General features: G+C 41.3%; 7 protein-coding genes across 15 annotated transcripts; 4 read left to right on the top strand and 3 right to left on the bottom strand.

The window, feature by feature from the left end:
- Positions 1 to 9,996: 9,996 nt before the first annotated feature.
- pofut1 (protein O-fucosyltransferase 1) lies at positions 9,997 to 15,530 on the bottom strand. Of its 3 annotated transcripts, none has more exons than XM_030733568.1 (7): positions 15,398 to 15,530; positions 14,314 to 14,435; positions 13,873 to 14,055; positions 13,604 to 13,716; positions 13,301 to 13,493; positions 12,515 to 12,757; positions 9,997 to 11,383 (listed from the first exon to the last, which is right to left on the bottom strand). In XM_030733568.1, the coding sequence occupies exons 2-7, from the start codon at positions 14,380 to 14,382 to the stop codon at positions 11,189 to 11,191; spliced, it is 996 nt and encodes a 331-aa protein (XP_030589428.1). In that variant the 5' UTR covers positions 14,383 to 14,435; positions 15,398 to 15,530; the 3' UTR covers positions 9,997 to 11,188. The 3 variants fall into 3 exon arrangements, with proteins under 3 accessions (XP_030589428.1, XP_030589427.1, XP_030589429.1); XM_030733567.1 differs by having other exon boundaries at positions 15,280 to 15,468; XM_030733569.1 differs by having other exon boundaries at positions 15,375 to 15,457.
- Positions 15,531 to 32,294: 16,764 nt separating this feature from the next.
- plagl2 (pleiomorphic adenoma gene-like 2) lies at positions 32,295 to 85,657 on the top strand. Its single transcript, XM_030733910.1, has 4 exons — positions 32,295 to 32,512; positions 82,356 to 82,470; positions 82,553 to 83,055; positions 84,169 to 85,657. Exons 3-4 carry the CDS (start codon positions 82,721 to 82,723, stop codon positions 85,655 to 85,657), a joined length of 1,824 nt encoding a protein of 607 aa, XP_030589770.1. The 5' UTR covers positions 32,295 to 32,512; positions 82,356 to 82,470; positions 82,553 to 82,720.
- A 13,213-nt stretch (positions 85,658 to 98,870) lies between these two features.
- On the bottom strand, positions 98,871 to 119,650 carry tm9sf4 (transmembrane 9 superfamily protein member 4). Of its 2 annotated transcripts, XM_030733133.1 has the most exons (18): positions 119,577 to 119,645; positions 115,636 to 115,746; positions 114,070 to 114,169; positions 113,747 to 113,903; positions 113,480 to 113,621; positions 112,660 to 112,783; positions 112,437 to 112,558; positions 111,526 to 111,637; positions 109,998 to 110,068; positions 109,778 to 109,910; positions 108,562 to 108,643; positions 108,039 to 108,114; positions 107,786 to 107,869; positions 106,361 to 106,536; positions 106,207 to 106,270; positions 105,931 to 106,050; positions 105,611 to 105,700; positions 98,871 to 103,140 (listed from the first exon to the last, which is right to left on the bottom strand). In XM_030733133.1, the coding sequence occupies exons 1-18, from the start codon at positions 119,592 to 119,594 to the stop codon at positions 102,991 to 102,993; spliced, it is 1,932 nt and encodes a 643-aa protein (XP_030588993.1). In that variant the 5' UTR covers positions 119,595 to 119,645; the 3' UTR covers positions 98,871 to 102,990. The 2 variants fall into 2 exon arrangements, with proteins under 2 accessions (XP_030588993.1, XP_030588992.1); XM_030733132.1 differs by having other exon boundaries at positions 109,778 to 110,068; positions 119,577 to 119,650.
- A 9,338-nt stretch (positions 119,651 to 128,988) lies between these two features.
- On the top strand, positions 128,989 to 160,530 carry ccdc22 (CCC complex scaffolding subunit CCDC22). Its single transcript, XM_030733549.1, has 16 exons — positions 128,989 to 129,465; positions 129,688 to 129,865; positions 136,703 to 136,835; positions 141,608 to 141,714; positions 141,958 to 142,042; positions 143,348 to 143,517; positions 144,742 to 144,957; positions 147,553 to 147,702; positions 154,921 to 155,040; positions 155,117 to 155,233; positions 155,308 to 155,409; positions 155,735 to 155,842; positions 156,670 to 156,765; positions 156,931 to 156,990; positions 157,075 to 157,149; positions 159,983 to 160,530. The coding sequence occupies exons 1-16, from the start codon at positions 129,416 to 129,418 to the stop codon at positions 160,094 to 160,096; spliced, it is 1,881 nt and encodes a 626-aa protein (XP_030589409.1). The 5' UTR covers positions 128,989 to 129,415; the 3' UTR covers positions 160,097 to 160,530.
- A 4,019-nt stretch (positions 160,531 to 164,549) lies between these two features.
- slc38a5b (solute carrier family 38 member 5b) lies at positions 164,550 to 193,329 on the bottom strand. 3 transcript variants are annotated; one of them, XM_030733386.1, is made up of 18 exons: positions 193,202 to 193,329; positions 192,913 to 193,061; positions 185,855 to 185,932; positions 182,272 to 182,348; positions 182,088 to 182,157; positions 180,239 to 180,354; positions 178,714 to 178,787; positions 178,522 to 178,614; positions 178,342 to 178,423; positions 175,796 to 175,878; positions 171,972 to 172,030; positions 168,389 to 168,505; positions 167,932 to 168,011; positions 167,299 to 167,399; positions 166,830 to 166,954; positions 166,416 to 166,560; positions 166,099 to 166,202; positions 164,550 to 165,210 (listed from the first exon to the last, which is right to left on the bottom strand). In XM_030733386.1, the coding sequence occupies exons 4-18, from the start codon at positions 182,328 to 182,330 to the stop codon at positions 165,106 to 165,108; spliced, it is 1,413 nt and encodes a 470-aa protein (XP_030589246.1). In that variant the 5' UTR covers positions 182,331 to 182,348; positions 185,855 to 185,932; positions 192,913 to 193,061; positions 193,202 to 193,329; the 3' UTR covers positions 164,550 to 165,105. The 3 variants fall into 3 exon arrangements, with proteins under 3 accessions (XP_030589246.1, XP_030589244.1, XP_030589243.1); XM_030733384.1 differs by lacking the exon at positions 185,855 to 185,932; XM_030733383.1 differs by lacking the exons at positions 185,855 to 185,932; positions 192,913 to 193,061; positions 193,202 to 193,329 and adding an exon at positions 185,969 to 186,117.
- A 14,877-nt stretch (positions 193,330 to 208,206) lies between these two features.
- Positions 208,207 to 232,695, top strand: renbp (renin binding protein). Of its 3 annotated transcripts, none has more exons than XM_030734817.1 (11): positions 208,207 to 208,296; positions 209,893 to 209,998; positions 210,087 to 210,162; positions 210,256 to 210,331; positions 213,975 to 214,153; positions 218,687 to 218,914; positions 219,067 to 219,148; positions 219,288 to 219,463; positions 219,609 to 219,740; positions 226,914 to 227,001; positions 230,756 to 232,695. In XM_030734817.1, the coding sequence occupies exons 2-11, from the start codon at positions 209,898 to 209,900 to the stop codon at positions 230,827 to 230,829; spliced, it is 1,212 nt and encodes a 403-aa protein (XP_030590677.1). In that variant the 5' UTR covers positions 208,207 to 208,296; positions 209,893 to 209,897; the 3' UTR covers positions 230,830 to 232,695. The 3 variants fall into 3 exon arrangements, with proteins under 3 accessions (XP_030590677.1, XP_030590679.1, XP_030590678.1); XM_030734819.1 differs by lacking the exon at positions 230,756 to 232,695 and adding an exon at positions 227,695 to 227,973; XM_030734818.1 differs by lacking the exon at positions 208,207 to 208,296 and adding an exon at positions 209,631 to 209,684.
- Positions 232,696 to 234,720: 2,025 nt separating this feature from the next.
- Positions 234,721 to 241,095, top strand: lrif1 (ligand dependent nuclear receptor interacting factor 1). 2 transcript variants are annotated; one of them, XM_030732660.1, is made up of 4 exons: positions 234,721 to 235,171; positions 235,787 to 236,735; positions 236,844 to 237,263; positions 238,968 to 241,095. In XM_030732660.1, the coding sequence occupies exons 1-4, from the start codon at positions 235,155 to 235,157 to the stop codon at positions 239,874 to 239,876; spliced, it is 2,295 nt and encodes a 764-aa protein (XP_030588520.1). In that variant the 5' UTR covers positions 234,721 to 235,154; the 3' UTR covers positions 239,877 to 241,095. The 2 variants fall into 2 exon arrangements, with proteins under 2 accessions (XP_030588520.1, XP_030588519.1); XM_030732659.1 differs by having other exon boundaries at positions 234,722 to 235,171; positions 235,787 to 237,263.
- Positions 241,096 to 247,579: the final 6,484 nt, after the last annotated feature.

Consider the following 247,579-nt stretch of genomic DNA (forward strand, 5'->3'; position numbering starts at 1 on the left):
GTGAACTTTTGAATATAAACCCCGCGGCCTAGTATCTGCTATTGTTCAAATAAATGTGCTGCCATTTTGAGCCATTGGAGTTGTACTGTGTGAATCTATGTTGAAATCTTTCTACCAAAATCTGATATTTGGGCCTTTTGCCTTCATTTACACTGGGCAGAGGACGGACAAAGATTTTGCTGGTTTTGCCTCAAAACAAAATATTTATTAAAAAGTAGATAAATTACTATATTCACATTTTTGAAAAATAAAAGGCACCTCACCATTGCCCATGAAATGAAATTACTAAAATTTACCATAAGATCCAGATTAAAAAAAAAAAAATCTGTTTAAAAAAAAAAGTGTCCAGGCAGATTTAATTTTTGTATCTGAACTCTTCATTAATTAAATATTAATTTTAAAAAATCTACAACAAAAAAAAACCTTCTGAAAAGTAGATAATGCAGAGATAAACTTTCTGTGCGCATAATATCTCTAATGAGCACAACTGCACACAATTATGGTGTCTTCATAACAACTGTCAACATAACAGAGTAAGTGCAAGACTTTCACATCACTTTGTTAAAAACAGTATAAATTTTAAAGGAAAATTGATATATCAAATGATAACATATTACTTAGGATATAATATTAATTTAATTTTACTTTATGCGACCATCTGGCCCTCACAGGGTCTGCTGATATAAATTCCGGCCCTTGGACAAATGTAGTTGATGACCCCTGCTGTACGCCGTAACCCTACATGCACCTCTCAACTACAGTTTGGGTAAATGCAGCCCGCAGGGATTGGGATTACTGCGTAGGGTTCAGAGGGGATTTCTGGTCACATATGTACAGAGATGTATAGTAACGAAGTACAACTACTTAAGTACTGTACTTAAGTACTAAAATGCAGTATCTGTACTTTATTGGAGTATATATTTTTTCCCCTACTTTCACTTTTACTCCACTATATATTTTTGATTAATTTAATACTTTTACTCCGATACATTTTTCACGTGCTGAATCGTTACTCGTTACTATTATGAAAACGTTATTAATCATCCCCAAGTCATAGTATCAATGCCAGAGCGGTAGATGGCGCTGTCACGGTTTATGAAGCTGGCTCATCATTGGGCGATTTGCGCGATCAAGCCTGTAAAAAAAACGCAGGCTTCGTCTCCGCCTTTTGCGCTGTTGCTTGCAAGTATTGAGGACAGAACGCGTCAGCTTACTGTCCGATATCGAGATGGATGACGTCCCAGGAACACCTTGTCCAGGTTTGTTATTTAGCTGCTCTGTGGACTGCCCCTCTGGCCTTTTGAGATGTTTTATTTGTGTTTGTTTTTTTGTAAACACTTGTATGGCCTTTTATCATTGTACTCCAGCTTCAGCCAAATACATTGTGCCTTTCAAATGTTTGAAATAATATAAACAATGATAATCAAACTTTTGACTGCCTTTCTTTAATATACACAGTACTTGTACTTTTACTTGTACTTGTACAATTGAGTAGCAATTTTTGAAATACTTCTACGTGCAATGCTTAAGTACCAAAAAAATTTAGTACTTCTGTACTTCTACTTGAGTATGGTGTTGAAAGAACACTTCAACTTTTACTCAAGTCAATTTTTTTATATAGTACTTGTACTTCTACTCCACTTCTCTACTCCAGTACTTTATACATCTCTGCATATGTAGGCCCTGTCTCTTGTCAAACTCGCTCACATCCTTACGCCCATTTTTCCTGATTCCAACGCATTAACGTTGAGGCCTTGTTCCCGATATATCCCTCCCACTAACAGGTTACAGTACATGATGAAGAGATAATCAGTATTTCACTTCACCTGTCAGTGATCTTAATGTCATACCTAATCAGTATATACTTAAGTAGGTTTTGAATCCCAGATTCTTACTTGTAGTGGAGAATTATATGAGTATATTATTAATAACTTTGCATAAGTAAATGAATTCTCATGTCACTACTGACAGAGGTCACAGACTGTTGCAGGGAGGCATTCCTCTTATTTACTGTGACTGTGACAGACTTGAATAAGCAGAGTAATGTTAATCTGCTTATTCACGTCATAATTACTTTAGTGTGATTAAAACAAAGCAAGTACTTTTTCCATTCTTACATCAACCATATTTGTTCTAGTCTGCCTCTGCACTCTGAATATGTATTAAAGTGGTAACTATGTAGTTAAAGGGAATTATGAGCCAGAGGTGTTGAGCTGATTCAAAGGATCTTCTTCCTGCAGTGGGGTTCATGCTGTCAGTTTCAGGCACATCACTCTGGCTCCTAATTAGAGATCAAATTCTCCACGGACTCCTGTACAGTGAGTTTTTTTTAAAGCTAACTCCTTCAGTGAGCTCCTCTCTGATGTAAGAGTTTGCTGGTGTTGAGTAAGCTGAGTCTGAAGCCTTCAAACCCGAGACAGCTGGAGCAGTGAGGCCAAAATACCTGTCGACAGGTCTCATCGAAAGCTACAGAAATCACTTGATTGCAGTGATTGCCTCAAAAGGTTGTGCAACAAAATATTAGGGGTACTATCATTTTTGCCAAGGTCAGTTTCATTAGTTAGCTGTTTTTATTTATTTATTTTTTATAATTCTCTTGAACCACAATTCAAAATCAGACACTCCCATCTCATTGCTGTCATTGATGTTATATAGTAAACAGTTTAATTAATCTGTTTTAATACATTATGACACTGTGTCACATTTTAAATAATGGTGCATATAGTTGGTTTACACTGGTTTGTCAGTGACTTATTTAAGTTGAAGCAATAATTTTTTCCTGTTCTCTTGAGCTGCCTGTCTGCTGCTCCAGCCTGGTTTGAGGAGGCTGAGGGTGGAGCTGGTCTAAGTGCAGAGGCCATCAAATGGACTTAACCATCTGTTGCATCTTTTTGGTATCATTTTTGTTTTTTGGGGGGTATAATAAAACCCACATTTTGGAAATTGCACCTGTAGCCATATATCCTTGGCTGCTGGTCCATGATAGTTGGCGTCAGAAGTGGAGTCAGCCAGTTAAAAAGGCACTGTTTTTTTTCTTTTGATCTGTTTTTCTTCTGTTCCTAATAAACCATACAGAGAGGAGGAAAGGGTGTGAAAGCAAATCCAAGGAGATGGGTTCAGAAAGACAAGTTGAGTCAGACAAGCTAAACAGAAAGAGGAGAATGAGGGGCAGAAACAATGTTTCAAAGCAGTTCTAACTCAGTTCCAGCTTTTTCAGGTAGAAGTGCAGGCCCTGCCTCTCCAGTGTCTGAATGTCAGGCAGCTGATCCACCTGATCATCACCTCTGAATGTTGACTCTCCTCCCTAAGCTGCTCCCAGTATGTCAATTAACACATCACCAGGCCAGTCTTATGTCCTTGAGCCTAAATGACAAAAACTTATAGGTGAGGATGATATTGAACATTTGATTACCTTTGAATCCATTGCACTGGCTTGTCACCATGTACTGTAGCTTGCAGAGAGCACATATGTATGGATGTTGATGACTCTTTGGATTATGATAAGGTTAAGACAACCATTCTTTTTGCATACAATATAAATCCTGAGACATAGGCAGAGATTCTGTTAACTTGAGATAAACCCTTCTGAAAGTGGGCTTCATAGATAATTGGCAAAGTTTCTGGGGAAAACCTGGTCTTGTTAGGAGAGACGGCATCCATCCCACTTTGGATGGAGCAGCTCTCATTTCTAGAAATATGGCCAAATTTATTAACCCTCCTAAAACCTGACTACCCAGGGTTGAGACCAGGAAGCAGAGTTGCAGTCTTACACGCCTCTCTGCAGCTTCTCTCCTCCTGCCATCCCCCCAAAACCCCATCCCCATAGAGTCAGTGCCTGCTCCCAGACCACCAAAAAACAAAGCTAAAATCAGCAAAAAGCTATTTAAGCATAAAAATTCAAAAACAATAAATAATACAGCTTCATCAACTGCACCAAAGAATAAAACAATTAAATGTGGATTATTAAACATTAGGTCTCTCTCTTCCAAGTTAGTAAATGATTTAATAATTGATCAACGTATTGATTTATTGTGCCTTACAGAAACCTGGTTACAGCAGGATGAATATGTTAGTTTAAATGAATCAACACCCCCGAGTCACAGTAACTGTCAGAATGCTCGAAGCACAGGTCGAGGAGGAGGAGTAGCTGCAATCTTCAATTCCAGCTTATTAATTAATCAAAGACCCAGACAAAGTTTTCATTCTTTTGAAAGCCTGACTCTTATTCTTGTCCATCCTAATTGGGAAAATCAAAAAGCTGTTTTATTTGTTATTATCTATCGTCCACCTGGTCCTTACTCAGAGTTTCTGTCTGATTTCTCAGACTTTTTATCTGATTTAGTGCTCAGTTCAGATAAAATAATTATAGTGGGTGATTTTAACATCCATGTAGATGCTGAGAATGACAGCCTCAACACTGCATTTAATCTATTGTTAGATTCAATTGGCTTCTCTCAAAATGTAAAGGAGCCCACCCACCACTTTAATCATACTCTGGATCTTGTCCTGACATATGGCATAGAAACTGAAGACTTAACAGTATTCCCTGAAAGCCCCCTCCTGTTTTTTTTTTTTTTTTTTTTTTTTTTTTTAAGCCTGTCATGTCTGGCTGTTTTCGCAATCTGAAGATATACATACATACATACACACATTCACATGTCTATACAAATGCATATACATATACACGCATACACACAATTTTGCTGTTTGCAGTAATGTGTGTATGCACCTCTGTCATGGAATGTACTCAATGAAGGTAAGAACTGCAACCATGCCCCCCGCGATCCAGAGGCAAATAGGAAAGGACCCAGGGGACCCAGGCCATCCACAGCCCACTAGGAGCTCAGAAGACCTGAGGCCACACATCCTGATGGCAACCAAGTGCACACCCCAGAGGAGGAAGGAGGGAGACCCTAGACGGAGCCCCCACAGCCAAAGGGCAAGAGTCCAGAGAGCCAGAGGCAATGAGCAGCCCCCCCCCCGCAGGCCGGCACCCCCAGCACGAGCCGAGCATGCGAGCCCCGAGCCCTGACACCCGGCAGAGCCCCCCCCAACGCCAAGGAGGCCCAAGCCACTCCCAGGCCACAGCCGCCGAGGGAGCGGTCAGAAACCACGCCAAGACATCCGGCCACATACCCCGGGACACACGGGCACCCACACCCCAGGGGTGGCAGTTACAATCAGTGGGGAGCAGCGTGGAGCGACAGACCCAGGCCCAGCTGTCAACACACGCTCGCACACACACACGCACGCGCACACACACACACGCAGGCACACACACACACAAGCAGGCACACACACATGCACACATGCAGGCACACAAAAACGCACACTTGCATGCACACACACACACACGGATTCCATACATGGACCCCTAGTGTGTGAGAGCGGGTACCAACACAGAGCCAGCAGCAACCCAGGGAAGCAGCCAACCCAGCCCCGAACAACTAGCCAGTCCTCACCCCAGGCAGGGTGCAAGAAACTGGGTTGTGAGAAGACCCGCCCACCCCCTCCTCCCACCCAACGTGTTGGGGGGTGACGTGAGTGTATGTAATGAGAAGAATGTTTATGACTGTGTGAAAGCTATGGCTCTATTAAAATTGGAGGGACAGATGTAATATGAGCACTGAATAACAGCGCCCATCAACACTGCCCCCCAAGGCCCTCAATGTCTAAAATGTAAATAAAATTGAGGAGCAGGCAGCAGTGAGCAGACAAGTGGTGCCACCTCAGCAGCGCCACCCACTAACCATTGTGTGACACACCTGCCCCCCAAGGCCCTATATGTACTGTTATGTGTTGTAAACTGACTCATGCAATTAAAAAGGAGGAGTGGGACATCAAGCAACACAGTGACCAGAGCCAAGGAGGTGGCCATACTCACTGGAGCACGAGCCCCCCTCCCCCAAAAACCTACGTGTGTGTAATGTGATGTTTAACTGAGTGGGAGGAGGGGATAAATATGACCGGGAGGTAGAGGACTACCCCCGAAGTAAGAGAGCCAGCTAACTGCTGGCTCACTAGACACCCCAGTTCCCTACACCCAACCGCAGTGCAGGGAAGGCAGGTCCAGGGCCTGAGTGGCCACACCCCCAGGAAACCACCGTGCTCCAGCCGGCACCCACCACCCACACTGCAAACACACACCCCACAGGCATACAAAAGACAACAAATATCACACCCACACACACCATTACAATAAATATCACACACTCACTCTCATCCACACACACTCACTCTCATCCACACACACACACATACATGCACACACAAACACATGGGTCCAGGACCAACCTGCCCCATGTGGGAAACTGCTGCTCCCTCACCTGAGCGCCCCACACCCCACAGAGAGGAGCACCCAGAATCCCGGAATGCCAGCCAGACATCCCGACGCGGGCCAACCCACCCCATACGGCTGATCATTTCTTAGTAACATTTACATTTACTTTAATGGATTACACAGCAGTGGGAAATAAGTTTTATTACAGTAGAAGTCTTTGTGAAAGTGCTGTAACTAAGTTTAAGGATCTAATTCCTTCATTATTATGCTCTTCAGTGCCAACACAGTGCAGAGCAGCTACCTAAACTCTGCTCCCAGTGAGGTCGATTATCTCATCAATAGTTTTACATCCTCACTGCGTATAACTTTGGATACTGTGGCTCCTCTGAAAAGGAAAGCTTCAAATCAGAAGTGCCTGACTCCGTGGTATAATTCACAAACGCACAGCTTAAAGCAGATAACCCGAAAGCTGGAGAGGGAATGGCGTCTCACTAAATTAGAAGATGCTCATTTAGCCTGGAAAAAGAGTTTGTTGCTCTATGAAAAAGCCCTCCGTAAAGCTAGGACATCTTACTATTCATCATTAATTGAAGAAAATAAGAACAACCCCAGGTTTGTTTTCAGCACTGTAGCCAGGCTGACAAAGAGTCAGAGCTCTGTAGAGCCGAGTATTCCTTTCACTTTAACTAGTAGTGACTTCATGGATTTCTTTGCATATAAAATTAGAGAAAAAATTATTGGTAACCATCTCAAAGATTATTCTTCATGTTCGGCTGCTTTCAGCACTGCTGGTATTTGTTTAGACTCTTTGGCTCCAGTTGATCTTTCAGAGTTAACTTCAATAGTTACTTCCTCCAAACCAGCAACATGTTTATTAGATCCCATTCCTACTAGACTGTTCAAAGAAGTCTTTCCAATTATTGATGCTTCAATCTTAAAAATGATCAATCTGTCTTTATTAGTTGGCTATGTACCACAGACCTTCAAGGTGGCTGTAATTAAACCTCTACTTAAAAAGCCATCACTGACCCAGCTGTCTTAGCTAATTATAGGCCAATCTCCAACCTTCCTTTTCTCTCAAAGATTCTTGAAAGAGTAGTTGTAAAACAGCTAACTGATCATCTGCAGAGGAATGATTTATTTGAAGAGTTTCAGTCAGGTTTCAGAATTCATCACAGTACAGAAACAGCATTAGTGAAGGTTACAAATGATCTTCTTAGAGCCTCTGACAGTGGACTCATCTCTGTTCTTGTCCTGTTGGACCTCAGTGCAGCTTTGATACTGTTGATCATAACATTTTATTACAGAGATTAGAGCATACTATAGGTATTAAAGGTACTGCACTGCAGTGGTTTGAATCATATTTATCTCATAGACTCCAATTTGTTCATGTAAATGGGGAGTCTTCTTCTCACACTAAGGTTAATTATGGAGTTCCACAGGGTTCTGTGCTGTTTCTTCTTCTTCTTCAATTAGTTAAACTGCAGGAATGTCTTAAAGACATTAAGGCCTGGATGACCTCTAATTTCCTTTTTTTTTGGCCACAACAGCTTTTATGAGCAGTGGAGGGAGACAGGAAATGGGAGAAAGATACAGGGGAAGACACGGGCAAACTGGCAACAGGCCAGGACTCAAACCTGCGTCACCTGCACCACAACGCGGCATATATATGCGGTCGCCGGCTTCACCACTAAGCCACTCGGGCGCCCTTGGAGTCATTTTTATTTCAACTTTCTTTATTGAATTTTAACAGTTTGACATACAGTATCAATCAGTAGAACACTGAAAGAGCAGTAGTCACAAAGAGGAAAAACAAGAAGAAAATGTAAGCTAGTTTCTCCCTAACCCCCTCACTCCCACTTCCCACCCTGAACACTCCTCACTCTAGGTCCAAACACAAGATTGACATCTAGCAGAGATCCAGTCTCTGTAACTATACATAGGAATGCTATATGAACTCGCACATCCATACACATTACAAAAAAACCACAACAGAACAAGAAAAAAGCCTAGTTTGCCTCTGTATCAGGGAGCAGAATGATGGTTTGGAGTCATTTTTGACCAGGATATGTCCTTCAATGCACATATTAAACAAATATGTAGGACGGCTTTTTTGCATTTGCTCAATATTTCTAAAATTAGAAACATCCTTTCTCAGAGTGATGCTGAAAAGCTAATTCATGCATTTATTACTTCTAGGCTGGACTATTGTAATTCATTATTATCAGGCTGTCCTAAAAGCTCCCTGAAAAGCCTTCAGCTGATCCAAAATGCTGCAGCTAGAGTACTGACAGGGACTAGAAAGAGAGAGCAGATTTCTCCCATATTGGCTTCTCTTCATTGGCTCCCTGTTAAATCTAGAATAGAATTTAAAATCCTTCTCCTCACATACAAGGTCTTGAATAATCAGGCCCCATCTTATCTCAAAGACCTCATAGTCCCATATCACCCCAACAGAGCACTTCACTCTCAGACTGCTGGCTTACTTGTGGTTCCTAGGATACTTAAGAGTAGAATGGGAGGCAGAGCCTTCAGCTTTCAGGCCCCTCTTCTGTGGAACCAGCTTCCAGCTTGGATTCAGGAGACAGACACCCTCTCTATTTTTAAGATTAGGCTTAAAACTTTCCTTTATGATCAAGCATATAGTTAGGGCTGGATCAGGTGACCCTGAACCCTCCCTTAGTTATGCTGCTATAGGCCTAGGCTGCTTCAGAGCTTCCAATGATGTGGCAGTTTCTTCTTCATTAACATCTTTTCACTCACTGTTTATATGCCACTACTGCTTTTAATCATTAGTTATTAAAATTCCCATAGTGTGCCTTGTCTCTTCCTTCTTTCCCTTCACTCCCAACTGGTCTCAGCAGATGACCCCCCCTCCCTGAGCCTGGTTCTGCTGGAGGTTTCTTCCTGTTAAAAGAGTTTTTCCTTCCCACTGTCACCAAGTGCTCGTTCACAGGGGATCGTGTGATTGTTTTTTCCTTTTTTCTTCTAGGGTCTTTACCCTGCAATATAAAGCACCTTGAGGTGACTTGTTGTGAACTGACACTATATAAATAAAATTGAACTGAAATTAACTGAATTGAAGGAGTAAATTACCTAACTGGGGATTTATGCTTCAGCAGGAAATCTAGTGTCTCCGGGGTAACCTATCGTGCATTTCTCTAAGCAGGGCAGCACCCAACTATTCTGATTGGCCTGTTCAGTATTCCTGGCTTTTCCAGCTACAGCTTTTAAAACTATCAGTGAGAGAATAACAATCACTGTTTCAGTATAAGGAATAATAATAGCATCAATATAAGGACTCACAAATGTCAGCAAATGAGGACATGAGGGAATGTACAAAGTGGAAAAACTAGAGGGACAAATATGTTTACCTCCCCCCAAAAAACTGACCACAACAAAGTGCGAGAACCCAGGAGGGAAAAGGTCCAGTCAGCTGGCACCACATGTAAAACACTGGGACACAACCACATGGTAATTAACACTCAGTGAACCTCACACGAGGATAAGTAGCGACAATGACGTCAGCCGCTTATGTAGGTTACATTGTAGGCTCTACAAAGATTCCCTGCAAATGCCTAAATCAGGTTTAACAAGGTGCAGGTTGATTTCAAGAAATATACTTTAAGTACAGTATTACACTTAAGGATACACCAATTACATACAACTAAAATGATCTTTATTCAGCTGTGAATAAAGGCAGGTATAATGAAGAATACTTATAAAGGCTTGTCCACAGGATGCTGATTCAAAGCCAAGTTTCCAGACAGAAGTAAACTTAGGACAAAGTGTGTATGACTTTATTGGTGAAAAAAGCATGAAAAACATTACTGCATTCACCAGCTCAACATATATCCTCACATGTATGCAAATCAAAATTCTCTCAAAAATGTTACAACTTTCAGTGCAGACATTCACATATTTGATCAGATTTTGGTCCCATAAACAGAGGTAATATGTCTCCTCTTGATCTCCCTATAAATGGCATACACAGAAGGCTCATCCATCCATCCATCCATCCATCCATCCATTCTCTTCCGCTTATCCAATTCAGGGTTGTGGGGAATTGGATTCTATCCCAGCACCCATAGGGTGAGAGGCTCAGTTACTGTGAGCTCCTCGTAATGGAGGGAGGAAAGAAAAGAGCGAGCAGAGGCACAGCAGTATTGCTGACGGTGCATTCACTCTTTTACAGTTTGTATAAAAGTTTAAGGGAAATATTTGGGAAGTGGTGTGGCTTCAGTATGGTGAACCAAAACAGGCTGAAGCAATAATACAAACCAGAGCAGCTGATACTTGCAGTGTGACAGAGGTGCTAATATCTGAGGTCATCTTTATATTCTTTGTGAGTGATCATCTCTGATCCAAAGAAGCCCAAATCCCTGCACAGCAGCTGTTTCTTCAGAGCAGTTCTGCTTCTAACTTGTTTCCGTGTCACGCTCCCTGCCGGCTGACACTTTATCCCCAAAGCTGCAAAGACTAAAAACTGGTATTTCTGACACACTGTATATAGTGTGTAGGTGTAGACACCGATTAACATTAAAACTGCCTCCTCCTTATAGTGTAGGTCCCACTTGTGCACCACAAACAGCTGTGAGTGAATGTGTGGCTGATTGGTGTGCACCATTAAAAACATTGGCTAATTAAACCGAATTTGTACTCCCCAAAAAACTGTATTAGCATCAGCCCAGAAATCCAGTATTTATTACAAATACTCCAATTTTCAAGCAGCAAACAGATAAAAATAGTATTTCCTGGTAGCAGCACTGCCTTTTTTTTTTTTTTTTTTTTTTTATTGAACACACACACACACACAACCCGTTCTGAAACTAGGCCTGCATGTGTGATCGTACTTCGCCACCTCAGGACACGTCGTCTGCATCGGCATCAAAAGGGAGACGCTGACACTCAGAGCTCTTCTTTGACATTTGACTTCCCAGGCTCGTCCATACCAAAGAAGGAGGAGGGAAGGCCGCGGACATCCCGCTCCCTCTTCACGAAGGCAGAGAAGGAGGAGACGCAGTTCCCGATGAAGTGGTCAGACTGGCCTAAGATGTACAAGTCTGTCTGGGCCAAGTCTGGCTGAAGACTCACCACTTTCACCTGCAGAGGCCACAGTAAAAAACTCTAATTAGACAGGACCCATAATGCACAGGGAAATCTGTGTGTCTGAGATGTATCTGAATCTGAGCTCTTTTACATTGTGTGTGTGAGACAACTATTTTCCATTTTCTGATGAGATGCACCAAATTGTACCTTTTTTGTATCACTTTATGGTAGAAATGCATTTACTTGTGTAAAGACAAACAAACTGAAGTATAATGGGGTGAGGCTCACATACAGCTTTCAGATATTTTATCCCAAACTACACATTCGACTCATATTCTATCAGAATTTTTTGTCTGGAGAAGTAACCTCTTTAAATGTGAATGTCTCACCTATTTATGTAAATGACAAGATTTATCCTCATCTTCTACATATTCAGTCTATTTTGGCATAAATGAATCAATGTGAACAAAAACAGCAGGGAGCACTGTGTGGAAAAAAAACAGCAACGTTTCTAAATTCTAAATATAAAGATCCAAAAGTTCACAACTAACGTTGCTTTGAGACGTTCACGTAAAATAACCTAATGCTGGAGCTGTTCCTCCTCCTTTCTGGCTCCTCTGTGCTTATCAGAGGGAAAGTTTTCCCCAACTTTGGTGGTATAGATGCTAAAAATAAATAGAAATAAGTAAATGACAGCTTAGAGCAGCAGCTCAGATGATGCCACAATTTACAAACTCAAGAACACAAATGATTTGTTTCTAAAAAGTAGTAGATTGTGTTGCACCAACAGATCTGAGCCCCAATGTTATAACAATCATATCGAACAAAAGCTGCACGCTGGATTCCAGCAGAGTCAGAGACGTTTAAGTCTGCTCCTTCATTCTCAAACTGAAAGTGAACCGAACTGAGACGAACACGTTACAGACATCTCCACTGACACAGACATCTCCACTGACACCACACAAAGCCACGAGCAGAAGAAATCTGAGCTTTTGGCTCACAGGGATTCATTGTACATAGACTGACCTCATTATCTGAAGCTTTTACTGTATACATATATGCAGATAAACACACACACACACACACACACACAACTAACCTGTTCAAGTTAGCATCAAGGACACAAACGTCACATTTCAAGCTCAGCTTATGACAGACTTAAGAATTCATCACAGATGAACCCACCTTGCCTCTGAAGAGCTTTTCAATGTCCTGAGTGTGGGAGTCAGAGTCAGTGGCAATGTAGACAGAGCGGGCGGCGGTCTTCTTTACCCACAGCTTGACAGCCCTACGAATCTCTGAGAGGTCAGGGAGACACATGGTCATAGTGAGGGCCAGGGCTGTCTGACGGTTATAGCCGACACACTGAGGGGAGGCCATGAAGTGAGGCCCTGTGTCGCCGTTCTTCAGCATTTTGCAGGCATTTTGCTGGAACAGGAGGCAAAGATTCTGAAGTTAAACTTTACACCAGCCATCCCACCCTCCACCAGCCCTGCACAGACATACAAAAAATAAATACAAATAATGCATTTATTAACCTAATTTATGTGCCCTCATTTTATTTCAGCAGTCTGAAAGTCTCTACTGCATTTCTTCAATGAACTTGCTGGTCTCCCTCACAGTCTGTCTCCTCTGCTGTCACCAGATTTCACAGATGTTCACAGTAATAAATAAACACGGCGAGTGGAGCCTATTCCAGCTGCCATAGGGCGGGGTACACCCTGGACAGGTCTATTGACGAGCTGACAACAAAGACAGACAACCATTCACACTCACACCTATGACCAGAATCACTAATTAACCTAATCCCATGTTAAGACAAGGGTGAGCACCTAATTTTTCCAAGGGGCCTCATGAGAAACGGGGACTGGTGCAGAGGGCTGTGCCAATAGGTTTATAAAGAGCTAAAATTAATACTAAGCAGGACTGAGCCACACAAGTCCCAGTCCAGGATTGTGAAGCTCATCTCACCCAGTCAATGCCAATTCTTAGATGTATGCCCACATACGGCCTGATGAGCTGGGTGGCAATGTGCTCTTCTCCCTCCTTCACCATCTTGTCTGACCACTCCACATAGCGCTGCAGGCCCACATGCTCTTCTGTCACTGGGAACTGAGCTGGAGCCCCAGGCATGGCCAGGACAGGGTGTTCAGAGGGAGGAAACCTGTCAGCATGAAACACAGCGGTCATGAGGAGGAACAGCACAAGATGTTGAGAGATGTGGTTTTAATGATTTATGTGATCTTTAATAATTCTGTACAAACATGTACTCACTTCTTCATCCACTGAGGTTGGTGGTAGGCACTAAAGGAAATCCCACCAAATAAGACAGATTTGTCAAAATCTACACCGACGTAGTCCCAGAATGGCCCAAATGGGTTCCCGTCCTGAAAATAAATTGGTCCCATCTAGCCATGTTACAGTGCTCAAACAGCAGTTGCATCATTATACAGCTAAAGGCTATGGATCTGTGGTCCACCAGGGGGCAGCATTTCACCGCTGGCTAATTACATTTAGGCAAATTCTTTGAGATTCTACTTCACCTTCATGGGGCAGGACTTCTTGTCCTTACTCCTCTGGGCTGCAGTCTCAAAGCAGTAGGCATTCCTCTGTCCTGAGGCCCAGTATTTGGGGGCTAGCTTCTCCATGAAGTCCTCTAAGCTGACCACACGGTGGTAGGCAGACAAGGCCTCCAGCTTAAAGAACTCCCTGTAGGGAACATGAACCTAAAGAGAATAAAACATCATCATATTTGTGTTAGACAAATGTATCAAAGCCATTTAAGTGCCTCTTTGACAAGTAACTCTTACAAAAATTCAGGGCTGCAGTGCATGTGTGAAGAACTGCTTCATTTCATTTGTTCTGATATGCAGTATTTGACTAGCACCTCTGATGCTTCTCAAACAAAAGTACACTGTGCAGTGTCACTGAGTGCGCAGTGCACTCAGTGACAGTTTTGCTCCCCCCTCACTGCCTGGACTTACGTTGATGTAGGGGTGTGTGTGGTGGCGGTACACTATCCAGGGAGGCACTGCCAGGGTTCGGTTCAACATCTTTGCAAAGGCCAGAGATCCCAGGAAGTGGTCAGCCTGGTTTCCAAAGCGACCTAAACAGCATGCATATGAATAAGTTATCCTCCACAGGAACATGATTGTTGTTATATAGCAAAGTTTGTTCATAATCAAAGGAGGATTCTAGATCTAATGATCCAGAATGCTGAAAATTATAGGGTCAAAAAACAATTCAATCCTTAGAAATAGAAATAAAGCCAGTGAGATGCAACTAACACCAAACTATAGCTGGACCCAATGGCGTATGACAACATTGCAGCTCAGCACACAGAAAATTTGGGGTGGGCGAGGTATGCGCGCTACTGTCTGATGCTTTATATTAACTATTAATATTTTTTCAAAACGTACTAAATCTTGTCTGGTAAGCAGCAGCAGGTCACTGCTGAACGGCTGGCTGTACGGAAGCACATTAATGAGGGGAAAAGCATCTTTTAAAAAAGCAGATTTTAAAGAAGTTCACGCCTTCATCTGCTGACAGGCTTTATGGAGATGCAAATTTCTTTTTTTTTTTTTTAACATTCAGGTCTTGTGTTGATTTTTGAAATGTCTTCAGGCCAGCGGTAAGTTTTTTAAACACATCTGGTTAATTCACTTTTGACTTCATGAGCTCTTGGAGCTGAAAGCGGCTCTCATGTATGAGCATACATACTACCGAGCTACGGTGCTCATATGTTCTCCGAGCTTAACATTCATTTCTATAAGGTCCTCCCTGCCCAGCTTCGCTGTAAAGCACTACTCCCGAAATAAGGAGAGTTCATCACACCCCTGGCTCCATATTAGGGGAACTCTGAAGTTACAAATGGGTAGAAAAAGTTTTCAGCTCGCTAGCTGTTTTTACTACGGCAGAATGAGAGCGCGTAGCTACAAAGACTGAGTTACCCATGCACGGGCAGTACAAAACGTAGCCATTCTCATCCCACTGCAGTTCTTCGGCAAAAGCACGACAAGGATGAAGCAGAAGTAAAGAGAGTAACCATATAAATGCGGCACATCTCACTGCCTGTTGTTTAACCGCCATTGTAGTTCATTTTACGTCCCACAATTCCTTGGCTTTTGGGCTTCTTCTTCTTCTTCTTTGAGTTTCTTTCAAGAGTTCAGCTCAAACTTTGCTGCCACCTACTGCCCTGGTGCTACACTGCACTGCCGGTAAGCTCATCCCTCACCCGCTGCGGCTCTCTATCTACAGTATTCGTTATCCTGTTCCTACAGCGTTTTCATTACAGAGAATAAAGGGTCTGTTAAAAAAAAAAACATGAACATCATCATTTATCAGGTAGCTATTTCACTAAAGCATTAAATATTAGGAAGCAACAGAAGGAAAACATTGATTACATAGTTCATCAACAATAAACAATGGAGCTAACTGTGTAAACTACTGTGCCTAATTATTTTTATTTCACATCAGATAAGTGATTGTTTTCATTTTCATTTGTTGAAGTTTAACCCAAAGGAGCGAGCACCTTTACAAAACAGTCCAAACCTCAAAATGCTTTGTAATCAATTCAAAACATGAAATTATTAAAATCTGTATTAAACAGAAGCTACACTCAGCTGCAGGTAACTTTGCATATTTGATTTGGCAGATTTATTATTCATCTAATTTAAAATCTGAATCAAGTACAAATATGTAATATGAAAAATCTCCATGTTTGAAAGGTTGGAATAAAGACTTTTGAGGGGGGAAAAAACCTGTATCCTATCAAAACAGCATGACTCATTTTCTGCCAACCAGCTAATCAAAGTAGTGATTAATTAAAAAAAAAAGAAAGAAGAAGCTACAAACTATAAAGCAGTAAAATGTGAAGTGACATTGAATGTGGCATGTTGTTGGTGGCAGACAGGCTGGTCAGAAACTGCTGATCTGCTGGGATTTTCCCAACAATCCTCTCCATGGTTTACAGAGAACGGTGTGAAAAAGAGAAAATATCCAGTGTGCGGCAGCTCTCTGGGTGAAAACACCTTGTTGATGACAGAGGTCAGGGCCGAATGGCCAGACTGCTTTGAGCTGATAGAAAGGCACAACTCACCAAACCTGAAGCAGGTGACTGAAGACCACACTGGGTGCCACTCCTGTCAGCTGAGAATAGGAATCTGATTCACCAACACTGGGTATTAGAAGATTGGAAAAACACTGGCTGGTCTGATGAGTCTTGATTTCGGCTCTGACTTGTAATGAGCTGGAGGATATTTTCTTTTCACCTTTAGGCTCAATTGAGTGTTGATTAAATGCCACAGCCTACCTGAGTACTGCTGCTGACCGTGCTCACCCCTTTATGACCAAAATGTAACCATCTGCAGTCGGCTACGTCCAGCAGGACAACACACCAAGTCACAAAGCTCAGATCGTCTCACACTGGATTCTTGAACATGATGATGAGTTTGCTGCACTCAAACAGCCTCCACTGTCACCAGATGTCAGCCCAACAGTGCAACTTTGGGTTGTGGTGGAACGGGAGGTTCACATCAATTCACAAATCTGCAGCAACAAAATCTCTGAGGGACGTTTCCAGCACCTCGTTAAATCTATGCCACAGAGAATTAAAAAAGCAAAAAGGGGTCCAACCTCATCTTAGTAAGGTGTACCTGAGTGGAAATATAAAGCAGCATAAAAATAAAATAGTCAAAGGATGTAGCAGTGTACAAATAACTCACAATGCACCAAAGTTCATATTTTCTTTCAGTCCTCCATTTTTAATGTATGATAAACATAATGGTCCCAAACATTTCCCCACCTTGTAATTAAATTCTCAACCTTCCAGAGGTTTAATATGCAAGAAATACAAAATGATGACTGAAAGACTCTTACTGATATATAATCCTGAGAGCCTCACAGGACCCCACCACCACATCAGGGTGGATGAAGTGTGGCCATTGTGACAGTGGCACAGCTCTCAGAAAATCAACATCTGAGAAAACATATCTCTTTTTCCCCGCGACATTAAGTGTGAATTTATTTTTTGTAATTGCACATAAGAAAACCAACCGCACGCTGACTGTTAGTGACAGCTGAGGCACCGGAAATCATTTATTTACCCAACTGTAAATGAAACATCAAAAACTTGCTCCGCTCTAAAGCGTTGTGTTAGGTCTTCACACACTTTGTCCTCAAACACTGAAACACAATCCCATACAAAGGCAGACAGCAGCAACTAGACTGTAAGGAAGACTTAAAAAACGTGAAGAATCATAGCCAAACAAATCCAGGAATATACGTTATAAAATCAGAATTTCCTGACTTTTGTTTGCTCATTATTAACAGTTGTTGTGTATTTTATGTTAATCCTACAGCTGTACAATTATACTAGTTTTGTTTTAGTTTCTTAGCATTTGTAACAATAATATAGTCTAACCACTAAATATGATTCCCGTATGTGAGGTGAAGTTAAGCTGACAGCATGAGTCTGTGAAATCACTACAATCACTGCTCTGCTAAGCTAGTAAGTTAGCTGCTAGCTTTGAAAAGGACAGGTTTTAGTAACAAAGTGCAAATGCTTTGTTACTGTACTTACTGTACTTAAGTAGAATCTTCAGGTATCTGAACTTTAATCGATTGTTTTTCTACTTTTACTCTCTACATCTTTATATAAATATCTGTCCTTTTCACTCTTCATATTTAAAAAAAATGCTCATTACTTCAGGTTTAACACATCTGAGGGAAGTTTTTATTTCCCATCACTGCGCCTTCAAGCATCACACCGATCTGAGCTTAAATGGAAAAGCAATAACACGTAAAAGACAATCGTATTGGTGTATCCATCACTGGCCACCAGGTAACTTTAAATGCAACCTTTCTATCAACTCAGCAAATATCAGCAAACACACAAACTGTTTGTCACACAGTGTGTCTGCGAGCTGAAGGTCCAGCTGCTGTATTTCCAGGGAGAAAAGAATGAGAGAGAAGCTGTTAGGACGAGGAAGAAGAGAGGTTAGGTTTAAAGGACGGCTCAGTGACGTCTGGTAAACTGGAAATTTAAAGTTAAAATGGAAAGTCCTCCTTTTTTTAAATCACCGGATCTTTGTGTTATTAAAAGGTTGCATGAAAATACTGCAGTTTAGTGCAGGATAAACAGGTCCGTTTGAGTACTGTGGGGATTTTACAGTAACGCTCTATGCTGGACTGGTGCACATGGCTGTGATGTTCATGGTCAGAGACAGATGTGAATTGAAGCTGATGATGCTGAGATTCATTCACTGATTCCAACCTTACAGACAGTATAAACAGTCACTGTCAGTGTGGGGGTGGAAATCAGCCAGGATGCAGGAAACACATGTTTACATCATGTTGAATTCAGCTGTAAATCCACAGAGAGCAGCAGCAGCAGCACAGGTCAGCTGATCACAGCCTGCTCTACACGAAAACATTTCTGAGCCGCTACAGTCCATCTAAGGCTTTACTTTAATCCTTGACTGTCCTCATTTACCTGTTCAGGTGTGGAGGCAGAGTCGCCCTCAACAATGTAGGCAACAGAAAATGGAGCTGTTTTTAAAATAGTTTTTCTTTTTCTTTGTTTGTGTTTTACACACATTAAGTGTTTGAGCTGAGACATTCATTACAGTTAGAATTTAGATTGAAATAAAGTTCCCACACACTAACATTATTTTATTATTACAGTAATATTTTCCCAAAAACAGCAGAAACGTCCTCCAAAGAGCTCCGTTTACTTTATTACTCTGAGTACATTTCAGAGGCTGTACTTTTTTACTTTTACTTGAGTAAAGAGGTTGAATCAGTACTTAAACTTTTAACCAGAGTATTTTTTAGCATATCTGTACTTGTACTTAAGTAAAGAATGTCTGCACTTTTGCCGCCTCTGATTCAGGTGATGTTTATTTCTGTATTTGGGGTTTTACCTTTTTTCTTTCTGGTAAACACAAGTTACACATTTCTGTGGTGTTTTTGTGCAGCAGGTAAGACGCCTAACAATCAGACTGTGGACTCGGTTTTACCTCAATATTTAATAGCTTTATCATTGCTGTCTACAAACCACAGACAGTATAACACATGGATGTCAGAGGTCAGAAAAATGAAGGTATTGCAGAAGTGCCTTAAATCTGCATTGTATCCAAAGGCCACCAGATGGTGACAGCTGTGGCTGTAAAAAGACATCCAGTCCTACAGAAGTGAACGGGAGAACGGCTTTCTGCCATCACATCTATAAACACTAATACATTTATGGACCCAGTCACTCATTTTGGGTCATATTGAATAAAAAGTTAAGCATGTTTTATAAGTCTTGGTCATGCTGTGTTTTAAAAAGGAGGATTATCTGTGGTATGCTCACTGGCTCAGGACGTGTGATTGACAAATTGTTAGCCAATGAATGAGTGATATCACAGCCAGACACTCCCCTCCCCATCATATCCAGTTTATGATTACTGTGTTATTTTAGGGTCTTTACCTTACAATATAAAACATCTTGAGGTGAGTGTTATGAATTGCTGCTATATAAGTAAAATTGAACTGAATGAACCTGAGATGGCAAACACTCATCTCTAGACTTCAGTGGATGATGTCGTAGCAGCTTCCATCTATGTTCTATTTTATACAGCTGACCACATTTTCTAATTGCAGAGATTAGAGCTGCACTGTGGGTATTAAAGGAACTGCACTGGTTTGGTTCGGTCTGCTCAATCATCCAGATAAAGGAAAAGTTTAAGAAAGTGGATTCTGTTGATCTGGGACAAACATTTCATCACTCAGCTGTTTCCCAACCTTATAAACATAATGACCAAAACTAGCACCCCTGACTAACAAAGAACCATGAGTTCAGTTTCATGAAAATTGTCATGACCACTGATCAATGGCCATTCACAGAGAGTTGGGGCATGGCTGCAATCAGAGATTGATGGTGAGAGATGCACTCTGAGGATCCCTCCTCAGTTCAGAGATGGTCGTTCCCTTTTCTCAAAAATATCCTCCTTGACTTCCCGCTCTAATCAGCGTTCCTCCCTGATGTGTACATCATCACTGAGGCAACTGTTTGCTGTGATTTGGTGCTATATAAATAAAATTGAACTGAAAGGGTGGCCACTGGCCAGTAAGTGTCAATAGACTGCAGAGTCCTGGCCTGATGGGGTAGTGCTTCTGTGTTCTGCCATCCACTTAGCCAGAGGTTGTTTGGTTTCTCTGATGTATAAGGACCCGATCACTGGGGGGGACCAATCTTTGGTTAAGCATGTTTTGGGCTTTGAAAGCCACAGAGAGGGTCTTTTTTAAAACAGTGTGTTTGTGGGGCTGGTGTTTGCTCTGTGTTACAGCATCCTGATGACACCCAGTTTGTACTCCAGTGAATGATGAAACTCAAACCTTAAATACTGATCTGTATACGTTGGTTGGTTGACAGCAGGCGTACTGGCGGTTCCTAGAGTTTTAAAAGTAGAATGGGAGGCAGAGCGTTCAGCCATCAGGTCTCTCTACTGTGGAACCAGCCCCCAGTTTGGATTGGGGAGACAGACACAGTCTCTAGTTTTAGGCTCAAACCTTTCCTTTGTGATAAAGCTCACAGTTAGGGCTGGATCAGGTGACCCTGAACCCTCCCTTAGTTATGCTGCAGGCTTAGGCTACTGGGTAGTTTCCCATGATGCACTGAACATCTTCTTCACTCATCTCTTTTCACCCTCTGTGTGTTTATACACCACTACTATATTTTAATCAGCAGCAATTATTCAGTTCTGGCTGTCTCTCCCATACAGTGCCTTCTGTTCTGTCTCTCTGCTCTCTTCTATTTCCACAACTGCTCTCAGCAGATGGCTGCTCCTCCCTGAGCCCGGCTCTGCCAGAGGTTTCTGCCTGCTCTGTGCAACAAACAAACTGTGCGTTTTGTTTCTTTTTTTTACTCTTGTAACCAATCGTGTCAAGGAGCTAGTTTAATAAACTAATAATGAAAAAAGCACATTAAAGAGTTTGATTCAGAGAGGCTTAAATCTATGCAATCACATGAAATTCACAAGGATAAAACACAGCAAAGTGAGGCTACTTAGCCAGGCTCAGCACCCCCCACCCCCCAAACTCTTTAAGTTCACTCCAGTTCATATGTGCTGGGTGTCAGCACATATTGCCAACATATTTTGAGTTTGGAAGAAAAGCATTGCTGTAAAGAATATAATCAGCAAGAAATATCTTTGATGTTTGCCGATTCTCTTCTGATGGTTCCTATAGACTGACAAAGACGGGGGTCACACAAAGTTCACGATGTAAGAAGCGAAGCAATATACGTGAGATTCATGGGTGTAAATCAGGTGGAGCGAATCAACCTAATGATAAAGACTCAGATGGAAGGGGCAGCGCTCCCAGAGCGTTGTCGTTATATGCTCATCATTAGATGTTCACATGTGTTCAACATGCCCGGACCCAGTGTACTGGGTAGGCATGGCAACATGTGGCCTGGGTGCGGTCTCAAACCTTTGTTACTTTCATTTAGACGATTCGCTGCCAGCCAGCCTTGTTTGACTGAATCAGCTGATAATTGCTTAAATATGTCACATTAAAGAGATCGTTATCCACTGCTAAGAGGCAGAGCAACACAGCTGATGCGTACAATTTGTTTTTCATAATAACTCCAAGGACAGCCGAACATGTACAGTTCAGTGGTGATAACAGATGATAGCACCCCCCCCCCCCCCCCCCCCCCCAAATAAAAGTAGACAGAATATGTTTTTTTAAATTAAAACCAAAGTCCAGAAGATTTTCTGTCACAAAAAGCAGTCTGAGGCTGCGAGGTCGGACTTTGAAGGCTGTTTAATCCCCGTGCATCCTCCCGGTCAGCCGGCCCACTCTAACGGATTCTCTCTTTGTACTCGATCACTCTCGTTTTTCTTTTCTCTGATGCTCAACAGCTGGCTGCTCTTTCCCTCTTTTCCTGTGTCGTTCTCGATGTCTGCTCCTCCCCCCACCCTCGAACACACACTGTTTTTCATTGTTACAGATGACAGCGAAGATAACAATACAAAGAACCACAACTCACTGCCGGAGAAAAAGAAAGTGGGTGAGGCTGTGAGAGAGAGCGAGAGACTTCCTTCAGGTGACGGGATCACAACAACTAACCAAAACGTAAAAATGTGCACCTCACTTTCTTGCATTTTAGTTTGTCTGCAGCTCTTACTCATCACCCGGGGTTTTGACACTTTCATTTCCTTTTTTGACTCTTTACGCTGCAGAGGAAGAAGTTTTCAGTTTATTTGAACATCTACACACACGTGTATGTCACTCATGTTTCCCCATTTTTCTGCTCTGTTTTTAACCTCTTTCACGCTCACTTCTGGCGTGGAGTAGGCCTGACACTCACTGTGGCCTTTCACAAGAGGGAAATAAGGTAGTCAACCTCAAAAGAACCCGCCTCCTGTTGACCTTTCTGTGTCGTTACTGACAGCCCAGCTTTCAGTTCAGCTGAAGTCTGCATGGTGTCATTTCACAGCTTTAGCATGCAGAGCCTTCACATGTTAAAGCCACCAGCTTTATCTGACAGATCTGTGTATGTAGAAGGAAAGTGTCAGCAAATAAAGTTTTTACTTGGTTTGTTTTTCTTTTAAAATGATAATAAAACTCCATGTTGCACCCATAGAGGTGAAGAAAACAAACACACCTCCTCACTGGCATCGTGTTACACACACACATTGTGTTTTTTGTCTCTGAATATTCTGTCAGTGAATAAACAGGAGAGAAAGATTCCTTCTGTTTTCCGTCTTTATTTGTTTTAATATGTCCTGTAAAAGATGGAGCTTAAACCTGAGAAATGAAGTGATGAAACTGTGTTGACTGCAGATGGTGATCATCAGAGAAAAAGGGATCTCCTCTCCTGTGTGGTATTAAGAAAAACTGATGATGAACTTTGAAAACATCTAAAACACCAGCAGCACCTCCTAAAAATCTTACCCTACCCAGACTGGAACTACAGGTGCCCTTATTATGGCGAGGCTCAGGAAGTGTATCTTGACACATCTTGGCATTGAAGACTACCAAGTACAATTTTGTGGTGGATATAGAGTTCAGCTAAACAGTGGCTACCCTTTGTGGAAATGTGTAAGAGATACAGAGTCTAAGTGAACCTGCACAGTGGAACTATTGTGGAGGAGATGGAAATCCTGCAGATGTTGCTACAACAAGAAAATTCACTGTGGTGGACCCGAATGCAGCTCAAGAGAAATGAGTTACTCTGCAGAGGATCTTGAAGCCAATGAAACTGATGTAAAAGTGAACTTTGTCTGTTGTGGAATTGAAAACCCGACAAGTTCTGGAAATTCTCTAAATGACTTCTCGGAGCTGAAGAACTACAAGAGTGTTCGGCTCGAGTGCAGCTGCTCGGGTCAAAAATATGTATCGATGCTATAACTGAGCAAAAAAATCGGAGGCGATCTGACCACACGGGAAATAAAAGAAGCAGAGCTTTGCTGAAGTAACACAGGACCAAAGAAGACATCTCGCCGTTTAAAAAAGACCAAGAGATAAAATGTCATTCTAAAACTCAGACTCTGAACTTTTTTCAGCAATAAACAAAAACGAAAAGGGGGATTTGGTAGATTAAAGGTGGAAATGTCAACAAAAGCATCCCTGCATCCCTCCAGTAACAGAAAACGTTCAGAAGTGATGCATTCTCGACTTCAAGATCCTGACAAAGACTTCTGCAGGCTTCTCTGATCTGCTGCAGATGCAAAGTTAAACTTGCAGATTTCAGCACCTTTACTTGAACACTGTTGAAGTGCCTCCCTTTGAAATCACGGGAGGAGATTTTTTCCTCACCTGTGCGCTTACTGGAGCAGTTCATGTAGAATTACTGATCGACAACTGAAAGTGTTGCACTGGCTTTAGATGTGTGTCATGCAGAGAACTCTGCAGTGCTGGGATATTCTGATAATGCACAAACCTTGCAGAGCTCTTAAAGAACTGCCAACATTGTGGGATTCTCCTTCCTCCAGAGAAATGCAGGATTTCAAATTACCTGGAACTTCACTGTTGAAAAGGCTGCTCAGTGGCAGCCTGTGGGAGAGAATGTTGGGAAAGCACTAAAGTATGAAGACATACTCACATTTTTGGTTTTTGTCCTGGTGAATGCTGTCAGTGAATAAACAGTCTTCCTATTTTCTGTCTTGAGTTTTAAGATGTATTCTAAAAGCCCAGATTAACCCAGCTCAATATTTCCTCACTTTTAGAGGTGATGAATTCATTCACAGGTAAACAAATGCTTTGTTTCAGTTTCAGCCTGAGCTTCAGTAGGACCCTCTACAAAGCAGCAGGGGGTGTTTTGGTTCATAAGTTCTGTTATCATTCTGTTATCTCTGTGTTCTGAGTTTCCCTTTGGGCTCTGACTCCTTTTCTTAGTTATACTTATTCTAAGTATTCCTGATTCCTTTGCTCTCCTTGTTTCCGTGCATCCCTGTTTGTTTCTCCCTCAGTGTGCCTGCCTGCCTGCCTCAAGTCCTCTGTGTTTTGGTCACGTCTGTTCCTTCCCCGTTTAGTTATACTTCCTGTTTTATTTTCCTAGCCTCCTGCTCACTGTGTGTCATGTTGAGTTTCACTTCCTGTGTTTCATTAGTGCAATTCTGTCCACCTGTTCTCTCCAGCTGTCTCATGTTGCCCCTTATCATTCCCGCCGTCGTAGTTTCCCTCCCGCTGTGTGCTCCGTCTGTCCGAGTCCTTGTTCCCCTGTGAGTTTTCCAGCAGTAAAAATGAGCGTTTGAGTTCAGCCCTGTTTTTGAGTCCTGCACTGGAGTCCCTGAACCTGCCACACAGAAGTAACATATTTTCATAGTGCAGATTTCTTTGGATTTAGCTATTATGAAAAGATAAAAGATCCGTTTTTAGATTTCTAATCACATTCCAGTGGCGTGCTTTAGTGATCGAAGCCTAATGTGCCAAAAAAAAAAAAAATATATATATATATACACATGTAATTTTTATAGTAAAGATTTGACCATTACACGTGTCATTTCTAGTATTAAAGATTAGTCCAAAACTCTGATTTCTGACTCTGAAAACAGAACTTTTATTTTAAACTGACATTTTAGCCGAGCATTTATTTTTAGTTTTTCCTGTCATGTCACCTGTGAGCTCAGTCAGATTTTCAACATTTGTTTAAACTTAGAATTAGTAAAAAACGGCTCAGAACATACATGCTGTAAATATGCAGAAGTAACACAAAGGAGCAAAAATCAGGTTAAAAACTGGAGATTTATTTTTTGTAAGAAATCTTTAAACAATTATTCTGAAGTTTGTGGTATCAAAGCCAAACTTTATTATAGGTAAGAAATATTTTTTCTTGAAAATGTATTTGTTTAGATTTGGAAAAGCCAAAATGACCAAAAATCTCTGTCTCCTCGATATGTTTCAGTTAAGGAAATGTTGATAGGATAACATGCTGATAATGTTTGACTGACATCCATAAAAACTGAAGACAACAGAAACTTCACAAAGATCTGAAATTTTTTTACAAACAAAGAATTTAAGCTTGGAGGCGAAACATTATGAAAACATACAAGAAATATCTTCATCATTTTGTGTGTGTGTGTGTGTGTGTGTGTGTGTGTGTGTGTGTGTGTGTGTGTGTGTGTGTGTGTGTGTGTGTGAAATCAAACAGTCTGAACAAACACTAATAAAAACAAAACTGAAAAACACGCTGTGACATGTCACAGAATTCCGATTTGAACTTTTCCTCTAAGCTCGGTTCCCAGTGTGAACACAGGCTTAATGAACAGAGATGATCCCTGCTCAGATTCCTGTTGGGGGGGGGGCGGTGTGTTTGAGTGGCATACATAAAAACAAAAAAAGATTCCAACAATGTGACATTCATTAAGTGAATCCTTAACTCCCACAATAACCCTCGTTAAAAAAGGGAGGTCGATAGTTAAAGTTAATATAAATATTTTTTTAATTGTAACAAATATTTTGTAAACCATCTTTGAACATCTGGATTCAGCTACAAGTGGTGATTCTAAAACTTTATAAATAGTTTTTGCACTGCTTTTGCAAACTTATAACTGACACTTATTACTTGTTTAAAGAGCATACGTGTAGGCAGGTGGTCGGATATAAATGACTCATTTATATGTTTCCATTTCACTTGCTGTTTGGTTAAGTTAATACACCAAAAACTGCTCAATATTGCCAAGACATATTTCTGCAATGGCAGCGGCAACAGTAGAGGAAACCCTGGGCTCATTGATCAGGAGGTCAGCATCAGTCATTTTTGATATCATTAACATGATAAAGTATAAGAAATGAGCTGACACCAGACTGTAAACACGAGCTATCACAGAAAACTATAACGTTACTCACATCAGTTAACTATATAACAACTGATCCATTTAAGCTTCTCACATTATATAAAACTGACAGTGTTTTTATTTATAGGTGCAGTGACCTGACAGAGTCACAGATACATTATCAGTATCCTCCCAGTATTCATCTGTCCTTAACTTATTATTACTGGGTTTATTTATGTAGTTCTTCTCTCCCTCCTCTCCCATATTTTTCCGTTCTCTCCTTCACAAATGCTTCTCTCTCTCTTCAGTTCGGTTCAATTTTAATCATAAAGCACCAAATCACAACAATGTTCGGCTCACCGGGGCTGAACAGAACTGTGCACACCTGCAAGCACTCCCTCTAACACAGCAGCATGTGCACTTATGCCAGTGCTGTCTTCTATAAAAAAAAAAAAAAAAATTATGACTAGACAGTCTTATTAACTATCAATTTACAATTCCTAGTAATGGTTATTTGAAAGTGGTATTCTTTTTTAAGAAAGTAGTACAGACCAGTGAGAATGTGTGGACCTAAAGCTTTTTGCTTTGTGTGTGCATGTGTGTGTGCGTGTGCGCCTTCATGATGTGGCTGTGCTCTGCTGCCCCACCCATCCACCTTATCACCCTCCTGCAGACCTCCGATGTTTGCCCCCTGCGCCTCGACACCCACCTTGGCGCAGAGAAGCCCGTCCCAGCGCAGACGGACTTCCCCACCTTTTGATGTGTGCTGCTCAGAAATTATCACACAGCAGATACTCAGTGGTTACATCATATGTATCGTGTGTTATCTTTCAGTCTGGCACCACTGTGGCAGTAGCATGTTGTAACTTTGGAGCTCTCATCACATTGATTTTTAAAGTGTGAGGAATCTACAAATTCATAAACATCAGTTAAAAAAAAAAAAGAACTCAACATTCTCGCAGCTTTTTCTCACCCTGAGACCCAAGCTCATTAAAACCTACTGCCTAAATAATTATTATAACCAAAGAAATGCTCACCTCAGACAAGACTGGTGAAATCATGCACGGCCACGTCCGTGCAGCTGGACGGGACAGTGATGGTGTCTCTGTCTTTGCGTCCCAGCGGTTCCCCTACCATCCCTCCTGAGCTGTTTATCGCCGATCTCCACTAATGTAAACCGCCCATCTGTTTTAAACAAAACACATAAAAACACACAGTCATTTCCCACTGTGCCGTACCCGAAAGAAGAGATTGCTGGGTATTCTGGTGGCAAGGAAATCCACTCCAGATGTGAACAAATTGTCCCCCTTACTAATTGCTATTGTGCTTGCTGATGCTGATTTTGGATAGCTTTGGTTTGTGTAGATGGAGTTTGAGTGCTTGCCAGAATATATAAAGTTGTGTGCGGTGTGTGTGTGTGTGTGTGTACTTGCACAGAAGCTTGAGTGTGTGTGCATATGAAGCTGATGTGTTAAAGTAAGAGCTGCAAAGTGTGTTAAAAGAAGGAGGTAAATCAAGATGACACTGCAGGAGCAGTCGGAGGTCTGAACACTGTTATACTCAGCCACCATAAACAGAGCCACATGTTTCTCCCAGAGTCTGATGAAGGCTTTATTTAAGGGAGCCCATCGCTTTCTTCTGTCCTGTCATCAGACCTTCTCAAAGGCTGGCTTCCTCGTCCCTCACAGTGCATCTAATCAGGACTGATTAGGTGTGCGGTAGAGAGAAACATGCAGGAAAGTGGTGGCTGCTGTGCATGTGAGGACTTTTCCTGCGTGGTCTGGAGGGATGAGAAAGACCCAGAGGAAGATGTCGTGATGTGGCATTTCATAGGTTAGTTAAAAATTGTTCCACAGATGTAAATAACAGACCACCATGCAACAACTGCAATCAACCTGACTGCGGTTGCAGCGACCGCACCATCATCCAAATAAACAAACAGAATGAAAGAAATCTGCTTATTTTTGCTGGGAAATTGCTTCACCTCATCCATCTTCAGACCTTCTGTTTCTCTATCATCTATTCTTGTCCAGTTTCTGTTTGTTTTACAGGATCTTCACAGAAGAAGCTGCAGGAGGAAAACAACCAAGACTGCTACATCAGATCCCAACAAAGGCCGAGCGGTCGGCTGATTTTAACGTTGTTTGTGCCATTAAAAAACCTGTAATGTGTAATCTCTGATGGCAGATTTACAGACACAGACAGCAAACTAGAACAGTGAGGTCAAAGAAAGCCAAACAAAGCAGAATGAAATCAATGATTTCTTCATCTAAGGTGAAAAAAAGGGACTTCTTATTACAAACGTACATTTTTATTTTGAATTTGATGCCAGAAACACATTTCAGGAAAGTTGTGACAGTGATGTGTTCATTCCAGCAGCCTGGGACCCTGAAGATCACAGCTGTTTGGCGGCACAGAGGTGTGCGCTGGTTCCTGACAACAGGATGGTTCCTGATTGTTGGGCCCTTCTGAGTGCGTCTTCTTCCTGTGCCTGCGAGGGTTCCTTCACTCAGTCCAGCTTCCTGTTTATTAGGTCAACTGGTGATTCTGAATGATATGAGGTAGAAAAAAATGCCTGTATGTGTGTAGTTAAAATGTAGCCTAAAGCTCTTTGGTCAGTAAGACCAGAAAAGTACTGAATAAATGCAAAAACATTCCTTTATTGGTTTTTGGCCTTTTAATGTTACCATACAAAATCCACAAATTGTTAATGTTTTACTTCAAAATGTTCTTAAATTATGACCAATTTGATGAACCTGCCACATCTTTAATTCTTAGATTCTTTTTCTATAAAAATATGTGACTAAATTAGCTGCAGGATATTCCACAGTGTTCCCAGTCTGCTGCTGTCTTTTTTCCAGCTTGTTGATGGAATTAAATTAATTTTTTTAAAGGATTGATGCTCTTTATTCTATTTTAAAGATGCCATTTAATTTATTGTTTATTTAAACAGTGCCCCAGATTTTTAAACAAACAGGCTCCTCACATGGTTAAAGTAAATAAAACAGGTTTAAGCTGCAGGTGTCTGAGTTCCAACTGAGGTCTGCTGATATTTGTGGTTGATTCCCATAAATATTCATCAAGCTAAAGGCAATTTTAATTAACAGCCTGGTTGAAAAATCTCTGAATATTCAATGAATATTAGTGAATATTACCTAAAGTTTAATATCTGTAGTTTGGGGAGGTAAATTTAGCCTAAAAAAAATCTGTTTTAAAAATTACAGCTGTTTTCTCATGACTTCCCTGCTTCTGTATCCCTCGGCCTTTTTGGGTCGACGTGGTCCAAAAATGGAAGATTTTCCTCATTTTTTCCGATTCATAGCTGCCTTAAATCCACTGTGACTCCTGCAGCTGTAGAGACGGGGTACAGAGAGAGGATTCTGTAAATGTCTTAATTTAGCCCAAACTAAAGAATTATCATTGTTTTTGTATCAGTTGGACACTTTAAAATTGTTACGTGTACTTTTCACAGATTACTTGATGGGAATCGTAGGTTTACCTTCAGAATAAATATGTGGAACATGTATATGAAAAGAGCTGGGTATAATATTATTTGACAGTCTGTGCAGAACACTTTGTGAATAACGTTCATTAAATAAAATGATTTTAAATGTTTTTGAAACAGCATGATGTTCAGACCCTGTGAACATTTTTTAAAAAATCAAGTTTTCTAAATTTGGGTGATTATTTCATTATTATCAGTTATTTTTAATAATGAATGAATCTTTTAAATTATTATACAAATCTGGTTTTATTGAATAAGTATTTGATTTTAATTAAAACTATTTTCTATATATATTTTTGTGAGAAATAATTTTTTTCCTTCAAATCTTGTGTTGTAAACCTGCTCTTTTTTTTCAGTTAAATATTTTGCCACTTGCACCCCCTAAAAAAAAAAAAATCTGCTTGTAGACCAAAATCTTGCCTGATTTTTTAAAAGTGAACATTTAAACATCTCAGCACTGGACCCCCCCCCACCCCCCACCCCCCGGGCTGTTTTGCATAAAGGAGCCTGCGACCTCAGACATCCGGTCCGATCCAGTGCACTAAGATCAAAATCATACCTACAGATTTTAAGTCCGACATGACGAATGTCATTATAATTATAGAAACTACTCCTTCATCTTTATTTGATTTGATTTGATTTTTTAAAAAAGGGGGCAGAAGAACAAAAAGCCCAGCGGCATTAAACGAGCTCTTTCCAGCACAGTGCTGCAGCAGGTAGGTCTATTCTAGCTGTGCAGCACAGCAGCCTGAACAACAAACACTTTTTTACCCCGCTGCTCTTTATTGAACACGCCGAAAGGCTTTTGATGCTTTCATGTTCTGTCGGAAATTTTGCAATTTAGAGGAAGCGACTGAAATTCGAATAAGAGTAAAAGTGGATTCTGCATGGTGGTGCAGTTTGTATTTGTTCAGTGGCCAGCCGGCACCTAAATGCATCATTTTGAACCATGTGTTGCTGTTTATTTAAAACCAGAAGCAAACTGACACTCCAACAAAGGCTTCATAATGTGTTGAGCCATTTATACTATTAAAAAAACATATACACAAATATGTTTATCGATCTTTAAAAGTACTGTTCTTTAAAAAAGTATTATTTGTGTACGACTATAGCTCATAAGCACTTAAATGCAGCATTACTGAAGACTCTGTCTCCCCCACCTCAATGCACTCACTCTCTCGCTGTGCACAAACACGCTCACCCTGCGGACTCGGTGGCGGGACCGTTGGAAGCCTGTGGAGGGGCTGGGAAGTGGTGCCAGAGAGGCGGTTAGGGTGATGAGGAAACGAGTTGATGTGCCCTGGAAGTAATTCTTTCACCCGTCTCCCCTCCCCTCTTCCCCAAAGGACACACAAGGTGGGAGAGAGAGGAGCGGGACCACCACCGCCAACCACCGGTACCCTTCAGCACGTGGGGATCCGGGCTGATTAGCCACATTCCGGCTTATGGGCTGGAAGTCCTGCTCATTATCTTCCAGGACGTTTTCACTTTAAAAACCACGTCAATATCAACACATTCATTTTAATAACGGGATTTTCTATTACTATAGTAATGAAATGATGGTGATAATATGGGAAATGTTGTGTTCTTAAACGTTTTTGTTCAAGTTCATTAAAAACGGAGCATCTGAAATAAACAAGATATCTTTTTCATTGCACAACACAATGAAATTATATTACATTTAATAAAAAGGAAACTATGTTTTTTTCCCATGATAACTTTATCTTCCTGATCACTGTTAGGTCTGTCAAAAAGAACAGCATAAATAAAAATATGAAAAGACTAAACGAACAAGTTCATCATTAATTTTTTTATATTCAACAACTTCGAGAAGCTCCTTCTCTCTTAATCGCTATATATATATATATATATATATATATATATATATATATATATATATATATATATATATATATATATATATATATATAAAGCAGCTGGCTTTATTTTTTAATTTTTTTGACAAGCATCATTATTATTTTAAATGTTTTCTTTTTTGCCATGACTGTACAGAGTGAGGAGAAGCAGCCTCAGCAGGTGTTATAACTGAAACCAGTACCGCTAACTGGGAGAACTGGCCGCAGGCTGCTGAAAAACCAGTAAAGCTGTCGCTGGTTTAAAAAAAAAAAAAAAAAAAAAGTTTGTGAAAGTGGCCTGACGTCACACTCCCATAATGCTTACCGCCCCATAACTCCGCTGCAGCCTGAGGAGAGCCAGACACACTCTCAGGCCCCGAATATAGAAAAATTATTTGGAAAAATCGGAAAAAATAACCAGGCAACAGATCGAGAGGAGAAAAGAGCGGGGAGCGGTGGCGTGGGCTCTCCCACGGCGGGTTTTTGGTCCGGTCCGGGATGGGAAGTTACCGGGACTCCTTGTGAAATTGACTAATGCGATGCTGGAAACTTTCTGGTGGGTAAACTGCTCGTTTTTTTCTGTAGGAGCTCATATTGTGGCTTCACGTCCTCCTGCGTGCATGTGTTGCCTTTGGTACAACTTTACCGATCTCATGTCGGCTCCCCCTCTCGCCGAGTGACACTTGAAATGTTGTGATCGTGTTGTTACTGTCGCGCAGTCGGACTTTGCGCAATTTTGCTTTTTTGTTTGTTTTTTGTTTGTTTTGTCTGTGTGTGTGTGTGTGTGTGTGTGTGTGTGTGTGTGTGTGTGTGTGTGTTTTTCCAGTGGCACCGTGGAAGGAGCCTGGCTATTTAATTTATAATTCCGCCATCGTCTGCTCTGCTTCTCTTTGTTTTTTGTTTGTTTTTGTTTGTTTGGTTTGGTTTTTTGCTCGGTGAATATGCTGCATATACGAATCTGTGAAGTTGCTCCACACGGTGCACTTCGTCTTGCGGCTCCTCGCTGTTGACGTTTGATGTTCTTTGCGAGTTTTCGGCGATCCGCTGATTTTGAAGCAATTTTCGAGCATTTATCACGTGTGGCGTGCGCCTGCAGAGCAGAGGCACATACAGAGCACGTCCTTTTGCATGTGTTTGTTGGCCAGAGGAGAAAAAAATTTGCTGGAAAGTGCACGCGTGTTTGTGCCCATCAGAGATTCTTTAAATGAGTTTTGCGCCTGATATTCAGTCGCCCTGCTCGAACCTTGAAGCCATTGTTGCTGTCTGAATCGAGCCGTCCACTAGGTTGTGGTTTATGTCACAGTTCGGATGTTTTGCTGTGCGCTTTTCCTTGAAAGAGGGGGCTAAATAACAACCAAGACCCTGCCAAAAAGCTGGGGTGGTTGGGGTCACAATGTGGGGGCTTAGTTTATGCACTTGTTTCTGATTTGACTACAGGCTTTTTACGCCTTTGCTGTTACTCAGGAGGGAGGAAATGAGCACAAACAACGGTCGAAGTAACCCAAAAGTAACCAAGTGAACAGACAAATATCTCTGCTATATGTAGATTATTGCATTTTGTTGTTTTTGCATTTCATATTGTTTCTGCAGGAACATTACATTCCCAGATCTCCACGGTTTGTTTTCCTGTCGTGAACTAAGACTGAACTTTGGGATATTTAAGGTGTTTTCATGACATCAGCTGTAAACTATAAGCAGACATCCTGTGATTGTACAGGAAAATGCACATCCACGCTGAGATTCCACTACACGCCTGCACTCTCTTCCAGTACCAAGTTATCCATCATTATTTATGTAGACTGAAAAAAAAAAAGCTTACTGGATAAGCATAAGTATTGGTTATTACTGTACATTGTTAATAAAATGATGATAATTTTGTTCCAGCATGAAAATGTTCAGAGTGTGATGAAAAGCTGAAACGCTTCAGGACGACATAAACAGGAACTGTGGCCGTTTGTATCAGCTTTTGGCTAAATTGTTATTTTAAACATAGAAATGATCCCATAATTTGACATCAATGTTTCCTTTAAAAAAAACAAAATGATATTAATGTATTCTCACAAAGATCAAGTCTTGACACACTTAAAATATGGGATCAAAAAAATTTATTGATTTTCAAAATAATATCAGATTGATTTTTTTTCTATTGATTATCAGTTAACAGACCAACTGACGTTTTCACCAGACAGCTTTCATGTAGCATAAATATCACATGACTTAAGCTTCAGATTGTACAGTAATTTTACACAGACTGACATCGATGTTTAAAGTAGAAATCTGGTTGATAGCTCATAATAACTTTTCAGTAACTTAGTTTCTGTTGTGTTTTTCCTGTTTGTTCCAGAAAAACAGCAACAACAAAAACGTCTTTCAGCTTTTTTTTAATCACGCAGTTTTTGTACATCTAGCCAATACAAAATTGATGTGAACTAACAAATAAATATCATCTACTGATGGGACAAATATCGTCCGGATTTCGGCTTTGGATATCTGTGCACTGCTGCTCTATATAAACATAATGATGGTGTAGTTACCCTGGTGATTTGTGTAGAAAATAATCTGATTTGTCACTTAGTAGTAAGCAAAATATTAATTTGACCTTGAACCACGAGGCAGGAGTTGCAGTTTGGATTCCGATAATTTTATTGACCCCAATAAGGTAAATTCATTTGCATCTTACTAAAAACTTCAGTGCTTACAAGCAAGCTGGTTTTATCTCAGGACAAAGTCAAACATTTTGTTATAGTTCATATCAATAATGTGATGTAGCTGGAGTACAAACCAGGCAGGTCAAAGATGGCTAAAAGAAGCTCAGTTCACATGAACACGGTGTGACGTTTAGGTGAGTTTTTCCCTCCAACTTCACGCCTGCATGTCTGAGCCAAGCGTGCACCATCAAGGCCTCCAGCTACATAATAAGGAAATGGAAGTGAGTTTGTCACGAGACAATACCTTTGCTGCTTGCTGTGCAAGTTGAGACCCATGTGTTGATGTTTGCTGCTCTCTTACTACAACCATCATCTGCTCCATGGAGCCTTAGCCAGAGTTAAATTGTCACACACGTGGAGCATTGAATAAGGGAGCTGTGGTTTTATATTTTGGATGCAGTGACAGATTATATTTGAATAGAATATAATGGACAGATGATATTTGAGGACAATGGTATTTTCCCCCACAAATTCACACTGAATCATCATTCTGCTAATACGTATATGCTTTTTCAAAATTGATTATCTGAATCTGAAGCATTAAAACTCCAGAACTGCGAGTGGGACACTACTCCTTACTTCTGGATTTTTTTCCTCAGGCAGAGCCGTCTAATGCTTCGTGCTGTTCTGCTGCCTGAGCACTTGGAGCTGCTCTGCTCAGTGCAGCATACTCGAGTCCACTGAGCCAGCTTCTTCTCATTAACTTCCATGCATTGCCTTACATTGCTTCCATGCCCCTGTGGTCGAGAGGCAGCACGTTTCATGTTTGCCTTTGTGATTGAGCGAACGTGGGTGCGTGCAAGAGCTCACACACTTGCCTGCTTGGAAGATGTGCGTGTGCATGGGCTCCTATTGAGTGTGTGTGTGTGTGTGTGTGTGTGTGAGAGAGAGATTGCTGTTTTTGAGTTGGAGGGAGGTCTTCTACTCTGAAAATCCCCCCACAATTCCTTGCACCTCTTCGGGCAGCAGCGGTGGCAGCGGCAACGACGGCAGTGGCGGCAGCAGCAACAGCAGGCTGATTACCATGAGAAAAGAGCATCAGTTGGGTTAATGGGAGGGACAGCCCTCCGAGGGGACAAACGGTAGTTAATAACCAGGGAAGAATCGGAAAAGCTCTGATCCCTCCCTTTGTACTTTTTCACCTTCTAGAGGCAGGGATAGGATGGGGTTGGAGGGGTTGGGTGAGGGAGCAAGGAACACTGGGTTCATGGTAGAATGGATGTTTCTTGCTGACAGGCTGCAGGAAGACTGTAGTATTTGTTACTTTAACAGGGAACCTGAGAACTGCAACACAATACTGGACATCGCCAGAGCTGTGATGTGTGTAAGCAACAGGCAGTTTATTTGTACTTTTTGTGTACTCACATGTACACCGGAGTATTTACATGTTCGGTGTCATGGGACTAGCGGGAGACCGTGACACATATTTGCGATATGTGAGGTTTCGCACAGGAGCTGCTGGTCCTTCAGGTCATTTTGAGAGAGGGCTGAGAGCTGAGAGCTGGCTGTGAGAAGACTGGAAGAGCATGAAGAATTTATGAATGACAGAAACAGAGAAGGAGAAATCTGTAGCTCAGAATGTGGCTCTGATATCGAGTGGTAAAAATGATCTAAGCAGTGATTTGTTTTTCCCACCAAGAGCGACAAACTACCAATGCTGCTAAATATTATGAAATACCACTACATGTCAAGAGTGGATAAAATACAGTCTAATACTGGCAAAAGTATGATTAAAACAAGTGAATATTATCACAGTGCATCCTGTTTTTGCTCATATTTTATTGTGAAAGTTGTGCCAGGAAGTGTGTTATTATTGTTACCTGTGGAGCCTATCCCAGCTGCCATAGGGCGAGAGGCGGGTACACCGTGTACAGGTCCACTCTGTCACAGGGCCAACACAGAGACCACCATTCACACTCACATTCACACCTGTGGGCAATTTGGAATCACCAATTAACCCCACTAACTGCATCCAAACTTCACACAGGCCAGATTGTGGATTCGAACCCAGGACCTTCTTGCTGTGAAGCAGCAGTGCTAACCACCACTGCTGGTTGTTGTATGTAATGGTTTTGCTGTGTAGATGGTAATGTGATCAACAGCCTACCGTAGCTAATGTCAGGTAATGTTAGCAAAGTTTAAATAAACACAACAAGGAAAACATTACCAAAACTTATAACTGCTAATTTCATGGTTTTCCTTGTGTCAGTGTTACAGTATGTTTTACTTACCGTAATCATAACAGGGGATTTGCTACTATAGTTGTATGTGGCTAGTAACTGTTGGGTGATATTAGCTAAAGTTAGAAAACATTAGATATTTATAGCCTAGTAAACGGCATTACTATTACGATGACAGCAACAAAGAAGCAGATTTGTGGGCTTCCTGCAGCAGCACCGTAATAACCACATGTTGGCTGTGAAGCACAATTTCTCGGCTTTCAGAAAACATTTGAATGTTTCTAATAGAAGTAGGCTAACAAGTTGAGTAAGAGTATGTTTCAGAACTGTGTTATTTAAATTAGCATTTAAAATACATAGGCTATCTTAATGGACATTAAAACAACAAACAACACACTGGTTTCAAGCTTTCATATGAAATTCAGTCACTGATCTGATACCTGTTTCTATCAATTTATTTTTTCACTTTAAATTTGTAATTTGTTTTATTGGGGACAAAGATTGCTGGGTGCAAAAATATTCCCCAAACATCACTCTTTACCTCCTTTTTACCAAACACAGCTCTATATACATTTACAACATTTAGCTGGCAGCTGTGACAGAGAGAAAAAGGATGCTGTGCTGTATAGTACACTGATTAAAAACAGGCATGCAAATGCACAGAACCACATACACACACACGCGCGCGCGCACACACACATATTTACAAGGCTAATTAAAGTGAAAAAGAACCCTCACATTGTCATTTTTACTATGCATAGGCACGAAGTGAGTACAGGCACACATGCTCTCATTTACTCACTCGTGCAGAGGTTTTTTTGGACCCGCGCACATTCTGATGGGTCTTTCTGTATGCTGGTCAGAAATAGTATGAGGATGCGAGATGCTTGAACCACATACTGCCACTTTTCCTTGTGGATCTTTTTCTAGGAAGAGCAGGGCAGCTGTGGCTTTTCAGAACCTCGATCTATCCATCAGCGAGCACCCATGGTTTACATCACACAGCACACACATACACACCCTCTTTCCTCTCCCTCATTTCCCTCCACTCCTCCCCCCCTTTCTCCATTTCCATGCATCTTCATTTCTTTCCATCCTCTCTCTTTTTCTTTTTTCTTCCTTGCTTTTTCCCAAGTTTGTCTACCTATTCCCCCTCTCTTTTACCCTTTATCCATCCTTCTCTCCCAGACTGAGTTTACAGCCCCCAGGCCACTTCCGCCAGGCTGTCTGCAACAGATTTATTAATAGGCTTGTCTCTCTCCAGTAAACACAGCGTTGGTTTAGGGGGTCGTCTCTCAGACACTGATAGACTTGTACTTAACCTTAGGCACTGACTGACTTTGGAATAGAAGAAGGTCTGTTGGTTCTGAGGATGATCCATTGCAGACCGAGTCACGGAGGGGAACAGCTGGAAATAAACAGGAGTAGGAAATAGAAGCTGTTTGCAGTGAAAGATTGAAAGATTTACAGATCTGGTCAGGTGGAGTTTAGTGAGGTGAACGGACAGGGTGGCAGAGCAATGTAACAAACATCAGTTGGCAGATTTTACTGCAGGCAATGCAGCGCACACCTCACCCCACTCATCTACTATTGATTTACACCACCAAATGACAACAACAGATGGAGATTTCCCATTTGTTATGGACTTATGTTAAATATTGTTGGAAACAGTTGCTCCATCTTAACTGATCATTCAGTGTGCCCAAAGCCCCTTTAGTTAAGGTCAATTCATGGTTTCTGTAAACTCAAAACAGACTTGCTTCTGTGCATAACCACTGGGGGTTCACGGACACATTCCTACGTAGAAAACACGATGCTGACCTCCTGACACCAAGAAGGGAGCTGCTTTTTTATGGTTTTTGTGTGAGCAACATGAAAAAGTTCCTGTTGCCCTTTCACTGCTTGTGTCCCGCCTAACCTAAAGGTTGGACTCCTAAAGCTTAGCAAGATTAGAAGAGAGGATGTGAAATGTAAAAGAGGGGTCTGCTCAGACCATCGCTGACTTGGGTAGATACACCACAAATAGGCCTTTACTATTGCTGGCTTTTCTATGCATACTTAAATTAATGCTTTATTAGATAATGTTTCTAAATAACTGTCCAGACCGATTTCAAGGTGGCACCTGAATGGTGAGACTTGCTTTTAAAATGACTTTGATAATCGGGCACATTTACTACCCTACATTTTTGCAATTTTTTTTATTTTTGGACAAAAGCAGGCCTCTCATTTCTAACAAGTCAGTGTCAGCTGCTGGTTGAAGTGACCATTGATGTACTTAGAGTTTAGCAAACCTAGCAGGCGTGCCCTGCAGTAGATTGGCGACCAGTCCAGGCTGTACCTTGCCTCTCGCACCGCGGCAGCCGGGACAGGCTCCAGCCCAGCTGCAAAAATAATAAGAAGCAAATAAATAGATGGATGGATGGATGGTAGCCTGCCTGTCAGCTGTCAGTGTATAACAATTGGCTAATGCAGATATCAGTATTCTTCTTTTTTAAATGAACTTTTTATTGCTACTTATTCCCCCTTTGTGTGAGGGAAATAAATACAAATCTTTATTGTAAAAAATAACTGTCCTGGTTCAAAGTCTACTAGCTCCTCATTACACTATGTTTATGAATTTAGCGAATGCAGAATTGATACAATAGATAAACATCGGTGCCTACCATTGGTAAATGCCATCTTACTTACGGAGAAGGCAGGTTTCTGCCTTTACTGATAATACTAACACTGATGGTTGATAAGTTTATTTATTGGTAAGTCCCTAAATTAACCTGACTTTCCTGCTAACCTCTGCTAATGTTTTAAACTGTGAGAACCGATACTAAAGCGACAATGATACTGGCGACCCGCAGGTAAAAATCAGCACTCTTACCACCAGTGGAGCCACCGTAGAAATAAGGAAACTGCATTTTTCTTGTATTACGTTGAGCTGCTAAGTTCCCTTATCATGTTACCAGCTCTTTCAGCCACTGTGTTAAGCTGTGGCTGCTGGTGTTTAAACCACCCTAAATGTAACAGAGCAAGAAAGAACAGGTAACTTTACCCTAAGTTCTGATACAGTAGCCTTCTCAGGCTTCAGTCTTTGATACGGTTATGAAATATTAGCTGCTACAGATATTAGATATGCTGTTATTTTTTTTATGTTAACCACATAACAACCACCAGTTCTACTTGTACTACTGAGGGGTGGGATTAGGCTGCATTGTAGCTACACAGTAAACTAACAATTTCAGACACTAAGATTTTAGCTTGCAAATCAGATCTGTTGTGTTAATTTTGGCATTATACTTTTTGTCTACCCCAAAATTCTAATCCCGACCCCAAACAGGCCACAAACAACTTGGTGCATGTTAGGTTAATAATCTGGTTTGGAAGCAAGGCAAGGTGAACATTATAATGCAAAATGGGAATAAAAATATTCCCTCAGAGTTGAATTAACACTTTGGGAAAATTAAAGTTGACCTGTGAGTCATCACTGGTGAGGATCCTAACTGTAATACTAGGCAGTCAGAATATGTCATTTTTGCTTTAACTGAATTGCTCTCTTAAACCTAAGCAATCAGAGAACAAAGAAAAAATTATTCTGAGAAATCAAAAGCTGCACATTTGTTTCCATAAATGTTTGTTTGGCCTTTCTGTGGGATCAGAGTGGGGTAAGGGTTTGACCCCTGCTGCAGATATTCATAAATCTATGCAGAAGTAACAGGAGAAAGGCTCTCACGATTTATCCACGAGTGCTTTCCAAAAGTCATACTTTTAAAAAAATGAAAGCAAATATGCTAAAACATGAAATGTAAAACTGCCTGTACTTGAAAATAGAAGTTAAATTCATTTATAATGAATTTATAATTTATACCATGTCAGGCATGATATAAATAACTTAAGAAACTTTCTATAATAAGTGAGCATCACTCTGATTGGAGTGGCTGAAAAATGACCCAGGCTAGCTTAGAATCCAGCTCAGGTGGGTGTTATTAACCCATATAATTGTAGTTATATGGAAATGCTGCATAAAAGGAGATAACTGGCTTCTGTAGGCTTTGCTTTGAACTCTGTAACATCTAAAAAGAACCTTTTTATTTTTATGGCTCCACACGCTGCTTCATCACGTGGAGGAATCCAGAACCTCACAGGCCTCTCATTCCTTCTGGTTTACTAAGATATAATTGAACACAATTATTAAATGTAGCTATAAACCTTTTGTCATTTATTATATTTCAGTACATGTATCTTCTGACCTTCCTCTGTCTATATAAATTATTTTAAGCAATAAAAAAAAAAAAAAAATCAATCCAGGTCCAAGCTGGGGAAGATTAAATATTTTAAAATGGAGCATCTGCATAAACTATCCTTTAGAGGAGTGCTGAACCAACTGGTCAGGTATCTGCAGAGCCCCCCAAATGAAACATGACCCCATTCAGTCAGAAGAAAGACAAAAACGTCTCTTTGCAGTGTTGTTCGGTGGATCTGCTGTGACGAGTTGTGGCGTACAAATTTCTCTGGTTCAGGAAGTGCTGCAGCCGTTTGTTCGGTGGCATCAGGCCTGCGTTTATTTTACTTTTTTAAATCAACAGAAAGAAGATAATTGATGCTGAATTTAGCTTTATTCTTGGAACCAGTTTCAAGGATGAGCTTTGAATTTCTGCCACGAAAAACAAAACAGAATAAAACCGTCTTTTTATGCTTTTGCTGTCTATGAATTCCCTGATTTGTGTGCGAGCTGCAGCGAATGAATTTTTCATTATCAGCTGAAGTGTATTTATTCTTTCAAGCAAACAAATAACTGTTTGATTTGTTAGAACTTTCTAAAACACTCAGGACAAGTTTTCATATATTTTAAAAAATATATTTATAATTTATTAATTCCTCTCCTACATCATGAAGTGGATTGAATATTTGAACATTAACTCTTGTTATTTACTGCAGCAAAATTCTAATAGATCATTTTAAAAATGTTTTTGTTCTTTTTTTAATGACTGATTTGAGTTGAGGGCGCAGCTGACGATTATTCTCAGTTTTGATCAGTCTGCTTTTTATTTTCTGCATTTGTCTATAAATTGTTTTGGCCTTTAAAATGTCAGAAAACCTTTTTTTGGTAGAACAGCCAATGTTTTCACTGTACTGTCACATAAGAAATATTCACACATGAGAAGCTACAACCAGTGAGATTTAATTAGATTTCCCTATAATTAAAACATAAATAAAGTAATTCTACAATCTGCTGCAGGTTATTTTTCTGAGGCTGGAGTTTTTGTTCAGTTTGATGGAATAAACTTTAAAACATATTTAATTATTTTTAAGGCTGCAGAGGACAAACATTTGCTTGATGAATTTGTCTGTTCACAAAAAATGTTTTTGTTTTAAAAAACACTAAAAAGTTCACTGGATTTAAAAAGGCGCTTCGAGATTATAAAAATGAACAGAATAAGTATTTTCAGCTCTCCACATTGTTGCTGGAATTTAGATTTTTGTATATGAAACTTGGAGATCTTTCCTCTAATTATGGTAATCAGGAAAGTTGTTCAACAGCTTTGAAGTGTTTTTATTCCCTTCACTGCAATTCTGTCCAGATTTTGTTCAGTTTCAGTATTTTTTACAATAGTCCGATGTGTTCACAATCATCAGCATTCCGAATATCATCTGTTCACGTGCAGAGATTTCAATCTGAGCCAAAAGTGGAAGTATTGCGGCGCGCTGCAGCCGCGCGCTGCGGCCGAGGAATGCGTCGGTACCGGACCGTCTAGTGTGCACATGCACACTGAAGCATGTCAAAGAACTGTTGAGAATCAGCACGTGACTCAGCACGGAGTTATGTGTGTGTGTGTGCATTTTACTGGAACAGTAATATGTGGAATATGGACCCGATGTCGAATGAAACCTGATCCCGTGCAGTCTCACTAACACACACTCCTGACTCACACACACTCCTGACTCACACACACACCCCCTCCCCTCTCTGTTTCTCCTTCACACACATTCAGCTACAGTAGTAGTGATAGATGATTGCGCCGCTCCTGATTCATCCTCAGGAACAAGAAGGCAGCAGGAGAAAAAAACGAATGTAGCCGCACTGTGTGATGACACATCGCCTCTTCCTTTCTCTGAACTGATTTTAATAACGCCTGCCACAACCCCACCCTGCTCAACAATCCCCTGCCTGCTAAATGCTGCCAAGAAAACCTTCAGCTCCCTCAGTAGACAAAGTTTCTGTGCTGCCTGTGCCAGCTGAGATGAGAAAGAGGCGCACCATCACCCTGTACCGGTGCACTTCTGGTTTTAAACATGGGGACATGATTCATGTTGGGCTCACTCTCTACATGCTGCTGGGTGGGGACTGTTTAATATGTGCCATTACAATTTAGTTGTAGTTGCTTTCATTTTAATAGTCACCATTTAACCAACAGAATCTCTTTAGCGAATGCATGAGTGGAAAACCTGCATCACCACAGGTGGTGGTCAAAGTTTCAAATAATGACGTCGGTGTATGTACAAGTCAAAGGCTCGCACTTCAGATGCCTCTAAACACTCGGCTTCAAGCAATTGCTCTGGCTGTGAACACATAAGCCACACCCACCTGCTATGTACTACCTTCTGTTTGCGAGAGGTAGCCAATCAGGGAGGGCGAAGGGAGATAAAACAGGTCTTCTGAGACAGTGAATGAACTGAATGAGTGCACCAAGGCCCACTATATGATAAATATGTATTCTTTTGAACTGTAAAAACTATTGTAGATTTTTAGAGTCCAAGAATGAAACATATGATGCTGAAGATTAGCTGAATAGGTCAACTTTAACCGTGGCCAGATAAAGATTTTAAGAAGCTCCAGGGCAGGACTGTTCTGGGCCCCTCTGGTTCAGTAAATCCGTCAGCACTGGTTTAGGAAAATTAGGAACACCAGCTGTTTGTCAGCAAACAAACTCCTGGATCCAAACGAACATTAATAATGTTGTTCACTAATACACTGATACCATAATGTGTCCTTGTATTTGCATTTATATACGTCATTGTTTGTTGCATACAGCAAATTATTACTTTGTCTTAGTAAAATCCTAAAATAAATGTATACTTTGTAAAGCCTTAAAGTTATAATTTGTTTCATGGTTATTAATAATAATAGTCACTGACAGAAGGCTGAAAATTGTTTTAGTAAGACACTGCACTGTATTCTGATAATAAAGGACTGTTGGTGCCCTGGAGCTTATGTTTAACCATATGAACCAGATGCTACTTTGCTAATTTAGAAAAATACTAATACGTTTTATACTTGATAAAGTTTGACCTATTAAATGGTAACATTTTATATTCATCACTGCTTTCAGTAACATGACAAATATTTAACATTTTGTTTCCTGCTTTTATCCTGTTTTGTTTTGTTTTTTAAATGTATTTTTGTGCCTGTTTTTAACATTATTTAATTAGTTTATTTGGATAAATAACTGGAGGCATGTTTGCTTTTTAATGGAGCTGCTGGACATTTGAATTTACTCTTGGGGATAAATATTAATCGATCTATGTATGTGATTGAAAGTCACTGCGTGTCATTAGATGGGAACAGAACCTGTTGTGTATCAGACCTGATTTAAGTTCATTAACTTAAAACAAGGTTTAAAAAAGTTCTCAGAATTCAAATATTTAATTACCTGTTATGTAATATTTGATTATAGTTACAGTAAGTCAACTTAGTTATGTTCAGTTGGTTTTTTTGAGTTGTTTGCTTTTATTTTTTTAAATAATAAATTGCACAAAAGTAGCGTAACACTGTAATTCCATTAATTCAGCCAAATATGAGTAATGCAAATATGAATTACATACTGCAATTACTGATAATAAATTACTCATTATTGTAGTCTTGCTATTATGAAGAGTGATTGTGCGCTTTTAATCTGAATCAGCAAAGCAAGCATCGCTGATATCCATGCTAACAGTGACGGTGATTATCTTTTATTCTTTTTGAGCATTTGGTTTGCAGTGTTCTTTAAGATGAGCTGTTACCCAAGAAATAAAAATAGTTCTGCAATAGTTGAGTTACATTATTTTCAGTGATGAGGGCACTGAGGTTAACTATGATGATATGTTACTTGGAATAATAAAGGAAAATATAAGTTTTAACTTAAGTTAGCAAAGTCAAAGTCAGTGCAGAATGCACCCTCTCTCATTCTTCCAGTCTTTATCACCTGTTAGCTTCTCTGCTTTCCTTCCTTCACTATCTTGTTTATCAGCCTCCTTATTCCCTTCCTCTCCCCTCATACCTCTCGCTCCTCATGCTGTGTTTTGATCAGTTGCTGAGCTCTTTCTCCTCCCCTTTCTCAAACATACTTCTCTTTCTCATTATTTCCTTCAAGTATACTCCTTTGTGCCATTCTCTTTGCCGAGCTTTGAATTTTTCCCTTCTCTGTTCACTCTTTCTGTCTCTCCCCCTCCTCCACGACCACTTACCAAATTTAACCCCTCACCCACTCAGATGCATTCCATCAGCTTCATAAACACACACATGGTACCAAACATGTAATGGTACTTCCTCCGCTGTCCTCCTCTTTCCTCACATCTCTCCATCTATTCTCTCTCGCTCTCCCCCCCACTCTCTCTCTCTCCACCACCGCCCCCCCACCCCCCTCGTCTCCAAGGCTTGGTGAACGACAACAACAAGTTGGAAAAATGAAAGTGGGGTGACAACTGCGAGTCCCCTTTCTGCCTCCCCTCCAGGGCCAGTGTGAAGTTTTCAGTTTGATTGAAGGCCTCTTTTCTGTGGTGTGCAGTGTGAAAGCTGTCCTAATTGAATGATAAAGTGCCCCGAGATGGAGTCCACTGAATAGCCAACAATGGCCAGCCTGTGTGTGGTAGAGGGATTTTGGTTCACATCCAGCCTCTGCCTCTCTGCGCCGAGAGGGGGCCTATTATAATGCTCTCCGCTGGACTCGGTCACGTGATGCTGCCTTGCTCCCTGCTACTCACCCCTTCCTCCCTGTTTGTCCCTCCCCCTCCCCGACCTTATCTCCTCCCCGCTCCAGTGTGGCCCGGCCAATCCGGTCACATCATCGGCCTCTTCTTCACCCTGCTGGTTTGGTTGGATGGTCTCATTTTACCAGTGAGTGAATCTGTGTGTGTGTGTGTGTGTGTGTGTGTGTGTGTGTGTGTGTGTGTGTGTGTGTGTGTGTGTGTGTGTGTGTGTGTGTGTGTGTGTGTGTGTGTGTGTGTACTGTATGCATTAAGTTAAAATGTCCTCAGGCCTGAGCGTCCTTATACTGCTGTCAGGTGACCACGGTGACGTTGAAAACTATGACTAATGCAGGTTTTTAAGTTTCTGAAGTTAAAGAAGCTTCAGAGTTCATGAGCTGCCTCGTGACTAACACTAACAAAGTAATATCAAATTATGAAGGTAAATTACGTTTCACACTCAGTGTGTTTGACAGTTTTCGGGTTGCCAAGAATATTTACAAAGACATGAGAGAAAATTCTGAATGCTGCCCAAGAATTTATAAATACTCACCTGACCGTCACCTTCGTAGTGGATGCTCACGAGGTCATCGAGACTGAATGACCTGCAGCCCAACATAGAAACGTTGTAGTGTAGCGCAGGCATATTCCTCCACCTGCCACTTTACAGCATCCACCATTTTGACTTAAGGCTTGAAGCCAGCAGCAGAGAATTTCAGCTTCCTGATAGCAGTGACATCCAACAGCTTCTTAGACACACACCAAAGTTAACTATGCTTCTAATGTCTGCTTATTATTTGTGAAATGGATGACATCATGGGTTTATGTCGTATCCTTTACTAACCGGTCTAGCAGACTACTGGTGTTTTATGGGCAGCATCTGCTTCTGTGTAAGTTAGTGTGGGCTGTGTGATTAATCTGTTAGTGCCACTCAGGAGTGCTTGTTTTGTCTTGTTTTATGAATCAGTCCTTTTACAAATTTCACCTGTCCCTAAAGGCCGACTCGCTGTCACTTGCCAAGATGGCAGAAAGAGGACCTTTGGTCTTAAAGAGCTATCTAGAGAAAGCTAAAGACATCCACAGTTTCAGGAGGTGGACCTGTGGAAGGATCCTCACTGGCTGGCTTCAGTTGGCGCTCTTGGTTTGGGTGAGTTGTCTGCTTCAACTCTCCCGTCTGTGGCTACAGTGCAGGTCTAACAACCTGCTGCAGCTCGGACCTCTGGCCGTCCCCGTCTCAGTCACAGAGTTCATATAGTAGAGACTGATGGGCTTCACTATAAAAACTCCCAGATAGGTGACCCAACCACTTAATTTTTTAATTTTTTTATTTGAACTACAGTTTAATTTCAAGGCAGTCGACTATGAAATACATGTTTTTATTTAAGTTTATTAATTACATGAATTGAATGGATTTGAAGCAATAGCTGTTGGCCAAAATCATTTTGTATGGTTGTTTTAACCATATACGTTTTCTCTGTATTATTGTAGGGGCTTTATCTTATGATATGAAGCCCCTTCAGGTGACTGTTTGTTGTGATTTGGCGCCATATAAGTAAAATGGAATTAAATAAAACTGAAGTTTTTTTTTTTGCAGCCGTAACATTTGTTGTTTTGTTTAATTTTGTATTATTGATAATAAACTCGTAAAAGCTTTTGTTGTCTGGAAGCAGATGTAAATACTTATTTTAGCTCCATTCACTCCAGTTCATTGAGAACTTTGTGGCGAGAGCTGCAGTTTCTGTACAGTGTGGACCGGCTCCCTCAGATCTGCTCTGATACTGCTCACATTTTTTAAACTATTACTAATACCCTTTTAAAACGGATAAATATTTACTTCAGGACCAGAAAGAAATTGACACACACTCAAGCAAAGAATCAAATCACATTTGGTCTCATGCATTATGTATTTAGGGAAACTAAAGAAATCCATGAAGGAAGTGTTCATTTTCTCTTTAACTTGAAGTGGGATTGTGTTGCATTGAGTGGATTGATTGACATCTGCTTGTGATCACCTTGTGTCTGCATTGCAGTGACTCAGAATGGGTTTAAAAGCTTTCCTCTACAGCTACCTGACAAGCATAATTACATCCTCACAGCACCTGGGATCAGCTGAGAGTTCATGTTATTATAGTATACTAAGTTATCTGAATATGATGGTATTTGTTTTCAGTGTGGATTTTTTGATATCAGGACAGAAGCTGTCTAAATGTGGCTGCTGAAGACAGAATCACAGTAACACAGGTCTGGTCACAGACACACTTTTTATTTTTATAGAATATAGAAGATGTAGAATAGAATAAAATTTAAATTATACTGGCAATAACATGTAGATATTATAAGTTTACTAACTAAATCTTTATAATAAATGTATAGAGTATAAAAAAAATCATATTTTCTCAACTAATGAGCGCATCTGAACACACTTTTGAACACACAAACTTTTGTAGATTTATTAGCATGGTCTAATCCACTCAGAAGCCAGACTTCTAACCTGAGTTTAATACTGGCTAAAATATGAAGCAAACCCTACCGTTTTAATTGTTTTTTGCTCAAACGTATACGTATTGATCTAGCATGCATTTTGCCTCACATGAAGCTCTCCTCTTGCTGAAGGAAAATGCTCTTGTTTCATCAATCTAATCAAAGTCAGCAGCAGTATGAAGCTAACTGTGTGGCAAACAGGTGCACAGGTGTAGGTTAGCTGCTCTCTGCTTACGTGTAAAGACAGTGGGAGAGAGAGAGAAGGAGACACCAGGGAGTTTATTTATGTGGATAAAGTTAAAAGCCAGAGAGCCCTGAATCACGTTTAATTGCATTCACATACAGCAGTGGATGATTGGTAATATGGTAATTAGTATTAACAGAGTTATCAGCTGAACAGGTAAAATGACTTCAAATAATCATATTTCCCTTTGGTCTTTTTTTCTTTTTAAACATCTTTATTTTCTTTCTGCTGTTTTCATGTGGAATTTCCTTCTAACGGTAGTCTAGAGACACCTTAGACAGCTTAACTATAGTCAATACAGCAGCAGGATAACAACAGCAGAGTGAAGGATCATGGGTATACAACAGATATAAAATGTGCTTTATGCAGTCCTCCAAAAAGCTATAGCCCAATGTTAATGATGCTATGCATAGCTAAGCTAAGGTACCGACAGCAGCACAAGCATAAACAAAAACTCCCCTCTGATAACACTGCAGATGATGGTCTGCAAAGCACTAAGAAGCACCTACAGATGCACAGTTGTGCTCAGTGCCGTGGGCCATGGAGGGCGCCTGTCTTGTAATACAGTGGCAGAAACTCTGGGATGTCCAAAATGTTCCTCCTCAGGTGTTGTTAAGGGGGCCTGGCCCCTAGACTGGGAATCAATGTATTCTCACTTCATATCAGAAGATTCAGTTTGGCCAAGTATAATCATATTTCCCTCATGTTGCTGTTCAGTAAGACAAGTGGACTGAGTCAGTTATCTTTTCCCATCAATGCTTGGTTTGAAGAAAGCAGCCAGGCTGCATTCTAGCTTCATTCTCAGCTAGATGGCAGCATGACCTCCAAATCCTGATGACTACGTGGATTTATCACACTTTAATTCGCTGTGTAGTACCGAAGTGGACTGCAGGTGAATCCCTCCTGCACATGCAGGAATTGATTTGGTGGGTTTTGTGTCATGCAGGGATGAGCGTGAAATACGGAGCTGTGGTGTGGATGCTGGCCAGTCTGTTAACTATTTTACTCTCCAACTGAAACTTAAACCTTTCCCAGAGAAGGACAGAGCTTCAAACAGAATTCCTTACATCCCCCACCCATGCACACTCTCCCCGGTACACACACACATAAAGTGTTGGAGAGGTAGTGAGGTGGAAGACCACCCTCTGGCATCCCAGTCATGCAAATGAGTGTGTGTTTTTATCTCTGGGGACTGGAAGAAAAGAGAAGGAAAGTGCTGTGTAAAAATGTGTTAATGAATAACTCCTGAACTCAACACTCTTTCTGTCAGGCTCTGCACAAGCCTTCCTCACTCCCATCCAATCAAACTCTTTCTTTCTTCACTTGCCAAGGTTCTCCTTACTTGCATTTCACTTTTTCTAGTGAGCCAAAGACATGTGTAGGTCAGAAGTGTTTTCACTGCGAAACATCCTGTATAAGTATGATGATTTAAGCCTGATGGCTCAGCAAAATGATAAATGAAGTTTTCAGAATAACATGGTTAAAACGAGCACCAGTATTCTTCATAATAGCCCTTGAACTTTGCTTTTAATTTCCAATTAAAGCTTTACACTGTAGCTAACAACAATAGTACAAAGCTGAAACTGCTACTACTCCGTGTTGCTATTAAAGATGCATTTAAAGAAAACTTATTGTGTTTATTTCCAGTTAATTATTTTTCTTCTTACACTATATTAGACTAGCTTTGCATGAAAATCATCCTTTTTGATTTTGAACAGTGTCTTATTGCAGCCTCAGATAACCAGCCACTGTCTGAAACCATGAACTTTATACCACATTTGGACAGGAGGGTGGAGTTCTAAGTTATCCACTAATTTCAGCAAGCTTGGTTATTATGCTTATGGGTCAAGTCAAGATGGCGCCGGTGTGTATGGCTTGCCGTCTGTCACTACCTTGTCTGCTTGCGTTGGTGCTGCTATCTGCACTTGTTACTCAAAATCAAACTGTATATTTACTGAGTAGGCTGAACTGGTGACTGAGTTAGAATCCACTTGTCAATCAAATTGACTGACCCAGTCAATTTGATTGACTGGGTCAGTCAAATTAAAACCCTACGGCACATCTGAAAAAAAAAATACATTTTTGGATAATAAAGTGATTTTTTTTTTTTTTTTTTTTTTAAACCAAAAATGTTAAGAAACTGGTCTGAGTTTAGAGAGTGGGTCCAATTCAAAGATTAACCAGGCTTGATAATGCGAATGTGTTTGTGCGTAACTGTCTTGTACTGTCAAATCTCTATAGACTCAACAGCTGTGGTAAATGGTAAATAGACTAGTTCTCAGACTTTCGGACTTTTCTACTCTAGCTGTAATATTTCAGTTTGGACCAAGGTAGTCTACTTTACTAGCAGCATTTTAGAGGACTGCATACAAGCACATTTTAAGTCTATTGAATGCTTGTAATCCATCATGCTGCTGTTGTTCTTTTGTTGTGGCATGGTTAAAAAGTAGCTGAAAACAATACCTAGATGAGAAAACACAAACAAATTCCTATACAGAAATTATTGTTATTTCAGGCCTCATACCTCATATTTCAGATACCTCAATATCTCAATTAGCTTAACCAGTTAACTGCTACTTGGTTAAATTTCCAACTTTAAAATATAATTTGTGGGTTTTTACGTATGAACTGTGTATTTTAATTTTTTAATTAAAAAAATTAATAGTCCCTCAGGTGTCATCAATCCGAATCTGACATCACGAGCGTGTCTAATAGTCGACATTTTCATTGGTTGTAAATCCTTTGCAGTTAATTATGTCCAGTGGCAATGACAAGTTAAGTCACAGCTTCACAGGCCCGTACTGTAGTCATTTACTTTAGGCGCTGCATTTAGTTGTACGTATGTAGCGTTTAGCATGTTTCTGCTACTAGCACTGACATAATCACTGATAACAGCCCTGCACACAAAAGCTAAATACTTCTTCTACCATGTTTGACAGAGGATATGCTGACAACCCTTTATTTTCCTCTGCGCTTTCATCTCCCCATCACTGTGGAACTGGCTGATCCGATCTTATCATCTGATGTTATGTCCATAATCATACAGGTTACGACATGTACTGTTTTGCAGTGTAGGCCTTTCTGTTCTTGGACCCGTCTTGCTCCTGAATGACATTTTGCTGTGGAAAATCAGAGGTTTTGCTCTGAGGCCTTTCATGTCGTTTGTTAACACTGTTGCCAAACTATTGAGTTTGATTTCAGTGTTTCTAGTTGGTTTGCCTCCCTGACATTCAGGGGAATACAGCTTAATGTAAAAGGTTGGCAAAATCACTGTGGAGCCAAGCTCCTGCTTTGGCCGATGTGCTGTTGTTTTTGCAGCACCATCATAAATCATCCAATATGAATCAACCAAACAAACGTACTGCTTCCCTTGTTTAATTTTTAAATATCGAAAAGTAGCTGTTTCTGGGAGTTACTGAGTCTTTTTCAAAAATTAGACAACATGTAATGCGTATTTTACTCATTATTATTTTTTCTAATTGTTTTATCGTGCCAGGACATATCGCGGTCACATGAAGCTGTGTTAAAGAGGTATGTGTGATGCATGTGGCAAAACATTCACACACTTAGGCGTGATGTGATTTTAGTACATAGCAAAACATAGTATTTTATCAAATGATAAGATTTGTTTGTTTTTTTTAATTAAAATTTTTTAAATAAAGTCTGCTTTAGCGTTGTTCTGGGTCCAGGGTTCTTTTGCTAGCAGGTTTGTTTTAGCATGCGCGTGCTGTGTGTTAGCAACACTGCAGTTTCTGTACTGGGCAGTTTTCACATTCACTTCACATTCTTGTTGTTTTGTGCAATAAAAATGAGCGTTATTGTCATACCTACACTACTAAAAATGTTACAGATTGCTACAGTTTTTCTCCTCCCTTGACACAAATTTAAGCTAGCTGATTGTAGTGCATGAGCAGATAATTAAAAAAACATATTTAACATAAAATCATTGTTTAATTTGTGAATTTAGTGATTATTGGATTTAGTGCAATAACGTGTTGCACTAAATTCTGTAATTTACAGAAAAATAACGTGATTAGGATAACACCTTGTTTTCAAACACATTGCAGCAAAACTGGCTAACACTAGCTGCTTCTTAAAGGTTCTACTTTGACTGGTGTGTTGAGTCACAGGTACAGTTTGTGGCTGGCCTTTGGTGTTCTGTTTTAGCTGTACACACTGAGTTGTACAGCTAAAACTGGGTTGGACCCTCTTTTGTCTTCAGAGCTAAGTGTTGGTGGCACATATTCAAGAAGGGTCTGGAAACTACTGTTGCCAACTCCTCAGTAAGGAAAGTAGCTATTGGCTGTCCTAAAAGTCGCTAGATGACGTCATCACCTAATTTGCATAATTGGTTATTTGCATGTAGTTGCAATCAAGGCTGTAGGAGAGAGTAATCACATCTTTGGAGAGACAAAAAGTGAAGAAAAACACCCTAAATATGTTTAGAACTACTAGGGCTGGGTGATATGGACCAAAATAATATCTCAATATTTTTTACCTGAATGGTGATATGCAAAATATACCTTGATATTTTTTTCTTCCCAAAGGTATAAACAAAAAGGCACCTCTGAGTCAAAGCTACATGTCCCAAATGTCACACAGACACTTTTATTAACATTCAGCTGTAGATGTACATGAGAAATTGCTCAAAAATAAACCACTGGCATATTTAAATAATAATGCTCCTCAAATAAATTAATGCTTTTTTTCCTCCATAACAAAAGACTCACAGCTGTGCTATTAAAATGGAAACGGAAAAGATCCAGAAATATATAAAATAGCAAAAGGCTGACTGATTCTTTAAAAAGCCAGTCTGCAGTGAAGCAGACTTCACCAAAGTGCTTCAAACTTCCATCCTTCAGTCAGCAGGATTTCAGCCAACTCAGTAAATCCCTACGCTGACGTATCACAGCAACGGGCCCACCCGCTCAATGCGGCGTCGTATCCACTGGCTGCATCACAAGGACACGAACAGACTCACTTCCGCTATTAAGCTCACGTGACTCATGGTACATACCAACAGCCAGGTACTCTTGGGGGTCTGGGCAATGTCAAAGTGTCTGAACGTACGCAGTACGAAGGCTGTATGTACACAAAACACGGCGATAGCGGAGGATTTCAGGTTAACAAAAAACTCTCCAAAAGTCGCCGATGTCACTGGGAAAACTCGCTAAATTTGTTGCTAGTCGCTTTTTGGAAAAAAACTCACTAGGGGGGTCTTAAAAGCCACTAAATCTAGCGACAAAGTCGGACATGGTCTGCAACAATATTTAGGTAGGCTGTGGTGTTTAAATGAAGATGTCCCCCATCCTATTACACCACCAGCAGCAGCAGCCTGAACCATTGATGGATGGATCCATGTTTTCATGTTGTTTGTCAGATCCTGACTCTACTATCCAGATGTCACAGCAATGGGAGCTGCAGCGTTTTCAACATCTTGCATTTCCAGTGATTGTTTCTGAAACATTTCCATCTGAAGGTGCTACTTTTCCAAAACGAAAACAGCGAAACGACGCTGGTTTCCACTGAAAACGTTCTCATGTAAAGGGGGCCTGTGTGAATTGTAGCCTCAGTTTCCCATTCTTAGCTCACAACAGTGGCACTCGGTGTCATCTTCTGTTGTTGTAGCCCATCTGCTTCAAGGTTCAACGTGTTGTGTGTCCAGAGTTGCTCTTCTGCACACCTCAGGTGTAATGAGTGGCTTTTGAGTTACTGTTGGCTTCATATAGCCAGCTGTCATTGGCCTCTTGCCCAATGACAGCTGAGAGAGGCTCCAGCCCCCCCGCGATCCTGAATTGAATAAGCAGTTAATAAAATGGATACATCGTGTGGCTGTAGCTCAGGAGGTAGAGCATTTTACCTGGCTGCTCCACTGCCAAAGTATCCTGAACTCCAAGTTGCTCTTAGATGTGTTCATTGAAGTGTGAATGTGTGTGAATGTTAGACAGAAAGCGCTTAGGTGTAGAAAAAAGTGCTTGTATGAATGGGTGAACGAGGCATGCTGTATAAAGTGTTTTAAGTGCTGTACAGGACCAGTCCACTTGCTGTTTACAGAGCACTTTGCATTGTACTCATACTCTCATAGTTTTCCAGCTATAGTCTACATGTGCATCATAGATTGAATTGTCCTCTGTGACCCAAATGCTGCTAGTTTCCTTTACTGTATCTTTTTGCTTTCTTTGCTGGGGATGCAAGGATCAGACATTTGGATGGAATACCAGTCCCATCATTGCTCAAAAACCCAGTTAGAAAAACTGTTTTATTTGACCCCGTTGTTGCCTTACACATAAAATAATGATTCCCAGTCTACGACTCATTAATGTAACACTGGCACATACCCAAGGCCATGGTATGGGTGCTGTATATGAAAAGCAAAAAGCCGGAACAGTGCTCCCCTCGTTTATAGCATCTTTCTATGTCAAATGTAAGGAAGGAGCTGATGAATGAAGATAACTTCCTTTGCGCTGTCTCACTGCTGTTTTAAACTGAAATTACCCCGCATGTACTGACAACCAGTGACTGCTGTGTGGAGCATCTGTGTTATCTCCCTTTTTTCTCTGTCAGCTGGTTGCTTTCTCTTTTCATCTCTTTCTTTTTGTGTTGTGTTCTCCCTGTCTCGCCCTCTCTCTCCTTCTCTTCTGCTTGTTGCTGTCATCCACCTGAAGGTGCTGCAGCCTCCGCTTCACTAAAGGTGATCAAGTTTCAAAAAAAATTCAAAGAATGCAATCCGCCCACTGCCCATTTTTCAAGGTCCTGTTTATGCAAGAATGTTATTTTTACAAGTCTCTACCTTTAGCCCCCCCTCCCCATCTGCACACCACTTTCCTCCTTTCCCTTCCATTACCGTGAACATCCTTTAAAAATACGCTCGGAGAATGGACAAACGGGCAGTGGTGTTTTGTGTGTGCATTTGGCAAACAAGAAACAAAACAGAGGAAAATTAGCTGTAGGACGAGAGGAAAGATAAAATAAGTGGAAAAGGCTGCGAGTCCATTGAAACCTGTAGATTTCTGTAAACAGAAGCCTGCTGAACAATGCCTGTTGTTTTAAGCTGAGCTGACGTTGCCAAACTTAGAGATTGTTTGTTGCTGACCCCATCTGAATCAGAGAGAGCCAGCGGCGGCCCAGGGAAACAAAAGTGACCGAGTCCCAGCGGCTGGATGCACTGGCTCAGACACACAAGCCACATGTGTTTCAACCAGAGCAGCTACATAATCACTGAGCGCAAGTCAGTGTGTGAGTCTTCACACGAGAAAACAACCTATACATGAATATGTTGGTTTTTTTTTAGAGCCAGTGGTTTTACAGTTCAGTATTTACCTCAGTGTCTTTTTAATATTTCTGACAAAAGTTGATTTGTCACAATATCTTTCAGAAATTATTCCAACAAAAGAAAATACGCTCATTTTGTCAGATTGGAAAATATCCAAAAAACTGCAGTTCCTTAAACGGCCACTTGAGGCTGATTCCAAATCAAGTCAACTCCATAAACTCCCATGTTAAAAATGCTCAACTCTGTAATTTTATAAAGCCAGTTTACGGCCTGGTTTTTCATTCCATAACAAGTATTTGTTGGGTGAATGTTTTTATAACTTGTCCATCTGGTTACTGGAGTTAGGGACATTTTATCAACAAGTGTCCTGACAGGGAGCTGTCTGCTTGGTGTGTGTTAGGCCTCTGCTAACTGGACTTCTCGACTGTATTGTTACTGTTGGTGCCTTTTGGAGCATTTTAACACATTTATTTGACAAATACCATATCCTGTTGTGTGGTCAGAGAAGTTTTTGCTTCTCTTTTGTCGAGTGAAATACTAATATTTATTAGTCTACTACTTAGGATTATCCCTTTAACACAGAGTTAGATATGCACTTTAACAGCCTTTAAAACTGAGCGCATTGCCACAGACACATTTGCATTACCATAGATACGGGATGGTTTGTCATATCAGAAAAACGTGACTGTTTTCTGAAAGCTGAGAAATTGTGCTCCACAGCTAACATGTGGTTATTACGGTAATTTCAGTCGGGCTGTTGCAGGAAGCCCACAAACGCCAACACGTTGGAAACACATCGTGTTGGTGACGATACGTCGGTGCTAAGTAGCAGATACATGTGTCTGTGCTGTGCACCTTGCAGGGAATGTAGCTTGCTAACCAAGCCAGCTGGTGGTTAATAACGTGGCTCTCCAGCCCCCCAAACCTCCTGTCCAAATATGGAAGCGTCTGGCTCTAAAGAAACTCACATGGCAGTGGCAAAACACAAATTTTGAGGTTTCAAAATGCACCGGTGGGTGATATTATGGTAACTACCTCCATATTTTAAGTCTATAAGTTGCTTTAATACAAATATTCTAATCATCTAATCATGGGTGGCTGTACCTCAGGAGGTACAGCAGGTCACCTACTGATCGGAAGGTCGGCGGTTCGATTCCTGGCAACTCTAGGCTGTATGCCAGTGTATCCTTGGGCAGGTACTTAACCCCAAGTTGCTCTCCGACGCATGCGTTGGAGTGTGAATGTTACATAATAAAAGCACTTAGCTTAGTTAATCATGGACGTGCTTGTATGAATGGGTAAATGTAAACATGGTGTCTGAGTGCTCAGAGTAGAAAAGCACTATATAAGAACTAGTCCATTTACTTTATCTCAGTGCTTATTGTGAAGTTGCAACTGGTTTACCATTACTTATAATTTCATTGTATTGGCTAAAGGTTTAACATTTATTAATGACAGTTACTGCAACTGTCATTTATTAATAACAGTTGCAGTAACGTGTTGCAGCTTCAGAGCCATATATTTCTGATGAAGTGGAAATTTTGGAAACCGGAGCCTGTTCTTGATTCCCAGCCCTGCATTCAGGACTAGTCCATACCAGAACATGAGGGCTACACTATTTTGACAAGGTGATCCTTTTCTTAATATCACCTATCTAAATGTCATATCTAAATATTATGATATATTAGTATTTGTTGCTAATTTTTGTGCTAATTTAGTTGCAGTTCCAGACCAGCCCAACAGACCAAATATTCTTAAGAATACATATTTCTATTTGGGCTTAAAAGTGGATATTTATTATAGTAAACGTTCATGTGTGTATGCATGTAATTGAGGAGGTAAAGGTGAGAGTGTTTGCAGTACGTAGAAGCTCTGCTCTTTAAACATGAGAGAGTGAATGAGAGAGGGTGAGGGCGATTGGCGTGACGCCCACTGGCGCCGTGCCCACTTCTCCGGCTGCTGTGGAGCTCCATGTCATGGCCAGGACTCCCTGCCAGAAGGGCTTTCCCCAGAATCACCTCTGTACACACACACACACACACACGCGCGCACACAGACTCCTTTACACACTGAAAACGCAGACACACATGCCTTACATTCAGTCGTGCTGCCCATGTGTTTAATGTCAAAGTGTGATAAAGCTCTACAGAGCAAACAGCGTTTCCTGCTTGCTGACGGTCTGACTCAGCAGTTTGGGGGTTTTTTGTTTGTTTGTTTTTTCATTGTCATTCAGCTGGTGTAAATAAATATAATCTACATCATCTGTTCTTGATGTACACATGAAAAAGCTAAAAGCTAGATGTAATATTGATGACTTTGTTTCTCCCTACTACCTTTTTTTATGATTCTACTTCACTTACACCTCCAGATATAAATTTGACATATTAACATAGGATTAGTTCATAAGTCCAATACACTGTTGACTACTCCGTAGATAATACTGGTAAAATGACCTCGACATCAAAATGTGAAAAAGAACATTTTCAAATGCCTCTGTGCATCAGTACACTACAGTGTAGAACCACCTTTAGCAATAATAACTTGAAGTAATCATTTTCTGAATGACTTTATCAGTCTCTGACATTATTGTGGAGGAATTTTAGCCCATTCTGCTCTCAAACAGTGGCCTTGTGGCTGCTCTCAACTCTTTCCCCCATAAATACATTTGACAATCTCCCCCCTGCACCCTTAATGATGAGGTTTGACGCCTCAGGATATCAATAAAGATGTAATTTAATGACCATTAGAAAAGGTTCTGTGTTTTTTGAGGGTAGCCTTAGTAAGCTGTATAGGCAGAGATCACCCTCACTAACTTCTGATGCACACTCACTCATTTTGTTCTGGAAGCAGGCCTGAAATATGACAGAAAAGAGACAGAGGGGTTACCCCGAGTAGGCATCCGAGGAGGAAAGAGTTAAGGTCCCACCACAGCATTTCACTCAGGTTGAGGGCCGGACTTTGACCGGTCCGCTGCACCTTGATTCTTTTCTTTTTCAGCCACTCTGCTTTAGATTTTCTGCACGTTACATGACCCACTTTCAGCCCAGCTTTAGCTGTTGAACAGATGGACATTTGCCTCTAGAATAGTGTGGTAGACGGAACAGTTCATGGTTGAATCAATTAATGAATGACTGTAAGGGGACAGGTCATATGTAAAATAAACCCAAATCATCACCACCACCACCACTGTGTTTGACAGTTGGTGTGAGGTGTTCGTGTTGAGGTTCGCTCTTGTCCGTCCAAAGTACGTTGGCCCTCGTTTATTTACAGTCTGTACAGACAAATCTGTAAATCATGTAAACAAATCAGTGATTTATCAGTGTTTTCGTATCTGAATTAGTTTGTACTTTGTGAATAAATGAAGGCCTGACTCAGGAAATTTTAATTAATCTAATTTTAGCTTATCTTTCATTAAAAATGTATTGGCACTATCCCACAAATCTGGAAGAATCTGGATTTTTTTTTTTCTTTTCATTATCGTGTGTTTCTCATCTGGTGCTTGCAGGTCTCGTGCTCCTTGTCCTTTGCCTGTTTTCTTCTTTTTCTCGTAGTCTGGTTTTTTTTATATCAGCTTTGATGTCCAAACTTCTTTTTCACCTGTGCGTCTCAGGGGAATTGACACCAAGAACCTCCATTATTTAATTTTTTTTGAAACATTTGAATTCTGGTGGAAACACTTTGGAAAGCTGCGACTTTTCTGGCTTCCTTGTTTCACAATTATTTCAGTTTCTTCAGTTGGACTTTCCCGGCTTTCCTGTCTTAGCAGCTCAAGCTTCTCTCTTGCAACATCATCACCACTTTGTCCGCTTCAGCTCCAGGTAAATCTGTTTCCTGACAGAGAAAACGGGGGTGTGGCAGTATGCAGATGGTATGCAGGTTGAGTGCGGATTGTGCAAGCCTGTTGGTTCTGATTTACTAACATACACAGTGATAAGAACAAAATAGGCCGGCGCGCACGTTTCATAGATTTTAATTTTAATTTACAGTGTTCACTTTTTTTTTTTGCACAGGCCAAGAATGTTTTAATGCCCATATTAATAAATGAGGGCCAGAAATCTTGAGGCTTGTTCAGATGCAACGTTGCAGACCTAAGCTGTGCTGCTATGATTTCTCCTGGCATCCCTTCCAAAAAAAGCAACACTTGTTCAGTCTTTTCCTAACTGTACTGTCATGAACTAACAGAGGCCTGCAGTCTGAGATGTAATGCTTGTTTTTAGGGCCCGAGCACGAACTGTGCGAAGGCCCTATTGTAATTGCTTCGTTTATTATTATTATTATTATTATTATTATTATTCAGGCAAATGAATTGGCTTTTTGGGGGCTTTATCATATTCAAAAACTCATGAAACTTTGCACATGCGTCACACCTGGTGAAAATTTAAGTATTTTAATGGGCTCGGGCAAGGGCGCGCCCAAATGGCTCGCTAGCGCCCCCTAAACTGGAGCCCCACCGCTGTGTTTCACGTACATGAATGAAACTTCATACACATGTATATCATGTCCAGGCGCACAAAAAATCCTCTTGGAGCCATGCCCTAAACCCAACAGGAAGTCCGCCATTTTGAATTACTTATGCAAATTTGGCGATTTGCAGCCCTCACACTTTTTCTAATAACTCAGAGGTTTTAGACGTTATCATCTTCATATTTGGTTTGTCTAACCTACACCCCCAGGGGAATCTAAATCTCGAAAATGGTGAGTTTTTGCCAAGGGGGAGGGGTCCTTATGCCCCTTTGAACTTTGATCATTCGCCATGAAATTTTGATTGCCTCTCATTCATACATACATGATCCAATGTGCATCAAACTTCTCCAGTAGGATGAGGGTGCCCCCCTGAACACATACATATGACAATATTTAATATCAGTCGCAGCGCCACCTAGTGGGAACAGGAAATGTCATATTTTACACTTGGAGGTCCAGCTCCAAGGTGGTTTAGCAGAACCATCTCAAATTTCACCTGGAACGCCTTAAGCAGTTGGACTTACTGTGTTTTCAAAACTGTGACTTTTTGACAAAAGGGCGTGACCCTTATGGGACGGCAAAGTTCGATGATTCGCCATGAACACAAAAATGGCTGTAACTCCAAGCCAACTTGCCCAATCTGGCTCAAACTTCAGTGGTGTGATAAGCACCCTGTCCTGAACACACTGATATGCATAAAGTCCATAAACGTTAGAGCGCCGCCTAGTGGCAGCCCGGAATATCTTAAAATAGCAAGTTTTTTGAGTAGCCCCGGAGCTACGTTTTATCTACATGTATGAAACTGTACATGCTCATGTAACATACTAAGACGTACAAAAAAGTCTCTTGGACCCATACCCCAAACCCTACAGGAAGTCGGCCATCTTCAATTGAAGGTGTCAATTTTTGCGATTTCCACGCCTGCTATTTGAACGAACTTGTCCTAGGGCATTTCACCCAGTGACACCAAATTGGCTCCAGATCATCTACACAAGTAGCCCATCAAAAGTTATTCAGGGTTTTGTAGAATATTGAACGGTGTTGCCATGGCAACCCTCTGAATTTGGACTTTTTTCAATTTCAAATTCACAGACATTGTAAACATCAGCCCCTGGGCTGCGCTTTCTCTGTGTACCTGAAAATGTGCCTGCTGATGTAAAATGCTAACATCTACAAAAAAGTCTCTTGGACCGATAGCCGAAACCCAACAGGAAGTCAGCCACGTTCACTTTAAAGTGTCATTTTTGCAGCATTTTTCGCCTTTTCCAGGCCTTTTTGCCTCAACTCCTCCTAGGGCATTTGACCCAGTGAGACCAAAATGGCTCCAGATCATCCACACAAGTAGCCCATCAAAAGATATTCATGGTTTTGTAGAATATTGAACGGTGTTGCCGTAGCAACCCTCTGAATTTGGACTTTTTTTCCATTTCAGGCCCAGATAGGTTCTAAACATCAGCCCCAGGGCAGTGCTTGGTCTGTGTACCTGAAATCGTGCATGCTGAAGTAACATCCTAAGACGTACAAAAAAGTCTCTTGGACCGATAGCCGAAATCCAACAGGAAGCCTGACATGTTCTAATTAAGGTGTCATTTTTGCAGCATTTGTCACATTTTTCAGGCCTGCTATTTGAATCATCTTCTACTACAGCTTTTCATCCAGTCACACCAAAATGGCTCCAGATCATCTACACAAGTAGCCCATCAAAAGATATTCATGGTTTTGTAGAATATTGAACGGTGTTGCCGTAGCAACCCTCTAAATGTGGGATTTTACTCATATACCACAGTGCACCAAATTGTTACATCTCTGACATACATTGTCCGATCTGCCTCAAACTTCACAGGCTTAATGGGAGGGTAAGGGAGACTGGACACACCCCTCTATCATAGAGCATTGTGACATATTAATTACTGGGCACTCACCGACGCCACCTAGTGGAAGCGGGAGACGATCGACGCGAAGTACGGCTAGCCTGCTGAGCCGTCAGCAGCCGGGTGAGCCAGCTACTCTCTCGTCTGCGAGAACCTCCGAGCGCGGTTCGGCTGGAGCGTGCCACGGGTCGACGCGCGGCTTGGCTGGAGCGCGCCAGGGGTCGACGCGCGCCGGGTGCGAGGGCCCGCTCATCGCCGCTTGCGGCTTTAATTTTTTTTTGTTTTTTTTTGTAATTCATAGATTCACTGCACAGTCTGAATGTGCAGTGAACCTGCTGGGTCTTCCTCACTGTAGAATGATGGACTTCAAATTGTTTAGAAATGGCCTTATAACCCTTCCTAAATTGATGGGCAGCAGCAACCCAGCAAACGTGCCCCCTTGGGGCCCATGTCAGGGCACTGTGTGCAGACCCACATGGCCCAAAAACTCAAGTCCTGGGACCTGAACCAAGATGGGCCCCAGTGAGGCAGCCCATAGTGTGGGCTGCTGACACTAAGCAGAGAGGGGCCCTTTGTTGGACCACAGTGTACCCAGACGTGCCCTTCATTTCATACCAGCACCAGGACCCACACTTGGCCGCTCACCCGGGCCCCACAGTACAAGGCCCACAAAACAAAAAAACCCCACATGGGTTATTTACCAGAATTTGACCTTCTGACACAAACATCAAGGAATTTACGTCTCTTCCCAAGTTCAAAGCAGGGTCACCACAACACCATGGAGCCACTTGCCCTCAAAGCAAGAAACTGTACCTGAGCCCTACCTGAGCCCGAACAGGTGCAAAGATGTTACTCAAATGTCAAATGGTCCATGAACACAAAAGACACAGTTTGTTGCTGGTCCATGCACACACACCTATTTAAAATAACCATGTTTGTTGAGTCTTTCCTCACTTTCCTCTATAATTTTACATCTTTTACAGATTTGATTGTTTATAAAAACATAACTTCACAGTGTGGTCTTTACTGCCATGAAGACAGGGTCTGTGACAGGTCAGATTAACCAAAGTCAAACATTAAAACACATTAACAGGAAATGGATGGATGGATGAATTAGTTTGATTCCAGCTGTTGCTAGAAGTTCATTAAAGAGGATGAAGTCGTGACAGCTGCTGCTGGTCAGTGTGTTACAAGCATGCAATGAGACAAATGCGAGAAAAGAAAAATACAGAAAAAAAAATCATCTGGAACTTGAAATACACCCTTTAATTTTCTATATTAACTATAATTGTTTTTACCTGCATGTCTCAGTCCTCCACAGCCCGTCTCCAATCGGTGCAGAACACAGCAGCAAGGCTGCTAACAGAAACTAGCCACCGTTCACATATCACCCCTATTTTTTGCATCCCTTCAGTGGCTCCCACTGAAATTCAGAATCCATTTTAAAATCCTGATATCAGCACATAAAGCTCTACATGGACAAGCTCCTGCTTATATGTCAGAGCTACTGAGACCTTATCACTGCAGCCAGCCTCTCTGATCCTCTAACCAGGGTCTCCTAACTGTTCCACACTCACATTTTAAAACCAGAGGCACCCAAACTTTGGAAGATCCTTCCTCAGCCTATCAGGTCATCTGAGTCTCTGATTTTATAGGTTCCCTTAATCTTTTCCCCTTTAACTTGGGATATATTTTGCAGCTATTTGTGTGTGTGTGTGTGTGTGTGTGTGTGTGTGTGTGTGTGTGTGTGTGTGTGTGTGTGTGTGTGTGTGTGTGTGTGTGTGTGTGTGTGTTGGAATGAATGTCTGACCATATGGTTGATTATGTGTCTGTATTTTTGTAACATATATATTCATATATGGCTTTTATTCAAACTGTGAAGCACTATGTAAATCTGTATTTTGAAAAGTGCAGTACAAATAAAGTTATTATTATTAGAAATATAGTGACTGAATGAAGCTGGAAGGAACATTCAAGTAAAAGTGACATATGCCTAAATTAGAGAGTCCCCTCAGACTGAAGAAGTGACCACAGTACACGTCACAGGTGTGAACGGGGCTTCTGCCTGCAGCTGGTTAGCGGCCTGTGTGGCCACTCAAATACATATTATGGAAAGGTGACGAGGATTTGCATGAAAGCATATAGTATTTATTTTTAAGTATAGACCCTTTTACAGCGAACATCATCAAAGGCTGCGTGCGCATTTTGGTAACAGAAGTGAACTGCTGCTCCATTCAAATCAATAAGAACGAGGAGACTGTGCAGCATTTAAACGTGATTTAAAAGTGATATCAGCATCAAAATGTCTGCTGTTGCATGTTTGGCTGTCAGAATCTGTACTCTACCAAAACTGCACTGAATGTACCGAATCCCACGGGATCACAGCTGTTTAAGAGAAAACAGAGGCGTCTGTGGTTGCAAGCCATCGAATGTAATGATAAAAATTGGACTGAGGACACGATCAGAAATGCTCACGTTTGAAGGGCCCATTTTATATCAGGTAAAGTTATTTATCTTCCGTTGTTTATACTGGGATGTCAGGTATCTAAAGTAAACAGCATTAGCTGGTAGGCTGTTTGGCTTTTAAACTGTAGTGTGGCTGTTTACAGGTGAGGCATCGCTGGACTCAGAGTCCTGATTTTTAAATTAATATTTAATCGCACTATAGATTACAAAATGCAGTGCCAGTCAAAAGCCTGAGCAGACTCACATATGAATGGTTGAGCGAGTCTCACAGTGTGACTGGAACTGTATATTTTTTTTTCATTGTAAATCAATAATATCTGCAGTCGGAGAACGCTTAGCAAGCTAGAAAAGCAGTTTGATGAAGTACTCGTGCTGCCATGCAGGTACAATCCGCTGTGAGGACGTAGTTCTCTGACTTGTTTACAATGACCCGAGCCTCAGACACAGCGCTCCTGTTTCCTTGTCTTTGACTTGGAAGAACTTCTGCCTTCAAGACACAAAACTCAGAGTCTGTGTCAGGATATTTGATGTTCGGTACACGGCCGCAAACAACATAACTGTAAGCATCCAGTGACTTCTATGTGCCAGTGTTACTTTTGACAGCAAATTTTGATTTAGTTTTAGTCATAATCTTTTGACGAAAATGTAATTTAGTTTTAGTCATAATTTAGTCATCTGAATAGTTTTAGTTTTAGTCTAGTTTTAGTCGACGAATTATGGTAAGAATATAGTCGACTAAATCTACAGCTGATTTAGTCGACTAAAATATAAAGGGTGTAAAATGTAAATGCTTTTTCTTCAGTTCCCTTGAATTAGTCATTATACACACTTACACAAAATTAAACATTTATTCAAAGTTATGGAATATTATTAATAATATTAACATTAGCGTTTCACCTGCTTCCCACACACCTGATCATTAACACCACCTTACTGACAATCCGAGCGTTGAAAGGTACAGGGCAGTGTTCAGGACTAAGATTGGGAAAGGCTAATCCACCACGGTGTGGAGATTTGCTCTAAACACAAACGCTAAACTGGGAAAAACACTTTACCCTGCATGACATTAAAATGCTGACCTTTGCATGGAGATCTGGGTGACTGGTTTGCAGATGTTTAAGATTTGTCGTGTTTTTACCCGAGATAGTCGCCCCACATGGTTTACACATCGTTTTGTTTGTCACGGTAACATCGGCTCTTCTCTTTCTCCCTGCTGACATTGTTTACATAACTTAGTTCTATCGGAAGTAACGACCAATCACAGGCTAGTTTGGTCTTCCCGGGTTTAGAGCAAATTTGCGCAACTGTGCGTTTGATTGGATGTTTTCCTAACATGTCCCGCCCTGTCACAAAATTAAATCAGTTCTGATTGGATTTCGTCCCCGCCAAGCATTTTCGTCTCGTTTTCATTCGCTGACGAAAGTGTCAATTCATTTCATCATCGTTTTAATCATTTTAGGTAGTTTTAATTTAGTTATCGCCTCGTTATCTTCATGAAAAAAAGGGTCGTTGACGAAAATTATGACGAAAATATTTCATCAACGAAATTAACACTGGTATGTGCTGCAACTTCTCTCTGGTGTATAGGCTGGGTTTCTCCACCAAATACACGTATATACCCGCCCACAGATATCGGGCCACTTGCTAAGGTACCATAGGGATCGGAGTCGGTTGCTGGTGGTCAAAATTAATTTTTGCAGGTAGTTTTCACGATGTTTCGATGATAATCCCTTCTTGTAGATTGAAACGCTATTGAACTCCGCCCTATTTCCGTTTCCAAAATGCGCGCATCGTTACATTGTTTACAAACAGTAAAAGGGTCTATACATTTTGATTTCACTGACTTTAATGTTTTCCACTGTGTGTGTTTGTCTTTTTGCATTTGACTCAAGATCTGCAGGTCTGTGCATTCATGAGGGAAGTGTTAGCAAATACTTGTTTGCGTTTGTGTGTGTGTGTGCGCGCGTGTGTGTGTGTGTGTGTGTGTGTGACCTGCAGTATCACTAACAGACACATTCCCAGTGTCACATAGTTAGCGTGGACTCAGTGTCACCCCCAGCAACCTGGCTGACCCCTACGTCCCCCTCACTGGCTCCACAGAACACACGCACACACACACACACACACAACATGTGTGCACACACAGAAACACAATGAACTGGATATATTAGTCAAAGTTTAATAAGAAATTGCAGTTAATATGTCAAATAGATTTCCCATATACAACCCAAAATCAAACAATGCAACCCTTTATTTAAGTTGACCTTTTTGGAACATCTTCCAACTTACATGATTATTAAGGAATATGATTGGGTATAAAAGAGTGTTCCAGAGTAGCTGGTTCAAGAATTCCAGAATAAAAAATAAAATTGCAAAGAATTTGGGGGATTAATTATCTGTGGTGCATAATAATCAAAGAGTCAGAAAATGAGGGGAAATCTGTGGCAATGTCAACAACCGATATTGAATCCGTGTGTTATCAGTGTACAGTTTAATAGCAGCATCTGTGATGTATCAGAATGCATTAGAGCACATAGCATGGGTAACTAATCTGTGAAGGCATATATATATATATATATATATATATATATATATATATATATATATATATATATATATATATATATATATATATATATATATATATATATATATAATGTGTGTGTGTGTGTGTGTATTGCAGCAAATTATGCTGCCATCTAAATGACATCTTATTTCTGCAAGACAGTGGTAAACGGCATTCTGCATGTGTTCCAACTACAGTATTAGAGACAGGTGTAGCCATCATGGCGCCACCCACTGGTTTGCAAAGACTCATTTTTGAAGCGTCAGTCTGAGAGTTTTGCCTGTCACCATTTTAGCATTTTGAAACCAAACGTCACAGGTGCAGGTTTCATCTGTGCAGCTGTTTGATATAGGAGCCACTTGTGAGTCCCAAGACAGGTGCACCCAAAAGTATACCCTTTTTATCCTCCTTCTGGACTCTAATGACAGTAATAATGCAGTATTGTTTTGTTGTATTCAACATCAAGACTTCAAGCTGGGCTCTAGTATAGTATAGGGTAGTAATAGTCTGGGTGCTAACCATTAAAATTAATTTGGTACACTATAAAAAAAAAAAGACAAAGTAATCTCTCTAACTGCTGAGCAGCTCAAATACACTCCCCTCCAAAATTGTTGGAACAGTGAGGCAAATTCATTTATTTTTGCTGTTGACTGAAAACATTTGGGTTTGACATGAAAGAAAAAAAAAACATGATTATGAGACAAAAGATCAACATCTCAGCTTTTGTTTCCAGGTAATTACATCCGGATCTGATACACAGCTCAGATGATAGCACCTTTGGTCTGAACCCACCCATTTTTCTTGTGGCATAAGTTTTGGAACTTTGTCCTATTACATGGATTCTTTAAACATTAAATATGCTGAATGTCTACACTCACTAGAAAACCCTATAGAGGATTTTACCTGTTAAAGAGGAGACTGATGGGAGTAACACCCCCCCCCCCCCTTCCTCAAAAACAAAACAAAAAAAAAGCAACAAATGAAAGATTCAATTCAATTTTATTTATATAGCTCCAAATCACAACAGTCGCCTACAATAATACAGAGAAAACCCAACAGTCAAAATGACCCCCTATGAGCAGCACTTGGTGACAGTGGGAAGGAAAAACTCCCTTTTTAACAGGAAGAAACCTCCAGCAGAACCAGGCTCAGGGAGGGGGGGTCATCTGCTGAGGGGGGAGAGACAGAGATTAATAATAACTAATGATTAAATGCAGAGTGGAGTATAAACAAAGTAAATAAGGTGAATGAAAAGAAACAGTGCATTATGGGAACCTCCCAGCAGACTAGGCCTATAGCAGCATAACTAAGGGAGGGTTCAGGGTCACCTGATCCAGCCCTAACTATAAGCTTGATCATAAAGGAAAGTTTTAAGCCTAATCTTAAAAATAGAGAGGGTGTCTGTCTCCTGAATCCAAGCTGGGAGCTGGTTCCACAGAAGAGGGGCCTGAAAGCTGAAGGTTCTGCCTCCCATTCTACTCTTAATTATCCTAGGAACCACAAGTAAGCCAGCAGTCTGAGAGTGAAGTGCTCTGTTGGAGTGATATGGTACTATGAGGTCTTTGAGATAAGATGGGGCCTGATTATTCAAGACCTTGTAGGTGAGGAGAAGAATTTTAAATTCTATTCTAGATTTAACAGGGAGCCAATGAAGAGAAGCCAATATGGGAGAAATCTGCTCTCTCTTTCTAGTCCCTGTCAGTACTCTAGCTGCAGCATTTTGGATCAGCTGAAGGCTTTTCAGGGAGCTTTTAGGACAGCCTGATAATAATGAATTACAATAGTCCACCCTAGAAGTAATAAACGCATGAATTAGCTTTTCAGCATCACTCTGAGAAAGGATGTTTCTAATTTTAGAAATATTGCACAAATGCAAAAAAGCGGTCCTACATATTTGTTTAATATGTGCATTGAAGGACATATCCTGGTCAAAAATGACTCCAAGATTTCTCACAGTGTTACTGGAGGCCAAAGTAATGCCATCCAGAGTAATGATCTGGTTTGACACCATGTTTCTAAGATTTGTGGGGCCGAGAACAAGAACTTCAGTTTGATCTGAATTTAGAAGCAGGAAATTAGAGGTCATCCAGGCCTTAATGTCTTTAAGACATTCCTGCAGTTTAACTCATTGATGTGTGTCATCTGGCTTCATTGATAGGTAAAGCTGAGTATCATCTGCATAACAATGAAAATTGATGCAGTGCTTTCTAATAATACTGCCTAAGGGAAGCATGTATAATGTAAATAAAATTGGTCCTAGCACAGAACCCTGTGGAACTCCATAATTAACCTTAGTGTGTGAAGAAGACTCCCCATTTACATGAACAAATTGGAGTCTATGAGATAAATATGATTCAAACCACTGCAGTGCAGTACCTTTAATACCTATAGTATGCTCTAATCTCTGTAATAAAATGTTATGGTCAACAGTATCAAAGCTGCACTGAGGTCCAACAGGACAAGAACAGAGATGAGTCCACTGTCAGAGGCTGTAAGAAGATCATTGGTAACCTTCACTAATGCTGTTTCTGTACTGTGATGAATTCTGAAACCTGACTGAAACTCTTCAAATAAACCGTTCCTCTGCAGATGATCAGTTAGCTGTTTTGCAACTAGGAGGCTGGAAAAGCATCATGAACGAAGAATGCAAAAGTTTAATGATGTCAGTGGGTCACAGGCTTGATGCAATTATTGCAAACAATGGATTTGCAACTAAATATGAAGTTTTATTCACTTTATTCTGTGGGCGAACGCTGCACCGGCTGAGCGTGAAAGCAAAGCTGTCGCTTTACTGGTCGATCTTTGTCACTACCCTGACCTGTAGTCACGAGCTTTGGGTAGTTACTGAAAGAACAAGAACACAAATGCAAGTGGCGGACATGAGCTTCCTATCTCTGAGGGTGGCTGGCCTCTCCCTTAGAGATGGGGTAAGGAGTGCAGTTAATTGGGGAGGGATTCAGAGTAGAGCCTTGTGTAGCCAGAACATGGTTGAGAGTTGTGTTTTGGAAAGAAACATATTTACTGTTTCAGACCAATCAAAGGATAAACACGTAAAGTGTCTCAGTAAGGTGTTAGGCCAGCACATGCTGCCAAAACAGCTTTAATCAGAGACCTAAAAAAGAAACATGAAGTTGAAGAATCCTGAATTTAAATCTAGGAGAAAATTCTGAAACAGGAAAGGTGGTAGAAGTCTGACGTCTACAGGAAAAAAGCCCTTTGAATCAGCAATGGTTTTGCAACTAGCCTAAATCTATGTTATCATAATGTGTCATTAATTTATTTTCAGGAAATGGGGGAAAGATGCGGGGGAAGACACGCAGGCACTCGAACCTGCGCCACCCACACCGCAACGCGGCACATGCATGTGGTCGCCTGCTCCACCACTGAGCCATAATGTGTCATTAAAAAATGTTTCTCCAAATTCTTGCAATCTGAAAATATGGAAAGTAGTGACATGCATCAGAAACCATTTAGATGTTTTCTCACAAAGTCACTTTTGCTTTTTCTTCTTGCTTTCTGGCTGGGGTTAGGGAGACAGTTTGGATGGGCTAAAAGTTAAAGTTAGAGTTAAAAATATCAATATATGGATGATGGAAGTAAACTGTTCTTGAACAGTTCTAATGGAATGTGGTTTTTTGTTCTCTAATAGCCAATTCTGGGGAGAACAGTTAAAAAAAAACAAAGAAGTCGACCTGACAGAGTAAAGCAGTTTTTCTCTCATGGGTGATTCTATACATACAATTCTTATGTCCCAGCTACCACTATAATTAAGTGAATTTAGATAATGCTTAAAAATAATTGCCCATATAAGTGTGTTTCAAGATGGCTGCCAACACTTTGCTGAAAATTCAAGCCTGCATGTCAAAGTGTCCTTGGATTGAGCCATTGAAGACCACAGCATGTGATTCAATTCATTTCCGACCTCTTCAAACCCTTTAGTGCAGTTTGTGTTCAGTGGATGAGGACATTGTCGTCCTGAAGGATGGATAGAACTGTTTCACTGAGGGTTTTGAATCATTCCTCTTACGTCTTACAGTATTTTCAAATTCTTCTCAACTTCTGACTAAAGGATACATTTATTAATGGAGATAATCTGTGATGGCGCTTAAAGGGATGCAAAATATCTGTCATAGATATTTTAGGCCCCGTTTACACAAGAACGATCCAGTGGAAACGCAAGAAACGTTGAAAACACTGTAGTTCCTGTTGCCAGGCCACAAGATGGCGCTGTGTATAGGAGTCGCAGTGATAGTGTGCATGTGCCAGTACCCTCATTTTCAAAAAGTAGTGTTTTCGGCATTTACACGGCGATGAAGGCCGGAGTGTTTCAAAAACGCTCCAATCTGGAACCCGTTTTTAAATTGTATCATTTTCAGAGACTTGGAAACACCGTTCTTGTGTACACGGGATGCCAAAATGCATCAAAATGTTACCGTTTTCACCCCAACACATTCTCATTTAAACAGGGCCTTAGTTAGCTGCTGTTCAAGCATTTCGATACCCTGTTCAGAGATTCCCATTGAGTTCCTCTGCTGGTTATAGGTTTAGGCCCCATTTTTATGTTTTCAGTGGAAACGGTGTCGTTTTGCCGTTTTCGAAAAGTAGCACGTTCACATGGAGACGTTTCAGAAACGATCTCTGTTTACACAGAAACGCAAGACGCTAAAAACGCTGCAGTTCCTATTGGGTGTAGGAGCTGCAACCATAGTGCGCACGTGCAGTTGCCCCTGTTTCCAAAAAGCAGCGTTTTCACTCCGTTCTCATGTTAACAGGAGGCTGAAACGCATCAAAACGTAGCTGTTTTCATCTGAAAACACTGTCATGTAAACAGGGCTTAATAATCACTACTGTTGCTGTTATCAGCAGGGAAATTTACATTTCAATAGACAAACATTGTTAAAGGAAATGAAGCTTTTTCTCTTGTTGGTAACAGAATGAGACAGTGCAGCAGTGAAGGTGCTGCCTGGTGGCAGTTACATGAGCCCTGCCTTCTCCACCTCCCCCAAGTCAGACCACAGCTATCTTTAGCCAGGACAGTGGGGCAATGGGTGCTAGGTTTATGGCCACATCCCGGCCCAATGTGGCCTGCACTAACTGTCGGGACAAGTGAGGGTTTGGCATGGCAGAAGCTCAAGCAGGAGAGGAACTGAAACTGGGGGGAGGAAGGATGGAGGGAGAGAGGGAGCACTGCCTAAACAGATGAGGGGTTTGAGCGGCTCTCAGTGTGCTTTCACATTTACTGTCTCACCGGGGTCAAAACGAATTCCCTATGGAGTCATTTTAAAATGTCCCATCAATGATGTGGTATTACCATTTTCATAGCTGTCAAAGGTCTACAGCTGCACACAGCTATACTGAAAAAGCCACTTTTATAATGTTCCTGGACTTGAAGTGGAATCCAGTAACAGAACCTTACTCTGTCTTCACCGGAGGCCCGTACTGCGAAGCACGATTTAAGGCTTAGCAAGGTAACGTCAAGTTTTCGGTGTTACCAATGTGGTTAATTTTTGTGCTAATATTTCTGCAGATTTAACCTGCTCTGGAGCAGGCTGTGTTCAAGATAGGAGATCAACGCAAATCCAGTACAAAGCCCCCATCTGCCGATGGGGTCTATAGTTTTCTGAGAACATCTAAAGTCTTTGTCTGGAACTGAATCGAGATCAAGAAGCAATGTAACTTTAATCCTTTCCCATTATTAACAGCAAGCAAATTTAAAGCCATTTAAAGCCATTTTATTGTTATAGGGACACTGTAAGCTGCCCTAAATTAACAATATTAGTAATTACTAGAATATTTGTTTATGTTATCCATGCATTTTCAAATTGACTGTTTTACAAAAAAGCAGAAAGAAACAGTAAAGTAAATGATTATTTTTTGGATTAAGAGGCCAAATTTCAGTTATTTACTTGATTCCTGAACAGAAAAATCTGTTTCGGTGGTTGAATAATATTCTTGATTAATTTGTGACTTCTCAGAGAAGGCTAGCGTGTCGGCTTAAATTTGAGTATAAAATGTGAATTCAGTCATTTTTCATTTTAAACGGTGTTTTGACAGTTTTCTAAAATGTTTGGATTTTCTTGTTTTTATGACGGGTGATGTAATACATTTATTAAGCACTAAGAATGCTCTATAATCTGATCCATGATCAGTAATTAGTGGACATAAGTGGGCGGATAGTTGAAAAGTATTATTAGTTATTACTTCTTTTTAGTTTTTTAAGCTTGTTGTGGATGTGTAAACTGGCTAACTGCAGCAGTAGGCTAACTTCACGAGACAGTAATAATAGTCTTTCAGCATAATCTTATTTTCTTGCATTTTGTTAGACTTTTTCATGGTTCCCTTGTTTTCAAGGGTGGCAGGGCAGGTAATTGAATTTTAATATCAGGTATAATTTTGGCTTTTATGAAAACAGAATAACCAGGTCAAAATGTTTACTTTTAGCATTCATTTTTGATACAAAATGCATGAAGTGCACCAGATTCCTTTGCACCTCCCTAAAAGCTCAAACTCACGCACCGCTTCATGCCCCTCAGTCCACGGTGAAAGATTTTACAAGATGCTTCGAGGTGAAGAAAAACTCCAAAAGTTTCTGTGTGTTGAACCTGTGGAAGAATTAGCAGTGGCTGCCTGTAGATGCCTTTTTCTGATTGCTAAGAGTCTCTCATCCAGTCCTGCAGCATTTGGCTGTCAGCTCTGACTCTCAGTGGTTTGCACTGTGGATTGGACTCAGCTTTTCACATTTCTAACCCCTATTTTTGCTCATCAGTTAACACATTTTTTTCTTTCTGACTTAAGACCAAACGCATGTCTATATATGTATATGCCCGTCAAAGTAAACAGCAGAGCTCCATGCGAGCCTTTCTGCTTTAACACCCTGAATGATTTGGCCTCTCACTGTCATGCTGCTGTAAAAAAGCTAAGTGTGATATATATATATATATATATATATATATATATATATATATATATATATATATATATATATATATATATATATATATATATATATATGTATATATATATATATATATATGTATATATGTATATAGTTTGTACATTATGCAGAAACCATAAATTAGCTTTAAAGTGTGCCCCAGATACTTCCACTGTACTTTCATCTATTTTACCATTTCTCTTATTTTACATGCTTACATTACTTAAAAGCCGATCTGAAAGTTTCACTATCACCGAACTGAATAAAAACAATAGAAGAAGAAGGGAAATCCACTGGAACTGTTTTGTGACTTCACAGTGAGTCAGCTGATAGTGGCCCTGCTGCCTTCAGTGAACCTAAGCCTCCTGGGCTTCTGTGCTTAGTCAATGTGGCCAGTAAAGCATGACCTGGTCCCCTAACACCACCCCCTGCACACCAGGCTTCATGTCTCTCTGTCTCTCTCTCCGGCTCTTTCTAAGGAGTCACTTGACAGATGCAGACCCCTGACTACACCGCTGCCAATGACTCCAGTTTTCCCTCCCTTTTTCATCATCCCTTTGTCCCTCTCTCCTCTCTACCCCCCCCCCCCCCCCCCCCCCCCTTATTTATCCCTCAGTTTACTGAACCTTTCCTCTGAAGTTTAACCACACTTTCCAAGTGTCTATCTAGCTGTTTTGTCACTCTTTTGGAAAACACGTTTTTTTTGGCACACTCTGCAGGTCAAACTGAAATGTGCCTGTTCTCTGGTTTTCTTTTAATGGTGGACTTTGTTGTTCTTAAATAGAATTTAGAAGCTTTTACTCTGACTTTATTAAAGCAACCTGCCTGTTTTTGCTGCACTGCATGACCTTTCTTGAGTCAACAAGAACCGTTTTCTGTGTATTAGCTGAAATGTTTGTGCAACAGAGCACTTCACCCACCCCTTACCCCCTCTCCTCCTCTCCCCACGAGTGCGGCTGTTGTCACCTTAGCTCTGGACGCTGAACTCACTTTCTATAATTAGTTTGTCCGTATGGTAAAGCAGCTTCTGCGCTCGCAGTGTCCTACTTTGTGGCTTTCCGTTCTGCAGAGGCTCCTGTTCTACCCTGGTCCGGCCCGGCGTCGTGCCACCAGCACCACAAAAAAGCTGACAGACCCTGTTACTCAGTATGGCTGAGGCATGCAGCGAAGGGGTTAATACCAGTCACTCAGCATGCGGGAGCTGAGTCGGGTGGGCAGGCAGGCAGTGCAGAGGCTGACCTCTGACCCCTCAGGAAAGGAATGTGGAAGCTCTTTCATCCAGGACAGAAACCAAAGACACCCAGGCGGTTGGAAAGAGGCGGTTCAGTTCTGCTTTCAACATTTCTGATTAGGGGAAGTAAGCAAGGTTCCATGTGAATGTGCTGTGTAGTGTTTGTTGTTGCGGCATCTGCCATTTTGGGGGTGAAGTTCCATCCTGCAGCAGTGCATTTGTTACTTTGTTATCATGGTGAGGTGTGATTAGTGTTTGGAAAAGGCTGCAGTTCTGTTCGTGCTGGTGGAAAGCCCTGGTGATGCACTGCTGTGTGATCTCACCAATAACCTACTACCCATGTAGAAGTTTTTGTAGCTGTACAACAAATAGGATGGTCATTACTCATTACTGGGATTCAGGGTAATCATCAGTTCTTTTCATTTTTAATGACTGTTTGATTTAATTGTTTGGCTTAGTGAAAAATGTCCATCCAAAGTTCCCGGAGAGAACGTGTGTGTAAACACACACATGGTGGCTCATACATTTGCACAGCTTTATTTTCAATTCAGTTCAGTTCAATTCAGTCACAACGGTCATACTGAGTCACCTCAAGGTGCTTTATATTATAAAGTAAAGACCCTACAATAATTACAGAGAAAACCCAACAGTCAAAACGACCCCCTATGAGCAGCACTTGGTGACAGTGGGAAGGAAAAACTCCCTTTAACAGGAAGAAACCTCCAGCAGAACCAGGCTCAGGGAGGGGGGCTCATCTGCCAGAGAGAGCCACAGATTAATAATAACTAATGACTAAATGCTGAGTGGTGTATAGCAGCAAAACTAAGGGATGGTTCAGAGTCACCTGATCCAGCCCTAACTATAAGCTTGATCATAAAGGAAAGTTTTAAGCCTAATCTTAAAAATAGAGAGGGTGTCTGTCTCCTGAATCCAAGCTGGAAGCTGGTTCCACTGAAATTTGAGAATTGTTACATTTGTTCTGATGTAGCTGCACTGCTGTATCATAGTATGAATTAAAGTGTGAATGAAAGACATGTACAATAATTTGGTTTTTCTTTCAGTTGCATGCCACACAAAACTGCTGCTGAGCTCTGCTATGCAGTCTAATGCCGCATATACCTGAATACAAAAAAAAAGTCCAGACCATCTTTTATGTTAAAAAAAACAATACAAGGACCTTTTTGTATTTTATAGCCTTTTAAAAGTCAGAAACTTAAATTGTGGACATGTTGAGTTGTCCTGTCATTTGTAATCATTTCAAACAGTGCCGTCCACGACTATCTCTGCTCGACATATTTACAGTGGTTAGATAAACAGCTAGCACTGGTTAGCACTTATGTTCTCTGTGGATGAGAGAATACCAGCTGTAACCCTGGGCTATCAGAATGTGGAACTTTTGTCTCCGTTTTTTAAATTTTGTTCTCTAAAGTCTCGGCAATTTTACCTTAGAGCGTTAAATATATTTATTTTCCTTTTTCTTTAAACCCGTGACCTTTGAGCCACCATTAGTGATTACACTAAGTGCAGCCCTAACCCTGGGCTTTGTCCCTTGATTGCCAATAATTTAGAGAACAGCTTTAAAAAAACATACATTTGCACAACATTGCAGTTGGGTTTTAGGGTCATCACCAATAATAAGTTAGACTTCACAGAGTTAAATTGGAGTGGAATAAAGTAGCGTTTATATTGTTGTTTTTATCCGAGGGAATCGATCTGTTCCATGCTCGTATCTTTTCTCGTGGGACTGGTGAACTAGTACACCATCCATTAGAACTAAACCAGTAACACCAAATCAAATGTGTGTCCTCTTACTTGTTATGCAGGAAACACTTGATGCACACATGTTCATACCATTTTCTCTTTCCTAGAGCTGAAACAGGAGCCCTAGTGAGTGCATCAGATGATTTAAAATCCTGAAGGAAATGTGAGAAGAACACAGTGTAACCTGTTGTACCACCTCATCCAAAGGTTGGGATGCTGTGTAAAAGGGGATCTTCGTTCTGCTGCTTCCTTTAAGGTTCACCACAGCAGATCATCTGCCTCCATCTCACCCTGTCCCTAGCATCCTCCTCTGTCACACCAACCTTCCTTCGCTACATCCACGAATTTTCACCGCGGTCTTCCTCTTTTCCCCCTGCATGGCAGCTCCATATTCGATACCCTTTGTCCAGTATATCACTGTTCCTCCTCTGCACATGTCCAGACCATCTTAACCTCGCCCCTCTAACTTTGCCCCCAAACTGCTCAACCTGAGCTGTCCCTCTGATTTACTCATTTGTGAAAATCTTCAGCTCTGCCTCCTCCAGCTCCATCTCCTGTCTCTTTGTTAGTGCCACTGTCTCCAAACCATACATCATCACTGCTGTTTTGTAAATCTTCCCTTTCACTTTTGCTTCTATCCTGCTGTCAGAAATCATCCCTGGCACTGATCTCCACCCACCACACCCTGCCTGCACAGTCTTCATCACCTCTCTTGTGCACTGGCCATTGTTTCGAATGGTTGACGTGGGTTATTTAAACTCATCTGCAGATACAGCCACTTAGGACTGCTGCCCCCATCTGCCTGTCAGCCACTTCCCAGTCTCTGGGAGTGCCTCCTCCTTCCCCTGGGGTATATCTACTTTCCACTGTTAACACACCCCTTTCACTCAATTGCAGAGTGTCGCCAGGTGATGCCACTTTCTTTGACTTTTATCATTTCCAAATATTTTGATAGCATTTCATGCTGAAATATTTTCACCTGCTGAAATATGGTCATTACAAAGTCTTCAGCAAGTAAACTAGATGGATAAACATGTAGTCACTCTGACCTTTCACACATGTTCCACTGCAAATCGCCCAAACTGTTCCCAGCAAACAATACATAACAACTGCAGCTGACTGCAGTTTGGCTGTTTGCAGTTCCTGTGGAGAGCACGCGTGTTCATAAACACATCCTGCAGCAAAGTCTGCGCAAAGCTGTCATCCCCCACCAGCTCCACGACCGGTCCGTGCTGCTGTCCAGTGTCAGCTCTGCATGACAGTATTGTCTTCCACCTGCAGACAGGTGACTGTCAGTATGCTGCTTAAACACGGCATTAGCATTAAAATGGACCCTGCTGACCACACTCGCCAATATAAAAGCAATTTTAAAGAAAAAATATTCTTGCATTCAGACTTCCTCATACTAGAGATCCAAAAGCAGATGTGGAGGTTATTTTGAGACTCCTAATTTTTTATATATTGTTTGCTGGGTTGTTACTTGTACAGACTTCTGTTAGATTTACGAGTATGACCTGCTTTTTTTTCTGTGATGAATTTTGCTTAAACTTTGATATTGTGCAGAAATCTTGAGCCACCCATCATTTCTTCATATTCGGTTCAGGAGAAGCCAGATTTTCATCCACTGCAGTGTTTAAATTGCTCTCCAGACCTTATGAAGGTCTTTCAAAGTTGGTCTTTGGACATTGGCTGTTTTCTTAAGTGATCTGGAAAGTGCCTGATTGACAGCAGCTTTTTCAACAGGACAGTGATCCCAGTCACACTGCTAATGCATTGAAAGCATACCTGGATAGAAAAACACAGTTGAACACTATCAAACAAGAGAGTTTTTTAACCTTATAAACTGCATTTGGATGTTTGCACACTACTGTATAATTAGTGAACAATGCTAATTAAAGCGTATTAGACCGGTGTTAAATTGTTATGATGGATGAACATTAAAAACGACAGCGTTTCCACTGAAAACATTCTCGTGTAAACGGGGCCTCGGTTTCACAGCCCTGATGTGTTTGTGCCAGTTTAACATCACAGTGTCACAACTTCATGAGTAAAAAAAGGCCCATTGTTAATGATGTTAATGTTATTAATTAATAGTTACTAGTATTAGTGAATGCCTGCTGTAAAAAAAACTTGTTTTTGCAATAGAAAACAAAGATAATGAAGTAAAACTACTGCTTTTTCCCCCCATTGTTTCTGATCTCTCTGGAGAAGCAGTCTAACTGAACTCTGTGTCATTAGAAGATGACTTGTCATCATTTGTCCTCACAAGTTCTGCATTGGGTTATTTCTGTAACTTGAGAATGTGGATCCTCTTCATTGTACTGCAGCTGCTCATCTATGTTCATGGCTTTGTTTGTGTGTTTGCCAGTTTATGTGTGTAGTGTGTTTGTGGTGATGCTGCGTGCAGAGCAGAGGGGTAGGGTAGGGCGACACGGCATGGTTCAGGCCAGGAATGTGCGGTGTGGGTAGGCTGTACAATAGAACCTGGCTCCCTGAGGGTGGTCAAATGGATGGGTGTTACACACACACACACACACACACACACACACACACACACACACACCCCCGCACCCTCCCTGCTGGGTGATGAGCACCACATAACACTACAGCTGTCAGGTCCTCTTCACCACCACTGTAAACACGTGTATTATGAGGACACATCGAGGCACATGTACACACTGCGACACACACTGAGCACACAGGTGTGTGTTCACAGCGCTCTTGCGTACATGTTTCAGGATCCTAGTGTGGAGATCTGACTGTGAATACTTCAAATAAAACACTCATTTACTAACAGCGCATACACACAAATCTGTGTGTAAATTGTACAAACAGTTATCAATACTTTGGTTTGTGACTTTGTTCATATGTTACGAACAAGTGTAGAAGGTCCTCTGACCATGTGTATGAATGAATGCAGGCCTGGCTGTCTTAGGAAACCAAAGCACACGTCTTTAAAATGAATAACTACTACTAATAATAATTATTATTTCCTTTTGGTAGTTATTTACAGTTTTCCAAAACACCATAGACCACAAAATGTTCAGAATTACCATCATATCAAAAAAAAAAAAAATACAAAATTAAATTCCATGTTTTAAAAAAAACACATGCTAAAAGGTTAAAGCTTACACCTTTCCATTCAGTTTATCGACAGACTGCACAACCAAGTTCCTGCAAAATGACAGTAAAGGATATTCTGTCCTGCCTCCCTCCCTGAGCCTGGTTCTGCTGGAGGTTTCTTCCTGTTAAAGGGAGTTTTTCCTTCCCACTGTCACCAAGTGCTGCTCATAGGGGGTCGTTTTGACTGTTGGGTTTTCTCTGTATTATTGTTGGGTCTTTACCCACAATACAAAGCACCTTGAGGCAACTGTTTGTTGTGATTTGGTGCTGTATAAATAAAATTGAATTGATTTGAACTGAATTGAATTTTCCTTTCTTAAGAATGACTTCTTGACTTCCATTGAGACCATTTCTGCTGAGGCTTCGGCAACCAGTCGATGGACCAGCTGAAGGGCCGCATGCATCTGCCAGGTCCTGTGTCAGGTCTTTGCTGGATTTTTTCCTGTTTCTCAAGGACATGAGTTTCACATACTGTTCTTCTGCTGTAGATAGCGTATTTAGGCCTGACACTTCTTCTTTTGCACTCCGCCTGTCCAGTATTTTACCTGCCAAGCTGTGTTATCTTTTTCTGTTTCCATATTTTTTGTAAATGAAAATGCCTCAAAGTACAATTTAAAGTTGGTTGTTTGCTAAGTTGTCAGTTATGTGCAGACACAACGCAGGTTCATAACTTGAGTTAAGTGCCATTTCTATGTTTGAATGTTTCATATCTCAGTGTTAAGTGGCTTTAAAAAATTCCACTGATCATGGTCGGTACGAGGACTGGACTGAAAGTGAATGAAAAAGCAGCCAAAGAAAAACTCTGGATTTGTCAGTTTTGTCACAACTGAAATGCAGTTTAAGGTGGAAAAGACATAAACAAATATTTTGTCACATGTTTAGTCAACATCAGCAGAACGTGTATGAATTTTGGCACAAATGAGATAAAAGCCCATAAACATCTGTTCAGCCAGTGTTCTTGTAAACATGCTCAAAGCACATTCCAGCACATTAGCTTTCTTAACTCATCAACGACTCGCACAGAACAGACACCACTACATTTGGAGTTTCACATGCATGTACACACTTCGTCCTGCCGCATATGCATGTGTTTGTCCAGGGGCGGCTGTGGTTCAAGAGGCAGAGCAGGTCATCTATTGACCAAAAGGTTGGTGGTTAGATCCCTGGCTGCTCCAGTCTGCATGACAAAAGTATCCTTGGGCAAGATACTGAACCTGGAGTTGCTCCCGATGCACTTACTGGAGTGTGACTGTGTCAGACAGAAAGCACTTAGATGTAGAAAAAGTGCTTGTGTGAATGGGTGAATGAGACATGTATAAAGTGTTATATAAGAACCAGTCCAGTTTACTGCACTCACATACACTCTCTGTTCACATGTCTGGAGCGCGGAGCGTGTCTGACACTGAGATCAGTAAAGTGTCCAACCTTGGACTTGTTGTGTTCACAGAGGTTACTGAGGATAAATAAGTGAGAGAGCGAGTTCTCAGAAGCCCAAGTTACATAGATGGTGCTGGTTTTCATTAGGTTTGACTTCAGAGTTCATGGTCATTCATCACTGTCATTATCAGGAATTTACTGAATTCAGAGTGACAGTTAGCGCAGGTTTTTGGAAACCTGAGTTTGTGGCGTAAACACCCCCCCCCCCACACACACACACACACACACACACACACACAGCTTCTATCACCCATACTCTCTCTTTTTTTTTTTTTTTTTACCACAGTGGTGGTTCTGTGTTTTCCAAAGGCTTACAGGAGCTTTATCCATGCTCGTAAAAGGTACATACATGTACACATGCACACACAAAGCTGGCTTTGTGCGCTGCTCTGTCATCTTCAGACACACATGATGAAGGATGGAGCTATGTGATTGCATTTATCCTTTGCACAAGTACAAGTCCTTCGGCTGTGATGGCAATCGTCATTCACAAAATGGTTTTTTGCTGATCCTCTGCAGTTTTTGTCAGACTTATCATTCAGCTCCCCCTAGTGAGCTCAAAGGAAGCTTGCTTTCAAAGTAGATTATGATTCAAGTCAGACCTGTTGAATAGTGGGGATGGTTCACTTTTGACTTGATTGGATGGTGATGTTCGGTTTGTCATGAGACTGTGAGACTGCACTGACCTTTGTATTTATTTAGGCTTTTTTGCTCTCTCTTCCACAGGACAGTAAAGATGCAGAGCAGTATTTCCCACTCACCACCAACCATAGCTGTTGGGACTGGGTGAGGAGGAAGAAGCACCAGAGTAACAGAAGGAAAGAAGGGTTTTGACTAACAGGTAAAAGAAGGTCTTATAAGAAATGTTGCCACAAGCTTCCAGGTAGTTGGTATCAAAGCATGTATGTTGTGTCTCACTCCAGGTTTTGGGTTTACCTCGATGTTTTCTGTGGCTCATTGGCCCTTTCTGTGATCAGATCTGTGCTGTCCTCTTTTTCAACAACCCCCCTGACCTGCAACTTCCCAAGTTGAGCCTGGGAGGCAGGGGAGCTATAAGTGAATTTTCATGGCAGCGGCACTCTAGGGCTGCCATGGCAGCTGCTGCCGCCGATGCCTCACACCGTATTACCGCACTGACGCCGGAGGAAGAGGGACGACGGACTGCTGCCAAGCTGTTTGGGAGCGCCGCCCCGCTGCCCCTGACAGACAGAGAGAGAGAGCGAGAGAGGGTGAAAGAAAGAGAGAGGGAAGAAGTAGGAGAAGAGGTGGGGAGAGCGAGTGGGAACGAGTGTTTGGTGTGCGGGGCCCTGTTCGCCTCACTGGAGAAGCTCCGGCTCCACGCCTTGAGTCACACAGGAGAGAAACCCTTCCACTGCTCACAGCCACACTGTCCCAAGGCCTTCAGCTCCAAATACAAACTCTTCAGGTATGGAGCATTGATTACATTATTCAGCTCTCATTCTTTTAAATACAGTGTGACACACGGCTTCCTGCATGAGCCCCTTTATAATTCCAATTCCAACTGTTTTAAACTGGAAAAAAGAAGTAACTTGAAATAACATAATCAGGTCTGTCTTTAGAGCTACTATAATCAGTATTTTTATGAATACACTAACCTACTTAAATGTATAAGATGTTCCTTAAACTAATAAACCCACAGAGAATTCCCACATCATCAGATCTGTGGAGCAGCTCGTTGTTTTTCATTGGTTCGGTTTCGCAGCTCATCACACCTACATGGAAAACAACTGGAAAAAATCTGAATAAAGAAGCTAAGAATATCACAATCAAACTAAGCGAAAATTTATATATAGAAAGTAGAATAACATAGAACTTCTTTGGTAAATTACATCAATGCTCTATTTAAGTAAAGAACTTGAGTGAATGCTCCTATCCATTTGCCCCACTCTCAGACAGATACAGACACAAAGGAAATACGTCATTTTTCATTTGTCTGATGAGAGTTTTGACTAAAAGTTATGGTGGTCTGAAGTTTGGGGATGGCTTGGGTGACAGAGAGTAAATTTTCCTACTGACTGTTAACAAAGGACTTCATCACTTTTCTTCTTTACCTGACATAAGCATGCATTAGCCTAATTTAGTAGCAGGACAGTCAAAAAAAACACAGTGACATCTTGAAAGATTGATATGATTTCAACATGTAGGAAACTGTAAAATACTGTAAAACTTCTCACCTGCTGCTTCATTTTGACATTTGATACATTTCACAATCACAGACGTAGCATGCATATTTATATATCTGTATCAGCTTTATAAGGTGATGAACTTGTTTCCAGCCCTAAGTGGCCCAAAACTCAATTATAGGTGACTAAACTCGCCCAGATGCCAGTTTGTCTGATGAATCAGAGCAACTGGTTCCAAAGTCCATTCTGGTTCTGCCTGTAAACCACTGTGACTCATTTATACTGGGGGTTTGACTGAAAGAATGCATACCTCACTTCCAAGTGCATAACAAGCATAACAATCAAATGTGGGATGTGCAACTTCCCCTTCCATTCACAATCTCCACTTTTTGCAGGCATATGGCCACACACTCTCCACAGAAGACCCATCAGTGCTCATTTTGTGAGAAAATGTTCCACCGCAAAGACCACCTGAAGAACCACCTGCAGACCCATGACCCCAACAAAGAGGCCTTCAAGTGCGAGGAGTGTGGGAAGCACTACAACACCAAGCTGGGATACAAGCGCCATGTGGCCATGCACTCCGCCACAGCGGGGGATCTCACCTGTAAAGTGTGCATGCAGAGCTACGAGAGCACGCCTGTTCTCCTGGAGCACCTTAAGAGCCACTCTGGGAAGTCCTCAGCTGGTGCCAAGGAGAAAAAACACCCATGCGACCACTGTGACCGTCGTTTCTACACGCGGAAGGATGTGAGACGACACATGGTGGTCCACACGGGCCGAAAGGACTTCCTGTGCCAGTACTGTGCTCAGCGCTTTGGCAGGAAAGACCATCTGACGCGCCATGTGAAGAAGAGCCACTCGCAGGAGCTGCTGAAGATCAAGACAGAGCCTCCGGATATGTTAGGTCTTTTAGCTACAGGGTCTCCACCCTGCTCTGTGAAGGAGGAGCTCAGCCCCATGATGTGTGGCATGGGGCCCAACAAAGACCCCATGATGGGCAAACCATTCCCTAGTGGGGCACATTTTCCAATGGGCATGTACAACCCCCACCATCTCCAGGCCATGTCGAATTCTGGGGTGGGTCACCCACACCCGTCCCTGATGCCCAGCTCCTTGTCTGCAGCTATGGGCATGGGTTGTCACATGGAATCTCCTGGATCTCTTCACCCACACTCCCATCATCATCACCATCACCACCACCATCACCATCACCACCATTCCCCTCCACTGCCCCCCCACCATCAGCCTCCGGCTCCCCAGCAGCAGCACCAGCCCCAGCCAGCGCCCAAGTACCAGCTGGGATCTACCTCATACCTGCTGGACAAGCCCTTGAAAGTGGAGATGGAGAGCTTCCTCATGGATCTGCAGAGTGGCTTGCCAGGCCCAGTTCCCTCTGCAGAACCCCACGCTGCTGCCTCATCCCCCAAGGATGGACTGGAGCCCGCCACGGGCCTGGCGGATGAGCTTTGCGGGGATCCCCTCCTGTCTAAGAGCCCTGCGGTGATCGCTGAGTCTCTGTGTGCTGCTAACATGGACTTCTCCCACCTGCTGGGTTTCCTGCCCATCAACCTGCCTCCCTACAGTGCTCCAATGAGCACTGGAGGGCTAGTCATGGGATACACCTCATCTGCGACCTCCTCGACTTCTTCCTCTTCCTCTTCGTCGTCTCTGCATGCTGCTGAGCCCCATGCTGCAGCAGTTGCAGCGGCAGCAGCCGCTGCTGTCGCCACAACACCTCTTACCTCTTTGCAACCGCAACCTCAGGAGCAGCAGAGCTCCAGCGGGGGTCTGGGCCTTGGATCTCTGCACCCTCTCCCACCAGTGTTCAGCTCCAGCCTTAGCACCACCACACTGCCTCGCTTCCACCAGGCCTTCCAGTGAGAGCGCCAGCACCTGCCCAGCAGGAACGGCCTTCACACCAGGCTCAGCTCAGCACAGATGTTTCGGGCTAATCAAAAAGTTAGAGAATTAGAATTTAAAAAAAAAAAAAAAAGAACATTTAGAAGCCTTAAATGAAAGTGCGCACAAAAGCTTTTGATTGAGCCTTAAAAGGAAGTTGAACCCCTTTAAGCAAAAAGGAAAAGGTGAGAAAAGAAGTTGAAGCAGCTTTTATTTTGGGCTTTTTTCCTTATCCTATAGTTGTAACCGTGTATTAACCCATGTTTTTTTGTTTGTTTGTTTGTTTTATTTCCATTTACTTTTATTCCCCTTCCATCCCCTTTTTAGTGTTATAGAACGCAGGATCAGTGGGCCAAAAGGCATGGTACTGCATACTTTCTAAAGTAATACTATAAAAAAAAATCAAAGATAACTTTTAGATGATCTGTCTTGTTGTGACCCAGAAAAAAAATATAGTTTGAAGTGGATATTTTTTGTTTTACTTTATTTTTCTTTACCAAATGTAAGAACATGGTAGAATGCGTCTGATCTTTTTTGAACCACCCGTGCTTACAGCCTCGACTGTCAGGATCGATATGGAGAGAAGAGAAATCGACTTTATGTTCTGCTCAGAGATGCTTTGGCAGCGAAAGTGACCCCAGCCTCTAAAAAAGTGCTTTTCAAACAGGAAAAAACAAAACAAAAAACATAATAAAAAAGAAAAAAACAACAAAAAAACACACAAAAGCCCCCAAAACAAAGCAAAAAACTGATGTGCTCCTAGAGTCAGCTCAGTTTGAATGATAGTTAACTTAGTTAAAAACAGACTCTAATCATGTGATAGATGAGAGATCTGTTTGCTGCCAAACACACATTTTTAAAGAAAGCAAAAGAAAAAGAAAGAAATGTGTGATTCATGTTGGCTTCTTTTTTTAAGTGTTTCTCAAGAGGAGCACTTTCTCTTAGCAGAAGGCACTTCACCTTTTGTCTCCTCCCTCCCTGTGACTAGAGGTTTTCTCTGCCTGAGACGGCGTCCTCCTCACTCGGCCGGAGGACCGTCCTTCTTTCACCCATCTTCCCCTAAGAGTTCCCGTCATAGCGATATAGCTGTTTGCAGCTGTTTCCCAGCTGTGCCACATATCTATGAAAATTATCTCTATTTTCGAAATATATTGCAACCACATCTTTAGGCGGTCTTTTTAAAAGATGCATCATCTTGGTAATGATGAACCCTGACATATGTGAATGGCAAAAAAAAAAAAAAAAAAAGCAGAAGCGTTTAGAGTGACAGATGAGGAAAAATGTGTTGAAGAATGTTATTGCAGTGTACGAAATATCTCAAAAATATTATAATGGCTTTTATCTCAATAAGGTGTATTTTTGGTAGACGTATTACAACTAAATGATAATGTTTTTGATGTCTGGCAAGTTTACATGTGTGTGTATATCTTACATTTTTGATCAAACAAATGGATGAAGTATTAGCTTTTTCCCTTAAGCTTTCTGTCATATCCAGTCTTTACATGTACTTGAGTTAGTTTAGAAGAATCGGAGCTATGGATAGGAAACACATATAGAAGGCTGTTAGCAAGTTAGCAACACGCCACGATTTGGTTGTGTCGTTGGGATGTTGATATTGAAGGCCTATGAAACTCTGACTATAGACCTTTATCCAGTGGTGTGTGTGTGTGTGTCTGTCTTTCTATCTATACAGACACACACAGAGTGGACTGTAAACTCACAGGCCACTTTATTAGGTACACCTTGCTTACATTGGCTTTTGTATTCAGAACTGCATTAATTCTTTATAGTATAGATGCAACTAAGTGCTGGAAACACTTCTCACAGTTTTTGGTCCATATTGCTATGATCGCATCACACAGATTTAGTTGTCTGCGCCTCGCATTCCACGACATCCCAAAGGTGATTTGTGACACAGAAGCATGATTTGTGAAGCAGCCGTCAGACGACGGGCACACTGTGGTCATAAAGAGCAACAATACCTGATGCTCAGTTGGTGTTAAAGGGCCCAAAGTGTGCCAAGAAAACACCCCCCACACATCACACCACCAGCAGCAGTCTGAACTGTTGAAATAAGGCAGGAGATAAGGAGACAAGGATGGATGGGTGAAAAATGCTGATTGTACCATTTCCCAGCAGAAATCAGGGCTTATTAGAACAGGCAGTGTTTTTGGTGAGCCGTGCAAATCCTAGCCTCAGTTTCCTGTTACTAGCTGGCAGGAGTGGCGCCTGCTGGTGTCTTTTGCTTCGTGGATTGTAAGTTCAGAGATCCATACCTTGGTTGTAACAAGTATAATGTACCACATTCAGTCACCTTTCTTCCTCAGTCTCATGCTTAGTTTGACAGGTTGTCTTGACCATGTCTACATGCCTGAGTGAGTTTCTGCCATCTGATTGGCTGATTAGATATTTGCATTAACAGAGCAGGTGTACCTGATAAAGTAGCCAGTGAGTGTGTTTCACTGTGCACATGCGTTTATAATGAGGTGTAGCAACTCTGTAACCAAGACCAAAATTGCAAATGTCAGTCTGCATCGTGGTTCGGTCGTCCCGTGCCGTGCCTAACCCATGAGGATCTGTTAATGCACAGTTACAGTGATGAAAGCTGTTATAGAGGTTCTTAGAGTTAAATCTTTATCAGGATTGGATCGTGATAAAGTTAGCACGCCTGTGGTAAGAAGATATTTTCCTTCTTTTTATGTTTTTCATCCCCTGAAAAAGAAAGAAAAGAACTGTGGCCAAAAAACCCAAGATATGAACTAAACTGTGGCCTTGAAGAATTGTTACACCTCTAGCGTACATATCAAACCGCTCCGCTGTGATAAACTCCCATTAAACTTCAATCCAGGATCAGTTGTCTTAGATGTCTCGAAGTTTGAACCATTCATTTCTAGTCCTTAAAAACCGAAGCCCAAAGTTAGACAGGTGCTTCTTACCTTTGAGGAAAATTCCATTTAATCTAATCTGGTGTCGCTCCCATTAATGTAATCATTGTGCCTGGATGGGTCTGCTGGGTCTGCGCTCTCTTCCTCTTTCTGTGTGAAGATTCTGGAAATGGTGTGAATCGGGGGAAAGCATGAGCTCTGCTGGGTTTTCTTTTTTTTTTTTTAACTAATTTTACAAAAAAGTCAGTTTGGACTTTTTTTTTTTTTAAGCTAAATTTTGCAGCCTCCAAAAAAAAAAAAAAAAAGCAACATCAAATTAACCCTTTGAGGAAAAAAATGTTAAATTGTATTTTTATGTGTTAGAATAATTATTGTCTTTGTGTCCTGATTACCAAGACTTGGGGGAACAGTAATGACATTCTGATAGCACAGGATTGGAATCAACACCAACAGGGACTGAGACCTCGGAGGATTCAGGGGTTCAGTTACACCTGTTGTTAGTTATATTTGTTGAATTATTTTCAAGTGTGCAGCATTTTGGCACTTAAGTTACATTAGCTTAATTTTCTGTTCCAGTTTTTAGAAAGTTAAGAGTGCTTGTTGGCAATATTTACATTATCTGTTAAGAGACAAAGATGTCAGATTTTGTGACATTCTTGCACCGCACAGCGGCAGGAACACTGGTGTTATTAACAGAGTGGGAGTGGGAGTCACCACTCACAGCAGGGGTCTTAGTCAGAGGGGCCTGCTGCTAAACTTTTACAAAGACGGAAAACCACATTACACAATCAAAACACAATTACAACATGACTCAATTAATGATGTGAAGTTAAACGTTTTCAGTTTTCTCCATCGCAGTGGAGCTTAGCTTTTTCACACATGCGTTTCGGGAATTACCTGCAGCGCTCTAGAACATGGGATTGATGTGCAGCTGAATGTTTGGTGCATTTACTGCGAGCAAGTCAGCGTCATGTGTGCGGCCTGCTGCGTCTCCTATCCAGGCACAGTGTGCGCAGTTTGCGTTCCCTCACATAACCCACGTGCTCATTTCCCTGAAACTACAACAGGAGGCTGAAGTGCATCGTTAGCATGACCCACAGAGCAACAACAAATCCAGGTTTACATAAACTGGAATTATCCTCATTGGTCACGAGCCCCAACACTGAACCCTAACACTGTGCTTTGGAGAAAGATTTGTGCTAAAATTTCATGGTTTTTGATGTGTTTCAGTCAGCATCATTATTTCTTTCTCTCTTGATTTGGAGAAGTTTAAAAAAAAAAAAAAAAGAGCTTAGGGTCAGGGTCAAGGTCAGGGTCAGGGTTAGGGTTGTCACCTGTGATGACTTGGACCTCCCAAGGTTAAATGGTCTTTCCGTGGCCTGACCAACACTGACAAACCTGCATGTTCGTCACACATCTTTGCTGGTTCGTTTTGTTGGTAAATCTCATTTCAGTGAAAGAGCACCTGGTCAGTTTACCTTCAGCAGTTTCGCTCGACATGAGTTAAAACAGACACGAACAAACAAACACACAACATAAAGGATGAAAAGTCAAACACGTATTGCTGCTTTTAGCTACAGTTGCAGATGCATGACAACTGTAGACCACTAGAACATTTCATTTTTTTTTTTTTTACTTGCAACATGGACAGCAAGCTGAATACATGCACGAAACAAACCGACAAAGTGTTCATCAGCCCCAGTACCACTCCCTCTCTACTCCTTCTTTCCCTCCTCCTCTTTCAGCTGCTTTGTAGAGTCAAAGGAAAAGGGTCTGAAAATATGGTGAAATATCTGGAGGAAGGCAGTCATCGAATCTCTGCTTTGACATTCAAAGCGAGAGAGCAGACGCAGACTGCAGGACTCTGGGTATTGCTTATACTCATATTTGTTTCGTTTTTGTCATTTGATATATTATTTTCTGTTTGTGTAAAACAGGACCTCGAAAAAAAAAAAAAAACAACACAACACATCACCTCATTTTTATCTTTTTGTTTGGTTTTTTTGTTTTATTTTGTTTTACCAAAACCTCGGGAGAAGAAACTATGTTTTTGCACAATTGCTTGTTACAGAATGCTACAAGTGTTATCCAGTTTTTATCTTTCTTGTTTAATACTGTAGGATATGAAACCCTGACAATGAGCAGCTGATGGACCCTGACGGGGTCAAAGCACCGTCGATACTTTTAGTATGAAGAACACCTTCGGTGGGGTCATCGCCGACCCCGCCGAAGGCTGCAGGCCGAAACTTGTTGGCGAAGGAATAAAGTTGTTCTTCCTGCTACAAGTGTTGCTGGAGCGTCAACCGCTTTAGGCTTTTGCTCTTCTCCACGCACCTTGGAAGAAGGTAGAATTGTGCCAGAAGCCTTTACTCTGTTTGCATTTACAGAGGTAAACCCTGAGAAGCTGAAAAACTCTGACTCAGTGCACTGTCGTAGAAAAGCTTCCCCACACAGTCTGACTGTTTAACTTCATCCCTAAACGCCATCATTGTGGAGTTCAAGTTTTAAACTAAATTGGAGCTTAATTAGCCCCCCCCCAAGTCATTTTTTGATGACTGCTCTCAAACGGTTGATTGATCCTAAATTCATTAGCTGTCAGCACTTTTCTGAGAATTATCATATTAAAGAAAAGGTAAGACTAAAATTTGGTCTTTATTATGATCTCAAAAAAAGGTTGTTTTTAAGAAGAACCCTCTCGGGTTAAGCCAGACTTGTAGCAATCAAATTGAGCGTCTATATTTTTGTAACCAATAGTCATTTAGTCCTAAAAAAAAAAAAAGCTTTTGGCATGCTTTTAGTTTGTCCTCCCCGGGTTTCTGTGAGCTAATCTGAATTCTAGCACTTTCAACCTTTTTAAAAAAGAGTATTTTTCTTTTAAATTTTCAGCTTATATGTTCATATGTTTTAATTTTGTATTGATCCTGTATATGTATGTGCCATTAGTTTGATGTGTAGACTTTATCGACCTTTGTGTATTTCTCTTTTCCAAAAGGATAACAGTATTTTTGATATACCTTTCACTAATATCCTTCTGCCTAAACGCCCTCTGGCCTTTCTACTTTTTCTTGTTTGTTTTTGGGTAACCAGCTTTGCCTTCTCTCACATGAATTCTAATCGAAATCTACAGCCAGGTGCTCGAAGACAGCAGCGACAGCGTATGTGTTTTACGGGGACGGTGACGAGGCTGTTTTCAGCCGCGAGCCGACCGCAGCCTGCCCCTGAAAGCCTGCTGTAACAGAGAGCTGCCATTTTTAGCCCCTGTAACTGAACTAAAACGAAGTCCAGAGCAATCCCACGACATAGCTTTTAAAGCTTACCGTTGTGGTCACAGAACTAGTTGTCCCTGCCAAAAGGAACAATTTTATAAGTCAAATACAGCATTAGCACTGTACTGTTGCAAGAAGCACAGTAGGTAATTGACCCTCAAATATAGATTTAAATTGATGTTACTAAACTCAGTTTGAAGCGTCTGAAAAGAAGAAATGTTTCTTTTTTAGATATTTTCAGCAAACATGTGGTCAATTGACTGGTAGGGAAGTTCATTTATGCCAAGAAGAGAAATAAAAAAAACCCTACATACTAAGTGAAAATAAGACATCATATAAAGTATGATAAAGTAAAGTAGGCATTAAAATTTCTTGTCTGTATCATTCCACACAGGAATGCTGTAAAATTACAGGCTGTGGTCTGTAACAGACCTGGCCTTCCAGCAGGACAAGCTGCATAAACAAATATGATTTACCATCCATAAATATGTGTAGAAACCATTGAAAAAGGACGTATCTGAACTTGTATGAGAATAATCAAATATTCCGCTTTCCTTCAGTATCATGTAAATTTAGTGAGAGCAGGGTACATCCATCAGTATGCTGCAAACAGGAAGTGATAAACATTGATGACAAAACATAAACAAGTGAGACCTGAAAACCTAAAGACAGCCCGGAGCTGCCACGGTGTTACCGTTTTTCTACTGGTTCCCACATCGGTCTGTATGTTAGTGTTGACATGGTTAGTTGAACGTGATCTAATGTAATCAGGCCGGCTTTATATATATATATATATATATATATATATATATATATATATATATATATATATATATATATATATATATTTAAAATATTTTGGTCATGTAAGCAAGCATGAAGTGTAAAGTTACACTGCCTGTATTTGTTTGTTTTGCTGCATACGGTTGGATGTACTAACAGCTGATCTATCCTGATACTGAAGGAAACTGAACCCGTGCTAATTATGGGTTCCAGTTCCTGCCCTAGTCTATTGTAATATGGACTATAAAATCATTTACTTGTAATTATGAGAAAGATTACAAGATAACGTCTTCATTTTTCCAGTGCAATACACCTCTGTACTGCTAATACTTTCAGCTTAATTGTAAATGTAAATTTTGATTCAGTAATTTCAAAGTTTTGTCTTCCTCTGTCATCATTTATGTCATAAGTGAACATTTAATAAACGATGATAATTTAGAATTAAAAAAAAAATTCATTAAAACACCATTTCATAATTTCAATTTACCGTTAGTTAAAAACGTTCTTTTTTGGCAGAAATGAGCTTCTGTAATCTGAGCTGAGCTCAGATCAGTCTGCTTCTGAAACACCTGCGTTGTTGTTCTGCTGCTCGGCTCGGTTGTAGTTCCATTACCTCGACCTGCACCTACTAGGGATGCACTTATCTCATCTTTTCTTCTTGACTGGTAGGTGCAGCGCAGACACATTTTAAGGGAATTTATATATCAGTTTAAACCTGAGAAAACTGATTAGAGTTTTAATAATGCTTTCTCCTTCTTGCCCTCTTTTGTTTCACTCTTAGTAAGAAACTGGGTACTGTCTGGTGCAGGCAACATCCACAAGTAGTTTTATATATTTCTAGCTTAACGGAAGTCTTGGCATTCCAACCTCTTTGTGTATCTTGTTTAGTGACATAGCCCATTTTATCTTTTATCACGTGCTATTACAGCCACCTCTGGAATAATCAAGGTGAAAAAAAAAGGTGAACGAAAATAGAATTTTTGCATCCACTTACACTATTATTATATAGCATCAACTACAGGGAGAGTTCTATTAATGATGTGCTTTGGATAAGACAGAAAATGAGAGGTCTTGCTTTTTTTGTTACATATCTCACATGCAATCAGTTGCTGCAATGTTAAAGTAACAGATTTGTATATTGGTTGATCCAAAGAGATGATGAACACAACAGAACTATTGACTTATTGTACAGTACAGTGTATCTTTGAGTTGTCATGTGTTATGTTGAAATGATTAAAAGACAAACCAGTGGTTTCATAGCCTCATGCTCTTCTTTTTGTTCTTCTGCAAAATATTAAACCCCACTAAAATGTGGCAAAGCATTATTCACATAAGATAAGCTGTGGAGAGCAGGGTGGTGCTTTCCTCTGGCTCTATGTGCTCTATGTATGAACTTGATTATATAAACATATATATATGTTGATCGCGCTCCTGTGAAGAATCTGACATTAAGAAAACACAACTTCAAAAATAGTAATTTTAGTCTAATTTCAGTACTTTGGGATTATTGTTTATTTTATACAGAATTAAGACTACAGTATTGTTTTATTTAAACTAATTAAATACGCCAGGTTTAGAGATAATTTAAAAAACAATAAAAAAATGTATTATCTTAGAGTAAATGGTAAATGGACTAGCTCTTTTCTACTCAGTCAGAGCACTCAAAGCGCTTATACAACATGTTTACATTCACCCATGCACTCACATTCATACAAGCACTTCCATATGTACTAAGCTAAGTGCTTTTAATTAACTAGCATTCACACACATTCATACTCCGACAGGATGGTCGGAGAGCAACTTGGGGTTAAGTATCTTGCCCAAGGATACATTGGCATGTAGCCTGGAGTAGCCAGGAATCGAACCGCTGACCTTCCGATCAGTAGGTGACCTGCTCTACCTACTGAGCTACAGCCACCCCAAAGAGTGAGTTTTGGGTCTCTAGGATCACCTCACATTAACTCAATAAAATACACAATACTGCCAAAAGTATTCACTCATCTGCCTTCACACACATATGAACTTGAATAACCATTTTTAATCCAGAGGGTCAAGGGTCGGCAACCTGTAATCCAGAAAGAGCCATTTGAACCCGGTTTCCACGGAAAACAGAACAGTGAGAGCTGCAAATACTAACAGAAGCTGGTAGCGGCTACCGCGAGTGACGCATGTATTGAGAAACGAAAATTAAAAAAATAGATAAATAAAACGATTTTATTTTAATATTTCAAGATCACAATAATGCTCCAACTTAAAACTACAACAAAAACCGAACTGACAAAAATAAAATGCACTTCAATTGGATACTTATAATTTACTTCCGCGAGCCGCACAGAGGCGCAGATTAAGCCTGAATTATGGTTTATGGGAACCCAAACTGTTCCCACAAAGTTGGGAGCATCAAATTGTCCCAGATGTCTTTAGTAGATTTCCTTTCACTGGAACTAAGGGGCCAAGCCCAACTCCTGAAAAACACCCCCACACCAAATCCACCAAACTTTACACTTGGCACAGTGCAGTCAGACAGGTACCGTTCCCCTGGCATCCTCCAATCCCAGACTCCTCCCTCTGATTGGCAGATGGAGAAGTGTGATTCATCCCTCCAGAGAACACGTTTCCACTGCTCTAGAGTCCAGTGGCGGCGTGCTTTACACCACTGCATCCGACACTTTGCATTGAGCTTGCTGATGTAAGGCTTGGATGCAGCTGCCATGGAAACCCATTCATGAAGCTCTCTACACACTGTTCTTGAGCTGATCTGAAGGTCACATGAAGGTTGGAGGTCTGCAGTGATTGACTCTGCAGAAAGTTGGTGACCTCTGTGCACTATGACCCTCAGCATCCTGACCTCTGTGCACTATGACCCTCAGCATCCTCTGACCCCACTCTGTGATTTTACCTGGCCTTCCACTTCGTGGCTGAGTTGCTGTCATTCCCAATCACTTCCACTTTGTTATAATCCCACTAACAGCTGACTGTGGAATATTTAGTAGCGACTGGACTTGTTGCACAGGTATCATCCTATCACGGTACCACCACTGAGCTCCTGAGAGCGACCCGTTCTTTCACTGATGTTTGTAGGAGCAGTCTGCATGCCTAGGTGCTTGATTTATACACCTGTGGAAGTGACTGGAACACCTGAGTTCACTGATCTGGATGGTGAGTGAAGACTTTCTCTGCTTGCTGTTTCTAGAGGCAGCAATGCTGGTATTTCATTTTAAAGTAACAGACAAACAATAAAAGTTGCAAAATTTGTGTTTGTACCAAATTTCCAAAAGCCGATCGGCATTACTACATGAAGTTGTTTAACACTGATGTTATATAATAGTAAATAAAAGCAAATAAGCAATCAATTATAACTAGACCTGATGCACCAAATGCACTTAAATCCAAAACCTTATTTAAATGGCCTTCACACACATCCATTCTTAATCCAGAGGGTGTAATATGATGTGGGCCCTTTGCAGCTATAACAGCTTCAGCTCTTCTGGGAAGTCTTTCCACAGGTTTAGGAGTGTTTATGGGAACCCAAACTTAAACCTAAAACCTTATTTAAATGGGCAGAAATGAAATTGTAATTACTTTCATTATGTTGTATATTTGAATATCTTTTCTCCATAAGCAGCAAATCTTACCTTAGTAAATGTTGACCTGTGAGTGCAGTCATAGCTGACAGTGTACATTAAAAATGTAGGTGCTAACTCATTTACATTTATTATAGCATTTATTCATTCTGTTAAATATTTTGCAAATATCTTGTTTTGTTTGTAGACGATTCCTCAAGAACAGCAAGTCTCACAAGGGTCCTGGCAAATAAAATAGAGCAATGAGCTTTTGTTTTTACTTGGTATTGGGCTGGAAATGAAGCAGTTAGTATTGCACATCACTACTTTCAGACACGTATATTAAAACAGACAAGTGGTGCAGAGGAACAGCACATTCCTGTTTCTGGAGCGGAACAGCGAGAAGCTACTGCTGTTCTCGGGGGCCTTGTAATTCACAAAAATGAAAACTAGTACGCATTAATCACCATACAAATGAATTGGGCACCATTTTTGACGGTGTGGCCCAGTTCTCCTTAATACATCCACAGCTTTTCACTAAAAACACCCAAAGAGTCCTAGAAACACAAGACAAGCTTAATGTCCAATCCAAAGCTCGTAGACTGGGAATCTGAGCTGGTAGAATCAGCACGTCAGCATCGATTTCCTTCCTTCTTCAAGTCCATCCAACACGTTCACTTCATGAAATCTCCTTTTTTTTTTTTTTGTGATCGACTGAAAACGCAGCAAAGCCAGAGGAGTTTGACCCAATTTGAGTCCACAGCTACGATATTATTTTTCAGCACAGTAGAACACGTGATTAGAAACATGAGTACTAAGATTTAATGATTATTACTTGTAAACTACAAATGTCTCCAGTTCATGAAAATTTTACTTTTTGAATGAAGATAATCAAGAAAACAAAAAAATTAATACAATTTAAAATGACCTGCTGTGCTAAAAATAGCTTAATGTCTCTTTATGACTTACAGTGAGTTTCACAGTGAGTGTAACCCTCGTACTGGACAGCAGTCTGGATTATGTCTTAGAGAGCTATACCAGCCTGCATGCATAACTGAGTGTCATTGTAATTATAGTACAATGGAGCTAACCTATACTTACACCAACAGACCTGACTCTAACACATGCACTCATGGGATGCCAACTGTGCCATAATTCAGGAATAGAAACTCTTCTGGTTTCATAGAATTTTCTGCCAGTGGAACCTGGAGGCTTCGAGACGCCACAACACAAACTGTGTCATGTGACCACAGCCTTTCACACACTGAACAATACTGGGAAACAAGACAAATCAGAAATCAACATCATATTAGGCATACACGACAGGCCATGCAGAGGTGAAAGAGTATTACCTACATCTACATGTTGGTGGTGGTGAAGTAAAACCAGAAGTTGGAAGATGGAGGCTTTGTAGTCAGAGCACTTCGCTCTCAGACTGCTGGCTTACTTGTGGTTCCTAGGATACTTAAGAGTAGAATGGGAGGCAGAGCCTTCAGCTTTCAGGCCCCTCTTCTGTGGAACCAGCTCCCAGCTTGGATTCAGGAGACAGACACCCTCTCTATTTTTAAGATTAGGCTTAAAACTTTCCTTTATGATAAAGCTTATAGTTAGGGCTGGATCAGGTGACCCTGAACCCTCCGTTAGTTATGCTGCTATAGGCCTAGGCTGCTGGTGGGGGTTCCCATAATGCACTGAGTGTTTCTTTTCATTCACCTCTTTTCACTCTGTTTATACCCCACTCTGTATTTAATCATTAATTGTTATTAATCTCTGGCTCTCTTCCACAGCATGTCTTTTTTCTCTCCCCTCAGCCCAACCACCCTCAGCAGGTGACCCCCCCTCCCTGAGCCTGGTTCTGCTGGAGGTTTCTTCCTGTTAAAGGGAGTTTTTCCTTCCCACTGTCACCAAGTGCTGCTCATAGGGGGTCATTTTGACTGTTGTGTTTTCTCTGTAATTATTGTAGGGTCTTTACCCACAATATAAAGAGCCTTTAGGTGACCGCTGTGATTTGGTGCTATATAATTCAATTTCAATTCAATTTTATTTATATAGCACCAAATCACAACAGTCGCCTGAACTGAGGCAGACACCTATTGGCTCCTGTGTCAGGTCCATCTATGCACAGTTGTTATGAACAGGGAATCTATCCATAGAGCCCATAACTCTTTTTTTTTTTTTTTTTTGACAGGCTGTAAACATGCTTTTTAATGCTGTGAATTTGGACATTTCAACACAGAAATTTGGGGACTTATTTTTGAAATGGTCACCAGAGAAAATGCAGTTTTGGCATTAATGCTTTGGCTTAATTTTTAAGCCCCAGTAGCTGCTGCTTGCTTTTGTCACGCAGACCTGGTAACCTGACCTCCTGGTGCAGCCAGCAGACAGATCACTGATATTTATGTCTTCTGGTCAGTTGTACTCAGACTACAACTACAAAAGTTTGCTGTAGAGATTTCATAGATCACGATTAGTCACCACAACTGATTTTTATTTTATTTATTTAGCGCCAAATCACAACAAACAGTTGTTCCCTTCTGGAAGATGAAAGTGGGTCTAAACTTTTGTGGGAACCCATCCAAAAGTTGTCCTCATGATGGAGCAAAAAATAAAGGTGTGCTGCCACGGTGGACTGCATGTGCAAAATCAATGGAATTCCTCATTAAGCATGATCCAAAAATATAGGAAGCTAACTTTCATATTCAACTTTCATCACTTTATTGTTTTGTCACGGTACATTTTGTAATTGGACATTCTGTAAAATAAACAAAAAACAACAGAAACAAGTTTGTTTGAAAGTCATCATGAGCATCATGCTTTTTGGCTAAAACGATGACAGGAATCATTACAGAGAGCGCCACAAACAGCAAACTGCAACAATACAAAGCTGTTTTCTTTTATTTACATTGTAAAACCTTCAATCATACATATGCATGCATGACTTGGGCCTGTTAAAAGTAAGTCTGTAAAAAATCTCCCCTGGCATGTGCCAGCAGCAGGAGAGGAGTGTCTGTCGTTACATTAGACAGCAGCCTGGTTATCAGAGCTCTGAAACTCTTCGACATAATATACAGGGTGGGACAGTGAATAAAGGATGAAAATAAAAAGTAATGTTCCTGTCATTTCAGCTGAAGCAACCTTGGGGCTTTGATCAGTAATTTCACATTGCAAGTCTCAGGGGGAAAATGATTCGGCCTTCTCCTGGTCTCTCTAACCAGCTTGTCTGGAGCTGAGAATAATGAATGAAGGAGAGACCACGAGGATGAGTGATACAGTCTCTGCTCTTGCCCTGGAGAATCAGGGTTTATCTAAGCATCTGCCCCTTGTCTGTACAGCCCTGCACCAACATGTCACCTGCACTGTGCAAAAATGTCTGCCACCACAAATGCATTAAGTGAAACATTTCAATTACCCCCTGAAATCTGTGAAGGCTGTTTAAAATACAAGTGCAGAAAACATTTAACTGGAGAATGAGGAGTGTGCCTTACATGCTGTGTGTCATAAATCTGCAGGTTTTTTAGGAGTTTGCTTGATGGAAAAGAGAACAAGACCTTGGCCTGAAACATTCAGGCTTAATTGAATTATACTGCAAATATATTTCCCTATAAAGCCAGACCACAGTCTGGTGACCTGGTACTCTGCTTGTCACAAGACAGCAGACTGAGTTCTCACTGAGATAGCTCCTGCTTCAGACATACCGTATCAGTGATACTGATCTCCATTCAGGTGCTGCCCTCCTAAGCTAAATAGGAAGACTGATACCACACATTTTACTGTCAAATAAATAGATACTGCTGGTACTTAGCACAATGCCTCCATGTAGTTAAGAAACTACTGCTAGCTGCTGGCTAGCTTAGCATTAATATCTGTCCATTCTAATGCTTTAAGTTTCAAACCCCAAAGCATCCATCTCTCTGTATTGGTGACAGCAGCAGCAACGTAGTATAGCATTAAAAGCCATAGCTGTAAGTTAAATAAAAAGTTTATGCAAGGTACCAATCAGCTTACCTCAGACCAAAAAAAAAAGTGTTTTTGTATAAAGCTACTTCAAGCAGCCAGTTAGCTTAGCAAAAACACCCTTTTATCTACATTAAATAAACAGTTAATGCTCGTGACCAGCTAGCTTAGCTTAGCTTAGCATGAAAACTGCAGAAAGGGATGCCCAGGTAGGCTGGCTTTAGCCCAAAGCAAAGTTGCATCTAGACCTTTACTAATTAATATTATTCATTGTTTAATCTGTACAGAAACTGCTCCTCTGGTCACTGCTCCTCCCCAGCAAATTGTTGATCTGTTGTGTATTTATGTGGTGTTGGAATAACAGGAAAAAAAAATGTTTCTGACAGAAGAAATTCATGTTGTACAGTTGTTGTTGATGTCATACATAAAAACCATAGCCAATACAAAACATGGTCCAGGTCTGACAAGTAAAGCCAAGCTGCAGTTCTATTTAATGCTCACCAGATGGCGACAGCTGTGGATGCAAAAAGACGCTGTAGAAGTCTATGGGGAAAACAGCTTCTCTGACCTGGCCTCTATAAACACCTGACTGATGTGTTTATGGCTCAGCCGCTCATTTCAGGTCATATTGAATAACAAATAAAGTCTGTTTTTAAATCTTAGTTTTGTCAATCAGAATATGCTATGACATGGGTCAGCGACAAGTCATCAGCCAATGAGCACATGGTTTCAGTCAGAGCTGCCCCTCACAGCTGGTTTTTTTGAGACCAAGATGGCACCAGTGGAAACACCAGACTTCAAAACAAAACTTCAGAAACCAATGGATTACATCCTGGCAGCTACGTCCACCTTTTATACTGTCTGTAATAAAAACATGGCTGAAGAAAGAACATTTTTAGGTGATATAGGAAATTTCATGGGGCAAATTCATGTGTGTTGCATAGAATTAATTTGTAATGTGATACCAGCTTATAGCAATTAGATGTTGTCCCCATACAGTGCCCTAGATTGGTCCACAGACAGGCTGAAGAAGTGTCTTTTTAATTACCACACGGGGGCAGGATCTGTGGTTGCAAAGAGACTTTTGGACCTACAGAAGTCTATATCACTTATTTTGGGTCATACTGAAGAAAAAAAACCATTAAGCCCATTCTGTAAAATTTTCTAGGGGCTAATAAAATACAGCATCTCTGTCCTGTCCATATTGTTTCCACATTTTGACTTAAAAACACATGAAACACACCAAAGTTACCATGACCCAAGTTAGGAAATTACTTCCCAAGTTGGGTAATGGGAGCACATGGATGCAGGGTTAGATGCCTTAGGGCATATCAGGATTATCATCTTTCAGTCTTTATGGCTAGCCAAGCTACCCTCATAGTTATGTGAGTGGTATCAGTCTTCTTATCTAGCTTTTGCAAAGTAAGAGAACAAGTGTATTTCACAGAATGTGAAGTCGTTCAATGTCATTATTATGTAGCTGGATTAATATACATTATAATTTGCTACTGTAAAACACAACACTTGCCTACATGAAGCCCTTGAGTTGAATGTCAAGTTTAAAAAAAAATGGCTGAACTGCATGACTAAAGTTTTTAGGAGAAAAAAACTGAAAAGAATGGAGACGCGTGATCTGCAGTGCACAAACGTGGGTCTGCTACATAAAAACACAAACTGCAGAGATCTAATAAAAACCCTGTGGATTACATTCAACGCACTGCATCCCAGGACACCCCACACTCTGTCCAATCAGTGCCTGCCATACCGGCAGAAACACAAGTGATCTCAGTGGGCTTCCAAAACAGAGTATATAAACAGATGTATCATACATCAGGCTCAAACTTAAATAAAAATTGCTTAATATAAGTGGTCCTCTGAAATAACCTTTCCAATTTGCACTTTTCCCCCTATTACTGCATAGTTCAGCAGGCTGAGGCACTGCTAAGGCTACACTGATGGCGCGGTTAACGAGCGGAAAAACATTTGTGTTGTAGGCTTCTGAATATAAAATGGGTACTTGGGTTCAAATTCAAGTTCAGTCCCATTCAGAGCAGTTCTGCTTCATTTAGAGTAAATGGAGCAATATTTTGACATGAATAACAGACCCACTGTTTGGGAGGGAGAAGCTAATATTTGGATTACAGTTGTGGTTAACATGGTCACACCAGCACATGGAAACTGAAGTTAAAAAAAAAAACAATAGAAGATTTAATTTATCCATTTTTGGGTTACAATGCAGAACTTCCCAGGGTAATTTCCATCCATATGAGTTCAACAAAACAAACATAACCACAGAAACGCTCCTCGATCCTTCCCTGATCTGTAAAGTCTCTGAAAAGAAGGTCTGAAAACGGAGACAGCAGAAAGTGTGAAGACAGAATTTATGTGGGGAAATCAGAAGAAAACAGCCTCCCAGGACGTGACTGACAGAAATCAAGACAATAAATCCCATGAAGACAAAAATAAAAACCTGGATAAGTTACAATCAAAACACACGCACACACACACACAAAAAAAATAAAGATAAAATGTGCAGAAACCATCATTTGACAAGCTTTGGCCCCCTGTCTTTGTGGGAAAGGTGATAGTCCTGGCAGAACAGACTTCCTCTAGGTGTCCTGGAAAGTAGGAGGAGGGAGGCAGAAGCAAGGCGAGGGGAGATAGAGAAACAGCTGTTTCAGATCTGCCACCTTGCTTTTCTTCATCGTGAGGCCAGCAGTTGGGGCCGTTGCATTTTAGCAACCCTCTCGTTCCCTCTGCACTCAAGTCAGTGCTCGTTGGACATGAAGAACATAATTTTTTATATATATATATAAACTGAATGTGAAAAGAAAAAAAAAAAATAACAGCAGCACCAGCGATGACTAGTCAATCTTGACTGCAGCGTAGATTTTCCTGATGAACATGTAGGCGGCATAGAAGCCAATCGTGCCCGTTAGCAGCCAGAAAGACAAGACCATGAGGGCGGTGTAGCCGAAGTACAGAAGGGAGGGGATGAACTCCACAATATCCAGCTAGAGAGGAAAGAAAAGAGGAAAGGAAGCTGTTTAAACAGGCTGCATATTTCCCATTTTACTCTACCTGCTTTGAATTTCTATGAATGGGCTATTCCAGCAATTTATTATTTGTTTTTATTGAGTTCACACAAGCAGAGACCAAGAAAAAGACTCCTTTCTGAGGGGTGTATCCGCACACACACTGACAGCAAACAGTACTGACATTATGTTTCCATGAAGGTAGCCTGGAGCTGCATTACAGGAAACACTTGAAGAGTCTGTGCTTGGGAATTGAGAGGTCCACATTAACATATGCCTGTGACAGTGTTAACGAACATGTTTTGCGCAGTAATTTTAAGTTTTAGTTCAGATTGTGTGAACCTTCCCTAAACCAATGCTACCTCCATGAGCACTCCAATGCCTCCAACACCCTCATAACATGCTCTGAACACCTCGGGGTTCATTTAGTTCTTGTTTTCCAGCATTTTTGGAAGTATTAGAAGAGAAACGCTTAAAGAATACTGAATTAAAACTTATGGACAACTCTGCAACAACAAAGACAGTTGTAGACATCTAGTTTCCAGGAGAAAAAGCTAGTGCTAGTGCTAGCCAACCAGCACTAACCAATTACCTACCACTTGCTATAAGAGCACCTAGCTCCAGTGGACTGGAAACCATGTTAACCATAGACCGACTGTTGCTGGTACAAGTAGTTGTGTACAGTATCCTTAAGGTTCTCAACCAAATACACTGCTCAAAAAAATTACAGGAACATTTTATATTCAGATTATAGCATCAAGTCAATTAAACTTCAGGGATACTGATGTGGTCAGTAAGTATCAGAGGGGGTTGTTAATCAGTTTCAGCTACTTTGTGGTTAATGAAATCAACAACAGGTGCACTAGAGGGGCAGCAATGAGACAACCCCCGAACAGGAATGGTTTACAGGTGGAGGACACATTTTTCTCTCCTCGTCTTTTCTGGCTGTTTTTGACCAGTTCTGCATTTGTTTAGGGTCAGAGTCACTGCTGGGAGCATGAGGTCATACCTGGACCCTACAGAGGCTGCACAGGTAGTCCAACTCCCCCAGAATGGCACATCAATACGTGCCATTGCCAGAAGGTTTGATGTGTCTCCCAGCACAGTCTCAGAGCATGGAGGAGACTCCAGGAGACAGGCAGGTACTCTAGGAGAGCTGAACAGGGCCGTAGAAGGTCCTTAACCCATCAGCAGGACCAGGATCTGCTCCTTTGTGCAAGGAGGAACAGGATGAGCGCTGCAGAGCTACAAAATGACCTCCAGCAGCCACTGGTGTGAAAGTCTCTGAGCAAACAATCAGAAACATACATGGTGGTGGCCTGAGGGCCTGACATCCTCTAGTGGGCGCTGTGCTCACTGCCTGGCACCGTGGAGCCCGATTGGCATTTACCATAAAATACCAGAACTGGCAGGTCCACCACTGGCACCCTGTGCTTTTCACAGATGAGAGCAGGTTCACCCTGAGCACGTGACAGATGTGAAAGGGTCTGGAGAAGCCGTGGAGAACGTTATGCTGCCTGTAACATCGTTCGGCATGAGCAGTTTGGTGGTGGGTCAGTGATGGTCTGGGGAGGCATATGCAGGCAGTTCCTGGAGGATGAAGAAACTGATAGGACTGACTGGCCCACACTCTCGCCTGACCTAAATCCAACAGAACACCACTGGAACATTCTGTTTTGGTCCACCCGAAAGACTGTCCAGGAGCTCAGTGATGCTCTGGTCCAGATCTGGGAGGAAATCCCACAGGACACCATTCGGCGTCTCATTAGGAGCCCCGATGTTATCAGACATGCATACAAGCACGTGGGGTCATACAAACTACTGAGTATCATATCAGATATCAGCATCATATCATGAAAGCCTGCCGCATCACTTTTTCACTCTGATTTTCAGGGTGTCTTTGAATTCTGCCCTCTGTAGGTTGATCATTTTCATTTCAATTAATTTACATTTTATTTATACAGCACCAAATCACAACAAACCTCAGGACGCTTTATATTGTAAAGACCCTACAATAATTACAATACCATTATAATTTGCATCAAACAATGTGGCATCCATTCATTCCTAACACATTATCCAGTCCTAATCAGTATGGACATCCAGCATGATCCCCACTCCGATTGAGATCTGATTTGTTTTCAAAGTGTTCCTTTAATTTTTTTGAACCATGTACGTTCGCGTTTATCTCCAAAAACCCGAGATGGCAACGTCCAAAATGTTATATTTGAGGCTCCAGGGAAGTAATCCACAAACCAATGGATGACTACATCTTATTGTTTTTATGCATGTAAGTAAACAGAATCTCAATATAAAACGAAACAAAAAACTGGGCCCAAATCAGTTTTGTCCAATTCTTAAAGTTAAAATAACAGTGATGACTTCCAGAACAGTATTTGGTTCAGCCTGTGGCAGAATCAGAGGAGTTTGTTGAGGTGTGGGTATTTACCTTGTTCACAAAGTAGAAAACGGCATAAACAAGGACATAGAAAGCTGAGCCTCCTGAAACCAGGAAAGTTCTCCACCACCACCGGTAATCCTGATAGTGAGGAAGACAGAGACGAGGCAGTGCATACGTTTTTGCTCACATAATGCAGATCTATCAGTCAGGCAGGTACAGCAGACCTGTTTACTGCTCTGACAAACGTAATGACTGACATTCATTAACCAATATGTCCAGGAAGCACAAGGAACAATGGGTGAGTAATGAGTGTATGTTAATTAAAACCTTAGCAGCCAGACACCATGGTAGGCACTGAATGAGCTTACCTCTGCGCAGAGCTGGAAATAAACCATTACAATGCTAATCTGAGAGCAGGACACCACCAAAATGATGAAGACCAGAAACAGGAAGCCAAAGAGGTAATAAAACTGGTTCTCCCAGATGGCCTGCAGGTGGCGACACACAAATTGATTCTTGTATTACTACCAGTGAGAGGACTGCACATCAGTTACATATTCTAAATGAAAGACAATGTATAACAAAAAGAGTTATAAAGCTGAGAGATGAAGAGCTCTGGTGTGGATCAGTGCAGATGTACTTACACTGAAAATGAAGAACAGCTCAATGAACATGGCACCAAACGGCAGGATCCCCGCCATCAGGATGCTAATGGAAAGAAGTGGAAAAGGTTACATTATAACTCAAGTTCAAACACCATCCCGGCACCTAAGAACGCAAGACAGGTGAAACTCTTACCCGACAAACTTGTTCATGTACCAGCGCTGCTCTGGGACCTGCCGAGGGATCTGGTTGGTGCGTACAGGATTATCGTACGGCTGTTTGCGGAAGCCAAAGTAGTAGCCGAGGTAGACCAAGGGCATGGAGATACCGAACCACATGCACAGCAGGGCCAGCATTGTGGTGAATGGGACCTGAAGTGAGAGGAGAGAGCGGGGACACAGGAAGAAGTGTTCAGATATTATGCCGAGAGAGCTTCTTCCAGCTGCGTTACTTTCAGCCCGTCTTTGCTGTCTTGTTCAGTCCAACACTTCTCCTCCCACATTAGCATCAGCAGGCCCAGACTGGACACCACATCGACTCGCAACACCATCTTGTGGTACAAGTTGGTATTACGGGCAAATATGGTGTCGCTTCAACACACAATATCCAACACAAAGACACTTTCAGAATGAAGTTGTGGTGTTTTTTTCACATTCCATTGAAAGCTTTAGTGATTTTAGAAGGTTCTAAATTAATAGTATCAAATTTGACAATAAGAATCATGAAACGTTATTGATACTGGTGCCATCCACCAGGTATTTCATACCCAAGACTTTTCTGTGTTTAGGAATGACTGAACTACTTTCTTGACATGATTACTTTCCGTTCCCTGTCATACTGTAACTATGCATTCATAGTAACACAAACTATTTAAATACATTTCAATTTTATGATAATGGCACTGACAATCTGTGACCTGCTTAAAAATAGAGTGGAAGGAGTACAAGTAATCAAAGGCTATAAAGTGAGCACACCTACTTTGATATATGTAACTTTTGTAAGTAAGAATAGTATTTTCTCTTGAGGATCGCTCTTAAAGTCGACATATTTTGCTCTTTTCCAGCTTTATTGCTTCATTCTTGAACACTACTGTTGTAGCTTTGCACGATTCACATTTCAAAATAATCCCTACTGATCTTATTCTGGGGACATTTGTCAAATTTGCTTAGTATAGCCATAAGAATACTTGTATTGTAGGGTCTTTTCCCACAATACAAAGCGCCTTGAGGCGACAGTTTGTTGTGATTTGGCGCAATATAAATAAAATTGAATTGAATTGAACTTATGGTACTTTGTGCTTCCTTTATTGTTTCTTTTAGTATAGGATCTAGAGGACCATTCACAGCAGTGCAAATGTTAATTTAAGTGTGTTTTCCATGACCCTAAGCTGTTAATGTTTGAGCTCCTGGCTCACAATGACTTCATTATATGAAACTTTGGCCATGTTTAATATGAGCATCCAGAATTGGAACAGTATGAAACCATAGCCAGTCCAATGTGTTAAAAGGCTAATTAAAGATAAATAATTCTTCATTGAAACAAATTATTTGGAGTAATCTGAAAAAAATGTCTTATTTGATTCCACATTTAAAATGTGTGAATCTGAGTCGCAGCACTCACCGCTCCAGAAGAGTGTTCTCCCCAGATGAAACAGTTCAGGATGAAGCAGATTCCAAAAACCACAGCAGGATACAAAGTTGCTGTCTGCATGGCAAATCAAACAAAAGCAGTCTAAGCCTCTCCGCTCCCAGCAGCACTTTTACCTTTACATCCAAATCCAAATATTATATATATATTAGTTATGCTGAGTTAAAATTATTCAGCAGTGATAGGAAGGCATTTTTTTCTCACTGCTATGGGAACCTGAACTCACACAAAATGCTCCTTTCCTCCATCGATGACCCTTCAGTGTGCGGTACAGTCTGCCAGCAAAGTAGCCGCCAAATACGCTGGAGGAGAAACACCCACAGGTCAAAACCAGAGAACTCTGAAAGCAGACCGACTCTCAGATCCTTAACCCTACAACACTAAAGTCGGATGATTTTCACCCACACAACTGTTGTCATGTGATTTTTTTTATTGATTGTTATTGCAGTCTAAGGTGCATGCAGAATTCATATTTTCTTATTTTTTCTAATTTTATAGTCAGCTGTTGATTTTTTCCCTCTTAAAAATGCCATTTTTTGTTTCTCGCTCCCACAGCCGTCAGTGATGCAGGGAGACTTCACTGGACAAGGCTCACTTGTCCCAGGAATGGGTGGACCCATTATTATTATATTTTGAAGGGAAGTATGTTTTATTGGGTAAAATATAGTCGACATTAGTGATAGTGTTACAAAACCGCATGTTAGTGTTCTAGGGTTAATGATGTTCAGACAGATGAATGTGGCTCCTACCCCATAAACATGAAGAGGAAACAGGCAGTGGTCATCAAGGCTCCTCGACTAGAAGGCGACAGCATGCCCAACATGGCAACAACTGTGACAGAAACACACATGTGAGTTAGATAAAGGACTGACGGCACTCCTGTGCTCATATGCTAAACACAAAGCTTCAGCCAGCAGCAGGTCTTCTAAAGTGTTCTGGAATCAAATAAAATGAGTCTTCACACGTTAATCAGAGTAAAAACATTTAAGTTTCAAGTGCTGGCAGAATTTATCAGAAAAGCCATTTATGCCCTGGAGTAACATGGCATTTGGCAAAATTTGTTATAGTTACAATAAACACCAACAAAATATTTTGTAAGACATCACGTTTTTCTGGAAGTTGGCTCATAACAATTTGTATTAAACAACTCGCACAACTCCAGTATAATTATTTCAACATAAACAAGTCTTTTAAAAGCTATAAATACCTACATATTACAAATATGTGACGTTAAAGCTGATGCCCTGAGCAGCTCTGCTGTGAAAAACATGGAACAATCATCTTTTTCTCAGCAGCAAAAAGGAAATGATCAAACCATCAGGGAGCTGCGCTGCACGAAGCTTTCATGACTGGCCTATTCACTATTCAATAAGCATGTTAATATTCCACAGTTTCTGCCATCTACGGAGCCAAATCCAAAGCTTTTCCAAAGAGGGCTGAATGTAAATCACTGCCTTTGTTGCAAAGTTAGGGTGTAAACACTGACTGTGACGAGCATTAAAACAGCTGTTGTTGGAATATAGACGGCTGTGTCTCCATCCTGCAGCAGCACTGTATCCAAAGTCTGAAACATTAAAAGCTGCATCTTTGACACAGCATTACAGGTGAATAATGCTCATTTAAACCCACAGCAGCACACAGTCTAACAACGTACCTGGTAGAAACACTCCCAGTGTGAACTATAGAAGATACTTTGAATACAAATTGATATGAGCTAACTGCTACCTTGATTTTGCTACAGACAGTTTGTGTGTGAGGATGTGCAGCGCTGAGCAGCTTCCACACCCAGCTGTTTAATACTCTGACTCTTATCTTTGCTGATTCATATGTGTCAGATGAGCCCCAACACCATGAGGACATTCCTCATGGTTATCCCCTTGTGAATAAATGACAGGAGAACAACAATATGGGCTAAGCAGACATGTCAATATTATCAGGCACTCATGATAGAGAAAACCAACTCACAGATTACAATGAGGACCATGCAAAACAGCTGGATCCCTGAGCCCAGAAGAGAGCTGAGGATCATGGGATACTGAGGTGGTCTGAAGACATCACCATGGACATTCTTCCAGCCCGACTCCTCCATGGTGTCCTCCTGGATAGAGAGGAGAAAAATGTGGTTAGGTAGTGATCGAATGAACATTAAGAATCCAGAACAAGAGGCAGCTGTGTACTTTCTTACTATGTCATCCTCTCTGTTGTAGTTAGCAATGTCCTTCCTCAGGGTCCTGATGATGATCATACTCAGAATACCTGAGAAAGGCAGATAATGAACGACAACTGCAGTATTTAACATGCTGTCACAGACCTATAAATGATTACTTGCATACATAGCGTACAGATTTACATCACTATCACAAGTTTACTTTATATGATTCAGTTAACCAAAGAATGTAATCAGTCCATGTGGTTTCTTCTGACTCCCATCAACACTCAAAGCAAACATCATATCTGTAGTGCTCTCTCAGCTTGAAGCCATCCTGCTGCTCACTGATTATCACCTCCCTTCTAAACCTAGCTTCAACAAGTCTTTCCCACAGCTTCATGTTGTGGCTCATCAAGTTTATGCCTCTGTAGTTATTACAGCTCTGTACATCACCCTTCTTCTTTGTTCTTTACTTCTCCATTCCTCAGGCATCCTCTCACTCTCCGGGATCACGTTAATCTGGTTAAAAAGCCCACTGCCCTCTGTTCCAGACATCCCCATAACTCCACAGTCTCCGCTCCAATCCATCCCAAAGGTGTTCTGTCAGGCTGAGGTCAGGACTCTGTGCAGGCCAGTCAAGTTCTTCCACACCAAACTGGCTCATCCATGTCTTTATGGAGCTGCTTTGTGCTCTGGTGTGCAGCCATGTTGGAACAGGAAGGGGCCATCCCCAAACTGTTCCCACAGAGTTGGAGCATCAGATTGTCCCAAATGTCTTGGTATGCTGAAGCATTAAGAGTTCCTTTCACTGGAACTAAGGGGCCGAGCCCAAAAAACACCCCCACACCACAACCCCCCCCCCCCCCCCCCCCCCCCCCCCCCCCCCCTCCACCAAACTTTACACAATGCAGTCAGACAGGTACCGTTCCCCTGGCAACCACCAAACAAAATCCAGTGGCGGTGTGCTTTACACCACTACACCGACACTTTGCATTGAGCTTGCTGATGTAAGGCTTGGATGCAGCTGCCATGGAAACCCATCCATGAAGCTCTCACTGTTCTTGAGCTGATCTGAAGGCCACATGAAGGTTGGAGGTCTGTAGAGACTGACTCTGCAGAAAGTTGGTGACCTCTGTGCACTAGGACCTCAGCATCCGCTGACCCCACTCTGTGATTTTACATGGCCTACCACTTCATGGACGAGTTGCTGTCGTTCCTAATCACTCCCACTTTGTTATAATACTTGATTGTGGAATTTTTATTAGCGAGGAAATTTCAGGACTGGACTTGTTATATGGGTGGCATCCTATCACTGTGCCACAGTGAGCTCCTGAGAGCGACCCATTCTTTCACAAATGTTTGCAGACACCCCCCCCGCCCCAGTCATCTGATTCCTGAGGGAATGTAATCAGTCCATGTGGTTTCTTCTGACTCCATCAATGTTTAAATTAAAAAAAAAAGAAAAAGAAATGCCTTAAGAAGTATTGGAATTGTTTTTGTTTTTTTATGTTTTATAAATAGTGTCATAAAGCAGAGCCTAGCTGATAAGGAATACTGAACATACCAGAGAGGAAAAAGACGACAACCACAGAGTTGACAATGGAGAACCAGTGGATCTGGACATCACTCATGGTCAGGTAAGTGTCCCAGCGAGACGCCCACTTCACCTCACTCTCCTGCACAGAGGGAACAAGAGTCCTTCAGTCCCTCATCTGTATTTCTGTGCATAACTAGTCAACTAGACAAATAAATGTTGTAGTTGGTGCCAGAAATACTAGTTTGCTAAACATATTATTATCATTTTATTGCTGCTGTACAACAGGAGCTGCCGGTTCAAATGCCACTAACTGGGGCTGCAACCCTGACAGAAGGCCACACACAGCGATCTGTGAAGGGGAAACCTGAAACATGCAAGGAGGAAAGTAAACAAAGTGCAGCCATGCTAACCAGCACTGCTCTGCAGTACTCTGATATAAAAAATGAGCAGCTGTGGGTCGACTGTATCAGATAAACCAGAATATAACCAAACAACTGAAGCAATGTATAACAAGATTCCTTACTGCGGCGTGGAACCTGGCATGGAAAAAATAAGGCTTCTGCTGCTGGCACTGCTAAGGTTAGCAAACTCTGAAAACTCATCTGACGTTGTGCTGCACATTTCTGCGACATTTAAAACATGACTTAATTCATGAGGACTGTAATTAACACTTTTATGCCACTTAAAATACACACAGTTTTGTTTGGCCAAATTTTTTTAACTTCATTTATTAAGCTGTGCTCAGTTTTAAATTATTTTTGTTTGTGTTTTCTGACTTTTAGACTAGTCTAATTTTTTCCTCATTAAATGACTAATAAATTAGTTGCTACAAACATTCCTAATTTATACAGGAAATATCTGTACAGTCTAATTTCATTCTTAGTCAAACAGTCATTCGAGTGGTTTATTCAGGGCTACAAGAGTTTGTTGTCACTGACCTCCCAGTGGACAGAGTAGGTGAAGAGGACCTCATTCTCCTTGGTTGGGTCAATCTCCTGGGGGGCGGAGCCACTGGCATCAGGCAGGGTACAGGTTTTGTCCGTCTCTACAGCCTTCAAATCTGAGGTGGAAAACAACACAGGACAAAGTATGATAAATATAAGCTATAATCTTAACTTTTCAGTCAGCAAGTCTATATCCTCCTACTTTTAAGTCACTAACCTTCTACTTTGACACTCTGTGGTATAACCTCAAATCGCACCACCCTGTAGTCATGAAGGTCCCCCTCCACCAGTTTCTCCTTGTGGAAGTACAGGACGAAGGACAGGTGGTTGTGCAGATAAAACTGGGAGAGAGGGAAAAAAGAAAGAGAATAGACAAGACAGATAATTAACACACTGTCACATATTTATGTTTTGACTCTCTGTGTGGGCTACATCACCAAGAAAGCCAACCTCTGACCTCTCATAAGTGTTAACAGTAAACTAAGTGACCTTTCTGTGAAAGGCTGTAAAAAAAAGAAGTTGTACTTAAGATGAGCTCTAAGATTCTTAGACACAGTGAGCAGCAGGCCTCCTCACAGCAGCTACGTAGTTTGACACGTCTTTGCAAATGGGTATTACTAATGTAAACTAGTACTCACTAGAATGGGAACATAATTAACTGGATCAGTTACACCTGTGTGTTCAAAGATATGCTTCCTTTATTACCTCATTCAGCATCAGACACACTGGACCATCCATAATGAAAGTGGTGGAGATCGTGTAAATGTTAATTATAAGCTCAGTTTCCATTTCAGCCCAAAAACTGTTAAAATGATTTGAAGTTTCAGCGGCTTTTACGAAAAAAGGGCCTTTTTTTTTTTAAACACACAATCTCATGTGGACAAGGTCACTGAATTGTGCGTGTGTGTGTGTGTGTGTGTTGGGGGTGGGGGTTGAACACTGTAAATACACTGGCACTGACCAGTACCAAAGTCCTTAGTACCGCTTGCACTCTTCCCCTCTAAACAGGAGTGGGAGAGACTATGTACTAGATGTACCTTGTTTTTACCGAAGAAGCCCAGTCTGTAACCATGCTCAAACTGGACATCTTTCATTATGTCCTTCTTCTGCTCCTCCTCCTCTCCTGCCTCTCTGTTGGGGTACTCTAACCTGGTGGCAACTGGAAGGTTATCTGCAATACTGGAATGACCCACAGGGAGGCATTAAAAAAAAATTTACCTAAACATTTTAGAAGCAAGTCACCACAGAGATATAAAAACTGAAAAGCATTCTGCCTGCTGAAGGCAGTAAAAAGCAGCGCTCACAGGTGAATATAATACTCCTCCTGGATTCGCTCAGCCATCAGCTTACTCTCCTCGATGCTGAGCCTTTTCTTGTCACACACCAGCTCACATTTTTTGTCTTTATTCATCTCCACATTATAAAGGGTGTTCACAATACGGTCCCCACGTAAGACCTCACCTATAAACAACAAAAACATAGAAAAATCATGAATATATATATATATATATATATATATATATATATATATATATATATATATATATATATATATATATAAATATAAATAATAGTTTAAATAGGAACAGATCAGGTATTCCAAACACATGAGCAGCAATGCACTCACCCAGGTTCTCTCCCTTGTAGACGATGTGTTCTGGCTTACAGAATGGCAGGGAGTAGTATTCATAAGGAAGCTGGGTACGGGAGCTGGTCAGCTTTACAGCCTGAAAAACAAAAGGATCTCTTTCCAGTGTTTGCACCATCATTGTCTTGTCTTTGACAATGAGAGAGAAAGCAACTTTAAAAAAGGATGCAGGTCAGTACAAGCATCAGCAAATGTGTGTTTACAGTCAGCACATAAATCATATCCATTCAACCTGGTTTTGCCCCATATTTTTAGAGATCCACTGCTCTAACCCCATCCTGGGTAGTCAGAAGTAAGGGCTTATGGTATGACTAGCTTTCTGAACATCTTCTTCCAAACTGTGCAAAGAAGGTTTGTTGGGTTAATGTGCTCTCTTGAAGAAAGCAAATTTGATGTTTTAGAGGAACGACACACTGTGTGACATCACTCAGACAGCAAACTGTGTTTTTGTAGTTTAACAAACTGAAGTAGAACAAAGTATGCTAAAGGTACCAGTCAGACCTTCCTTCTGCAGCCCACCCAAGCATCTAGTCACATCATAAAAACACAAAATTAGGTTTTATTCTCTCATTTTTATCTTCTCATGGAAGTTTTTGCAAACTAATGATGAGGTTATAAGAGCAATTCAGCAAAAATAGGTCCAAGAAAAAAAAAAAAAACACTAGTTTTTTTTGTCAGCTCAGTTTCTTTTTAAAATTTAAATATATTAACTTAAACTAAATTACAAAAATCTAGTCAGAAAGTCCTTTAGGATTCCAAAGAAAAGTTTTAATAGAAAATCTATTTCATTTTGCAGACAGGATACAAAGGATCCTTATAAGAATTTAACCAAATTATTATTTCATTCAGCTTTTAAAAGTGCATCATATCCTGTAAGTTTATCTTAACAAGGTGCAACTTTTAAAATTATAAATGTCTGTGTAAACTTAATGTGATTACATAAGCTAGCTGAAATTAGGGTTTGATAAATGCTCTGGAACCCCAAACCTAGTAAGTACTAGACTTGGTGATAACAGATATCAAAGATTGTTTAGAAGTCATGGTCCTTGGCCATTTTTTAACTAATTATAGAGTCAGAATCATTTTTCAGTTGACACTGTAGACAGTTCTGCAGCAGAGCTTCCTCCCTCTGTGCAGCTCCTGCACCCACACAGAGGCTGTGCAGTTAAAGGGATATTCTGCAAACTGTTTCCTCACAGTTCCTTTACACTTAAAAACAGGCAGAAGTCACAGCACATCCACTGTCTTCATCTCACACGTCCAGTGATTTTGCCAGATGCCGTGCAAGTCTCTCATTTGCTTTGTTCACAGGAAATGCAATTTTTTTTTTAAGCCTTCACCATGTCAACTTGTCACCTGACCTTCCCCTCGCTCACAGCAGTGATCATTGTTTCAGTTCACCTCGTTATTGCTAATTAGCGCCTTTAGAACTAGTGACACTTCATCCCCCTGTAAGAACCTAGTGATAAATCTCTGTGAGCTCTTGCTGTAGCTCAAAGTGAGAGATGCTGAGTTTCTTGTAGCTTTCTCCCTTACTTATCTTACCTTGATATCTACAGTGTCGCCCTCATGGAAATTCCGTGGAGCGACTCCAGGAACGTAGAAGGACCGGACCACAGACAGCAGGGACAACAGCAACAAGGCCCACCACGTCTCCTGGAGACCACACATGAACACAATACATGTATTTATGAGACTTGACAAATTCCAAGAGTGCCTCTGTCTCAGTCGCCTTGATTACGCCTCTGGGCAGGTTTTTTTAAACCTTCTACAAACCCAATTCTGAAAAAGTAGTGACGCTGTGTAAAATGTAAATAAAAACAAATCTCATAAACTAATATTTGATTCACAGCAGAACACAGAAAATATAAATGTTTCAATGGAGAGAATGTATCAGATTAAGAAAAACAGGAACTTGTTTTGTAAGCAGTACTAAAAAGAAACAGCTGGAGGAACATTTTGCAGTTAATTAGGTTCAACGGCAACAGCTCAGTAACATCTGTGGGTATAAAGAGAGAATGCGAGGCAGAGGTTCACTAATCTGCAAAAGACTGTGTACAAATATCAGAGTAAAGTTCCTCAACATAAAATTCCAAAGACTTTGAATGTCTCTTCTTCTACAGCACATAATATGATGAAAAGATTCCAAGAATCTGGAGAATGAGGCTGAAAAATCAATGCCACTGCATCTATGACAACAGCATGGCCTCGTAGTAAAAAAGTCTGGGTGCTGAACTGCCTGACTGCAGTCCAGACCATTCACCAACTGAAAATGTGACAAGGTAGACCCAGGACTGCTGAGCAGCTCGAATCAGACAAGAATGACAACATTCCTCTGCCAGCACCCGGTCTCCTCAGTTTCCAGACATCTACGGACTGTTGTTGGTTCATTATCACCCCCCAGGTTATTAAACAAATGTGATGCTGATTCAGACTACAAATTAGAGCTGAGATATAGATTATTTTAGTAACTAATATTCTATCAATTATTCAGATAAATATTTCTGTCTTATTAATGAACAATTAGAAATATTCAAGAGAAAAAAAAAACAGGTATTTCAAAATTAACTGCTCATTGTTTCCACTTTAGAAATTGCAATAGTTTAACTGCATACAAGATCTGTAAAAAAAAAAAAAAGATTTGTTTACATGATATAGTAAAAGTCATTTTTAAAGAAAATAATTTCTTAAATGCAAAAATAAATAATCACAAGTACACTAATTTCAAATAAAATAAGGTATATATGCAGCCTAATAAGGCATCAAATAAAACAGCCTTTCCTCTGTCTTGGAATGCTTTCTTTAATTAGGAGGCAAAGAATCAGTGCTGACAGTGTTGTATTGGATGATGTGGATCTGGGTTGTGTTCAGGTGTATACGTTTCTGTGTGCGTGTCTGCATGTTTAAGTGTGCTAGTGAATGAGAATGTGTGGAGGCTATAATGAAGAAAAGCAAGCATATCAGGTTTGTCCTGTGCTTTGATGCAACATTTCCTGCTGCAGAAAACAGACGTTCTGGTGGTGTACATAATTCACTGTCAAACCTAACATGCATCTATATATCCATTTTCTTCCACTTATCCTTTTCAGGATCATTGGGGGGGGTACACCCTGGACAGATCGCCAGCCTAGACAACCATTCACACTCACGTTCACACCTGTGGACTATTTAGTTAACCTAACCTCAGTAACTGCATGTCTTTGGGCTGTGGGAGGAAACCAGAGAACCCAGAGAGAACCCACACAAACACGGGGAGAACATACAAACTCCACACAGAAAGGTCCCGGCCAAGGTGGATTTGAACCCAGGACCTTCTTGCTGTGAGGCAGTGCCAACCACCACGCCATTGTGCTACAAAATTAATGTAATATTTTAATCTAAATCTGCAAAATGATGACGGTCTAGTACACCCCATGCCCCGCATTACTTTCATCCCTGCATGCTGCAGGTACTGCTGTGAGAGCATCATCTTCAGTGTTATCAGTCTTCTTGTTGAAAAACTGGGGGCTGAATGGGCTTAATGTTGTAATACTTTTAGTCACACAAATGCTCCTAGATACATTTCTATTGGTCTGTTTTTATTTGCAAACATGGGTGAAACATTTGCATTTACACTGTGACAACTGAACACTACAGTCGAGCAAAAAAAATTTTGCATTAAGGGTTTTTTGTTTTTAAAAATCGAGTTATTTGAGTTCATCAAGTTACTCAATGAATAGTTGCAGTCCTACTACAAATACTAGATTCTGATTACAAATATTACAAAGAACACCTTCCATACACCTTTAAAACAATAATAATAAATGTATGCCAACACACAGTTTAAACTTTCAACAACTTAAACTGTACGCATGAACCAGCATGACTCACTCATGTGTTTCAGCTGGGGCTGCTGATTTGGGGGTAGGGGTAGGACAACTGCCAGTGTCATGTCTCCCCCTTATAATGTCCTTTCAAAAAATGCTTTTGGAGAGAGTAAACTGTGTGTGTGTGTGTGTGTGTGTGTTTCACTTTAACTGGAAAAACAAAAGTAATGTCACAATTTCCTTAAAGCAACAGAAGAGGGGTGCCATCAAAAAAGTACATTTAAGTTACACATTTATAAAGTGTGCATGAGTATTTTTTGTTAAATGGAAAAGCACAGGCTGGATCGGGTGTCAGTAACAATGGGAATCCAAGATGGGAAATTATTCAGTTCTACGTCAGAAGCAGTGCGGCACTTGCTTGAGGGAAAGCAAACGTAGCATGAAGGAAACTAACAGCAGTGGGTCAGCAGATTGGAGGTACTTCACAGCTGCAGCACCAACAGCTTTTCTTTGAATGTTTCTAGTAGTTTTTGATGGAATCACTAACTAAGGTCACATGTGAGCTCACTCACAGTGAGCACAGGGAAAGGAGAAACTAGCAGTACTGAGTACAATGCTGAGCTGAAATGAGACTAGTGCAAATAAAGTAGGTAAGCAATGAATAGATCTTTAAAACGTTTTTCAGTAATACAAATGTAAATGTATTTATTTGTCACATTTTATTTCACAAAGCTGAAAAGTAATGTTTATGTTGAGCCTAATGTTGGCTCTTCCTCACAGGGATCAATATAGCTTACTACCTTAACACTGGTATTGCTACTTGGTATCAAGCAGACACTAAAAAACAAGGTATGCACTTCAGGAGAAGCTGGATATTAAACCTTTAAAATCTTCTTGCCTTTGTCTAATTAGCAGCACAACTGAAATCACTGTTCTCTAACGCTCCTTATGAAATTTGTACAGATCTTTAACAGTGTCATGATGTGCAAACTCAATAAGCCCTGTCCAGCTGGAACTGAGAAAAGTACCTGTACTTATTGTAATGTGGTGGCAATGTGTACAAACGTCACTGTTTATTACTACGTTAAAAGATGATTGAATGATTCAACACTGGAAAAAACAAAAACATCTGCATTAGTATTTACAGGCATTCCAAGCAGAGATGCAGAAGTGAAGGATGATAACCAGCATGACTCCTGACATTAAACTGCATTCATGTTACGTTTATACTTTGTCATTTTACCATATTTCAGCACTCTTCCCCACGCCGACAGCAACCGCTTCCTCAGATGCTAACAGCTAACGTTCCCCTGAAGATAGCAAAACTAATTTCTTTTGGCCGCACAGGCAGTGACAGTCTGACAGCCCAGCGTGTGGCTCTTCATACTCTGTCAGAACAATTTCATATAATCCCCCACAAATGACACGAAACCGTTTTTGAGCCACCGCTCACTGACAGCCAGGCTAGGTAGCTAGCTAGCTCGTTCAGCAGGATCGTTAACACTGAAACAGCAGCGAATTCCAATGAAGATGGACCTAGTTAACGTTAAATAGCTGTTAATCGGCCTAATGAAAACCTACACTGTGCTACAATTTCAGTGCGATGTCTGACTTCATTTGAGAGGAGAGAAAGAGGAATGTACACTTTGAAGAAAAAGAGTTCGCTTTATTTCCACTTACCATAGCCGCGGCCGCCATTTTGAATACGTGTCATTACTGACGTCGCGGAAGTAGAATGCAGTGGGTTTTCTCCGGCACGTTTCCTGTCGTGTTTAGTCAGAGGTGCGGCGAAAATGCTCCATGACAAGTTAAAGGCCCGCCTTTAAAATTATATTTAACTGAAAGGTAAATATAAGTAGGAAAATATTCTTTTAAAAAGTTGTCAGGCTAAATAAAAAAAAAAAAGCTATAAACTATATTAAAATTTAATTTTTATTTATTTTAAGTTACATTCAACTTTTTTTTAACATTACTATTCTTTTTTTCCCCAAAAAAATCAATAGCTGACATCTGGAGAAACTCATAGGAGGTAAAAACAGGAGGGTCCATCCATCCATTCTCCTCCACTTATCCGGGGCCGGGTCGCGGGGGCAGGAGCCTTAGCAGAGAAGCCCAGGCTTCCCTCTCCCCAGCCACCTCCTCCAGCTCATCCGGAGGGACCCCAAGGCGTTCCCAGGCCAGCCGAGAGATATAATCACTCCAGTGTGTCCTGGGTCTACCACGGGGCCTCCTCCCGGGAGGGCATACATCAAAAGGGGCAAAACATCGGCGGCAGCAAATGACAACAGATGACCAAATGTGCCTCCCTCCTAAACTAACCAGCCAACACCAACCTGACATTTCTCTACCCTGAGGTAAATAGATTCATGGAAGTTAAATGGCTACAGATGTAAAAACCACTACTTCTCATACAGGAGTTTCCTGACACTGTGTGTTACTTGTAGTGAGCTGATATCAGCAGTTGTGACAGACTCAGAAATCTAAGACATTGCATTGAATTACTATATAGATCTTAATCATTTCACCTGACTGGTTTCACCTCAGATGTTCTTTTTTTTTTCTTCTTTTGGTCAATCAAAGCAGCTTTTGCTGTTTCTGCCACTTCCATTTTGATGCCAAGAAGAAGAATGCTTCAAAGACGTGCTGTTAATCGTCTCAGTGCACAGTCTGCCAATCATAGTCGCACACTGCATGTGGGTTTAAAGCAACACGTGTCTTCCCTTTGAAATATGTGTTGTTCTTTGGAGACATGCAATATTGGTGCATGCTAGGGCTTGCTATTAAAATGATTGAGTTCTGTTTTCTATTTGAAGACCACCTACACCCCGAGATATTATTTTATAAAGTCTTTTTAACATCATTTGTGCTGTTATACATTTCTCTCAGAGAATTTTTTTTTCCATATTTCTCTCTCCGGCTATTGAGTACTATGTCACTGTCTTGTCTCTGACACAGATCATTAAAAGATTATAAAGTGCCTATTCATTTGTCATTCAAATAAGCTTTACATGGATATTACCTTTTCATTTATTTTTTTATTGCTTACACTGCTGTGTACATTAGTTAGACATTAGACATTTTAGTTATGCTTTAGTTATGAGTCTGGGCTGCTTGACTATGATTTGGACATTTATTCAAAAAGCACATGAAGCAGTGATATAGTTTTTTTGGTTTTTTTTCTTTTAGATAGGATGGACTGAAACATCTCCACAGTGGTATCTGTTTTTGACTAGGCACAGATTAAGCCGTGATCCAGTTTCAACTTGTATCCACTCTGTGATTTGACTGAAGGTTGCAAAGCTTTAATTATCATGATAGTTTACCCCAACTGTCACAGGGCAAAGGAATGAAGCAATCTTATCAAACTGTGACTGAATACACAATGTGAAGTTCACAATTCTCTTAAATAAAAAATGTGAACAGTTGTGCTTATTTCTGAGACAAGAATCACAGCTCACAATAATTTCTGTTGTAGCTCCAGTAGATTTTCTTTGTGTGCAGGCTGTGATGAGCGGCTGCTGCTCTGAGGTTTACTGCTCTTTGTGGATTTACACGACTGCATTCAACAAGATGTAACCCAGTATTTTATGAGCTATCTTAGCTCCCCCACACTGACAGTATACTGCTTATACTGTCTTTGTACTGACAGTATCCAGCTGCTATAAAGGTTGAATTCAGTGAATGAATCTCAGCATCATCAGTTTCAATTCAAACTCATCTCTGCTACACTGATGTAACCTGTAGCTCTGACCATGAACACCACAGCTGCTCTGCACCAGTCCAGCACAGAGCTTTACTGTAAAATCACCACAGTACAGCAAACTAACCTGTTTATCCTGCACTAAACTGCAGTATTTTCATGCAACCTTTGAATAACACAAAGTTAGTGTACTTCAGTTTGTTTTGGAGGGGCTTTGCTGCTCAGCTTTCACTCTCATTGGCTCCACTCTGCATCCTGCTGCAGCTTAAAAACAAACAAATTATCATTATTATTATCTGTTTGGTAGATTAATTTGCAGTGTTTTGTTCATTTATTTTTGTGTTAAATAAAAAGTGAAACTTTCATTAAAATATAAAAAAGTAAGAATACCTGCTTTCGTAATAGAACAAATATATAAAATCAAGCAAGTAAAAGGCTTCTCATATAGGGAACACTGAATGCAAAAAGGATTTATCTTACAAAACATTCATATTTGCCAAGTTAAGCTAAAATATATGAGGCTGCACACAAACAAACAGTCATTTTAATGCTGTGGAAAAAACAGTGTTTTTATACTGCAAATAAAGTTCTCTTGCTTTAAAATTATGGTTTGTCCAATTGGATAAAAGGCCTCTCCAAACCAAGCTCCCGGGCTGAATTTCAACCCCAACCCACCCCTGGTGCATAAGACACAATCATGGAAAAATAAGTACTGGAAAGAAAACCAAAAAATAGGAATGGCAAAATGAGGAACCAATAAAATTATTATAAGAAGGGTCTCAAATCAAATTCTTTTTTAGAGGGCACATATCATGCTTTTAAATCCTTCCTTTTCATATGTAAATCATTCACTTGTGCTCTATATAAAGTAGAACTGCAATACTTTGGTCTGAATCCCTCATTATTGTAGCTGCACAGACCGCTCGTTGACACCTGTTCTGAGGCGCGTCTTAGAGCAGCTCGTTTTGGTGCGGTCTCTTTAAATGTGAATCCCGCTTAACCCTCTTAATTGGAGGGGAAAGCGAAATGTCAAAAAAGTAACTTAAAGGGCCAAATTGTATGTTATTTTTGACATCAATTCGCGGACCGGAAGTGGCCCGTGGGCCGCAAGTTTGGACACCCGTGCTCTAATATGTCAGTCCTTGACAGTTGCTTCAATCTCTCGCCTCAAAGTCTAACTCTGGACCGCCTACTCTGCTTTGCAAACACTTATTTCACCTGCTGTTGCTGCTAGTCTCTTCCTGTGCGTACACCCCAAACAGAATACTGTTTTATTCTCCTTTTTGACCCTAACTGGGACCATAATATACGTCATATTGTATTAAATAACACTAACGACTGATAAAATTAGTACCTGAGACAATAAACTCATCAGGAAAGTGTTAACTGAGGTCAAAGTTTGAGGATGAAGTAGGATCATTTTGTTATAGACTTCCATACAATTTGACTTTGCAAACAGAGGAGTGGCCCCCTGTTGACCATTAGAAATAATGCAGGTTTAAGGCACCTCCACATTTGGAAATTTAAACCGGTGGCTCTCATACTTTGAAGGGTCGGTTGACGTAGTAGTTGGTGATGATGTACGCGTCTCTTCTCGTCTCCCTGAGGCGCTCCAGAGGTGGCGGCTTCACATAGATGTCGTAGGGCCTCAGTTCGTGTGTCGCCACTGCCTGAAGGGCCTAAAGCAGACACATATGAATTCAGATCAAACCACTTTTATATATCCAGCTGTTAATTTTACAGTGTTTTTGTTGGACTTGCGTTGGGCTCGATGTCGATGACGCAGTTTTTTTCCGCTGTTTAAAACGTCCCTCGTGGACTGGATACTGGTGTCGTACATGTTCCCTTTGTACTCACCGTACTCCAGAAACCTGCCGCACACAAAACACACAGATGCTGGGATAAAATTAGTCATTTCTGAATTAACCTAATGATATCATCCCCATTAGAGCTCATAGATGCACAGATGTCTGCACCTGTTGTGATAAACCATGCTCTCAAAGACTTCCTGGCCAATGAAGAAATATTCTCTGCCAGACTCCTTTCTTGAAGTTTCTGAGCTGCTTGTGTAATCTTTCCTGAAGTTCTCTGGTAGAGTTGGCCTTCCTATCCGTTGTTAAGTGATGACGTAGAATTCCATTTCCGGGTCCAAACTGTCACGTGATCCATACTCTGCAATGCTGTGTTCCTGGTTGTTTCAAGTGATCTGACTCGGAAAAAAAAACCACACTCAGCTGTGATTTTACCGACGAGAAAGAGAAGCAGAAATGGCTGCAGCTGATAAGGTATGTTACAATCATCTTTAATAGTGAACAGTCATTGGTTATGCCATTGCTGTTTATTTAGGAGCATTTGGACCCGGAAATGACATCAGACTTAAAGACCAGATTGGTAATTTAGCATCTCCTACAAAATAAAAGACTACTATTTAAGTCAGTTTGTTGGAAGTTTTATTTTGAAAGAAAAACAGATTCCCTGCTAAGTCTGTCACATTCCATTTGCACTCAGTTGTCTTTGACATTCCATTCCATTTGCACATGGAATGGAGGAATTAAAAACTATAAGACATAAACGACATTGTGAGGTCATCACATTCAGTCTATAAAGTGGTGCGTTCTGTTTGCTCAGTGTGCTTCAGAACTGTGAAGTGAGCAGCCACGATGCTGCAGAGCTGCGTGTGGAGGCCTCAACACAAACCATGGAGGCTGCACACACAGACTCCGTAGAGCTCAAGGCAACCAGAGAGGCTGCCTTAGAAACCCAGTGTGAGAAACAGCAGGAGCAGATCAACCAGCTCCAGGAGCAGCTCCTCAGGGCTCAGAAGCAGCTTGAAGGGGAGGCTGAAAAACGCCAAGAGGAAGAAGAGCGAGCCCGCTGTGAGATCGCAGAGCTCAAAGCTAAGCTCTGCACCAGTGAGGCCCTTCTTCAAGAAAATGATTTGAAGGTACAGAACTTCAATGAAGAACTGGAAACCTTCAAAGCTTCCTACATGGAACTTGAGAAGCAGGAGAACATGAAGGATCCTGAGGCCCAAACTGAGACACTGGAGACCCAACAAGGGAAAGAGTCCAGTGCTAACAACCTAGAGGGTCCAGAGGAAGTACCTAAACAGAAGAAGAAGAAGAAGCGTGGCTGGCTGCGTAGACTATTCACTTGTGGTAGTGCAGCATCCACATAATCTCCTACATGATCTCATTTGTATACAAATCAATATCAAGAGCAAATAACTATTCACTTTGCTCCCCCTAACCGGTCACAGCAGATGACTGCCCCTCCCTGAGCCTGCATCTGCCGAAGGTTTCTTCCTGATTAAAGGGAGTTTTTCCTTCCCACCGTCGCCACGTGCTTGCTCACAGGGGATCATCTGATTGTTGGGGGTTTCTCTTTAATTCAATTCAGTTTCATGTACAGCACCAGTCACCCATATGGACATACTGACCCATTCATATAAACGGGTGATTGTGTCTAAACCTTTGACTGGTACTGTACATGAAACTGAATTGAATTAAAGATGATTTGTAGGAGATTGATAAATTTGACCAAATTTGACCAAAAATAACAAAATAAAACAATTGGCTTTCAAACAAAAAATCTGAATTGTGAAGACTTTTTTTTTTTTTAAAGCATTTCAAATGTCAAATTACAGAAGCTTAACAGCAGAAATAACTATGTTTACAGTCTGGTTAAAAATGTTTTTTTGCTCTGTGGAGCAAAAAACTGCATTTTTGATGCCTTTTGGAGTATTTCAATAGAATTACTGATCAAATAATATTCAGCCAACTCCACTTTACTGAGTGCATGGTGCCCAGGTCATCATCCCTGCTGACAGCTGGTATGAGGTGTTTGTGCTGATCTGCTGTGTTTGGTTTCACCAGATGTGGCGCTGTGCATTACGGCCAAACATCTGCACTTCCCTCTCCTCTCTCCAAAGGACATTGTTCCAGAAGTCATTTGGTGTCTCCTGGCAAACATTCCAAAACAGTCATTCTTGTTAGGCCTTTCTGTAATTGTGCTGTCACGAACATTAACAGCTAACATGCTAACTGAGGCCTGTAGAGTTTGAGATGTAGCTCTTGGGTTTTCTGAGGTTTCTCTGAGCATTGCACAGTCTGAGCTTAGAGTGAATCTGTTGGGACATCCACTCCTGGGAAGATTGTGGCATCGTGTTAACAGAGCTGAATGCTCCAGAGCAGCAAACTGCCAGAGCTTATACTTTTATAGAGGTGCTCACACTCATTGATCATCAGTTAATCAAGTGCATTTGATTACCCTCTTAAATTCCTGTGGAAACGATCAAGATTGACTCAGTTTTTGGGACACAAGTTGCTAAAATGATTTTTTGCAGCTGTTAGCATCATAAGATTATTACAGTTTAAACAGTTAAAATGTGTCGCTATTTTGAAAAAGTGTGTTTGAAAAACAGTTTCATAAAAAAGTTGAATTAGCTTTTGCACAAACTACAGCTATTTTATAAGACGTGCACTTAGTGTGGTTAGGTTAATTGTGATTCTAAATTGTGCATAGGTGTGAATGTGAGTGCGAGTGGTTGTCTCTGTCTTTGTGCTGGGCCTGCAACATGCTGTCAAAGCTGTCCTGGGTGTACCCTGCCTCTCACCCTATGAGAGCTGGGATAGGCTCCAGCCCCCCTGCAACCCTGCAAAGGATATGCGGAAGAAAATGGATGGATGGATGGATGGATGGATGGGCTTCACTGGTTGTGTGGAGTAACCATTGGTCTACAATTTCAAAATATTAGTTCAAAACCGGTGGTTGACCTCTTACATGCAGTCTAAGGTTGACATCTTTAAAAGTGCCATATCTGAGCGTCTGAGCAGGCTGGTGGAGGGAATCAGGCCGGCACACGCCTGTTGCTGGGGAGTTTCTTTGCCTGCCACCACAGGGTGTCTATCTGATCCACCATCTCCAGGATGTCACCTCTTCTGAAGCTCAGGGGCTGGTCGGGTCCTGCTGGGGGCTGTAGTTGGTCATGGCCCGCACATACAACTAACAAGCAAACAAAACAACATGTTTATAGAGTGTATATACTTTTTATGCAAACAATAAGGGAATTTTGGAGGAAGACTTACCATGGTCTGATTGTGGATCAGCCTTTCTGTGATGGGAATGACTTTAAACATGATGGTGCCGTGTGACCAAGCTTGCTGATTAGCTGTAAAAAACCAACAGGATCAGAGGTGGGTGCAAACAGTAAACAACAACAAAAAGCATGACATTAGTTTAAGAAGTGACCCACGACAACTTGGATGGCTTGCTCAGGCTCCATCCCATCCACAGGAAAACCGCTGACCTCTATGATCCGGTCCCCTGCATGAAGCAGACCTACACATTCATAAACACAAATATGGACACACAAAAATAAAGTTTTTTGCATCTCTTGATCTTTTATTTCAGGTGTTTTCAATCCCTTTGACAATGAAGAAAAAAGGTCCACACAGCAGCATGGCTCCTGGATAATAATTACATTTAATAAAAAAACCTTTAAAGAGACTAATGTTTCAGGCTATAGCTGCCCTTCCTCAAACTTGACAAACAATGCAGGAAACATGTTATTAACACACGCCCACATCTAAAAAGGGTCATGTGATTGTAGGTGCCTTCTAAACAAATAAGGAAAAAGAGGAGCAGCAACAAACGTGTACAAAATCAGTAGTCAAAGTGAAGGATATAAGCAGTGGTATTCATAAATAAATAAATATTCATATGTAAGTATATTATGTGCCAATAAACAATCAAGGCAGATAATCGATAAGAAGTAATGAATATGACTGGGTAGCATTAGCAACTTATAGCCAACAGCCTTTGTTGTTTATGTTTTTTGAATAAAATTTTTAAGGAAATCCGTCACTTTCTCTTGTATTTTGATTAGAGTGAAGATTTAAGACTGGGTGGGCTCCATGGGATTTTCTTGTTTGGGAATGGCTTTGGGAATGGCTGCTCTAGTGGATAGGCAGCTCTATTACACGCTTTGCCTGATACTGGGTTGCCAAATTCAGGGGCTGCATCCTTCAAAGGACAGTTTTACATAGAATTAAATTTGGACACAACCACTGTACCCTTCGCTGCCCTCCCTATCACATGATTCATTGTGCAGAGAAACTCAAAAGCAGCCAAGAGAGTGGCCAAAAAGTTGGAATTATTACTGTTTCTGTGACACAAAAATAAGCTTTTACAATGTTTTAAGGCAAGAATGTACATGTGTAAACCTCAAATATCTGCTCTATTTATGAAGATATTGCTTAATTGTGAAAGTGCTCCAACATTTTTGGAGATGTCTTTTCCCACTGGCCTCTCCAGCTGTCAGCAGACCGGGTGGTCAGGCGCCCTATACCCAGAGAGAATGTCTGACTCCTGCATACAGTTTTCACAATACTTTTTAATATTCTAATGCTATTTACATATGCATTTGTGAGCTGTACAAATGTAATTACTTGGTTAAAAGAAACGACCACTAGGTGGTGCAATGCTTCTCTGGCTCGGAAAACTCTGAGAGGCACGAAGGAAGAGTAGGCGACTGTTATGGCAGGGCATCAAAAGTAGATGTAGGTGTATGTGTTATAACTAAAGGGTGCTGAGGTATCCCATCTTCCACAGAAAATCGTCTTTTCCACTTCGGCACAAGTATAGAGTGAAATAAGTTCAGCAGGAAAAAAACACTAGACCCAGAACAAAACTCAGATGGCCCAGCTTTGTACCAGCATTAAACGCACCAAGTTACGCACGAATCTGGGAGCTCACTGGAAGCGTGAAATGTGTCTCAAAAACTTTGTGCACTCGTAACCGCCGTTTTGTGCGTGTGTATCAGGTGATTCGTGCGTAACTTTAGTTTTGTGCGTGTGTATCAGGTGATTCGTGCGTAACTTTAGTTTTGTGCGTGTGTATCAGGTGATTCGTGCGTAACTTTAGTTTTGTGCGTGTGTATCAGGTGATTCGTGCGTAACTTTAGTTTTGTGCGTGTGTATCAGGTGATTCGTGCGTAACTTTAGCTTTGTGCGTGTGTATCAGGTGATTCGTGCGTAACTTTAGTTTTGTGCGTGTGTATCAGGTGATTCGTGTATTACAAAAAAATTACAAATCCAGCAGGTTACGCACAAATCCTGCATTACAGACACACAGATATTTTGAGTCAATTTTCTCTCCATAATTTTCTCTCCATATGTTTGCCACGTCCAATATGGCGGCGAAGTTGACGTACGACTGAGCGATCACCAAAGGAGGAGGGGGGGGGGGGGACATCCGGTTAAATAAAGTTGAAGGAAAAAACAATCATGACAGTCATGAGACTGTTTTGGTGCATTCTGGGAAGTGTAGTTGGAGGTGGTTTAATTTCCAATTTGCCCTCAATGGCTGTACGTCTTGCTGTACTCCACCTCCCAGAAACACCACTATTCGACTCGCTTGTTACTTCGTTTCACAGTGTACAAGACACAGAAGTGTGAGATTTATTGGTTTTGATAGAGAAAGTCCCAGTTAGGTTCAGTTTGAAGGGAATGCAAAAGACTTTAATTACACAAGTAGCTGTCTTGTAGCAGGTGGCCTCCAACGCACCGGAGAATTATAATGGCTTTTGCGGAAATAAGGAGTGGCAGCCGTGCTAATTAATTAGTCGCTATCTTCAAGCTATTAGAAGATGGAAGCTTCTTCTTTAGCTCACTTTTATCCATGGAAAAGATACGCTAACATCAGCTAGGTCGATGCTCATAAATCATCCCACTATCACCGGATGTGTTGCTGTTTATCCTGTGGGTTAAACAGGAGAAAACGGTCGGTTAGCTAGTTTAGCTTCAGAGAAACTCCAGCCATGGAAGAAGTTGATAAAATTCTGATTCACGCCCTAAAACAAGTGGGAATGTAAGTATCAACAACAGCCTTTCATTAATGTTAAGGTGCACACTCTAAAAAGTAAGCATAAGATACTGAACTGACGTGTTAATGGGAGGTTTTTCGCTGTCAGTCCTATGGTGAGCCAGCAGCAGTCATATGATCATACTGTATGGGGGTTAGATTAGGCTTGCATAGATATGACCAGCTTTGTAGCAGTCAGGGGTTTAATGTTTGCTTCGTGGCCCGCAGGGACGTGAGTGAAGACATTGATGGCGTCAAACAGTTCAGTAGTGAGCTGATCGTGGAGGCGGTGGTCGCATGTATCCGGGTGATCGATCCAGGTCTGGGCAGCGCACTGCCCAGCTCCCTGCCTCCCGGTATGTCTGCCCGCTTCAGAGTGGGCATGAGCCTGGCACAGGCCTGTCAGGTAAGATATCTGGATGGACAGACGTATAACTGGAATTGCTGTCCCCTGTAATCACTGCTTGGATTGCAACAGACAATCTGACAGTACTCAGTATCCAAACTCTTTAAACAGCTGTCGGTTTAAAGCGTTTGTGCTCAAATAGTTGTTTTTAATTGGGATTTAAAATTCAATACATCATTAACTGGAGGAGAAATTACAGTCAGGATAATTATCTACATGGTTTTCTCTTCACTGTGGAAAAGAATGTAAAAAAAAAACAAAAAAAAAACCCAACCTGATAACCCAGTTTTTCTCAGAGCAGTTAGATGTTTTATTTACATTTATTTTAAATTTGATGCCATTAACATATTTCATAAACTATGGGACAGGTGATGTTTACAGCTGTGTTGCATCTCCTCATCTTTTAACAACCAACTGTAACACTTTGGGACCAGGGAGAACCAGTTGCATTATGTATTATTTAATTGCTTAATAGTTTAGAGCCTCGCTTTTTTTTTTTTTTTTTGTCTTTTGCCGTATTATGAAGGTGATGGTCTGGATTGCAGGGAGGTCAGGTCAGCACCCAGACTCATTTACTCATTTTGTCCATGCTAGTGGAATACACGTGGAATGTGGTTTGATATCATCTTGCTGAATTCAGCAAGGCTTTCCCACAAAAAGACAACACCATGGCTTTATCTGGTCATTCATCACCTGTGTATATGGTTCAGTATTAATGTGGCCTTCATAGATGTGTCGGTCACCAATTCTGTAAATCTTGGTATCTGATATACTCTATTAAAACATTGTATTGTTGCACTAATAAAAATCCATCCATCCATCCATTCTCTTCCGCTTATCGGTTTCAGGGTTGTGGGAGGGCTGGAGCCTATCCCAGCTGTCATAGGGCGAGAGCCAGGGTGCACCCTGTAATTAACAGATATACCTGTATGTTAGAATTTATGGGGTGCATTAAACTGATTTGAATTTTAATGTGAATGTGTACTGCACTCCATGTATGCAAAATGTAAATGCTGCCACACTGTACACAGTGGCAGTGGAGCGATTTGTCATCTGAATAGCCGGTCTTGTGCCCAAAAGTGATTTCCAGTATTTGCCAAAAAAATAATTGCTGGTAATTATATTTTTGTAAATGACTTGTGGACCTATAATCTGTCAAGCATATCTCAAAAATGATCTCTTATGAATGATATCAATTCATTTTGAGTCATAAAGAATATTCCTGTCACCTGGTAGAAACTGCAATCAGTTTTTGGCAACACCAGCGGCCAGTGTTGCCAACTTACTGACTTTGTCACTAGGCCTTTTCAGACTTTTTCCGGTGACATCAGAGAGTTTTGGAGATATGCCGGTGTTGTACCAAAAAGTGATTTCTGTTATTTGAAGAGTTTCAGTCAGGTTTCAGAATTCATCACAGTACAGAAACAGCATTAGTGAAGGTTACAAATGATCTTCTTACAGCCTCTGACAGTGGACTCATCTCTGTGCTTGTCCTGTTGGACCTCAGTGCAGCTTTGATACTGTTGATCATAACATTTTATTACAGAGATTAGAGCTTGCTATAGGTATTAAAGGTACTGCACTGCAGTGGTTTGAATCATATTTATCTCATAGACTCCAATTTGTTCATGTAAATGGGGAGTCTTCTTCACACACTAAGGTTAATTATGGAGTTCCACAGGGTTCTGTGCTAGGACCAATTTTATTTACATTATACATGCTTCCCTTAGGCAGTATTATTAGAAAGCACTGCATCAATTTTCTTTGTTATGCAGATGACACTCAGCTTTATCTATCAATGAAGCCAGATGATACACATCAATTAGTTAACCTGCAGGAATGTCTTAAAGACATTAAGGACTGGATGACCTCTAATTTCCTGCTTCTAAACCCAAATAAAACTGAAGTTCTTGTACTCGACCCACAGATCAAACCAGATACTTACTCTGGATGGCATTACTTTGGCCTCCAGTAACACTGTGAGAAATCTTGGAGTCATTTTTGACCAGGATATGTCCTTCAATGCACATATTAAACAAATATGTAGGACCGCTTTTTTGCATTTGCTGTATTTCTAAAATTATAAATATCCTTTCTCAGAGTGATGCTGAAAAGCTAATTCATGCATTTATTACTTCTAGGCTGGACTATTGTAATTCATTATTATCAGGCTGTCCTAAAAGCTCCCTGAAAAGCCTTCAGCTGATCCAAAATGCTGCAGCTAGAGTACTGACAGGGACTAGAAAGAGAGAGCAGATTTCTCCCATATTGGCTTCTCTTCATTGGCTCCCTGTTAAATCTAGAATAGAATTTAAAATTCTTCTCCTCACATACAAGGTCTTGAATAATCAGGCACCATCTTATCTCAAAGACCTCATAGTACCATATCACCCCAACAGAGCACTTCGCTCTCAGACTGCTGGCTTACTTGTGGTTCCTAGGATACTTAAGAGTAGAATGGGAGGCAGAGCCTTCAGCTTTCAGGCCCCTCTTCTGTGGAACCAGCTTCCAGCTTGGATTCAGGAGACAGACACCCTCTCTATTTTTAAGATTAGGCTTAAAACTTTCCTTTACGATCAAGCTTATAGTTAGGGCTGGATCAGGTGACCCTGAACCACCCCTTAGTTATGCTGCTATAGGCCTAGGCTGCTGGGGGGTTCCCTTGATGCACTGAGTGTTTCTTTTCATTCACTTGTTTTCACTCTGTTTATACCCCGCTCTGCATTTAATTATTAGTTATTATTAATCTGTCTCTCTCCCCCCTCAGCAGATGACCCCCCCTCCCTGAGCCTGGTTCTGATGGAGGTTTCTTCCTGTTAAAGGGAGTTTTTCCTTCCCACTGTCACCAAGTGCTGCTCATAGGGGGTCATTTAAACAGTTGGGTTTTTTCTGTAATTATTGTAGGGTTTTACAATCTTACATCTTACCTTACAATATAAAGTGCCTTGAGGTGACTGTTTGTTGTGATTTGGTGCTATATAAATAAAATTGAATTGAATTGAATTTGCCAAAAAATGATTGGTTGTATTTAAATTGCTGTAGAATCTGTGAAACATGTTAAACTTATCTCTCATAAATGATATTACGTCATTCTGAGCGAGAAACAACACTCCTTTCAAAAGGAAGAAGCTGCAATCACTTCTTGGCAAAGTGACTTTCATATATTCTTTATCAGTGAGGGTAAAAACTATCATTGACATTAAAAATGTATTTTTTCCCGAGAGATCTGTCCAAGAGGGCTGCACAAATTGCAACAAATATAACATTACAGTTCTATAAAGAGTAGCCAAAAAAAGGACTGGATTGATTATAATGCAGATACAATAATTCAAAGTCATAAATATATTTGCTAAACAAGTCATTTCCTCATTTTATATATAAGCCCTTCATAAATCCTGTGCACCACAGTCTATTTACAGATATAAGAAAGATAATGTGTTAAAAAAAAATTGGAATTCACTTTTTGGCACAACACCAGAAACCTGAAAACTATGCTGTCGCTGTGTTTTGTGTACATACAGCACTCGTCCAGCGCCCCTTCGTGCGCTATGGCATCGCTCAGCGTTTGGCTGCTTTCCACACCTGCTGCGCCGCACTCACAGCTTGTTCCTGTCTATTATCGTCAGTAGAGTCATTTTGTTAATCGATGATAGACTATTTTATAGAATTCAAAGAGGCCTTTGAACTGATCCGCCAGACTGAAGGCCATATCGCTGCAGACCACACAGTTGTGCAGTGGTGTACAAGTGAATGACAGTAGATGCCTCGTGCATTGGTGGTCAGGCTTTACATAGTTCCGACCGACATTTTCTAACTATTTGAAAAGCGTACGTTGGCTGTTAATGGTGTTTCTTTTACATCACATGGATGGCTCAGTGCATGTGCGCAGAGGTGGGAAGTAACGAAGTACAAATACTTCGTTACTGTACTTAAGTAGATTTTTTAGGTATCTGTACTTTACTTGAGTATTTATTTTTCTGAGTACTTTTTACTTTTACTCCCTACATTTTTACACAAGTATCGGTACTTTCTACTTCTTACATTTTCAAAACAGACTCGTTACTTTTTAACACGTCAGGGAGAAGTTTGCATTTCCGGTCAGTGCGCCGTCAGTCATCAAGCGATCTGAGCCTAAACGGAGGAATATTAACATATACTGTAAGAGACAATCGTACTGCGTATCCTCCATCATCGGGGCTTATCGGGTACAAAGGGATTAAATACACAAACCCATGTAATTAATGTCTCATTTATAGCGCTATAATCAGGGGTCACAGCGGGCCGGACCGAATCCGTAAGTTATGCTCGCGGCACATAAACAGCTTAGCTAGCGCTACTGAGGAGCGAGCATAAAGGGAGTAACGTGTGGCAGGTAAATGCAACGTTTTTAAATGCTCAACAAATATCAGCAAACACACAAAGTGTGTGCAGTTTGTCACACAGTGTGTCTGCTAGCTAAAAGAAGAGCTGCTGCATTTCAATGAGAGCAAAGAGAGAGAAGTTTACTCAGAGATGGAGAAAGAGGACAGGAGAGGAAGAAGAGAGGCTAGAATTAAAGGTAAGGACTGGAAAATAAACTGAAGTATGCTGACTTTGTGTAATTCAAAGATTGGATGAAAATACTGCAGTTTAGTACGTAATAAACAGGTTATCTAGTTGTACTGTATTTACAGTAAAGCTCTGTGTTGGTGCACTTTGTGTTCATGGTCAGAGTTACAGGTTACATCAGTGCAGCAGAGATGAGTTTGAATCAAAGCTGCTGATGCTGAGATTCATTCACTGAATCCAACATTTCTACAGCCTGTATGCTGTCAGTGTAGGGGATGGAGATCAGCTCAGAGAGCTGTAAAATACTGGGTTACATCTTTGTGAATTCAGTTCATCCACACAGAGCAGTAAACCTCAGAGCAGCAGCAGCAGCAGGTCAGCTGATCACAGCCTGCACACCAACATCATTTACTGCAGCTCACAATAGAAAGTTGTGATTCTTCTCCCCATGCAGAGCCACTACAGCTGATCTTAGGGTTCCTCCACCTTCTGAATCCCACTGTAACCCCTGAGTATCCTCATGTTGGTGTTTAGGTGGAGACACAGTCACCCTCTACTATGGAGGACACAGAGAACAGAGCTGTGTTTAAATTCCCTTTCACAGTTTGTGATTCAAGCTGAGTACATTCATTAGAATTAAAATTTAGATTGGAATAACGTTTGTGTTCTCATGTATTATTTTATATTATTACAATAATATATAATAAGGTTCAGTTAGCTTTACACAAAAATAGCAGGTAGAAACGTCCTCCAAAGAGCTACTTTTACTTTCTTACTTTGAGTAAATTTCAGAGCCTGTACTTTTTTACTTTTACTTAAGTAAAGAAGTTGAACCAGTACTTCGACTTTTACCAAAGTATTTTTTAACACAAGTACTTGTACTTCTACTTAAGTACAGAATGTTAGTACTTTTGCCACCTCTGCATGTGCGACACTTACCTGGGGAACACCAGGATACTCTATGGGAAGAAGGCAATCTGACAAAGGTGGTGTGACGCTTTGGAGAATGTTCTGCTGGGAAATCTTGGGTTCTGCTATCCATGTGGACATTAATTTGACACATACCACCTACGTAAGCATTGTTGCCGACCCTTTCGTGGAAACTAGGGATGTTCCTGGTGACTAATTTCTTAATCGACTAAACGAGGAAAAAAAAATTAGACTAACCGACTAGTCTAAAACTAATAAATACTCAGGTATCAAGTTAAATTTTGGGACTGTTTAATTGTTTAATAGACAATGTCAAAAACTGTCTAAACAAGGCATTTGAAACCGTTAATCATGTTCAATAATAAATCACACTTTAAATGGTACACTTCAGGTTATTAGATCTAATAAAAATATCAGGCCAAGATTAACAGAGTTCTGGTATTTTTCTATAACCATGTCAGGGCTGCAGCTCCTTCTGGTGACTGATGGCTGCGTAATATTTAGTACAACCATTTACTGCACTGGGCATCAATTAAAATCTTAACAATTAGGCTAACCGACTAGTACGTCTGGCACTGACTAGTGACAGTAGCAACCATTATGGAAACAGTATTCCCATATGGGTTTGCCACAAAGCAAAAAATGGTTCTGGAATGGTTTGAGTAGCACAACAGCAAGTCTGGGGCATTAACTTGGTCTCTAAATTTCCAAGATCTCAGTCCAGTTGAGCATCTGTGGGATGTGCTGGACAAACAAGTCAGATCAATGGAGGCCCCATTTCACAACTTATAGAACTTTTAAGGATCTGCTGCTAACATCTTAGTGCAGATACAGCAGCGCACCTTCAGGAGTCTAGTGGAGTCCATGTCTCAACAGGTCAGGACTGTTGTGGCAGCGAAAAGGGGGCCAAAACATTCTTAGGCATATGGTCATGCTTCATCGGTGGATCAAAACTTTCCTTTTTTTGTTGTACCTAAACTGACATCAAATTCCAAATAACCATATATTTTTTAAGAAATAACATTTATCTTTTTAAAATTTTTAAGTTTTTTAATTTTTTTGTAAGTATAATTTTTTTTACTATTTTGAAATAAGTATAGTTTTTAAATGTAGGCTTTCTCATCTGGTGAAATTGGCTAAATTGTTAATGACAACTGACAAACTTGCTAAGTGCCAAAGCAAATTATATTCATGGCGAAAAGCGTGAAATGTGGCTGGAAAAATCTTGTCTTTGAACTAAGATTATCTCAAAATTATGTATCATTAGAGAGGTACAAAATGAGTCATTGGCAGAACTTGCAGAGCTTCCTGTTGTCTTGAAGTATTCCTAATATGTTAAACTATTTTTTTTTTCTTCAGGAGATTGGCTATAAAGGAGAGATAGGGTATCAGACTTTCCTGTACAGCAGTGAGCCAGAGATCCGATCCCTGCTCATGTTTCTGGTGGAGAAGCTGCCCAGAGAGAGTGCTGAGGCCTCAGACCAGCCAACAGGTACAGTGGAACGGTCTGCCTCTGGCATCCACACAGTTTCATATAACCCTGGAGAGAAAGACATCTTTCTTTGTTGTCAGGTAGTGGTTGATTTACTTTATCCCCCGATGATAATGGGTGACAAAATTCAAGTTGGGTATTATGTAGTGTGGCTATAAGTAAACTTAAAGGTCTTATGTTGTGAGTTTCTTTTGTTAGGGATTATTTTTTACTCAGTGAATAAAGGACATATGTTTAAAGTAAACTCCAGTAAATTAAATAATTAACAGTGGATCAACCAAATAATAAACAATTAAATAATACATTAGACAGAGAGCAACAGATCGGAAAGTAGAAGACTAACTTCTCTCTTTCAGTGCACCTTATCTCGAGGTCCGGCCACCGAATGTACAATTAGAACATCACCAACGTCACCATGTTCTGTCATTAATCTGGACAAGATTTCACTGTATTGATTAAATTAGAACATCAGGAAGAAGATGTGCCTATGACTGAGAGGAATCTGGGTCATGAAAAACCAGCCAGAACAAGACTGAATGACGAAGGTCAACTCATAGCACCCAGAGATTGTTTCTGCTTAGATAACAGGCTGTATAAAGATGTTTTGGTTAGACAGGAACACGGGCTCAGAGAGAGAGAGAGAGAGAGCACACTCTTACTCTGATTCCCCACATGGCCATGTGTGTATTTTTTTCTGATCCTTTAATATATTAAATGTTTTACTTTTTTAATTAAAGTGTTTCAGGTGTCTTCCTTCACAAAAAACCTGTTTACCTGACACTTTCCATTCATGCATAGATCTTTGTGACACTCAAGTAGAGATTAAAATTAAAAGTTGACTTTTACCATGAGTTTTCAGCAGATGTTTTAGTTTTCTTAATAGTCTATACCGCAGTGCGTAGGCTAACTGGATTCAGGCTAGGGAGGAGTAGTGTATGTAAAAAGTAAGTTATAATAATCTAAATGGGAGTGTCCTAAAAGTCCCAACTTAATGGCTGATGCTATAGATTTTAATTTTTAATGTTGAGGGAAAAAAAAAAAACAAAAGACTGCATGAGGTTTGAAATTTGAGAGTAAAATATTGGTCAAAAATAACAGCTTTGCAGGGTTTAGGTGTAGCAAATTTGAGGACAACCAACATAGTTCTGTAGTGTTGGCATAAAAATATTAAGAAATGTGTTGAGTGTTGGGTAGATGGCCAAAGGTAACTAACCACACCAAACAAAGATGACAGCACACATTATCCAAGAGACCGTTAACTTATCAGGAAATATCACTGCTGCCTAAAAGTCTGTCGTTTGAACCATCTAAAAATGCAACTAAGACTGAATTGTTTAATTGTTTCTGTTCATTAAGACTGAGAGTTTTCTTTTCATGTAAGGACTGTGTGCGTACCTTTTCCTCTGTACACTTTACCTGTCCTGTATGTTTGAGTGTGCCTAAACCTTAGAGCAACTTTTATGAATGGGAAATCCCCACCAACAATCAGATGATAATGCTGAATGAGCACACAGTGTATATACCAAGAGGGGGGTTGTTGTATTGAATGATTTGGCCATGTGCTCTGACGTAGTAGCGTGCTTTGTAAGGTGATGTGCAATTGGCCATTGTGCGACATAGTTTTCTGCTTGATCCAATCACCAGCGGCCTATTAGAAAGGCTTCGGCACCAGACAATCGGACATCAGCTATCACAACAATATTTCATTTTAAATGACAATTTAAAATGGATCCTGCAAATAAGTGAGCAAAATGCAATACCGTTGGGCTTGACGCATTTTTGACCTGTAAGGTGGACAGCACGATCCACAATCAAAGCGTGAAAGTCAGCCTAGTGCTGCATTTCCACTAGTACCTACTCGGCGCAGCTCGACTCGGCACGGTTTGTAGGCTTTTCCATTAGGTCCTGGTACCAAGGTTATTATCGTTAACGGAAACTAACAAAATAACAAAAACTGAAATTGAAAAAACATTTTCGTTAACTGAAATAAATAAAGATAATTAAATGGAAAAAACAATAACTAACTAAAACTATATTGTGGGTTTACAAAAATAGAATACTGTGGTTTGCTTGCAGGAGCTCAGTGAATTCTAGTGTGGTACCATGTTAGCATGCCACCTATGCAACAAGTCCAGTCATGAAATTTCCTTGCTGCTTAATATTCCACAGTCAACTGTCAGTGGGATTATAAGTGGAAGTGATTGGGAATGACAGCAACTCAGCCACAAAGTGGTAGGCTATGTAAAATGACAGAGTGGGGTCAGGGGATACTGAGGCACGTAGTCAGCAGGGGTTGCCAATTTGCTGCAGACCTCCAAACTTCATGTGGCTTTCAGATTAGTTCAAGGACAGCGCGTAGAGAGCTTCATGGAAAGAGTTTTCATGGCCGAGCAGCTGCATCCAAGCCTTACATGACCAAGCACAATGCAGTGGTGTGTAAAGCATGCCACCACTGGACTCTAGAGCAGTGGAGATGTGTTGTCTGGAGTGACAAATCATGCTGAGCTTGGTGGTTGCCAGGAGAACAGTGTTTATCTGACTGCATTGTGCAAAGGCTCATTTTTCAGGAGTTGGCCTTGGGCCTTTAGTTCCAGTGAAAGGAACTCTTAATGCTTCAGCATACTGAGACATTTTGGATAATGTCATGTTCCCAACTTTGTGAGAGAAGTTTGGGGATGGCCTGTTCCTGTTCCAACACGACTATGCACCAGTGGTAGGGCTCTAGCCAGTGGTTGATCGCTCAGCACTGCGCCATGTTGAGGTGATCTTGTGTCGGGCTGAGAATTTCACCGGTTCGCTGTTGGAACTCTTTGGTATCACTGCAATTAGCAAGCGGACGCGCACTCTGCCCCGTCGCTGATACCAGACTGATTTGTTTTGCACAAAGCAAGGTCCATAAAGGATGAGCCAGTTTGGTGTAGAAGAACTTGACTGGCCTGCACAGAGTCCTGACCTCAGCCCGATAGAACACCTTTGGGATGGATTAGAGCGGAGACTGTGAGCCAGGCCTTCTCTCCAACATCAGTGTCTGACCTCACAGATGTGCTTCTGGAAGAATGGTCAGAAATTCCCATAAACACTCCCAGAAGAGCTGAAGCTGTTATAGCTGCAAAGGGTGGGCCCACATCATATTAAACCTTATGGATTAAGAATGGGATATCACTTAAGTTTCTGTGTGTGAAGGCAGACAACCAAAAACATTTGGTAATATAGTGTAGGCATATCCAGAAAACTACTAAAGCTGTCTCATTCAAACTTTTTAGGCCAAATATGACTGACTTCAGGAATATGGAATTTCAAAAGTGCAGCTGAAGTTCAACAACAAATTCTGAGAGCTTGAATTTGGTTGAAAATTTTATAGTACAACTGCACTACCATATTTGAAGGCCTGCCCTGAAGAATTCCCATATACTGTATGAGGTGTACTCTATTCATTAGTAGCTTAAAAAAAAAAAAAGCTTCTTAATTTTTTGTTGAGTATTGTTTTGTTGGTTTTTTTTTTCTGCATCAAGTTTGAAATCCTAGTATCAGTATGTGTCCACCTGCTTTGCCTGATGGAGGAAAAACAACACTGCTGCCCCAAGTGGTCCCCTGGGTATCGGACGACCGCTTGCTAATTGTGGTAATAGCAAACGGTTTCGATAGCGAAATGGTGAAATACTCAGCCCTGCACAAGAATAGCTCAGCCTGGTGCAGTGCCAGGGGATCAACTGCTGGCTATAACACTGGAGTGAGGGGAGAAGGGAGCGGGAGATTGACAGACTGATTGGGGCTGCAGTGATGCGAGCGCTGCACCAGTCCGTCGTAGGTGAAAAGAGAGCTGAGTGTGAAAGCCAAGCTGTCGATTTACCGGTCAATTTATATCCTACCCTCACCTATGGTCATAAGCTTTCCATAGATAGAACAAGAAAGAAGGAGATTGCGAATACAAGTGCCAGAAATGAGCTTCCTCTAAAGGGTGGCTGGCCTCTCCCTTAGAGATAAGGTGAAGAGTGCAGTGATTCAGGAATCGCTTAGCGTAGAACCACTACTCCTCCTCATTGAAAGGAGCTAGTTGAGGTGGTTCGGGTATCTGACTAGGATGCTTCTTGGGCACCTCTTGGGTGAGGTGTTGCAGGCATGTCCTACCAGGAAGAGGCCCCAGGGTAGACCCAGGACACGCTGGAGAGATTATATCTCTCGGCTGGCCTGGTAATGCCTCGGTGTCACCCCGGATAAGCTGGTGGAGGTGGCTGAGGAGAGGAAGGTCTGGGCTTCTCTGCTCAGGCTGCTGGCCTCACGACCCAGCCTCGGATAAGTGGAAGGATATCTATCTATCTATAGAGAGAGATAGAGATATAGACATATAGAGATACATGGATGGATGGATGGAAATTTTTTGCATCTGTCCTAGGATGTGGTTACCAAAAAGTAGAAATGTTAAATATATTCACAAGTTGTTTTGACTTAATGACTATTGTTAATATTGAAAACACATTTTTGCTGGAATATGTATTATGTCTTTACTAACCCAGGGGGTGACTAAAAGTTTTGCGGATGGAAATAAGATGTTTGTTGAAGGGTTTGTTTTCTTTTATGAAACTGGGCTGTAATGTTATTGTAATGATATCAGGTAATTAATAATGCGTTGCTATAGAACTAAATCTTGTTTTTCATTTAACCTTTTTTTTTCAGCTCTTCTGTTTTTTTAAGATGATGTGGACATGAGCAGAAGATTTCATCAGGGACAATGCATTTCAGTCATCCAAACCTTTGGTTTTGTCTTCCTGTAGGGAAATCGGTGGTCCTCCAGAGAGCCATCACTGCTGCAATCAAAGCCCAGCTCACTATACCTTGGCTGCCTCCAAAATGCAGACTGCCACTAAACTGTGAAACACAGGTTAACTAATGCTCCTTTTTGATGTTTGGAAAAAAATGAAGCCATTGCCTATATCAGTGTATGTATATAATTATGATCAGCATGATAAAGAGGGATGGATCTGGGCATTTTTTTAGTCAAATTGACATGCTGCATGAAACTAGACTAAACTCCAACTTAACTGATAGCCAAGTAAAGTGTTTCTGTAATAAAGGATTAAAAAAGGTTTTGAAACTTTATTTCCTTTTTGTTTCCCATGTATAGAGTCAGGGGGCCGTGAACAGCTTCCATGTCCAGCCCCTCAGCTTACCACACTGCACTAAAGACCCAAGCAAGAAGCACACAAAAGGTAGGCCTCCTACCTCCTAGTACATGCACTAGTGTGTCTCTTGTTTCACAATAGTCCCCCAGATAGTTGCAGCCATACAATTGTGACAATCAATTATTTTAGCAATTGAGTATTCTATCGATTATTCCATCAGTTAATCGATTAATCAAATAAGAAATACTTTTGTCTTATTAACACTTCACTGATGGTAAATGGTAAATGGACTAGTTCTTATATAGCGCTTTTCTACTCAGTCAGAGCACTCAAAGCCCTTATACAACACGTTTTTTACATTTACCCATGCACACCCATTCATACAAGCACTTCCATGTTAACTAAGCTAAGTGCTTTTTTTAATTATATAACATCCACACACATTCACACTCCGACGGAACGGTCGGAGAGCAACTTGGGGTTAAGTATCTTGCCCAAGGATACATTGGCATGTAGCCTGGAGTAGCCAGGAATCGAACCCCTGACCTTCCGATCAGTAGGTGACCTGCTCTACCTACTGAGCTACAGCCACCCCAATGATCAGGTGGGCTTTAATGGCGGTTACAGGAACAAGCGCTGCTGCTTTGGCCACTAGAAAAACATCTCCTTTCACTCCACCTGAGCTCACTGTCTCAGTAATGGCTCCGCCTCTTTGTGCTTACTGTGCGTGTGCAGACAGACTGCACGAAAAACAGCTGCTGCTGTGTTTTTGTTGAAAAACTGGGGGCTGCATGAGCTTAATGCTGTAATGCTTTGTATTCGCAAGCATTCTGCTTAATACATTTCTATTGTAGGTCTATTTTTAGTCACTTATCAGGGATTAAAACAAATATTGGTACCGAACAGGTGACTGGGGGGTTTCCTGTCATTACCAAACAACTGCTAGTGCTAATGGTGGCGCCCGCTAGCAAACTAGCTAATAGCCAAAATTCTCAGCACAGCAAGCAGAACACACGCACACACACACAGGTGTGGAAAGCAGTGGAAAAACGTGTCAGCGATGATCCACTCTGTGTTAGTGTTGTTTTTCCCCAAATGACGGAAGTCTGGCGGAGGACTTTAATGCTGCTAATGTGGGTGAAATGCTCCACTTACGCTGAGACACCTGAGCTGCAGAGTTTAAACGAAGCAACAAATTTGTGTCGAGGATTTTTTTATAATCAAATCATCCGAGTTACTCGAGGAATTGTTGCAGCCCTGCACAATTTTATCAAAAATTATGCACGAAGGCGGCAAATGTTAGTTCATCATCAAGCTTGTGGGAAAATCACTGAAGGAAAATCTTAGAGATGAGAAAATCAGAATAAAATGTGAAGCGTGCTGTGTTTGCAGACATAAAGGACTACCAGCGGGACATTCTTCCTCCTGTCACCTCCCAGATTTCCAGTCATGCCTCTATGGTGTCATCCATACTAGAGCAGCACACAGCTGAACTGAGTGCTGCTCAGGAGTGGGACAACGAGTGGAACAGTCAGGGACTGCTGTCCCGCCTTACACCACAGGCAAGGAAATGAATGTGTATAGAATATATGAGAAGTTACCTTTTTAAATGAAATTACAAAAAAAAGAGAACCTTTTTACAATTTTCTAATCTTTTGAGTTACATTAGTAGGTACAGTGTTTCCTGAACTCCCCGATAATTTTGTTTGGCATTCTTGGTTTGGTGTAAGATATTTGACTGCTTTGTACACCTGAATGTAAAGCTGTGTTTCCATTAGTATCTACTCAGTGCAGCTCGCCTCGGCTCAGCGCGGTTTGAAGGTGTTTCCATTAGTACCTGGTACCAGGTACCACATACTTTTTTAGTACTCACTCAGCCAGGGTTCCAAGTGATCCGAAAATGTGACGTCGAAGAACAGCATGCCACTGATTGGCCGTGGAGTGCCGTCATTAGTTGAGTCATGAGAGCGAATCCTTCACCAGAATCAAGCGTGCTATCTTTAAAACCCGACAGCAAGAAAATGGAGGCACGTAAAGCACGGGTTGAATGCCCAGACTGACAGTTTGCAGCGGTAGTTTTGCAACATGAGGGCCATCTGAAACGCTCACACAGCATACATATTATAATCCTATACTGCTCCTAATAGCCCTGAACAGCTGGTTAACGCAGAGCCCGAGGCGGCTGGTCAAAGGAACTTTGAATTACCATAATTACGCGACTGTTTGTCCTATCAGAAAAATTCAAACGGTTTCTGAAAGCTGAGAAACTGCACTTCACAGCCAACATAGGGTTATTACGGTATTTGTTGCTGGAAGTACGCGAACCGCGGCACTTTTGAAGTGCATTAAGTCGATTATGACATGTTCAGGGGTATAGGGTTATAGTTAACAATGATAACCTTCATCCATTAAAACATTGTACGGGGGGACTTATGCATGATGATGATATTAAACTGGCATTAGCTGTTAGCTTGTGTCTATCTCATCCATTGTGTTGTGTTTTGAGCCGCATACAAATTACGTCAAGACACTACTGCCCGCGCTGCTATATCGACTCCACCCACACTGAGGTGGTCCTCAATGGAAACAAAACAAGACCAGTATCTCAGTGCCGACTCGCCACACTGAGTAGATACTAATGGAAATCTGGCATAAGTTGAAATGTGTCTCTGTGGCACCTTTACTCCTTTGACAAACCTATATGCTCTGTGTCTAAATGCACAAAAGATTATAGTTAACTCTGTGTATACGCTATATTAATATGTTTATTACATATTGTGTAACAGGAATATCGCTCCAGGAAATTGACCCGATTGTATAAACGCATTGAGGACCAGCTACGTTCTGCTGCCCTGCCCTCTTCTGATAGTGCCTTTGGGGTTTCCGGCGCCACCTCTGACCTGTCTGAGCTACTGCAGGCCTTCAAAGGCTCAGTTCCATCTGGCCACATCCTGACCAAGGGCACCCACTTCACCCACACACAGAAGTTCACCTTCACACAGGTAGGTAACTCAGCACTGGGTGCCAGATTGAGTTTCACTGAAGCCAGTGTGGGAAATGATGGGCCAAGGGGCAGACATGGTATTGACCTGCTTTATTTAAATGTAAATTACCCACATAGCCTGGCTGTGTACAGTTTGTTCCACATGAAGGCCTCATCCTGCAAAGAAACATTTTTATTAGCCTAATTAACATTTAGTCAAGCAAAGTAACACATTCTTATTACAGCGTTACAGGAAGTCTGCTATACAGCAAACTCACAACAACCTGTTTGACAAGTTTGAATTCTTGTGCTGTGGGGCATTTAATAAAAACACATCCATCTTTAAATCTCCAGTGACTGTGTGGTTTACCTGTACCACACAGCCTACCCTGCCACTATTAAATTGGAAGCACATAAAAAATTAATTTGCTCACCCTCTTTGGGCTCAGTAAAGACATTATGTTTATGCTATGCCAGACAATAGACCGGGGGGGTCCAAACTTTATGGAGGGCCAGATTTGACAGTGTGAAAGTGAAACAGTCCCTGATGGCATTATTTTAAAAAATAAAAGATGATTTCAGTCAGTGGCACCAAGGCTACCCCTGCATCTACGCTTAGTTGACTCTGTGGATTCTTTTAAAAAGCAGTTAAAAACTTTTCTGTTTAAAAAGGCCTTCTGCTGAGAACTTTTATTGAATTAGGATTTTTTTTTTTAGCTATTATGGTGTTTAATTAGTGTTTTTGTTTTTTTTAACATGTACAGCACTTTGTGACTGCTGTCTGTGAAAAGTGCCAAGTAAATTTTACTTACTTAGAAATAAAATAAAGAAATGACCTGTTTTGCAACTATCTTTATGACTGTGTTACTATATCTACATTAGAAACAGTCCGGGCCTTTTTGGCCACATCAACTATCTTTACAGAGCTGTGACGTTAGATTTGTTGCAGCTTCTGCTGCCCCCTCGGTCAGATCTGTGTGAAAAAACTGACTTTTTACCTGATAAATAAGAATATATAAAAGTCACTTTGTAATTTCAGCTTTTACCTGTGACAGGAGAGTTCTTTCTCACTCAAAAGTAACTGATGATTTACACCAGTTTAAATACAGCAAATCAGTTTTGGCACAACACCTGGAAAAAGGCGAGAGCGAGATGCTGATGTTGGCTGTCACACTGGGGTGGGTGGGTGTGTGTGTCTTTTTTTTGTATTCCTCTTTTTGCCATTTTCAGTCTCTTCTTCAGCTCTTGTTGCACCTGTTTGAGCCGTTCTTTGCCACCTTCCCTGAACGCGACCTTTTTTCTGTTTGAGGACCGTCTTTATGTCACTTGTGATCCAGGGTTTGTTATTGTGGAAGCAGCACACAGTAGGTATGACTGTTTCTCTGCAGAGGTTGACAGTGACATGTGCAGGAACCATCTGTGGTTCACAAACAAAGCCAGACCCCCACCTTTTTTCTTGCCACTAGCTTTAGCATCTCTGTCTGACTGTATGAGGTGAAACCAGGTAGATCCTCATTAGTCTGAGAGGTTTTGGTTGAACCATGTTTCAGTAAAACACATGAGACTGCACTCATGGTATACTTTCTGAGTCTTCACCAACATCTCCAGCTCATCACTGTTGTTGGGCAGAGAGTTGACATTTCCCATGATTACTGTTGGGAGAAAAGGCTTATTTCTGCTCTTCCAAGCCTTCACCTTTGCACCAGCACAGTAACCATGAAAACATTGGGTGGTATCTTCCAGATTTGCTCCATTTCAATAAAAAAATCTCTTCTCTTGAGTAAACTCTTCTCCACAGAGAAGCTCCATCAGCACTTGACATAAACAAAAGAAAATCTATAAAAATACAACAAAAATAAAGTTCCCACATCTTCCCTGTAACACAAGTACATCAGCCATATTTGTTGGGAGATGTTACTATTTAGCAGGTTTCACTCAGAGCTAAAAAGTTTGACTCGCAGAGCTTTGCATGATTTACTGTCTGAACATCAGAATCAGAATCAGAAGGTTTTTATTGCCATATGGGTGAACAGGTTCACAGCCTTAGGAAATTGCTGCGGTACTTCGTGCGTACAGAAAAAAACAAATAAGTATAAAAACTATAAGACAATATACAAGTATACAAGAACATATTTCAGTTCTCAATGCTTCTGTGCTTCAAGACCAGAGGTTTATTTTCAGAGATGTGTTTTGCAGATCCTTTAAGATCAAGAACAGAACCAGAGTCATTGTCTTGTGTTTGTGAGTCTTTCCCTGTAACAAGGTTGGTCTTTGGAACTTCAGCACCACGTGTGTCCTCTGGTGTCAGCTGCAGACTCTCTTCAGTCTGGATAGCAATAGACAAACCCAAACAGACGTTAGTTGGATTTGACTGTTTATCGCCATTTAACAGAACCAGAATGAATATTAATGTCCATACATGTCCTTCCTTCCTGCTTTTAATGTGTTGTTTAATTCTGCTTGTTGAAAAATGCACTTGTCCATGTCTATAAAACTTCAGATTCTTTGTTTCATCTTCAGTCACGGTTGCGCACTTTAAAATACAGCGCAGTGCACTTACGCATTAATGCATGTTTATTTTGTGTGTGTGTGTCTGTGTGTGTGTGTCCTGCAGGAAGTGGGCACTGGGCATCAGTCAGGGGGGGACGTGCAGTTCGGTCAGCAGGAGGAGCTATCTTCCCTCCAGCAGCAGTTCCAGCAGATTTGCAGTGAGGTCGATCAGCTAGCAGCAGACATGAAACACATGGGTGTCACTAACGCTCAGGTAAGCTCACCTAAGCTGAACCTAATGGACTGTTGGCATAGTCATTAGTTTTAGTTTTGTTTTGGTTTTTTAGTGTGAGCTCCACCGTACTGTGTAAAGCAATTAGTGAGATGCATTCAAATGGAAGGCAGGTGGGGTAGGGAAGAGTGAGGCGTGGGAGCATTGTACATTCCTGTAGGTGACCCATCCCACCATGTTACCTTCCACCACCATTCCAGTGTGCCCCCAACACTTGTAGTGAGACCTGTAGTGCTCTACATAAATGTAGTTATGATGACTCTTATGTGTAAGTTCAATTCAATTCAATTCAATTTTATTTATATAGCGCCAAATCACAACAAACTGTCGCCTCAAGGCGCTTTGTATTGTGGGTAAAGACCCTACAATAATACAGAGAAAACCCAACAGTCAAAACGACCCCCTATGAGCAGCACTTGGCGACAGTGGGAAGGAAAAACTCCCTTTTAACAGGAAGAAACCTCCATCAGAACCAGGCTCAGGGAGGGGGGGGGTCATCTGCCGCGACCGGTTGGGCTGAGGGGAGAGAAAGACATGCTGTGGAAGAGAGCCAGAGATTAATATCAATTAATGATTAAATGCAGAGTGGAGTATAAACAAAGTAAATAAGGTGAATGAGAAACAGTGCATTATGTGAACCCCCCAGCAGCCTAGGCCTATAGCAGCATAACTAAGGGAGGGTTCAGGGTCACCTGATCCAGCCCTAACTATAAGCTTTATCATAAAGGAAAGTTTTAAGCCTAATCTTAAAAATAGAGAGGGTGTCTGTCTCCCGAATCCAAGCTGGGAGCTGGTTCCACAGAAGAGGGGCCTGAAAGCTGAAGGCTCTGCCTCCCATTCTACTCTTAAGTATCCTAGGAACCACAAGTAAGCCAGCAGTCTGAGAGCGAAGTGCTCTGTTGGGGTGATATGGTACTATGAGGTCTTTGAGATAAGATGGGGCCTGATTATTCAAGAACTTGTATGTGAGGAGAAGAATTTTAAATTCTATTCTAGATTTAACAGGGAGCCAATGAAGAGAAGCCAATATGGGAGAAATCTGCTCTCTCTTTCTAGTCCCTGTCAGTACTCTAGCTGCAGCATTTTGGATCAGCTGAAGGCTTTTCAGGGAGCTTTTAGGACAGCCTGATAATAATGAATTACAATAATCCAGCCTAGAAGTAATAAATGCATGAATGAGCTTTTCAGCATCACTCTGAGAAAGGATGTTTCTAATTTTAGAAATATTGCGCAAATGCAAAAAAGCGGTCCTACATATTTGTTTAATATGTGCATTGAAGGACATATCCTGGTCAAAAATGACTCCAAGATTTCTCACAGTGTTACTGGAGGCCAAAGTAATGCCATCCAGAGTAAGTATCTGGTTAGACACCATGTTTCTAAGATTTGTGGGGCCGAGCACAAGAACTTCAGTTTGATCTGAATTTAGAAGCAGGAAATTAGAGGTCATCCAGGCCTTAATGTCTTTAAGACATTCCTGCAGTTTAACTCATTGATGTGTGTCATCTGGCTTCATTGATAGGTAAAGCTGAGTATCATCTGCATAACAATGAAAATTGATGCAGTGCTTTCTAATAATACTGCCTAAGGGAAGCATGTATAATGTAAATAAAATTGGTCCTAGCACAGAACCCTGTGGAACTCCATAATTAACCTTAGTTTGTGAAGAAGACTCCCCATTTACATGAACAAATTGGAGTCTATGAGATAAATATGATTCAAACCACTGCAGTGCAGTACCTTTAATACCTATAGCAAGCTCTAATCTCTGTAATAAAATGTTATGGTCAACAGTATCAAAAGCTGCACTGAGGTCCAACAGGACAAGAACAGAGATGAGTCCACTGTCAGAGGCTCTAAGAAGATCATTTGTAACCTTCACTAATGCTGTTTCTGTACTGTGATGAATTCTGAAACCTGACTGAAACTCTTCAAATAATCCGTTCCTCTGCAGATGATCAGTTAGCTGTTTTACAACTACTCTTTCAAGAATCTTTGAGAGAAAAGGAAGGTTGGAGATTGGGCTATAATTAGCTAAGACAGCTGGGTCAAGTGATGGCTTTTTAAGCAGAGGTTTAATTACAGCCACCTTGAAGGTCTGTGGTACATAGCCAACTAATAAAGACTGATTGATCATTTTTAAGATTGAAGCATCAATAATTGGAAAGACTTCTTTGAACAGTCTAGTAGGAATGGGATCTAACAAACATGTTGCTGGTTTGGAGGAAGTAACTATTGAAGTTAACTCTGAAAGATCAACTGGAGCAAAAGAGTCTAAACAAATACCAGCAGTGCTGAAAGCAGCCGAACATGAAGAATAATCTTTGAGATGGTTATGAATAATTTTTTCTCGAATGTCTAAAATTTTATTTGTAAAGAAATCCATGAAGTCACTACTAGTTAACATGAAAGGAATACTCGGCTCTACAGAGCTCTGACTCTTTGTCAGCCTGGCTACAGTGCTGAAAACAAACCTGGGGTTGTTCTTATTTTCTTCAATTAATGATGAATAGTAAGATGTCCTAGCTTTACGGAGGGCTTTTTTATAGAGCAACAAACTCTTTTTCCAGGCTAAATGAGCATCTTCTAATTTAGTGAGACGCCATTCCCTCTCCAGCTTTCGGGTTATCTGCTTTAAGCTGTGCGTTTGTGAATTATACCACGGAGTCAGGCACTTCTGATTTGAAGCTTTCCTTTTCAGAGGAGCCACAGTATCCAAAGTTATACGCAGTGAGGATGTAAAACTATTAACGAGATAATCGACCTCACTGGGAGCAGAGTTTAGGTAGCTGCTCTGCACTGTGTTGGCACTGAAGAGCATAATAATGAAGGAATTAGATCCTTAAACTTAGTTACACCACTTTCAGAAAGACTTCTACTGTAATAAAACTTATTCCCCACTGCTGTGTAATCCATTAAAGTAAATGTAAATGTTACTAAGAAATGATCAGACAGGAGGGGGCTTTCAGGGAATACTGTTAAGTCTTCAGTTTCTATGCCATATGTTAGGACAAGATCCAGAGTATGATTAAAGTGGTGGGTGGGCTCCTTTACATTTTGAGAGAAGCCAATTGAATCTAACAGTAGATTAAATGCAGTGTTGAGACTGTCATTCTCAGCATCTACATGGATGTTAAAATCACCCACTATAATGATTTTATCTGAACTGAGCACTAAATCAGATAAAAAGTCTGAGAAATCAGACAGAAACTCTGAGTAAGGACCAGGTGGACGATAGATAATAAGAAATAAAACAGGTTTTTGATTTTCCCAATTAGGATGGACAAGACTAAGAGTCAGGCTTTCAAAAGAATGAAAACTTTGTCTGGGTCTTTGATTAATTAATAAGCTGGAATTGAAGATTGCAGCTAATCCTCCTCCTCGACCTGTGCTTCGAGCATTCTGACAGTTACTGTGACTCGGGGGTGTTGATTCATTTAAACTAACATATTCATCCTACTGTAACCAGGTTTCTGTAAGGCAGAATAAATCAATATGTTGATCAATTATTAAATCATTTACTAACTTGCAAGAGAGAGACCTAATGTTTAATAATCCACATTTAATCATTTTATTCTTTGGTGCAGTTGATGAAGCTGTATTATTTATTGTTTTTGAATTTTTATGCTTAAATAGCTTTTTGCTGATTTTAGCTTTGGTTTTTGGTGGTCTGGGAGCAGGCACCGACTCTATGGGGATGGGGTTTTGGGGGGATGGCAGGAGGAGAGAAGCTGCAGAGAGGCGTGTAAGACTGCAACTCTGCTTCCTGGTCTCAACCCTGGGTAGTCAGTTTTTAGGAGGGTTAATAAATTTGGCCAGATTTCTAGAAATGAGAGCTGCTCCATCCAAAGTGGGATGGATGCCGTCTCTCCTAACAAGACCAGGTTTTCCCCAGAAACTTTGCCAATTATCTATGAAGCCCACGTCATTTTTTGGACACCACTCAGACAGCCAGCGATTCAAGGAGAACATGCGGCTAAACATGTCGCTCCTGGTCTGATTGGCGAGGGGCCCAGAGAAAACTCCAGAGTCCGACATCGTTTTTGCAAAGTTACACACCGAGTCAATATTAATTTTAGTGACCTCCGATTGGCGTAACCGGGTGTCATTACTGCCGACGTGAATAACGATCTTACCAAATCTACGATTAGCCTTAGCCAGCAGTTTCAAATTTCCATGAATGTCGCCTGCTCTGGCCCCTGGAAGACATTTGACTATGGTCGCCGGTGTCTCTAGCTTCACGTTTCTCAAAACAGAGTCGCCAATAACCAGAGTTTGTTCCTCGGCGGGTGTGTCGCCGAGTGGAGAAAAACGGTTAGAGACGTGAACAGGTTGGTGGTGTACCCGGGGCTTCTGCTTAGGACTACGCTTCCTCCTCACCGTCACCCAGCTGGCCTGTTTTCCCTGCTGCTCGGGATCTGCTGGGGGGGAGCTAACGGCGGCTAAGCTACCATGGTCCAGACCCGCTACAGGGGCCTGGCTAGATGTAGGATTTTCCAGGGTGCGGAGCAGAGTCTCCAGTTCAGAAAGCCTGGCCTCCAGAGCTACAAACAGACTACATTTATTACAAGTACCGTTACTGCTAAAGGAGGCCGAGGAGTAACTAAACATGTGACACCCAGAGCAGGAAAGTGCAGGAGAAGAAGCCATGCTGGTAGTGAGTCGGCTAAGAGCTAAGCTACTAGCTGAGCTAAGCTAGCGAATTTCTAAAAACAAATAAAGTGAGTAATGTGAATACAGGTGATTCAGCAAAGAGTATGCAATTTAAAGTAGGTGAAGATTACACTAAAATATGTTATTATCCAGATAAATCGAGTTATACAGATATAACAGCTAACAGACAGCAAAACACTGTGCTCCGAAACAGGAACAGGAAGTGATACAATACCGCAGTTGGCTCTCACTGCGGTATTGTAGCTTAGTACAAGTGTGTGCTAAGCTACTGCTGCGCATTATTGAAACGAGACAGGTGAAGCTAATCTGACCTGGTGGGAGACTAGGAGGCAGAGCCAGCAACCCCCCAACCCTGGCCCCCGTGACCCACACGCCCACCCAGACCCGGCACCAGAGGAGGCCTTAGCCCCCTGCAGCCCAACAGCGGCAAAGGCAGGCCCAGAGAACCCACCCTGGGATCCCCAGAGGGGCAAAATCCATGGTGGGGGAACAGGGCTGATGGTGCGGAGGGCACCAATACATTCAACAGCAAATCAAGGGCGAGGTGAAAGCAAGCAACTGCAGGGAGGCAGAGCAACAGAGGGGAGGGGGAGGGACCAAGCCCGCCAGACACACAGCATAAACTGCAGAGACCAGCTCATGTTGGTCACAGGAAACCATGGTCAACCATCTCAACCTCCCCTCAACCCCAGGAAGGACCCCTGCCGCTCTTGGGGACAGGGGCGAGGGAGGGAGGGCACCCAGGGAACCAACCACCCCCCACGGCAGGGCACCCTGACAGCGCTGGCCAACACCGCCCCACAACCCCCAACAGCACACAGGACCTCACCACCCAAGCTCCCACACTGCCCAGGCGTGCGCAGCTAGCAGTGGTGGCCAAAGTACTGACATTCTGTACTTAAGTAGAAGTACAAGTACTTGTGTTAAAAACTACTCTGGTAAAAGTTGAAGTACTGGTTCAACTTCTGTACTCAAGTAAAAGTAAAAAAGTACAGGCTCTGAAATCTACTCAGAGTAAGAAAGTAAAAGTATCTCCTTGGAGGACGTTTCTACCTCTTTCTTACATCTTCCTCCATCTGAGTGAAGTTATCGCTCATTCTTTGCTGTCCCTTAAAATACAGCAGCTGTTCTTTTAGCTGAGACACACTGTGTGACAAACTGCACACACTTCTTTTGTCCTTTACATTTTCTGTCATTTATTTTCCTCACCGTTCCGGCCTCTATGTAAAGCGCAACTTCCTCTGGCTCTTTCCGATCTCCGAGCGAGCGTTGCAGGAGCCTCTCCCTCTACCGCGTGGGGTGTCTGTTCCCTCCCTACCGCCCTGTTGTTGCGACTTCCAAGAAAAAACAGCTCGCGATCAAAAGCCGGCTCCACACTGACCGGAAATGCAAACGTTTCTCAGATGCATTAAAAATAAAGTAACGAGGGCGCCTGGGTGGCTTAGTGGTGAAGCCGGCGACCACATACATATGCCGTGTTGCGGTGCGGGCGGTGCGGGTTCACATCTCGGCCCGTCGCCAATTTGCCCGCGTGTCTTCCCCTGTATCTTTCCCCCATTTCCCGTCTCTCTCCACTGCCAACAAAAGCCGCTGTGGCCAAAAACGCAAAATAAATAAAGTAACGAGCTTGTTTTGAAAATGTAAGAAGTAGAAAGTTCAGATACTTGTGTAAAAATGAGTAAAAATAAAAAGTTGTCAGAAAAATAAATACTCAAGTAAAGTAGATACCTGAAAAATCTACTTAAGTACATTAACGAAGTATTTGTACTTCGTTACTGTCCACCATTGTCAGCTAGACAGCTTCATGAAGGCACTCTCAATTTGAGGAAGTACTCAAACCATCTTTATACATGTAGACACACACACACACACACACACACACACAACCTTATTTGGTAGTAAGAGCACAGACAAGAGAGGAAGTACAACCACACAATGGCGTTTGACACAGTTCCACTTTGACATGATAGTATAACCTTTCACCTCTCCCTCATCTATTGGTAGCTAAGTACATTTAGCACATTACATTTTCTTAACAGACAACCAAAATGCCGAATGTGACCTGTGAACTGTACAGTTCTCAGGTCTGCTTTAGATAAAAAGTAAGACAGAGATTAACAGAATCCATCAATCTGTTGCTCTGTCCATGTTCTTCTGCTTACCTGCAGTCAGGCTGCAGTGGCAGCAGGCTGAGCAGGGTGTTCTATACTTCCTTTCTCCTCAGTGGGAGCCCTCTCTGTCCCAAGGCTAGAGAAGATAAGCAGTCTGTCTTGGAGGTCTGGGTCTGGGTTATGGGTGACAGTGGTTGCAACATAGACCCAAGTGCCCACTACAGTTCTCCTACATTACTCCTGACACCACCACAGTCTGCCTGTCCATCTCACACTTTATTTAGGAGCTAAGGAGGAACAGAGTGTAACACTTACAGTGATATAATAACTTTTGTGAAATATCTACATTGCCATAATGAATGAAAAGAGCAGAAAGAACACAAATGATTCTTATTTATTCTGTGGTTTGGTGTAGGTGCTGGATGAGCTGAAGCAGAGAGAACTGGGAAACACTGAGAAAGAAGAGAAGATCCAAGTGAAGAAGAAAACAATTGACCTTCTGCCAGACGCAGAGAACAGCCTGCTGAAGCTTCAGGTAGGAGAGCCACAAAAATATCATCCAACCCAGCGGGGCTCTGAGATCCACTACATGCATCTTTTCCTCCCTCCAGGCTCTGGTGGAGGCCAGCACCAAGCGAGTAGTGAACCTGGCATCTCAGTGGGAGAAGCACCGTGCTCCACTCATTGATGAGTTCCGCAGGCTCAAAGAAATCTGCAGCAGCAAAGATGTATGTGGTATAGACCTTTCACTGTTCTTCAGCAATAAAAACACATTTTGATCATTTTTGTGCATTTTCCACAGCTGGAGTCGTCCAAAAAGCTGTCTGAAATCAAGTCTTTGCACGGTAAAATTCGTGTCTCTACAGAGGAGGCCAAGAAGAAGGAAGATGCGTACAAACAGCTGGTAACTATGATGACAGAAGCCAATTCTGTTTACTGTGGTTCATGTGGGCATGAAGAGAAAAGGTTCATCAGTTTTTATGGTCTTTAATAACTGTGAAAAGTCATGGAAATTTTGGAAAAGTTTCAATAAAAAAAAGTCATGGAAATTTGCACCACAGCTCCCTTTTATAATGCAAATGAAATAATTCACTCCTTTGGAGCTTGTTTTGCAATATGAGGTTTGTAACAGTACAGATTTGTGAGTTGAGAGTTTGTCTGCAAAATATGTTTCAGCTGCTGAATGTGTTAATGTGCTAGCATTTTGTCCCTGTTTTCTTCCACTGTAGGTAACAGAGTTGGAGAATCTTCCTCAGGATGTGTCTCGGTCTGCGTACACTCAGAGGATTCTGGAGATTGTCAGCAACATCAAGAAACAGAAGGAGGAGATTACAAAGGTGTGTTTAGTTACTTTCATTTCATGACGACATTCCTGTGACACCGAGGGAGACCTCACATTTTCATGGAGGAAAGCAAACTTTACTATAACATCACTTTGACCAGGAGACAGACACCCTTTTTTAAGATTAGAGTGAGCTTCTGGAGAGGACTGGACCCACAAAGAACAATCTTACTTTCATCAGTGCACAAAATGTTTCTCCATTGCTCTGTAGGCCAGTCGATGTGTTCTTTGGCAGATTGTATCCTCTTCAGCACGTCGTTGTGTTAACAGTAGGACTTTGCGAGGGCTTCTTGCTGATAGATTAGCTTCATGCAGGTGTCTTCTAATTATCACAGTACTCACAGGTACTTTTGCCACTCTGGCTGTTCTTCGATTCGTAGTCTTCCGTTTTCCTCCACGTCTCTCTGGTTTTGTTTTCTGTGTTAGAGCATTGGAGATCATTTAGCCGAGCAGCCTGTCATTGTCTGCACTTCTTTATACGTTTTCCCCTCTAATCAACGTTTTGATCAAAGTACGCTGTTCTGAACAGTGTCCCATTTTTCTCAGGTTTTCAGAGAAATGCATGTAGATCGTGACCTCACTGATTGAACTCCACATTATTATGAAATTACACAGACCCAGGACCATGCATATCATGACTGTTGGGTCTGTTGGTTTTCTATCACTCACCTACAGGGAAATTATTTGCCATGTAATAATATAATTTCTACCAAGAACAGAGATTGATCTGGTTAGTCATGTTGGACTGCTACTATTTTGAACACAACTGTGTATATATTATTGTATATTGCAGATTTAACACCTTGTTGACTTTCCTTTCAGATTTTGTCCGACACGAAGGGGCTCCAGAAAGAGATCAACAATCTGACAGGAAAACTAGACAGAACGTTTGCTGTGACTGATGAGCTGGTCTTTAAGGTAGTAGAGGGTTTTTCTTTTTAAAGAAGCAGAACTATTCTGTCCTCTTGTTTCAGAAATATAATAATGATGAGGATTCTTTTTTATTATTGTTGCATAACCAGCAACAGTGTTTTCTCTTTATTGAACAAATAAGCTTCAGTTATAAATATCTGTCACATGTAGGATGCCAAAAAAGACGAGTCCGTCCGCAAATCCTACAAGTACCTGGCGGCCCTGCATGAAGTATGTCATATGAATATCTTATTTCTCACCATACCCTTGACGACTAAAGAAAAAGTGTTTTCACCATCTGGCGTTCTTCTGTAGAACTGTAATCAGCTAATCCAAACCATCGAAGACACCGGCACAATCCTGAGAGAGATTCGAGATCTAGAGGAACAGGTAGGAGTTCCAGTTTGGTTCCTGCTCTCTCGGATACTTTGTTAAATATTGTTGGCTATGTTACATAGAGAAGGATGAAAAGTCTAATAGGTCTCTGGAAAGAGCAGCGGGATGTGGTTATCTAAGCTTAGTATATAGACTGGGAATAAAGGGAACTGTTATTGTAGTTTAATAACAAACACAAAAGCACTGCATGAAAAACTGGATTTTCATCCCTGTGAACACCCCCACATTTAACTGATTGTTGTTAGTGGCTGTTTAGACTGTGTAGCTGACATTTACATATGCCAGAAATTGGGGGGTCAGGGTGAGGGGAGTGGGGGACCACTGTAGTCTAGCAGAGGTGTGAATGGGATACAGTTAGAAAATCAACAACAACAACATCTCACTGCAGCTTTCCCAGAAACCAGCTAGAAAAATCCCTCATGATCTGTCATTTAATCATAGGTCTGGCTAAATCCTGCCCTTAATAATAATAACGGGGCTTTCTGTGTGGAATTTGTATGTTCTCACTGTACCTGCCTAAGTACTGTCCACATACACTTCTCCCACAGTCCAAAAGCATGTGAATGCAGGGCCTGAGGTTTCCAGCAGAACGTTGCACTCAGGGTTCTGGCCAGCGGTTGATCGCTGAGCATTTCAACAGTTAGCTTCCAGAATGGATCATCAGCTCCGTCAGCGCATTCTGACATTTGTTATTAAAAACAATGTGGAAAATAAGCTGTCAGCAGTCAGCCGGTGATGCTTACAGTAACATGAATTACTCAGTCTCTATAGTTTAAATATTATGGTTTTTGCTGTGTGTTTTATTCAGCACTGTTAAATTTAAAAAAAAAAAACATTTGACTTGAATTTTGAGGGCTGTTTGTTGGCCAGTGACAGTGTGCGTGGAATTAAGGTCTGTGCTCCTGCCATTTTTGCTAAGCTACACTAAAAATGTCTTATACCTGCAGGAGGTCCATACTGGCCACACAGTAATTACATTTTTATCAGTGTGTGTTTGCAAAATCTCCAGGTACTCAGTCAGGACTGGAATTTTAAACTTAGATATTTATATATTTTTATCTTGTGTGTTGTGACGTGTAAATTACATATTTTATTCCTATTTATATATTCATACAATGTGTGAATTACTTATTTTTATTCTTTTTTACACTGCTCAAAACAATAAAGGGAACACTTAAACAACACAACATAACTCCAAGTAAATCAAACTTCTGTGAAATCAAACTGTCCACTTAGGAAGCAACACTGATTGACAATCAGTTTCACATGCTGTTGTGCAAATGGAATAGACAACAGGTGGAAATTATTGGCAATTAGCAAGACACACTCAATAAGGGAGTGGTTCTGCAGGTGGGGACCACAGACCACTTCTCAGTACCTATGCTTTCTGGCTGATGCTTTGGTCACTTTTGAATGTTGGTGGTGCTTTCACACTCGTGAGACGGACTCTACAACCCACACAAGTGGCTCAGGTAGTGCAGCTCATCCAGGATGGCACATCAATGCGAGCTGTGGCAAGAAGGTTTGCTGTGTCTGTCAGCGTAGTGTCCAGAGGCTGGGGGCGCTACCAGGAGACAGGCCAGTACACCAGGAGACGTGGAGGAGGCCGTAGGAGGGCAACAACCCAGCAGCAGGACCGCTGCCTCTGCCTTTGTGCAAGGAGGAACAGGAGGAGCACTGCCAGAGCCCTGCAAAATGACCTCCAGCAGGCCACAAATGTGCGTGTGTCTGCACAAACGGTTAGAAACCGACTCCATGAGGATGGTATGAGGGCCCGACGTCCACAGATGGGGGTTGTGCTCACAGCCCAGCACCGTGCAGGACGCTTGGCATTTGCCAGAGAACACCAGGATTGGCAAATTCGCCACTGGAGCCCTGTGCTCTTCACAGATGAAAGCAGGTTCACACTGAGCACATGTGACAGACGTGACAGAGTCTGGAGACGCCGTGGAGAGCGATCTGCTGCCTGCAACATCCTTCAGCATGACCGGTTTGGTGGTGGGTCAGTAATGGTGTGGGGTGGCATTTCTTTGGAGGGCCGCACAGCCCTCCATGTGCTCGCCAGAGGTAGCATGACTGCCATTAGGTACCGAGATGAGATCCTCAGACCCCTTGTGAGACCATATGCTGGTGCGGTTGGCCCTGGGTTCCTCCTAATGCAGGACAATGCTAGACCTCATGTGGCTGGAGTGTGTCAGCAGTTCCTGCAAGATGAAGGCATTGAAGCTATGGACTGGCCCGCCCGTTCCCCAGACCTGAATCCCATTGAGCACATCTGGGACATCATGTCTCGCTCCATCCACCAACGTCACGTTGCACCACAGACTGTCCAGGAGTTGGCGGATGCTTTGGTCCAGATCTGGGAGGAGATCCCTCAGGAGACCATCAGCCACCTCATCAGGAGCATGCCCAGGTGTTGTAGGGAGGTCATACAGGCACGTGGAGGCCACACACAATACTGAGGCTCATTTTGACTTGTTTTAAGGACATTACATCAAAGTTGGATCAGCCTGTAGTGTGTTTTTCCACTTTAATTTTGTGTGTGATGATTTTTGTGTGATTTTGTTGTCAGCACATTCAACTTTGTACAGAACAAAATATTCAATGAGAATATTTCATTCATTCAGATCGAGGATGTTATTTGAGTGTTCCCTTTATTTTTTTGAGCAGTGTATATATTTCTACTACTTACCATTGGCTGGAGGTACAAAATGCATTTCACGGTACACTGTACTGTGCATGTGACAAATATCTTACTCATTAGCATGTGGAGAGCTGTACAGTCCAAATAACTACAATATTTGTCTATGTTCTGTGTTATTGTCAGATTGAGACAGAAAATGGTAACAAAACTGTGGCTAACCTGGAGAGGATTCTGGAAGACTACAAGGCTATTCGACAAGAGAACTCTGCACTCACCGCCAAAGTCAGAGAAGGATGAAAGCGTCCCTACGTAGCTCTGTTCTGCTTTATGAGGCTGAAGTAGAAACATGGACAGTACTCCAGTCATCACACATCTGTCCATAAACATGGATACCTGTTTTTCTTCAGAAGGCTTTGGACTACGGGGATGCTGTTATTGTAATGCACACAAAGGACAAACAGATCAGAGTTTGTATGCCTGAGGGCTGATTATGTATCCAACTGAAACACGACCCTGGACAGCACAAAGTGCTGTCATTTAGAATGATAAACAAGACATGGTTAAAAAAATTTAATGTTTTTCTTTGCAATTTTAATAATTTTTCCATTTTCAGACATTAGCAGTTCTTATGTTCTTATGAGTGAATGGAATTTGAATGTAGTTAATTTAATAATGTCATCCATCAGAAAATTCTTGTTGTATGTATGGTACCAGCCTAAATAAAGTTGCTTTGCACACTTGAAGATACTGTGATTCTTACAAGTAGACATGAGCACACATCACCCCAATGCAGTGTCTGGGATTCCCTGTAGTACATGCATTTTTCAGGATGTACCCTGTAAGTAAATTTAAGTTCTGCCTAATTTCCGGTACCCTGTAATTACAGCCTTAGTACTTACATGTAATTACAGGGTACATATGCCTTAGTCCTGGAAATTATGCATTAGTTAAATTTACTTACAGGGTACATCCTGTAAAATAGATACACGAAGAGCGTTTGAAGTGAGCGACGGGAGCTGGCTCCTGATTGTGATTGTGAGCAATTTCTTTTCTTTCGTGTTTTTTTTTTTTTGTTTTTTTGTGGAAGATAACCATGTGATTGGTTAAGATGGGTGGCAGCATCTGTGCGTCTACACTGAGTGGAAGGGGAGGGGCCACGGACACACCGCACAGTACGCGAGTGAGTGTGAGTACACATACACCAGAGAGGACGAGATTCCTGCAAAGTTTGCTCGGAGACAGCAAAGAGCCAGGGAAGTTGTTCTTTACTTAGTCTACACGTGGGAATGGTGAGGAAAATGAGTGACACATTTTAACTGGAAAGGCAGAGGTTGACCGCAAAGTTAAAATTTCATCTCGAGCAGGCTCCACGAACAACGTGCACAGACACATATGAACTGATCAGTGGAATGGGGAACAGTGCAGCTCATATCAGGAAGGGGAAACAGGATCAACCCCTCAAAGGCCCTTGGTGTTTCTGAGTTCCAACCTTTTTTATAATTTGTATTTGGAGCACGCTATTCTATGTTGAGTATATAAAGAAACATTTGATATAATGTATGTTTTTACATTAGTAATTCATTTTGCACATTTTTTAAAGTAAAATCTGAGGAGCCACTCGGGAGCCAAAAGAGCCGGCTCTCTGAAAAAAGCTGGAATTCCCATCACTATTAAGTATGTACGCTAGGACCTCTGCACAGTCCACCACAGAGCTTTACTGTAAAATCACCACAGTACAGCAAACTAACCTGTTTATCCTGCACTAAACTGCAGTATTTTCATACAGACTTTGAATAACACAAAGTTAGTGTACCTCAGTTTGTTTTGCAGGATGCATCACAATATGAAAAACCATAACTTTACATCATACACAGATCCAAGATCTGATTTAAATTTCCAGTTTATCAGCTGTCACTGAGCAGTTGTTAGCTTTAACCTCTCTTCTTCCTCTCCTGTCCTCTTTCTTCCATCTTTCACACTGTGCGACAAACTGCAGCCACTTTGTGTATTTGCTAATATTTGCTGAGCATTTAGAAACGTGAAATTTAGCTGCAACACGTTACTCCATTTATTTTCACTCGTCTTCTGGCTAGATGCTGAAGTACTGTGACCACAACTTACGGACCAAAAACGTTGTTCCGATCATTCTGGCCCACTTTAACCCCTGAGTACAGCACTATAAATAGTGCTTAAATTATATGGTTTTCCTCTTTCGAGTCTTTTTGTGTGATAAGCCCCAGAGATGAATACGCCGGTACGATTGTCCCTCGTGTGTTATTGTTCCTCCGTTTAGGCTCAGTTCAGTTTGATGTTTCAAGGCGCAGTGACAGGAAATAAAGACTTCCTCAAATGTGTTGTCAGAAAAATAAATACTCAAGTAAAACACAGATACCTGAAAAATCTACTTAAGTACAGTAACAAAGAAGTTGTATTTCGTTCCTTCCCACCTCTGAATTTCATTAACACTAAAGCAGCTGAAACTGATTAACAACCCCCGCTGCTACTGAACTGACCCCCAAATGTTTGCTGTACTGTGGTGATTTTACAGTAAAGCTCTGTGATGGACTGTGCAGAGCAGCTGTGGTGTTCATGGTCAGAGTTACAGGTTACATCAGTGCAGCAGAGGTGAGTTTGAACTGATGCTGAGATTCATTCACTGAATTCCACCTTTATACCAACTGCATACTGTCAGTATGAAAACAGTATAAGCAGCATACTGTCAGTGTGGGGGATGGGAATCAGCTCATGAAATACTGGGTTACATCTTGTTGAATTCAGTTGTGTAAATCCACACAGAGCAGTAAACCTCAGAGCAGCAGCAGCTCATCAAGCCTGCAGACAAAGAAAATCTACTGGAGCTACAACAGGAATTATTGTGATCTGGAATTCTTTTCCCCACAAAAACTGATCTTAGAGTCCCCCCACCTCCTGAATCCCACTTTAACCCCAATTATACAAATTTTTCTGTTTAGGTGATGAGGCAGAGTCATCCTCTACAATGCTGGGAACAGCAAATAGAGCTGTTTTTAAATTCTCTCTTTTTCTCTGCTCATGTTTTACATAACAGATTCAAGCTGAGTGCATTCATTAGAATTACAGTTTAGATTGAAATAAAGTTTGTATTCTCAAGTAATAATATTGCTTTATTATTACATTAATATAGCATGAGGTTCAGTTAGCTGGTATCTGGTAGAAAAATACTTTTACTTTCTTTGAGTACATTTCAGAGCCTGTACTTTTACACTTTTACTTGAATAAAGAAGTTGAATCAGTACTTCATCTTTTACAAGAGTATTTTTAACACACAAATCTGTACTTTACTGCAGTACAGAATGTCTGTACTTTTGCCACCTCTGATGAAATTACCAACACAAGAGGCACAAGTGCGCAAGAGGGCACCAATGAGTCAACTTCCAAAACAGGAATGGTTTTCCAGGAGGAGGCCACTGATATATATATATATAGTGGACCCTATAGAAGTTGCACAGGTAGTCCAGCTCCTCCAGGATGGCACAGCAGTACATGCAAGGTTTGCGGTGTCTCCCAGCACAGTCTCAGAGCATGGAGGAGATTCCAGCAGACAGACAGTTATTCTCAGAGAGCCGGACAGGGCCGTAGAAGGTACTTCCCTGTGCAAGGAGGAACAGGATGAGTGCTGCCAGAGCCCTACAACATGACCTCCACGACCTGGTGTGAGTGTTTCTGACCAGTCAAGAAACAGACTTGATGAGGGTGGCCTGAGGGTCCAACGTCATCTAGTGAGCCCTGTGCTCAGTGCTCAGCACCATGGAGCCCAATTAGCGTTTGACACAGAATGTCAGAATTGGACTTCCGGTGTTGTGCCAAAAAGTGATCGTCTGCCAGAAATTGATTGCGGTCCGCGGGAGCACGCAGCTCCTTAACGCTGCAGCGCCTAGCTTGAAATTATTTAACGTACATAATTAACCTGCTGCTCATTCTGGGATTAAACTGACATAATGTGCAAATAACTATAATTCTAGGCTCTTTTTATAAGGCAAAGGTAAGTATGTATGTATGCATGCATGCAGGGAACTTTAGTGTGTCTTGACACTGAATGATGACACTTGTCAAAAGTTTGTTTGCAGTTTATAACACAGACAGCACAATATAATTTATGATGTCTATAGGTTTATTATGTTTACTACAAAACTGAGGAGCTTGCTGCATTTTTTTCTCTCTAATTTCCTTTGGGATCAATAAAGTATCTGTCTACTGTGTTTGTTTATCTTGGTTAAAAGACTGTAGCTGTTGTAGGTAAATAAATAAAGACTTATTACTCCACTATCATTATGACTTTGTATTGTTTTTGAGAACAATTGATTGAGAACAAGTTTAATAGCTGCCAAAAAGTGATTGCAGTGAATAAGCCTCCTATGAGACAAGTTCTACTTCAAACACTCCCTTATAACACCAGAAATTACCTTAAAGGGACGTTACAACTAAAAATAACACTTTTCCTGGCTGCCAAAAAGTGATTGGCACTCATAACTTGAGACTGAGATGTTGTTTATTCCTCAGATTTGCTTGATGTCACTCAGAAGCTTCATATGAGACGAAAACAACTGACTAAACATGTTCTGTTAACAAAATCAGTGTACAGAGTAACATGAGTAACTGTATCGCTGTGGTTGGAATATTGCTGTTTAATGCAGGTGAAGCAAACTGCACTTCTGTATTGGCTCTGTAACAGTGATCCCACATTTCAAAAACACTATTTAAAAAATACAGATTTTGCTAATGAATTTTTATTCAATAATAATAATGGCTCAAGAATACATTCACAAATGAGTTTTGTTTAATTACTTGGCTCACAGTTACACATTTACTGATCAGTTACAATACAGAATATACAGTTCATCAAATGTAGTGAATTATCACAAAGCAACTGTTTGGACACCTCATACTGTACAGCACCATGATGGAAGTTATTTTAATAGCCTTTTAATAACAACATAATAAATTGGCCCCATCAAACATTGCTTAGTTAAACTTTTTGCATTCAGATATTTGCTTTATTTGTTTTTAATATTGCTGTTATTAAACACTAGCCAAGCTCTGTCATCACGCATAGCGTTTGGTAGTTACAGAGCTCCGTGGTCTGCTCCATGTTGGCCAGTTCTTTGTGTAGAACAGAGAGAGAGATGACTTGGCTCCTTGTCCCTCCTCGTGATTAATGGAAACAGTCCCACCAAAGCCTGGGACTTTCAGCAGAAGGTCGAATTTTGCTTCTCATTGGAGGAGAGATTCAGCAGTGGGCAGCTGCTTTAAGCCTGAGGAGATGCACTTTAATGGCCCCCGAGACTTCGCTTTTCTCCACTTATCCAGTCAAGTCCGATGAACGTCAGGCTCATGGTAATGAATATGAAACCCAATGCAGAGAAACACGCAGCCTGGGGGAAAAAAAAGTCAGTGTAGCTCTGTGCTCGTGGTGATGCTGAGGACAGGAGCTTCTTTTCTTCTACTCTTTGACAGACAAATACCTGCAGTGGTCATGAGTAGTATCTATCAGCTCATAATCTCCACACTAAAAAGCTTGTAAAAGCCTTCTGATCTGGAAAGGGTTAAACTGGACAACTGTAATACACTATGTACTGGAGTTAGTCAATAATCTCTTGGCCATTTAGAATTAGTCCAAAATGCTGAAGCTAAATAAGTGGGACCAAAAAGAGACATCTCAGTACAGCACGGTGTATTACACAATCCAGTATAAAGTGGCACTGTTGGTGTTTAAAGCCTTAAATGCATTTTTCACCTGCATGTGTGCTAAATATGCTGCTCACATTAACTGTGACTGTTTTTAAATCTGAGCTGGAGACGGACCTTTCTGTCAAGCTCTGGGAAAATGCTGATTTCTGGAACTGTGATTGGAGGATTGGTTGCTGTTGGGTTATTTCATGTAAACATTGTGAATGTATATAGTGTCAATTTTTTTTATTCTATTTTATTTTAATGTTGCACTTTGGTTTTAATTGTGCTACAGAAATAAAATTTACTTACTTACTTTTCAGTGATTGAAATTCACCAGTGGGTTATGTATCTGGGTTGCCTTTAAAAAAAGGCTAACCTTAACACATCAAACAAGTCATCCTCTGGTGAGCAACCTCTGAACCATGAGTAAACTCTCCTTAACTTCATTTGTAACCTGGACTGAACATGGGCACCATGTTTTACCCAGTCTGAGTCTGAAGTTTTGGTTACATCTACCAGAGGAGTTGTCTTCTGTGGGCCATTATAAAGAATTAACAAACATGCATATGTAACATTTTCTCTGAACCTACCAGGATCTTTGGTCTGGAGTTCATGGGCTCCTGGTTGGTAGGGATGATGCGAATGTAAAACAGCCCAGGAAGGATGAATATCAGAGTGGGAGCAGTGGTTGCACCTGGACATAAAGAGAAGGTGCAAGAAATAAAATGGTCCCATACGATGAATGATCTCTACTTTAGTTGGATGTTCAGTAGCACAGTAGCACTGTATGTGTGGGTATGTATATATATTTCTTCCAAGTTGCCAGATGTTCTTATAACATTTTTAAGTAGCCTTGAACAATAGTTTTCCAGGCTTTGGGTACCTTAATTCTTGACTAATATCTCACCAGTAATTCCAAAAATGTCTCGAATGTTGGGGACGAGGATGACCAGGCAGTTGACAGAAAACAGCAAACACACCGCGATGATGACGTGACGCACCCAGCAGAAGGGTTTCCCTGGAAACAGGAGCTGCAAGAGGGCACGACGGATCTGACAGAAACACAGATGTAAGGATGCATGGTGCAGACATCAACATGCAAACTTCTTCTGTGTCAGCAACCAGAGCAGACAACAGGAGATACAGGACGTGTTTTATAACGTGTATAAGTCATTTCAGCCACTGAATTTATCCACACAGTTACACAAGTCTGTGATATTTGAAGGTCTTGCATGGATGTTTTTTTCTGCTGTGCGCTCTGGGACTTTTATTTAACTCATGATTTGTAAGTATGAAAAAAAAAAAAGGTACTTGTTCTTACAGGAAACAAGACCACAGGAACAGTCAGAGTAACGGCCACCAGGACAGCGAGCCGAACACACAGGATCAGAACGTCTAGGGGATCACCCTTACTGTAGGTATGGAGGAGCTCAGCTTCAGTGTTCTCTGCACACACACACACACACACACACACACACACACACACACACACACACACACACTTGTGTTTCCATCACTTCAGGGTACATTATATTAACTGACATCATATGCTGGAGACCTGCCCTAATGCTAACTTGTATAATCATGATGCTAAGCTCGTCTCTAAACTTTACAAAAATGTATGTTATGTTTCTTTTTTGCCCCTAAAAGAAAGTCAAGTCTCCACAATGTGGCTACGCAGCATGTAAACAGATGTTTCCATAACACAGGTAACATAAATATACATACACAGAGATATAGAAATTCTCCATTTGCTATGTTTTGCAGATAACATAAAGAGAGAGTCTCACCGTAGAAGGTCAGATAGCCAAATATGGCAGTGAAGAAGTACATGGTGAACATGCCAAAGATGGAAACATTGCCAATATTCTGCATTCTCCTCTTTGTTGGGCTTTGGAGGAACAACATGATGTTTTAAACAGAGACACTCAAAGATAAATGTGAATATTGCTACACTAATCTGAGTCAGTTCAGACACACACAAACACACACACACACACACACACACACACACACAAGCTGGAGACCTAGTATTTAACAAATCATATGCATCCTTTACCCAGTCCCGTCGCCAGATCTCAGTCTTAAGGGGGGCTTATGAAATCCAACAGGGGGGCACCACTATTATTAGCTTGATTAGTGATTTGGCTTGGGTGGGTGGGCGGGCCAGGGCGGGCCCAAGCGTATCAGTGGGCGGGCACGGCCCCCTAGGGCCCGCCCATAGCGACGGGTCTGCCTTTACCTGTTAATTGTTTGTGTGTTTTATTTATTTTTTTTATTAATGAGGATATTTTGAATTTGGGGCACCATCATAAAATCAGGAGGGCAACGTTCTGAAGCCAAACATGAACAATGCTCTTCACCTACATAATCCTATTATGTGTTGTGTGTACTGTATGTGTAGCAGTCTGTTTGTATCTTACTTGCTCAGTTCAGTGTAGATTGGAAGCACTTCAGGGTGACATACAAAAGCAAATGCCAGTATAGGGATGGTATATGCTGTCTGCAAATCAAGCATCAGAAGAGATCCACTCACTGGTTTTGCAGGAAAAACATGAACTTGGATCTTTGAACTTTGATCATGTGCTGTATAATATGATGCATCCACAAATAGTTCCTGCCCATAAAGCTGGCCAGAGCATACCTCAGTCTTCTGACCAAAGCTAATCAGAAAGGAACAATTAAAGTGAATATTTAACCTTAGTTACGTTTTTGTGTATAACCCTCATTTTTTTCAGGAGATCCCTGAATCCAGCCTCAAACTAGCAACCTTTGGACAATTAGTCTCCTTTCTTAACTCTGGGGCTAAAACGGCATCTACTTTCCAAGTTTTGCAAAGTAGTTCTATTATCATCGCTTAAAATGAAGTTTATTTCTGACCTCTTGGTTGATGGTGAAGAATTTGGCAGTACATGCGTCTTCTGGGACAACTGTTTTCACAGAATAGTTTCCAAATGCTTCCAGAGGACAAGAAATGTTAAATCTCTTATAGATGACCTGATGTGAGAGAGAAAGACAAAGTTAAATTCTACCTTTGATATCTTTATATAGTGTTTGACGTGTGTGTATATGTGTGTATATGTAAATGTGGGTATTGACACTGATATATATATTTATGTATATAGTGCTTATGTATATGTGTATAGTTTTTTTGCTATTTTATTTTATTCTATTGAATTTTAGTTTTAGTTTTTTAGTTTAGTTATTTGTTCTTACTCATCCTTTTCATTTTTTCTCTGTATTGAGCTGCTGTAATGCACAAATTTCCCCGTCGTGGGATCATTAAAGTTTTATCTTATCTTATCTTAAATGCTCCTGTTGGTAACAAAATAACATGTTTCACAGTTAGTTCGTGGCGACACAAAGACTAAGTCCACACTCCACACATGTTTTCATTTTCAAAACCTTTTTTATTTCATTTTCTAAACAGTTTTAAAATAAAAACAAGCTCCATCTAGATTAATGTTTTAATCAAAAATAATCTCTGTCTTTACTAATTTGTACCACACTGACATTCCCACACACTGGGAATGATATAAAGAGGAAGCAAAGAGGTGGTTGCTTGTCAAAAATATTACTGAGGAAGGAGGTTATTAAAGTGGTTTAGTGAACTAAAATCTTTTAGTTAAGTGAAAAAATTAAATCTATTATTTAGAAAAAGAAAAACTATTTGAAATTAGTTTTAGGTTGTCATTAGTTTGTCTTTGCAGTTGACACGAGGATAAACTTTATGACTGATTCAGCTGTTGTCTTTGTATTGTCTGTTCTAAATCCCCCCATCTAATTCTGAGCCTGAACTGAAAATGAAATAAAAATTAAAACCCAAATAATACAAATTATTTAAAATCTGTGAAGAATGACAATGCCAGAAAGGAAAACCAGAGATGAAACAATGTACAGTGGCTTGCAAAAGTATTCATACCCCTTGACCTTTTCCATATTTTGTCACAACCACAAACATAAATATATATTCACTGGAATTTAATGTGAAAGACCAACACAAAGTGGTTACAATTGTGAAGTGCAAAGAAAATTATACATGATTCAAAACATTCTTTACAAATAAAAAACTGAAAAGTGTGGTGTGCAAAAGTATTGATCCCCCTTTTCTCTGAATGCAACCAACTGCATTCAGAAGTTACCCGATGACTGCTAATGACTACAAAGAGTCCACCTGTGTGTAATCTAACCTCAGTACAAATACAGCTGCTCCGTGACGGCCTCAGAGGTTGGTTAAGAGAATATTGGGGAGTAAACAGCATCATGAAGTCCAAAGAACACAGCAGACAGGTCAGGAAGAAGGTTGTGGAGAAGTTTAAAGCAGGCTTAGGCTATAAAAAGATTTCCCAAGCTTTGAACATCTCACGGAGCACTGTTCAATCCATTATCCAGAAATAGAAAGAGTACGGCACAACTGTAAACCTACCAAGACAAGGCCGTCCACCTAAACTTACAGGCCCAACAAGAAGAGCACTGATCAGAGATGCAGCCAAGAGGCCCACGGTGACTCTGGACCAAATGCAGAGATCCACAGCTCAGGTGGGGGAATCTGTCCACAGGACAACTATTAGTCATGTACTGCACAAATGTGGTCTTTATGGAAGAGTGGCAAGAAGAAAGCCATTGTTAAAAGAAAACCATAAAAAGTCCTGTTTGCAGTTTGCCAGACGCCATGTTGGAGACACAGCAAACATGTGGAACAAGGTGCTTTGGTCAGAGGAGACCAAAATTGAACTTTTTGGCCAAAATGCAAAACGCTGTGTGTGGCAGAGAATTAACACTGCACATCACTCTGAACACACCATCCCCACTGTCACATATGGTGGTGGCAGCATCACGCTCTGGGGCTGCTTCTCTTCAGCAGGGACAGGGAAGTTGGTCAGAGTTGATGGGAAGATGGATGGAGCCAAATACAGGAAGAAAACCTGTTGGAGTCTGCAAAAGACTTGAGACTGGGGCGGAGGTTCACCTTCCAGCAGGACAACGACCCTAAACATAAAGCCAGGGCTACAATGGAATGGTTTCAAACCAAACATGTTCATGTGTTAGAACGGCCCAGTCAAAGTCCAGACCTAAACCCAATCCAGAATTTGTGGCAAGATCTGAAAACTGCTGTTCACAAACGCTCTCCATCTAATCTGACTGAGCTTGAGCTGTTTTGCAAAGAAGAATGGGCAAAAATTTCAGTCACTAGATGTTCAAAGCTGGTGGAAACAAACCCTAAAAGACCTGCAGCTGTAACTGCAGCAAAAGGTGGTTCCACAAAGTACTGACTCAGGGGGGCTCAATACTTTTGCACACCACAGTTTTCAATTTTTTATTTGTAAAAAATGTTTTGAATCATGTATAATTTTCTTTCCACTTCACAATTGTAACCACTTTGTGTTGGTCTTTCACATTAAATTCCAGTGAAATATATTTATGTTTGTGGTTGTAATGTGAAAAAAATATAGAAAAGTTCAAGGGTATGAATACTTTTGCAAGCCACTGTATTTCAGAACACAAAACAGCCATTTGTACTGGAAACATGAGAGTACGCCATGACCAAACACTATCATGAAGCTAAACATGGCTCTCCTGCCGCTCTGCACTGTAACTCTTCCAGCCAGAGGGGCCAGTTTATCTAAGCTCTTTTCTCAGAGGGAGATGTACTGGATTTCAGCTCTCAACTCAGTGATACCTGCTGCTCTGAGTGATGATTTGACCTTAAAATGTGTTTGTGAACAAACTTATATGATATACACAAGAATACAGAATGTTTATAATAAAACTTGTACCCTTAGTTGTAAACACACTATTCTGTTTGAAGATTTAACTTGTTATATTGTTAAGAGATTAGAAAGAGGATTAACGTGATTCTTTTTAAACCAATCAGATTGTAGTATATAAAGGATATGACCTCCATGTTTTTTCATACTCTGATGAAGGCCACAAGGTCAAAATGTTAGCATGTTTGTTGGCATGACATGATGTATTTGAGATTTGTCAGCTATCAACGTTTTGTGCTTGTGCTACCTAATACCTTTGGGTGTTCAAAGCTGAAACCAGAGACATCTTTGCTTAAAGCAACAATGAAGAGGAGCATCATATTAGAATGATACAGGGACAATCATCCACTGCCAAAGGAAGTGATGGCAATGGGAAAGTACCCGCACAAGGGTAAAGTACCCGCACAAGAGTATCTTAATAAAGATTTACTAAACATTTGCCTACTTCACACATTCAGCAGATAACATTAGCAGGTATCTGGAGCTGTGAAAGGCTAATAATTCCTCTGCTTTTAGCTTTGTTTTGGTTTCCATCACCTCATGAGATAAAATATCAAACTCTTTAGCTACTTAAATGCTCCACTATGCTAACCAGTTAGTCTGTACATTTACACAGTCAGTTGATCCTGTAGCTCTTAAACTTTGCCTGTAGAATAGCAAGAACAATCAAGTTGCACATGGTGGTGATGACTCACCACAGAGAGGAAAAAGACCATGCAGGAGAGAGAAAAGCCACTTGTATAACCAAGATACCCTGCAGAATGCAAGAGAACAGTCTTTAGACAAAAGTACAAATTACAACCCCAATTCCAAAAAAGTTGGGACACTGTGTAAAAAGTAAATAGTAAAATGCCTCAGCTTAAACATTTGATACGCTTTCTGTGTTCTATTTCATGAAAAATATTAGCTCATTTTGAATTTGATGTGTGTCCGGCGGTGGCCAAAAGTGGAGGCCCTGGCGGACCGATCCCCAGCTATCGAGACTCGCCATCAGGACATGGAATGTCACGTCTCTGGTGGGGAAGGTGCCTGAGCTAGTGCGTGAGGTTGAGAGATACTCGTTATATATAATCGGGCTCATCTCAATGCATGGCCTGGGCTCTGGAACGTGGAGAGGGGCTGGACGCTGTTCCAGTCTGGACTTGCCCTCAGCGAGAGGCAGCGAGCTGGGCTGGGCATTCTTGTATCCCCTCGGCTAACTGCCTGTACGTTGGAGTTTCCACTAGTGGACGAGAGGGTTGCTTCCCTGCACCTTCGGGGTGGGGAACGGGTCCTGACTGTTGTTTGCGCTCATGCGCCAAATGATAGTTCAGTGTACCCACCCTTCTTGGAGTCACTGGACGGGGTGCTCAGTAATCAGCTGATCACTGATGTGGAGGCAGAACTTCAACAGCATTTCAAGGAAGGCTGAGGATATTGAGTCCAAATGGACCACATTTGACATGAGTCAAATATAGAAGTCATTAGCAGGACTCTGGAGAACTTGACTGTATACTGAGGAGGTAATTCAACCATTTGATTCAGGTGTGTTGGATCAGGGACACATCTAAAACCTGCAGGACACCGGACCTTGAGGCCTGGAGTTGAAGAGCCCTGCTGTACAGCATATCACTCCAGCCTCTAGCTCAGGGGTGGGCAACTCGAGGCCTCGAGGGCCGGTGTCCTGCATGTTTTAGATGTGTTCCTGAGCCAACACACCTGAATCACATATAGAAGTCATTAGCAGGACTCTGGAGAACTTGACTGCATACTGAGGAGGTAATTCAGCCATTTGATTCAGGTTGGATCAGGGACACATCTAAAACGTGCAGGACACCGGCCCTCGGGGCCTGGGATTGCCCACCCCTGCTCTAGCTAGATATTAAATTCTCCAGTGACTCCCACACAGCTAGCTCCTTTCTCCCAGTGGATGTAAGCGTTTGCTCGGTGAACCATAAGCTGAACAATCACAGTTGTTCCCAATTATAGATAACATTTCATCGTTTACAAAACTCCAATATGAGCTACTTTTGACAGCTACTGAAAAAACATAAATATGTCCTTACAGTAAGTGTATGGTAAATCCATCGTAGTCTGTCCATCTGAGCCTGCTTTGCATGGCACAACCACCCCTACCAGCTGACTAATGTCACAATTGAAGACTGAGTAATACGCCACCTAGTGGCACGCACTGAGCAAGAGAAACAGACTGAGTCTGTGAGCTTGAGCTTGTGGTCAATAAACCCTTGACTTACAGAAAACTCTCCACACATACAAAGAAGACTGCTGACTTGACAGTTGTCCACAAGACGACCTTTGACACCTTGCACAAGGAGGGCAAGATACAAAAGGTCATTGCTAAAGAGGCTGGCTGTTCACAGAGCTCTGTGTCCAAGCACATTAATAGAGAGGCGAAGGGAAGGAAAAGATGTGGTAGAAAAAAGTGTACAACAGGGATCACTGCACCCTGGAAAGGATTGTGAAACAAAACCCATTCAACAATGTGGGGGAGATTCACAAAGAGTGGACTGCAGCTGGAGTCAGTGCTTCAAGAACCACCACACAGACGTATGCAGACATGGGTTTCAGCTGTCGCAGTCCTCGTGTCGAGCCACTCTTGAACAGAGATGGCGTCAGAAGCGTCTCTCCTGGACTAAAGACAAAAAGGACTGGACTGCTGCTGAGTGCTCCAAAGTTATGTTCTCTGATCAAAGTCAATGTTGCATTTCCTTTGGAAATCAAGGTCCCAGAGTCTGGAGGAAGAGAGGAGAGGCACAGAATCCATCTGGCTGAGGTCCAGTGTAAAGTTTCCACAGTCAGTGATGGTTTGGGGTGCCGTGTCATCTGCTGCTGTTGGTCCACTGTGTTTTCTGAGGTCCAAGGTCAACACGGCCGTCTACCAGGAAGTTTTAGAGCACTTCATGCTTCCTGCTGCTGACCAACTTTATGGAGATGCAGATTTCATTTTCCAACAGGACTTGGCACCTACACACAGTGCCAAAGCTACCAGTACCTGCTTTAAGGACCATGTATCCCTGTTCTTCATTGGCCAGCAAATTCGCCTGACCTTAACCCCATAGAAAATCTATGGGGTATTGTGAAGAGGAAGATGTGATACACCAGACCCAACAATTCAGAAGAGCTGAAGGCCACTATCAGAGCAACCTGGGCTCTCATAACACCTGAGCAGTGATGCAGACTGATGGACTCCATGCCACGCCGCATTGCTGCAGGAATCCAGGCAAAAGGAGCCCCAATTAAGTACTGAGTGCAGTACATGCTCATACTTTTCATGTTCATACTTTTCATGTTCATACTTTTCAGTTGGCCAACATTTCTAAAAATCCTTTTTTTGTACTGGTCTTAAGTAATATTCTAATTTTCTGAGATACTGAATTTGAGGTTTTTAATTAGTTGTCAGTTATAATCATCAAAATTAAAAGAAACAAACATTTGAAATATATCAGTCTGTGTGTAATGAATGAATATAATATACAAGTTTCACTTTTTGAATGGAATTATTGAAATAAATCAACTTTTTCCTGATATTCTAATTTTATGACCAGCACCTGTACATACAGATCACTGCACAGCTCTGCCACAGTATTAGAGTAGTAAAAGTCACATGTAAAATGACAGGCAGTTGAAGAATTTGGTGACTTGTAACTGATGTCAGTATTTTCAGGGCTTCAAGCAAAATTTTAAAGACTTTTCAGCCACTAATGGATACTTACTCATTTATTTACACATTCACAATTCTAATTACACACAATCTTCAAATGTGAAAACATATTTGAAGATTCCTCTGAGCGTTCACACATGGTAAATGGACTAGTTCTTTTGTAGCGCTTTTCTACTCTGAGCACTTATACAACACGTTTACATTCACACGAGCACTTCCATGTGTTACTAAGCTAAGTGCTTACTGTCTAACATTCACACACATTCACAACTTGGGGCAACTTGGGGTTCAGTATCTTGCCCAAGGATACTTTGGCATGCAGCCTGGAGCAGCCAGGAATTGAACTGCCAACCTTTCAATTAGTAGGTGACCTGCTCTACCTCCTGAGCTACAGCTGCCCCAATCAATCTTTGCACAGATTTATTTACACATTTACAAATCTGAATCTGAATACACACATGGATTTCAATATGCACACAAATATCCACACAGATTGAAATATGCATTTTCTCATTTTAATCATTTGATGAAACTCATTTTATTTAGCATCCAATGTTCCAACCTTTTTGGAATTGGGATGCTGTAGATACTTTGGTATGCTAAATATTATTGTGTTGAAAAGATTTTTGTCTCTTAGAGTTGCCCTTGCCATCACCTAATCACGCTGTCTCATTTTGGAGAGCCATATTTTGCCTTTTGTATGGCTTTGTGAAAAATCAAATAAAATTCAGTATAAGTCATACTTCACATGGAGCGCTGGGGGTTTAGCAGCGTCTAAAGGCTAGAAATAGCATTCAGTGAAGTAGTGCTCCGAGAAGATTAGGCTAATTCAGAACAAGTTGAGCCTAAGTGACATACCCAGATGCTTCATCATGGCCAGTGGCAGGATGATGCAGACAGTGACGATGATAATCAGGTAATTTCCATTCATGAACCAGTCACTAGGAACAAAACACAAGACATCACCTGTACATTCAGTAAGACATACTCACAAACTGTGTAAAACACAGTTTTTTGGTTCTGTTGAAAAATTACAGGTTTTGGTAGAAATTCAAATACAGACTTGTGATGTTTTTTGTACACTTAGATGCCAGGGTGCAGAGTCACTGAAGTTACTAATGCTAATGTTGAGTTCACATCTAACTGGCTTAAATTAGTACACAAATGATGTTCTGAGAACACAAACAGACACCTCCAAACCATTGTGCAGTCAAAATAAAGTGTTTAGGTTGCAATTTGTGATTTACTTGTTCCTTTTAAAAGAATCTTCATCACCCTAGCCCCTCTATTAAAATACCCAACTTTACAGAAGAAATATGCATGTTTACAGCCTGTTGCAAACACAGTTTTTTGCTTGATAGCTAATTTCCTTCAGCTGTATGAACTGTGTGGACATTGTTAAGCCTTAAAGGTAGGGGGAGGCTGCTTTGATTTAGAGGTGTCGCAACACAAGGAGCTATAGCTGATAGCTGTATTGTGTTCACTCTGTCCTGCCTGGGGGGGTGGTGCTGTTTTCTTCTGTGTTTTCAATTTCAAGGGAAATTCACATGTCTGGTATTGCTCATCTATTTGTATGAGAATTAAAAAGCCTGATAGCTGTGGGTTCGAAGGATTTTCTATATCTCTCCATTTTACAATGGAGAGGAGTCTCCAGCACTGATCAGTGTTTGTTCCATAAAGGTGTTATAAAGTGGGTGATCAGGATGGCTTCCATGGTGCCGGTAAGAGGAGCTCTGTGAGCTTCTTTGACGTTAGCATACAGCAGATCAAGGGTTTTATTTTCTCTGGCAACAAACTGTGTGAATCCAGTGTGTGTGTGAGTGTGTGTACATGTACCAGAGAGTGTAATGTTGTGTGAACACATTTTTTGTGTCTCGAACAGCTAGATTAATAATTTTGTACATATTGTAAATGTTGCAAATATCTTATTTAAGAAGCAGTCCTGGTAGCTGTAGGGGTGGGAAGCCTTTTTATTTAAACATCTTTTCTCGTAAAAAACATCCTGTATTTTCTTTTTGGTTTCAATTGGCGTAGGTAAGTTAGTTGTGTAGTTAGTTTTAGTGTAGTGAAACAGGAGAAACAAACTTTATTTGAAATATATATGAAAGGACACTGATGGCATTGAACCATAGGCACTGGTGAGTGATTAGGTCTGGCCAATGCCTATGACTCAGTGTCTCACAAGCTGGTGTTAGAAACTCTAGAGAGGCGCCATGTTCCAGCCATGGTAAGAGACATCAGAAAGTTCAGTCTGAGAGTCTTAGCAGGGTCTTCCTGAGCCACAGCCACCCCAGATGGAGCCTGAGGGGGTTGGAGAGCCTGATGGGATGGCCAGGATGTCATTCAAGGCAGAGAAATCAAGATCCCTGGTTTTGAAAAAGGTCAAGTGGTTGATAGGTTCCACTTCTCCATATCAGGAATATCAATCCTGACCACCTCAGAGAAACCTGTGAAAAGCTTAGGGAGGTTTTTCGACAGCAGCCTCAGGGACATAACCTCCATTAAACACCTGTGAGGAGTTGGAGGGTTGGCTGAAAGATGCTGACAAGACAGGCCTGCCAGGAAAATTCAAGGTGTAGATCTATCGGTACAGAATTCTGCCAAGGATATTGTGGCCACTGCTGCTCATTGAGTTCCCCATCTCTATCGTCACAGAATTGGAGAGTCGGGCGCCATCTAAGGAGATGGTTGGGCCTATCGAGGAGCTTGAGTAACATCGCCATCTATGGAAGTAGCTGCAAGCTGACACTGACCCTGAAATCTGATGAGGACAAGTTTAAGGTCTTTTTAGCAAGAGAGGTGCTGCAGTTCCAGGAGTCTGTAGACCCTAAAATTTCTGGAGTGGTAGTCAAGACCGGCAGAAAGTGGAGAGCTCAGAGAGAGAGAGAGTTCAGGTTGAGCAGCTGCTGAGGAGAAGAGATCCAGCAGAGCAGCGGGAATGAGACTCCAAGGCGCCTGGACAAAATGGGAGACCGTTTTTTTGGGAGAAAAATCACGTGGGTTGACCTCTGTCAGGCAGATTGTTCCTGCTCCAGGCTATCTATGATGTTCTTCTTAGCCCATCTAACCTGCACCTTGCAACCAGCAACCTTGACCAATACACCACTAGAAACAAGGTTTATTTGAAATATATGTGAAACATCAAGCATTGTCAGGCTTTGACATTTACTTTGGACAACTACAGGATTTATGCAATTATCTGCCCAGTGCCTCACACAAAGGCAAACAGAGCCCCCAGATTCCCTCACTGTAGAGGACTGTGGGCAATTTGCTGGGTTTCTCTCTATTATACTAGGAGAACTTAACCCTACTATTTAATATGCTTTGAGATGACATATGATTTGGTGCTATATGACTGTATAAAATTGAACTGAATTAATTTCATAACTGTTAGCAGTACTCACTCAGAGCTGGACGTCTGGCCAAGAAAGGCTTGGATGACTAGTGGTAATTCATATTTTACTATGAACAAGTAGCTGGACATGGCTGCAGGGGAGAAAAAATAGAACAAAATGTACATATATGTGATATTTTTATATATATATATTTGGTTACTCATTTGACATAACCCTTTTAACCCTCACCTCCTATGTTATGCAGTGTTATGGCCACAGCTGCTAAAATCTTTCCTGGATGACCAAAAGCTCTCAGGCCAAGCTGCTCATAAGCGCGGATACCTGAAATAACCAAGAACCCCGCTGTCAGGCTGTCTGTGAACATTCAAACATTAATGTAGTGTTTAGATGCCAACATGACAAGAGCATATGAAGCCTCACCAACAACCCCAGCACTGCTTAGCAGGAGATGGATGGAATAACAGGACAGCAAGGCGATACATGTCAGCAAGATCCTGCAAAACACAAACAGGTGAAGTCATTTCTTACATGCTGATTTGACTCTTAGTATTTTGTGTAGGCACAGCTGGAATCAGAATCTGAAAAACTTTATTTTCCATTGCAAAGCAGTGGAAATTTATCTTAAACGTGGCTCTCAATATATATACAATAAAACACACCATATACACCACACAGCAAGATCAGAATGCTATTAAAAGTTATACTTAAAAAAAATCATTATGAGTTATTAATAATGTAAACAGCAGTTGAGATAAATGATTCCCTAATGATATTAGTCCTGGCTGCAGGGACCCTGTAGCGGCGGCCTGATGGGAGGAGTTGAAACGAGCTGTGCAGCAGGTGTGAAGAGTCGTGTATGATAGTACTAACTCTGTGTCTGCTGAATGTGAAGATCTGACAGTGACGGTTGTGTGGTTATTTTGTTTCCCTGTTTGATGACCCCTCACAGTTTTGATTTATTTTTAGCAGAAAGAAAGGTGTGCTTCACCTTTCCACTCTTGGAAATTAATGACTGTAGCAGTAACTAAATGCAATTTTTTGGGAGCAAAAATGTAGAAAAGAAAGAAGCTAATTCAACTGGAAGAAAATAAATGCATTTATTTCTGTCACACCCCAATTAAGGGTCTTTCTGTAAACTTTTGTTTTCACTCAGTCACTGCTATTCTAGTCCCAGGGTTGGTTGGTAACAGCTAGCAGCTTTTTCCTACCTCCAGACTGGCTAGGTCACTGTTGTGATGGTATGTGATATGATTCAGCTAACTCTCCACCGAGTCTCCTATCTTGATTTCAGGTGTACTCCAACTCCACCATTTTGGGCTGTAGTTTACGGCCCTTTTCCTCCACTTACAAAGATCCAGGATGAGAGACTCAGTGGAGAGGCAGGTGAATATCATTGAGCTCCACTGCAAATCTGACTGGCCGGTCTCCATGTTGGAAACAGCTGGTGGGGCTAGCTGGTTAGCAGCAGTTTACTGACATATTTCAAGACTTCTTATATCACAACAGGGAGCCAGTCTTACATCAGGGTTTCTGTCAAATACATGTATGAAAGAGAGCAATAGGACTGAAAGAGATCTATAGGATTGGGTGGATGAGCTGGTTGTTATTATGTACTTCATGCATTTTGATGCATTCTTTTCAATGTGAGGACACAGAATATGTGTTTATTAATGTGTGCATACATGTGTACCCTGCATTTCTACTTGCAACTCTGTCACCACTGAGCACCTCTTGTTTGGTATCCAGTCTTTTATATGAAGTTCAATATGCAGGAACCTACTGAGGAACACTCTGTAGATACAGTTTCAGACCACTTCACTTCATATTTAGCTATGTTGCAGCCTTATGCTAACATTATTTTAAAATAATGGGAAAAATAAATTGAAATTCTTTTAGCATGAGAGTAGCTTGGGTTGTGAAGGGGTAAGAATACTTTCATACTCACATGAAAAGGATCATGCCTGTGTTTGACATGGCATATGACAATCCTAGGATGCCACTGCCCATGATAGCATTGCTCAGGTTAAAAACAGACATCCCAAAGGAAGTTTTACCCTCGAACTGGAAAAGACATGACTGAAATATTAATTCATTAAGTCAAGTAACACCATCCAAGGCATTGCAAATACGTCCAGCATCCTACTCACAAATTATAAAACTGTGTCTAAGAATAATTTTTATTTCAAATTACAGAAGAAGCCTTTCAGATGAGAGCTTAAACATCTTCAAAAAACAAAAAGAAGTCCAGTCGCTCTTTTTTCAAGCTCCAGAGACGACTGTGACCTCGATGATTGAGAACCTACAGATGATTTGTAGCATACTTAAGTCTAGCATTAGCTGGCATAATGTTAGCTTATAACTAGCTGTAGTAAAACTTGAATGACAGTAACCCTCCCACCTCCAGACAGCTTGTCCACAGAATATGAACCAAAAAGAATGTGCAACCTCCCCACGACATCACCAACTGTGACAAACACCCTGAAGTCGGCCACCATATTGGATTGCTCCCACAACCGTGTGAATGAATGAAAACCTGCACTTATTTATGAAATTATTTTTCCATGCCTGAAAGCAATTTATTCAACCTGATAATAAAGGAAATAATATATAATATGGCTTAATATAATGGCTAATGGCTTAATATAATAAAAGCCTAATATAATCTCTTGTTATCTGTGTCCCTGGTGGAAACTCTGGATGAATTTGAAGTATGCATGGCCAATAATCAGCATGATCAGATGATGATGATGACTCAGTTACTTATTTACTTTGTTTACAGGAGAACCGAGATGATGCATTGTGTTTGGTTTATATTCTGTGGCTTGTCAGCCACCTTGAAGCAGGAAGGTTACATGTCTGATCTGCTGATAATTGTGACAATACTGGGAACAAATAAGCATTTTTATGCACATTTTTGTGTGCTAGAGCTTTGACTTCATTTCAGGAGCTGAGGCTTGAGGTGAGGAGGAAGAGGATGGCATTTTATTAAGATGGCACTGTCTCTTCACATTTTCACTTCTTTGCTAAAGGGAACACCCATTGTGCCGATAAAACATAGGTATGAGTCTTCATATCTTGAGCCTGAAAGTGCAGTCATGAATTTAAATGCTCTCTCCACAATAGGCGAATGCCTGCAACACCTCTTCTCCTCCACCTTTGGCATTACCATGTATTCTGCCGGTCTCTAGCCACATACGTAAAATGTGATTATTTGGAAGGGAGAGGTCCTTCCTGACCACTGTCTTCAAATATGGTGGAGCTTCCACAAACTGGGGCCTGTGTATTTTTAATGGATTAATTATAAGTTTATGAGAATGCATCTATTTGTTTGAAGATGTAATTACACACTAATATATGCATATTTATGAGTACATTATCCTTTTTTTCTATTAAATAAGGTAAAAAAAAATACTGACTGTACCTTTAACTATAATCTATAGAACTAAATTATGGTTGAAAAACAAAAATCACGTGAACATGATGTAAACTTGCTTCTATTTTTTTCTGCCCTGCAGCCATGTCCAGCTACTTGTTCATAGTAAGTTGATCATTCTCATCTTTCTCAAATCCTTCTCAGATTTCAGACGATAAAAATAAATGTAAATTAGCTCTCGGGTGCTGATTTGTTTCATTAAATCACATGGCCATCTGTTTACAGACTTGCTATCCTGTCTTACAATTTTCATTGAGTCTCTCAACACATGATAACAGAATTCAAACAACTGAAACTTCTGTGTTCATGGCTCAGAATTATTACCATAACAGACCAACAGCTTTGTGTTTCTCACACTCACATCTGTGAACTGGGCTCTCTTTGAACAACCATCCTTCTGCTGCAAGAACTTCTCTTCCTGCGATGATGTTCTGCAAAATCCATCACAAATAAACAAGAAACACTACATTTCTTAAACAGATACTTCAGTTACCACAAATGTATGGTGAGAAAGGAACTAGGACACACATCTATAAGACACATACCCTCCCTCCAGAAAGACAGCAGCGTCGTGATGATTACCATTTGGTACCTGCAGTTCCATGCTTAGCTGACTTATTTTCTTCAGATGGAAATTAAGAAATTAGTGCATAATGTTCTAAAAATAAGACAAACACAGTACAATGCTGGGTGGTGTGTGCTTGTGTGTGCACAGTGAAACTATTAATCTGGAATTAGCACTAATCAGAACCAGAAATTAAATCATGACCATCTTGGCTGAGGAGGATTTCTATGAATTCAGAGGTAGTTCATCTGTGCTGAGCCATTCACTGGCTAAGTGAACACAAGAGCAGCTTATTAAGTAACCTGAGTGCCTTCCTCTCATCAATACTGATACTGAATGTTGGGGCGTTGCGTTGCTGATGTGGCGTGACTGCAAAGTTGAACTCTTTTGCAAGAATGTGGCTGCCTGAGTCAGATGTCTGTCAGACAAATTCTTGACCCATTTGTTAACATCCTCAGAGTGAGTTGGCCATCCATCCCTGCCAGCTGTTGAGGCCAGTGTCCATCATATGCCAGTGTCTCTGGCATACAGCAGACTCCAAGTACCATCTTCTGCCTGGTCTTTGACTTTTTATGGTGTGATAAGCATTCTTATTGAATTAAATCCCCTGTTTAAAAGTTTTCTTATCTGGAAGTGATATAAGTCCACTCCTTTTTAGTTTTCAACACATCAATATTCAACAATGTTTCAGTGTTTTTGCCACTGAAAACATTGGATCTTGATGAACTAAACCAACTTTCTGGGATTTCTTTACTTAAATTATTGATTATGCATCAAGACATAGTGGGCCTAACATTATCCCTTGAAATAGCTGAACTACAGAGAGCTAGCCACAGAGAGGAAGAGAGACAATGAACACTGACAGGAGACCAATAGCAGTTAAATATCCAAGTTTTCCTCTTCACTGTTCATGCAGACAAAATAGATGTTATCTCACAGCAAGAAGGCCCTCGGTTCAAATCAAGTGTCAGGCCTTTCTATTTGGAGTTTCATGTTTGCCCCGTGTTTGGGTGGTTTCTCTCTGGGTACTCTAGCTTCCTCCCACAGTCCAAAAACAAGCATGACGTTAGAATTATTGGTGATTGTAAATTGTAGTCTGTCTGTGTGTGTTGGTTCTGTGACAGGCTGGCGACCTTTCCAGGGTGTACCCTGCCTCTCACACTATGACACCTGGGACAGCCTCCAGCCTCCAGCCACCCTTCAACCCTGAATTGGATAAGCAGAAGAAAATGGATGGATGGGTGGATTTACTGGGACCAGAACAGTTGGCAAGATCAAGAAACTGTTATTCATCAGTTTCTTCAACTGGCTGAGGGACACAATATCACAAAATCACAGCACTGCCACTGCATTATTCAAAATTAATGAAGGTGAATAGTCCATTTTAATTCTGCTGGACTTAGCTGCAGCTTTTGATCATGCCATTCTAATTGCCAGATTATTGATGTGGTATATCTGGATATGCTCTCAAATGATTTTCATCATACTTATCTGATAGACACTGCATAATTCATAATGATAACTTTATCCTTTAATTTGTTCCTCTCCTATGTGGGGTACCTCAAGGCTCAATCCTTGGACCAATTCTGTTTTCTGTCATGTCCTGGGCCGGTGGCCCAGTGTCTTATGTTTTCTTGATATTGTTTTTGTTTCTCGAGTTATGTTTTGTTGTCTTTTGTATTTTGCCCTCAGCTGTTTCTGGTTCCTTGTGTCTTCAAGTGTTGTGACTAGTCTGCGTCTCTGTCCTGAGTCTGTGCCTGTTCCCCGTGTTAAGTCTGCATGTTCCTTGGTTAGTCACTTCCTGTTTATTTTGACAGCCTGGTTTCCCTGTGCTTTGTGTTTAGTTTTGCTTCCCCTGTGTTATAGTTTCATTTGCCTCACCTGCTGTGCCCTGCTGTTTTCTCTTACCCTGATTACCCATTGTGTATTTAAGCCCTCAGTTTCCATGTGTTCTTTGTCGCGTCGTTGATGTTATTGTGCCAGTGAGTTCCTGTGTTTCCCTTCAGAAGTATTTTGTATTCGTTTCCCTCCAACCTTAATAAACACTTTTACGTTATGCCGACCTCTGGAGTCCTGCGTTTTGGTTCATCTCCGTCCGTCTCATTGCTGGCCGTGACTTTTTTATTACACACGTTATCCCTGGGCCATCTATCCAACAGTGTCAAAGGTATTTGTTATTACTACAATGCTGACAATAACACAGCTGTACTTTTCTGTTAAGTTTATAGCCTCAACATCCCTTACCTCTGTGTCATTTACACTTATGCACTGAATGACTACAGAGTCATCTTGGAGTCACTGGGTGGGGTGCATTTAGACTCCATTGTCCTACTGGGAAACTTCAATGCTCACATAGGCAACAATAGTGAATTCTGGAGGGGGAGGACTGTGATCCCAAGTGGTGTTCTGCTATCGGACTTCTGTGCCAGCCACAGTTTGTCCATGACAAACACCATGTTCAAGCATAAGGGTGGACATGGCACCAGGACAGGTTGCAGTTTAATGATTGATTTTGTAATAATTTCATCACTTCTGTGGCTACATATCTTGGACACTTGGGTGAAGTGACTGAACTGTCAACTAATCACCACCAGCTGAAAGGTGCACTATTGTTGCCTATGTGAGCATGTGGTGTCCAGAGGTGAAGGGTGCTGTTTATCCATGCTATCAGGTTTGGTTAACCTGTGGGACTCCAGAAGCAGCTGAGAGGCACCAACAGGCCAAGCAGAGTGCAGCTCTGGCAGTAGTTGAAGCAAAACCTCTGTGGGAGGAATGGGATGAGTGTGAAGACTTTCAGTTGGCCTTGAAGCAATTCTGGCAAACCGTCAGGTGACTCAGGAGGGTGCTCTACTCACACTGTGTACAGTGGGAGTGGGTGCTGCTGACTTCAGATGAGGATATAGTTGGACACTGGAAGGAATACCTTGAGGATCTCTTCAATCTTACTGACACACCTTCCACAGAGGAAGCAGAATCTAGGGTTGATGGGGATCACTCGCCCATCACCGGAGATGAGACACTTAAAAATGCTTTAAGCAGTGGAGTTTTCTCCTTGAGGAGATACTATGCTGTAGTGACATGAGACTTCGACGAGAATTTCAGCAGTACTGAACATAGTGGCACACCACTAATTACTGTAACTAGCTATATTTTTACTAACTGTTTGCACATTTATATTGACCAGTGTTTTGAGCGAGTTGTTATGGAGAAACCAGACATGATACCAACTCCCTCCACAAATAAGAGGGCTTCATCCACCAACAGAAGCAACCCTGAGGACTCCCCTGAAGTGGCCTCTACACATACCAGCAACATGGTGGATATTTAAGTCTATAGATAAAAGACTCTGTAGTTTAGACCTATGCCTGTCCTTACAGGAGCTTCTCCAAAAAGACTTTCAGCCTCTGCATGACTCAGTGTAGTACAGCCATCAGCAGGTGAAAACACTGGCTGCAGAAAACGCGGCCCTCAGAAAGTCGGTTAAATCCCTCACCAAGTCGGTTAAATCCCTCACCAAGTGAATGACATGGGTCTCAGAAGAAAATTTAAAAAATTAAAAGAACCTGTTATTGATCTCCAGGACCCACGGCATGAGAGAAAATCTAGTGTTTTCAGGCATCCCAGAGAAGGCAGTAGACAACCTGGAAATAACAGTAAAAGATTTTATTCAGACTCACCTGAAACTCCTGGAGGACACAGTGAAAACCATCGGTTTCCATCATGTCCACCGCCTGGGAGGGAAGCGACCTGACGGACACTGACCCAGAGCAATCGTGGCCAAATTTGAACATCGCAAACAAAAAGAATTGGTGAAGAGCCACAGCTGGGAACTGAGAGGAACAGACTTCAGCATTAATGACCAGTTTCCCAAAGAGATCCTAGAATGATACAAGATCCTGTTCCCGATCTGGAAAAAGTCAAAGGAGGCTCCCAAGCTGTCATTGCAATCAATAAGCTGTACGTCAAAGCTCTATCGCAGGAGTGTCCAAACTACGGCCTGCAGGCCAAACATGGCCCGAGCTCGGATTTTATATGGCCTGCGAGTCTTGTCCATACATGTGTTGTTTTTGGCCGCCCACCATCACAAGCAATGAACAACAGCATGCAATTCCTCTTTTAAACTCATGGAGGCAGTGTCATGTGACAGATGTCTGCCAACTGCTTCAAAACCTCAAACAGAAGACTGAATGATTAACCAATCACAGTCCATGCTGTATGATGCTGTGTGCCTTGGGTGAGGGTCATAGATGACACACTCTGTTGCCAACTTAGCAACTTTTTTCCCAAAAAGCAACTAGTGAGAAATTTAGCGACTTTTTCCGGTGACTTCTGCAACTTCTGGAGACTTTTGAGTTAGCCCAGAAAGCTGAAATCCTCCACAACGCCCTGTTCTGTGTGCTTACAGCGCTCCCTTCGTATGTCCAGACTTCACTTGGGCACCGAGGGGAAGTCCCCCCACTACCTGGACCTCGCTGCAAACAAAGCTGCAACTTTTCCAGAGACACTTTTCAGTGACTTATACATATTCTTTATTTGTCAGGTTAAAAACTCATTTTTTCAGAGAGATCTGACCAAGGGGGCAGCAGAAGCTGCAACAAATATAACGTCACAGCTCTATAAAGATAGTTGATGTGGCCAAAAAGGACTGGACTGATTCTAATGTAGATAAAGCAACGCAGTCATAAAGATAGTTGCAAAACAGGTCATTTCTTTACTTTATTTATAAGGCCTTCATAAATCCTGTTGACTACAGCCTACTTACCAATATAAGCAGAGACGTGGGGTGGCTGTAGCTCAGTAGGTAGAGCAGGTCACCTACTGATCAGAAGGTCAGCGGTTCGATTCCTGGCTACTCCAGGCTACATGCCAATGTATCCTTGGGCAAGATACTTAACCCCAAGTTGCTCTCCGACCGTCCCGTCGGAGTATGAATGTGTGTGAATGATAGTTAATTAAAAAAAGCGCTTAGCCAAACATGGAAGTGCTTGTATGAATGGGAGTGTATGGGTGAATGTAAACATGTTGTAATAGCGCTTTGAGTGCTCATACTGAGTAGAAAAGCGCTATATAAGAGCTAGTCCATTTACCTATACATCAGAAATCTGTTTTTTTTCTGGAATCACCTTTTGGCAAATGATGACTTTTTGGCACAACACCGGTCAAGTTTCCAGTGATCTGAACATTTGCAAAGAAAATGTTCAGCTTGTTTGGCTCCACATGTTTGTGTGCAGAGTTCCTCTGTTCTGAACTTAAACAAGAACTGCTGAGATCCAGACTGTGACTCCACCTACCTGACTATGGAGCCTAATGTGATTGGTCACTTTGGATAGTTCAGGTTACTGTGTTAGACCGAGTTATACCATGCCAGCAACATAAGAGCCGTTTTAAACCGTATTTATTTACAGAAATAAAGTTTGCTGAATTAATTATCAGCAGTTATTGTTTTCTGTGCAGCAGCAGAAATACTGACAACTGTCAGGGGATTACTTTAATGCTGAATAAATCTTTAAAACCGTTCTGAAGTCTGCACTCCTGTCCCATTAATTTATTGTACAGCATCACATAAAATCATCAAAACAAGGAGCACGCATCATTCCTATGAAAAAGGAAAAATATTTTTCTAAATCAATCAAGTACATTTTCCAAAATGTGAACAAATATAAAACACGCTTATGTTGGTGCCAGATGTCATTCAGTCAAACAGCTGTACACATCTGACTGCAGAGCTCCCCTTACTGTGGGTTCAGGCTAAACTATCATAGTTCAACCAGATATTATCAGACATACTGTGACAGGCTGTCTTTGTACAACACAACGCGACAGCAATAAGCAGCTCATTTGTCTGATCTGAACCAAGGTTGTTATCGTTAACGAAAACGAACAAAATAATGAAAACTGAAATTGATAAAAGATTACAGCATTATCTGAAATAAATTAAAATGGTAATTAAAATGAAAAACTGATAACTAACTGAAACGAAATTGTGTGTTTGCAAAACTAACTAAAACATGCTGAAATTATGGATAAAATGCCTTCGTTTTCATGTTTGTCTGTTTATTTAAAAGCCTTGTGGGTAAAAAAAAGTCCCAGCCATTTTGGTCTCTGTCAGCCGGCGCTGCAGGTAAAACACTGGGACACGACTGCAGGGTAAGTAACACACTCAATATGACGTTGGCATCAATGACATAAGCAGTCCCCGCAAAGACCCAGTGCAGCAGACTAATTCAGGCCTAATAGTGAGTATCTAACCAAGCTAGCATCTCTGAGTTGCTCCTCCAGCTCCAATAGAGAACCAGCATCATGACCACGTAGTAACGTGAAAACCATAATGGAGCGTTTTCAGCAAAAAAATAACTGCTGGCTAGTTGATACACCGGAACACTGCAAGCGGGAGGATGCACTGATGAATGTGTTCATTGAGACTGGGATGTCCACACCACTGTGTGACACACACAAATACAAACACACAATCTTGAAAAGGGCGCTCCAAAGGGGAGTCCATCCACGAGTTGTGTTCCAGGAGGAACAGAGTGGTTTTCATCCTGGTTGTGGAATGCTGGAGCAGCTCTGTCTCCTCTCTAGAACGTTCAAGGTTGCACGGGAGTTTCCCCAACAGTCCACATGTACTTTGTGGACTTGGACAAGGAATTTGAGCGCATCCCTGAGGGGATCCTCTGGGAGGTGCTTCAGGAGTATGGGGGGTCTGGCCCATTGCCACAAGGCAGGCTCCTGTACACATTGTTCACATTGGTCCACATTGTTGGCAGTTGGATTTGCTCCTCGTGGGTGTTGGACTTCACCAGGGCTGTCCTTTGTCACTGATTCTGTTCATAATTTTTATGGCAAGAATTTCTAGGTGTAGCCAAGCGGCAAAGGGCTTTTTTTCATGATGGTATGGTTCTGTTGGCTCCATCAGGTGGTGGCGCCCGGCTCACACTGGAATGGTTCAAATCCAAGTGTGAAGCAGTAGGACTGAGAATTTTGATGTCCTGGTTCTCAGCTGGAAAAGGGTGGCGTGCCCACTTCGGGTCAGGGACGAGCTACATTATTGTAACTCACTTTTCGTGTTCAGTTCTCATTTCTTCTTAGCTCATCTTCAGTTAGTCCAGAATTCATCAGCTTGGCTGCTAACAAAAACTATCCAGTGATCACGTCATCCTTAGTGTTACTTCGCCTTGCTTGTTGCTTCTCTTAATTGGCTTCAGTTTCATTTGAAAATGGTATTAATTCCATGCAAAGCCCTTTTGGTTGTTTCATGTTCTTATTTGAATTCCAAAGACTGTGACTGTGCTTGTGAGGCTATAGCACCTAAACTTTAGAACAGCCTCCAGCTCGGCTGAATCAGTGGTTCAATTATAAAAACCGTTAAACTCATTTTTATAGGTCAGTACATCCTTAATTCTTTGTTCGTTATTTTTTGTCTACAGTTAAACCACACAGTGCCTGTATGGAAGTATGTATAATATATATGGAGCTATGTAAGAATATACTCTTGACTGTATGTTTGGACACTGAGAGAAGACCAGCACGGATTTTACTGCTCTCTGCTTACAGTCAGCGGGTTATTGTACACAGACACAGATACATGTAGCATTTGCAAGTAAAAAGCTAATTATGTTGTGATTTATCTGCTCTTGTTAATCACCTTGTTCAACATGTGTGATGCAGAGAAGATGGAATGCATTGTGAAGCTTTTTATAACTCAGTAATTATGGAGTCAGATTCAGCTGCTACCATGTCCAGTTGAATAACAGGCACGATGAACAGGTGCAGGCTCAGAGGAATGAAAAACCACCTGGCTGTGACCAAGCACACTAAGCTTAGTCAGCTGTCTTGCTAATACAATACCTTATTTTTTATTTATATTTTTAATCTCTCTGTAGATATTGAGTTAATCATGTCACATAGTGCTTGAGTCTTTTACTTCAGCTGGTTTGTTGTTGTTTTTTTGGCAGCTAGGGTGTAGAGCTAGTTTTCTGAGTTCATTATAACAGCCACACTACAAATGTATGATTTTCCAAAATATGATTCATTAAGAAAAACAAGAAAAAGTGATGCATTTACATGACATTTTTATTTAAAAAAACATAAAGAATGTACACTCTGGGCTATAAATTGCTAATGCTACTTTTACTTTTGATCATTTAAATAAAATTTTCCAATAGTACACAGTTTGTATGTGGTGAGGTGTTTTCATTGTGTGGTATTGCTGTATTTATTAAAGAAATGGTTCTAAAAAAATTCTCCACCACTTGTCATCGTCAACTAATGCTAAATAGTTTGGTAACTACAGAAGTAACAATAATTTGTAATTCTTGTAACAAGGCTGTTAGCACAGAACAAAAGAGCCAACACAAACTCAGGAAATGGTTTTAATCTGATCCAATTTATTTTGTTGGTAAATTAAACAAAGGAAGATTTTTTTTTTCCTTGTTTTTTTTATTTTTTTTCTTTGGGGGGGGTCATCGCTTCTGCTTACCTTTCAGTAAAAGTCAATGCATACAGCGATATAAAGCAATGGGTGATATCAAATCTGTCAGTATAGACCAAAATTTCTGAATGTCTGCATGAAGAATTAAGGGGGTCCAAAACCTGTAACTGTCACACTACACATGTCAAAGTTGGTAGTCCTGCCAAACACGCTGTAGCATGTGTCTTTTTTTGTGCCACGACTGAATCTGCTTTCCAGTTGGCGCGTTTTTATTGAATTTTCTTGAAATGCTGTGTTGGAGTATACACTAGCACACAAACTACCCCTTCAGTTCTAAAAAATGCCATTCTTCAACCTTAAAAAAAACATTAAAAATTGAACTAGTTTTTACATATTTTGTTAAAATTTGAGATCGTTTGAGTGAGATTGGCTGTTAATAAAAGTTCAGAGGTTAGAGTGAAGGCAGGGCAGTTTCAGTACTGATATCTCCTCCCTGCAGGTCTCAGTGGGTCAGACGGTGATAACAACTGAAAATGAACTCTGTGCTCAAACATGACAAATGTTTCCTCAGACTGACATTTTTTACAGTATCAGTCACATGGACTGTATTTGTAAATACTTTCCCTAAGCATGTTGTTATAAATGCTTTACCAAATATAATCCTTCTTTATAGAAATACATTTTAAAAATGCTTAATTGATTTTAATTTGATTTTCATTTAAGTATTTGCCAACTGGAACTCATACAGTAATCTTCAATCTCTGCACAGGAGCTTCTGGAATATGGAGATTGCAAAACTGGTACTTGTGTGCTGCAAATAATCCCTCATTCACTTCCAAGAAATCAGCTTCTGTCTGTCGGTGCAAAAACAGTGGCGGTAATATTAGTTAACTTTAAAAGCCCGTGACTCTTTATTTCTAAATATGATCACCTCAGAACTTACTGGATATATTTACTGGATTTATTTGATTGAATGTGGATAAAGCAAACATTACATATATGAGTAACACAGACATTATCAAATATCTTTATGTTAAATGTCATAAATAATAAAAGTCAAACAGTGTCCTTTGGCTGCCTGATTTATTTGTGACGCAGTTACACCTGCCCACCCTATCAGCCAGTCAGTTTCAAGCATTTCTTGCCAGCTTTTTGGTCAAAAAGTTATTTACAACTGTAAACATTATTCAGGATATGCTTTCACCAGACCTCTGATCAAATATTTGAGCACCAAAGTCAATAATTCACCTACCAGCTTAGTGAAATATTGTAAATTGTTTTATCATATGTACACAACCAAAAAAAAAATTCCAATTTGTTTCTCATTTTGTGTTTCCCTTTCCTTCTGTTAGCTAGACTAACAGCATAATGACAGCAGGGTTGGATCTATTTCTAAAAATGCAACACTTTTCTGAAATTGAAGTTTTGAAACATGTCTATAGGACTGCTGAAAATGTCTGTTTAAAGAAAATGTGATAAAAAAAATAGATAAATAAAAAAAATAACTGCAGCATAAACAGTGCCTGACCCTCTTTTTGCACAGAGAACAAAGATCCACCACGTCTCTAAATTAAGCCCTGCTGTATTTTTCAGATGTGGTCATTTAATGTTATACTGCCAAACTTTCTCATGTGTGTTTAGTGTGCAACATTTGTTTCTTTCTGCTGTGTCAGCTGAGGCTCATGTTTCCATCAACCTCAGAAAAACTCGTTTTTGAGTTGTTCTGTTTAGTTGATAAGATACGTTTACCTGTCACGTAATGCTTACACAGAAACACTCTTAATCAGAATAACAACATTCCATTTAACAGTTCATTAAAATTTAATTAGCAAAATTAAATTATTTAAGTTTTTTCAACAACAGGAAAATTGATTGATGTTATTTTACAATGTCAGAAAGAATCATGCTCAAGCTTATTCATAATACAATTATTTTTGACAGTCTTTGGGGTCAACAAAGATTGTCAGAAATTGATAACATCTGGAACACAGCTGCTCTACCTGTGCACACAACCAGTTTGATTCAATTAAACCTTTCAAAATCAAAGCCTCTAAGCACCAACTGGTTCCAGTAACAAAGACCTGCTCTTCTTCCATGGTCTTTTACTCTTTCTTAGAAGACCAGCTCTCAGCCAGATACATGTAGTGATGGCAGTTATTACAGTTCAGAAGGAAGACAGAAGAGACTTACCTCCAGAAGCAAACCCAGCTGACAGTTTGAGGCGCAGCCTGTGTTGTGAGCTCCTGCTGTCTTGGACTGGGTGGAAGTTAATGCTGGGCTGTTTCTGGAGACCAGCAGAGGAGCACACGGTGTCTCCGGGAGAAGTGGGATGTCAGCAGCTGTGGGAGCAGGCAGTAAAGGGGGTGGGGGGTGGGGGCTGCTCAAAATGATGGTTTCAGATTTCTTGTGATGTCACATGTAGAGGCACTTCTCTTCTTTTCCAAATGATAAAAAAAGAAAAAGAAAAAAAATGCATTACCTGTGATCAAGACTGATGATGGATTAGTTGGGTAATCCACTTGGTTTCTATTGCCTGCTCATAGGTAGTGTTCAACTCTCTTCCCCCACCTCTAGTTAGTGGTATAGTGGAACTATGGTAAGGTGATCAGTGCATGATTGCATAAGAGCATGACTGCTAGTGGGCAGCTTTGCACAAGCAAACTGGAAAAAGCGAGCTGTATCAGATGAGAGTGGAAACCTTCCACAGGAAGGTAAACATATAAACTAGTGTTGCTTGGAAGTATCTGAGGCGACCCAAGTTTTTTGTGACAACAGATGGTCCAAGACACACACTTTCTCACAACTTTTTTTGTGTGTTGTTTCCACATGAAAGATAATTTTAACTCTTTGTGTGCTGATTTGGTTCATTAACTATGTGCTAGGCCTAACTGTTCCAGAAACCAGCAAAGAGCCCCTACGATACTGTTTGTCTTATATAATCTAGTGCTATGAATCCAAAAAAAATTTATTTCCAATTACATTCAGTAAAATTCCTGTTTTTTTTAATGCATAAAATATCAATAAAATTACAATCATAGATTAAATAAATTACAACCATAAAATTTTTTATGGAGATTTTTTTCCAGTAAAATACTTTAAAAAATATAGTTACAAAGTTAATGCATGCAATGTTTATTCAAATGATAAAACTGTTAAATTCAAGTTTAATGCTATAAATACATATCAAAAAGCATCTAAAATATACTATATATATTTTTATATATAATTATATATAAATATAAAATTATATAATATAAATATAAAATTACAGAACAGTAATAGAATTGGATATTCAATATAGATTTATTCTTAAGATATTCACAAATTTAATGAGTATGAATAATAAATGTTAAAACTAACAATATCCAAAATATTAATTTTTTAGTTTTTGTAACACAAAAATATCAATAATGGGTCCTAATTTAAGTGAAAGGGTTAAATTAGGACCCATTCTGCAGCTAATCAGATTTTTTATCTTAGCTGTGAACAGATACGGGGGTGCAGGGCAGGACTTTACACAGACAGCTTATTGCAGATTTTGGGACACTTACAGGGGGCAGAGTGCAATTTTCGACATTTTGAAAGAGAACGTGAAGATTTTTATCAAACAGCCAGCAACAAGGCAAATTTTGGGGGAAGAAAATGAGTCATTTATAGTTTGAACCAGGCGAAGGACAACAAACGCACCTTAAAGAGCAACCAATGTAAATGTTTACATTCAGATAAGCACCGTATATGCAGGAATATTCTGCTGTAAAAACAACAGCTAATTTTGAAGGAGGAAAAGAGACTATTTACAGTCAGAGCACCAGTCATATTGCACATAATTAACAGTAACTATTGAGCTATCAAACCACCTCTTCCCTCTGTTCAGAATATGTTCAGAGGAGAGTAGGCTTGCAAGCAAAACTTAATGACTGAGGTGATGTTAGTGGTTTTAACTTTTAAGCTACATGCACACAATAGTTAGCAGATTAAGTGTTCCCTGACCTCACATAGACCTGGTTTTCTTTCTTTCAGTGGATTCATTATATGACATGTTGTAAAGCTTTGAAAAGGTGAGTTTGGGCCATAAGCACTTTAAGGATGTTCAAAAATTAAACTTGTCGTAGGTCTAGTGTTTCTGTGAAAGCCCAAAAAGGCTGCACAAAAACGAGGCATGTTACCAGTATGCATGATGTAGAGCAGGCTGCGAGTCTCGCTTTAAAAATGACGATGCTTTCAGATGCTTTATTGTCACCATTGGCTTTAATCATTTATGTCACTCTCTGAGACTTGGCAGGAACCCTTGTCATTCCTTCATGGTTCCCTCTGTGTGGTCCTAAAGTTCTTGTCTTTTCAGTTATTTTTTTTTTCTTTTCCTCTCTTATTTTGTCTTCTGTGGCTTGCATTTAGTTTTGCTTCCTTTGTATCCTTGTCTTGATTAATGCGATGTGACCCAGCTGTGTCCACACTTCCTAATTCCCTTATTTATAGCCTATTTCCTTTGTTCTTAGAGATTGTTCACATTTAATTATTAAAAATGTAATAATTTAGAGTTACCACTTAACCTAACTTCATTGCACACACTACTGTGGAGCAAGAATAACATGAAGACTCCCATCACAAACATATTATTCAAATTAACACGATTTTGTTAATATCTAACTAGAAGCTCGAGCGATGTGCCTGAAATCCACAGTATAATCTCAACACAGGATATCAGAGCTAATCTGAATTAGCTTTGAGCCTGCACAGCTCTGGTTGCAACAAGTCAACAGCATGAATGACAATAATTTAAGATATATATATAAAAGCAGCAAGCAGCGATGATAGGGCCCTCGCACCCAGGCCATTAACAGGAAACCCAAAATTGAAGCATTGCTATGGCAGCACTGTTTAATATGCTACAAAACCTTCAACAAATATCAATGGCCCATTTATCTAGATGATGTTGAGCGATTTTGGTCTCAATGGGTTGAACACTCTAGGAGGAGTTTATTCAAATAGAGTGCCAGAAAAAAAACTGTGTCAAAATGACAATTAATGCAAAATGGCTGACTTCCTGTTGGGTTTCAGGTATGGGTCCAAGACACTTTTTTGCACGTCTCAGGATGTTACCTGAACCTGCAAAAGATAGACAGGTGAAACGTACCTTCAGGGCTGCTTTTTTTTTTTTAAGTTTGTAAGTGGTGCTGTGGAGCCATTTTGCCATATTCAGTGATCAGATCTCAACATTATTGAAGCAGTGTTGCATCATCTTGACAGAGAAGAACAGAAAAGGCAGGCTGGTGAGACGGGTCGCCAAAATTAAAGGTAGATAAAAGAAGGAAATGCCAAAAACTCACACAGCCTAATATGTTGTAGTTTATGTTTTGCGTTTTTGCTTGATTCTTAAATATATAAATGTTCATCAGTTAGAACTCATATTCGATATCCTTCTCTGTTCAAAATAATTATTAATTAAACTGATTGTTTTGTGTCAAGACTCGAGGAGGAAGAGGACACACAAGCGGTGGCTGATGAAAGCAAGGTGCAAGTTTATTTACAGTGATCGATAAAGGTGCAAAGACAAGGGGGTCCAGGGAGGCGAGGGGGGAGGCGGCTGAAGCGGGTCGAGAGGCTGAAGGAATTCCCAGGTGGTGAGGGACCAGCTGTGGTACGGCGTGGAGCGGCGGGTTGACGAAAAGCCGGGGTTCCGAAAAGACGAGCAGGAACTGACACGGGGATCTGAAAAAGGAGCGAACACGAAGAGCAGGTAAGTAACATAAATCCACGAAAGCGAGAGTCACACAAGAGAGCCGGTACTAACTGAGAAGTAGTCAATGATCCAGCGAAGAGTGATGGTCTGCTGGCAGCTTAAAAAGACCCTGCCTGATGGCTTGATCCGTAGCAGGTGTGGTGATCTCCGCCCTAGGGAGGCGGAGACACCGGAACCTCCGCTGTGGCCCGCAGGACAAACACACATGTATACAGACACACACACACGCAGACCCTCCCCCTAGGTTATGACAGTACCCCCTCCTCAACGGGAGCCTCCTGGCGACCGAAACTTCTCGGGATGGCGCCGCCGGAACTCCCGCACCATGGCCGCATCCAGAATGTTAGCTCGGGACACCCAGGATCGCTCTTCGGGACCGTAGCCCTCCCAGTCCACCAAGAACTGATAACCCCGCCCCCGACGGCGGGCGTCCATAATGCGACGGACGGTGTAGATCCGCTGGCCATCGAGAAAACGGGCAGGAGGAGGTGAGGCAGCTGGAGGGCACAAAGGACTGGTGGCAACAGGCTTAAGTTGGGAGACATGGAAGACGTTATGGATGCGCATGGTACGAGGGAGTTTGAGGCGGACAGACACAGGGTTAACGATGGAGTCGATCTCGAAGGGCCCCAGGAAGGTGGGGGCCAGTTTCCTAGACTCGGCACGGACTGGAACATTTTTCGTGGAGAGCCATACCTTTTGGCCTGGTTGGTAGTCCGGCGCAGGGGTCCGATGGCGATCAGCGATGCATTTGTTTTGCTCCTTCGTCCGAAGCAGAGCTGCGCGGGTGGACCTCCATAGCCGGCGACAGCGGCGAAGGTGATGCTGGACGGAGGGAATGGTGAGATCCTCCTCGATGGCAGGGAGGAGTGGCGGTTGGAAACCCAAGGAGGCCTCGAAGGGGGACACCCCTGTGGCGGAGGAGGAGAGAGAGTTATGTGCATACTCAACCCACGCCAAGTGGGAACTCCAGGTGGCCTGATTGGTGGACGCCACGCATCGTAATGCTGCCTCCAACTCCTGGTTGGCCCGTTCCGTCTGCCCATTTGTCTGAGGATGATAACCAGAGGAGAGGCTCACCTTGGCTCCGAGAGATGTACAGAACTCCTTCCAGACCTGAGATGTGAACTGGGGCCCCCGATCCGACACGATGTCTTCAGGAATCCCATGGAGCCGAAAAACGTGGGTGGTGAGAAGCCGGGCCGTCTCCAAGGCGGAGGGGAGCTTGGGTAGCGCAACGAAGTGGGTGGCCTTGGAAAACCGGTCGATAATGGTCAGGACCACGGTGTTTCCTTCAGAGGGAGGAAGTCCTGTGACGAAGTCCAGAGCTATGTGAGACCACGGTCGCTTAGGGGTGGGTAAGGGCCGGAGGAGACCTGATGGAGGTGACAGAGAAGGTTTATTTTGTGCACAAACGCTGCATGCTGCCACGTACTCACGGGTATCCTTAATCAATGTAGGCCACCAGAAATAACGCTGGAGGAAGGCCACAGTGCGATTGGCCCCGGGATGGCACGTGAATTTGGCTGCGTGTCCCCATTGCAGTACGCGGCTTCGCACTCGAGAGGGAACATAAAGGCGGTTGGGGGGTCCCGTCCCAGGATCTGGTTCAGTCTGTAGAGCTGCCTGAATGGCGGATTCGATCTCCCAGGTGATGGCTCCAATGACGCAAGAGGGAGGCAAGACAAACTCTGGCTGCGAGGAGGAGTCCGTGGAGCTGAACTGTCGGGACAGAGCGTCGGGCTTGACATTCCGTGATCCAGGTCTATAAGAGATAGTAAAGTTAAATCGGGTAAAAAACAAGGCCCACCTGGCCTGCCGGGGTTTCAAACGTCTGGCGGTTCGCAGATAGGCCAGGTTCTTGTGATCAGTCCAGACCAAGAAGGGATGCGTCGCGCCCTCCAGCCAGTGCCGCCATTCCTCCAAGGCTAGTTTGATGGCCAGCAGCTCCCGGTCCCCTACGTCGTAATTCCGTTCTGCCGGGGAGAGGCGGCGAGAGAAGAAGGCGCAGGGTCGGAGGCTACCCATGGACTGTTGGGACAACACTGCCCCTACCCCCACGTCGGACGCGTCCACCTCCACGACGAATGAGTTGGATAGGTCAGGTTGGATGAGGATGGGTGCGGAGGCAAACCGACCCTTCAGGAGCGCGAAAGCCTCTGCAGCGGCGGGGGTCCATCTGAAAGGAATCTTGGGAGAGGTGAGAGAGGTCAGAGCATGGGTGATGGAGCTGTAATCTTTAATGAAGCGGCGGTAGAAATTGGCGAAGCCCAGAAAACGCTGCAGCTGTTTCCGATCCGCTGGCTCGGGCCAATCCAGGACCGCTTGTACCTTAACTGGGTCCGCCTTGATCTGCCCTTTACCAATAATGTATCCCAAGAACGCCGTGGACTCCACATGAAACTCGCACTTCTCCCCCTTCACGAACAGACGATTCTCCAGTAACCGCTGCAACACCTGCCGCACATGTCCCTGATGCTCCTGTAATGAGGATGAGAAGATCAAAATATCATCGAGATAGACAAACACAAAATGATTGATGAAGTCCCGGAGTATGTCGTTTACGAGGGCCTGGAACACAGCTGGCGCGTTGGTTAGGCCGAAGGGCATGACAAGATACTCGAAGTGGCCGAGGTGAGTGTTGAAGGCAGTCTTCCACTCGTCTCCCTGCCGGATCCGGACGAGATGGTAAGCGTTCCGGAGATCCAGTTTGGTGAAGATGGCTGCCCCCTGCAGGAGCTCAAAGGCAGAGGTGAGAAGTGGCAAAGGATATTTGTTGCGCACAGTGATTTCGTTCAGACCGCGGTAGTCAATACAGGGCCGGAGGGTCTTGTCCTTCTTGGCCACGAAGAAAAACCCCGCGCCCATGGGAGAGGTGGAGGGTCGAATCAGACCGGACGCCCGAGCTTCGGTGATATATTTTTCCATGGCATCCCGTTCCTGCGGAGAGATGCTGTAGAGGCGGCTGGAGGGGTAGGGCGCCCCCGGGATGAGGTCGATGGCGCAGTCGTAAGGCCGGTGGGGAGGCAGGGAAACAGCCCGGTCCTTATTGAATACTTCAGCGAGGTCGTGATAGATCGAGGGGACGCCGGACAGGTCAGGTGGGGTCCCCTCCCCCAAATCGGTGGACCGAGGGAGAGAGGGAGTTGCGGATCTGAGGCAGCGCTGGTGGCACCGCTCACTCCAACCCGAGATGCTGCGATTCGCCCAGTTGATCTGTGGATTGTGCAGTTGCAACCAGGGAAAGCCGAGGACGATGGGCGTCTGTGCAGAGTCAAACAGGTAAAAGGAGAGCCGTTCAGAGTGATTACCCGACAGAGTCACAGAAAGCGGTTGGGTCTTATGAGTGATTTCAGAAAGCTTGGCGCCGTCCAGAGCGGAGACCAGGAGAGGCGTGGGTAGCGCTGTGGATGGAACACCCCACTGCTGGGCGAGGGCACGGTCCATGAGATTTTTCTCAGCTCCGGAATCGAGGAGTGCCAAGACTGTGTGACTGCCTGATGGAAGATTTATCCTTGTCTGAAGCGTGAATCTGGGCAGGGAGGAGCATGCGTTAGCTTGACCCGCCAGTATCCCCACCATTACTGACGGGCGCGGTCTTTTGGGCAAACAGGGCATGACGCGATGTAGTGGCCCTTTTTGCCACAGTAGATGCACTCCCCCGCCTCCCATCTCCGTCGTCGCTCAGAGAGAGACAGCCGTGCGCGGCCGAGTTGCATGGGTTGCTCCTCCGCGCCGCAAGGGGGCGCCGTAGCCGGGCTGTCGTCCGCTAGGAGGCTCCTCCGGTCCGCGGAAACCGCCCGGCGAGGGGCATGCTGGGAGTTGTAGTTCCTCGGAGTCCGTCGTGCTCTCAGGCGGTCATCTACATGGATACACAATGAAATCACGGCCTCCAAGGACTGAGGCAAATCCCTAGTGGCAAGTTCATACTTGAGATCATCATTAATATTGTTCAGGAATACTCCCCTGAGCGCCTTTTCCTCCCAGCCGGCCTCCTCCGCGAGGATCCGGAAATCCACGGAGAAATCCGCCATGCTCTGTTGTCCCTGCCGCAGGCTGAGCAACTTCTGGGATGCGGATTCGGGGCTGGTTCCTTTATCAAACACCTCCTTAAATCGAGACAAGAACGCATGGAAAGACAGATCGGGGTTTCCCCGTAACACAGCGTGCCCCCACTCTAATGCTCTACCGCGGAACAGATTGACCATAAAACCAATCTTTGCACAATCAGAAGCGTAGGCATTTCTCTGTTGCCGGAAAACGAGGGAACATTGGGTGAGGAAACCTCCACATTTCCCTAACTCACCGCGGAACACCTCCGGGATGGGCAGGGCTTTCTCCAACGCTACGGCGGGCTCGGTCGCGGAAGCCAAACCAGCCGGCGGATCTGTCGGCGGAGGGGATAAATCCTGGTGACGGGGCGTAGCGGATGACATGGTGGATTCCAACATACCTCGGAGATCGGCGAGCTGTTGGGTGGCTGCGCCCAGCTGACTGGAAACCAGACGGAGCATATGGTCGTGACGCTGGAGGGTTTCCTCTTGAATAGCCAGGGCCCGATGAACCGGATCAGCGTCCGCGGTGTCCGGTTTTGGCTGGATCATTCTGTCAAGACTCGAGGAGGAAGAGGACACACAAGCGGTGGCTGATGAAAGCAAGGTGCAAGTTTATTTACAGTGATCGATAAAGGTGCAAAGACAAGGGGGTCCAGGGAGGCGAGGGGGGAGGCGGCTGAAGCGGGTCGAGAGGCTGAAGGAATTCCCAGGTGGTGAGGGACCAGCTGTGGTACGGCGTGGAGCGGCGGGTTGACGAAAAGCCGGGGTTCCGAAAAGACGAGCAGGAACTGACACGGGGATCTGAAAAAGGAGCGAACACGAAGAGCAGGTAAGTAACATAAATCCACGAAAGCGAGAGTCACACAAGAGAGCCGGTACTAACTGAGAAGTAGTCAATGATCCAGCGAAGAGTGATGGTCTGCTGGCAGCTTAAAAAGACCCTGCCTGATGGCTTGATCCGTAGCAGGTGTGGTGATCTCCGCCCTAGGGAGGCGGAGACACCGGAACCTCCGCTGTGGCCCGCAGGACAAACACACATGTATACAGACACACACACACGCAGACCCTCCCCCTAGGTTATGACAGTTTTGTATGTTTTTGATATGACCGGCATATTCTTAGTAAGTTTTTGAAGGTGCAACATAGCTCATTTTGAAAGTTCTTTGCTTGATCTAACAGTGTGTTAATTTATATACAAAGATGCAGTCAGTTCATGTCAATAATTACCTCCTATGAGCAGTGCACACTAGTGGCTCAGAAATGAGTGCATGCAATGAGGGAGTGCGAAGGAGCGTTTGATGTCCTGACAAAAATAATCCTGTGTAAGCGCAGGTTTTACATGATGTTTCCCTCTGAACAGCAGTTAAGATAAATGACTGAAACAATCCCCACTATGTAGCAGCAGTTTGTTTAATATACACTGCTCAAAAAAATAAAGGGAACACTTAAACAACACAATATAACTCCAAGTAAATCAAACTTCTGTGAAATCAAACTGTCCACTTAGGAAGCAACAGTGATTGGCAATCAATTTCACATGCTGTTGTGCAAATGGAATAGACAGCAGGTAGAAATTATTGGCAGTTAGCAAGACACACTCAATAAAGGAGTGGTTCTGCAGGTGGGGACCACAGACCACTTCTCAGTATCTATGCTTTCTGGCTGATGTTTTGGTCACTTTTGAATGTTGGTGGTGCTTTCACACTCATGGTAACATGAGACAGACTCTACAGCCCACACAAGTGGCTCAGGTAGTGCAGCTCATCCAGGATGGCACATCAATGTGGCAAGAAGGTTTACTGTGTCTGTCAGCGTAGTGTCCAGAGGCTGGAGGCGCTACCAGGAGACAAGCCAGTACACCAGGAGACGTGGAGGAGGCCGTAGGAGGGCAACAACCCAGCAGCAGGACCGCTGCCTCCGCCTTTGTGCAAGGAGGAACAGGAGGAGCACTACCAGAGCCCTGCAAAATGACCTCCAGCAGGCCACAAATGTGCATGTGTCTGCACAAACGGATTGAAACCAACTCCATGAGGATGGTATGAGGGCCCGACGTCCACAGATGGGGGTTGTGCTCACAGCCCAACACCGTGCAGGACGCTTGGCATTTGCCAGAGAACACCAGGTTTGGCAAATTCGCCACTGGCACCCTGTGCTCTTCACAGATGAAAGCAGGTTCACACTGAGCACATGTGACAGAGTCTGGAGACGCCGTGGAGAGCGATCTGCTGCCTGCAACATCCTTCAGCATGACCGGTTTGGCAGTGGGTCAGTAATGGTGTGGGGTGGCATTTCTTTGGGGGGCCGCACAGCCCTCCAAAGCCACGTCCAGGTCTGGGAGGAGATCCCTCAGGAGACCATCCGTCACCTCATCAGGAGCATGCCCAGGTGTTGTAGGGAGGTCATACAGGCACATGGAGGCCACACACAATACTGAGCCTCATTTTGACTTGTTTTAAGGACATTACATCAAAGTTGGATCAGCCTGTAATGTATTTTTCCAGTGGTGCTTTACACCACAGCATCTGACGCTTTGCATTGAGCTTGGTGATGTAAGGCTTGCATGCAGCTGTTGTGGAAACCCATTCCATGAAGCTCTCTGCACACTGTTCTTGAGCTGATCTGAAGGCCACATGAAGGTTGGAGGTCTGTAGTGATTGACTCTGCAGAAAGTTGGTGACCTCTACATACTATGTGCCTCAGCATCTGCTGACTCCAGTCTGTGATTTTATGTGGCCTACCACTTCACTCCTGAGAGTGAACCATTCTTTCACAGATGTTTGTAAAAGCAGTCTGCATGCTTAGGTGCTTGAATTTATACACCTGTGGCCATGGAAGTGACTGGAACACCTGAATTCAACTATTTGGAATGGTGAATGAATACTTTTGGCAATACAGTGTAACAACAAAAACTTTGGTTTAGCACAGTAGGATCATTATGGATAAATACAAGGTTGTTAAATGTCCTTTTAAATCACTTAAGTCTGTAAATTAGCAAGATTCGTGTGAGCAGTTCTTGCTTTTGGCATGCTGTGTTTTACATGATATACTGTAAAGGTACAGTCTGTTATGCTACTGAAAAGTGCATCTGGACTTAGAGATAATCTACAATATAGAGAAGGTTTGCATGAAACTGTACTATGTCAGATATAGTACAGCTGCAGCTAGAAGATTTACATGACAGACATGGTGGGTTTGCAAACCTTCTTTTCCCCCAAAAAAGACCTGGAAGAGATCTGGGACAGACAACTGAAGATGAAGACCATATTTATAAGGGTCATATTTTCCCTTCATATTCAGTTCTAATACCTGTCAGAACTCCACAAGGCTGCTAAAGTACTCATGAGTTAAACTGCTCAAAGTTTATGTTTTCGAAACTTTGTTGAGAATACATGCATATATAAGAAGGGTTTGGAATGCCAGACTTATTTGTAATGAAGTACTATTTTGGTGTACTATTAATAATTTTACTTAATTTTTAATCAACCCTTGACTTACAGATAACTCACCATACACATATAGATCACTGCATGCATTTGCGGGTCACAGCATGCTCTGCCACAGTAGTAAAAGCCACATTGTTAAAAAAAAAAAGGCAACTGAAAAGTTTAGTGACTTGTAACTGATGACGTGTCTATTTTCAGTGCTTTAGGCAAAACTTTAAGACTTTTCAGCCATTAACATCCAGGCACACAAACATTTATTTACACATTCACAAATCTGATTATACACACATTATGAATACACATTTGCACATTCTTGTACACATTCACAAATCTTTGTACAGATTTACAGATTTATTCACATATTTACAAATTTGATTATGCACACACAGATCTGATTATCTGAATATGCACACAGATGTTAGTACACACACACACACACACACACACACACACACACACACACACACACACACACACACACACACACACACACACACACACACACATTCTGCTTGTGTGGTGGCCAAGCAGAGCAGATCATTGTTCTGATTACCACTGTTACCTTCACCTTCCACATCCTCTCCAGCTCCTCTCTGAGCCCTTGGTATTTCTCAAGCTTCTTATGTTCCTTCTTCCTGATGTTACTATTACTTGGTATTGCTACATCTATCACTATGGCCTTCTTCCTCTGCATGTCCAATTGGTTATCCATCACAAGTTTGTCTGTCTGTATCTGGAAGTGCCACAGGATCTTAGCTCTGTCATTCTCAACCACCCTTGGGGGCATATCCCATTTTGACCTCCGGACTTCCGGGTTATACTCAGCACAGATGTTCCTGTATACTGTGTTCCAGTGACGTGCGGTGAGGGTCGTGACTGGTGAGGCACTGACGTCATCACATCAGATTTACAAACATATAGCTTATTCACCATTTGATTGGCAACAGTTGTTTTGTTTAACATTAACATAGTCTGAAGCAAACCTTTTAGCTCCGGTGTTGGTCTTCCTTTAATTATTATCTTCTGCTTCGATTGAAAGTCCAGTTTAGAAAATTCTTTCAGTTGAGTTATGTAATCTTCCATGTTGAACATAAGGCCAAGCAACAGGAAAAACTAACTGGCCTTGCTAACTGTTTATGGTAGCTTGCCGCCGAGGAGTCGTAGAGTCCCTGGGATCACCAGCGCCCCCTACCATGAGGCACGAGAACTGCGTGCCTCACCTAGTGTCTCTTCGCAGCAGTTTCATGATCGCTCAACACAAGAATGCATTACACACACATACAGTTGTTAATGAAAAAAACAAAAAAAAAAAAACTGTGCATTATATACACCAGCTAAAATATAGAAATTTAGTTCATATAGTAAAAGTGTTAGAACATTTTAATAGCCACATGCAAAGGGAAAGTAATCCGGTCTCACTGCATAGCATGCCAGCACAGTTAGTAGTCACTGGCAATGACTATACTGAGCCGCACCACGGATTGCGCAATCCGTGGTGCGGCTCGCCGGGCTGGTGCCTCACCGTTCGTCTCTTAGTATTTGACCGGCAAATGCGAAAATTCAGCGATTTTGAAAAAACTAATCTAAAAATGGTGTAGTTAAATGGAAAAGAACTTTAAAATACAAATCACTGAATGAATATAACCATTTAGTTTATTTTTTAATTTTATATTTCCACGATGACAGGTGAGGCCGTGCCTCACCTGCCTCCCCTGACTGCACGTCACTGCTGTGTTCTATATTTCAAGTCTGCATTTTTGTCATGTTAGTCATTTCCTGTTTTATTTTGGCGGCCCTTGTCCATAAAAAACGTATTTCCGGTTTGAGAATAAAAGACAGACCATTTTCCCGTTTCCTGTTCTTTGTGATTTTATGCTTTGATTTCAAAGGAAAAAAGAAATCTAATTCGTTTTACAGTATATTGATTTGGAGTATGAAATGAAAATAAAATAATAGAAACATCCATTTTTTCTTTTTTTTAATACCTGTTTTGAAAATGAAAAAACAAACAAAAAACAAAAATGAATGACCAAAAAGCACATGGACTGGACCATTAGCACACCTGAATGAATGAACTGCATTCCTGTATAAATGCAATATCTCATAAGGTAACTGCCCCCTGGTGTCCAAATGATTGCAATACAAAGAAAATGGCTCTTATAGAAATAACAACCTTTTTTACTAACTGCTTGTTGAGTCGTAGTTTTAGGGGCTTGTGGGAAGTGCCGGCCCAAGCTTTGAAGGGGCCCTAAGCAAAATTTGATTAGGGCCCCCCCTCATACCACTTAATTGTCACCTGGGCCTAACCGTTTTTAATGCTGGAAGGTTGAAGTTGAATATTAATTTTTTGGGATGCATTGCTCTTTCAGCTCCATATACATAACCCAATGAAAAACAATGTATTTCAGAATAATAAACATTGTAAAACTATGTTATGTCCATGACATTGAGAGAGAGTGCCATATTCAATCTGGAGGGTGTAGGCTTTTTAGGAAATATGTGTATGTGATTTAGAGTGTTTGACCTGTTTTTGGAAATGTTGGACTGTTTTCATCCAAAGTATGTATATTTTTGCATAACTATGAAAATGCACCAAATTACAGACTAGTAAATAAGCCATTTGTGACATGTAAAGAATAATTATGCAGCATACAGAATTGCTGAGCATCAGTGGAATATTGAACACAAATGATCAGCAATTGTGCCCAGTCCTACAAGTCCTACAAAAGTGCTGTAAATATGTTAGTACCCTGCTATACCACAAAATGCTGTGGTGGCACCCCAAGACCACAAATGAGGCATAAATGTGAGGTCCACTAGCCTATCCATGCAACCTGACCACAGTGTGAAAACAACAAAATGCTGTCAACCACAGGAACAGTGAGTAAACCAGACGGATTAATCCACCACGGCTCACAAATGCACAGTTATGTGTGAACATGCATGGATGAATAAAGTTAAGATATGCCCAGCTAGCATGTCCCGTCCACTGAACCTTGTAAATATTCAACAGCCCTCAGGATTCTGCAGTGTGGCAAGCAGGAAAAGGACCCAAACACAGGACTCAGGAGGCAAAGCGTGAACTCAGAAACGTACAGCTTTATTGCAATAAAACACCAAACAGAGCCGGGAACAGAGGAAGCCTGAGAACTGAAACACAGGATTAAATAGAAAGTGAACAACAGCTGAGAACAGAACTCAGAAAATTAAATTATGAAGCCTGGGGATATAAACAATGAAACCAACCAGGAATGACCAGAAAAAGACAAAAATTAAAACATGCAAAAACACAATAAACTAAGAATCAAACTGTAACTTTAAACAATAGAAAAGTGAAAGTCTTAAAGGCAGACTTTGGTGCAGGAGGTTTATTAAACACAGGTTCAAACAAAGAAAATATAGGAAAGCGTTACGTTCCCTTTGGAGGTGTTTGCCTTAACCGCATGCAACCTTAAGCCAAAAGCAAAAAACAGCATAACTCTGTTCCCTTTGGAACTGCTCTTAGGACACACATCAGTCATCAGGGCAAACCTCTCCTTATGACAGGTCTGACAGGCCTAATCAATAATGTGATCTCATTGGCTATTGCCTGCTTACCCCATTAGACCACAGATTGTATAAAGCATAGACATAACTTTCAGGTCATAAAAATGAAACCAATGTTAGTGCCTTAAACCTGCATTCTAGCTGAAGGCCAACAGATGGAAACAGCATTGGCTACAAAAGATTTCCAGTCCTGTAGAAGTGTGTGAGACAGCAGTTTCTTATCTTGGCCTTTTCTCATAAGTTCTGGGTCATACTGAATAAAAAATGAAGTCTATTTTGTAAATCACCTCTGAGAGATGCAGAACCTACCACTGCTGCTGATTTCATTTCAGTCGGTGTGCCTTTTGCACCCCTATTAAAAAATACTGAATATGGGGAAAACGGGTACCTGTGATATTTATGGCCATAAGAAGTGTATTTGAGCGTCCTTTCATAGTTTTTTTTTCTTAAAAAAGGTATGCCCCCCCCCCCCACACACACACACACAATGAATAAAAATGTATTTAAAAAACTAAAATAACTACATTCAGCTTGATTTGTATTCATGCATTATTTTACAGTACTCACATGATTTACACTGTCTCACATGAGCATAGTTCAAGCCCTCTGTGTTTTATGCCGAATGTGCACATTTGGGTGTTTTGATGGCAGAATTGGCTCTGGAAGCAGAAATCCACGTGACCCACTTCCTTATCTGATCATGTGATTAACAGAGCGAGCGCGCAGAACGCACCGACAGACGGACTGACGGCTCCGCTCTTCGGTATTTGAGCTGCGCTCGGACTCGGAGGTAATAACAGTTTTATTAGTCCTTCTCTTAATGCTGCAAAAAGAAAAGTAATAAGACGGCCAGTAACATGGCGGACAGCAAAGAAACGGTTTTCCTAAATGTTGCAACACAGGGAGAAAAGAAATCACAGCTCCTCGGTGGGATTACAGTTTTAAAAGCCATCTGTTGCTAGATTTGCTACAGTACTGATTTTTGATGGCGGAAGATGCGCAAAGCGCTGAGCTAGTTAGATGACAGTGTTATTGTTTGTGTTTTTGGCATAAACTTCATCATTTAATAGCTTTTGGTCATCATTTAATAGTTAGGCGGAGTTATTCTGGGAAAACTAAAGCCCCTATGGAGAGAGGTTAAACACAAAAAGCTCACAAATATATATGATTTAATAAATAACTGTAGTTAGGTGTCAAATTATGCTTTTAAGTAATGTTTTTTGTGCTTTTACAAGTGCGTACTCTAATCCACAGACTAATACACAGTAGTTTGACGCCTATACTGAAAGCTTTAAAGTCACTGTTTACACACAAAGTTTTATTTCCAACTTCATAAATCAAATCCGATAGTTTTCCCTTTAAAAAAGCTTCCACTCTCAGCAGCAATAACTTGAAGTATTGTTTTCTATATGACTTTATCAGTCTTGGGCAGTATGGTGGTACAGTGGTTAGCGCTGTTGTCTGCTGAAATAAGCTGAAAAAAGCAAGAGCCTCCCTAAAAAGACATTGTTGGATGGCAGCACAGGTTAACTCCACATCCTTTAAATATTGTTCACTGTTAATGGTGCCCTCACAAAGGACCAAGTCACGTGCTGAGAAAATGTTATTTCTTAAACTGGTTACCCATGTAGTCTTCACAACAGTGTTGAAACCCTCCCCATCTTTTTGCTGACTAAGCCTCTTGGTGGTGCACTTTTTAGACCCAGTCGTGTTACAAAAAAATCAAATTTGTTAGAAGACTTGCGACCAGTTTGGGTTTATATAACGCAGTTTTTCATAAGCTTGTGTTGCCCTAGTTTCACCTTTTTTCAAAGAGCCTTCTGTTAAGTCAGCTAAAAGCTCGTCATAGTTAATGGTAAATGGACTAGCTCTTATATAGCGCTTTTCTACTCAGTCAGAGCACTCAAAGCACTTACACAACATGTTTACATTTACCCATGCACTCACATTCATACAAGCACTTCCATGTTTCTACTAAGCTAAGTGCTTTTAACTAACTAAAATTCACACACATTCATACTCCGACAGGACGGTCGGAGAGCAACTTGGGGTTAAGTATCTTGCCCAAGGATACATTGGCATGTAGCCTGGAGTAGCCAGGAATCAAACTGCTGACCTTCCGATCAGTAGGTGACCTGCTCTACCTACTGAGCTACAGCCACCTCAAAGACATTTACAGTAAGTTCTTTTAATATGTCTTTTTCAGATTCCTTTACACTGAAAGGCTCTTGTACTTATTCCCTTTAAACATTAAGAACAGATCATTTTAAACAGCCATCTTTACACCTATAAAATATATACCTACACTATAAAAACCAAGAGTAAAAATCATTCAGCATTTCATCCGTTATTTCCATGAATTAATTTTAATGCTCTTTTTGAAAAGGAACGATGTCTGTGGTGAAGCTGGAGAAGTGTCGAGAGCACATTCGAGAACAGCTGGACAATGTAGTGGACTTCTGGCTCAAATATTCTCATGACACAGTACATGGGTACTGCCATTACACTGGAATATGATAATGTTTGGAGTGCATATGTAGTCCATATCCTTATAATGAATCTTTTTGCTTCCTATTTTAGAGGCTTCTTCACTTGTATTGGGAAGGATGGCAAGGTTTATGATGAGCTGAAGTACGTGTGGCTGCAGGGCAGACAGGTGAACCTACACAGTGATACCAAATCCAGTTTTGTACAGTGATAACGTCCACTATGACATTAGGCTGTTAAATGTGAATATTCTTCCTCACAGGTGTGGATGTATTGCCGCCTGTACCGAACCATGGCTCGCTTCCACAAGTCTGAAATCCTTGAAGCAGCAGTAGCTGGTGAGTGTGAACACAAGGCTTGTTTCTGCTGTGAAACTGTATAAATGCAGACCATGAATATTGCTTTTTCTTCAGAAGTGACACAGCTCTTGTAGGGTGACAGTGGCCAGGTGCCGTTACCCACAGCAGCGTGTATTAACAGTTTATTGCCTTTTTAAATATGCATTTACTGTGTATTCGTATTCACGGTCAAAAAACATGAATGTTAATCTTCGACTTGACGAACTTTAAAGATTTCATTTCCTGAAAATCAGTGTTTGAGTTCCTCGGTCAGCAGAGGTGATCTGCAGTGGCGGTGCTAGCCTGTTTGGCACCCTGGGCGAGCATCTCCCCCCCATAGCGATCACCACAGCAGCGCCTACCTCACTGCTCCACTTGAGGGGTAATAAGCGCCTGCTGTGTGGTGCATGTAGCTTTCTGCCATGGTCTGGCACACTCAGAATTTCTTTTAAATTTTTATTTGAAAAAACATGGAAGAAACTGAAATATTACACAGCTTCTGCTTACCTTTATCTTTGCTTGTTTCTCCTCTTCTTCTTTTCTCTTTTTCCTAAACTGCGCACCTGATGGCTTTGACCTTTTCCTTTGCATCTGCCGTAATTCGCACTGAAGCGGAATAGGTTATCACCACCGCCCATCCCCAGGGTTGTCAGATCTGACTTACAGTTGCCAGACCAACACAACAAAACCTCCATTGAAACTCATGTTAATAGCACCAGGTGTGATATATATTTAAATATACACAGCTTTGGGTGAGTTGTTGAAATTTTGGGTGCTTTTCACCATATTTGGTAGGTTTTTAGGAAGTTTTTATTGTAAAATTATATATCTATATGATTTTATAATTATATAGATATATCTATATAATTTTCCAGCCCAATGTGTTCAAAAGCTGCCCAATCTGGCAACACTGTGCCATCCACCAACATTTGTCCGAACCGTCTAGATTCGTATTTGTGTTATTTTTTTATCAGGATTCAGGTTCACACAAATACTGTGTATTAATGACCATATTTACAGTATTATAAATGAAATGGGCTTTGTGTTCTATCAGTTGTGTGCATCTAATTTTATTAGATGCACAGATTCATTCTATACGGAACAACACAAGGGACATGGGGGGGGGGCATGGGAGGAAAAAAAAAAGAGGCAGTTTTGCGAGATCTCACAAAACTTTTGCGAGATCCCGAGTTGTTTTTGCGAGGTTTCTCGCAAAACCTTTCAATATTAGTACATACGCTTCCGCGTTAATCTTGATATGGCAGTGTCAGTGAGGACGAAAGGTTTGGCGAGAGACTGCCAGCAAAAGTCGCCTTCATTTATAATTCAGTTTTGTTACTGTTGGCCTTAACCACGCCAAAACTGTACAGGCATGAATGAATGAACCCGGCTGACTGTCTCACTCTCTTTCATTCAGGACCATAAAAGCACTACAATGGTGTATTAGCAGATGTTCTACAGGGGAATGAGTGATGTCACATGCTATCTCTGCATGAGCTGATGGTTGAATGTAACAGCAGCAATAACAGGTGCTCCTTCACAGTAACATGTCCAGGATTGCACTGCTTTCTGCTCACAAACAGTTCAGTTCTTCTACCTTTCTTCTTGCCACTCAGATTATTGTCGCACTCCCAGGAAGTGTGAGTTCGGCCATGTTTCAGTGAAGCACATCATACTACATTTGCTGTTAATGTATGATGTAAATTTCCTCTGAGTCTTAATGAACCTTTTGCGCTTGTCCATCTTGTTGCCCAAGGACTTCACTAGTAATTAGGAATAATTGAATAGGCCAAGTGGAACATGGCTCGGTCGATGGCCGAAGCAAAAACTTGGGTGTGGAAGAAGTTTGGTGAGGCCATGGAAAAAGACTTTTCGGCCTCGAAGTGATTCTGGCAAACTGTCAGGCGACTCAGGAAGGCTTATAGTGCAGGTGGGTCACTGCTGACTTCAACTGAGGCTAAAGACGGGCGGTGGGAGGAATACTTCAAGGACCTCCTTAATCCCACTGACACGTCTTCGATAGTGGAAGCAGACGAGGGGGCGACTCACCCATCACTGGGGGTGAGGTCACTGAGGTAACTGAACAACTCCTTGGTGGCAGGGTCCCTGGGGTGGACGAGATTCACCCTGAGTTCCTGAATGCTCTGGATGTCGTAGGGCACTCTTGGTTGACACATCTCTGCAACATCGCATGGATGTTGTCACAGATTCTGTTCATAATTTTTATGGACAGGATTTCTAGGCGTAGCCAAGTGGCAGAAGGCTTCCACCTTGGTAGCCTCAGAATCTGGGCTCTGCTTTTTGCGGATGATGCGGTTCTGTTGGCTTCATCAGGTGGTGGCCTCCAGCTTGCAATGGAACAATTTGCAGCCAAATGAAGCGGCTGGCATGAGAATCAGCACCTCTAAGTCTGAGGCCATGGTCCTCAGCCAGAAAAGGGTGGAGTGCCCACTCCGGCTCTGGGACGAGTCGCTGCTCCAGGTGGAGGTGTTTAAGTGTCTCGGGGTCTTATTCATGAGTGATGGGAGAAGGGAGCGGGAGATTGACAGTGATGCAGACGCTGCACCGGTCTACCACGGTGAAGAGGGAGCTGAGTGTGAAAGCGAAGCTGTCAATTTACCGCTCCCAACCCTCACCTATGGTCATGAGCTTTGGGCAGTGACCAAAGATCGCAAATACAAGTGGCAGAAATGAGCGTCCTCTGAAGGGTGGCTGACCTCTACCTTGGAGATAGGGTGAGGAGTGCAGCTATACTGGAGGGGCTCAGAGTAGAGCTGCTGCTCCTCCACATTGAAAGGAGCCAGTTGAGGTGGTTCGGGCATCTGATTAGGATGGGTGAGGTGTTCTAGGTATGTCCTACCAGGAGGAGGCCCCGTAGTAGACCCAGAACACACTGGAGAGATTATATCTCTCACCTGGCCTGGGAACGCCTTGGGTTCCCTCCCGGATTGAGCTGGAGGAGGTGGCGGGGGAGAGGGAGGTCTGGGCTTCTTTGCTTAGATTGCTGCGACCCGGCCCCGGATAAGCAGAAGAAAATGGATGGATGGATGGATGGATGGACCTAATTTTGGAAACTAAGAGAAGCCATGCATTTTATTGAACATCAGCGATATTAACTTTCAAACTTTATAGATTTTCTTTTTAAAAAATTAAAGAAAAAAAAACCTGTGCTGTCCAGCAGCTTTAGCAGAATCAGGGTTTGAATGTACTGTTGCCAAACACATTTCCACTGCACGTTCTTTAAACTTTCTATAGGTTCCTCTTTTTAGACAGTTTCTTTTTTGGTATTATGTTTTTTTATACATATTGTGAACAATGCCAGAGCTGACAGCAGGGGTTAATTAGAATAGGATCAAACATTTACTAAGAACATCTGCATTTTGACATAATGAAGAAAACACAACTTTTGTGTGTTCTGTTTCTAGTCCGATATAAACAGTCATGTCAATTTTATCCTACAAGTTGGAAGAAAATTTCCCTAAAATTATATAAAAAGGCTCAAAGTCTAAATGCAAGGCCGCGTTACTTTCAAACTTAAACTTTTGCCCAGTGTTTTTTTTTAGGACACTACAGAGATCTACTTCAGTGTTATGTGTTCAGGTTGGGTTCATGCCACTGTTGTGTTGTTCTGTGTGCCTCTTAGGAGGATCATTCTTGAGAAAGTTTGCTCGTGTGTCCAGCAGCAGCGGTCACTGGAAATGTGCCTTCTGCCTGACAAGAGATGGTAAAGCGGTCAAAGTTCAGAGAACGATCTTCAGTGAGTGTTTCTACATCATGGCCATGGATGAACTGAGCAGGGTAACTGGTGACAAGGATATGCAGGTATATGTAACTGTGATCCCCATGATGTGTGGTGCCACACAGTTAAGCAGGATTTAAAGTATGGTTCATTATTGAAGAATGTGATTAATGCCTTTGTTTAGACAGTCTTTGACATTGTCCATTTAACATTCCTAAAATTTAACTCCAAATCTAGTTTAGACTAGTCGGTTAATCAATTTGTTTTCCTTGTTTAGTCGACTAAGAAATTAGTCGCCAGGAACATCCCTTGTAGAAAGCCCTCCTTTTGACTCAGTTATGGTATAAACAGTTTAATGCTTTTCTTGTAGCGTTTAAGCTTTTTATACTGACACTCTGTAATCAGTATATTTCCTTTCACAAGGTTAATGCAGAGCTCGCCTAATAAAGTCTGGATAAAGTTGGTTGAACATCCTTCAAATATGAATTTTTGTTCCCTCAGAGAGCTGTTAACCAATGGTTTTAACAATGCAGGGTTTCTTTTTATCCAAGAAGACATATTATTATTATTTTTTCCCTTGGGAAATAAATACAGTGTAGCTGATCAGGTAGTATCTCAGATCTCCACCGAAGTTGCTCCGGACACGTAGGGGTTAGATCTATCAATACACATCCTTTCATAGCGTCATCACAGCTCTCTAAAACAATATTTTTATGGGAAAATTTGATGATATGATGATATTCATTTGTAATTTATCCCAAGGATTTTAAACAGGACCATGCAAGTACTGTTCAGGCTGATGGTTCTGCTGTTTGCAGCACATTCTGGGTCAGCATTATGACACTCATATTTATGGTGTCTGTACTGAGTAAAATTCTGACAGCCTCAGGGTCAATCAAGACTTGAAACATGACATTGTCCAGAATAATCAGATTTTAATGAGAGGGAAAAAAACTTTTGTCTTCAATAGAATCGGGGAGGCCTTCAAGGAATTTAATCCTTTTATTTTTCTTTTGCAGATCAGTGTACAAAGGTTGAAACAATGTGATGTTTTCAGTTTTTTTAATTTTTTTTTATGTATCACATGTTCACAGTGTTCCAAAACCCACAACAGCAATTTGGCATGAAAAGCACACCTCTAGTCAAATTCTGTTTGAGCTGGGTGAAACATTTCTTTTTTCAATATCCATTTTTATCACAAACAATATTGTGCTGAGGGGTTTCAGTTGTATCCTCCTCTGCAGAGTTCTGAATGCACCCCTCCACAAGCTCTCAAAATTCACTCTTTTTTTGTTTTGCATTTTTGGCCACAGCAGTGGAGAGAGACAGGAATTGGGGGAAAGATACAGGGGAAGACACGCAGGCAAATTGGCGACGGGCCGGGATGCGAACCCACGCCGCCTGCATTGCAACATATGTATGTGGTCGCCGGCTTCACCACTAAGCCACCCAGGCTCCCCCAAAATTTACTCTTTTACAACGTTCGTGAGTCAGAGTCATACTTTTACTTTCAACACAACCTTCGTATTTTTGGTCTTGTAACCATAACTTTCTGGTCCTGCTGCAGCAAATTCAATTGTCACCCTGATCCAACTTTGCTGCCGGCTCCCCTCATTCTAGTTCACATTTCCCATCTCTAGTAAGATAGATTAGGCTGTCTGTGTCATAGTAGAGCACTCTTTCTTGCAGAAGATATAAATGGCTGTATAATTTGTTGCAGCCGTTTGTGGTGGTGAACGTGTTTGGAGGTGGAATGCAGAGTTCTCTGTAACACCACAGAATTGGAGAATTTTAATCGCTGACAAAAGAGAAATATTTGACTTTATATTTTGCTGAGAATATTAAGTTGAAAAATTATTAAAAATAAATCATCATATTGAGAATAATATAAGCGCCAAACCCCTTTGAGTTATGAGCAATTGAATAAAATCAAATAGAGCCCTTGACAAATGGCCGTCCTAAATGTAGAATGAATGTTTCAGTGCAGTCTTCACCTCTTGCACTGTTTTTGTACCTGAAAAAGGTGCATGTTCACCTTAATGGTAGGGCTGTGCAATTACTTGAAATTTGATTTCAATTTTGGCTCCAAACAATCACAAAACAGTGTAATCGACAAAAACGATTATGATTAAAATTATTTGTCACATTATGTTCTCTATACTCTTAGCCCTGATTTATTCTGCAGCCTTGAGTCTTTGCGACTCTATAATGTAACCGACGTCTGCTACGCTGCCGGCACTTGCGCTTGTGCAGGTACATTATGTGTTAATTGCAGTTAATTACCGAGGGAAATCTACCTGACCTGCACCTCCCCAGAATATCAAATAACGTCCATTATGTCCCCACCAATCATGATTAGATGAGGGACGGCAGGGAGATCTTCCTATCAATATTCACTCCGTGGGTGTAATTAGCACCGATCTGTCAGGATGCTTTGGCACTAAAATTTGAGCAAATTAATTTGGTTTAAATAACTTTGTCCAATTTCTTGCTAGTATTGGTGATAACTGGCATTACCTTTCTGTTTATTATTTGTGTTTCATTTATAGTGTATTTATTTATATTGCAGTTTATTTATATATTTTTATATTGTATTTATATTTTCAGATTTTATTTATATATTCTGTATTTTATTTTAAATTTAGTATTTATTTTCAAGAGATTGTAGAAATGCATTAGATTTCTAAGTATTTACTGTTCTTCAAGTGCAGTAAATGCAGTGTTTACAAAGTCGGTGAGTAATCACGTTAAGTAATCGTTTTCCTAGGTTCTGTTTGCATTGAAATTCTTCTTTTGCATACTGTTTTGATTATTTGTTCGTTATAGTTATAGTTATTTATATTGAATTCGTGTTTCCCTTCTGTCTCCATCCTGTGCCTGCTTGTGGTTAAATGATTACTAATGATTAAATGCAGAGTGAGGTATAAACAGAGTGAAAATAGATTAGATTCAACTCATTGTGCACACAAGGCACACAATGAAATGATCGTTCCAGATCCCTCATCTAGAGACGAGCATCTGCGGTCATGCAGCCAGAGACCGGCGCTACAATAGGCAATGTGGTTAAAGTGTCTTGCCCAAGGACACAACGCAGCACAGGGACAGGGGCTCGAACCAGCAACCCTCCAGCTGCAAGGCGAGTGCCTACCCACTGCACCACTGCCACGAGAAAAACAGGTGAATGAAGAGAAACAGTCCATTATGGGAACCCCCCAGCAGCCTAGGCCTATAGCAGCATAACTATGGGTGGTTTCACAGTCACCTGGTCACCTGATCCAGCCCTAACTATAAGCTTGATCATAAAGGAAAGTTTTAAGCCTAATCTTAAAAATAGAGAGGGTGTCTGTCTCCTGAATCCAAGCTGGAAGCTGGTTCCACAGAAGAGGGGCCTGAAAGCTGAAGGCTCTGCCTCCCATTCTACTCTTAAGTATCCTAGGAACCACAAGTAAGCCAGCAGTCTGAGAGAGAAGTGCTCTGTTGGGGTGATATGATACTATGAGGTCTTTGAGATAAGATGGGGCCTGATTATTCAAGACCTTGTAGGTGAGGAGAAGGATTTTAAATTCTATTCTAGATTTAACAGGGAGCCAATGAAGAGAAGCCAATATGGGAGAAATCTGCTCTCTCTTTCTAGTCCCTGTCAGTACTCTAGCTGCAGCATTTTGGATCAGCTGAAGGCTTTTCAGGGAGCTTTTAGGACAGCCTGATAATAATGAATTACAATAGTCCAGCGGTGTGCGGTGAATTCAGGCAGGCTTGGACCCAAAATGCGGTGCTCAGGAAACAGACGTGACTTAGAGGTTACTTTAATGAGGCTTATTTAAAATACAAACTGGGCTGACAGAAACAGAACACTGCACAACACATGAGGGTATGACGCAACAATGAACACAGGAAATCTCAGGGCTTAAATACAAACACAGGATAATGAGAGGATCAGGAACAGGTGGAGAAACAGCTGGGAATAATTAAACAAGATGACCAGGAAGTAAAACTAAATACAAGGCAGACGAGACCAGGACTAACAAGGTAAAACAGGAAACAAGTAGGCACGGGACACAGACACAAACTTGTCAGAACACGGAATAAAACTAAATACAAACACACAGGACATGACACAGGGGGACAGAACAGACACTAGAACACAGACGCAGGGAAGACAAGAACAAACGGAAACAGGAATTCAATATTAATAATTATAACTAAATATTTATGAACAGATTTGGTGTTCCATACATTCCATTTCTAACATATATCTCATATTATTAATTTTCACATTAACAATATCAATAATTCCTAGTATTATTAAATATAACAACTCAAATATGAATGATCACTTTATGATATAATGCATTTATGACATCATAAAGTTATGATGTGCCATCAATCATTTTTTGGCACATGGTGTCTATATTCCTGCTCTTCTGCCTCTAATTTCTCTGCCACTAACTTTCCGAGTCTCCGAGAGCAAAATGATGGGATTGAGGCTAAAGCTGTGATTATGGTCACCGCATTAGTGACTGCTCATGCAAACTGAAACAACATGGTTCAGTCTGCACTACAACTGCCTTCCCATTCCCACAACATTATCTATCCGTCAATCCGATGTCTTTCAGCTGGAAGCTGAGCAGATGATGGAACAGGTGATCCACTGGGTTCAGGTAGATTCATCAGGCCTGGGCCGACCCCAGCTTCCCGGGGACACTCCCATCAACAGTATGTCAGTTCCCATGATGCTCCTGTGTCTGGTGCAACAGCTTACTGAAGGCCGTGGGCAAGAGGTTGCTCAGAAGTACAGAGAACTGGGAAGCTGGTGTGTGCAGCAGATCCTACAGCACATTCAGGTACAGATACAGACAACACTACTAGTGCTTTTTCTGGTGCCACAGTTGTACATTTTATCAAGTAAATTAGATTAATAAACTATTGATTAATTCCGACTTACAGTATCTAAAGTAACATTTAGTTAATTTTTTATTCTGATTTTCTGATGCAGAGAGATGGAACAGCTATTTTAGAGAATGTATCAGTGGATGGATCTGAGTTGCCGGGTTGCCAGGGCCGACTGCAGAACCCAGGTAAACACTCTGCTGACTCAGATAATTGTGAGCATAGTCAGTTCCTGTGGAAACATATGTTGCCCTCTTTTCCTCTTCTTAGTTGCTCACTTTTTCATGTTTCTTTGGCCTTCCCCACTAATACCCGGTGTTGACTAAGGCCATGCCCTGGAAGCAGGCTGGTTCCTGCTGCTGTACAGTGCACAGTGGAAGGACGAGGAGATCCAGAGAACTGCCATTAACAAATTTGTGGAGCTCCCTTTTCAGTGTGGCTGGGATAAAGAACACGGTGGCCTCTTCTACTTTCTGGATGTGGATGGCCACTGCCCCACACAGGTTAACTAGTCATCTGTACACATGATATCATTTCATTAGGGAGGTAATGCTGCAATATTTAGCTTTTAATAGCAGTTTGCATTTGATTTATCACTGTAATAACTTGAATGTGTCAGATCAGATATGCTGCTTTGTGTCTAAACAGCTGGAGTGGAGCATGAAGCTGTGGTGGCCTCACAGTGAGGCTCTCATCGCTTTCCTCTTAGCCTACAGTCACACCAAGAAGCCAGAGCTGCTGGAGAGATTCTATCAAGTTTACCAATACACTTTTAGCCATGTGAGTTGACAATACACTGGCCACCAGCACACTAAGAGTACTGTACTTTTTACATTAAATATTTAAAGGAGTATTTAAAAATAAGTTATTTCCTATAAGTATGAAATGCTAAGGCCTACCGCATGTTACAGAGATTAGTATAAAGACTGGAAGTAGGAGGCAGCAGCTGGCCAGGATCTATCCAGGCTCCAAAAAATCCTACTAACACCTTTAAGGCTCATGTTAGTTTTACCTTTACATCAGTGAACGTCAACTGGCAGCCCGCAGGCCATGTTCTGCCTGTCAGAGCTTAAAGTCCGGCCCTCCGAATATTACTGAAATCAAGATTATAGAATAGAATAGAATAGAATGCCTTTATTGTCATTATACAGGATGTACAATGAGATTGGAGGGCCACTCCTGTTCAGTGCCATGTAACAGAAAATCAAACTCTCTAAAATAAAAATATTATATATTATATATATTATAATATTATAATATTATATTATTAATATATTATATATATTATATATAATATATATAATATATTATATATAATATTATATTATATTATAAATACAAATATCAGTCTCTGACTAGTCTGAATTATCAAAAGCCTCAAAATGCCTCAAAAGCCTCAAAATGCCACTTTCCATTGCCCGCAAACGCCGTCCCTAGAACCAATCAGAATGCAAAATCGGCTCATGTGACATGAAGTATTTTCAGCACTGCTTCACTGTGGAGCTTTTGTTGGTGGTGATCAGATTGTAAACACAGCTGAAGGTGAGTCTGGTGTTTTTTGTGTAGAAAAAATGTTCAGTGATCAAACTTGTGAGGAGAAGGATTTTAAATTCTATTCTAGATTTAACAGGGAGCCAATGAAGAGAAGCCAATATGGGAGAAATCTGCTCTCTCTTTCTAGTCCCTGTCAGTACTCTAGCTGCAGCATTTTGGATCAGCTGAAGGCTTTTCAGGGAGCTTTTAGGACAGCCTGATAATAACGAATTACAATAGTCCAGCGGTGTGTGGTGAATTCAGGCAGGCTTGGAAAAATCATGTTGATCTTTCAGAGTTAACTTCAATAGTTACTTCCTCCAAACCATAAACTGGAGAGAAAGAGTCTAAATAAATATCAGTACTACAGTGTTACTTTCCCCACCAGAAGGGAAAGTAACACTGTAGTACATAATGATAAATCTTTGAGATAGTTATGAATAATTTTTTCTCTAATGTCTAAAATTTTATTTGTAAAGAACTCCATGAAGTCACTACTAGTTAAAGTGAAAGGAATACTTGGCCCTACAGAGCTCTGACTCTTTGTCAGCCTGGCTACAGTGCTGAAAACAAACCTGGGGTTGTTCTTATTTTCTTCAATTAATGATGAATAGTAAGATGTCCTAGCTTTACGGAGGGCTTTTTTATAGAGCAACAAACTCTTTTTCCAGGCTAAATGAGCATCTTCTAATTTAGTGAGACGCCATTCCCTCTCCAGCTTTCGGGTTATCTGCTTTAAGCTGTGCGTTTGTGAATTATACCACGGAGTCAGGCACTTCTGATTTGAAGCTTTCCTTTTCAGAGGAGCCACAGTATCCAAAGTTATACTGTACGCAGTGAGGATGTAAAACTATTGACGAGATAATCGACCTCACTGGGAGCAGAGTTTAGGTAGCTGCTCTGCACTGTGTTGGCATAATAATGAAGGAATTAGATCCTTAAACTTAGTTACAGCACTTTCAGAAAGACTTCTACTGTAATAAAACTTATTCCCCACTGCTGTGTAATCCATTAAAGTAAATGTAAATGTTACTAATAAATGATCAGACAGGAGGGGGCTTTCAGGGAATACTGTTAAGTCTTCAGTTTCTATGCCATATGTCAGGACAAGATCCAGAGTATGATTAAAGTGGTGGGTGGGCTCCTTTACATTTTGAGAGAAGCCAATTGAATCTAACAATAGATTAAATGCAGTGTTGAGGCTGTCATTCTCAGCATCTACATGGATGTTAAAATCACCCACTAATGATTTTATATGAACTGAGCACTAAATCAGATAAAAAGTCTGAGAAATCAGACAGAAACTCTGAGTAAGGACCAGGTGGACGATAGATAATCCATCCATCCATCCATCCATTCGCTTCCGCTTATCCTGTTCAGGGTTGCGGGGGGGCTGGAGCCTATCCCAGCTGTCATAGGGCAAGAGGCAGGGTACACCCTGAACAGGTCGCCAGCCTGTCACAGGGCCAACACAGAAAGACGAACAACCTTTCACACTCTCATTTACACCTATGGGCAATTTAGAGTAGCCAATTAACCTAACCCCAGTAAGTGCATGTCTTTGGAATGTGGGAGGAAACCGGAGTACCCGGAGGAAACCCACGCAAGCACGGGGAGAACATGCAAACTCCACACAGAGAGAGGGAGAGGCCTGGGCCAAGGTGGAATCGAACTCAGGCCTTCCAGATGGTATTCTATCTGTGAGGCAGCAGTGCTAACCACTGCGCCACCGTGACGATAGATAATAACAAATAAAACAGGTTTTTGATTTTCCCAATTAGGATGGACAAGACTAAGAGTCAGGCTTTCAAAAGAATGAAAACTTTGTCTGGGTCTTTGATTAATTAATAAGCTGGAATTGAAGATTGCTGCTACTCCTCCTCCTCGACCTGTGCTTCGAGCATTCTGACAGTTACTGTGACTCGGGGGGTGTTGATTCATTTAAACTAACATATTCATCCTGCTGTAACCAGGTTTCTGTAAGGCACAATAAATCAATATGTTGATCAATTATTAAATCATTTACTAACAGGGACTTGGAAGAGAGAGACCTAATGTTTAATAATCCACATTTAACTGTTTTATTCTTTGGTGCAGTTGAGGATGTTATAATATTTTTTGGTTTTGAATTTTTAAGTTTAAATAGTTTTTTTTACTGATTTTTGGGGTTTTTTGGTGGTATTTGTATTGTTTGGTCTCTGTTATAATCCTTTTGTGTTCCAGTAGTTTTCCTTTCCATGTCTGCTCCTTCCATGTTTTCCCTGTTTGCATCTTCCTGTTTGAGTGATCTTTGTCTTTTTTCCAGTTACTTCCTGTTTTACTTTGAAGGTAGGGTCCTCATTTGGCTTTCTGTGTTTTAAACTTCTTTTCCTTATAGAATTATATTTATGTCAAAAGTCACACACAAGAAAAAACATAATCACAAGCAAATAATTTAATTATCTGTATGAACCATTATTGTGGAGCCTGAACCCACAGTTTGTGGAGCTCTGCAGCCAGATGTGTACAGCTGTGCTTCACTGAGTGACCCCATGTATAAGCACGTTTTATATTGGTTCACATTTTGGAAAACTCAGCTTCCTCAGTTGACTATGAAAACTATTTTTCCTTTTTCTTTCTTAGGAATTATGTGTGCTCCTCATGATGATGTTTTTAAATCATAAAAAGTGTATGGCCACTTATATGTCTGGGAGCAGTGCTGGTTAAAAAGTCTGACTGCTGCAGAGAGGAAAGACCTGTGACAGCACTCCCTCAGACATTTGGGGTGCAGCAGCCTATCGCTGATGGAGCTCCTCAAAGCTGTCAGTGTCATGCACGGGGTGACACGGTGCTCCTAATAAAGCAGCCATGTAGCTTTGCAGTTGTTAGGCAGTTTCTGGTGATGTAGCATGATGACGATTACAACTGTTTGTAATTGTTAATCTTATGTCTTATTAGAGTATGCACTGCACTCCTGATATCATGTTAGCAAGATCCTGTCTGAGTGCTAGTTTAATAACTGCAGCCAGCCTCCCTGGCAGTCATTACATCTGGCTATATTAAGAATTCAGAAAAGAACTGTTCTGCTTTTTGACTGTGGTTAGTTTTGCCGTTGTTGTGCCTTATTATTAGAAACATTTTACGTCATGGTCTACAGAGGCCTCTTGTGGGCATTGTGAAATGTTCTTGTGCCTCACCCAGCAGAAGGTGAGGTTATTGTTATTTCTCTAGCTATTTATAATTTTACTAATGACAGAATTGTTTGTTTGCGTAAGCGCTTTGAGTGCTCATATCTGAGTAGAAAAGCGCTATATAAGAACTAGTCCATTTACCATTTACCATTTGTTTCTGTCTTCCAGAAAACCACACCAACACACACACCCACTCATGTACCTGATATCACCCACCTGCAATTTCAATTCAATTCAATTCAGTTCAATTCAATTTTATTTATATAGCACCAAATCACAACAAACAGTCGCCTCAAGGCGCTTTGTATTGTGGGTAAAGACCCTACAATAATACGGAGAAAACCCAACAGTCAAAATGACCCCCTATAAGCAGCACTTGGTGACAGTGGGAAGGAAAAACTATTGTTTTGATTATTTGTTCGTTATAGTTATAGTTATCTATATTGAATTCCTGTTTCCCTTTCTGTCTCCATCCTGTGCCTGCTTGTTTCCTGGTTTACTTTGTCAGTCTTAGTCTTGTCGTCCTTATATTTAGTTTTACTTCCTGGTCTTGTCTTGTTTAATTATTCCCAGCTGTTTCTCCACCTGTTCCTGATCCTCTCATTATCATGTGTTTGTCTTTAAGCCCTGCATTATATTATAAAGACCCTACAATAATACAGAGAAAGCCCAACTGTCAAAATGACCCCCTATGAGCAGCACTTGGTGACAGTGAGAAGGAAAAACTCCTTTTTAACAGGAAGAAACCTCCATCAGAACCAGGCTCAGGGAGGGGGGGTCATCTGCTGAGACCAGTTGGGCTGAGGGGAGAGAAAAAAAAGCCATGCTGTGGAAGAGAGCCAGAGATTAATAACAATTAATGATTAAATTAAGAGTGGAGTATAAACAAAGTAAATAAGGTGAATGAAAAGAAACAGTGCATTATGGGAACCCCCCAGCAGCCTAGGCCTATAGCAGCATAACTAAGGGAGGGTTCAGGGTCACCTGATCCAGCTTACTCCACTCAGTAACAGCTGCATGTAAATCAGATTGAGGCTGGAAAGTGATTCATTGTATGTAATGTTGAATGTGCCTGTGGAACCTTAGACACTTAACCAAACTCCTCGGCCGCTGCAGTCTTTCTGACTGAAGAAATAGCCCATGGGTGCTAAGGAGTCAGGAGGTTTTTGGACCAGATTATAATAATTAACTGACCCTGGACCACCCATTTAATTTTGGATTATTTAAGCAATGTGTGGAGATCTTGTTGGTGTGTTTTGTATACTTTTTTTGTTTTCAGACATTAGATTGAGAACCTTTCATTCGTACCACATGCCACCCTGCCTTCTTTTGGATTTAATTTATACACTTCATTGATTAAGTCATGTAATAAAAGGTATATTGCTCATAAATTAGTTTTTTTAAAAAAAGCAAACAAACAAATAATGTAGTGTTAGCCCAACAAATACACAAAAAGCATCTCCAAGTTTGTGTAAGGCCCAGGGTTATTATAGTTAACGAAAACGAACGAAATAACGAAAACTGAAATTGAAAAAACATTGTCGTTAACTGAAATAAATAAAAACTAAAATTAAAAGGAAGAAACGACAACTAAGTAAAACTGAATTGTGAGTTTACAAAACTAACTAAAACTAACTGAAATTATAGTTATTGTTATTTTTTCAAAAGTCTTGTGGATTGATATGAAATCATTTTTTTCCTCTCTCCGAGTTTAAGCTCGGAACGCCGTCGGGCAAATGGGTGCGCATGTGCGTGCGTGCGCATGTGCGTGCGTGCGCACACCGCGCTGCTCCTCAGAGAGTCCCATGTGGAGTGTTTTTTTTTTTGTTTTTTTTTACTATGATAGCACAGATAGCAGCGAGTGTCTTGTTGTGGATGATGTTGTGGATGATGAAAAATGTACGGAACACTTCTTAGTCAGGAAAAAAAACACCAACATCAAAGTAGACCTGAGAAGCGCACACAAGGCAGCTACGGAAACCGCTCTCATCCTACAAGGCAACCCGGCCTGCACCTCCAGAGAAACGTGACTACTCGTCGGGTCAACGCAGCCCACAACGTTGTGTTTAGTCCTTGTGCGTTTCCGGCTACTTTATCAGTCAGATAATAATCAGGACTAATAATCAAAGCATCAATATAAGGACTCACAAATGTCAGCAAATTCCTGGAGGGAGCTGCTGAAACTATGGGAATGGACGTGAAGGAATGAAGAAAGTGAAAAAACAGGGACAAATATGTTTGCACCCTAAAAACTGAGCACAAAGAGCGAGGACCAAAAAAAAAACCCAGCACACAACCACAAGGTAATTAACACACGCAATCCAGCTATACATGCATAAATGCGGACATGAGGTCGGACACTTCCGTAGGCTACATAGGCCGCAAAGACCCTGCAAATCTAATCAGCGAGCATCTAACCAAGTAGCTCCAAAACAGAAGCAGCATCAGGTGGTGAGAACATCAGGATGCAGCTGGATTTGAGCTTTGACTCCTTCAAGGAGTTTGTTTTTGTCAAACACCACATGTAGCTGTTGTTAATCTGCTGCACTGAGGCTGAACTTTATTGGGAGTTTATTGTAGAATTTATCGAGTTTTGGAGTTCATATTGTTATCAGTGTCTCCCTGTTGATGTTCATGTGTGTCCTTAATATTACACACATTTAGCATGTAGTGCTGCTGTCTGTGAGCAGTTGGTTGCTGAATATATTTCTTTAAAGGGGATCTTTAAAGCGTACCTGATTAAGTATGAAAATACTAAAACTAATACTGAAACTAACTAAAACTAAGCATAAAACCAAAAATAAAAACTAATAAAAACGAGCAAAACCACTCTGAAAACTAATTAAAACTAACTGAATTAGAGAAAAAAAAGTAAAAACTAATTAAAACTAAACTATAATGTAAAATCCAAAACTATTATAACCCTGGTAAGGCCAAATTAAAAAAGGAAAAAATGTAATTTGCTAACATCCAGCCTCATCTTATAAAAGTAATACTTTGGCATTGTTAAAGTCTCCAGCTGCTCCAAATTAATTTTCTTTTTTAAAAATGAATTTTAAATTGACTCCAAGATATTGTTTTTCCTGCTTCCAGTCTTTATGCAAAGCTAAACTAACCATATCAGCACCAGCTTAAATGGTGCTGACCCTTTTGAGAAAATAGCAGACTTGTGTTGATGACTGAAAGGAGACGCAGCCTCTGAAGAATGTAACATAAACATATTTGTGTGATTTTGCCTGTTTTTGTGCAGTTTCCTGATGCTGAGAGTGGTGAGTGGTTTGGCTATTTGACACGAGACGGGAAAGTAGCACTGGATTTTAAAGGAGGGCCCTTTAAAGGTAAGAACATAGAAACTCTGAAATGACTCAAGTAAACAGGATCATAGAGTAGCGTAAAATGAATGGGCTCTGTAAGTTTTAGATACTAGCGTAACACTCATTGATCTGCAGGTAAACTTTCAGAGTGGTAGGTGTTGTGAGAAGAAGAGCGAATGTGAGGAATGAAATTTCTGTGAATGTTTGGCAGGAGTGCAATAACAATCCTGGGCAGTACTCCTATTTCTGATCTCTGCTTACACTGTAAAACCTAACAGTATATCTTAATAAAAGAAGAAGTTCATTTAACTTAATCTGCTGAAGAAGTTGGAGCCACTCTTTCCCATAAATTGAATAGAATTAAAAATGAATTGTTAAAGTTCTAACTCAGTTGTTTTGCGTACACTTAAATTTGTTGAGTATTTTAAGTTGTGGTAATATATTTCCAGTTAGCTCCACTGACTCATTTTCTTGGAGTTTACATTATATCATTACAAAAAATGTAAACACCACTTCATCTTTCAGTTGTTGTTTCTATTTCAGTTTTTAAATAATCACATACCAAATGTATGCAGATAATTGTTAACAATCCCCCAAAGTGTAAAGATTTGATGTTGGTCATATCAGAAAGATGGAATAATTAATTAATTAATTGATGCCAGCCCAAGGATTCAAACCAGGGTCCTCTCAGTGATGATCCCTCTCCTTCTCCCCTAGGCCACCACTCCCATTCGCCTCGTTAGAGAAAATTCAGTATTTTAAGAAATAATGTCTGTAAAAGCGGTACGGCATGCCACGTGGTGGAGCCAACAGCGCAGGTTCGCATCCCGTCCTGCGTGACTTCCTTGTCTCTCTTCCTTGTCTCTTCCTTGTCCCCACCAAATGCTGCAAGATATATCCCAACCAGAAACCATGGATGAACTGTGAGGTACGCTCCATGCTGCATGCACGCTCAACTGCATTTGCCTCTGGTGACACGGAGGGCTACAGAAAGACCAGATATGACCTACGTAGATCCATCAGGGAAGCCAAGAGGCAGTACAGACTGAAGCTGGAGGGATATTACAAACACTCTGATTCCCGACGCATGTGGCAGGGCTTGCAACACATCACTGACTTTCAGCAGAGGAACAGCAGGATCACAGCCTGCAACAACGCCCTACCAGATGAGTTGAACCAGTTCTATGCTCGCTTTGACACCCTCAACTCCATCCAACGTAGAGAGATTCTACTACCGGAGGCAACACAGAGCTCTTCACCCACTGTAACATCGACTGAGGTGTGCAAGGCCCTGAGGAGGACCAACCCCCGAAAAGCACCTGGCCCCGACAACATCCCTGGCCGTGCTCTGAGGGTCTGCTCTTCAGAGCTGGCCGAGGTTTTTACAGATATTTTTAATTTGTCCCTCTCCCAATCATCTGTGCCCACATGCTTCAAGTCCACCACTATAGTGCCCCTCCCCAAGAAAACCAACACAACCTGTTTGAATGACTATCGTCCCATTGCACTCACTTCACTTGTAATGAAGTGCTTTGAGAGGATGGTCATGTCCCATATTAAAGGATCCATTCCGGACACATTAGATCCCCTGCAATTTGCATACCGTCAGAACCGTTCAACTGATGATGCTGTTAATGCAGCCATCCATACAGCCCTCTCACACCTTGAAAATAAGGACACTTATGTTCGAATGCTGTTTATAGACTACAGTTCAGCTTTCAACACTGTCATCCCAAGCAGGCTGGTTGAAAAGCTGTTCACCCTCGGAATACCACCCTCCCTCTGCCGCTGGGTCTTGGACTTCCTTACAGACAGACCTCAGGCAGTCAGAGTTGGTACCAGGACATCAGAAACAAAGACAGTGAGCACTGGGACCCCACAAGGCTGTGTGCTTAGTCCTCTCCTGTACACCCTCTTCACCTACGACTGCATCCCCTCCCAAAGCAACACCTCCATCGTCAAGTTTGCTGACGACACCACCGTCATTGGGCTGATTACTGGGGGAGAGGAAGCAGCTTACAGGGAAGAGGTGGCCCAGCTGGTGTCCTGGTGCCAGGAAAATAATCTCTCCTTAAATACAGAGAAGACTAAGGAGATGATTATTGACCCGAGGAAGAGAAGAGACCAGCATGCTCCATTATTCATCAACGGGACTCAGGTGGGGAGGGTGAAGACCTTCAAATTCTTCAGCACCCACATCAGTGAAGACCTCACCTGGACCTACAACACAACACAGACTGTCAAGAAAGCTCAGCAGAGACTCTTCTTCTTAAGGAAACTGAGGAAATTCGGATTATCCCCTAAGCTCCTCAGCAACTTTTACAGATGCACTGTGGAGAGCATCCTGACAAACTCCATCACGGTGTGGTGTGGAAACTGCACCAGTCAGGACAGGAAGGCTCTCCAGCGTGTCATGAAAACAGCACAATTCATCTGTGGAGCTGCCTTCCCATCACTACAGGACACTTATAATACCCGGGTAATAAAGAGGGCACACAACATCATCAAGGACTGTACCCACCCACAGCACACACTGTTCACACTCCTGCCGTCTGGCAGACGTTACAGGAGTGTAAAAGCAAGAACAACCAGACTAAAAAACAGTTTCTATCCACAGGCCCTCAGGCTGCTGAACCACTGACTGATTACCAAACTGTGATTACCTGCCTTTCTTTCATCTGTATATATCTGTATATATTGCACTTGCTTTATTATTTATTTATTTTTATTTTCTACTTTTACTTCCTAATATACTAGTTCTTAAATTTTATTTTAACTTAGTTGCTTATTTCAATTGTTTGTAAAGCAGTCGCAAGTAAGAATTTCATTGCTCAGCATAACCACAGTGTTTTGCGGTGTACATGACAATAAACTTCTTGAATCTTGAATCTTGAATCTTGAATCTTGAATCTCTTCACTGCTGACTGTCAAATAAAGCCCCCCCCAAGAAAAAAAAATGGCAGTCATGTTGTGTTTCCTTTTAATCAAATCAGTGCATTTTTGGCTTAATTCATCCAATCTGCTTTAACACAAAATATCTGAATTACTTTTACTCATATTGACTCATTTTTTTATGCTTTAAATGTTTGAGTTAATGAACTTAAATGATTCAAGGCAATTTCCTCAAATAATTTCAGTTGAACTAACTCATCGGGTTTTACAGTGTACCGTGGGAGACAGGGACAATTATGTTGCAGAAGTCAAATTCATTTTTATCAGTAGCTGCTTTTAGCTATCGCAAGATTGCGCGACAAATAAAAGGAAAAAGCTGAACGCTTGTCTCCTAAAATGAGGGAATCCATTGTTTCTGCTACACTTTTAGGGGCATTTTGCTGACATGATTTGGTTCCACTTATTTATTTACAGGAAATGCTTCATCTTTATGATGAAGCATTTCTCACAATGCTAACTGTGAAAGTCACCACATATAAATGACAGTATTTTCACATTCAGCAAACCATTCAGTCACCAGATCTCAACCCAGCTGAATGCTTCTGAGAGATGCTGGACTGAGTTGTTAAGACACAGTTCACCACAGAACACCAGATTAAATATATTTTGAATTCATTCCTCCAGTTGTAGAGACTCGGAGAATCAACGCCAACGATGTGAAGCCAAACAGCTGACACTGTTTTTCTTTGAATTTGTCATCTATCTACCAGCATGAAACACCTTCCCTTGTGTGTCACACCAAGAAATATTTTTGAAACCCCGACAATCATTTGATTATTTTCAGCTTTAACCAGTTGTTAAAATAACTATTTCTTCTGTTCCTCAGGCTTCTTCCATGTGCCCCGCTGCCTGTACATGTGTGAGCTTCTTTTGGATGACCTGCTGGAAAACAAGGACTGAACAGTCTGACATAAATGTTCTGTTAAAGGGATTGAACTCGATTTGTGCGTCTATGCGTTACTTCCACCACAAATAATCAGATTATAATGCAAAATTACCCAATTCTTTGTACAGTTTTCTTGTAAGTTTGAGTTATAATCTCACCTGAGTGGCAATAAACACAGAACAAAATGACATAATGTGCACTTACAAAAAAGCAAAATAAGGGGACCCACAGCGATGCCAGCCCAGGGATTCGAACCTCTCGGTGATGAACCCACTTCTTCTCCCCTAGGCCACCACTCCCCCTTGGACAAACTAGCATAATTTTAAATGTAAGGATTTAAAAAATAAAAAAGGTTTCAAATGAAGTCTAGAATCCATGGACATCACCAAATGCTGCATTTCATCCTTTGAGCGGCTCTGTCAGGCTTTTACTGCAGCTGCCTTCAGTTGCTGCTTGTTTGTTGGGCTGACACCTGAAGAATATTGCAGTTCTTTGCCTTGAGAAGGGTTAGCTTTAGCCTTGTGCTTTGGATCATTATCCATTTGCACTTTGAATCACCGTCTATCCGTTTGGCAGCATTTGGATGAATCAGAGCAGAATGTAGGATTCACGCTGCTCTGTCAGCAGTCACATCATCAGGAAACACGACTGGCAGCCGTACACGCCCGTGCCATAATACCGTTTTCACCATGTTTGACCCTTTACAGGCTACACATTGAAATTCCAAATTTCAACCATTGAGTGCTATTGGAGGACATAACAAGACTCGATTACTTTTGTGACAATTTTCTAAAGGTTTCATTTTCATGTAGAAAATCAGGGTCAGTGAAGTTACTGTATTTGGTTTCTTGCCCGAAGTGATAAAAAAATTGTATATATAAAAGATAAAATATATGGTGAAAAGAGCGTGTATTTTAGAGCGCTGCAACAGATTCATCACATCATCAGTTTTTTTTTTTTTAACAGTACGCACATTATTACCTTACACATTAGGCCAGTTTTTCAAGACCACATGCTTCTTCACATCACTGAGCCACAGAATGGGTGTCATATATAAAGTGCAGAAATGAGCAAAAATAGTCACTTGCCCAATAAAGGATCAACAGGTGATGTGTTATCTTTCAGATTATAAGCTGTTCCTTTCCCTCTCCAGGTTAATCTTGGTTTCATCTGTCCAAAGATGTTATTTCCAGAACTGAGCAGGCTCTTTCAGATGGTTTCTAAGTCTAATCTAACCTTCCTGTACTTGAGTGTAACTAGTGGTTTGCAGCTTGTTGTAAATCCCTTTTTTCCATTCATGAAGGCATCTCTTGATTCGTACTCTTAACTCTTGACTTGGCTAGATTCTGTGAAGTTTTTCCCCGCTGGGCTGGCCAGTGCATTCTTTCTTTCTAAAGTTGTGTCCACACTGGAAGCAATTCACAGTGATGTGTGAACTTCTCTGGTCAATCGGCAACTTCAAGTGAAAATTGCTGGCAGTGCAAAGTGGGCGGGTCCTGAGATAAACTTTTTTCACCTTCAAGGTGACCAATTGAAGTAGCTAGCACAAGATCCTGTTGATTATCATGTGACCTGTAGTAAATGGGTTAGAGTTAGCATCAAAGCGAAGCATGACGAGTGAACTGTTCCCTGTGTGGACACAGCTCAATAATGTACCAGATTGTTGATTTGACCGTTTCTAAAGTTTATGCTACGCTATACTGCCAGAAGTACTGGGTCATCTGTCGCCACAGCCATATAAACTCGAGTGACATCCCATTCTTTTTTTTAAACATGTATTTATTGAAAATTTTTGCAAAGCAGGTAAGACAGAGACATAAATTACAATACAAGCAACAGTGTACAGAATACAGACAATCCAAGCAGCACAAAATAAAATAAAGAATCATATATAACTGAGGATTGAGCCATCCTGAATCGTGTCTCCCACAACTTTTATACCTTTGCATTCCTAGTCTGCAAGCCCAGACTGAAGTCCAGGCTGAAAGTTGGGGTTCTCATGAATAGGAGTTAGCAACATCCCATTCTTAATCCAGAGAGTTCAATATGATCTCGGCCCACCTTTTGCAACTATAACAGCTTCAACTCTTCTGTGAAGGCTTTCCACAAGTTTAGGAGTGTTTATGGGAATATTTGACCATTCTTCCAGAAGCATATTTATGAACTCAGACACTGATGTTGGAGAGAAGGCCTGGCTCACTGGCTCTGCTCTAATTCATCTCAAAGGTGTTCTTCCACACCAAACTCACTCATCTGTGTCTTTATGGGCCTTGCTTTGTGGGATTTTTGCAGTCATGTTGGAACAGGAAGGGGCCATCCCCAAACTGTTCCCACAAAGTTGGGAGCATCAAATTGTCCCAAATGTCTTGGTATGCTGAAGTAAATGGTAAATGGACTAGTTCTTATACAGTGCTTTTCTGTTCTAGTATACAACACATTTGCATTCACACATCCATTCATACATACACGTTCATCTAAATCAGTGGTTCTCAAATCCAGGCCTCGAGGTCCAGTGTCCTGCAGGTTTTAGATGTGTCTCTGCTTCAGCACACCTGAGTCAAATATAGAAGTCATTAGCAGGAGTCTGGAGAGCTTGACTACATACTGAGAAGGTAATTCAGCCATTTGATTCAGGTGTGTTGGATCAGGGACACATCTAAAACCTGCAGGACACCGGGCCATGAGGCCTGGATTTGAGAACCACTGATCTAAATGCTTTCTATCTAACATTCACACATGCACTCACACTCTGATGAATACATCAGAGTGTGAATGTGCCCAAGGATACTTTGGCATGCAGACTGGAGCAGCCAGGAATCAAACCACCAACATAGAATAGAATAGAATGCCTTTACTTGTCATTATACAGAATGACCTGCTCTACCTCCTGAGCCACAGCCACTCCAAAGCATTAAGAGTTCCTTTCAGTTGACCTAAGGGGCCGAGCACAACTCCTGAAAAACTGCCCCCCCCCCCTCCAAACTTTACACCTGGTACAGTGCAGTCAGACAGGCACCGTTCCCCTGGCAACCACCAAACCCAGACTTGCCCATCAGATTGCCAGACGGAGAAACGTGATTCTTCACTCAGAGAAACCGTCTCCACTGCTCTAGAGTCCAGTGGAGCCATGCTTTCCACAGCTGCATACAATGCTTTGCATTGAGCTTGGTGATGTAAGGCTTGGATGAGTTGCTGTCATTCCCATTCACTTCTACTTTGTTATAATGCCACTAATTAATAATTTAAAATCCTTTGCTTCACATACAGTCTTGAATGATTATGATTTTGAACTTAGACCTGATTTTGGCTTCTACTGACTGAATTACATCATTTTGTTTGTAACAAATAACACAGTGTGGGTCATTAAAGATATTCAGCTTAAATATTTTATTCATCAAAATCTTATGTGTGATTTTGGCATTCCCTAATTACAATTCCAGTTTGATCAGGATGACTTGAACCAGCTGTTGTACTGATTTGCTGGAGAACCTACCATGGTCCTCTCCTCTTTCCCTCTCCTTGTTTATTTTCCACATTTTCATTTGTCCTAATTTATTTATATATTTATTATGGGGGTAATATGTTTTATGTACGTGATTACAAAATGAGCATATTGCAGTGAGCTTACAATGTGTGACATCTTCACAGTCAGAGACCAGTTCCAATACGTATGGTGTACAGAAATGTGTATCTTTAAAGACAAGTTGTTTTAAATATCTCAAACACCTAGACGGCGAAGTAGCGGCATCACAAAGCGGAACCGGAACCTGCTGTGTTCGAGCGGAAGCTGGTCAAAATGGACGGTTCAAGAGCCGCTAAGGCTTCGTAACAATATTGAACGCGTCTCATATCGTGTCAAATTAAAAATAAAATTATAGTATCGTAGTTAAAGACGACAGAAAAAAGCCATATTCAACCTAAAGGAAAAGCCGGTGGTTTGCAAACCGTTAAAACGTAATTGAAATGGTTTGCTACGTTGAACACAACCCTGTAACAAACCGGAAATAAGGTAACAGATGATAAAATGACGGAAGCCGAGATTCTAACTCTGTAGCTCCGTTAATAAGAGAACTAAAAATGTGGAAAGGAAACACGTAAAATGACAATTAAACAACAGTATTAGAAGATTACCAGCAACGGCGAGGTTATAGGTTCGCTTTGGACACTTCAATGGCCGAAGCAACTATGACAAGAGCTTCGGTGTTTGGACGTTACCAGTAACTTGATGGCCATGGAAGAGGTTCACATCCGTAATCGTCCGGTATCGTTTAGTTCTTCGTTGCGTTAACGGCAGTTGGGAACATTATATTCCACGGTTCATCGTTTCACCAGAAGAGAAATGGATACGACTCACGGGTACTGCTGTTGGGAAGTTCAGTGCATCTCACAAAAGCCTATTTTTCTATGGTTTTGGGCTGTAAATCTAAAACGAATCGTGACGTGTCAGTACTTGATTAGACACTAAATAAATTGATAATAATAATTATAAACATTAACTGTAATGAGCTTATTAGTATTTTTAGAATATTTTAGCAATAGATGTAAGAACAATATATAAAATTATACAGATTATATTACAAAAAAAAAAAAAGACCTGAAGATCAGGTAACATAGCTGTTCCCACATTAAAGTTCCTATTAACTTGGCTGAAACTGTACTTAAATATTTCCAAGATTACTGTGCATAGTGGTTAAGATACTATAGTCAGTTGTAATCTGCCCTCTATAAATATATATATATATATATATATATATATATATAGATTTTGTAATAAATCAGGACTTCTCAGTTACTAAGATTAAAGCAAAAGTTCATCATTTTAGTATAGTATGACGATAAGATATACTGCACACTTATTTTAAGTGTTTACTTTTATTTGTCACACATATATATATATATATATAGAGAGAGAGAGAGTGTTCAAATATTTCTTTTCCTTTTAATAATTCATGTTCTTCACTCTTGTCTCAGTCGCACAGGTGTTTTCTACCAGGCAATGCCTGCGATTGGAGCTGATGGAAAGAACATCATGAAACTGATTCCTGTCCAAATGGTGAACAGACAGTTTTTCCAAACTCAGACAAGGAAACCTGAAATGGACCCAAGTTCCCAGAAAGCTGTCACCATAAATATTGCTTCAGCACCTGTAAACATGGCCACAAAGACAGTTTTAAGCTCTTCTGTCTCTCAGCAAATAACCAGGAAGCAGGTTTCTGTTGTGAATGTGAATTTGGGTCATAGTAATTCACTCAACAAGCATTCATCACAACAGAAGACTCTCAATTTAATGGCTGAAGTTCCTCCAGTGGCAACATTTACAAAAAAATCTGGGATGCCAGTAAAACATATTAATCAGCTCCCAGTTACTGTAAAATCTCCAGCACTTCCCAGAGGACAGTATCTACAGATTCCCCCCAATGCACAAGTCCAGACAGTTCCAGCATCCAAACTTCCTCCAGGTATCCAGAAACAGATCTTTACTTCTTCAGCCAGCAGCTCCTCTTTGGGTTCAGTCTTACCCAATGTAGTCTTTGTGTCACCTGTCACCACTGTGAATCAAAGTGTGACTTCACCGAGTGACGCTGCACCAAGCCCACTCCAAGTCTTTCCCAATCCATCAAGTGTGACTTCACGTGGACTCCAACCAAAAGAAGCAAAACAACAGTTAAAACTTATTCCAAAGGTTTCACAAAGGCCCAACAGCCCTACGCGGTGGGTGATAGAAGAAGTGGATGCTTCAGCAGGCCCAAATATAAAGCCTCTTAATTGTCCATCTGTCACTTCAGAGATTCTTCGAGCAGTTGCACAGAGAGAAAATTCTTGCAAACAGTTCAAGGCCTTCAGAAGAACAGTTACTCAGTTGAGTCAGGACAGTGCTGTACAAGGGCAGCAAAACGCCTTGGTCATGTGCAACGGCAAGGTATTCTTTGTGGCTAAAAAGTGCACCCTGCCATCTAATACCACAGCAGCAACAAAAGGCTCTGAATTCAGCAAAACCATTGTTCCACATTTTTCTTCTTTCCAACAGTTTCTTCAGTCAGCTGCAACTCATACAAGGCAGGACATCAGAATGCCAAGGGAGTCAGATGAGGTGATTGATCTATGTGGTGATGATGATGATGAGTCACCTCAACAAGCAGCATCAATTAACATGTCAGCAGTCTCTCATCTGGATGAAGACAATGTAATATTTGTATCATATATTCCACCCAAATCTGAGTCCTGCTCAAGAAACTGCACAACTTCAGACAGAGGAGGCGCAGAACCGAGCCAGGGCTTATCAGAGCGAAATGAAACACGAGTTTGTGATCCAGCAGTGATGTTCATGAACATTCAGCAGAGCACCTCCACCCAGCAGCTGGAAGGCATAGAGGATGATGCAAAAACAGAGGGTCCAGTAGCACCCAGCAGCAGCTTTCAAATAGAGAGGAACAGTCACATAATGGAGGTGAGGATGCTTCTAATGCTATCAGCTCAATATTGCAACATTATGATTAGGTCTGCAGCGAATCATTACTCTGATCAGTGTCTCTGTTTATTTTTTAAAGGATAATTCTAGTTTGTTTATCTAGTGCATTTCCCAGTAATGTGCATTGCTGTGTATTTAGACACAGCAATGCAGTTATATTGTTTTCTGTCTTAATATTTCTGATCACACTAGTGTCAGTTTAGAAGTTGGACTTTGTTGTGTAATGTTCTCAAAATTTCAAGCATTTCTTGTTTGGACCATGAAGACCACATCAATTATAGTCAGGCCCATAAGTATTTGGACAATTATACTTTTTTAAATAATAATTTTGCTTCTGTATAGCACCATAGTAGATTTTTTTAACTTGATTGAAGTTAACTTTACATTAACTGTAAAGCTATTTTTATATATAGTCCCCCATTTTTAAAAATCTTAAAAATCATTGGATTAAATAAAATACCTCAGAATATAAGGACTATTTTTAATACTTGGATGAAGATTCAAGATTAGCAGTGAAGGACGGCCTCAGGTCCAGCACCCTCGGACATCACTGATGATTTTCTTCTCTTGAGACGCGTTCACTACGACCACCTTCAGCCCCTTTGCTCCTAGTTTGTGGGTCTCGCTGCTCTCAGTTTTGTTTTCAGTACTTGAAAAGCGTGCTCCATGGGGCTGACATCAGGTGGCTGACTGCCACTGAAGAATATCCCATTTGTTTTTATTGAATATTCTTGCATTCTTTTTTTGTTGTATGCTTTGGGTCATTATATGTTTGCATTATGAAGCACCACCCAGCATTTAGCTGACTCTGAGCAGAGATTATAGCCCTGTACATTTACAGGCACATGGTCAATATGGTCTTTCATACCTTTTGGTGTTGCTGAGCTGGCAAGTGCTTCCTTTTTTAAAGGAACGTACCAGATTGTTGATTTGACCTCTGATTTTGCTGTATTTTGTATATTTGAGTTTTTCAACCTGATGATGACCTCCTTCATTTGCGTTGGCTCCTCTTTGGACCTCAGTTTCAGTAATCAGCTACTAAATGCACTTGGAAACATTTGGACCATCTGTTTAATGTGTCATGAAATAATAGGAACATAACTTATCTGGCCATGAAATACCTTATCAGTCAGTTATGTTTGAGCCTTCAGTAACAGTTGATTGACTTAAAATCCACTGTAGTGGTGTACACAGGCAGTCACAATACTGTTACTACTAATGCTATTGTCCAAATACTTATGGACTAATTGATATTTCCCACTAATGACTGAGGTGAGTTAGCCGGCAGAGGTAAATGGTAAATGGACTAGTTCTTATACAGCGCTTTTCTACTCAGATATGAGCACTCAAAGCGCTTACACGACACATTCACATTTACCCCATGCACACGCATTCATACAAGCACTTCCATGATTAATTAATTAAGCTAAGTGCTTTAATCGGCTAACATTCACTCACATTCATACTCCGATGGAACGGTCGGAGAGCAACTTGGGGTTAAGTATCTTGCCCAAGGATACATTGGCACGCAGCCTGCAGTAGCCAGGAATTGAACCACTGACCTTCCGATCAGTAGGTGACCTGCTTTACCTACTGAGCTACAGCCACCCCACTGAGCTACAGTGTCCTGTCTGCAGATACTCTATATCGGTGCATTTATACATTACCTTTTTCTACTTGCAGGGCTCTACAAATCCCAAACCACTGGCGCCAAAGCCCTGCCAAGTGTCTGACCACCTGTTGAGGCAAGTTTTTGGGATAACAGCTGAACTCAAAGTTTGCCTTCAGAGGGTTGATGACGCAGCAGTTGGGTCTGTCCCTGCAGACCCTCTGCACATTGAACCCATCAGGTCAGTGGAGGATAATGAGGAACCAATGGGAGACGTTTTTGTATATGAACCTAGTAGCTCACAAAAAAACAATATCGACAGTGGTGATACTGATTTCCAAAGAGTAAAAGTACTAATTGGTAAGGAACCGTCAGCATCACCTCACACAGGTATCACAGCTTGCAGGTGTTCACATGCCAAACTGAACCAAAAATCTTCTTTTGCTTTGGAGCAGAAGTTCTTTTCACACAGCAGAGCCATATGTGACTGTGAGACTAAGCAAGTGACTGGCTATGTGGAACCAATAGATGAGACTTTCCCTAGCAAAAATGAGAACACTATCCTGCAATCACAGTATGTGGATGCTCATCTTCAGGCTCAGACTTGGTTGGATCTCAGCAGAAAGACAAGGATGGGGCGCACCAGGAAACGCACTGTGTGTCCATGTTGCATACCCACTACTCTGGATCCTGCAGTCAAGTCTCGGGCAGGAGAGGAGCTGGAAAAATGGGCATTGACAGCAGAGCAGATGAGTAAAAAGGGGGGAAGAGCAAAGGTTCCTCGGAAAGATGGAAGAATGAGCTGTGAGGAAGCCAAAAACAAGCCAAACTTTAACACCCATGGCGCCCCGACTAGTGACAATGTGTCCACATCATCTGTGGACTCTGATGAACTAAAAAGACAGGAACAGATAAAAAGACTCAAAGATGTTCTGAAAGAGAAAGAGGCGGCTTTGGAACTAATGAGGAACAGAGTGAGCTGATAGAAATCGTCCAAGCCTTTTAACGCATGTATTCTCTTAAAGTTAATGGATTTATTTTTCAATATGATCTGTTATTGCTTCTCTTTCTCTTCAGTGATAACTAACAAAACTACACACATATGGCACTTGGTAGTCACAATGTAGCAATTTCTGGTTTCATACTGGCAGAGCTTGCAGTTTTGAGACTGAAACATTAATTCCAAGTAAGAGCTAGTGCACACATACACAATCTCTTGTTCCTATGGGTGAATAAGGGAAAACTGGGTCTTGGACTTGAAGGTGACACCTTCTCATTTGATTAACTTTTTGAGACTTATGTAGTGGAAACAATGTTATAGCCTCCTGGTGAAGAGAGAGCTGAGTGTAAAAGTGAAGCTGTCGATCTGCATCCTTACCCTCACCAATGGTCACGAGTTCTGGGTTATGACTGAAACAATGAAACTGTGGACACAAGTGTCAGACAGGTTGTCTGACAGGTTGGTGACCTGGCCAGGGTGAGTTATTACCTCATTCTATGGTCATACTGCTGAAAGTAAATAATGGCTGCAGTGTTTCCAGCCTGAAAATTTCAGCTGTAACACATGAGCTCTGTTTAACTTTCATTTAACTTTTATTTTGATTCTCTCTTAAGTTTGGCTTTTACTTGCAGCTTAATTTTATTTTAGTTTTAACAAACTTTGTTTAGGAAAACTACTTGATACCTTATTTAGCAAGACAATGAAAAACCACATTTTGCAGTTAATGCAACAGTAGGACTTCATTGTTAAGGCTGCTGGGGCTAAACTTCTGTTTGGGGTTGTCAGTTTTTAAATGCATCATATTACATTACTGCAGTGTTTTTGTATTTTATGGTTAAGTTTACTCGGGTGGTCTTACCCTTTTGTTATTTTTATTTTGTTTTCCAATCACAGCCTAGTGTGATTCATGAAATACTGAAACATAGACTTGTTGTATTAAAAGAAAGTCAATAATTTGAGGTATGAAGATCAGTGCTACACATCCTCCATCTGACTTCTGTTAGGAGCATCTGTCCTCGAATTTTAATACATCACAAGACGTATTAATGATTGATTTAGTTTCATATCCACTAAACACAGATTTAAAGCTTGTTTCAGAAAATGAAGGTATTATACTGTTCTGTTATCTGTAATGGAAACACACGGCAGTCTAATTAAAGCTGTCTAAATTACACACTGTATACGGTTCTTTATTTTTCTTAATAAACACATTGTCATAACACACTACCTGGCCTGTGCTTCTTATACCATTAACAGCATTTGTATGTGGGAGTGGTCTCATTCACATACATTCATACCAGCAATAGATATCTGTGTCAGGAGTTACGGAAGGTCAAAATAAAGCTAATTGTCATCAATGTAAATGGACTAGTTCTTATATAGCGCTTTTCTACTCAGTCAGAGCACTCAAAGCGCTTATACAACATGTTTCTGCATTCACCCATGCACTCCCATTCTTACAAGCACTTCCATGTTTACTAAGCTAAGTGCTTTTAATTAGCTAACATTCACACACATTCATACTCCAACAGGACGGTCGGAGAGCAACTTGGGGTTAAGTATCTTGCCCAAGGATACATTGGCATGTAACCTGGAGTAGCAAGGAATCGAACCGCTGACCTTCCGATCAATAGGTGACCTGCTCTACCTACTGAGCTACAGCCACCCCATGAATGGCTGGCTGTGCCAAAAATGAGGGTAATATGTAATCTTAATACTTGCATGAACCAGAGTAAGCTACACACATTTCTTGCAAGGTGACTATGTTAACCTGTAGTCTTAGAGCTCGTTATTAATTATGGCTTCGATCACTGATGTCTAATATCACAGAGATTCATATGATCCTGTAATCACTGTCTGGACGGTCTCCCAGACCTGGTCTCTTATGCTTAGTTTCCTTTCTTTCTTGCCTGGTGCCAGTCTTACAGTCGGTGCACCCTAATCCCCATGCACCCAGTGGGGAAGGCAGACGGCGGTGGGTCAGCACCTGTTTGGCTGGGAGCAGTTTAGGGGGGTGCTAGTTATCCAGTGAGATCTGAGAACCTTTCCCACCGATGGAACCAACACCTGGTGATCAAGTATTGTAGCTTCTAACAGATGGTAGATGGCTGCTTCCCATGTTGTTCCAACACCCAACACTGTATGTTTGGAGTGACCTCTCTGGGGTGCAAGCCAGGGCAGGATGATATAATAACACCCCCCCCCCCCCCCCCCCCCCCCCAACACACACACACACAAACAGACTGCTATAGGGTCCAAAGAGGTAGCAAGGGCTGATACAGTTTAGCACCAGCAGTGTCACAGGAGTTGCCAGAACTTCACTAGAACCAGTAGCGGGCCACCTTAGGGACCCAAGCTCCGGATTTTTCCTCAGGGGTTGACTCCCAAAGCCCTTTGCGTGGCCAGGTATGCAGGGAAGCGGAGGTTTGAGATCAGAGTTTTTCTTGTCGTAGATGAGCTGCCACCCAAAGCTACAAGGCTCATCTACCTGAAGCAACGGGTTGTGAGGTTCCCCCTCTCTCGTCAGTAGAAGCTAAATTGCACTTACTGTAATTGCACTTAAACAAGTGCAATAATGTTCGTGTACAATTAACAACAAATTCAATAAATGTGTAATAATCATTCATTTTTACTAGTGTATATAAATGTTTAGGGATTTTTGTTGTAGAGTATTTTTCTCTCAGATTTTATATATTATTTATTCTTGTTTGTGTACTGAGTGTTCTGCTGTCCCTTTGCTGTTTGCAACAAATAAAGGATTATCTTATCTTAAGCGACACGAAAAGGCCCAAAACTAAAAGCTAATATATAAAGTGAAATAAATGTACATTTTAATTTTAAAAAATTAAGCAGAAAATAATTTCAAAATCACGTAAGCAAAAACAGAAATCTATATGGCTCAATAAATGTAGTAAAAACAGCATAGCAAATATACTGCTTAAAAAATTACAGGAACTCTTTAAAATCAGATCTCAATAGGAAAAAAATTCTTGCTGGATATTTGATGGACTGGGTAATGTGTTAGGACTGAAAGGATCCCTCATTGTTTGATGGAAATGAAACCTATCCACCTACAGAGGGCTGAATTCAAACACACCCCATGAAATCAAAGTGAAAAAATGATGTGGCGGGCTGGTCCATTCTGCTGAAATGCAGGTTTTCTATTGGATTTAGGTCAGGTGGTCAGGTGGGCCAGTCAATGATATCAGTTCCTTCATCCTCCAGGAACTGCCCACACTCTCGCCACATTATCATCACCAGGAGGAACCCAGGACCCATGGCACCAGTATAGGGTCTGACACCTGTAAAAGCATTCCTGTTTTATATGTTGTTGTTGTTGTTTTGCTTTTTTTTTGTTTTGGGGTTGTTTGGGGGGGGAGGGGGGTCATTATTGCCCCTCTAGTGAACCTGTTGTTCATTTCATTTACTCTAAAGCAGCTGAAACTGACAAATAACCCCACTGCTACTCAATGGCGAGAAGAGGAATGAAAGTCAGTAGAAACGACAGAATACGTGTGTAAGAGGTGGAAAGATGAACATGCAAGGAGTAGAGATAGTGAAGTTTCAATACCTGGGGTCACCATCCAAAGCACAAGAGAGGTGAAGAAGAGCGTGTAGGTAGGGTGGAGCGAGTGGAGATGAGCGTCAGGGGTGATTTGTAACAGAAGGATAGCAGCAAGAGTGAAAGGAAAGGTTTTCCTGCTATGATGTATGATTTGGAAATGTTGGCTGAGCTGGAGGTGACAGAGTTGTGAGGCAGGAGGGAAAGAGGAGGACCTCAGAGGAGGTTCGTGGATGTAGTGAAGGAGGACATGCAGAGGGTTGGTGTGATGCTGGCTACAGGATGAGATGGAGCCGGATGAGCTGCTGTGGCAGCCTGTAAGCCAAACGACAACAAAGATTTTCTCGGTTTGAACATTTGATGTTTTGCTGACTGATTAACTTACTGAAACAAACACCATATTTGTGCTTCATTAGTCCACATGACTTACAGTATGAATTGTCTTTTTAATCCATATTTATATCTTGACTTTTTACTTGTTTTTTTTTAAACATACTTGTGTAACATTTCAGCCCTTATCACCAGTAAGGGCTGATCCTAATCAGTTTATTATTTATAACTGCTGTCAGCAGCTGTGATGCTGCCCCTCCAGCAGACCACACCCAAAAAACACTCACCACAGCTGACTGATGAAAAGCTCAATCATTTTGCTGCACACACTGAAAGATCTCAGCTTTCTTAGGAACTAGAGCGCGCTCATCCTCTTCTTGTATTCGGCCTCTGTGTTGGTCTACCAGGTGAGCCTGTTGTTGATATGAGTGCCCAGGTACTTGTGTACACTGTAGCCAAATTGAATCTGCAGTTATCAGAGAGAAGTCACTGACCATATCCAAGATAAATAGAAAATCATCCCATTATTATTATTTTTTTTTAATTTAAATAGTTGTTATTACAGGTGTGTTCATTTTCAAAATTCATGTAGCACGTCCCTCATGTACCCTACATTTCCCATTTAACTAACAAACAAACAAACAAACAAACAAAACTTTATTCCATGTTCTGGAAATTAATTATTTACATTGTAATTCAATTCAATTCAATTCAATTCAATTCAATTCAATTCAATTCAATTCAATTCAATTTTATTTATATAGCGCCAAATCACAACAAACTGTCGCCTCAAGGCGCTTTGTATTGTGGGTAAAGACCCTACAATAATACAGAGAAAACCCAACAGTCAAAACGACCCCCTATGAGCAGCACTTGGCGACAGTGGAAAGGAAAAACTCCCTTTTAACAGGAAGAAACCTCCAGCAGAACCAGGCTCAGGGAGGGGGGGTCATCTGCCGCGACCGGTTGGGCTGAGGGGAGAGAAAAGACATGCTGTGGAAGAGAGCCAGAGATTAATATCAATTAATGATTAAATGCAGAGTGGAGTATAAACAAAGTAAATAAGGTGAATGAGAAACAGTGCATTATGTGAACCCCCCAGCAGACTAGGCCTATAGCAGCATAACTAAGGGATGGTTCAGGGTCACCTGATCCAGCCCTAACTATAAGCTTTATCATAAAGGAAAGTTTTAAGCCTAATCTTAAAAATAGAGAGGGTGTCTGTCTCCCGAATCCAAGCTGGAAGCTGGTTCCACAGAAGAGGCGCCTGAAAGCTGAAGGCTCTGCCTCCCATTCTACTCTTAAGTATCCTAGGAACCACAAGTAAGCCAGCAGTCTGAGAGCGAAGTGCTCTGTTGGGGTGATATGGTACTATGAGGTCTTTGAGATAAGATGGTGCCTGATTATTCAAGAACTTGTATGTGAGGAGAAGAATTTTAAATTCTATTCTAGATTTAACAGGGAGCCAATGAAGAGAAGCCAATATGGGAGAAATCTGCTCTCTCTTTCTAGTCCCTGTCAGTACTCTAGCTGCAGCATTTTGGATCAGCTGAAGGCTTTTCAGGAAGCTTTTAGGACAGCCTGATAATAATGAATTACAATAATCCAGCCTAGAAGTAATAAATGCATGAATGAGCTTTTCAGCATCACTCTGAGAAAGGATGTTTCTAATTTTAGAAATATTGCGCAAATGCAAAAAAGCGGTCCTACATATTTGTTTAATATGTGCATTGAAGGACATATCCTGGTCAAAAATGACTCCAAGATTTCTCACAGTGTTATTGGAGGCCAAAGTAATGCCATCCAGAGTAAGTATCTGGTTAGACACCATGTTTCTAAGATTTGTGGGGCCGAGAACAAGAATTTCAGTTTTATCTGAATTTAGAAGCAGGAAATTAGAGGTCATCCAGGCCTTAATGTCTTTAAGACATTCCTGCAGTTTAACTAATTGATGTGTGTCATCTGGCTTCATTGATAGGTAAAGCTGAGTATCATCTGCATAACAAAGAAAATTGATGCAGTGCTTTCTAATAATACTGCCTAAGGGAAGCATGTATAATGTAAATAAAATTGGTCCTAGCACAGAACCCTGTGGAACTCCATAATTAACCTTAGTGTGTGAAGAAGACTCCCCATTTACATGAACAAATTGGAGTCTATGAGATAAATATGATTCAAACCACTGCAGTGCAGTACCTTTAATACCTATAGCAAGCTCTAATCTCTGTAATAAAATGTTATGGTCAACAGTATCAAAAGCTGCACTGAGGTCCAACAGGACAAGAACAGAGATGAGTCCACTGTCAGAGGCTCTAAGAAGATCATTTGTAACCTTCACTAATGCTGTTTCTGTACTGTGATGAATTCTGAAACCTGACTGAAACTCTTCAAATAAACCGTTCCTCTGCAGATGATCAGTTAGCTGTTTTACAACTACTCTTTCAAGAATCTTTGAGAGAAAAGGAAGGTTGGAGATTGGCCTATAATTAGCTAAGACAGCTGGGTCAAGTGATGGCTTTTTAAGCAGAGGTTTAATTACAGCCACCTTGAAGGTCTGTGGTACATAGCCAACTAATAAAGACTGATTGATCATTTTTAAGACTGAAGCATCAATAATTGGAAAGACTTCTTTGAACAGTCTAGTAGGAATGGGATCTAACAAACATGTTGCTGGTTTGGAGGAAGTAACTATTGAAGTTAACTCAGAAAGATCAACTGGAGCAAAAGAGTCTAAACAAATACCAGCAGTGCTGAAAGCAGCCGAACATGAAGAATAATCTTTGAGATGGTTATGAATAATTTTTTCTCTAATGTCTAAAATTTTATTTGTAAAGAAATCCATGAAGTCACTACTAGTTAACGTGAAAGGAATACTCGGCTCTACAGAGCTCTGACTCTTTGTCAGCCTGGCTACAGTGCTGAAAACAAACCTGGGGTTGTTCTTATTTTCTTCAATTAATGATGAATAGTAAGATGTCCTAGCTTTACGGAGGGCTTTTTTATAGAGCAACAAACTCTTTTTCCAGGCTAAATGAGCATCTTCTAATTTAGTGAGACGCCATTCCCTCTCCAGCTTTCGGGTTATCTGCTTTAAGCTGTGCGTTTGTGAATTATACCACGGAGTCAGGCACTTCTGATTTGAAGCTTTCCTTTTCAGAGGAGCCACAGTATCCAAAGTTATACGCAGTGAGGATGTAAAACTATTGACGAGAAAATTCATATTTTTAATACATCTGTAAGGCAGGAGGATGTTATTTTTATGTCTAGGAACACACAGGCAGGCAGATATGCTGGTGAAGGACAGAACTACTGTACATGTGAGAAAAATATTGGCGTCCCATCTGGACTCATAATCAGTGAAAAAGAATAAAAACACAAGCACGTGACTTTTGAAATTCCCAGCTCTAATTTAATGGAAACTCTGTTTGTGAGACTTAAGTGTACCGCTGACTTTACTCAAGCTTTACTCAATACACCCTAACAGCTGAACATGGACTGTGGCTATCAATTTGTAGCATAGGAATCAAGAATCAACTCCCATATTATGCAAATCCAATTATGGAATTATCCTTCCATGCAATCAAGTTTCAATTCAGTAGGCTAGTCTTTAGATCCAAAGATATATATTATTGTGGTCTGCTAATTCAAGACTGAATATCTGGTTTTTGTAAGCAAGAGTAAAAATCCTATTCTTTATAAATTCTTGATAATATTAAATGATAATCTAATATTAAATGGTGATATTAGTTTGACTGTTTTAGTTAAAGTTAAGGTCCTCACTTTTTTAAGACAAA

This window comes from Archocentrus centrarchus, chromosome 7, assembly GCF_007364275.1.
Source record: "Archocentrus centrarchus isolate MPI-CPG fArcCen1 chromosome 7, fArcCen1, whole genome shotgun sequence".
Lineage (NCBI taxonomy): Eukaryota > Metazoa > Chordata > Actinopteri > Cichliformes > Cichlidae > Archocentrus > Archocentrus centrarchus.

Coding starts and splice junctions, on each gene's coding strand:
- slc38a5b (XM_030733383.1), bottom strand. CDS start 186,082: ATGTTCAAATTTGGCCACGATTGCTCTGGGTCAGTGTCCGTCAGGTCG. Junction 168,506..171,971: donor TGGTCTTTTTCCTCTCTGTG/GTGAGTCATCAC, acceptor CTCTCACATCAG/GTCATCTATAAGAGATTTAA. Junction 166,203..166,415: donor AGACATTTTTGGAATTACTG/GTGAGATATTAG, acceptor CTTTATGTCCAG/GTGCAACCACTGCTCCCACT.
- pofut1 (XM_030733567.1), bottom strand. CDS start 15,418: ATGGCGGTTAAACAACAGGCAGTGAGATGTGCCGCATTTATATGGTTA. Junction 14,436..15,279: donor TTTGTACTGCCCGTGCATGG/GTAACTCAGTCT, acceptor CATGCTGTTTAG/GTCGCTTTGGAAACCAGGCT. Junction 11,384..12,514: donor AAAAGCTCTTCAGAGGCAAG/GTGGGTTCATCT, acceptor TGGCCTCTGCAG/GTGAAAGTGGTGAGTCTTCA.
- tm9sf4 (XM_030733132.1), bottom strand. Junction 113,904..114,069: donor CTACAAGGGAGAGAACCTGG/GTGAGTGCATTG, acceptor TGTTGTTTATAG/GTGAGGTCTTACGTGGGGAC. Junction 113,622..113,746: donor GAGGAGTATTATATTCACCT/GTGAGCGCTGCT, acceptor GGGTCATTCCAG/TATTGCAGATAACCTTCCAG.
- renbp (XM_030734817.1), top strand. CDS start 209,898: ATGTCTGTGGTGAAGCTGGAGAAGTGTCGAGAGCACATTCGAGAACAG. Junction 210,332..213,974: donor CCTTGAAGCAGCAGTAGCTG/GTGAGTGTGAAC, acceptor TGTGCCTCTTAG/GAGGATCATTCTTGAGAAAG. Junction 214,154..218,686: donor CTGGTGACAAGGATATGCAG/GTATATGTAACT, acceptor GATGTCTTTCAG/CTGGAAGCTGAGCAGATGAT.
- lrif1 (XM_030732659.1), top strand. Junction 237,264..238,967: donor GGAACAGTCACATAATGGAG/GTGAGGATGCTT, acceptor TTCTACTTGCAG/GGCTCTACAAATCCCAAACC.
- ccdc22 (XM_030733549.1), top strand. CDS start 129,416: ATGGAAGAAGTTGATAAAATTCTGATTCACGCCCTAAAACAAGTGGGA. Junction 129,466..129,687: donor GCCCTAAAACAAGTGGGAAT/GTAAGTATCAAC, acceptor CGTGGCCCGCAG/GGACGTGAGTGAAGACATTG. Junction 156,991..157,074: donor ACCTGGCGGCCCTGCATGAA/GTATGTCATATG, acceptor GTTCTTCTGTAG/AACTGTAATCAGCTAATCCA.
- plagl2 (XM_030733910.1), top strand. CDS start 82,721: ATGGCAGCTGCTGCCGCCGATGCCTCACACCGTATTACCGCACTGACG. Junction 83,056..84,168: donor TCCAAATACAAACTCTTCAG/GTATGGAGCATT, acceptor CACTTTTTGCAG/GCATATGGCCACACACTCTC.